This window comes from Adiantum capillus-veneris, chromosome 8, assembly GCF_014529385.1.
Source record: "Adiantum capillus-veneris isolate H3 chromosome 8, ASM1452938v2, whole genome shotgun sequence".
Lineage (NCBI taxonomy): Eukaryota > Viridiplantae > Streptophyta > Polypodiopsida > Polypodiales > Pteridaceae > Adiantum > Adiantum capillus-veneris.
The window spans coordinates 3774038-4027983 of NC_140938.1; the positions used below are offsets into that span (position 1 = coordinate 3774038).

General features: G+C 42.3%; 4 protein-coding genes across 8 annotated transcripts; 2 read left to right on the forward strand and 2 right to left on the reverse strand.

Moving 5' to 3' along the window:
- Positions 1–3029: 3029 nt before the first annotated feature.
- On the reverse strand, positions 3030–35791 carry LOC147451593 (uncharacterized). 3 transcript variants are annotated; one of them, XM_086517495.1, is made up of 7 exons: positions 35461–35791; positions 34584–35379; positions 4956–5420; positions 4504–4878; positions 4041–4108; positions 3843–3943; positions 3030–3406 (listed from the first exon to the last, which is right to left on the reverse strand). In XM_086517495.1, the coding sequence occupies exons 1-7, from the start codon at positions 35487–35489 to the stop codon at positions 3348–3350; spliced, it is 1893 nt and encodes a 630-aa protein (XP_086373621.1). In that variant the 5' UTR covers positions 35490–35791; the 3' UTR covers positions 3030–3347. The 3 variants fall into 3 exon arrangements, with proteins under 3 accessions (XP_086373621.1, XP_086373620.1, XP_086373619.1); XM_086517494.1 differs by having other exon boundaries at positions 3188–3943; positions 35461–35750; XM_086517493.1 differs by having other exon boundaries at positions 3188–3943; positions 34584–35733.
- On the forward strand, positions 26590–27542 carry LOC147451594 (uncharacterized). The gene is given in 3 exon segments (XM_086517475.1): positions 26590–26614; positions 26659–27209; positions 27211–27542. Coding segments are annotated over 3 exon segments (759 nt in total). The 3' UTR covers positions 27394–27542.
- A 15231-nt stretch (positions 35792–51022) lies between the features above and the next one.
- On the forward strand, positions 51023–236011 carry CNX3 (cofactor of nitrate reductase and xanthine dehydrogenase 3). Of its 3 annotated transcripts, none has more exons than XM_086517498.1 (3): positions 51023–51214; positions 234946–235090; positions 235329–236011. In XM_086517498.1, the coding sequence occupies exons 2-3, from the start codon at positions 234947–234949 to the stop codon at positions 235956–235958; spliced, it is 774 nt and encodes a 257-aa protein (XP_086373624.1). In that variant the 5' UTR covers positions 51023–51214; position 234946; the 3' UTR covers positions 235959–236011. The 3 variants fall into 3 exon arrangements, with proteins under 3 accessions (XP_086373624.1, XP_086373622.1, XP_086373623.1); XM_086517496.1 differs by lacking the exon at positions 51023–51214 and adding an exon at positions 185827–186035; XM_086517497.1 differs by lacking the exon at positions 51023–51214 and adding an exon at positions 186077–186206.
- Positions 109838–111236, reverse strand: LOC147451596 (uncharacterized). Its single transcript, XM_086517500.1, has 3 exons — positions 110472–111236; positions 110257–110398; positions 109838–109983 (listed from the first exon to the last, which is right to left on the reverse strand). The coding sequence occupies exons 1-3, from the start codon at positions 110478–110480 to the stop codon at positions 109838–109840; spliced, it is 297 nt and encodes a 98-aa protein (XP_086373626.1). The 5' UTR covers positions 110481–111236.
- Positions 236012–253946: the final 17935 nt, after the last annotated feature.

Below are 253946 nucleotides of genomic sequence, written 5' to 3' on the forward strand. Positions count from 1 at the left end.
ATGGAACACTACAGGTCATTACATGATACATGCAAGGTATGCCTACTAATTCTAGCAGGATGTACATCGCTAGAGCCTATACGGCGACATGCATCAACTTGGAGAGAGAGAGAGAGAGAGAGAGAGAGAGAGAGAGAGAGAGAGAGAGAGAGAGGACATAGATTGAGAGGAGATTCCTCTCTATACCTCATGTACGTATCCTATGATGGTACCACTTAAGAGCACATTCGCCTTTAAGTGGAAAACTGTTAGGGTAAAGATGGTGTGCCTCTTACCTTGGTTAGATGCGCCAGAGGCGTTTGGTCGCCCATCATTAGTACACACACCTCATTCTTTACTAAATAGAAGAATAAGGGGCTCTCACATTGTGGTGAGTAGCTCCACCTACACGTGTCTTCTACTCTTTTCCTCTCTCGCACTCCACGCGCATTATTTTCGCACCCAACGTGCTCACACCTATGTGACTTTTGAGAGGTGCACCTAGCCATATGGTGTTACTATTTCAACAACCACTCATTTCTAAAATCTATATATGGTGTTCTATCAATAAAACCCTTTGCTATTCAATAAAAGGGACCCCTTTCTTATTCAATCTATAAATTATTTGTTCAATATCATTTTTTCGACACCCTTTTGTATGAATAGAGAGTAAAATAAAGAATCCATATTGTTGAACCCACTTGATAAGCATTTTTTGATTATAGCGATCCATGTGAGCTCCCAAGTCAAAACATTGGGTTGACCCCAATGGTAGTAGTAGTTTGCTACGGTGATACACTACTAGCCCAGTCTTCATATGTGTACCCATATAGCTACAACTCTGCATCAATCTTGTAGAAGAGTGCACCTTACCACATCCAAATATGGCTTGCTATGAAGCTCCATAATCCAACTCTTGAATGCAAATCAATAGCTCAAATTTGGTTGTGAGATTTTAAAATAGCTCAAGCTACCAATAATCTTCTTGCACATCCACTTCAGCACTCATATGCAAATTCTCATCCAAGGACATAGCAATAGGCTTACAATCAACCATACCATACTTTGATAGCTCTCCCAAATCATTTATGTTAAATTCATGCTTTAAGCAACATGCCTATATGTGATGATATCGCCCATCACTGAGCAGAGCGGACTACATGTAATGTAAGTCTCTGACCCAAAGATGTACACACAATCAAAAGTATCAATATATCTATCGTAGACCAATTGGTCATCTAGAATATAGAAACTTTCATCTTTCTTCTATCCTTTTGTAACTTCTATGTCTACAAAATGAGACACTTTATTCAAATTGTTATCATTACTTTCACTTGCATAATCCTATTATCAATAATAAAGCACTTGCATAATCCTGTTGTCAATAATTAAGCACTTGTCTTTATGTGTAGGTCACTTTCTACAATCCAGAATCTCAATACAATTTGTTTCGTCTCAATACAAGTGTGTATTTATATCTATGTATTTTGTTCCATCTACATCTCTTCACAAACAATTTACAAGAAAATTAAAACAAATGCAACCAATGCTAACACCCAAAAGATTCTACCTCCCAACAAAGCAAATGAGAATGGCCAACTTCACGATCAACAAACCAGACTCACCCTATACTGTTGTTCAAAAGAACAAGTAGACTATACTAGTAGCTAGAAAGCAAAAAGTCCTCACTTTTCAATATATGAGTGTTGATAGCATTATCATGGCCATATTTCTTGTTCCTTTTTCATGGACATCTCTTTACCTTCTTTTGTGCCACCTACAAAGAATCTTGAAATGCGGTGATTACGTGTTGAATGGAAATATCCATAAAGGTAAGCCTTCATTAAACCAGCAGCATGCCTTTCACATACACATGTTTTGCCAAATACCTTAAACAATAACTGGCCCTAGGAGCAACGCACTGGAAATATAACAACCAACCTCCTCCTGTTGTAATATGCAAAAAAATGATCCAACATTTGGCTGCCAATACATTTTTCCAGCGGTTGTGAAGGAACAATCAATCACGGTAACATGAGGCAGATTTTCTTTGGTCCACTTTCAACCTTGAAATTAAATGTACACGAAAGATATTACAAATTCATACATGTTTTTGGCTTCTTGGGACAACAATGCAAACTTCCCAACATACAAACCTTTATAATCCCGACCATATGCATAAAATCAACATAAGAGTCTGGGCAAAGCTAACCACACTTCCTACGACCACTCAATACAAAAGGTACTCCGGTGAAAGATACTTACCATACCTGTAAACAAAAATCATAACCATTCATATTTTGTACTACGAAACATGGTTCACAATGACATGAAAGGCTCAAGGTATGAGAATACATGATACTAGAATTTCTCAACAAGGATCCACAGAAAGACTACCCTATCACGACGACACAGATTCAGCATCAAGAAAATATTAACAGTGTCATACAAGATGGAAATGTGCCCCAAATTTGTCTATTTTTGTACCAAACCACCACAAGAATTGAGAAATGTGAAAATTGCAAGCTCTTTATTGCTAGACACTATGCTGCAGAGACCTTTGCAGTGGCCTGCTCACCATATATGGCACCAAGAAGTGAGCCCAAAGAGATCAAAGCGTTCTTTCAAAACCATCAATGGTCCAAAGCGCTGACATCAACAAAGAATCTCAGTGTGGTGGTCCGAGGAACGCCGACACAGTACTAAGTGCAAAAGGGGCCAGAAGAGAAACTGGAGGTTTGAGGACAAAAATGTTATTTTGCAAGGTAAAAGTAACATCTCAAAGGCAAGAGAACCTACTAAGCCAACAATCCACTGGCATATTAAGGCTGGAAAAAATGCAAGACGAGAACCATGGAACCCCTATAATGATGAGAATATGATTCACTTGATGTAAGACATCTTTGGCCTTCATCAACATGCATTGATTTTGGATCACACGCAGTGCCATGAAAATCCTGAGTTTTTACAAGGGAAGGCAACCAACCTGCACACTCAAGATGGCGACACAGAGAAACTACTCAACTTTTAAGTAAAAATGCAAGACGAGAACCATGGAACCCCTATAATGATGAGAATGTGATTCACTTGATGTAAGACATCTTTGGCCTTCATCAACATGCATTAGTTTCGGATCACACGCAGTGCCACGAAGATCCTGAGTTTTTACAAGGGAAGGCAATCAACCTGCACACTCAAGATGGCGACGCAGAGAAACTACTCAAAACTTTTAAGCAGCTGAGAGCGGGGACATTGTGAAAGCGAAGCTTCAAACAATTACCTTTTTTTGTTTTTTTGCCAGCATTGGTTGCTTTGAAAAACCCACGCTTAAACCCCAAAACCACAACCCCACCATAACGCCGTAGGCATCAAAGAGAAGAGAAGGGCATAGAAGCAGAAGAAGCTTCACCTACACCAAATCCTGCAACTGGTTTACACAAGATGTTAAAAAGAGCATCTTCTCATACATTTAACTCCATTGTGCTCTCCCTTCATCCAGAGTTTCTAAGGCCATGCCTGCTGACAAAGAACAAACCCTGGGGTCTGCTTTCCAAGCCTAAAGAGACCACCTATAAAAAGCCCTCTGCTCAAAATAGGGAGGCTGCTAACCCTCTAGCTGCCTTGAGAAACCTCTGTTTCAAAATGGTTTCGTGAGATAAAGCTAGGGGCAAAAATACACACAGCAACAAAACATTACTCAAGCACCATGCCACTTCACTGAGAACCAGCTTTGGCTGGAATTCCCCACCCTTACTTCCACAACGAGGACGATTGATGCCTCCAGTCCAAAGGCTTCAAAGGCTGAGTATTTAGCATAGACCCATCAGGCATAAAGAGACCACTTGGTCTTGGAAGCAACAAACCTCTCGAAAGCATATCCTGTGGAGGTACTGACTCAGCCTTCGGTTCCAACTCCTTCATCCTTTTAACATACTCAAAGAACTCTGAAACCTGTTTCGCATAACTGATGACAAAAAATATACCATATTAGAATATTCAATAAAAGGCCAAATAGGCCACTGCCTCACTAGAATTAATCAAAAGGGAAAACTGAAGCATACGCTGCTTTGGCTTCTAGGTCTCTCGTGAAATCGATATTTGCCTCGCAATCTAGGATCAAAGCTGGTACCTGTAGCAATAGTGCATACTTAAGCAGAGCACAAGAATGTGCGTCATAGAAGCAGGCACACACACCCAAATACACCTACAACAGAAAGTGGCATGTACCATCGCTTCAGACGCATACACCGAGCACATTACAGTGTAGCAGCACCCACAAAATGAGATAGGTCATAGAACATCTGAAAAACTGGATGAGGGCAGACATAATGCAGCAAGACAGAGGCTATATATTTGAAAGAGAGAATAAAACACAGAGGCAAAGAAGGTGAACACACACTGACCAAAAAAATTACTTTTTGGTCAATACAATGAAACTGAAGATACATGAGCGATGTAACTCACTTTCCAAAACCACGGCCACAAGACTCTGTAGCAAACTAGTATGCTTTTAAATTTGCTCACCTTTTGAAGAGAGGAGTGAACGTGTTCCCCTTGCAGGTAATACACTCGATCTTGCAACATTGGGGGAAGGGGTTCGATCAATTGGGATGGGCGACTCACTGAGAAAACCCCTTCATTATTGCTACTTGACGGAAAAAGCCACTGCTCATGCTTTTCATGCAGACCCTTCAAATATTCTAAGGTCACACTTTGCTCTTCTGGCCTTTTCCGCATTTGTAACCGCTTATGACAAGTGTCCGGGCTTGCCCTCAGGTAAATAAATCCATCAGGTACAAGTCCAGGAAGGACAGACACAACTGGATTGAACCAGGAGTCATAAATACTTATCTCCATCTCGTTCATCCATTTTGCCTCATGAACAGCACGCACAAATACCTGCAAAGATGGGAAAATGAAATAAAGAAAGCTAACCGCTAAAGCCTCTGCCATTTAACATCATAAGAAAAGCTTACCATCCGGTCACTAAATACGCTTCTTTCCATCAGTCTAAGTGGTTTAAGACCACCAGCCGATTCCTGCTCTTGCATCAATCTGGTTATAAAGACATAGTTCTGAAAGGTGTAAGCATATCTTTGAGGTTCAGCATAAAAGGCATCTAGTATGTTAAAATGTTCCGGGCCAACATCCTGCCATTTTGCAACGGGCTCAGGTACAATCTCAACTAGATCCCTCAACTCGATGGCCTCGTTCGTGACTCTATGAAGGAATGTGGTTTTCCCAACACTGATATTTCCTTCCACACAAAAAGTAAGCCTTCTCTTTGCTGTAGCATCTACGCTCAAGCTCTCCTCTGAATGTAATTCTTTCTCAACAGTGTCCTTTATGTAGGTTGTGATGCTCATTGCATGGTGTCTGTGGATGATACCCACTGAGCTCTGCAAATACTCAATCATTTTGTCCTTTCCATCCCTTCGAAACTGCCACAAAAGACTCTCTCTCTCTCTCTCTCTCTCTCTCTCTCTCTCTCTCTCTCTCTCCCCTTAGTGTTCTAGTGCTAGTTCTTTGTAACTTTGTAATTTCCGTACTCAGACATGGTATCAGATTCACCAATTGTAACTTTTTGGTCTCATAGGTCATTTTGGCCTTTTGAAGACGTTAATATAACATTTCATTTCATCTCTCTCTCTCTCTCTCTCTCTCTCTCTCTCTCTCTCTCTCTCTCTCTCTCTCTCTCAGCTTTCACCCCACCCCTACCCACTATTTTCTTTTCAATTCTTTGTACTTTTTGTACCCAGACCTGGTATTAGATTCACCACATGTAACCTTTTGGTCTCATACGTCATTTTGGCCTTTTGAAGACGTTAATCTCTCTCTCTCTCTCTCTCTCTCTCTCTCTCTCTCTCTCTCTCTCTCTCTCTCTCTCCCCTTTTTTTTTTTTTTTTTTGTTTGGGGAAAAATCAGGGCTGTATACTACTGAGTCCAATATAATCCCCAGCGGATGCCAAAATAGCCTATCACGTGGGGTGTACAAGCGGAATGTAAGGTTGAGAGCCACTATAGTGACAACTCGACTAGAACAATCTCACGATGATCTGTATGATGAGTGGAGGAGAAACCACTAAGGAGGTGCATAATGCCATGTAATCTGTCCACCTGTAAGTGTGAAGAAGAGTGGAGATCGGGCCCAGCGCCGAAGGAAGTCAAATCGACGAGCCTCGGCTGATCTAGATGTACCTGAGGAAGAATCCCATTGCCAAATGAGGGTGTGAATGATGTCCAGCCAAATGGCAATGAGGGTATCCGGAAGGAGCTGTGGAGCCGCACTGAGAACGTGAAGACAACGAGCTCTCCAAACATTCCAGAGTGCAATGCTAGTGATGACTGAGAAGATTTCATCACGTGTCTGAGGATCCCCCTGCCAAGCAATCTGTGGTAACATAGCCAAAGTCCCTCGCCGGTAACCAGTCGAGGTAAGCATAAGAGCTCGATCTGTGTCTGAGCCCTCGTAGAACAGATGCAGTCCGGGCATCGGCATCAACCAAGAGACAGATCCCCAAGTGAGAAATCCATGCTGAACACCAGCTCTGCTAAGTAAAAAGCAAACTGCTAGCCACACTACATGAGAAGACGAGCATGACCAAAGACTGTGCAGGTGACTCAGGTAGGCGCAAAGAACAGCGAGTACATAACAGATCATGACCCATAGAAGCTAACCAAGTCCCAACTGGAAGTCCTGCATATGCAATCATCCACAGAAAAAAAGAAATACGACGAGCCACATGTAAATCCCAAATGGCTGACCAAAACTGCTGTAGATAGGCATGGGAGAGACCTGAATGTAACCAGAAACGCATACGAGTGGGCTGCTCTGGGTGCTGTCTCATCAATGCGAATCTTCCAATTCTGACAATGTACTCAAAGAATGATACATGTGCACCGGTGGGGTTAGAGTGAGGCCAATGCCACTCACCTGGGTCCCAATAAAGCTGAGATAGGGCACGACCCTCCCACACCCAAAGCCTCCAAAGTGCAGCATCAGCGGAAGCGAAACGGGGGTCAACACAACGACGCTTCCCGTGGGAGCCAACTACTCGTATGGCCTCCCATCGAGCGCCGGGGTAGACAAGGTGCGGAGAGGTAGTAGCGTAAGTCTCTCTCTCTCTCTCTCTCTCTCTCTCTCTCTCTCTCTCTCTCTCTCTCTCTCTCTCTCTCTCTCCACCAGCGCGCCTGCGCGCTTCAGTCCATCTGCGCACCAGCCCGCCATGGGCGCTGCCTCCTCGCCATGACCACCTGACAGCTACTCTCTCTCTCTCTCTCTCTCTCTCTCTCTCTCTCTCTCTCTCTCTCTCTCTCTCTCTCTCTCTCTCTCTCTCTCTCAAATGCATGAACGAAACAATTAATCTCCGCATATCTAGGAGCGGGCTTTCGGTCCGGTCATCACCAACACGCACCATGGCACCTATGAAGGGAGCGGGAGCATCTCCGAAAGCAAAAACAGGTACAAACCTAGGTACAGGTAAAGAAACAGGTGGAAACACGATCACGTGTTCAATGTAGGACATTTGGGGGTTTCTCACATCCCTGCAAAACACAATCATGAAGCAAAGCGAGGAGATGAAAACTCTTGCATTACAAAATCAAGATTTGGAACATAAACTTCATATTCAGGACATGCGGCTCATTCGACAAGACGAACAGATACAAGAACTGCAAGAAGCTTTCACTAAACAAACACTCACGACACAGGATGCTCTGACCACACATGATGAGAAAATTGCTCACATATGTGAAAGACCACAAAATGTATCCGGAACTGTGGTTTCTTGGGCAAACATGGTGAGAAGCGGGCAACCCAACCAGATTGCTACGCATATGGGTGATGAAATGTATGCCAATGAGGAGGATAAAGAGAACAAAGAGTACAATGAGCAAGAGAAGAGGAAAATGAATATAGTAATTCGGGGTATCCCCGAATCTGACACGGAAAAGGTTCTCACCTTGAACACGGACATCACGGACTTGATTTCAACCAAGTTTGGCATGCATGATGTAGTAGTATATGGGGCACACAGAGACGGCAAGAAGAAGCCCGATACCAACCGAGCAATCGTATGCACAATACTGGATGCACGTAAGAGAACTATAATTCTCGATAACGCCCGCATTTACCTACAGGGGAGCACCCTCTACATTAGTGAAGATAGAACACCTAGTCAACAGCAAGCAAGGAGGGAAGCTTATGAAGCACGTTGTAACTAAGTCAGACTTTGTAAATAATTAATTTATTTACGAGAACAGAATCATCTAATTAGTTGTGTGTACACCAGAATAGACCTAGCAGTTCTAAGGCCTCAGGTGAGCCTAAATGCGGGCCACAACACCTCAGAGGGACCTTAGCAGAAATTACCATGAAGCCCTAGTGATTGGGAAATCGGGTCTTCAGAAAGGGGTAAGCAGTAGCCTCACATTTTAGGCTCAGAAAAATACGCGCGTCAGTACAAGCACATGAATGAGATGGGGTCCTTAGAACAGTGACCCTAAGGCTAATAAAGCTAATAAAGCCTTAGGGTAAGTTTCGTTAAATTAAATTTAACGATCCGTGCCCGGGCGGGCGGCCGGACAAGTGTGAACAGGTAAAGGCGGTGCAGTGCCCGGTTCTCATAAAAGAATCATTGGTAGCAATTGTTAGTTAGTTGCACTTTTTTTTTTAATTAATGAGCTAGAAGTTTTTAAAGTCAAAAGTTGAATGGTTTTTAAGTTTTTAAAGTAAGTGTGCCAAGTGGCACACTTACCAATGCAAACTAACTCTCTCTCACTCTCACTCTCACCCTCTCTCTCTTCCTAGCGCCCCCTCTTCCTGATGGCTATTTAGGAGCCCCCCCTCCCCCATTTTCAAAGCTGGCAGTGCACCTACCCCCCCTAATGTGAGCGTGCTCTACGCGGTGGAGCCCTCCATTAAAGCTTGAGAGCAGCCCCTTGCGACATATGTGGTAGCCTTGTGCTCCCATTGTCAAGAACAAGGGGTCTCACAGACATAGACACCTTCTGGTGAAGTTTCATCGCGAGAAGCTGCCGTAGACGCTCTCTTAGCAGAGTGCGGTTGCTGTAATTCTCTGTTTTCAGCCCCTAATCACCTCGATTAGGGTTGTTTTCAGCTGATCAACCATAGAAATTCTCTTCTCTCTCCTTATCCTAAGCCTACATCAAGTTTGGTGCGATTCCATCGCGAAAAAGACCTCTGTTTCAGCGTAGGGGTGTGCACAGGTAAGAATTTCAGGTTATGTGCAGAAAATTACAGCAAGCATGTGCGTGTGCATTTTTGCTTGTTTCTCTTTTGTGTTCGATGCATGAATGAATGAGCATGAAGGCAACACATAACGGAAGATGGACTCTCCTCTGTGAGAGCTTCCGATGAGCTGTTTTGGAAGATAGACTCTCTTTTCGAGAGCTTCCAACCAGTCTCGCAGAAGAGGGGAAATCCCCTAAGCAGAAAGAAAGTGGAAACACTTTCTCAGTCAGTAGTCAGAATAGAACAGAAGAAAGAATAGAGGACGGGCGTATGCCCCGTTCCTGTGCTTGTAAAGATTCTCCCTTAGTAATAAAGATATTCTCTTTATGGGGGGGGACCAGCCCATCTTCTAGTCCCCAATGGAGTGTCAAGTTTTCTCTCTCCCTCTAATTCTCTTGAGTATTTGAAGTGCAATTAAACATCAGTTTACGCTTCCGTATTTTTGTGACACACGCACTAAAAAGAAAGAACCCTCAGCCGAGGAAAAAGCAGAAGAAAAATGACGAGACGGGACCCATGGGACCACGAAATTACAAGTGACAAGCTGGAACTGCCGAGGTTTTCCATGGCATAAAGGGGAAGGCCTTACAGAAGTTTTGCCTCAAGCAGATGTACTTTTCTTGTTGGAAACATGGGAGCACGAGACCTGTAGAATCCCACACATCGAAGGATATGTAACACAATCTTTATGGATGCCATGTACAAAAATGAGAGGCCAAGGAGGGGTTGCAGTGACATACAGAGAAGAGCTCCAAAAAGTGATCACCGTATGCAAAAAGGATGCTCATAAACGGTACATATGGATTAAAATTGCAACAGGGGGCAAACCCGTGTTCATCGCAGGGTGCTATATCCCACACAGAGAATCACCATTTTATGGTGCTTTCAACATTGAGAAAAACAACCCATTTGAGGATTTGTATGCAGACATTAATCAATATACACAGGAAGGAATGGCTATGCTTATTGGAGATATGAATGCCCGGATAGCACATGCCCAAATGCAAATGGTCGATTTCATGACAACACCAGAAACGGAGCATAAGAATGATGCAATAGATCCCATATGGAAACGATGCTCAAGAGATCCAATGACAAACCCGCAAGGCGTGGCTCTGCTTAGTATGATGACCTCACTGCAACTCCTAGCCTTAAACGGAGCACAAAAATTTGCTAATTCAGGGGAATGTACATGCTATACAGCCAATAAGGACATGAGTGCTATTGATTATGTATTGGTTTCCTATGAGGCGTCCCACATAGTGCATAATCTCGCTATTGGAAACAGATCACCAAGCTCAGACCACACACCAATACATGTATGGCTGCACATACCTGCTCGAATTGAGGAAAAACAGCCCCAACCCCGATCATGGACATATAAGATGCAAATAGATAAGAAGCAAGCATATGCAACATGCCTAGACAGGAAACTTGCTCAAGAATGTATGCCATCTAGCATTGAAAACACCTGGCAAATTTTCAAACATGCATTATGCGAAGCAGTAGAGGAAACAATGGGGAAAACATACAGAAAAGGGAAGAGCAGGAAAGGGTTACCACACAACCCCTGGTTCGATGAGGAATGCAAAAATGCAAAGAAACAGTTGCGGCTGACACCCCAAACAGCCAATGCATGGGTAGATTTAGCAAAGATCTACAATACTCTCAAGCGAAGGAAGAGAAGAGAATATGAGTTGCACACTGAAACACAGGCCATAGCGAATTTCAAAAAGAACCCCAAGGGGGAATGGCTGAGAATGAAAGGAAAGCGGCAGGACACTATCGGAGACATAAGTCCAGAAGACATGTATACATATGTGGAACAATTGTATGTACATGAAGACGCACAGGGGATGCCAGATATGCGCCATGAAATTCCAATAAAAGAGCCTTTCGATTTCACAACGGTGACCAAAGGCATACAAAAATTAGCCAATGGTAAAGCACCCGATACGCTACACTTCAATTCCGAAATGCTCAAATGGTCAGGCAACATTGCACGAGAATGGATACATGGATTAATTAATAAGGCAATCACATACGGGCTGCCAGCAGACTGGCAAAGAAATTGGATAAAAGCACGTTTCAAAAAAGGGGATGTAAATCAGCCCACTAATTACCGAACCATCACGGTTGGATGATGTATGTCTAAACTTCTGGGGAGTGTTCTAAAACAAGCCATAAGCTCATGGGCAGAAACAAATGGCAAGCGCGCAATAGGACAAGCAGGTTTTAGACCCAAGCATAGTACAATTGACCACCTTATTTCACTCAGGGTCTTAATGGAAGAGAGCCGACTAAAAGGGAAAACCTTGTACTGTTGTTTTGTTGATTTCACAAAAGCATTCGACACGGTCCCGAGAACTGGCCTATGGCAAAGAATGGAAAGTATCGGGGTACCACTCCATCTCAGAATTGCAGGGGCACATCTTTACCAAAGAGTTCTATGCCAGCTGAAAACACATGCAGGTATGTCCAAGGAATTCTCAAGCAACATGGGAGTTAAACAAGGATGCCCTTTATCCCCAACTCTCTTCGGGCTATGCATAGACCAGATTGAGGACTTCATACCCCAGGCACTCGCAGAAGAACCAGATGGACCGGCCATCGGAATGCAGATGATGTTGCTCTTTTTGCACTTCTGCTACTCATATATGCAGATGATGTTGCTCTTTTTGCACATGATAAAATATCTCTTCAAAAATTGGTAGATGCCATGCATACCTTTTGTGAAAACACGGGGCTCTCAATCAATGTAAACAAGACAAAGTTTATGCTAGTGAGGACTCAAAAAAGACAGGAAATTCAACCAACTCTCATGTACCAAGGGAAGAAAATTGAAAGAGTAGACAGCTTTATGTACTTGGGAATGGATATACCATCTAATTATGCTTGGGGACAATGCGCACGAAATAGAATTGATGTGGGGCATGCCAAATATTACCAACTTGAAAACATGTATACACAAAAAGTCATCAAGAGATGGGAAATTAAAGCAATTATATTTGAGACGTGTGTAGTACAGGCCATCCTATACGGAGTAGAAATTTGGGGAGCTAGTATCTCAGCCCACCCATGGAATGAGATTGAAAAGATACAAAAGAAGTTCCTATGTAGACATCTGGGAGTCAAAAAAACAACACCGTATTCAGTATTGCTTTTGGAAACAGGCAAAAGACCCCTCGAAATGAAAGCCCTGCAAAGAATGTTTACATACATTATGAAAGTTAAACTGATGCCCTCCACTCGAATCCCCCACATAGCATGGAAGGCCGGATGTGCACTACAAAAGACTAAGAAAAGTAAATTCTTAACATCGAGTCTTATCCAAGACATAAGGAAGTGGTTTGCAAAATGGGATGTAGAGGCATATGTGGACATGCCCATTGTCAAGGGGGAAGAAGGGGAATGTATGTTGAATTTTGAAATAGCACTACTTGAATGCCTTCACAATAAATGGCAAACGACCACACATCGGTCCAAGTTCGAATATTATTGCAAACATGTCAACACAAAATACTGGGAGCTCTACAGCACAAGCAAGCCGGAAGCCCAAGTACACATCCAAACGCCTATGCCCCATATGGCAAGAAAAGCCATAACTCTGATGCGTACAAGATCACACTTGCTTAAGCTAGAAACAGGCGGCTGGCTGAAAATTGATGCTCAGAAAAGAATATGCACATCATGTACTATGCGAGCCCTTGAAGATGAAGCACATGTGACGTTAGAATGCCCAGCATACGCATATATTCGAGTTGATTTTTAGCAGCTCATACACGGATGCCATACTCTCGCCGAGTTGCTCTCAAAAACGGACCCCTCCCCTACAGCTCTCGGGCAATATCTTGCCCGCATACTAGAACACCACAAAACACTCACAGAAGACACAAAAAAGTCACACGAGTAACACACCCTCGAAAGAGGAGAATGTCTAAAAGGTCCCATGGGTCATTTTGGCCCCCCGTGGACGTGAATATCAAATCAAATCTCTCTCTCTCTCTCTCTCTCTCTCTCTCTCTCTCTCTCTCTCTCTCTCTCTCTCTCTCTCTCTCTCATACGTACACGGAGAGTGGATCTCCCGGCTACACGGACCGCCTACAGACACACGTCGGACAAACCATAGCCACCACCCGGCAGATCCCCCGTGCTCGGGCCAGCGTCCGAGGACGTAGGCATGCACCTGTAAGACCGAGCGTCCCATACCACCCGGCCTCACCTCCTCGAGGTGACCTCGCGCACTCCTAGCCTCGCGGGCTAACCACTGGCACCCTGCCAGTGGGGGTCGATAACTGCAAATGAGGCCTTGGCCTCCCTTTTATAATAATGGCCGGCCACACTGGCCGTGTTCACACTACATCCGCCCGGACACTGGACACCTAACCCGACGGCATCTGGGCAAGATCCCCTCTCCTGTGAGCGGGACATAACATATTTCCCCCCTTAAGAACCATTGATGTCCTCATCAATGAAGTGGGGATATTGAGCCTTCAAAGCTTTAACGCGTTCCCAAGTAGCAAACCTTTCAGATTGACCCTTCCATTTAATTAAGTACTCGTCATAAGCCTTGTGACACAAATGACGGGTACGATGATCTAAAACTGCTTCTGGTTCTCGAGGAATATACTCAGTTTGCATATCTTGCCATACATTTTCCTCGATAGGCACAACAACGTCGGCTTCGCCCAATTTCACTTTAAGGCGGTTGATGTGAAACACTGGATGTACACTAACATCCGAAGGAAGAGCCAGTTTGTAGGCAACTTGGCCAATTTTCTTTGTGATCAAGAATGGACCACAATATCTAGCTGAAAGCTTATAATGCTTTCCCGTTCGCATAGTCTTGGAATCCTTGGGTATCTTCAAATAGACCCATTGTCCCACATCTAGAGTCCTTGGAGACCTCTTTTGATTAGCATAAGTAGTGACTCGATCACGAGCCGTTCTTATACTATCCTTAGATAATTCGAGCGTTTCTTACATGTCATACAGGAACTCACGAGCTTGGCGTTCCTTGACTTTCTCTAAGCCAATAGCAATTGGGGATTTAGACTCAAATCCATACATCAGCATGAACGGGCTAAATCCAGTAGCAGAATGCTTGCTACTGTTATAGGCAAATTCTAATTGTGGACTGCCTGTGAGAGACATAGGCTCTCAACATGTCCTCTAATGTCAGATTCATCCTCTTAGTTTGTTCGTCGGACTCAGGATGGTCAAAAGACAACATACTCAACTTCGTCTGAAGATGAGCAAACACATCTCGCCAAAATCGGCCAGTGAACTTAGTATCTCGATCACTGACGATATCCTCTGGCAGACCATACAGCTTATAAAGCTGATCAACAAATAAAACCGCCAACTCATGGCTTTTTACTGTCGATTTCGTTGGTATAAACTTCGCCATTTTTGTGAGTCTATCGATCACAACCCAAATAGCGTCATTGCCCCAACCAGTATTTGGCAAACCAACGATGAAGTCCATGGAAATACTTTGCCACTTGGCATCTAGGATTTCCAATGGGTGTAGCAGGCCAGCTTTCCTAAGGCGCTCTGCCTTATTGACCTGACATTAAGCGCATCTCTTCACATAGCTCTCTATGTAAGAGCGCATCCTTGGCCAATAGAAATATCGCTTGACCAAAGCCAAAGTTCTCTGGATGCCTGGGTGCCCAGCGCTAGGACATCGTGGCATTCGCACAAAATCCTTTGTCGAATCTCATCGATTTCCGGCACGCAGACTTCACCATTTCTTAACAATAGTCCACCTCTAATGGAATATTGCCGATGTCTCGTCTCTCCAGCACAACTCACTTGGGTCTTTGAACCACCCAAGCCTGTATGCAAGTCATGTCCCGCTTCGACCTCGTTCCATATCTTGCCAAAATGGCCATCGGAACGACATAGCCCTCAGAGAGAGAGAGAGAAATCCGTCGAGATTTCAGTCATAGACAAGGCATTGACCTCAGGAATCCTGCTGAGCGCATAGGCAACTCGATTGCTGGATCCTTTTCTATAGCGGATCTCAAAGTCAAACTCTTGCATAAGCTCAACCCATCTAGCCTTCCGGCCTCTGAGATCACCCTGATCACAAATATAGCGCAAGGAGTGATTATCTGTCCATGCAACAAACGTAGAGCCATACAAGTAGTGCCGCCATTTCCTCAAGGCGTGGACTACGACGTAAAGCTCCTTTTCATACGTTGGATAACGCATCTCAACGTCACAAAGCTTCTTACTTTCAAACACAACAAGACGTCCATCCTGGTATAATGCCGCACCAATAGCATAATCACTAGCATCCGTTTCAACCACAAACGGTTTGCTAGAATCCACAATGTGTAATATTGGCGCAGTAGTCACCAAGTGCTTTAGTGTCCGAAAGCTCTCGTCGAGACGCTCATTCCAGACAACAGGGGGATTACCTTTACGATGAGGACCAGAAGTCTTCGGCCCTTTCATCCCTCCTTTTAAAAGTTACGTAAGCGGAGCAGCAGCTTTAGAGTAATCCTTGATAAACTTGCGAAAGAATCCAGTAAAGCCTAAAAAGGACTTTACTTCGCGTACATTCTTCAAAATGGGCCAATTTCGCTCTTTATCCAATTTTTCAGGGTCGACGCGAATTCCATCGCGAGTAATGATGTGACCCAAGTACAGAAGCTCTTTCTTAAAGAATTCACACTTAGAAACCTTAGCGTAAAGCTTCTCAGTTCTCAGTACTTCGAGAACAGTGCGTATATGCATTAGGTGCTCAGACAAACTTCGGCTGTAGATCAAGATATCATCGAGAAATACAACAACGAAGTTGCCTAAAAATGGTCTCAGTAGATCATTCATCATCTGTTAAAACGTAGCTGGAGCATTGATCAAACCAAAAGGCAAGACCAAAAACTTGTAGTGACCATAACGCGTATGGAAGCCTGTCTTAGGAATATCTTCCACTTTGATCCGTATCTGATGATAACCTGATCGCAGGTCTATCTTCGTAAAATACAACACTCCATGGAGCCGATCTATCAGATCATCCATGCGCGGGAGCGGATACTTGTTCTTGACAGAGCTTATCAACCCCTTGTAATCCACGCAAAAGTGCATAGTGTTATCCTTCTTTCGAGAAAGTAACACTGGCGCTCCCCACGGGGACTTACTTGGTCGAACAAAACCCCTGTCGAGATAATCTTTCAGCTGCCGCTGAATCTCATCCTCTTCGGTTTTACTAAACCGATAGGGTTGCTTTGAGAAGGACTGGCTACCAGCCACCAACTCAATGCCATGATCTACTCCTCTCGAAGACGGCAAGCCAAGAGGTAGATCATCAGGAAAAACATCCTCGAAATCAGTCATGATTTCTAGATTCATCGGAATCCCCAAGTTCAACAGAAGAACATGAAACATATTTACGAAATTCAGTGACAGAAGTACCAAGCACTAACAAATCAAACCAAGCAGATGGTACACATTGATAAAAGTCAACATCAGAAGACTTTGTTTCTTTATACATTTCCAAAGCAGTAACAACTGGTATTGCAAAACCATTATTTACAGATTTCTGATTACAAAGCGACACAGATACATGAGGCATGTTCTGCTTAACAAAAACAAGAGAGTGATGTACATAGTCTATATACAATGAGTCTTGTTTATCATAAACCCATGGAATCCCTAAAATAACATCTACTCTGTCCAGGCGCATGATGTGGAAATCCCGGTTCTCTTCGTTATCAACTAGCTCGAGCGACAAGTCCGGAACCATCCGATTCCATACATCTGTATCCTCGCCACGAGCCATCTTTACGCGATACTCATGGTCACTATCCCACGTCCGCAGGCTCGGTTTCTGCACCAATTTTGCATCCACAAAATTGTGTGAGCTTCCATTATCAAGGAGTATGGTCACGTCGTGACCATTGATCTTCCCGGGGAAACGGAGAAGATCGTGCTTACCAAACACTTTGGTGCTAAAAGTACAATTAGTGCATGAACTGTGCGCTAAATGATGGATTTCAACTTGAACAACATCAGAGTTACCTGAAATCTTGTGAATCTGAACCGAAGGACGACCTTGCGGTTTCTTTGTCTTCTTCTTGGGGCAATCCTTGATTTGGTGACCCGTCTGGCCACATCCGAAGCAAGCCCCCTTCTTCACTGCATCAGCAACTGAAGCATTTTTGGCTTTCTTCTTCTCCTGAGAAGATCTCGGCGATGATTTGGACTTATGCTGGAATAGGGGTCGCTTCCTCGAAGCGCCCTCACCAGATTGATGGTCTGCAGTTCTTTTCTTCTCATAGTTTGCTCCATTTATTAAATGGAACATCCTGGCCTTTGCCACTACATCCTCGACATCAGTCGGGGCTTTGTCCTTGATTAAGGCCCAATGGTATTTCTCATGCAATCCCAGCAGGTACATGTGCACAGCGTGCGTAGAATCCACCTTGCAGAAGGTGAGCGCCTCCTTGAAAGCTGTCGTATACTTATCAAAAGACAGAGTTTTCATCGAAAGACTCTGCACTTTGGCATAAGCTTTCAAAGGGTCCATCTTAGCAAAATCCCTCTTGAATTTCACACAAAAATCAGCCCACGTTGTAAGCTTCTCTGTCATGTCGCGCCACCAAGTAAGCGCCTTACTGCGCAGATAGAGAGGGATCGTCTGAATCCTGCGTTCATCATGCTCCCCATGGAGATCAAAGTATGTGGTCCACTGGTGCAGCCAGTTATTTACGGCCAGTTCCGTACACTCCTTCTCTTCCCCTGAGAAATTTGTAGTTTTGTACGGAATGGTGGCAGTCGGACCACCCTATGAACGCCCAAAAGCAGCAATCAACATCCGCAATTGTTGGAGATGGGTTTCGCCCTTGGAAATACGCGAAGTGACCAGTCGTCGACTGAGCCATATATTCGAGAGTAGAGAGTCGGGAATTGAGCCCTTGCATGACCCCTTCGAGAGAGGCCAAGCGAATGTTCGTCTGAACGTTCACGTTTTCCAGAGCGGTGACACGCTGGTCGAAGCTCTTGAAAGTACTTGTAATCCATGTGTATAGAGCATGCGTGAATAGAATTTGAACATTACCTGACGCGCCGTCACGCTGCACATCCAAGTTGGAGGAATCCATGGCAAGGTCCGTGAAAATTGAAGGTTTCACGTAAAACTGGGACCTTTTCTGCACTTTTCAATCGCGAAAAGTTGTACTGTGAGTAGCTCTACGCGTCGGCGTGAGCGTATGAAGGCAAGCAAGTGATGGCGGAAGGACGAGAGCACGAGCGGGTGAGAGAGAGGAGCGGTGGGAGAGAGGCACGGGGCTGAAAATTGAGTTTTTTTGCAAAAACTCTCTCTGTAGGTGGGTTTTTAGTAGTCTGCAGGTTTCACACTCAACTTTAAAAGTTGGGAAAATTACCAAAATACCCCTCTAATTTGTGGAAATTCCCAAAATACCCCTCAAATTTCAAAAATTCCCAAAATAGCCTTGTATCTATTTTAGTTGGATTGTTCACGATTTCCTAACCTTTATGCTTTTTTGACAATGGAGATCCGTTGTTTAGTGCTTAGCATGTAATTTGTCACAAATTACCTCCTGGAAAAAGACAATTATGTCTAAAAATAATGAAGCAATTCATCTCCAAAGCCTACATAACCAGCTCACATTCTAGTTTTAGTATCTTGTATTGATAGACAATCAGTCTTCTTATAAAAAGCTACAAATATTTTTATCTTTGGATAAATTTACTCACAACGAGGGTATTTTGGGAATTTTGGAGAATTTGAAGGGCATTTTGGGAATTTATGACAAAATATGAGGGGTACATTGGGAATTTTTGAAATTTGAAGGGTATTTTGGGAATTTCCACAAATTAGAGGGGTATTTTGGTAATTTTTCCTTAAAAGTTAGTGTCCTGGCCATAAAAAATGGGGCACTTAAATTAAAGGACCTTTAAAAAAAAACTCTTGAGCAAAAAACCCAACGCAGCACTGCCAGCGTAGAAGAAATTCGAAGGCAGCGCACTACTGCGTGGAAAAATCTCTTGGGCGTGTAACAGACTTGGACACTCCAAGTCAAGAATCAATCGCGACAGCACCAAATAACCACTTCCAAACAATTCACAGATCACAATAGATTTGCACTGGCCCGGCGGAGTTCCGTGCCTAGAGATATTGGCCCCAAAGACTGGCGCCCCTTTCGGTATTTCTTTTTATATTAATCAATCATCAAAGTACAAGAGAGCGGTTAGGGTTTCACTCTCAGACTCTGCGTCCAGATGCCCCGAGAAGTGAGGCCCTCACCACTAATTTAAAGGTTACAAGGGATGCCCAAAAGCAAAGCCCCAAAAGCTTTTAAAATCAAAAGCATCAGTTCTCTCTCTCTCTTACAGAGTCTTTTCTCATCTTTTAATAAAAAAAAAGGAAAAGCAAAATTCGCGTCGCTCATCATTTTTCAAAAAAAAAAAAATTTAATAAGCCGCCTCCGCGATTTCCGGAAATTAGGGTTCCTGGCAGACATTAGGGTTTGCAGGAATTTTAGGGTTTCTGGCAGAAATTAGGGTTTCTGCTGTTCGCCACGTCATCACTTTGTGACATACCCCCCTCTTGAAAGCATTGTAATCGACCGCGATTACGCTTGCAAAACCGACAAAAGCCATAAACTGTCTTAGCAGACACTGACTGTTAGTACCTACGTACTAGGAACACACATCTAGCACATGTACAAAATCGACAGTCACATCACATGACATCACAGGACATCACATGACATTCAACATTCATTCGGATCTTAGACCATGATTTATCGGCAATGTAGCTAGCAATCACATCTAGGTCCAATCGGGACCTCATTGATGTCCGATTGACTAACCCCTATTGCAACCATGTCTATTCGAGATCAATCAGACCAAAATGCTGCAATCATTTCGGCTATCAGTTCCTGCACTCACAAGAAATCAAGAACAAATCAGTATCATAATCAGGAATTCCATTTCATAAAGTCATCCAGCAGAATATTGTCAGCTCTCAGTATCCCTGAAGCTCAAAGAGACATCAGTGACTTTAGTATCAAAATCGAGGCATATGTTGACAAAGGAGTGGAGTGACTCCCCTCTTGTGCATCCCACTGCACCAGATCTTCGGCCAAGCTGAGTTTCTGGGTTCCGTTTGGAGTAGACTATGCTAAACCAAAACATCGAGGTAAAGTTTCACAATCCGAGGAGTATCTGCTAGGTCCTCCTCCTCCATCCACTTCACATCAAATGCAGGAAAGTTCTTGAACTAAACCAAGAACCGCCTTCGGACTTTACCTTTCTTCGTATCGTTATGTGCCAAAATCTGTTCAGGAACAAGGATCTCCTCGTTTTCTTCCACTTCGGGTTGCTCATCAGGCTCCCCATCATCAGGCACATCACCCTTAACAGGGTTCAAGAGACTCACATGCAATGCATTATGAATCCTCCAAGTATCTGGCAGTTCCAATCGGAAGGAGACATCATTTATCTTGTCAGTAATCTGGAAAGGTCCGTAGTATCACATACTAAGCTTTGGAAAAAGCCTCTCCTTTCCCTTTTTCTTTCTTAGGCGTGCCTTCTCAAAAGTAAGAGCACCCAATCATCCTCCTTCAGTTTCCAGTTACGACGATGGCGATCCGCTGCCTTTTTCTGTCGTTCTTGAGACTTCTGTAAAGTCTCGCGAACCTTGGCAAAAGCCGTATCCCAATCTCGCGAATATTCATCCGCTTCAAATATCTAATCTTTCGTGCTCAGGAAGGATGGAACCTTCGCAGCACTTTCAACAATCTCACATGGCGTATTCCCCGTCGAAGAGTGTATCGTGTTACTATAGGCAAATTCCACCAAAGGTAAGTTCTTTTCCCATTGAGTCTTTTGATCCGAGATACAAGACTTCAATAAATCTAAAATCACTGAATTGGCAATCTCAAATTGCCCGTCAGTCTGCAAGTGGAACGATGACGAGAACTGCAACTGCGTGCCAATGTTCTCCCAAATTGCCTTCCAAAACAAACTCATAAATCTGGGGTCTCTGTCGGAGACAATCGTCTCAGGCGTGCCATGTAATCGGAAAATCATCGTGATCATTCTGTATTCTCGGGAGATCAAAAAAAATGAAATCCATTTCAATATTTTCCCAAGGGCGGGTGGGTATGGGTAAAGGCTGTAACAATCCCTGTGCCTTATGCCTGTCAAACTTGACCTTCTGGCATACCAAGCAACTGCGCACAAACTCTTCCACATCCTTCTTCAGTCTCCGCCAAAAGAAATCTCTCTCTACCCCTTTCATGGTGGTAGCAATGCCGCGGTGACCCGTAAAAGGTGGACAGTGGCAATCAGTCATAACCTTTTCCCTCAACGACTGTGTAACGCACAACATAGTCTTTTTCATCAACTAGCCTTCCCGAAGGGAGTATCCCACTATTGTCTCCCCATCTCGTATCCGTGTGAAATTATCTGCAAAATCTGTATCTGTGGCATACTGATCGACCATATCCTCAAAGCTCCTATGATGTATCGCGGAAATAGCCAGAACCAACGGTTTCCGAGACAAAGCATCTGCCACCACATTCTTCTGTGCCTGCACATGGACAATCTGGAAGTGGAACTGTGACAAGATGTTCACCCACCGCATCTGCTTTTCCGAAAGCTGCTTCTGTGACAAGAAGTAGCGCAAACTCTGATGGTCTGTAAAGACAGTAAAATCCGCTCCGAGTAGGTAATGCCGCCACTGAGTAAGAGCGTGGATAACCGCCAAAAGCTCTTTCCCATAGATCTGTGCTGTCATCTCCGGCCTACAAAACAAACGGCTCTCGTAAGCTATGACATGGCCTTCTTGCATCAAGACCGTACCCAGACTACGACCACAAGCATCACAATATACTTCAAATGACTTCTGCAAGTCCGGCAAAGTCAAAATAGGTCCCGTAGTCAATTTCTCTTTCAATGTCCGAAAGGCAGTCACCTCTGTGGGTCCCCACGAAAAAGGTACTCCTTTCTGTGTCAAGGTATGCAAAGGGGAAGCAACCTCTGCAAACTTTCGTATGAACCGCTTGTAGTACGAACACAATCCCAAGAAGCTTCTAACTTCATGGACATTCCTCAAATCGGGCCAATCACGGATAGTCTCTATCTTGGCCGGGTCCATTTGCACTCCTGCTGCTGACACAATGTGTCCCAAAAAAATGTATCTCTGGTAGGAAAAATTCACTTTTCTTAGCATTAATCACTAATGTGTGATCTCGTAATGCCCGAAAGACTTGAAGCAGATGATCTCTGTGTTCTGCCTCCTTCTTGGAGAAAACAATGATGTCGTCAAAGAAAGTGCCAACAAATAGCCTGTACTCTCGAAAAATCCTATCCATCATCCGGTTAAATGTCGCAGGAGCATTGGTTAAGCCAAAAGGCATCACCAAAAACTCAAATAACCCAAAAGTCGTCCGAAAAGCTGTCTTGTAGACATCTCCTGGCGCTATCCTGATCTGATGATATCCACTCTTCAAGTCAATCCTGCTAAAGCACGAGGATCCCTGTAACCTGTCGAGTATATCATCAATCCTAGGAATCGGAAATCTGTTCTTGATGGTGATTTCGTTGAGAGTGCTATAATCCATAGTCACAAGGGACGCATTCCGGGACGGGGAACGGGGGATCGGGGACGGGACTCAAATGGATTTTTAGTGTAAAAAAGAGGGCAGGACGGCAAGTGGGGCCGGAAAAGTGGGGACGGGAAGCCCGAAAAAGGGCATCCCCTGTTACTATGCTATAATCGATGCACATTCTCCAAGATCCGTCTTTCTTTAAAACCAACAACACTGGAGAGCAATACGGTGAAGTACTAGGCTGGACAAGACCCTTTTCCAAGAGGTCTTTCACTGGGTTCATAATCTTTTCATTCTGTACTCGGCTCACACGATAAGGTGGCCGATTCGGTGGCGTGCTTCCAGATATCAGATCAATGGTATGATCTTCAGGCCCTCTCAAAAGCAATCGGCATGAGCGTGGAGAAAAAAAATCTTGGCGTTCTTTTCTTCAGGTCAAAACATATTCAACTTTTATCCATCGTTCAGTTCTCCCAAAAGAATGAGTAAGAAAACTGAAGTTCTTCAAGTACAATCTCTAAGCCCTTCATTTATCAAAGTCGCTTTCTGGGCCCGGTAGTCAACCACGGCGTAGTTCTTGTGGTACCAAGGGATCCCGAGTAGAACGTCACTCGCGTGCCCTGAACACCCCTGTCATTGCAAACAAAGTTTGCCAATGCTCGGTGTAATGGCAACATCCCATCCGGGTGCCAGTCGAACTACCTCCGCCTGTGGCGTCAGTCTGTCGAGCGTAGCTCCAAATCGAGCCGCCAATTCCAAGTGAAAAGAAGTTGGCCTTGGCTCCTTCAAAAGAGCTTCCTGATCCTTCACTTTGCCCCGAAAGCGGCAAAGTTTGTACTTTCATTCATTAGATTCAGTGCAGGTCCCATGCCATGTGGTACCAGTTCTACTTTTCTATCTGCCTTTTCTGCCACATTCCTCAGTTGCTCTCGAACTCTCAGACCTGTCGTCGTCTTTATCATTCTGTTCTTCCTGTGCCTTATCAAGGCACTTCGCGGAAATTTGTCCATGTTCCCCGCATCCAAAGCACTTCCCCTCTCTGATGAAGCGAGCTCTCTCCTCAGGAGTAAGCTTGGGTCGTGCATCCTTTTTTTTCTCTGGGTTGCTCTTTTTCATTCTACTTTCATTCCCAGAAGTCTGTTCAGCTCGTTGTGTCATGGCCTCATCTGTGGGGTAGGTCAGACTGCAAGAGTGAATGGCAAAGCCCCGCTTCGCATGACTCATCAACTCCTGAATAGAAGCTGACTTCTGTTCCAAGCAGTGATTTCGGATCTCTGTAGGTAGACCCAAGGTAAACCGCTCAATCTGTTCTCTGAACGAGATCTTCTTGAATGAAGAGGCGGGTAGAAAAGAGCTCCAGAATCTTTCACAATAAGAATTTACTGTATCGCTCTTGGTCATCCGGAGATGGTTCCAAGCAGCTCGTATATCTCGCTCAAACTCTTGAGTCAACCAAGAAGAAATAAAAAGCCTCTTGAATTTCAGCCATGTAACTGGCACAGTCTTGCTTAATAGAAGCGTGGACCACCAAGTACGAGCATTCCCCTTAAAGTAAGAGGCAGCTCTCCGAATCTTGGAGGGCTCTGAATAGCGTCCTCCCGCGAAAGCGATGTCAAACTGCTGTATAAAAGACAAAGCCTTCGAAGCATCTGCGTATCCTCAAAAGTATCAAACTTGATCGAGTGGCCACCTTCCTTAAACTCTCGGACTTTCTTGCTTTTATCTTCGAGAAAGTCATACTGGTTAGCTTTGTAAAAAAAATTCTTCTTGTTCGCATAAAACTTTCCGTCATCGGAATCTAAGCTGTCTGTAGACGAGTCCTCAATAGAACTGTCAATCTCTGGGCGAGATGTAACCTTCTTTGCCTTTTTCTTGCCCTTTCCGAAGCTTTGTGTCTTGCTTCACTTTTTGCTTTTTCTGTCTTCTTCGCTCTAATCCGAGGAGCTAGAAGAACTGTCAGAAGAAGAAGAAGAAGAATTGGGTACTCCTTCAAATCGAACACGCTTCTTCCGTTTCTTTGCCTTGTCAAATGTCAACCAACGACCCAAATATCCCTGGAAGTCAGTGCCTTTCTTCTGCTTTTTGCCGTGCTTTTTGTCTTTCTTTTGCACGTCGAAAAGCTGAGCAATCCGTGCATCAACCACGTTCTCCAGTTCTTGCTCCGTATATTTTCTTGGAGGCAGAAGGTTTCTTGAGAGTGGATTTCGGGAGTGGTGTTGTGGTTCTCTGCCACTCCGTCTGTACCTCTTCCAAAGAGGTCTGGTTCATACATTTTGCCATCTTCGGGTCCTTGGCAAAATTGAGCATCATCTTTGTTGCATCGCTGATCAACTGGCGACGCTCTATCTCTCGCCGCTCCGCCTAAGTAGGCCAAGGCGGGCCATACTCTCTGCCTGAATCTTCGTTGTGATCCCAGCCCGCATCTCCAGATGCAGAGGGAGTCGACTGGTCATTGCCTGAAGCCATAGGTGCCGCGGAAAAAAAATTCGGGGATCGGATTTCCCGTAGAAGAGAAATCGGCCGTGCTCTGATACCACTGTAACAGACTTGGACACTCCAAGTCAAGAATCAATCGCGACAACACCAAATAACCACTTCCAAACAATTCACAGATCACAATAGATTTGCACTGGCCCGGCGGAGTTCCGTGCCTAGAGATATTGGCCCCAAAGACTGGCGCCCCTTTCGGTATTTCTTTTTATATTAATCAATCATCAAAGTACAAGAGAGCGGTTAGGGTTTCACTCTCAGACTCTGCGTCCAGATGCCCCGAGAAGTGAGGCCCTCACCACTAATTTAAAGGTTACAAGGGATGCCCAAAAGCAAAGCCCCAAAAGCTTTTAAAATCAAAAGCATCAGTTCTCTCTCTCTCTCTTAGAGAGTCTTTTCTCTTTTTTTTATAAAAAAAAAGCGAAGGCAAAATTCGCGTCGCTCATCATTTTCCAGAAAAAAAAAACAATAATAATAATAATCCGCCTCCGCGATTTCCGGAAATTAGGATTCCTGGCAGACATTAGGGTTTGCAGGAATTTTAGGGTTTCTGGCAGAAATTAGGGTTTCTGTTGTTCGCCACGTCATCACTTTGTGACAGGGCGTGTGGTTGCCCGTGACCAACACGCGAAGGGGTCGCCAGCTAGGAGCCAGCGCAAAAAAAAACTCCACGCTACTGAATCAAAAATCCTCTCTCTCTCTCTCTCTAGCGCTGAAGATTTCACCTCTGTCTAGCTGAGGAAAACCACCAACGATAACAGGTAGAGAGCTTCTTCTCTCTCTCTCTCTCTCTCTCTCTCTCTCTCTCTCTCTCTCTCTCTCTCTCTCTCTCTCTCTCCTCAGCCTCCCCCTCATCCCCTCCCTCCCAACTCAGATCGAACCGGCCTGGTCCCGGCTCACCCTGCGCGGCCTGGTCTCGGCTTCTTGTGTGACCTGGCCCTGCGTGGTCATCTGCGACCTTGCCCGATTCCGCCTCTGTCAACCTGCTCGGCAACCTGCCTTGCCCAATTCCGCCCCCATCAGGTAGTTCTGCTCGGTGGTGCCCTGCTCCATTTCGCATTCGGCAACCCGCCTTACCTCACCTTATGAACCGAACCGCCTTAACCTTTTACCTAAGGGGTTTGTGTACCTAAGGGTCTGTGTGAGTGAAGGTGATTCTCACCCTTGCCTTCCGACCTCAACCACAAGAAAGTCGGCCTTAACCCCGACCTAAGGTGACTCTCTCGAGAAGGAGACTGATTCGAGGTGGTCCCAAGCAACTCACCCTTGGCATCCATGGCTACCCGGGCCTCGTCCCGAGGTAACTCAGCTTCGCTGGAGTCGTAGCAACACCTCCCAAGGCAGACAACATCACCCGCCTCCAAGCCAAAGTGGAAAACCTCCGTAAGGAGAATGACAAGCTGAAACAAAGGCTTACAGTTTTCAAAGCTCGGCTTGCCACAATAGAGAATCGCAAGGAGGAGGAGCTGAAGCAGATCGAAAACAAGCTCACGAAGGCAAAAGAAGAAGTAGAGACGACCGTCACAAAGGAGGTCAAAACTCAAATACAAGAGGTAATCTCTCACAGGCTCGAAGATCGCGTGGCCTCCACATTACGTGAACAACAACGGCAAGAGGAAATCGCCCTCAATGTTCGCATTGGAGGGCTCCCAAGCGATTGGAAAGGGGAGGGAGACCTCAGTCACGAGTCATTTGCCCGCATCCAATCCGCAATCCCCATGGTACAGTGTGATCCGGCAACCCTCACTTCTCTTACACACGAACCTCGCACCAATCATGCAATCTACACCTTCAAAACCAAGGCGGACCGAATCAAATTTCTTGAGCAATCAAGGCTTCTCAAGGACACCAAAATATGGTTTGCAGAAGATCTTACATCTGCACAACTCAAGCAAAAGAAAGTAGAACTACAAAAGGTGCGAGAAGCGCGCGCAGCAGGGAAATGGGCAGTCTACCGAAGAGGTAAAGCCATTATTCAAGAGTTTCGCACTCCCAAACCCGCTCCCTTCACACCCCTTTCTGCATAGATTTTATTCATCTTATTATCTCTCACCTTCTTTTTGGACCCTCAGTCCTTAACTGAGATGTATCCCCAAAACCCCCCACGTTTGTAATGTTTTGCCTTGGGTCCCATAGGTCATATTTGACCTCCGTGGACGATAATACAATCTATCTATCTCTCTCTCTCTCTCTCTCTCTCTCTCTCTCTCTCTCTCTCTCTCTCTCTCTCTCTCTCTCTCCTCCAACAGAGAGAGCATGGCCCTGCTGAAATTCACTGCAAACAGGATAATTAAAGTAATTAATTCCCTGATCTTCATGCAAAATTCAGCAATTTGACCAATGAAATAGCTGTTTTTTCAATAAAAGATCAGCAAATGTGAATGAAAATCTGATTTCCGCCCGAAAATCAGTAAAAATCAGCAACTTTTAATTGCACACAAGCTTATGAGAAGAAAATAATCGATTAAACACTTAATTAATCAAAAATTGCATGAAACGGTAATTATCCGACTCTAACCAGCCCGTAGGTGTGCACACAATCCTTCGTGCAGCCAATCAAGCTCTGATACCATGATACGTACACAGAGTGGATCTCCCAGCTACACGGACCGCCTACACACGTCGGACAAACCACCCCGACCATAGCCACCATCCGACAGCTCCTTCGTGCTGGGGCCAGCGTCCGAGGACGTAGGCGTGCACCTGTAAGACCGAGCGTCCCATACCACCCGGCCTCACCTCCTCGAGGTGACCTCGCACTCCTAGCCTCGCGGGCTAACCACTGGCGCACTGCCAGTGGAGGTCGATAACTACAAATGAGGCCTAGGCCTCCCTTTTATAATAATGGCCGGCCACACTGGCCGTGTTCACACTACGTCCGCCCGGACATTGGACGCCCATCCTGACGGCATCTGGGCAAGATCCCCTCTCCTGTGAGGAGCGGGACATAACACTCTGTGTGTGTGTGTGTGTGTGTGTACAATAAAAGTGGGGCTTTGACCCTTGAGATCATGTGGGAAAAATCCCATAACAAACCCACAGGATACATTTGGGGATAAATTTACTCTAATCAGGTGGTAAAATGTAGCTATCTGCATAGTGATCAAGTCTACATGAATCTACCCAAAGCTCTATCCACCTCATACGATGTAGCAAAAACCACAAAGTGCGGTATTGTGTATCTAACTAATATAGAGCGTCCCCTATAAAGACCTCCTATAGCAACTCACAAAAGCCAAGGGATTGTGAAACCCTTGGGCCGTTCTCTCTCTCTCTCTCTCTCTCTCTCTGAAGCCATGTATTGTGTACAATAAAGAGCCCCTTGAAGTGGTAAGAGTGTACGGAACAAGCACCATGTGCCAACTAAAAGAACACATTGAGACAAATGTTTAGGACTTCAAACAACTAAACAGAAAGAAAGAGAGTCCACACGAGACACGGAGTGGCTGAATTCCACTCACAGACTGCAATGGTCCCAAACGATGGCGCCCCTTTCGATACTTCTTTATATTACTTCAACAAGGTACAACTCTATGGCTCTGCTCTACATCTCACCCGAGTAGCATGCGAGAGAGAGCCCACACCACGTATTTAAAGACCCTTGGCCTGTACAAAAGCAGTTACATAAAAAGCAGCAAGTCTTAAAGCATCTGGTCCAAAAAGATAGTGTCCAAAGGGCCGTCCATACAGCACTGCCACATCATCAAGCTCCAATGCAATTCGTGGAATTCCGTACAACATGCCAGCCTTTGCATAATTTGTGTGAGTAGGTAGTTGTCGGGCTTTATTTTAAGGATTTACGCCCCTCGGCTGATTCCTGCAAGTTGTCGAGGGTTAGGATTTTTAATCCTAACCCATTTATTATTTGGGCCACTCAACGAGGATCTGTAAGTTGGTAAAGCTTCTATGCTTCTCCTTCTTCCGCTAGGGTTTTTAAAAATAAATACCAAAAGGGGCGCATGATTTTGTGGCCAATACCTCTGGGCACGGAACTACGCCAGGCCGTGCCGACTCCGTTTTTAAAGTGATAAAATTGTGAATTATTTTAAGTGATTCTCTCGTGTGTCGTGCCAAATTTCTGACTTGGGGTGTCCAAGTCTTGGTATCAGAGCTCAGTCGATTTCCTTCCACCGGGAAATATGATCCTTTTACCGCAACACACATGGATTAAAATGACGAATCCCGCAAGAATCAGACGAACCCACCCGACAATTCCAGATCAGGTGAAAGTATGGGAAATTCAACTAGGCAATAGGAACAAAAGTACGGGTCTCCACGGCCTACGGAGTATGAACAAAAGGAGATGCAACGTCAACAGCAAGTTGATGCATGTGCCAAGCAGATGCTACAGTATTCGAAGGATCCCTAGTACGCAAAATTTTTGACCCGACACCGATTGATGAGATGCATTCTCGATGACATACGGCCATCAATTCACCATTAAAATCCGCATTGAAGAAACCACCTACCCTACGGATGTACATTGAAGATGAACTTGATGATGTGACCAAACGACAACTCAACCAAATATTGAAGACCACGAAGCCTCCAAAGAGACGCAACAAGGAAACAAATTACCCTGGTTATTTGGGTCGACGGTCTTCTTTTGCAAATGCACGAAAGCCAAGAAGCGTGCACGCTTCGAGCGTGTGTCCAGTTCGTCCTTATCCTCCTCTAGCAGTTCCGATAGCTCTTCCTCTTTTGATTCCAATGATGAGGCCACAAGAAGAGGAACGAAAATGCACGTCCCCAACTGACAGAGGAACACAAAGACGAATACCTCAAAAACGGGCAACTGTTTTGACTGTGGGGAACATATACCTGTGTTGTGCCCCAAAACCGCACAAGAATGAGAGCGACTGACATACTGAAATAGAACTAAGCGAGGAGATAGTCACTCCAGAACAAATACTAGATAGAAAATTGAAAAAGATACTATTGTGCTGGCAGTAATTTGCTTTATGACTTTATGAATGAATAATTTTGAAATAGGAATTCCCGAAGATGACTGATTGGTATGAAATCGATGTGTTTTGGAAGATCTTGCTGTTTGTGTACAGATAACAGGTGAAATCGAGAATGAGACGATGAAGAATTCGCATATGAATGCAATTGGGAAATGACACCTCCAGAATGAACCCCATCACGATTCGAGATAACCACCATGAATTTTGAATGATGATGGTGACTGATATAACTGGATACTGTGGTGAGCGCATCAAGAGTTCCCAAGAGATGAGATGGTTACACAGCGATAAAATGACTAGACTGAATGATTGAAACACTCTGTTCAGTATGAACTCAATGTGCGATTGATGAACTGGAATTTCCAGAAATGAACTTGATTTTTGAATACTCACTCGGGTGATTGTGTTTGAGTGCAGGATTGAAAGACGAAATGACTGTAGCATTTCGGTCTTGAGAAATCTATGGACATGATCGCAATAAGAATCAATTAATCCGACGTCTGTGAGGTCCGTGTTCTAGATGCGATTGCTAAACACGTTACCAGGAATCATGGTCCTAGGTCTGGATGGATTTTACGTGATATGACTTGAATGTGATGTGAATGTTCAGTGACTGTCATCTTTGTGCAAGTGTTAGATTTGTGTCATCGGCGGTACTTAGAGTCAGTGTCTATTGAACTGGGTTATGGGTTATCTCTTATTTTGCAGGCGTCATCGAGGGCAACTGCAATTCTTTCAAGAGGGGGGTATGTCACAAACCGATGACGTGGCACCCCGGCACTGATGACGTGGCAATACAGACGACAATACGAAATCTCGCAAATTGCGTTGGCATGCTGATGTGGCAGCATTACGAAATCTCCGCGTTTTGCGTTGACACATGCCACGTGGCAAGCTATACGGATTTCCGCAATTCACGCTCGTTGCTTTTGAGCCACTTGCTTTTGAGTTTGCAGCTTTTCATGTAACTGCTTTTGAGTTTGAAGGCCAAGGGCCTATAAATATAAACTTAGGGCCACTCTGCAATCAATCTTTTCTAACGAGCATCTGAGCAGAGGAGGCACGTGGGAATTGTAACTTTGCTCAAGCATTGATATAAAAATAAATACCGAAAGGGGCGCCAGATTTTGGGGCCAATACCTCTAGACACGGAACTACGCCTGGGCCGTGTCGACACTGTTTTTTAAGTGTAATAAAGTTGTTAAGTATTTTAAGTGATTCTCTCGTGTGTCGTGCCAGATTTTCGACTTGGGGTGTCCAAGTCTTGTAACAGTTTCGGTCAGTCGAACTTTAAGGACGATTGGCTTGTCGATCTCCTACGAAGTGATGGTGCCGTTTCGAATCTAAATGGTTGCCTGCCAAGGCTAGGGCATCCAGCATCTGATAGAATGCGTTGATAGTGGCTTGGTCCATAATATATTTAAAGACACCGAGTAATCCAAAGAAATGAGCTATTGAGTAGAAAAAGAAAATCATACAGGAGATACCTCCATTAAAATATTGAACTATTGCTTTATTTTTGAAACTCAAGAGAGTTTGTGAGAGAAAAAGATCCTTTGCTTTATTTTCAGGCTTTTGATTTTGAGCTTTTGGGGCTCTGCTTTTGGCATCTTGTAAACAATAAATATGTAGATTGGGCTCCCACTCTGCAGAGCATCTGGACACAGAGTATGAGAGTGAGACCCAACCACTCTTGTACTTTGAACTGATTAATACAAAACCGAAAGGGGCGCCAGTCTTTGGGGCCAATATCTCTAGGCACGGAACTCCGTCGGGCCAGTGCAAATCTATTGTGAACTGTGAACTGTTTTGAAGTGGTTATTTGGTGCTGTCGCGATTGATTCTTGACTTGGAGGGTCCAAGTCTGTTACAACGGCCCAAATAACCAGGGTAGTCAATCTCCTTGTTGCGCTTCATCGATTGTTTCTTTGCCCCCAAAGGTTGGCTGACTCGCTTATCGACGACGTCATCAAGTTCTTCTTCAGTAAACATCCACTTTGAGTAGGAGGTTTCTTGATGGCACGTTTTAATGGTGAATCAATGGCTTTCTGCCAATGCGTATGCACTTCGTCAATCGGGTGTTGGGTCAAAAATTTGGCATACTGTGGATCCTTTGCAAAACGTAGCATCTGCTTTGCACATTCATCAACCTGTTGTTGACGTTGCATCTCCATTAGTTGATACTGCGTAGGCCGAGGTAGCCCGTATTCGTAATCTGCTAATTCATTCAAATTTTCCGTGCTACCTCCCGTTCCCGAGGTGTCAGGAGTCGTCATTTGATTCCAGCCTGAATCCATGGGTGTCAAGAGAAAAGGGATCGGATTTTTCGGTAGAAGAGAAATCGACTAAGCTCTGATACCACTGTAACAGACTTAGACACCCTGTCACAAACTGTTGACGTATCAAAGCCCTGAAGAATGGAGCCAACTTACAGATCCTGCCCAAGGGGCCTAAACCCTAAGAAGAACAAGTAACAGAAGAAGAAGTCCTACCAACTTATGGAGACCCCGTCTGATGGGGCCCCAGTGACATAAGACATTAAAATAAAGCAGGACCCACACAAAGACTTGCGCAGCTGATGACGTGGCAGCAGTACGAACGCTCCGGACATTACGTTGGCTGATGACTGGAGAAGGTGCAGAGTCTGGAGTAACGGCTTGTGCTGTGTTGATGCAATATAAAGAAATACCGAAAGGGGCGCCAAGGTTTGGGGCCAATACTCTCTAGGGTGGAATTCCGCCACTCCGTATTGCGTGTCGTCTCTCTCTCTCTCTCTCTCTCTCTCTCTCTCTCTCTCTCTCTCTCTCTCTCTCTCTCTCTCTCTCTCTCTCTCTCTCTCTCTCTCTCTCTCTCTCTCTTTTCAGTTGTTATTGTGCTAAAAGTCTGCTCAGTCTATTCTTTTCTATTGGCACGTGGTGCCCGTCTTGTGACACACCCCAAGTCTGGAATCTATTGCGACACGAGAGAGAATCACTTTAAACACTTCACAAGTAAATCACAGTTCAACTGAGTTGACACGGCCCGACGTAGTTCCATGCCCAGAGAGATTGGCCCCAAAGCTTTTTGGTATTTCTTTTTGTATTGATAATTGAGCAAAGTACAGTTGCCCTTGGGTCGCCTCTGCTCAACGGCTCGTCAGCACAAAGTGAGTTAGAGAGAGCCCAAGGGGCTTATTTACTTGGCCTTGGTGAAAAGCGATACATGAAAAGCTTTTAACTCAAACACATTGGGCTCCCAAAAGCACGCAGCACAAAAAGCGAAAATGCGTACACCCTGCCATGTCAGTCCAACAGCGCGTTTTGCAAAAATCTGGAGAGTCAGTCACATCGGCACCATCAGTGCGAATCGCGGAAATTTTCGAACAGCCAGCTGCTGGCATTCTTTTTTTTATGCTCTAGTGTCCCTAGGGCCTTGTTAGCAGGTGCCCTATAAGTTGGGGACACTTATGGTCATGCAATATCATCAATTTGTGACACGCAATGTTTTCACGAGATAGGGCTATTCGAGTGGTAGTACTTGCTCGCAAGGTAGAGTAAGCATCAAGGCTGGTATTCTCCGACAGTAATAAGACTACCTAGTAACTCGTATGGTCGGTGTTTACGTCGCAGCAATACCTACATCCATCCGCAGTATCCACAAGTTTGGAGGAGTTTTCATCAGTTTATGCATTCACAAGCATAGATAGAAGTGCGGCAGTTGTGCCTCACCTTTAACACGGGGAGATGTAAGGACCAGCCACGTCGGCACTGCGCGATTTGCGGAGTTCCGTGCAACAGCCGCTAGCCGGTTTCCTTTTAAGCCTAGTGTCCCTAGGGTCCTGTCAGCAAGTGCCCTCTAAGTTGGGACAACTTATGATGGTCATTGCCACGTCATCAATTTGTGACAAGTATCAATAGCACCCTCTTCTCAGCAGTTCCCAGCAGCAATCAGCATTTCTTTTACGCCTAGTGTCCCTAGGGTCCTGTCAGCAGGTGCCCTGGAACAAACACGCAACACAAAGTGCATGCATGCACGTAAGCATGCATCAACACACACCCATAGACATACACAAATACACACTCAGTCAAACACACATAACTCGACACACACAAAACTCCATACACGCATCCCCCGCGCATACACATGCTCAACAAACACAAAACACAAAAAAAGCACGACCTTCACCATACAGAGACACTCTCAAGCACAACCACTCGAAGATAACACATGATCTGTGAGCTGTCCAAAGCCAAAACAGTTTAAGAATTCTGCCATGCACACAATAGTTTAGCCATTATACACGATAGCAGAAAAGCACTATACCTTGTCTAAATACAGCTGCTTGAGCTCAGCAACTCCTCCAATACCCTTTGCCACAAGCTTCTCCATGTTCCGGGGACCAATGCCAGGAACTGAAAGAAGGTCCGGTATCTTCCCTTGTGAATGACGGCTGAATATACCTCTTCTTCTCTCAGCTATGCTCCTGATTGCTCCAGTTTTTTTCAACAGATTGCTATCCTTAGAGGCTTTCTCCTCAAAAAGCCCGCCATCCTTAGAATCAGATAAGGCTGCAGTATCTGTCAAATCAATAACACTCGCTATTTGTAAATTGTCTTCTCCACTTAGTCCTTGCTTATTCTCCTTCCTTTCTTCCTCATTCCCAGTGACTTCTTGTGAATGAAGGCCTGCAGGTTGCTTACTCTCTGCACTTCCATGGCAAAAGCCCCTCTGTGATGAGGCATAGCTTCCATTTCTGGCCCCATCATAAATACCTCCATGGCAACAACATCTTTGTGATGATGCACAGCATCGCTTACTGACATGGTGCAATAGGCGGCTGTTTCCATCATATGTACAAACATGACACAAACATTTTTGCACAGAAGCAGAACAAACTGAGTGAAGCACATTGTTTCCGAGGTTGCAGGATCCCTGTGATGCCACATGCACGCCCCTATGCGGAAAAGGGGCACAACTGTTGCAGTTTCGGCTAGAGGAAGTGCAGCAACCTTGAGGCTGAGCTGATGTGGCGGCTACAGTTCTCAATGAGGTGAGGGGTCTTGCCAGATTGACGGCGAGGTTGCTGGAGCTACAACTTTCAGAGGCACTCGAGAAGAACCTGTCCAAGGAGGCGGAGGAAGAAGAGGGTGATTGATAAAAGGAGGCAGCAGGCCGAGACATAGAGGGCCGTAGAGCTAACCTCCTCAATGGCCGCACAGGCACCCGCATGGAGAAAGCTTAGAGTTACTAGCAGAGATGAAGTTGACGATGACGATGAACGGGTGCATTGGGCAGCTGCAACACCTTCGTCTCCCACTTCCTATTTTCATCCGGAGCGCCCAACACAGGCAACGCTGCTGGCCAGTTCTTAACTGCAATTAAGCGTCCACCCCTAGGCCTAAGTTCCTAACCCCTAGAAAACCAACACCTTCATGATTTGCGAGTTGTGTGTTGTGCGCCAACGCCCTTCCAAGCGGGTATGGCATTTCCTTTGGGAAAACCATGGTGTTTCAAAGGCACTTTGGCTAGCCTAAGTATCGCTTCCTTGCGGCCGAAACTCAAATGGAAAGACCCAAGCAAGTCCAACAACACTTGAGCCTCTGCTCTGAGGTACTTGGTTGTTGTCACGCCCATAACTTTTTAGTGAGATGTGGGTCCCTCAAGAGCGTTGTCCTAAGAGGGTAGATAAGCCTAGCCTCTTGGGGAGACGAGTCCTCACGTAGTCCAAGGGAAGTCTTTGTTGTCCCTTTCCCTTTCTTATTTAACTCGTATATATCATTTTACTTTTTACTTTTTTGGGGGGAGATGACATAGGGTACCCATCCGCCACTCATAAAACAAAGGGCACCCATCCGCGACTTTTTACTTTTTCGGGGGGAGACGACAAAGGGTACCTAGCCGCGACAACTCACAAAACAAAACAAAGTAGCGAGTGTTTGGCAATCGCAAGCAATCTAGTGGTCCATGCTCACACCAAGCACATTGAGGCTAAGTTGAGACGGAGCATGAAGCAAAACCCACCTTTAAGCTCCCTTCATCCCCTCCTCGTTCACACAATGCAACAACACCACCACGAAAGTTGAATTCTTACGAACCTATCTAAAAGTATGTATACAAGATTTGGGATTTAAATCTGAAAGCCACTATCTACAAGCATATAGATTTTATGGAGCAAAAGCAACAGTTTTGTGCAAGCTTGCTGGAGGAAATGGGGGTCTATGTCAACACACAAAGGCTTAGAACCATCTCAGAAGCTCTCCATCATACAAGGGTTGCTTCAAGAATAAACTTCCAAAGAGGGGACTAAGAAGTCAAATAAGTCCATGGAAGTTAGGGAGCAAAAGCCTCAAGAGGCAAAGGCTTTTTTGAAGAACTCAAAACCAAAAGCTAAAGGAAATTATATTGGAAGAACTCGGCTTACTTAAATAGAGATAGAAAGCCACAAGAAGGATAACAAGTGCTTTAAGTGTGGAGAGCACGGTCACATCTCACATGCCTACCTGAAGAAGGGTGAGAAAAAGGAGCCTTCAAAAGCAGCAACTATTGTTCCTCAAAAAGAGGATGGGTATTCTCAAGGACCAAAGGATCACCCCTGTCGTATACATGGGGGGAAGTAAGAGAACAAGATGCACTCATTCTTTTTAATTTTGCGGCCACTCACAACTTCCTATCAATAGAGATGGCAGCCAAATTGAGCATCAAGATTCACTCAATGGATGCATTTAAAAGAGATAATGGACCTTTTAAGGGCCAAAAATCAACCATTACACCATTGGTTGGGAAGTTGAGAATCCTTTGTGGACAAAGAGGACTTTTATATCTCTCATCATGTAAGCAAAAACAAACTTCTTTATTGCTTTACTAAAATTGTGATGATTTCAAAGAGGAACAATCCTTTCCCTCTGATTTGCTAAAATCTTACATGGTTTACCTTTTTGCATAAAGGTAATCTCTCTCTCAAGAAACTTAACATTTGCTTCCAATCGGTCAAAACCAAGGAACACATAGTATGACATCAACATCTTGGAGAGGATGTTTCAATCAAAGATAGTTTAGATCACAAAAACAGATCAAAGATACATCATTGTCTTTGTGAATTTTAGTATCTTTTTGTTGATAATATTCTTGGGGAGCTACCTCCCAAAAGACAAGAAGATGATCATACGATAGAGCTAGTGCTAGTAAGCTCTCCACTTCACAAACCTCCTTATAGAGTTTCCCAAGCTCAACGAGAGGAGATCACGAGGCAAGTACAAGAGCTACAGTAAAAAGAAATAGTGAAGCCTAGTTCTTCTCCATTTCATCGACCCATACTCTTGGTAGAAAAATAAGATGGTTCATACCGCATGTGTGTAAACTATCAACAAATGACCATCAAAAACAAATTCTTGGTTCCCCAAATAGAAGATTTGTTTGATAAGTTGGAAGGTTCTTCCTACTTAGTAGGACATGTCTAAAAAGTAGTTGTCACCAAATCAGGATAGATCCATAAGATATTCATAAGACAGATTTTAGAATAGCCTTTGGGTTGTGTGAATATCTTGGTGTGCCCTTTGGACTTACAAATGCCCCATCACATTCAATAGAATGGTGGAAAGAATATTTCTACCTCATCGGATATGGAGTTCTCTTTGATGATATCATTATAAACTCCAAATCTCTTGAAGAACATGAAGAGCATCTCTAAACAGTATTCAAAGTACTAAGAGAGCATAAGCTTTATGTTAATAGGAAGAAAAATGAGTTATTCTTAGAGGAAGTCCCTTATCTTGGTCGCACAATCTCTAAGGATGGCCACAACCAAACAATCTTCACCCATTAAGAAACTTCATAGTGCTCATATTATCGACATTACATTGAAAAGTTCTCTTGCATAGCAAGTCCACTTCACAAAAGCTCGAGGTGATCAAAGGATGGCCATAACCAAACAATCTCCACCAATTAAGAAACTTCATAGGTATGTGCTCATATTATCGACATTCCATTAAAAAGTTATCTTGCATAGCAAGTCCACCCCATTACTTAACAAAGAAGATTGTTAAGTATCAATGGACTACTAGATAAGAAGCAGCTTTAAGAGCAATAAAAGAAAAGCTTATTTTTCAATCAGTGCTTTCTTTCGAATTTCTCAAAGCCGTTCAAAGTTCAATGTGATGCATGCGGATTTTGCTTGGGAGTATAATTGCTCCAAGAAGGGCATGCCATAGCATATGAGAGTCAAAGGCTTCATAAAGAGGAACAGACTCTAGGTATCAAGAAAACAAACGTCTAGTTTTTCTCCATGCTTTGGATACTTAGAAGCATAACCTATTTGGCACTCCTTTTAATATCAAGACGAACCATCAAAGTGTAAAGTACTTCATGACTCAAACAAAGCTTTCTGACAAGCAAAAGAGGTGGTCTAATTTTCTTTGACAATTAAATTTTCATATTTCTCATATTCCTGAGAGTAGTAACAAAGTAGCAGATGCACTCTCTCATAGATCGCAAGTCAGTGACGTCAGCATACCATAATGATCTATCTTTAATGATGGATGAGTATGCTCAAGAAAATGACTTCAGGGATCTCATGTCACCCATAGGACTAGGGAAGAAATGGAAACCATACTCATTAGAGAATGGTTATCTTCTCTAAAATAATTTTCTATGTGTTACCCACTCTCTAAGAGAAAAGGTCATGTATGAATCGCGTGCTCCACCTTCTACAGGGCATATAGGAAGTCAAGTTACTCTTAAAGGAAGACATACTTTTATTGACCCACAATGAAAATGGATGTACAAGACTATGTGTCTTAGTGCCTTGTTTGCCAAAAGATAAAGTGTGACAGAGGGAAATAGCTTAGGTTACTACACCCATTGCCAATTCTCGAAGCACCTTGGGATAGTATTTCTATGGAATTTATTTTTTTGGCTTGCCCAAATCAAACCATGGAAATAGGGGGATATGGAAAATAGTTGATAGGTTTAGTAAGCAAGCACATTTCATTCTTGTCAAAAAAACCATCAAAGCACACTATATGGCATATCTCTTTCTATCTCAAAATTTTCAAATATCATGGCCTTCCTAGCTCAATAGTGCCAAATACAGATCCTAGAATGAGTAGTTTTCTCACAAGGATTATTTGAGAACCAAGTTGAATCTTTCTTCATTCTTCTGTCATCCTCAAGTGGATGGCCAAAGTAAAATAGCAAACTCCATAGTGCTAGATCTACTTAAGGCTTACGTCACAAAATTAGATCAAAGGAACCAATGGGAGAACTCCATAGTGCTAGATCTACTTAAGGCTTATGTCACAGAACTAGATCAAAGGAACCAATAGGATAAGTATTTACTGCTAGTAGACTATGCTTACAACAACATTGTGCATGCCTTTATATGTAAAACTCTCTTTGAGGTGATAGAAGGAAGTACAAAAGTTCAAGTTCTTTTGAAGACTCATAGAAAGACCTTTGAAGCAAATGAGATAGGTCCAGACCTTAGAGAGTCCTTTGCTAAGATCAAAAGCAACATATTTGTTGCCCAAGGAAGACAAAGAGTTGCTACTAATAAGCATAGAAGGACCTCAAGCTTCAAAGAGGATGATTGGTCATACTCAAGTTTCCTAAAGCCCAACTTAAGTACATGTCAAGGAAGAATTGGCAAGACAACTTTAGTGGTCATCAAAAGTACTATTCAAAGCTCGTGAAAAGGTATTATGACCCATTTCAAATTCAAATCCCTATTAATGAGGTGACTTATGTCATAATAACTAATATCTAATTCTCCTAAATGATTTTCTCATGTTAAACTGATCATTTAATATGGGGAAGTACCAGGGGAGAAAAAGCTAGAATATTGGTTAAGCTGGCAGATCAGCCACAGTAGAGATCCAAAGGAGGGAAAATAGGGATCCAAAGGGGGGTTTCCATCTGCAAAAGATCAATGTGCAACAATGGGCTTCAAAGACCCTAAGGTTCAGCCCATTAAGACTTCCAAAATGCTAAGGTTCCAAAATTCAAAGGTTATGCCCAATGGTCCAACCCTAGGAAAAATTGGATGCTTTGAGTGTACACAAAAGTCTTTGCAAGCTCCTACATAGGAGGGGCGAGCTCTTTTAGTAGGGTATGAGAGAGAAAAACACACACACACACACACACACACACACACACACACTCATGCAAGCCCATTTACACAAAGGGCATAGTGGACACATGTCAGCTCACTAGGCCAATTGCTCACAAGGTGCACTCAAATCCTATTGGATGGCCATAGAGGTGGATCGATGAGAATTAGGCTAGAGTAAATCTAGTTTAAGTCATTTAAACATATTTGATAAAAGAACCAATAAAGATTAAGCTCTCTAGAAGACTATTGGACAGTCTCCCAAGGGGTCCAATGAGCATTCAGCAGCCCAATGGCTTGCTTGCTTTCTATTGGCAAGAAGACAAAGGGGTCCAATGAGAGTTTAGTTGCATTATTTAATTACCTAAAGCTCTCACAAAAGGGGAAGGGGGGACACATGTCACAAGGCTATCACTTATGCTTCTCAATTTTGATTGGCTAAGCTTTGTAGGGTCCAATGGGGTGCCAACAAGAGTAATTTGCAAGAGGGGTCGACCAAGAGAGAGAGGGGGGCGATTTTGGCAAGGCATTATCACACACAGACACACACACGCATGCACGCACGCACGCACACACAATCTCATGTGTGAAGCAAGAAGGCTCTCTCTTTCCTTCTCAAGCTTTAATGGAAAGTTCATCGTCTACTCCAAGCTTGTGAGAAGGGAGGCCTACACCAACAACTCTTGGCTTTGTGATGCAAATCCAACCAAGAGCCAAGCTTCAATGCATGCTCATCTCCTCTACCATGCTAATTACTAAGCTATGCTAAGCTATTATGAGTGATTAGGTGAGGATATATACTTCTTTCTCATAAGACTACTCCTTCTTCCTCTCAATCTACTCTCATACCCCGCTAGCTCCCACCATCTTCGAAGGTGTGTGAGGTCTTGGGTCTGAGACCGTGAGGAAATTGATGTTGTGTTTTATAAGTGTTTGCTCAATGCTTGAAGCTTCCATCTTTATTGCACTAGCTAGTTATTGAAGGAACACAAAGGATTGTACTGTAAAATGACTCCCTTGATGGGGAAAACCTATAATACAAATCCTTTTGGAGGTGGGACCAGCTCCATGTAAATCCGGTCCTCAATTGTTGTCAATAGCTTAATTTCTCTCTCTTTTGAAGTATTGTTCATGCCTATAGAACTAGGTGTTATGCTTTTTGTTGCTCTCTCCATCCAAGCACTCTTGCTATGCTTATTACGTATCTATTCTAATGAAATGCTCACTATGTTTATGCTATTTTCTGCTACACACAAGTTACTAGACCATTAAATGTCACATTGGTATCAGAGCACAAGGTTTCTTTTTTCTTGCTCAAGAAGGGAGGTCCTCAAGCTAGCTATAAATGGTTGGTATATTATTAATGGCAATTGAGTAAGTAGAATAGGGATTTTTCAGCCTTGCACTATGCATGCTTTCGTGCAGATAACGGGGCATCACCGTCGAGAGCTATAGTCTTAATAGTGGAGTCCTACGAGGCTTGCCTACAACTTAACCACTATTGAGCTATTAGAAGCTTGACAGGAGCCGGTACTCTTTTGGTGTTGAAAGACCCTCTCTTCTATTCCTTGCAATTAATGACATTCAAGCCACGGGTACAGGAGTTTGAGTGCTTTTTTAAAGGGGTAAAAAGGAGCAGAAACTAGGGCTTGAAGTGCCAAAGTACACCTAAAAAATTGTTAGAATGGCTCACAATAGTAAAGAGAGTGAAATTAATGTTGATAGCTTTGATTTTGCTAATGAGCAGGCTACTAATGATGCCCCTATGCTTGTTAACTACCTTGTTTCTAGGCTTCAACAAGCCATGGGAAATCCATCCCTCCAAAGTGAAGTGCAACGGCAGCTTCATGCTCATGGGATTCTCCAAACTCCCCACCATGACAAGAGAGTACCTAGGAAGCCTCCTAGCAAGACTTCCAAAAGAGGCCTCTCTCCGATTCAAGAAGAAGAAGAGGATGCATACGAAGGGCTCAAAAATTTACTACTTGATGATGCATCTCCTTCCCAAAGGAGAACTCAAGAGCCCCCACCAAAAGAACGAGAAAGAAGTGAATCTCCTGCCACCTCGGTGGAGATGGCTCCACAAAGACGGCGGACAAAACGCTCTCCATCATCTCCTAATGGAGAAGACCATCGCATACTTCTCCACACCATAATTCAAAGAGGGATGACAGAAAAAAAAGAGAAGAAAAAGGTGAGAAAGAGGTCACCCTCAACTCCATTTTCTTCATCCTCTTGCACTTATGAAGAACGTGATGGTGCAGACAAAGAGGATCAAGGTAAGAAAAAGGCGAGAAAGAGGTCACCCTCCAGCTTCCTCAAATTCTTCATCTTTTGAAGAAAGCGATGGTGCAACTTTTGAACCATAAAAAAAAAGAGGCCATAGGAAATCCTATGCCACATGGAAGAGGTCGTTCAAGCTCAAGAAGTTCAAAGAGGGAGAAAAGAGCATCTCTTTCCTTACCTATGATGGCACCTTTGGTGCTATGGACAAAGTCTTGGCTTTCATCCAACAACTCAATGCGGCATTTGGAGATGAGGGCTTCATAGAGTCCTCTAAGCTATGCCATGTAGCTATGCATTTTTAAAAGTCCGCCAGGCAATGGTAGTCAAGCCTACGGGCAAACGGTGAAGCTCCACGAACATGGAAAGCTTTAAGAGCTTCCATTATGAAGCAGTTTTTGGCCACTGATGCCAAAGACAAAGTACTCACCGAATGGCAAAGCTTGAAGCTCTCTCCCTACGAATGCGTTCACAAATATGTAGACAAGTTTTTGGACTTACATCTCAAAGCCACTGTCTTCAAAAAGATGGATTTTGGAGAGCAAAAACAACAATTTTGTGCGGGCTTAACTGAAAAATGGCGGACTATGTTAACTTCCAAAGGCCGCACACCATATCTGCGGTCATACACCATACCATGGTGGCTTCACGAATCAATTTCCAAACAGGGGCTAAGAGAAATCCTAAGCCCACGGAAAACAAGGGTTCCAATGAGCCTAAGGGAAAGGACAATGTCCAAAAGTCTCCTAAGGGAAATTCCAATAACAACAAAGCTAAGGAGAAGGGAGTTTACAAAGGCAAAAACAAACTCTCTCCTGAAGAGCTTGAGCGTTATCGCAAGGATAACCGTTGTTTCAAATGCAGCTAGCAAGGGCATGCGTACCGTACTTGCCCCCAAAAGAATACCCGCCATGAGCCTCCTACAGCTACCTTGGTTGAAATCCAAGAAGAGGAAGCTCATCACAAAGGATCTTCTCTATGCCACGCTTGGGGAAAGGTAAGAGAACATGATGCTTTTATTCTCTTTGACCCTAGTTCTACTCACAAATTTCATATCCACAGAGTTGGCCACCAAGCTAGGCATCCAAGCCTACGAGATGGGAGATGTCCTACCTGTAGATGGTGCTTTCAAGGGGCAAGAAGCTTCAATCACTCCCTTAATTGGGAAATTGAGGCTCCATGTCCAAAGCTATGTGGACAAAGAGGACTTCTTTATCTCTACTCTCAAGCACGAGGATGTAATCCTAGGGGCACCATGGTTTGATCGCATGGCTGCCAATGTTAAATTCCCTAAAAGAAAAATCTACTTTAGGTTCAGGGAAAAAGATATGTACATAGATGCCAAAGAGATGGGAAACACCATACCCATTGTACATACGCAAGCTTTCAATAAGTCAATAAAGAGCTCTATTTCCGTGTACATGATTTTTGTTAAAGATTCTCAAAATGAACCTAATGCTTTAGCAAAAGAAAATATAAACAATCACAAGGATTTAGAGTTATCCAATTTTCAAGGGGTTTCAAGATGTTTTTATTGACGACATTCCTTGTGAACTACCTCCTGAATGAGGCAATGATGACCATGCAATTGAACTTCTTCCAGGAAGTTCACCACCTAATAAACCTCCTTATAGAGTTTCTCAAGCTCAACAAGAAGAGATTATGCGGCAAGTGCACGGGTTAGTTGAGAAGGGCATGGTTAGGCCTAGCTCATCTCCATTTTTCTCACCTGTGTTATTAGTGCAAAAGAAAGACGGCACATATTGTATGTGTGTCGACTTTAGAACACTAATAGGATCACTATCAAAAATAGGTTTCCCGTTCCACGGGTAGAAGACCTATTTGATAAGCTACAAGGGTCGACCTACTTCAGTAGGATTGACTTAAAAAGTGGCTACCATCAAATAAGGATAGTTGATCAAGACATTGTAAAGACCTCATTTCGCACTACGTTTGGTCTTTTCGAATACATTGTCATGCCTTTTGGCTTGACCAATGCACCAGCCACATTCAACCGCTTGATGGAGAAGCTATTCAGGCCTCATCGAACCTTTACTGGAGTGTTCTTTGATGATATTATCATCTACTCTAGTTCACTAGATGAACACAAGCAACACCTCCAGGTAATATTTCAAGTCTTAAGAGAGAATAAACTTTATGTTAATCGAAAGGAAAGTGATTTTTTCTTGCAAGAGATTCAGTATTTAGGTCACATTATCTCTCTAGATGGCATCCAAATGGACCCATCAAAGTTAGAGGTAATAAAAGGATGGCCTAATCCAAAAAATCTTCATGAACTAAGAAGCTTTATAAGTATGTGTGCATACTATAGATGCTTCATAGAAAAGTTCTCACTAATAGTAGGACCATTACATGACATAACAAAGAAAAACGTTAGGTATACATGGTCTGCCAAGGAGAACAATGCTTTCGAAAAACTTAAAGAAAAGCTTATCTCTCAACATGTGCTTACACTGTTGGATCTCTCAAAGCCATTCGAGGTCCAATGTGACGCTTGTGGTGATTGCCTTGGAGCTGTTTTGCTTCAAGAAGGGCACGCCATAGCCTATGAAAGTCGAAGACTCGACCCTGTTGAGCAAGCTCTAGGCATATATGAAAAGGAACTCCTCGCAGTTCTACATGCCTTAGACTCATGGAATCACTATTTATTGGGGACTCCTTTCATTCTGCGGGGACGGATCACCAAAGCCTTAAGTACTTCATGATGTAGACCAAGCTCTCCGACAAACAAATGAGGTGGGCAAATTTCCTTTCACAATTTCATTTTCATATTGCTCACATTGTTGTCAAGCATAATCAAGTAGCCAATGCACTCTCAAGACGGCCGGGAGTGAATGCGGTTTCCATAGCAACTCTCAATGATCTATCTTCTATGATAGATGAGTATGCTATTGATCTCAATTTTAGAGATGTGATTTCAACCCTTGCACTCGGGAAGAAAGAGGAACCATTTACTTTACAAGATGGTTATCTTCTCTATGGCAATAGACTATGCGTTACGAACTCAGTACGTGAGAAAGTAATGTATGAATCTCATGCTCCTCCTTATGCGGGGCATAGAGGGATTCAATCTACCCTAAAAGGAATTGAAACATATTTCTATTGGCCTACCATGAAAGAAAACATACAAGAGTATGTATCTAAATGTGTGGTGTGCCAAAAGACAAAGTTTGACAGAGGGAAGCAACCTAGATTGCTTCAACCTTTGTCAATCCCTAATTCACCATGGGAGAGCATATCCATGGATTTTACCTTTGGATTGCCTAAGTCTATCCATGGGAATACGAGAATATGGACGATAGTAGACAGGTTTAACAAACCAGCTCATTTTATACCTGTCAAAAAGACTATCAAAGCCCATCAAATGGCAACCCTCTTCATATCACAAATCTTCAAGTACCATGGCTTGCCAATGTCCATAGTGTCGGATAGAGATCCTAGAATGACCAGTAGTTTCTGGAAGGGTCTCTTTGAGAATTTAGGGACAAGGCTAAACTTCTCTTCAGCCTATCACCCGCAAACGGATGGCCAAAGTGAAATAGCTAACCTAACAATTCTTGATCTACTAAAAGCCTATGTAACGGAAGTAGATCAAAGGTCCCAATGGGAGAAGTACTTACCCTTAGTGGAGTATGCCTACAACAACACTATACATACTTCCATGGGAAAAGCACCTTTTGAGGTAATTGAGGGAAGATTCAAGAGTCCCCTGCTACTTAAAGTACACAGGAAGATCTTCCCTGCAGATGAATATAGCCGAAACCTACAAGAATCTTTCCAAAAAATTAAGGATGCTATCTCTATCTCATAGCAAAGGCAAAAGGCTGCTGCTGATAAGCACAAAAGAGCCCAAGCCTTTAAAGAAAATGATGGGTCTTGCTTAAATTTCCGAAGGCTCGATTCAGGCACATGACGGGCAAGAATCCTACGGGACACCAAAAGTACTATGCTAAGTTAGCAAAAAGGTACTATGGTCCCTTCCAGATTCTTAGACCAATCAATGAGATGGCCTATCAACTCAAGTTACCCAGTCATTGGCTCATACACAATGCTTTCCATGTGAGCCTACTAAAGCCTTACAAGGGAAAGCCACCTCAAGAACCAACTATTGAAGACCCACTGGAGATCGAGGACCAAGAAGAGGTGGTGCAGCCCGAGTCCATTCTCCGACATGAAGACAAGGTATTAAGATGCGGTAAGACTATCCGATGGTATCTTATTAAGTTTAAGAATCATCCTTTTGAAGATGCTAGATGGATGCAAGGCATACAATTAAAGGATAACCTAAACCTTGTCAATGCTTACAATGCTTCCCTAGAGTAAGCAAATGTACAAATGTTTAAAATGAACAAAGTTTTTGTCTTATAAGACTCTCTTTTTCTTTATTGTGCACAAATCTTAAGTAGTATACATGCTTAGAATCAAGAGACGATGTCTTCCAAACACCAAGTAGAGCTTGTCACACTATTATGGAAGATTGATAGGACCAATGTGCAGACATGCTTGCGGCAGCCTTGGGCTCTCAAGCGCCAAATGGATTAGTCATCCATTCTGGAACGATGTCGTAGGGTAAAATAGGGATCCTCTACCCACTAGAAAAAGGACTAATGAATAGGCTTTATCTTCTCTACCCCGTAGTCAAGGACGACTATGATTTCAAGAGAGAGGTAATGTCATAATAACTAATATCTAATTCTCCTAAATGATTTTCTCATGTTAAACTGATCATTTAATATGGGGAAGTACCATGGGAGAAAAAGCTAGAATATTGGTTAAGCTGGCACACCGGCCATAGAGGGATCCAAAGGAGGGAAAATAGGGATCCAAAGGGGGGGCCTCCATCTGCAAAAGAGCAATGTGCAACAATGGGCTTCAAAGACCCTAAGGTTCAGTCCATTAAGACTTCCAAAATGCTAAGGTTCCAAATTCAAAGGTTATGCCCAATGGTCCAACCCTAGGGAAAATTGGATGCTTTGAGTGTACACAAAAGTCTTTGTAAGCTCCTACATAGGAGGGGGCGAGCCCTTTTAGTAGGGGATGAGAGAGAAATACACACACACACACACACACACTCATGCAAGCCCCTTTACACAAAGGGCATAGTGGACACATGTCAGCTCCCTAGGCCAATTGCCCACAAGGTGCACTCAAATCCTATTGGATGGCCATAGAGGTGGATCGATGAGAATTAGGCTAGAGTAAATCTAGTTTAAGTCATTTAAAAATATTTGATAAAAGAACCAATAAAGATTAAGCTCTCTAGAAGACTATTGGACAGTCTCCCAAGGGGTCCAATGAGCATTCAACAGCGAAGTGGCTTGCCTGCTTCCTATGGCCATAAGACAAAGGGGTCCAATGAGAGTTTAGTTGCATTATTTAATTGCCTAAAGCTCTCACAAAAGGGTAAAGGGGGACACACGTCACAAGGCTATCAGTTATGCTTCTCAATTTTGATTGGCTAAGCTTTGCAGGGTCCAATGGGGTGCCAACAAGAGTAATTTGCAAGAGGGGTCGACCAAGAGAGAGAGGGGGCCGATTTTGGCAAGGCATTATCTCACACACACACACACACACACACACACACACACACACACACAATCTCATGTGTGAAGCAAGAAGACTCTCTCTCTCCTTCTCAAGCTTTAATGGAAAGCTCATCATCTACTCCAAGCTTGTGAGAAGGGAGGCCTACACCCCAGGGGATTCACTGTGTTTTTCCGTACGGTACCATGTGAGTGTACAATAGGGGGGTTTTTGGATTTTGCACATAAGCGTATACAATAGGGGTAGCCCCTCATTATTTCATACTCATACCGTACACATAAGGGAGGGGGGGGGGGGGGAAGAAGGGGGGAGAGGGTGGTTATATCGGGGCTACATTTAACTACCTGAACCACCTTAAAAACATTAGTAAGCCTCCGTGTGTGTGTGTGTGTGTGTGCATCGATGAATACTTTCATGGCGTGGTGAAAGTAAGGGCAAACTTGAAATTTTCTCGTTTTTTTGGGTCAAAATTAGAAGCTTTTGTCGGTAATTACACTAAAACTTATGCAAATTTCCTCGTTTTCTTAAAGCCAAGCTTAAACCCCTCTAATTTGTCAAAATTCCCAAAATACCCTTCAAAATTTTAAAATTCCCAAAGTACACATGTATCTGTTTTGGTCCGATTGATCAAGCTTTTCTAATTTTTATTTATTTTTGTCAATTGAGATGCATTTTTGAGTGGTTAGCATGTAATTTGTCACGTATTACCTCACAAAACAGGCGACTATGTCCACAAAGATAACACATAAGTGTAGTCATCAACAAAATGTCAATTATCTATCCTGCCACACATTGGATATAGAGAGAGAGAGAGAGAGAGAGAGAGAGAGAGAGAGAGAGAAGAAGAAGAAGAAGAAGAAGAAGAGAGTTTTAACATCGTAGGAAACTATCCCAAGATACCTTAAAGATCTAGTCGACGAGGAGAGTTGAAGCCGAGGTTTCCAAGGTTTTCGTCCTTGCTCTCTCCCCCTGCGAGTCGCAGACGAGCTTCCAAACTCCATAGCCAGTCCTGCAAGGCATCTCTTCCCCCCCTCAGAGCCTCTGATCTGACAAGGTATTGTGCTTTACCACCTTTTATCAATTTTCCACCTCAAGGCCTGCCGGCAAGCTCTGCCAGTTATTGGAAAGCGGTCTCATTGTGGTACTATCTGCCCATGCTCCTCTCACAATAGAAGGGCGAGCTTGGTCCTCCCAGCTTTGAGCCTCCTCTGTTTACTGTACACGAAGGTGCCATGTGTGTCCTCTCACAACCTTAGCCCTCATGGCGCGCCCTGCCTCTCTAGACCAGCACGACTGATTGAGCTGATTATAAGTTTAAAAGAACTAGTAGTAGGGTAGCTCATGGTAGAAAAGAAAAACGAAGGGGAATCCTCGAGGATGCTTGCGGTAGAATTTTCGCTCTCTCTCTCTCTCTCTCTCTCTCTCTCTCTCTCTCTCTCCACAGAGTGTTGCCATGTGGATATGCCCATTTCGTTTCTCTCTCTCAGATTGTTCTTTGACACCTCACATGCCAGGTGCCTCAGTGTGCACTTAGGGTGGGTTTAGATGGGGCGACGACACATCCACCCACAAGGGCGTTGCTGTGAAGTGGCACGCGAGCATTGGAAGGAAGGGACGATGGGTTCTCCGGACCCACCATAAAAATGGGCGACCCCCCCCCCCCCCTTTCGGAAGATGAGGATTTCCGCACACTTTTCCGCGTGAAAGACATAGAAGCTCTAACGATGCCCGCCATAGCCAATCGCGCACCAGCAGGGTTTTTTTGGATTCGCTGCAAGCTGAGGCACACTTTTTTTGTGGTAGAGAGCTGCCGCCTGTTGTGAACCAGAAAGGTGGAGGCAGAAGAATTTGATGAAAGCTACCGGCACCCTCGTCTGAACCCAACCTTACCTCATAGAGTGCATGCGCGCGTGTGTGTGTGTGTACATATTTGCTCACAACAGCAATACTTCTCTCTCCAATGCTCGGAAAAAACCTAGGTTTAGTGTATTCCCACCTACAAATTTTGAAACTTAACTCTACATTTTATATCTGAAGGTGAGAAAACCTACAAAATTTTGAAAATACTAGCGCAATTTTGTGTAAAAACCTTCAAATTTTGTCAATTTAGCTCTGTTGCTTCACATATGTAGGTCTGCGAAGTTTTTGGAAAAAAGTTTTTTTCGAGCACTGTAGACTCTCTCTCTCTCTCTCTCTCTCTCTTCCGTTTTGGCTCTCCCGCTCCAGCTACTGACAGGGGCTACTCTTCAATGCATTGAGTACGTTGTATGTGCTCTCTCTCTCTTCCGTTTTGGCTCTCCCGCTCCAGCTACTGAGACAGGGGCCACTCTTCAAATGCGTTGAGTACACTGTGTGTGTGTGTGTGTGAGAGAGAGAGAGAGAGAGAGAGAGAGAGAGAGAGCTGCATACAGCGCTTAGTTTGTGTTTGTGACAGCACGTGTTTGTGTGTGTGTGAGAGAGAGAGAAGGTCACCCTCCTTGCTTTGGCCATGCTCCTCTCTCTGCTCTGTGCCGCCATAGCCAACAACAACGTCACGAAGATCCTTGCTTTTCACCCCAGGCTCTGCAAGGAAACAAAGGTCGCGGACGTCATGGCTGCCATCTTCTCCGGGAGAACCGTCATTGTCCTCGTCCCGCCCGACTCAGTTCTTAACCCCATTGTCCATCAGTACTCCTCCGGCTCCAACACTCTGTATGATGTTGTAAGCTTCCATGTTCTGCTCGACTACTTCAACATTGCCAAGTTCAAGGCCATCACCAAGGGCACTACATTGAGCATCTTGCACCATTGAGCCAGGATGGCTTTGTCAACATCACTGTGAAAAGGCAGCTCTATTCATATTGCCCGCACAGATGGTGGCATGTCCACTGTTGTCTAGAACGAGCTCTACAAGGCCCCCTATAACATCGGCGTTGTCAGCATCATCACCGTCCTTATCCCTAATGGAATTAGCACACCAGGTCCTACCGCTGCCCCTGCCAATTTCACCGAGATCTTGATCCAGGTATCTGTTGCAATCCTGTTGTGCATGCTTGATGTTTGGTATGTGGGTGTAATGTGGAAGGACTTGTGCATGCAAAATTTTTTCACACACCAACATTTTGGATGTGATGTGATAATAGTTTGCATTTGCCTGCAAGCATTGGGGTTTACAAGGAATGACAGGTTAGCAATTGATATGATCTTTTACATTGTTGGACTTTTGGGTAAAAGATTTATGCACCTTCTATGGATGTGTTTGGATGTTTAAGGCTTTATGGATATTAGGATTGCGTAGGTGTCGAACGAGGTGCGAAAGTCTGTCCCCCACGAAATGCATGCTCTCATGTCATGTGGGAAGATGGCATGCATGTATGTATGTATGTACATATATGTATGTGCATGTCGATAAAAGGCATGCTTACGATGGTATGCATCATTTAGCTAGATCATCAATGCTTCTTCAAACCCTGCCTGTGTTGTGCCATATTAGTCCATTCTTCTCCATGATAGTTGCTAGAGCTATAACATGTTTTAACCTTGATGCTTCTCATTCGCTTTTCTGCGAAATCAAACCAAGAACTACAACAATTTCTTGAGTCTCATCAAAGCTACGGACGTGGATTCACTCCTTTTGAAGCATGATACTCCACAACCATTCTTACTCATTACGATTGAAGTATTGATTATTAGTGGGACGTAGGAAACTTTTTTTTTCTTGCTATGATTGAAGTATTGCTTTATATGGATTGTAGGGAATGGGTAAGACAATTGTATTGCTATAAGTTAATTATATGGTAAAGCAAAGGAATCAAAAGCAGGACGTTTTCAGAATAGTTCTGGCCTTCTTTTCAGCTTTGAGTAAAATGAGGACAAAAAACTGGCAGGCCTGATTTCATGGCAAAAATAGAAGAATGGCGGAAGCAGGCGGCCTCGACCTTAGGGCAGTCCGAGTGCCCCTCTGAGCTCTCTCTCGACCTCGTGTAAAAATAGATTAAAAAATGAGTAAAAGAGGACAACAAGAAAATAATAGAAGTTATTGCTAAAATATCGTTGCATCCAATATTGTAAGCCAACATACAATCAAGATCGACAGTGAAAACACCTAACAAGCGACGGAGCACCTCTTGACAATTTAAGATGCCGGAGCTTCTCATGGCTAGATGAGGAAAGCTATGCGGTAGCCAATGCACAAAGTCCCAACGGTCAAGGTAGCCCGTGCAAATGAGCTTGGCAAAGGCAGGACCGATGATCTACATGGTTGCAAATGCTTGCAGCCATGGGATCACAGCTCCTTACCCATCCTTCACCCACATTGCATGGTGTAGGACTACAGTCAAGGTGGCCTTCCCTTGCCTTGCATGGTGTACAGTATTGTAGCAAGTGAGCAAGTTTTTATTTGTGGACAAGCATGGTGCCCATGTTGTTACAGCCGTACATATACAAAAACAGTCCTATAGTCCATTTTTTTATTAAAAATTTTGTAGGTCATTTTTCATAAGTTGTTAGGTCCTTTAAAATTAGGTATAGTCCAAAGTCATGAGGTAATTTGCAGATGTTTTTTAGGTTTTAGAGTTCTGCCTCTTTTTACGATAAAAAGCGTTAAAGTTTTTAAGAATGTTAGTTTTTTTTCAATGTAGTTATAGTCTCAATTTGTCACATGGTTATATGGCTTGATCGGGTGTGCCATCTTGAGCTATCGATTTTCACCTTCAGTTCTTCTACCTATGCATATGGCTTGACCGGGTCTCTTGAGCTATCCATTCTTACCAAATGTGTAGTTGTGCCTCTTTTTACGATAAAAAGCGTTAAAGTTTTTAAGACTGTTAGTTTTTTTTCCATGTAGCTACAACTTCTATAGTCTCAATTTGTCACATGGTCATATGGCTTGACCGGGTGTGCCATCTTGAGCTATCGATTTTTACCTTCAGTTCTTCTACCTATGCATATGGCTTGACTGGGTCTCTTGAGCTATCCATTCTTACCAAATGTGTAGTTGTGCCTCTTTTTACGATAAAAAGCGTTAAAGTTTTTAAGACTGTTAGTTTTTTTTCCTTGTAGTTACAAATTCTATAGTCTCAATTTGTCACATGGTCATATGGCTTGACCGGGTGTGCCATCTTGAGCTATCAAATTTTACCTTCAGTTCTTCTAGCTATCCAGAGTCTTACTAAGCACCGAGCAAACTTTATCGAGCGAACACAAAAACCGAGCGAAATCTAGGTGAAACAGGGTAGAGAGAGAGAGAGAGAGAGAGAGAGAGAGAGAGAGAGAGAGAGAGAGAGAGAGAGAGAGAGAGAGAGAGAGAGATGCCCCTCCCAGACATCATCAAAAATGGGTGGAGTTGTAGCCCAGCCTGCAATCAGGAAAGACACTGCTAGAGTTACATTAGCGTTACATCGAACAGGACTCTCGAAGATCATGGTTCCAAAACTGCATTCTGAAGGGAAAAGTGTATGTTCGAGCAAGCTTGCAGCTAGAATTTGAGCTTGGCAGTGCTAGATCATGTGCAACAGACAGTCAATCGGCAACTCAAGCATCAGAGTCCATGGGCGCAAAGTAAAGGAGGAACTAGTCTTCATCACTCTTAATTACATTCCCACTGAAAACTGTCGGCCCATCTTTCCTATGAGTACAACTAAGTGAGGTATACCCTAGAGAGAGAGAGAGAGAGAGAGAGAGAGAGAGAGAGAGAGAGAGAGAGAGAGAAGATGACAACCCCAGATGCCCACAGAATAGAAAAAAAGCATGCTAAATTTGTCCCGCGTCTATGCGAAAGGCTCTAGGCTAGCTCTAGGTCAGAATTTGTGTCCTTTTCTCCATGGAGTGTTAGTTTTTGCTTCATTTAGTATCTTTTATATTGCATGACTCCGATTATTAATCGTAGCTACATAGTGGGTCGATTTCTTCATTGATAACATTTAAAATCTCCGATGAATCTCCTGTAATACATTCCGCGCCGACGTGGTATGTTGAAGGCCCAAGAACTAGTAAACAGATTTACGGGTTTTTAAACAATTTCTTGACGAGACATGATCTCAGAGCACTTTGAACTCTGTTGCTTGCCCTTCGGTGCCGACACGGGAGGTTGAAGGGCCAAGAACGGGTGCATACATTCAAAGGGCATTTTTGCTGATGCACAAAACGAGGCAGCTTTGAACCGGACTCCTTTGCACTAATCTGATCTGTCCGTACTCAATCCGAAGTCATGCCGTGCCTGCGCGGTGAGTTTGAAGCACAAAAGGAGGTAGCTTTGAACCCCTGTACTCTTTCGGAAGGTATGCCGCGCCGGCGCAGTGGTGTTTCAAGCACAAAACGAGGCAGCTATGTTGATCTCTGTCCGTACTTTGTCCAAGGGTATGTCGCACCGGTGCGGTGGCGTTTGAATGCATTGCGCACATGGAGACTTTGCGAGAGGAATCCATGGTGTACAGTAGTGGTGTACAGCTGCAAGCTGCACATAAAGGTGCAATATGATTGGTGTCTATATAGGCTCGTGGGACTCGAATATAGGCAGAAGAGAGGTGGACCGGCACATACAACAGGGCTCAATAGATGGCATGTTTCTCACCCTTATCCCTCCCGCGTCGACGCGATACTGATTAGGGCCAAGTCCCAGTACTACGCTAGGCTTCTTTGAAGCTCCTACAATTTGTCTTCTTGGAGCAAGATGCCCGGTGTATAGAGCATGCATGGATGTGCCTTTGTTGCTCTAGACTCTGAAATTAACTAATGCTGCAAGAGTTGCGACTGCTAAGAAGGTGGCTCCTGGTCGACGCCAATGGAGACCTGCGCATTCTGCTCATTTTTTGATTGCAACCCCAATAACGAACAGTTTTCTGCCCGTGCAATTGTCATTGCATGAGGGTTGCTTGGAGTTTCGATAGCTTATGTTACTTAATCAAATACGATTTTATATTGTAGCAGCGATCACCTTCATGTGCTAGAAATTTCAATCCTTTATGGATTCATTACCATTTTGTTGGATTGCCTATATTTGACATTATGGCAGGGCTTAATAAAAAGAGCAATTTGTGTTACAATTCTCTTTACTTTCGCTCAAAAAAATGACATGTTCGGTTTTTTTTGCTCGGTGTATGGATTTCCTCGCTATCGATATGGCTTGACTGGGTCTCTTGAGCTATCCATTCTTACCAAATGTGTAGTTGTGCCTCTTTTTACGATAAAAAGCGTTAAAGATTTTTAGATTGCTAGTTTCTTTTACATGTAGTTACAAATGCTATAGTCTCAATTTCCCACATGGTCATATGGATTGATCGGGTGTGTTATCTTGAGCTATAGTTTCTTGCCAAGACACGTCTATGTGTCAATATACACAATGTCTTTATTTTGTATAAAATTACAAATATAGTCTCAATTTTTCACATGGTCATATGGCTTGATCGGGTGTGTCATCTTGAGCTATCGATTTTCACCTTCAGTTCTTCTAGCTTTCAAAGTGAAATATGGTATATCATTGTGTCACAGTAGGGTAATGCAGGAGCCTTGATGTAATAGTTTGAAATAAAATCGAAAATATCTATATATATGTAGGTTGACTTGAATGCTTCTTTTCTTTAATAGGATATCATTATAGTCATTATGGTAGAGGGTAAGAAGAAGGCATTTCTTCAATCTCTAAGGTCAACTCTCTGCAAGGTGATTAGTGAATTACCAGAGAAGCAGTACCTAGATAGGAGTACTTGCATAAAAAGACGATGTGCTCAGTACCTAGATAGGAGTACTTGCATAAAAAGACGATGTACTTAGTACCTAGATAGGAGTACTTGCATAAAATGACGATGTGTTCTATGAAAGATGTTTGTTCGACATGGCATATGGACCAGTGAAATGTTGATTGAGAGGTGCACATTTGGTTTAGGAAACTCTCTTCAGACATTTCATTTTGATGTTTTGATTTATGTATTTTATGTACACGGCAACCATATGACATGGACATGCCATTTTGCTGATTGTGTAGCATGAGAAGTATGCCATACTAGCACTTGGAATGTAGTTTGGTTTTGAGGGTTCTTAAGTTGATTTGGTAGGCTACTTTTATGTTTTCATTTTGTGTTTGTTTTGTACATGATCACCTATTGATGTGGACATGGCCTTTTGGTAATCGTGTGATTAGACTATGTGATTGGAGGTTTCCTATGTACTATGATATGCAAGTCATACACTACTTTGAAGTTAGATTACTTTCTATTGAAAATGTGCTTGATTTTAAAGCGTAAGATAATCCTTAAATCCCACGTGGGAGCCTAAGATGAGGTGGATAGTTTTTTTGAAAAAAGAAATTATGTGATGAAAATCCCATGTGGGAGCCTAAGAAAAGGGTATACTGATTTTTTTGAGAAAGAGGTCTCCGTACGAAGGAGACTCTGGCGAAATTTTTAAGATTTATATTTTATGTACAAACTCAAAATTAAATACAGATGGTGCTTTTTTAAAAGTTACATTTTGTTTAAGCATAGACGTGTACTCATATCACATATAACTGTTTTTGTTCAAAAAGAGTAATCTTTTAATGGGTTGTTTTGTAATATGTTTTGATTTGATGAGTGATTTTTTTCATAGTTGTTTAAGAGTATGCATTACTTGTTATTTAGAGAACAATCCATTTTATATGTGTGCTTTAAATCCCATGTGGGAAGCCTACTAAGTAGGTAGCTAGTATCATATGTTTTGAAATTGAGATTTGTATCAGTTTACAAGGTAAATGCTATTTGTTTTTTGACAAATTACATTGAAATGATTGGTTTATTTTAATTTAGTATTCATTATATTTGTTGCTTTTCATGGTTTTTTCTTTTAACATCTATTGCAAATGAAAACACACTACAATGTACACATTAGTTGCTTTTCATGGTTTGTTCTCTTGACATCTATTGCAAATGAAAACACACTACAATGTGCACTTTTGTTCATTTGCAGTTCAACATGTATTTTTGCAAAAGCATGTGCTTCTAAAATTGTTATGTTACTGGTATACATAAAATAGTGGGTCATTACATTCCGTACGAAATCCGTATGAGGGGGGATGACTCACTGTGAGAACGTCCGTATCTTGTCCGTATGTAGGGGGGTAGGTTAGCAAGTAAGATACCGTACATAGGGGGGTTTCTCTAATTTTGATGCACGCAGGTGACATCCCCCCATTACTAATAGTGAATCCCCCGGGGCCTACACCAACAAATCTTAGCTTTGTGATGCAAATCCAACCAAGAGCAAAGCTTCAATGCATGCTCATCTCCTCTACCATGCTAATTACTAAGCTATGCTAAGCTATTATGAGTGATTAGGTGAGGATATATACTTCTTTCTCGTAAGACTACTCCTTCCTCTCAATCTACTCTCATACCCCGCTAGCTCTCACCATCTTCGAAGGTGTGTGAGGTCTTGGGTCTGAGACCGTGAGGGAATTGATGTTGTGTTTTATAAGTGTTTGCTTAGTGCTTGAAGCTTCCATCTTCATTGCACTAGCTAGTTATTGAAGGAACACAAAGAAGTGTATTATAAAATGTCTCCCTTGATGGGGGAAACCTATAATACAAAGCCTTTTGGAGGGGGACCGGCTCCATGTAAATCCGGTCCTCAATTGTTGTCAACAGCTTAATCTCTCTCTCTTTTGCAGTACTGTTCATGCCTATCTAACTAGGTGTTATGCTTTTTGTTGCTCTCTCCATCCAAGCACTCTTGCTATGCTCATTAGGAATCTATTCTAATGAAATGCTCACTATGTTTATGCTATTTTTTGCTACACACAAGTTACTAGGCCATTAAATGTCACAACTTACCAATTTAAGTTACCCTCATACTGGCTCATTCACAATGCATTGCATGTCAGCTCGCTCAAGGATTATAGAGAACCACCAAAAGAATATGCAAAAAAGGAACCACTTAAATTGGAACAACAAGAGGAAATACTCCAACAAAAAAGTATACTTTTCCATGAAGACAAACTTCTACATAACGAAAAAGTATTATGCAAGTGTTTGGTTAAACTTAAAAATCATCCTTTTGAAGATGCTAAGTGAATGCAAGGAACTCGACTAAAGGACACTAGGAACTTTGTAAGTGAGTATAATATTTGTTTATATGGATTACAAAGATAGTGTACATCAATGTAAAGAAATGAAACTTTTGGTTCTCTAACCTATCTATTTCATTTTGTCTTAAGAATGGTATGCATAGCATATTAAACATTCTTGCGGCAATAGAGTCTCCCAATAACTCAATAGACTAATCATTTATTGTAGAGTATGTTTAACGAGCTAAAGGGATCCTCCACCCAAGGTTATTGTAAAAAGAGACCAACTCAAACTCCCAAGGTCATAGTTGGGGACTATGACGCAAAGGGAAAAGTCATTAAGGGTATAGCGGTTGGGCTTAGCTTAATAGACCATATAGTTGAGGAGAACTATGATTTAAATGGAGAGGTAATGTAAAAAAAGAAAACTTTTTGGCCGATAAAAAAGGCCTCCCTTAAAGCTTAAATTGGCCATTTAGGAAAAAGAGGGGTAGTTACTCTATTAAATGAGCTTAAATGTGGACTTTAGCATGTAGCAATTTTCTAGGGAACGAGGTTTAGTGTTCCAAAAGGAGGAGATAAGCTATAAAAGTGCTAGGGAAGATTCCTAAGGCTCCATTGAAATGAAAGGACTTATAAAATAGCGTTTTACATGCTTCCAAATGTCTGCAAAATCCATGCTAAAGAATAGAAAGGAAACTAGTATTGTGCACTTTGATGCATGTGCTCATATAATTGTGCAAAGTTTAGCCTCGAGAATGCTTCTAAGTAAGTAGCATGTGAAAGGGATCTTATAATTGACTCATGAGGCAGCTATGCATGCATGGGCATGTGGAGAGGGCATGACATGTGTTAGACTTGCTCTTGGCTTAAGAATAAAGTCTAATTCACTAATTTAAGTGAAAGTATTTGTGTAATGGGTCTATGGAAATGTATGAGTGGTTATGAGCAAGTATGGGCTTAAGGTCCACACCTTTCAAGGTATGGGCCATTCAAACTCCTGTCTACCTTTCCTAAACCAGGGAAAATAAACTTATATGCAAACAAGTCAAAGTATGCATGTGAGTGTTGGCAGGCAAGTGACACATGTCACTACCCTCACATGCATGCTATTTTTGGACTAAAGCATGCTTAGAGTGAGAGACAGCTAGAGTGTGTGAGAGCAACCATGAGTGCCTATTTAATCCCTCTTGGAACCCCCATAAATATATCTTAGTGATGGCATGTAATTAAGCATATATGTGTGCATCAACGAAGGAGATTAATAGTGAAATGCATGCTAAACTATGTGATTAGTGTGCATGCTTATGAAGAGAGAAGAGGAGGATATAATCTCATGCTTGAGAGGGAAAACATAGCAAAAAAAGTCAAGTTCCCTCACTTAATTAATGGTCGGAAATCCGCCATTGATTGTGCTACCATAAGCTTCTCTCACAATATCTCTGTACTATGTATTATGTTAGCTATGGCACAATGAAATATCAAAGTGAATATTTATTTCTTGTACAAATAATTCTCATTTTATCTCTATTGTCCTCCAACTCCGTAGGTCTGTTGGCTTGGAAGAGTGGTTCAGGCTTTGAGTTTGAGGGGTAGTCCTTCTTAAGTACATTATTTGGAGAGCTAACTATCTCTTTATAGTATGGAATGATAGTTGTAGTGCAAAAAATGTTGTTTTTATTTGGGGAGGGGACCAGCTCCATATGATCCCGATCCTTTATCTTGAGTAGATTTTCTCTCTCTCAATCTCTATATGCATGTTATGGCACGTGTGTGATGCAATCTCAAAAGTGGTGCTATCCAATCTAACCTCAATTTCACTTTAATAGTTCATCCAATCTTTGAGTTATTCCACTGTAAATAAATCTTAAAACTATAATAGTCTCCACCTAGGTAAGCCTTTCCCTGAAACCTATGTATTGAGTTCACTCTCACGAATTTAAGCCTCGAGGCAAGTTGTTATCGGTAAGTTAGTGAAGTCTAAGAACTAGTTTAAGTACTTTGAGGCCTTTAATGCCCCCCCTAAAAGATTTATGCCTCTCACTCTAAGACCATATTTTCTTCTTTTGAGCTCTACATGTGCTCTCTATGCATAATTGCTTTGTGTTTGTGTATCATCGCATGTAGCAATTTTGTTGCTCCCCAATTTCTCATATTCTTTACACATTTATCACCAAATCTAGCAGGTAGACTCATAGAGCCAAAGAGTATTAGCTTTGTATCACTATCAATGTGTGCAAGATATAGAGCTAAAGGGTAGGAGATGCTTTTACTTCGTAGAAATATTTCAAATCTCAAAAGCGGGGATTGAGGGGTTGTCGAGCTAGCGAGTGGAACATACAATTTTGGTGGTCAAACACTCTTTTACAATATCACTTTGTGTATCAAAAACAAAACATTGTCTTGATGATAGATGGATATGTTGATGGGAATATCTAAGTATTGGTTTAAGTAGGGGCTCCGTACCACTTGAGTCCACTCAATATTTATGAAAATGATGACCCTTAATGTATTTTTTCACTAGCTAACGAGACTTGAGCTTGGTTCAGAGAAAATAGCAAATCCTCACATGCAAAGCAAAAACACACATATTTTTTAAGAAATTAAAACTAGGAAGAATCTTTCCAATCAAGGATTTTTTCTTTTATTGCTACTATTATTATTATCTTCTTTTGCAAGGCAGATAGGCATATGCTAGGCGGACATTACTTAGCTCGGGGAGCACTACTGAGATTGGCCAGTCTTGGAGGTGGGAGCGTAAGAGCAGTAAGGTAGGTGCTAATGAAGTCACAATTGAAGCAATCGACGGTGGTTGTGGGCACTACAAGGGCGATACAGGCAAGGCTTTGACATCAATGGGTCGTTGAGGTGGTTGGAGAAAATGGAGTAGCACAATGCTTGTTGTTGTAGTAGAAGCTCAAAGAATGGCTAGAGCATGAGGAAGAGCGCTATTAGGGGCCATTTAGGAAATAGGCATCAAGCTAAGCAAAACAAAAACGAATAGGCGGGGACACACTAGTTGCAATTATAGTTGCACACACTTCTATAATTAGGCATGCATACACCTAAAATTAACAAAATTAAGCACGGTCAAAAATTAAATGAGTGTTCAAACAATTGATTTAAGCATGACTTAACATTAATTTTGTGCCAAATTCTTTAGAGAATATTCAATAACGTAATCATAGAGTAGAAAGGTCAATGCGTACTAAGTGTATCTATTTTTACCAAATATCTGATAGCATAACAACACTATTTGGAAACAAAGAAAATCTTAGGACCAATCTATGCAGCAGTGAGTGCTAGGCTCAATTTGTGTATGAGAGTAGCTCACTTACCACAGACATACATTAACCAACTAGCTTCACAAATAATGAAGTAACTTTGGGTGGAGGTGTCCCCTCCCTTGCGGATCATCACACTGGTGCACCAAAACACAAGCCAATCAAGTAATCTATGCATCTACATATACAAATATGTATGTGTGATGCACTAAAAATTAGCCAATGTTAGTGAAAGTTAGAGAGAATTTAGTGCAACATTACTTGTAAGTGGTTAAAACTAATGTATATTTTGTGTATGTAAGAATCAACTTAGTGCAAATCAAGCAAAAATTATAGAAATTGAGAGCATTTCTCAAACGCAACGAGAGAAAAATCAACCAATGTCACTCAAATTCACTCAATCATCCCTTGAATAGTAATCTATACACATAATTAGTTAGAAAATTAGTGCTATACTCATCACCTTCTCCAAGAGCTTCATTAGCACATGCAACTCTTCCCTAGCAATGACACTAAAATAGTTGTGCAATTGTAGCATGACAACATGATATACACTCAAAAGACACTCTAAAATCTCAATATGATGATCATCATAATAGCTAGGAATTGGAGGCAATTCACAATGTGAAAGAGCTCTCCTAGTGGAGATAAGTGAAGAGGTAGAGGAAAACAATTGCTTATGTTGGGACTTATTCATGGTACCGTTGAAGTGGTTCTCTCCGGTTACTTCATGCAAGTAATATTTCTACCCACACACTTTTATGTCCATTTTGAGGAGGCTTTTTATACAAGATCCTTGGAGCATGATACAAAGATCTTCATGCCAATGATAACGGACCCCCGGGTAGATTTATTGCCTACATCATACTAGAGAAGAAGACACTCCTTAGAAATATAATGATGTCAATACATATGCCACGACAAGTATAGGCATGTGCCAAAGAGCTCCAATGGTTGGTAGAAAGAGAGGAAGTCTTTGCTCCAACCAATTACACCACACCATAAACATCATGTTTGGGGGGGATGTGAACTAAGAGGGATGGATTGTGTTGAGAGATGTGTATGTGTGCGTTGAGAAAAGTGGGTGTGGTCTGAGTAGCAAGAGGCACACATAGGTGTGTGTATGTGTGGAAGGAAGAAAGTGATTGCAAGAGGGCACTAGAAGAGAGAATTCGGCTATGGATTTTCTCTAACTTCCAGTCTATGAAAAATCAGGGCACGTGTTTGCTCTCAGCTCTAAAGGTCTTAATGCAAGCGAGTAAATATTTTTGAGAGAACCTTTCATAATGGTATCATTGTTTAAAGTGTGTTGATCATATAAGCCTTTCTAGGTTCTCCTCTCAATGAATTTGACAAAATAGATAAATTAGCCACTACAAACGATAATATTTGATCTTGTTGTAGAAAGTTTCTATCCAAAGATGTTTGGACGTTTAGATTGCAATAATGTCCAAACAAGTGGTGGTGATATTATACATGGAGCCAAACGTGGATAACAATAGTACAAGCAAGAATCAGTGTCGTGAAGATGATGTATAAATGACATACTATGCTCTGAATGGGTTCCAAGTTGTATAATCACTGCAAACTAGTTGCCTAAGTGATTAATGCACGATTAGAGATGCTATTAGGTTTTTAGCGCTTGAACACTTTAGCAACCCTAAGTATAAAAAGAAATTGCTACAATATGTGTACACTTTTTGGGTAATGAAAGCTTGAGAGAGCTTGGCCATGGTGTCCATCTTCTTCTTCCTCTATAACTAGTCTCCTACTCACTAACCTTTGTGTGAGAATTCTTGCTTGTTTGCTATGCATTGAGAGGCTATTCTTCTCCATGTGTTTGCATGTGTATAGTGACAAACTCTACACATGGTTTGCCGGGGTGACTTCTTGCCCATGTGTTTGCATGTGTATAGTGATAAGCTTTACACATGGTATGCCTCGGTGACTTCTTGCCTACATTTATCACTAGCAGGAGGTAGTGGAGATCATTACTAGTGATACTACAGCCGACTTCATCAGCATGGTCAACCCACCAAAAGTGATGGCCAGTTATCTTTCCAGCTCACTTAGTAGCAGTTTCACATTGATCATTTTACATAGTTCTTATTATGTAGTATTTCCCACTTATGTTTTTTGCAGACCTTATCACCATTTAGAGTGGTGAAGAAGAAGGAGATGCTTTGTGCCGTCGTCTCCATTTTGCGTGCTCTCTTGATTGTGTGTGCGTGCGTGTGTGCAAGCGCACACACTTGCAAGAGCTCAAGATATCCCCTTTTCTATCTCTTTACATGGTATCAAAAATTGGTGGCAGCCGAGGATCCGCAAGCAGGAGCAACAAAAGAAGGGATTGAGGGTAAGGATTTCTTACATGGGATTCTCTTTGCTCTTCTTCCTACAAATACCATCCAAAGAAGACAAAGGATCTTTTTCCTTCAAGATGGTCACAATTTGATGAAACTCAATAGGTAAACTATTGAATAAAATGGCAACAATAAGATCTTTGTTAGGTGTTGGAGATTCAACATATACTAGTTGGGTTATGAAAGCACCCATAGTTAAATAAATAATTCCATCTTCAAGATCATTTTAGAATATTGCCTTTGGCACCAAAAAGGATTTTCAATTCTATCCAGGCTTCACTTGAAGATGTGATATCATCTAAATCATGAATAAAATTGTATTAAAGAGAAGTCAGAATTATACCAAGTGTGTGCACCTGATTAAGCACGAGTTACCATAGCGGTTGTTCCTGCTTCATCTGTTGAAAGAGTTCTGACGACGATCCAAAGGTTTTTCCACAAGAGGTATCCCTTGACTGTGATTTTCCAAGTATGAAATTGGGACCCGTCAAAATTTTCAATTTTGGATGCCATGTTTGATGATGTTGAACTGATACCAAAATCATTGTGAAAACGCTTCTTATCGAGATGCGAAAGCTCCTTATTGCGGAGTTGAAAATTTGTTGCATTATGCCCTCTTAGTGCATCTTCAAATTCTTCTCTTACAATTGGTATATCCCTCTACTGCTTTCAATTGGACAATGTTTTGATTGGCAAGGTTGATCATTGCTTAGGACCTCCTACACAATTTGCCGTCTATAGAGAATTTTGATATGCTATGTTTGATAGGTCACGATTTGATGGTGTCGTTGCTGCTCACTAGGACTACGTCTTTGCTACTACCTAGTAAGACAATATTTTAGAACAATATGTGTAGGAAGCCTTGCAAAGCAGTTATCGCCACCAACCTGAAAGACAACATTTTGGAAGGCTATGTATAGGAGCGCTCATCCTAGACTTTGATATCACTGTTAGGAACACGATGGGACGGGTGCAAATGGGGAAGCTCCATGAGAGGGAGAGCAAGTGCAAAAGAGTAGACTAGTACATAGAGAGAGATTGTGAGCAAGAGAAAACCTACGCTATATTATTTTATTGATGAACCCTTTATATATATAAAGAACTAAACTAACCACAAAGTTTGCAGACTCATAAAAAAAGGAGAGGCATGTGTGTGTGTGTGTGTGCGCTCTAACAAGACATGATCCCATGGGCTTGAACCCAAAAGTTTAGTCCCTTTGATTGCATTTTGCAGCCAAATTTTAGTTTTGAGCACATATCACCCTTTGCTCTGGAGGTACAATGCGTTCTCAAGCAAGAGCATAAAGATTTAGGTTTCTAAAAATTTCCCATTTTGGTAGAAAGAAGCTCAATTGGTGCTATGGTTTCTACAACTACTCTATAGTAGTGTGGTGCTATATCAGATGTGACCAACAACAATACAAGGAAGTTGTAGTTGAAGATATAGCTCAGCACTATGAGGAAAATGGGTTTTTCAATTAATCATTATCTTTAAAATATAAAAGATTTATGTGAATCCCTTGCATCCATTGGTGTATTGTTGACGATGAGAACAAGGTGGATGCATGCTTGCAAGGTTTAGGACCAGCGTATGAGTGGTTCAAGATTTCTATTCATATTCAAAAGAACATTTTGAGTTTTGCAGATTTTGTGTAAATGTTGTTTTTTAAAGAGAAGAACATTCGTGAAGATTCATCTTCACAAACTGCAGATAACTAAATAACAACATAGGTAGAGGTAGAGAACGTTGTGCATGTCAAGGAGGTTCTTTGGTTGTGGAAATCAAAGTCAAGGCAATGAGCAAATGGTTGACAACAATCAAAGGAAAAATATAGGTGGTGGAGGAAACTTCCAAGGCAGGGGGAGTCAAAGAGTATGTGCAAAATTTTGTAGAAACAATGTGCAATATAATGGCAAGGGATGTTGGACAAGTGAAATTCAAGACCACTTTGAGCGTGATTGTCCATAAAGAAGGCAACAAAAAAGTTATGTAAGTAGTGGCAAAGGTGTGGATAAAATAAAGAAATTTGTTTTATTGTGTAGCATATGGTGAACATTATGTTTCAAAAGACTTTCTATTTTTTTGAGATTGTGGGGATCTAATGTTTGCAAATATATTTAAATGTGGTGATAATGTATGGTATGTGAATTTTCCAACATTGAATCACATGGCGCCAACCATGGTGAGTGGTTTTGGGGTATGTCAAATTTGGACAATCCTAGCTATGTTGAGAATGGGGATGATACAATGCATCTATTGTGCATACAAGGAATGTACGCTAGATAGATGGCAGAGGCAAGTATTTGGATGTTGTACTATATGTGCTCAATACTACAATAAAAATGTCTATTGGGCAAATGGTTGAGAAGGGTTTGCAAGTCATGCTTAATTTTGAAGGTTTATATGTAGAGGAATACAAGAAGAATGGAAGGCTTACTGCACAAGGTAAAATGGTGGGCAAAATGTAGAGGAATACAAGAAGAATGGAAGGCTTATTGCACAAGAAAAAACGGTGGGCAAAATGTTCACTCTTGACATAATGTACTAGAGATTAAAGTTGCCATGTTTGCACAAGGGTCAATAGATATAGACATTTTGAATAAATGTATCGGACATGCAAATGTGCAAAGCCTGAAAACTATGCAAAGTCAAGAGCTTGTGATAGGTTTTCCAACCTGTAAGATGGAAAAAATGCATTAGGTTTGTAAGGCTTGTCAATTTGGAAAGCAAGTAAAGCAGCATTTCCTCATGACAAGCATGTAAGTAAAATTGTACTAAAGATAGCGCATTTTGCTGTGTGGGGTACTGCAAAGGTTGCATCTATGGGTGGATGCACGTTTTATGTTACCTTCATTGATGACCATACAAGAAAGGTATGGGAGTACTTCATGAAGGAGAAAAGTGAGGTGTTTACTCACTTTTAAATTCAAGACTATGGTTGAAAACAAAGAGGGAAAAACATGTATAGTGCTTGAGGTCACTTGGGAGGGGAGAGTACTTCTCCAATGAGCTCAATAGATTTTTGAGAAAGCATGGAATTTAAAGGCAATTTTTGTGCATGTGTACTTTGTACCAAATTGGTGTTGTTGAGTTGAAGAATAGGCACATTGAAGAAGGTGCAAAGGCAAAGATGAATATGAAGAACATGCCTCATTGTTATTGGGCTAGGGCAATCTCTACGGGTATATACATTATGAGCAGGAGCTATTATACGTAACATGACAATTGAGGAGAAGTTCACTAATAGAATACTTGATCTAGGACATCTTAAAGTGTTTGGATGTAATGGTTATGTGCATGTGTCATATGATTTGCATACAAAGTTGGAGTTGAAAGCCAAAAAATGTGTGCTCATTGGTTATTCCTGTAAGCGCAAAGCATATAAGGTTGCAACCATGCATCACGTCAAGTGAGGGAGAGTAGGGATGTGGTTTTTGATGAGTTAAAGAGCTAGTATGCTTATGTGAAAGATGCTTTTGAGACTAAAGTAAAGGAGATTTTTTTGTTAAAAGTGCAGGTACATAGTCACGTGCTCTGAGTCAAACACAAGGGTTATCTAGTTCAAGTAATGCTGACAATCCATGGAGTGGCATGCTATTTCGAAGAGTAAGTCCTACAAATTTGTCATGTGTATAAAAAAGGGAAGGATAAGGTTGATGACATCCCAAGGATGCCAAATTTGAGTAGGGGTCACGAGTTGGTGATTCAAGTTGCTCATAACAAAGTCTTGATGAGGAGTTTTCGTATACCCTTTATGAAGATTTGGTACAATAAGGATGAAGGCTAAAAATAGGGCATATGGTAGTGACCCTTGACCATAGAGATCCAAAAGAAGAAGGAATCCTATGCAAAGATTGACTTGTGATAGTTATGTGGCTTGGCATTGTACATTTATGACAAAGATTGTGCACGTTTTAGAGCCTACTTGTTTTAAGGATGTTGTTGGAGGTACAAAATGGGATCAAGATATGGCTACCTTTGATGCTAACAATACATGGAAATTAATGCCATTTTCAAAAGGAAAGAGTGATGATTGGATATAAATGGGTTTACAAGGTGAAAAACGATGCAAATGTCATAGTGAGCAAGTACAAGACCGGATTGTTAGCAAAGGCTATGCACAAACTTATGGCATTAATTATGAGGAGATTTTCAACCTTGTAGCTAAGATGGTTACCATCCATATCATTACTGCAGTGGTTGCAGCAAAAGGTCGGGTTTTGCATCAAATGGATATGAAGAATGCATTTTTGTATAGTGGCTTACAAGAAGAGGTGTATATGGAGCATCATCATGGATATGTGTATGTGAGACATCCCGAGTATGTATGTAAGTTGAAGAAAGCACAATTTGGTCTGAAGCAAATACCCAAAGCTTTGCATGAGAGAATTGCATCCTATTTGATCACTATTGGTCTTTGCAAGATTGACATGGATTACTCCTTGTATGTACGAGAGAATGAGATAGGTATGTGATTATATGTATTTATGTGGATGACTTGATTATTAATGGAAAGTGACAAGAGGTACTCTTTTTGGTACACCTATGTTGTGATAAACTCGTTTACCATGCTCATGAGAGTTCTAAATGGAGTTTACACACTATGTTTGGATAGGAACCAGTACCATCAGATGGTTACAAATGGACAACAATGTAGAAAATCAAGATGTTACTCTTGGTTTCATTGAAACTCCTACTGAACCGGGTTCCGCTCAAATGAACCGTTGGATCCATGTGGGATGTTACGGTAGAAAACATTAGTGTTCTTATGAAGATACCATCACTTGTGTTTTCGCAGATGAAAACGCTTCTCCAAGGGGGGAGTAATGTCAGGACAAGGGTAGGACCAGTCCGGGCCAAGGGCCAGGACGGACATGCAGTCAAGGGGGTCCTTATATTTAGAAGGCCAAGGGCCTATATAGGGCATGGCTGGGTGGTGATGAGCATGTCAGTTCCCCTGTCCTTTCATTTGGCTGGTGGTGATGAGCATTCAGTTCCCTTGTCCTTTCACTGGTATCAAAGCTCACGGGAAAGAAGGAGAAGAAGGGTGGAGGGCATGAAAGCACGGTCTCGTGTCTCTTTCTTCTCTCTCTCTCTCTCTCTCTCTCTAGGTCTCTCTCTCTCTCTCTCTCTCTCTCTCTCTCTCTCTCTCTCTCTCTCTCTCTCTCTCTCTCTCTCTCTCTCAATCGAAGAAGGAGGCAACCTCTCTCTCTCTCTCTCTCAATCGACTTCAGCATGGCCTCTCAAGGGCTCTCAGGCCGTGGGAAGGACGGCTTCACAAGCGAGGAAGGCATGGTCCGACTCCTTGTCGGCAAGGCCTGACAAGCAGGCATGGCCGCTTAGCAAGGGGAGAGGGCGAGTTGCAGCAGCGTGGGACCGAACCCTGTCGAAGGGGCAAGCAGGAGCAAGGTTCACCAAATCGGAGGCGCTTGGGCTCGAACAACGCGCGCTGCTCTGCTGCGAACATCCCGTCACACTGCAGCCCTGGGCGTAGCGCAACAGGGAGGGCGCCATCACCACCTTCTCTCTGCTCGTCGACGATTCTGTGCAATGCCATGGCCAAGTAAAAATTACAAGTTAAATTTTATTTTTTATTTTTTGGACTGCAGGGTTGGGCGCCCTATTTTGGGCACCCACTCTTGCTAAGGGCTGCAGCCCATGCGATGCATGCAAGACCGCACCCTGCGTGTGGCATGGCATCATGCGGGCCAAGGACCACCGTCTTGGGCTCTCAGATTTTCTGCACAAAGCTCTCAACCGCCTGCAGCAGCACGGTCGGGTAGAACGCCATGGCGTTAGCTCCCAAGGGAGCTCATTCTCAGCCGCTTTTGCAGCAATTCTGCACAGTTTGCAGCTTTTGTTTTTCGAATTCAACGGAGTCGGGATTATGATGACTTCGTTCCACCGCTGGAAGTGGGCTATAAGAATCGGTCAACCATGTACACGAACAAACATGGCCGGAATGTCAGGACAAGGGTAGGACCAGTACGAGCCAAGGGCCAGGACGGACATGTAGTCAAGGGGGTCCCTATATTTAGAAGGCCAAGGGCCTATATAGGGCATGGCTGGGTGGTGATGAGCATGTTCAGTTCCCCTGTCCTTTCACTGGTATCAGAGCAAGGTGGGAGGAGGAAGAAGGGAGCTATGGAAGAGGGGAGATGGAGGTCTCGCATGGAGTTTGTATGCTCTCTCTCTCTCTCTCTCTCTCTCTCTCTCTCTCTCTCTCTCTCTCTCTCTGTGTCTCTCGCCTATGCAAGGCTATGGAGGTTTCTCTCTCTCTCTCTCTCTCTCTCTCTCTCTCTCTCTCTCTCTCTCTCTCTCTCTCTCTCTCTCACGCCTGGAAGGAGGAGGAAGAGCATGCTTGCATGCCGCCATGCACGTTCTTTTTTGCAAAAGCAAGGTGCGGGAGGCAACCTCCCAACGCGCCTAGCACATAATCGTCTGCCATGCGTGAGCGGCACTACCCATGGCTGCTAGCGGACGACTGTTACGCCACCTGACTGCCCGCGCACAGAGAGGTGCCATGTCCATGCCATGCTCAAGCTTCAAGAGAGCTCTCTCGTTCAATTTTGCAAAAGAAAGTCGTGGTGGAGGTCGACATGAAAGCGGGAGCGCTGAGAATGAGCTCCCTTGGGGGCTAACGCCATGGCGTTCTGCCCGATCGTGCTGCTGCAGGCGGTCGAGAGCTATGTGCAGAAAATCTGAGAGCCCAAGACGGTGGTCCTTGGCCCGCATGATGCCATGCCACACGCAGGGTGCGGTCTTGCATGCATCGCATGGGTTGCAACCCTTAACAAGAATGGGTGCCCAAAATAGGGTGCCCAACCCTGCAGTCCAAAAAATAAAAAATAAAATTTAACTTGTGATTTTTATCTGGCCATGGCATTGCACAGAACCGTTGACGAGCAGAGAGAAGGTGGTGATGGCGTCCTCCCTGTTGCGCTATGCCTAGGGCTGCAGTGTGACGGGATGTTCGTAGCAGAGCAGCGCGCGTTGTTCGAGCCCAAGTGCCCCCGATTTGGTGAACCTTGCTCCTGCTTGCCCCTTCGACAGGGTTCGGTCCCACGCTGCTGCAACTCACCCTCTCCCCTTGCTAAGCGGCCATGCCTGCTTGTCGGGCCTTGCCGACAAGGAGTCGGGCCATGCCTTCCTCGCTTGTGAAGCCATCCTTCCCACGGCCTGAGAGCCCTTGAGAGGCCATGCTAAAGTCGATTGAGAGAGAGAGAGAGAGGTTGCCCCTTCTTCGATTGAGAGAGAGAGAGATACCTAGAGAGAGAGAGAGAAGAAAGAGACACGAGACCGTGCTTCCATGCCCTCCACCCTTCTTCTCCTTCTTCCACGTGAGATTTGATACCAGTGAAAGGACAGGGAAACTGACATGCTCATCACCACCAGCCAAATGAAAGGACAGGGGAACTGACATGCTCATCACCACCCAGCCATGCCCTATATAGGCCCTTGGCCTTCTAAATATAGGGACCCCCTTGACTGCATGTCCGTCCTGGCCCTTGGCCCTGGCCCTTGGCCTAGATTGGTCCTACCCTTGTCCTGACATTACTCCCCCCTTGGAGAAGCAACGTAATGTTCACTTACCCGTATTCAAATGGAGAGGAGCACGTCCCCTACCTGAAAAAACAAACAGCATTGCACTTGGAAGCTTGGGTTTTGCCTTTGCAATCTACGTAGTCAAACCCCTTGATAAGACTCTTTGTAGAAACTGCTCAACTAGCAGATAACGGTAACCAACATAGTCAACCGTGTACAGGTTGATTGAAATCAACTTGAAAAGTGTGTTCGTCTGCTACCGCGTGGTAGATTGAGGAATTCTTTCCTTGAAAGTATAACTGGGAGAGATCAACGGTGATCCTCAATGCAGATCAAACTGGGATCCTTAATGCCTATGGGGTGATGTAGCAATCACCCGCCGGGTCTTACCCCAAAACAGTATGTCCATAGACACTCTGTAGTGCTATAGAGAGACCAGGAGATCCACACAAGTGAACTGCCGAGCTCTTATGGACAGCCATGCTGTCGCAACTGATTGCTACATCTAGACTTTCTTGTAGAGATCAGCTGCTGTGAGTTGAAGATGATCAAAACCTCAACTTGAGTGTCGCGTTGAAAACCAGTAGTGCAAAAATGACACCCTGAACATCTGTAATGACAAGACTCTTGCTTGTCCATTAACGTTGATGTGTACTTCCGTGGGGATATCTTGAAAACAATCACCCAAAGAATGCCAGTAGTTGGGTCTTACCCAAGATCTGACAATGACTCTTAGCCAGTGTGTGTAGCTCATAGCCCTTGTTACAATTAGTGTTCAATCGAGGAACCGATGAAGACTAATTTAGATGGCGTCTTGCCCAATTTCTAGCTGAGAGTTAGAGTACCTTGTCTCAGGCTGACTCACCAGCAAAACATGTATCAAAAGCTTGTTATAAAATTTTCATTATTCCCTTAAAGAGAGAGAGAGAGAGAGAGAGAGTAGAAGAGCATGCTGGGCTGAGGAAGTTCCGTAAGGTTGTAGAGTGTGTACCCAAGCTGTGTGCCCTGACGCATCTTATTCCTGACGTGAAGCTTATCATATAAGCAGTCCACAATGTTCTGGTATGACTCTCTCATCGAGAGAGATAATAGAAAAACATAAAACTCATTCCGACCCATCTACCTTGTAGAGGTCTTGATTATATGAGGATGACTTGGCATTGGCACTGTGCCTGGGAATCAAGTCCAAATTTTTGGTTCTTTTTAGTGTTGTTGTGTTGACAACAACCAAAAAAACACTTTAAACAATACATCACTTAGTCTGTCCTTGACAGAGTTGCGAGTGTGATAGCGAAAGCATAATCCATGAATCGGTGGAATTCATGCCACCCGGTTAGTATGCCGTGCATGCAGAATTGTAAGCCGTTGGCTACTATAACGGCCTCAAGCAGGAGAGCCGAAACCATAAGTGCCTTGCAGAGTCTGCCTTGGGAGCGATGCATCATAACGTGTTGTTTCCACACATAAAATGGGAGGAAATTGCAATGGTAACAGTTTCCCAAACTGGCGTGCCAATGCCCTTGATGCCAAGTGAATGGGTAGTATCGTGGCACGCGTGAGAAGCCTTGCTTCATGTGAATTTGTGAAAGCACTTTGCTTTACATAACAGACAACGTGTTCTAATGAGAACATGAAAAACAAACAAATTGAAAATTAGGCTCACCTGGTTATCCTGTTATAACGAGTCATCCTGAAATTTTGATGGAGAAGAACTCGTTCCATAACGGCTCATAGCCTAGTCTCTACACGAGAGAGAGTTGTCGCGTGTATATATATACGTCCCTTGTATCGTATACATCCATCTGGCATGTAATGAAAGAACCTGCAAGCAGATTACCAAATTTCTTCCAAGTTTGTATGCTCATAGTATATGCCAAACGTGGGGAGTCTCAGTGCAAGATGCCTAACTTGAAGCCTTGCTTCACAGAAATTGAAGCCTTGTTGATAGCCAACTGAGGCGGTTGTTGACATGCAGAGAGCATGACAAAAAGAATCGACCTTGTCGAGGAATTTCAACTGAAATGAGCTAAGACTGTGTGACACGCATCCTTTGGCAACGGCTAGAAATAGTGACAAGGAGTCGGCCATGCCGAACAGCATGTACCCATCATCAAATCGAGCCACATGGTGTGCCGATCTCCTTGAAAGTCCATAGGCAAAAAAATGAATTGCTGATGATCCGTGCAGTAGATCAGTGTGGCAGGTACCCAAGCCATGCTTGAGTCGATTTCGCAAGCTCAACATTGAGGTGATTTCCACCATGAATGCCAAGAACACCCTACTAGGTGCATTTATTGCTCTTTTTGGAGTTTACTTACTATCAGTTAACGCATGTTGCGACTAGGTAGTCTCTTCATGTATAACTCAGGTTCTCAACCTTGAACACTCATTAGGGTGGGGTTGTTTACTGATGATGAAGAAGAGGGCCAAGTCAAGGACTTCAAATTGGTTGATGAGTTATGTCAGCAAGTTACTTTCATGGAAAGTGACAAGAGGTACTCTTTTTGGTACATCTATGTTGTGATAGCAAATCCCTTGATAAGACTTCTTTGTAGAAACTGCTCAACTAGGAGATAACGGTAACCAACCTAGTTAACCGTGTACAGATTGAGTGGAATCAACTTAAAAAGTGTGTTCGTCTGCTACTGCGTGGTAGATTGCAGAATTCTTTCCTTGAAAGTAGAACTGGGAGAGATCAACTGTAATCCTCAATGCAGATCAAAGTGTGACCCGTAATGCCTATAGGGTGATGTAGCAATTACTCGCTGGGTCTTACCCCAAAACCGTATGTCCATAGATACTTCGTAGTTAGAGCAGGAGACGCACACGAGTGAACTACCGATCCCTTACAACCATGTTGTCACCCTTGATTGCTGCGTCTATACTCCGTGGTAGAGATCAGCCTGTGTGAGGTTACGATTATAAAAACAACGCACATGAGTGTTTGCATTGAAAACATGTAGTGAAAAAAAATGACACCCTAAACATCCGTAATGATATCTGTAATGACAAGACGCTTGCTTGTCACTTAACGTCAATGTGTACACCATTGGGTAGAGCTATTCGATCTTGAGAACAATCATCCAAGGAATACCAACAAGTGGATCTTATCCTAGATTTAGCAATGGCCCGTAGCCAGCGTGCGTGGTTCATAGCCCGTATGGCAATGAGTGTTCAACAATAAACCGATGAAATAAATGTGAATGGCACCTTGCCCAATTTGGAGCTGATAATTGTAGAGCATTGTGGCTCAGGAGAAAACATGAAACAAACTTCATAGAAAATTTTCATGTTGTACCTTAGACAAAGAGGTGAAGAACGAACAGAAGAGCATGCTGGGCTGAGGGACTTTCCTTAAGGTCTAGTTTGTGTGTGCCCAGAACTCGTGCATTTAGACATCTTATGCCTGACTGGCAGCTTGTCCTATAAGCATGCAACCTTCTGACTGTACGATGCTCGCATCGCAGGAGGGAACACAAGTCAGATCTGGACTGTCTACCCTGTATGGGTTGTGAATCCAGTAGAAGTTTTTAGGTTGTTTTGTGTGCCTAGATAGCAACCGAAAATTATGGGAAACAATGCATAACTAATAGTGTCCTTGACAGAGTGATTTGTGAGAGCGTAATGTATACCATCTGGGTAGCATGCCTTGCATACAAAAACGAAAGCCCGTGGCTACCGTGATAACCGTTGAAGTCAACACCCTAAGTGCCTTGCACCGGTTAGACTGGTAAGGATTGAGATGACATCCTGAATAATGTAGGTGCCCCAAACTTGGTTGCCAACTGCTCTTGTTGCCGAGGTAACCGGAGTACGAATTAGAAGCCTTATGTCATGTAAAATGGGCCAAGCATGTGGTTTTTCATACTACTCAGAATGTTTTCGGTAGATCATATAAGCAGAGATGATGTGACTGGTCGTACCAAAAATGACTGTGGCAGTAAAAAATTGGGGTTTAACACTACCCAATTCAAAAAAAATGTACAATACGCTGAAAATTCCATATTGAAGTATGAAAATGGCTACGCCTAACATATGCAAAAAGCCATATAACTGCTGTGCCGTGCACCAAAACTGGAGTTTATGTCAAAGCACAAACTCATCCATCATGCTTAAGTTTTTCGACATGTGGGCACTCCTTTTTTTGATGTGTTCCTAAGCAAATAAAGCATAATTTTTTACTTTTTTCACGTTGAAATTCGGATGGTGATAGGTGCTTCTTGACCACGTTGGTCGTGCCCCGATTTGTTCCGACAACCGAAGTATTGTGGACATGTTGGACCTCTTTGGTCATAACTCGTAAATTGGCAACCCCCTGGGTTGCTGGCAAGTGGAGAGCTGGTTCTGGTAGCATTCTGTAAATTAGTTGTGTAAGATTTTCCACTTGTGTAAACAAGATTTGAACCCTGACAGCGAGCTTGCGAAATCGGGCATGCAAAGTTTTCCAGTCCTGTTGAGTGACAAATTCCCTGGCATCTGGCAATTGACTCTCATCCTCTAGAATATCCAACACGCTCTGTGGAGGAGGGGTTGACAAACGAGGAGACAGAGATTGATCACCTGGGTTTGCACCATCCATCCCTGTTGCCACGAGGGTATTCTCCGTGAGAGTATCCGGCCCATGATATCCACAGGTGGAGCCCATTTGATATATTCAAAGTCAAACATGTGTTGATCATCAATTTCCGCACTCGCTATTGCCATGGCCCCTTTGCCGAGGCTCGAGCATGAGCATGCATGACACGACATGCATACCTTGGAAAAGCCGCCTTTGCCTCCATTCGAGGCAAAGCTCACATGTACCCTGGCAAGCCGGGCAGGGGGTCCATGAGTGGCCCTTACGCCTTTTTGAGGCTTGCCTGCATCCCGGCAAGCCAAGCAAGGAGTTCGTGAGCGGCCTTCCCGCCCCTTCAATCCTTGTATGCATCTAAGGTGGCCCGGCATCAGCCGGCTTTTGGTGGGGGGGGGGGGCGCTAGTATACGAAAAGCTGTTTTTGTTTTTTAATTAAAAATAAATAAATAAACAAAAATTCACTTACTGTTTGCTGCTGTGAGCGATGGCGCTACGAGCAGAGCCGTCGAGAGGAGAAAAGAGAGAGAGAGAGAGAGAGAGAGAGAGAGAGAGAGAGAGAGAGAGAGAGAGAGAGAGAGAGAGAGAGAGAGAGAGAGAGAGAGAGAGAGAGAGAGAGAGAGAGAGAGAGAGAGCGTCCTCGTTGCGCGACTCAACCCGTCCCTGTGACGGATTTTTCACTGCTTCCTTGCGCGCTCCTTCTGAGTCCACCAGCGCACTGTTTGGTGCCGGCCAAAACTCCCGCCTTCCCCCCACTTAGGGTTGATGCCCACGGTCCTACGGGATTGGATTTTACCTCCCCGACTTGGGACAACAGCACACGATGCTGCGTCTTCGGCTGCCATGCCTGCCTCGTCGGAGGAGAGCCATGCAATCGCATGCAATTCCATGCACAAACGCCATGGCTGCGAGAGAGATCGAGAGGGATGCCTTGCAAAAGAGATCGAGAAAGAAAGCGAGAACGAGAGGAATCAAATCGAGCCATGCCTCGCCATGTGAGAGAACCATCTCCGCGATCCTCCTCCATAGCTGCTTTCCTCCCCTAAGCTCTGATACCAGTGTAAGGCAAGGGGACAGAACATGCTCACCACCACCCAGCCATGCCCTATATAGGCCCCTGGCCTTCTAAATATAGGGACCCCCTTGACTGCATGTCCGTCCTTGCCCTTGGCCCGGACTGGTCCTACCCTTGTCTTGACAAGTATGGTTGATTATAAGACTATTGTCAAGCCTTAGGATCAAAATTTGAAGGTAGGAACTGAGTGGGAACTGATGTAAGTGATGTACTTTAGAAGGCCACGATGTACAATTAGATTGTGGTTAGCCTAATCTACTTGGAAATCTCACGCGATCAAATTTGGGTTATATGAGTGGGCTTGAGAACTAGTTTATGTAGCTTTGTAGGAAGCCACACTTGGATGTGAGAGGTGCATATTGCACAATGTTAGGGCTACTTTGGATTATGCACTCTGTTATGAGGCTGACAAAGCGGTATAGCTCTATGGGTACACAAATTTGGATTGGATTGGTAGTCCATGTAATCAATGATCTACCAGTGGGTTCATGTTCTCCCTTGAGAGTGCTATTGTCACATGGACCAACAAGAAGAAGTCCACAATTACTTTGTCAAGTACAGAGGCTGAGTACAAAGGTGTTACATTGGTAGCATGTGAAGTAGCATAGTTGGAGATGCTACTTGGAGAGTTGGACGTATAGATTTAGAGGTCGGTTCACTACTAGCACCTCTTCAAACTATCGACACAAAAGAGTAATGCTTTTTGGACTTCTCCCAACGATGGTATTAGTGTCAATATACACGTCACAAATAGTGAATGTGATATCGATGCTAATACCGACTATGATATTGACGCTCTGTGATGGTAAATAGGTTTCGAACTAAGCCACGAGCTCCTTTTGAGCTATTCATCGGCAAGAAGTAGGTTCACCTTCTCCAAGGTTGCTACAGGTAAGCTTTGCCTCTATCTCTTTCACTCTCTATCCACACACCATCTCTCTCTCTCTCTCTCTCTCTCTCTCTCTCTCTCTCTCTCTCTCTCTCTCTCGATATATATATATTGTGCACAAAGCAAGACACACATACACAACACATATATACACACGCATACATAGAGTAGATCTGCATACACATAATTGAATACAAGAAAATTTGCACACAAAATCCCAAGAACTTTTTTTAAAAAAATTCAATCAATCAGTTATCAATTAGTGAAATTATATAAAATATCAAAGATTTTAAAATTGTTTTTCTTAATTGATTGTAGTTATTTTGAATATTTTAAAATTCAAAACTTGATTTAAATTTTAAATTTATGATTATTTCTATGTTTAATATTTAAGATTTAAATTTTGTTTTGTTATCAATTTGTGTTTTCTAATAAGTTGAAAGATTGAATTACAATTTAGTAATTCAAAATTAAGTTTAAATTATAAGTTTAAGTTTAAATTTAGTATTAAATTTAAATTTAGATTTTAGATTTTACATTGTGTTAACTACAATTATACTTAAGTTTAATTTAGAGTTATGATTTAAGTTAGATTTAGATTTGGAGTTTAGATTTAAATTTAGAATTTAGGGTTTAAGTTTAGAGTTTAGAGTTTGGATTTAAATTTAGTTTAGAGTTACAATTCAAGTTGGATTTAGGTTTGGAGTTTAGAGTTTAAAATTTAAATTTAGAATTTAGGGTTTAAGTTTAGATATGTGCTTGCAAACCATATGTGAAGTGGTTAGCACAAACGAGAAGACGACAAACCATTTTTGAAGTCGATATGTCTGCTTTTTTTCTCTTAAAGATGCAAATAGACTTCATAAATGACTTACCTTCTTGTTGTTTGTGTTAACAAGAATGCACAAGACTTGTTCAAACCGTCAATGGGTAAGTGGGCAAGCTGTATGCAAAGCAGCAAGCATATATGGCAAGTGTGCAAGCCGTTTCTAAAGTTCGTTTGTGTTTAAGGTCCCTAAAAACATAAATGGACTTCAAAAATGCCTTGCGCACTTGTCATTTGTGGCTGGCACTTTGCATACAACTTACCTTTGAATCTATTGATGGTTTAGATAAGATGGCAAGTAGAAATGGTAAGTGCACAAGCTGTTTTTGAAGTCGGTTGGGATTTAAGAAAGAAAAAATGTAAACATACTTCAGAAACAGTTTTCACACTTACCATTTGTGCTTGCTGCTTTGCACATGGTTTCTGCAGTTGTCTATTGATAGTTTGGACAACTCATATACAAAACGGTCAACACAAACGACGAGATGTAAGCCATTTTATAAGTTTTTTAATATTTTTTTCTCTTAAAAATGCAAATGGACTTCAAAAACAGTTTTCCATCTTACCATTTGTGCTAACAAGAATATACGCGGCTTACACAAACCATCAATCGATGGTGGGCAAGCCGTATGTGAAGTGACAAGGACATACAACAAGTGTGCAATATGTTCTTGAAGTTCGTTTGTACACAAATGGAATTTTGGAAACAGTTTTCACACATGCCATATGTGCTCCACGCTTCGCTTAGGGCTTGAAAAACCATCAATAGATACAAAGGTAAGTTGTGAGCAAAATGACAAACAAAAATGACAAGCGACCAAGCAGTTTCTGAAGTTTGTTTGCGTTTTAAGAGAAAACATGCAAACGAACTTCAGAAACTGCTTACATACTTGCCATTTGTGGTTGTTGCTTTGCATAATATATGGCTTGTTCAATTGTTTATTGATTGTTTGGCCATATGCAAAGTGGCTCTAGCACAAACGGCAAGATGGCAAGCCGTTCTTGAAGTCTGTTTATTTGTTATGCTCTTAAAAATGCAAGTGGACCTTCAAAACATCTCGTCCTCTTGCGATTTGTGCTAGTAAGAAAGCATACAGCTTGCCACGACCATCAATAGAAAAATGAGTAAACTGTATGTGAAGGGGTAAACACAAAAGGCAAGTGTGCAAGCCGTTGTTGAAGTTTGTTTGTATTAATCTCTTAAAAATATAAATGGACTTCAAAAGGACCTTGCGTAGTTGCCATTTATATTTGTTCCTTTGCATACGAATTTCCTTGTTATCTAGTATGATTTAGGAAAGTCGTACGTAAAGTGGTCAGCTCAAATAGCACGATGGCAAGTCGTCCCTAAAGACTGTTTGTGTTTTTAAGAGAAAAACTACAAACGGACTTCAGAAACAGTATGTTCTCTTGATGCTTGTGCTAACATTAGAGATTTTGATCTCCATGCAAAGAGACTCAATCAAAATTTTTGTCAAAAAATTTGCCATAAATTCTTAGCGTTACTCTCTTGCAGTTAGCTCGTATATGTATGGCTAGATCTTCTGAGAAAGAAGATTACTACATTAAGAAGTTTGATGGCAGAAACTTAACTATATGGAATCAAAGAATACTTGATGTACTAACTAGCAAAGGACTCGTAGTGCCATTGAAAGAGCATAGAGAGGGTGTGTACACTGATGATCAATGGGAGGAGTTTGATGTTTGTTCCATGGAAACTATTAGATTACATCTTGGTGAGTCTATATTCTTCACAATTATGGATAAAACCAATGCTAAAGAATTGTGAGAGTCTTTATGCGAAACAAGGGATGGTAAGAGTGCATCAACAAAATGTTTCCTATGAAGAAGATTATGCATCTTAATATGAAAGAAGATAACAATGTCAGTTCACACATGAAAGAGTTTAATAGTGTGTTTACTTAATTGACATCAAAGGGGCTTAATTTTGAGGATGAAATGAAAGCCATTTTTTTGCTATGTTCTTTGCCTATATCATGGGGTACATTTAACACTACCATTATTAACTCTTCCCCAAAGGGCAAGCTTGATTTTCGTGATGTTGCCAATGATTTTCTCAGGAAAGAGATTCAATGTCAGTCTTGGAACTAGTGGGCATGGTGCCAATGCCTATATGGCTAGTGGAAGGAGCAAAAGAAACAATCAAAGGCAGAGAGGTTGTAGTTGTAGTTTTGGTCATTCTTAGGAATACAAGAATGCATGTCATAATAATCAATATCTAATTCTCCTAAATGATTTTCTCATATTAAACTGATCATTTAATGTGGGGAAGTGCCAAGGGAGAAAAAGCTAGAATATTGGTTAAGCTAGCAGACCGGCCATAGTAGGGATCCAAAGGAGGGAACATAGGGATCCAAAGGGGGGGGCCATCTGCAAAAGAGCCATGTGAAACAATGGGCCAAAAAGACCCTAAGGTTCAGCCCATTAAGACTTCCAAAATGCTAAGGTTCCAAAATTCAAAGGTTGTGTCCAAAGGTCAACCCTAGGGAAAATTGGATGCTTTGTGTGTGCCCTAAAAGTCTTTCTACATCCCTACATGGGAGGGGGCGAGCCCCAAAGCTAGGGGATGAGAGAGAAAGCCACACACGCACACACAGGCTCCCTTTACACAAAGGGAATGAGGGACACATGTCAGCTCCCTAGGCCAGATGCCCACAAGGTGTGCCCAATTCCTATTGGAAGACCCTTGAAGTGGACCAATGAGAATTAAGCTAAAGTAAATCTAGTTTAATTAACTTAAAAACATTTAATAAAAGAAACCAATGAGAATTAAGTCTCCTAGAAGACTATTGGGCAGTCTCCCAAGGGGTCCAATGAGCATTCAGGAGCCCCATGGCTTGACTGATTCCTATTGGCCAGGAGGCAAAGGGGTCCAATGAGAGTTTAGTTTAATTATTTAATTACCTAAAGCTCTCACAAAAGGGGAAAGGGGGACACATGTCTAAAGGCTATCACTTATGCTGGTTAATTCCTATTGGCTTGACCTGGGGAGGTCCAATGAGGCAAAGGCCAGACTTATTTAGCAGCTAGGGCTCGCCCAAGAGAGAGGGGGGGCTGATTTTTGCTTGGCATTGACACACACACACACTCTCACACTTGACTATGTGTGAAGGGAAAATACTCTATCTCCTCCCAAGCTTTAATGGAGAGCTCATCACCTACTCCAAGCTTGTGAGATAGAAGCCTACATCAACACTCTCTTGGCATGTGGATGCAAATCCAACCAAGGGCCAAGCTTCAATACATGCTCATCTTCTCTACCAAGCTAATTACTAAGCTAAGCTATGCTAATATGAGTGATTATGTGAGGAGATGTACTTCTTTCTCGTAAGATACTTCTTTTTCCTCTCAATCTACTCTCATACCCTGCTAGCTCTCACCATCTTCGAAGGTGTGTGAGGTCTTGGGTCTGAGAACGGGGATAATTCAAGTTGTGTTTGATTAAGTGTTTTGCTTGGTGTATGAAGCTTACATCTTCATTGCACTAGCTAGTATTGAAGGAACACAAAGAATTGTATTGTACAATGTCTCTCTTGATGGGAGAAACCATAATACAAAGCCTTTTGGAGGGGGGACCGGCTCCATGCAAATCCGGTCCTCAACTGTTGTCAATAGCTTAATTGCTCTCTCTTTTGAAAGTATTGTCGATGCTATCTAACTAGGTGTTATGCTTTTTGTTGCTCTCTCCACCCAAGCACTCTTGTAATTCTCATTAGGAATCTATTCTAATGAAATGCCCACTATGTTCATGCTAATTTCCGCTACACATAAGATTTTAAGCCATTAAATGTTACATTGGTATCAGAGCTCAAGGTTTCTCTTTTCTTGCTCAAGAAGGGAGGTCCTCAAGCTAGCTACAAATGGTTGGTATTATTAATTGCCTGTGAATAAGTAGAACAGGGATTTTTCAGCCTTGCAGTGCGCCTGCCTTTGTGCAGCTAACGGGGCATCACCGTCGAGAGCTATGGTTTTAATAGTGGAGTCCTATGGGGCTTGCCTACGGCTTAACCACTATTGAGCTATTAGAAGCTTGACAGGAGCCGGTGCTGTTTTGGTGTCGAAAGACCCTCTCTTCTATTCCTTGCAATTAATGGTATTCGAGCCGCGGGTACAGTAGCTTGAGTGCTTTTTCTAAAGGGGTAAAGAGGAGTAGCAACTAGGGCTTGAAGTGCCAAAGTACACCTAAAAAGTTTACACCTAAAAGTTGTTAGAATGGCTGACAATATTAAAGAGAGTGAAATTAATGTTGATAACTTTGATTTTGCTCATGAGCAAGCTACTAATGATGCTTCAATGCTTGTTAATTATCTTGTTTCTAGGCTTCAACAAGCCATGGGCAATCCATCTCTCCAAAGTGAAGTGCAACGGCAGCTCCGTGCTCACGGGATTCTCCAAGCTCATCACCATGACGAGAGAACACCTAGGAAGCCTCCTTGTGAGACTACCAAAAGAGGTCTCTCTCCGATTCGGGAAGAAGAAGAGAATCCATATGAAGGGCTCAAGAACTTACTTCTTGATGATGCATCTCCTTCCCAAAGGAGAACTCAAGAGCCTCCACGAAGGAACGAGAAAGAAGCGAGTCTCCCGCCACCTCGGCGGAGATGGCTCCACGAAGACGGCGGGCTAAACGCTCTCCATCACCACCAAAGCGGAGAAGACCATCACACTCTTCTCCACGCCATAATTCAAAGAGGGATGATAAAAAGCAAGAGAAGAAAAAGGCGAGAAAGAGGACACCCTCTTCTCCATCTTCTTTATCCTCTTCCTCTTATGAAAGCTATGGTGAAGACGACAAAGATCAAGACAAGAAAAAGGCGAGAAAGAGGTCACCCTCTTCTCCACCTTCTTCAAATTCTTCATCTTCTGAAGAAAGTGATGGTGCAACTTTTGAACCATCAAAAAGAAGAGGCCATAGGAAATCCTATGCCGCATGGAAGAGGTCGTCCAAGCTGAAGAAATTCAAAGAGGGAGGGAAGAGCATCTCTTTCCTTACCTATGATGGCACCTTCGGTGCTACAGACAAAGTTTTGGCCTTTATCCAGCAATTCGATGCGGCGTTTGGAGATGAGGGCTTCACGGAGTCCTCTAAGCTACGCCATGTAGCTATGCACTTTCAAAAGTCCGCCAGACAATGGTGGTCTAGCCTACGAGCCAACGGTGAAGCTCCACGAACATGGAAGGCTTTAAGAGCTTCCATTATGAAGCAGTTTTTGGCCACCGATGCCAAAGACAAAGTACTCACCGAATGGCGAAGCTTAAAGCTCTCTCCCAATGAATCCATCCACAAATATGTAGACAAGTTTTGGGACCTACAACTCAAAGCCACTGTCTTCAAAAAGTTGGATTTTGGAGAGCAAAAGCAACAATTTTGTGCGGGCTTAACCGAAGAAATGGCGGAGTATGTCAACTCCCAAAGGCCACGTACCATATCGGCGGTAATACACCATACTATGGTGGCCTCGCGAATCAATTTCCAAACGGGGGGTAAAAGAAATAATAAGCCCCCGGAAAACAAAGGTTCCAATGAGCCTAAGGGGAAGGACAATGTCCAAAAGTCTCCTAAGGGCAATTCCAACAAAGCTAAAGAGAAGGGAGTTTACAAAGGAAAGAATAAACTCTCTCCTGAAGAGCTTGAGCGTTATCGTAAAGATAACCGGTGTTTCAAGTGCGGCGAACAAGGGCATGCGTACCGCGCTTGTCCCCAAAAGAACAACCGCCAAGATCCTCCTAGAGCTTCTTTGGTTGAAATCCAAGAGGAGGAGATTCACCAAACTCACCACAAAGGATCTCCTCTATGCCATGCTTGGGGAAAGGTAAGAGAACATGATGCTTTTATTCTCTTTGACCCTGGTTCTACTCACAATTTCATATCTATGGAGTTAGCCACCAAGCTAGGCATACAATCCTACGAGATGGGAGATATCCTACCCGCAGACAGTGCCTTCAAGGGGCAAGAAGCTTCAGTCACTCCCTTAATCGGGAAATTGAGGCTTCATGTCCAAGGCTATGTGGACAAAGAGGATTTCTTTATCTCTCCTCTCAAGCATGAGGATGTAATCCTAGGGGCACCATGGTTTGACCGTCTGGCTGCCCATGTTAAATTTCCTGAAAGGAGAATCTCCTTTAAGTTCAGGGAAAAGGACATGTATATAGATGCTAGGGAGATGGGTAACACCATCCCCATTGTACATACACCAGCTTTCAACAAGTCAATAAAGAGCTCTATTTCCGTGTACATGATTTTTGTTAAAGATTCTCAAAATGAACCTAATGCTTTAGCAAAAGAAAATAAAAGCAACCAAAAGGAATTAGAGTTATCCAATTTTCTCAAGGGGTTTCAAGATGTTTTTATTGACGACATCCCTTGTGAGCTACCTCCTAAACGAGGTAATGACGACCATGCAATTGAACTTCTTCCAGGAAGTTCACCGCCTAACAAACCTCCTTATAGAGTTTCTCAAGCTCAACAAGAGGAGATTATGCGGCAAGTGCATGAGTTAATTGAGAAGGGCATGGTTAGGCCTAGCTCATCTCCATTTTGCTCACCTGTGCTATTAGTGCAAAAGAAAGACGGCACATATCGTATGTGTGTCGACTATAGAGCACTAAATAGGATCACTATCAAGAATAGGTTTCCCGTTCCACGGGTAGAAGACCTATTTGATAAGCTACAAGGATCGACCTACTTCAGTAGGATTGACCTAAAAAGTGGCTATCATCAAATAAGGATAGTTGATCAAGACATTGTAAAGACCGCATTTCGTACTACATTTGGTCTTTACGAATACATTGTCATGCCTTTTGGCTTGACTAATGCACCAGCCACATTTAACCGCTTGATGGAGAAGCTGTTCAGGCCTCATCGAACCTTCACTGGAGTGTTCTTTGATGATATTATCATCTACTCTAATTCATTGGAGGAACACAAGCAACACCTCCAGGTAATATTTCAAGTTTTAAGAGAGAATAAACTTTATGTTAATCGAAAGAAAAGTGAATTTTTCTTGCAAGAGATTCAATATTTAGGTCACATTATCTCTCAAGATGGAATCCAAATGGATCCATCCAAGTTAGAGGTAATAAAAGGATGGCCTAAACCAAGGAATCTTCATGAACTAAGAAGCTTTATAGGTATGTGTGCATACTATAGACGCTTCATAGAAAAGTTCTCACAAATTGCGGGACCATTACATGACCTAACAAAGAAAAATGTTAGGTATACGTGGTCTGCTAAGGAGAACAATGCTTTCGAAAAGCTTAAAGAAAAGCTTATCTCTCAACCTGTGCTTACACTACCGGATCTCTCAAAACCATTTGAGGTCCAATGTGATGCTTGTGGTGATTGCCTTGGGGCTGTTCTGCTCCAAGAAGGGCACGCCATAGGCTATGAGAGTCGAAGGCTCGACCCTGTTGAGCAAGCTCTAGGCATATACGAAAAAGAACTCCTTGCAGTTCTACATGCCTTAGACTCATGGAAGCACTATTTATTGGGGACTCCTTTCATTCTGCGAACGGATCACCAAAGTCTTAAGTACTTCATGACGCAGACCAAGCTCTCCGACAAACAAATGAGGTGGGCAAATTTCCTTTCGCAATTTCATTTTCATATTGCTCACATTGCTGGCAAGCATAATCAAGTAGCCGATGCACTCTCAAGACGACCGAGAGTGAATGCGGTTTCCATAGCAACTCACAATGATCTATCTTTAATGATAGATGAGTATGCTATTGATCCCGATTTTAGAGATGTGATTTCAGCCCTTGCATTAGGGAAGAAAGAAGAACCATTTACTTTACAAGATGGTTATCTTCTCTATGGCAATAGACTATGCGTTACTAACTCACTACGTGAGAAAGTAATGTATGAATCTCATGCTCCCCCATATGCGGGGCATAGAGGGATTCAGTCTACCCTAAAGGGAATTGAAACATATTTCTATTGGCCTACCATGAAAGTGAACATACATGAGTATGTTTCCAAATGTGTGGTATGTCAAAAGACAAAATTTGATAGAGGGAAGCAACTTGGATTGCTTCAACCCTTGCCAATCCCTAATTCACCGTGGGAGAGCATATCCATGGATTTTATCTTTTGATTGCCTAAGTCTATCCATGGGAATACGGGAATATGGACGATAGTAGACAGGTTCAGTAAACAAGCTCATTTTATACCTGTCAAAAAGACTATCAAAGCCCATCAAATGGCAACCCTCTTCATTTCACAAATTTTCAAGTACCATGGCTTGCCAATGTCCATAGTGTCGGATAGAGATCCTAGAATGACCAGTAATTTCTGGAAGGGTCTCTTTGAGAATTTAGGAACAAGGCTAAACTTCTCTTCGGCCTATCATCCACAAACTGATGGCCAAAGTGAAATAGCTAACCTAACTATTCTCGATCTACTAAAAGCCTATGTAACGGAAGTAGATCAAAGATCCCAATGGGAGAAGTACTTACCCTTAGTAGAGTATGCTTACAATAACACTGTACATACTTCTACAGGAGAAGCACCTTTCGAGGTAATTGAGGGAAGATCAAAAAGTCCCTTGCTACTTAAGGTACATGGAAAGATCTTCGCTGCAGATGAGTATAGCCGAGACCTACAAGAATCTTTCCAAAAGATTAAGGATGCTATCTCTATCTCACAACAAAGGCAAAAGGCTGCTGCTGACAAGCACAGAAGAGCCCAAGCCTTTAAAGAAAACGATTGGGTCTTGTTAAAGTTTCCCAAGGCTCGATTAAGGCACACGACGGGAAAGAATCCTACGGGCCACCAAAATACTATGCTAAACTAGCAAAAAGGTATTATGGTCCCTTCCAGATTCTTAGGCCAATCAATGAGATGGCCTATCAACTTAAGTTGCCCAATCATTGGCTCATACACAATGCTTTTCATGTGAGCCTCTTAAAGCCTTACAAAGGAGAGCCACCTCAAGAACCAACTATTGAAGACCCACCGGAGATCGAGGACCACGAGGAGGTGCTGCAGCCCGAGTCCATTCTCCGACATGAAGACAAGGTATTAAGAGGCGGTAAGACTATCAGACGATATCTTATTAAGTTTAAGAATTATCCTTTTGAAGATGCTAGATGGATGCAAGGCATACAATTAAAGGATAACCTAAACCTTGTCAATGCTTACAATGCTTCCCAAGAGTAAGCAAATGTACAAAATGTTAAAAATGAACAAAATTTTTTTGTCTTATAAGACTCTCTTTTTCTTTATTTGTGCACAAAAATGAAGTAGTATGCATGCTTAGATCAAGTTTGTGGGGACGACGTCTCCCAAACACCAAGTAGAGCTTGTCACTCTACTATGGAAGACTGATAGGACTAATGTGCAGACATGCTTGCGGCAGCCTCAGGCTCTCAAGCGCCAAATGGACTAGTCATCCATTATGGAATGATGTCGTAGGGTAACATAGGGATCCTCTACCCGCTAAGAAAAGGACTCATACATATGCTTTATCTTCTCTACACCATAGTCGAGGACGACTATGATTTCAAGAGAGAGGTAATGTCATAATAATCAATATCTAATTCTCCTAAATGATTTTCTCATATTAAACTGATCATTTAATGTGGGGAAGTGCCAAGGGAGAAAAAGCTAGAATATTGGTTAAGTTAGCAGACCGGCCACAGTAGGGATCCAAAGGAGGGAAAATAGGGATCCAAAGGGGGGGCCATCTGCAAAAGAGCCATGTGAAACAATGGGCCAAAAAGACCCTAAGGTTCAGCCCATTAAGACTTCCAAAATGCTAAGGTTCCAAAATTCAAAGGTTGTGTCCAAAGGTCAACCCTAGGGAAAATTGGATGCTTTGTGTGTGCCCTAAAAGTCTTTCTACATCCCTACATGGGAGGGGGCGAGCCCCAAAGCTAGGGGATGAGAGAGAAAGCCACACACACACACACAGGCTCCCTTTACACAAAGGGAATGAGGGACACATGTCAGCTCCCTAGGCCAGATGCCCACAAGGTGTGCCCAATTCCTATTGGAAGACCCTTGAAGTGGACCAATGAGAATTAAGCTAAGTAAATCTAGTTTAATTAACTTAAAAACATTTAATAAAAGAAACCAATGAGAATTAAGTCTCCTAGAAGACTATTGGGCAGTCTCCCAAGGGGTCCAATGAGCATTCAGGAGCCCCATGGCTTGACTGATTCCTATTGGCCAGGAGGCAAAGGGGTCCAATGAGAGTTTAGTTTAATTATTTAATTACCTAAAGCTCTCACAAAAGGGGAAAGGGGGACACATGTCTAAAGGCTATCACTTATGCTGGTTAATTCCTATTGGCTTGACCTGGGGAGGTCCAATGAGGCAAAGGCCAGACTTATTTAGCAGCTAGGGCTCGCCCAAGAGAGAGGGGGGGCTGATTTTTGCTTGGCATTGACACACACACACTCTCACACTTGACCATGTGTGAAGGGAAAATACTCTATCTCCTCCCAAGCTTTAATGGAGAGCTCATCACCTACTCCAAGCTTGTGAGATAGAAGCCTACATCAACACTCTCTTGGCATGTGGATGCAAATCCAACCAAGGGCCAAGCTTCAATACATGCTCATCTTCTCTACCAAGCTAATTACTAAGCTAAGCTATGCTAATATGAGTGATTATGTGAGGAGATGTACTTCTTTCTCGTAAGATACTTCTTTTTCCTCTCAATCTACTCTCATACCCTGCTAGCTCTCACCATCTTCGAAGGTGTGTGAGGTCTTGGGTCTGAGAACGGGGATAATTCAAGTTGTGTTTGATTAAGTGTTTTGCTTGGTGTATGAAGCTTCCATCTTCATTGCACTAGCTAGTATTGAAGGAACACAAAGAATTGTATTGTACAATGTCTCTCTTGATGGGAGAAACCATAATACAAAGCCTTTTGGAGGGGGGACCGGCTCCATGCAAATCCGGTCCTCAACTGTTGTCAATAGCTTAATTGCTCTCTCTTTTGAAAGTATTGTCGATGCTATCTAACTAGGTGTTATGCTTTTTGTTGCTCTCTCCACCCAAGCACTCTTGTAATTCTCATTAGGAATCTATTCTAATGAAATGCCCACTATGTTCATGCTAATTTCCGCTACACATAAGATTTTAAGCCATTAAATGTTACAATGCACATAGGAAGAGCGATGGGCATGACACAAGGAACATTGAATGCTACCATTGTCACAAGAGAGAACACATAAAGAAAGAGTGGCTTTTGTTGCAAAGAGTGAAGAGTAAATCCATTGTCATAAGTCCTACACCTCCTAAGAGCACTGTGAAGATAAAGGAGCTCAATGTTGTTGAGTCTCCAGATGTTGATGTTTTTCTTCACATTTCGTAGCCATCAAATGTGATAATATTCACTTCTAGTTTGAGTCCAAAGGCATTGTTAGCTCTTGATGAATGCTATGTGCAAAATTGGATTACTAACTCAAGTGCCAGTTTTCATGTTACTCCTCACAAGGAGTGAATCTCCAGTTATGCTCCTATCAATTAAGCTAGGGGATTCTCATTAGCTTGACTTGTGTGGTATCGGAGATGTGAAGTTGTGTATGCGCAACAATACTGAGTTCATGTTGCGAGGTGTTAGAAATGTGCCAAAGCTAACTAAGAGATTGGTTTCAGCATGATATCTTGATAATCTTGGATACACTACAATGTTTGGCAATGGTTCTTAGATGATCAGAAAAGATGACTTGGTTATGCTTTAAGAACAAATGTCTGGCTCATTATATTCCTTGTATGTCCCTTCTCTAAAAGAGAACTATATCTATGCAGTCAAGCTGCCTTCGTTATGGCATAGCTGGCTTAGTCATATGAGTCAGAAGGGAATGAAACAGTTATGTTAAACTATTCTAATTTTGATTTGTGTGAGCATTTCATATACAAGAAACGAACTAAGCTTACCCCGTCACCATAAGATCAAAAGTTAGGGGATCCTCTAGATTTAGTACATAGGGATCTATATGGGCCTATGTTGAAAAGTCTCTACGGGAGGCATTTTATTTCCTAACTTTCATAGATGACTCTACTTGAAAGGTGTGGGTCTACCTCTTGATGAAAAAAGACAAAGTCTATAGAGTCTTCCAAAAGTTCCTAGCTCTGGCAAAAAACCAGGCAGGCAAGAAGTTGAAGGCTTTGTGCACTAACAACAAGAGAGAGTCTCTACGGGAGGCATTTAATTACCTAAAGCTCTCACAAAAGGGGAAAGGGGGACACATGTCTAAAGGCTATCACTTATGCTGGTTAATTCCTATTGGCTTGACCTGGGGAGGTCCAATGAGGCAAAGGCCAGACTTATTTAGCAGCTAGGGCTCGCCCAAGAGAGAGGGGGGGCTGATTTTTGCTTGGCATTGACACACACACACTCTCACACTTGACCATGTGTGAAGGGAAAATACTCTATCTCCTCCCAAGCTTTAATGGAGAGCTCATCACCTACTCCAAGCTTGTGAGATAGAAGCCTACATCAACACTCTCTTGGCATGTGGATGCAAATCCAACCAAGGGCCAAGCTTCAATACATGCTCATCTTCTCTACCAAGCTAATTACTAAGCTAAGCTATGCTAATATGAGTGATTATGTGAGGAGATGTACTTCTTTCTCGTAAGATACTTCTTTTTCCTCTCAATCTACTCTCATACCCTGCTAGCTCTCACCATCTTCGAAGGTGTGTGAGGTCTTGGGTCTGAGAACGGGGATAATTCAAGTTGTGTTTGATTAAGTGTTTTGCTTGGTGTATGAAGCTTCCATCTTCATTGCACTAGCTAGTATTGAAGGAACACAAAGAATTGTATTGTACAATGTCTCTCTTGATGGGAGAAACCATAATACAAAGCCTTTTGGAGGGGGGACCGGCTCCATGCAAATCCGGTCCTCAACTGTTGTCAATAGCTTAATTGCTCTCTCTTTTGAAAGTATTGTCGATGCTATCTAACTAGGTGTTATGCTTTTTGTTGCTCTCTCCACCCAAGCACTCTTGTAATTCTCATTAGGAATCTATTCTAATGAAATGCCCACTATGTTCATGCTAATTTCCGCTACACGTAAGATTTTAAGCCATTAAATGTTACAATGCACATAGGAAGAGCGATGGGCATGACACAAGGAACATTGAATGCTACCATTGTCACAAGAGAGAACACATAAAGAAAGAGTGGCTTTTGTTGCAAAGAGTGAAGAGTAAATCCATTGTCATAAGTCCTACACCTCCTAAGAGCACTGTGAAGATAAAGGAGCTCAATGTTGTTGAGTCTCCAGATGTTGATGTTTTTCTTCACATTTCGTAGCCATCAAATGTGATAATATTCACTTCTAGTTTGAGTCCAAAGGCATTGTTAGCTCTTGATGAATGCTATGTGCAAAATTGGATTACTAACTCAAGTGCCAGTTTTCATGTTACTCCTCACAAGGAGTGAATCTCCAGTTATGCTCCTATCAATTAAGCTAGGGGATTCTCATTAGCTTGACTTGTGTGGTATCGGAGATGTGAAGTTGTGTATGCGCAACAATACTGAGTTCATGTTGCGAGGTGTTAGAAATGTGCCAAAGCTAACTAAGAGATTGGTTTCAGCATGATATCTTGATAATCTTGGATACACTACAATGTTTGGCAATGGTTCTTAGATGATCAGAAAAGATGACTTGGTTATGCTTTAAGAACAAATGTCTGGCTCATTATATTCCTTGTATGTCCCTTCTCTAAAAGAGAACTATATCTATGCAGTCAAGCTGCCTTCGTTATGGCATAGCTGGCTTAGTCATATGAGTCAGAAGGGAATGAAACAGTTATGTTAAACTATTCTAATTTTGATTTGTGTGAGCATTTCATATACAAGAAACGAACTAAGCTTACCCCGTCACCATAAGATCAAAAGTTAGGGGATCCTCTAGATTTAGTACATAGGGATCTATATGGGCCTATGTTGAAAAGTCTCTACGGGAGGCATTTTATTTCCTAACTTTCATAGATGACTCTACTTGAAAGGTGTGGGTCTACCTCTTGATGAAAAAAGACAAAGTCTATAGAGTCTTCCAAAAGTTCCTAGCTCTGGCAAAAAACCAGGCAGGCAAGAAGTTGAAGGCTTTGTGCACTAACAACAAGAGAGAGTACATCTCCACGGAGTTTAAGGACTTCTATAGCAAATAAGGCATTAGGAGGTAGTTTACTATGCCGTACAAACCTACTCACGATGGAGTTGTTGAGTGCACGAATAGGAATATTCAAGAGAGGTTCACTTCCATGCTATCTATGGAAAATTTAACTCAAGAGTTTTGGTGAGAGGCTTTTATAATAGTAGTGCATACAATCAATAGGTCGCCTAGTACAACGTTGGACTACAAGATTTTGTAGGAGATGTGGACATGCAATAAGCCTATTTATGATAGATTAAGTGTGTTTGGGTCTGAGGCATTCGTTCATGTGCCTAAAGAGCTTATAAAGAAGTTGGACCCCAAGTCACACAAATGCATCTTCATTGGGTATGGTGCAAATGGAGAGATTAACTTTTGTCTATGGCACTCAGACTCTTGAAGAGTTATTTGTAGTTCATAAGTGACCTTCAATGAATCAAAGATGTATCGATAGCCTATAAAAGAGATTTTTGCAAAGTGAAATTCAAGGATGTAGCCTCAAGTCTAGTTACATAAACAACTCAATCTACTAGCGATGTACCCACCGCTAGTAATGCTGCAGATAGAGCTAGTGATGCTCCTAAGAGATCAGAGGAGAACTACATGTGTATCTCGTGCTCCCGAATGGTTTCAACCAGGATACTAAACTATCTATTGGTCGTTGACTACAAAGATCCTACCTGCTACCAAAAGGCTATTGAGATGTAAGATAATATCAAGTGGGAGTAGGAAATGATTTGAGTACGGCTCAATTATGGCTAATGATTTGGGAACTGACATAGTTTCAAGAGAGCAAACAAGCCTTGCCTTGCAAATGGGTGTATAAGAAGAAGTACATGGCAGAGGATCTCGAACCTAAGTACAAGGCTAGATTGGTTGGTTCATGCAAAAGAAAGGCATTAATTTCGATGAAATCTTTTCTCTAGTGGTCAAGATGACTACATTGTTTGGATTAGTATACACTAAGGACATGGAACTTGTCTAAATCAATGTGAAGATGTCTTTCCTTCACAGGGATCTTGAAGTAGATGTCTACATCTTAAAATGAGGCTCAAGGTAGTGGTACACGAATTTTGACAAGTACATGCAGTCCCAAGGGTATGGAAGGAGCCAAGAAGATCACTGCTTGTATACCCAAAAATTGCATGATAGTTTACTTATCACCTAGGTACTTTTTGTCGATGTTATGCTCATTGTAGAAAAGTCCAAAGACAAGTTGCCATCTTGAAGAAGTCACTTAGCACATAGTTTGCTATGAAGGAATTTGGAGATGCAAGCCACTTTTTTTGCATGCATATCAAGAGGGTTAAAAAAAAAAGGAGTACTGGAGCTATCACAAGACAAGCATATCCACAAAGTTTTGCAACATTTGAATATGTAGGGGGGGAGGCTACATCGAGTACCCCAATGAATGGATGTGCAAAAATTAGCAAGAATGATGATTCGAAGTTTGATGCTGAGAATAAAAATTGGTAAATGTGGCATATTCTTCAACAATTGGTAGTCTTATATATACCATGGTAGCACAATACCAAATAGTGCTTTTGCAGTGGGAGTGCTCAATAAATTTATGGAAAATCCTAGCATAAAGCAATGGGAAGGAGTGAAGCACATCTTGAGACAACTGAAAGATACTGCAAACAAGTTCTTCCACTTTGCAAATTGTGATGCATCCATTGTGGGTTACACAAATGCAGTGTTGGGATTAAAGCCCAAGTGGCCTCTTATACGGATATGGCCGCCCGCCCGCCGAACTCACTTATCACTGAACTCTTCTTTTTATCTTGCTCAGAACTCTTTGTTTTGCCTTTTTCTTGTTTCCACTTCGTACAGTCTCGCTTCATGTGACCCTTATTGCCACAATGGTAGCATTCTATGTCATCCTTTGACTTCGAGTCACGAGACTTACTTCGGTTTTGTGCCTTCTTACCCTTCTTCTCTTCAGACTGTTGTCTCCCTCGAACGACCAAAGCACTATTGCCTTTGCCTTTGTCAATGTTCTTCCTGTTCACTTCCTCTGTGAGCAAGCTGCCTTCTACATTGGCACTTGTAAGACCTTCTAGCGTGACAGAATTACTTAACGCTGTACGAAAAGTATCCCAATTTTCTGGCAAAGTGATTAAGTGAAACATAGCCTTCACTGAATCTGGAAAGATTATCTCCTGTGCTGTTAACTGGCTGAAAATTGTGTGAAATTCATTGAGATGATTTGACATGGCTGTCCCTTCCTTCATCTTCAAATCCACCAATTTCTTGAGCCAGTAAATCTGAGAAGCAACACTTTGTTTCTCGTACATACCACATGGCTTTTGCCATACGCCATACACTGTAGTCTCTTCTGCTACGTTGAAGTAAACATTTTATGCCAGTGTCAGCATGAAGGTGGAACAAGCTAACTCGTCAAGCTCTTCCCACTCATCTTCAGCCATACCTTTTGGTCTCTCCCCTTTGAGCTTCAGTGGCTTCACTTGTTTTTTCGGCACCAAAACCTGCCAAATCTGCTTCTTCCAGAATGGAAAGTTTGTGCCATCCAGCTTCTTTATGTTGTAAAGAGTCTCACTTTGAGAAGATGTCATATCTGCCAAACTGTTTACTCCTGAGAAAAATCCGGCATAGTTTCCCCTGTAAACTGGCCTCTGGTCTATAGATGATGCTTTGAAGACTAATGAGTGATGTATGTCGATGCCGATATTGATGCCGACCACCTCCTGCTTGCCAATCTACACCAGACGTGTTTCTTTGCGGCTGAAACCTATCTTCTGATGTAGTGATCAGAACAAAATTCTGAGGGCATAAACAACTTTGAAAGGGGGGTAAAACTGCAGGTCACCTGTTGGAAATACTCCCGGAACGCCGAGTGTGAATTTCCAAGATCCGGATCCAGAATCTGTCTGAAAAGTGCGCTCGCACGATTACGTAAAACTGCACTGTACCTCGCTCTGATACCAATTGTGGCAAGAAGGGTCACATGAAGCGAGACTCTACGAAGTGGAAACAAGAAAAAGGCAAAACAAAGAGTTCTGAGCAAGATGAAAAGAAGAGTTCAGTGAAGATTGAAGAGGTGAATGTCACAGGATCTGGTTCAGACAGTGATTCTGGTATAACAGCTGGTGACATCTTCCTCTCACAAGCAATCTTGATTTTGTTTTCTTGACTGCTGAGGATGGACATGCTATGAGTGATTGGATTATCGACTCAGGGGCATCTTTACATGTTTCTCCGCACAAAGAGTGGTTTACATCATATGTGGCTACTAAAGATTATGTCAGACTTGGCAATGAGTAGGTTTGTGACATACTTGGAGTGGGAGATGTACAGTTGAAGTTTTAGAATGGCTCTTCTTTATGGCTCAAGAATGTCAGACATGTTCGAGCAATCCGAAAGAGCTTGATCAGTACAGGGAAGTTGGATAATGCGGGTTATGTGATAGTTTTTGGGAACAGCGCTTGGAAGATCTCCAAAGGTTCGATGGCTGTAGCACATGGCAAAAAGTCAGGAACTCTGTACACTTTACATATTTCAGAGGTTAAAAACCATGTTATTAATGTGATTGAGCAGCCAAGTGTGTCACTGTGGCATCGTAGGCTGGGACATATGTCAAAAAGAGGAATGGAAATACTTTCTCATTATGGTTATTTGCCTGGCTTTTCATTTCAAGATTTCGAGTTTTGTGAGCATTCTGTTTATGGTAAGCAAACACAAGAACCGCACAGATCAAAGAGGAATCGTAGGGACGAACAGTTAGCTCTTGTGCACAGTGATCTATGCGGACCAATGCCTAGTTTGTCACTAGGGGGAGCAGTGTACTTTTGTACATTCATAGATGACTATTCTCGCAAAGTATGGGTTTACTTCTTGAAGCACAAGGATGAGGTGCTCAAGGCCTTTAAGACATTCTTGTAGCATGTGGAGAAACAGAGTGGTCAGAAGCTGAAGTGCTTGAGAACTGACAATGGTGGAGAGTATGTTTCCAAGTCTTTCCAAGACTTTTGTGAAGCAAAAGGGATAAAACGGGAACTTACTGCACCATACAATCCTTCACAAAATGGAGTTGCAGAACTATGAATAGGACCATACAAGAGAAGGTCAGAAGCATGTTGTCAAATGCTGAGTTGCCTGATGGATTTTGGGCGGAAGCAGTGGCTACAGCAGCCCATTTGATCAACAGATCTCCTAGTAGGGTTCCTGATAAGAGTGAAGTGGCCGAGATGCTATGGACAGGCAAGGCACCTTCGTATAAGCATCTCAGAGTCTTTGGTTGTGAAGCTTATAGCTATATCCCTAAGGAGTTCAAGAATAAGTTAGAACCAAAGAGCAAGAAGTGTATATTTCTTGGCTACGGAGAATCGGGCGAGATGGGTTACCGGCTTTGGGATCCTGAGTCCAGAAAAGTTATTCGTAGCAATGATGTGCATTTCAATGAAGCCAAGTTTCACGCTAAGGCAGAGAAGATAGAGGAGATCAAAAGAGTTGTCTTCAGGGAAGATGGACCTAGTGCTAGCACATCAAGACAGCATGGTCAGGCTCAGGAACAGCCTATAGTGGCTAGAGAGGCAGAATCAGTTGTGGTGAGACGTTCTGAGCATGTCTCCAAACCACCTGATCGTTATGTGCCATCTCTAAATTATGTCATGCTCACAGATTGCGGAGAACCATCTTGTTACAAGGAAGCATTACAAGTGGTTGACTCAAAAAAATGGCAGTTGGCCATGCAGTCATAGATGACAGCTCTGCATAAAAACCAGACATGGAAGCTAGTTAAATTACCACAGGGCAAAAAGGCTCTACCTTGTAAATGGGTTTACAGGTATAAGATCACCGCTCATGATAGTCAGCCAAAGTACAAACCAAGGCTTGTTTCCAAGGGCTTTAGGCAAGAACAAGGCATTGACTTTGATGAAGTCTTCTCTCCAATGGTCAAGATGACTACATTGAGATGCTTTCTTGCATTGGTTGCCATATTGGATTTGGTGTTGCACCAAATGGATGTCAAGACAACGTTCTTGCATGGTGATTTAGACGTGGAAATTTACATGCAGCAGCCAGAAGGGTTTGTTGAGAAAGGCAAGGAAGATTTGGTATGCCAATTGTTAAAGAGTCTTTATGGCTTAAAACAATCACCGAGGGCATGGTACCATAAGTTCCACAAGTTTATGATTTCCCAAGGCTACAAACGTAGTGAGTTCGATCACTGTCTATATACAAAGAAAGGCTAAGGATGGCAGTTGGCTGATCCTTATTTTGTATGTGGATGACATGTTGATTGCTGGCAAACACTTGGAAGAAATTTCATCTTTGAAGTCAAAGATGGCAAAATCGTTTGACATGAAAGACATGGGTGAGGCAAGTCATATACTTGGTATGAGCATTGAGAGAGTCAGATCAAAGAAGTTGATTTGGTTATCTCAAACATAGTATATTGACAAGGTTTTGCAACGTTTCAATATGGAGAAGGGAAAGGCATTGAGTGTTCCATTGCCACCATATGTGAAACTTAGTAAACAAGATTGTCCTGTGTCTGAGGAAGAAAAGGCTGAAATGGATAAGATTCCATATGCGTCTGCAGTGGGTAGTTTGATGTATGCAATGATTGCTACACGTCCGGATATTTCATTTGCAGTGGGAGTGGTTAGCAGATATATGTCAAATCCCGGCAAGAAACATTGGGAGGCAGTGAAAGGTATCATGAGATACTTAAAACATACAAAGAGTATGCGCATATGCTATGGTAGTCAGGATTTGAGTGTCAAAGGATACACTGACTCAGATTATGTAGGAGACTTGGATAAGAGGAGATCTACATCAGGCTATGTCTTTACATTGGCTGGAGGTGCCATATCATGGCGACTTGATTACAAGATTGTATTACACAGTCTACTACAGAAGCTGAGTATGTTGCAGCAAATGAGGCATGCAAAGAAGCTATTTGGCTTGGTAGATTGGTAGCAGACTTGGGAATCAAAGTAGATATGCCAAAGTTATATTGTGATAGTCAAAGTGCTATACAATTGGCAAAGAATTCAATGTTCCATTCGAAGACTAAGCATATTGATGTGAAATATCGCTTCATTAGGGAAGTACTTGAAGACAAGCAGATACAACTGCTGAAGATCCACACCAAGGACAATCCTGCTGATCTACTCACAAAGGGACTTCCAGGAGAGGGCTTTGTGGATTGTCGTGAGTTACTGGGCATTGGATAGATGGCAGCCATGTAAATCTTTGTACATTTATGTTCATAGATTTACAGTTACTTAAAGTGCCACATTGGACTTTAAGTGGGAGGTTGTTGGAATTAAAGCCCAAGTGGCCTCTTATACGGATATGGCCGGCCGGCCGCCTAACTCACTTATCACTGACTCTTTGTATATACTCACTTCTACTTGTGTGGATAAAAAAGGTTTTGGGAGATAACCCTTCAAACGATTCTCTACGTACTGTGTAAGCTCTCTGTGTATCTGTGTGTGTGTGTGTGAGTCGATCTACGCTCCGCTCCGCGACTTCATGTAGATTATGCGGGTTGTGTGAATAGTCAAAGATCCACGTCTGGCTATGTATTCATATTTGTTGGAGCAGCCATGTCATGGGGATCATTTCTCCAAGATCGTACATCGAGTCTTCCTCCACAAAGACAGAGTACATGGTAGTTTCTAATGCTATTAAGGAGCCTAATTATGCAGGTTGTGTGAATCAAAGATCCACATCTAACTATGCATTCATATTTGTTGGAGCAGTGGTGTCATGGGGATCATGTTTCCAAGATTGGATATCATCTTTCACCACATCTGGGTATGCATTCATATTTGTTGGAGCAGTGGTGTCATGGGGATCATGTTTCCAAGATTGTATGTCATCTTCCACCACAGAGGCAGAGTACATGGTAATTTTTAATGCTAGCAAGAAAATTGTGCGGTTAGCTTGCCTAGTGGGAGAGTTGTCATTACTCAGACTTCACTGTTGCATTGTGATATTTAGTGTGATTGCATCAGCGAAGAACCCCATGTTTCATTCCAAATTTGTCCACAGAGGACTTGGCCAATGACCATAGAGTCTGCATCAAGTCTATCACTCCCAAGTCTCCTGTGTGGTGAGAGAACTTGAGAGCCTAGACATGGACCCAATCCATCACTATATGCATAGTCCACTCTGTCTGATCCCTACCACATAATGGGAAAGAAAAAGCAATCATTGTGTATAAGGCCTCTTCACCTCTGCCTACTAGAAATAGAACATCTCTAAAACAAGGTTAGGAGACGAGTCATCAAGAAAACATGTAAAGCCTTAGTTGAAGAATTCCCAACAATGGCCAATGTCAAGACTGGTCAACCTGCGAGGGATTGCTGGAAAGGGCAAAGCGTGCACCAAGAGGCGCATCCATAGGATGGGTTACTCCTCCCACACTAAGTGGCTTGTGGCAAAGGCACCGCCAAGAGACCTCCGATTTTCTAAGGAGTGGCATGTCCCCTAGGTTGGCAGAGGCACATGAGAAGGGCTAGGAGACGAGGCATAGAGGCTAACAGGGGGAGATGGGAGGGGCACCGGGGGAGGGGGGCGGCTGTTGAAGGTGGCGAGGCTGAGGTGGATGAGGCATCCACCCGCTTGCCCTACTGCAAAGGGTCAAAATGGTTCCCTGTTGGCACCCACTACTGCTCGCCTGGTGCAGGTCGTCTGGTGCAGGTGCGAGGGTGGCTCGCCTGTCCTTGACGATGATGGACACAAACCTATTTCCAACCTTCATCTTCCTGGGCACCTGTCTCAAAAGAGGTATCCGCTTGTGTACCCTTTGTCTTTGCCTATTGAGCATGGCTAGCCTTGGTAGGTTCCCGAGGAACTGAATGTTGATGATCTTCCCCACCTCTGCAAGAAGGTAGGCTTGAAGGAGGTCACGCACCTTGTCTCTACTAAGTCGAGTGCCAATAATCTTGTAGATAATAGGGGTGACTTGGTGATGCTCCACCTCTGCTTCTAAGCTCACTTGCTTTTCCGCGAGAGAGCAAGTTGTATGGTAGGCTCTATGATGTCCGATGAGGGGGGTTTAGTCGAGTCCCTCTAGGGTGAAGAACATTTGTCCATTTGTGTCTACTGTTGAAAATGGCAAATCAGAGAAGCAAAGATGGGTGAGGAAAAACCCCATAGGAGCAGCTTGAGAGGTCATGATATCAGGCATGGAGCAGTGCACATGTGGACAGAGGGGCAACGCAAGGGGGTAGGTTGTGGGAGCTGCATGCAGGGGGACAGAGGAGGCGTGTAGAGGGGCGAGCATGGGGGGGGGGGGATAGGGTAGTGCAAAGGAAGGTGGAAGGATGAGGGGAAAGTAGGGGGCGGGAGCAAGTTCAATAAGAAGCGAGCCTTTTGCCCTCCTTTTGCCCTTGAGATATTTTTGACACAAAAGTAGGCTAGGGTGAGGGTTCAAAAGCTTCATTGAAGGTCTCAAATCAAAGCTTCAAAGCTATGGAGCAACAAGAGCAACAAGGGATGCGGTTTGACCTAGTCCGCAATGAAAATGTTTCAAGCCTTTGCTGCTTTTATGGAAAACACGTTGCTTTGAAAGAAGGGAGATTTTTTTAAATAAATGCCTTCAATTGGTTGTGAACAAAATGGACCAATTTGATGGTAAAGATATAACAAAGTATCTTTGTGGATTCCTAAACGAGATAGAGATGCATCGAGTACATGAAGCGGAGATGTTGCAAAGTTTTGAGCTAGCTATGTTTCCTGAGATGAGATAGCATGTAAGGGGAAATAGAAATGAACATGGGGAACTTGGAAAGCATTCAAATTGGTCTTGAAGGAAGTTTATTTCATGGAGGACTCTGAAAAGGTGACAAAGAACATTTTTAGAGTAGGTAGTTAGGCCAAAAGAGGGATTTTCACCTACTTCAAAGGGAATTTGAATGGCGCTACGATCAACTTTTAAGGATTGAGAAGGCTACCCTAAACTTAGAGAAGATAGAGCTCTTTTTGGAAGAGGCAGGGAAAGAGATTCAAGAGAAATTGGAGTTACTACTTTAGGACAAGTATGTTGAACAAAAAATACCATCTCGAATGAGGTTGAATATGTAGTATCATTGCTAGCTAAGCGACAACGGCAAAGAGACAAGATGATATTCAACCCCTCCTCAAGACCCAAGCACTCCTAAGAGTTCCATAAAGACTATTATTGTGTTCCAAAGAGTGAGAGATCCATCTTAGATGATATTGTCAAGGGAATGCAAGAATTGAATTAGTTAAAGCTTGCAAGGCTAGAAGAAAAGGGGCAACCATCATATCCATCTTAGGTGATATTGTCAAAGGAATGCAATAATTGAAGTTAAAGCTTGAAAGGCTAGAAGAAAAGGGGCAACCATCATGCCAATCTACAAGGCTAAGACCTCATAATAGAGAAGGCTTTGTATATAGATGTATATGGTGTGAGAGTATTGACCATGCAATGAGGGATTGCAAAAGTTTCAAAGATGCTTTGATGAAGGATCTTGTTTTCTTCAAAGATGGCAGGATTCACTTAAATGAAACATGTAAGCCCCTAGGTACAAACTTTGGCAAATGAGGGAGAAAGAAGCTTTGCCATCTCAATGGTTGAGGTAGCTGCCTATGGTTGAGGGCGGAGCCTATTAACCGAGAAGGAGTCAATGTTGGAGAAGAAGCATCTAATGAGATCAGATAATTGTGACCATAAGCAATAGAATTTTATATGAAGGGTAAATGACTAAAGAGGTTTTGCATGAAGTTGGAGATTGCATTTGGCTAGAAATAGGTTGGGATGACCCCATGGATTCTTTGTTAGTGCATGCGTACATTGCCAAATGTCAAGCCAATGAGGCCATTTTTGAAGAGAAATTCAAACATGAGAATGGGGATGAAGGACCTTCAAAAAGGGCTACCAGGGGTGGGGGAAGAAATGGCATAGTGCCTCCTAGAAGATATTCTTCACAAGGTATGCCTACACCTGAGGTACCTATGCATGAAGCTTCTACACAAAAGAAGAAGGAAGCAACAAAATCTAAAGCAAAGTGTCCAACTTACAATATAGAGGCATCAACAAGGTTCAATCCAATATAGATGCATCAACAGATCTCAAAAAGGTAATGGAAGAGAGGATTTTAAACGTACAACAAGGCTGAATTTACCTTGGGTGAGGTCCTTGGCATATCGAAGCAGGAAATTTATCAGGAAATCATTGGCATTGTCAAGATCAAGCGACAGTCTCTACTAAGGCTATCCATGTGCAAGGTGAAGGAGAACTTTAAGTGCATAAGGAGTATAGGTTTATGGTAATCCAGGTGATGAAACCGTTGTTAGATGTTACAAGTCTATAGGAGGAGTAAAGCAGGTTCGTTTCTTGGATGATGAAGATAAGGTGACCACTCAAAAGAGTTATTACTCAAAGAGTCATTGGGCAAGAGCAACTACCGAGACTCTGGTAAAAGTGGGAGACTTAGAAGGGGTCGTACATTGCACTAATAGATGGATGATCCGTGCAACAAAAGTAACTCATCAGGGGAGCTATATGAAGCTTGTTTAAACATAAGGGTGACTATAGGGGATGTGAGAGATGACCAAAATTTTGGGTACAAGAGATGTCTACATATCCTCTTATCCATGGACAACCATACATCACTATTACTCATATGGAAACAAGGTGATGTGTAATGGAAATGGCCTATGAACTTTGAGAATAGCCGAATTAAGAGAATTAGAGTGAGCATTTTTATGAGACTACTTTGAGAACATAGAGGTTGAACTTAATTAGCGGTAGGAACATAGCCATTATTTTTAATTCACTTGGCATGAACAATACTTTTTGCAAGAGAGAGAATTAGAGAACTTGACAAAAGTTGAGGACTAGATTTATGTGGAGTCGATCCCCCCTCCAATAGGCTTTTGTATTATAGATTCTCCCATAAAGAGAGACTTGGTACAATACAATCTTTGTGTTCCTTGTGACCTAGGTGATGCTATGAAGATGGAAACCTTCATGCATCACGAGCATAACATAAACTTTGTAAAAGCATTAACCATCCCGGGCCTCAGTCCCAAGGCCTCAAACACCTTTGAAGGTGGAGAGAGCTAGCGGGGAATGAGGGTAGGGAAGAGGAAGAAGAATCATTCATAGGAGAAAGAAATAGTTCCTCACTTATCATCATTCTTCTTGGTTAGCATAGCATAATAGCATAGTAATGAAGATGGAGAATATGGAAAGCTTAAGCATTGAAGCATGGCTCTTGGTTGGATTTGCATTCCATAGCCAAGAGCGTTGGTGTAGGCTCTTAACTTCTCAACAAGCTTGGAGAAGGAGACAGAGCTCTTGCACTTTCACCAAGTGATAATGTGTGAAAAATGAGTGTGTGAGAGGGTGTATGCCCCCAAGCACACCCCTTGCTTGCCTTGGTCGACCCCTCTTTGTAGCTCAAGCTTGAAGCTCATTGGAACCCACTAAGCCTAGCCAATAACATGCACAATGCATTTCAAGCAACATGGGTAGTCTTTGAACAAGTGTCCTCCTTACCCCTTTGAGAGAGAGAGAGAGCTTGAAAATATCTAGATATTTTTTGAATTGAACTAAAAGCTTATTGGACCCCTCTTTAGCCCACTCAATAGGATTCAAGCACACCATGTGGCTAAGCACAGGGAGAGCCTGACATGTGTCCATGTGCCCCTTGAGAAAGGGGGTTCCCTTTGGGCGAGTGGGAGATTAAGTCAAAAAGTTCGCTAACTTTGGGGCTTTTCCCCTCCTTGTAGTGTCTTTTTTTAGCTCAAGCCCCTCAAGCACCTTACCCCCCATGCAGGGGAAGCTTCTCAAGCACCCTACTTATCAAGCATGACAAGCACCTCAAGTACCTTAGTCAGCAAGCACGACAAGCACCTCAAGTACCTTAGTCAGCAAGCACAAGAAGCACCTCAAGCACCTTAGTCCGTAAGCACTCTAGTCAACAAGCACGACAAGCACCTCAAGCACCTTAGTCAGCAAGTTTGTCAAGCTTGGATCAGGTTCCCACCTCAAGCTCAGCCCTAGCTTGCCTAAGGTCAAAGGACTTTTAACACTAACCATCGGAGGTCTTTAATGAAGCTAACCCTAAGGTGTTTAAGCTCCATTAGCTAGCCTTGCTCTTTGACAGATCATCTCTCATTTGGACCCCTTTACCATTGGCCTCGTGTTGAGATAGACCCATAAGCACATGTCTATATTCTAACCCTTGTTCTTGTTTATTATCCCACATTAAATGATCAGTTTAATATGAAAAAATCATTTGACTTGGTTAGATATTAATTTTTTTGACATTACCTCTCTCTTGCAATCATAGTCATCCTCGACTATGAGGTAGAAGAGATAAAGCCTTAGTCATTAGTCAATGTTTCTTAGCGGACAGAAGATCCCTTTTAACCCTACGAGATCATTCCAAGATAGATGACTAATCCATTTTGTGCTTGGGAGACGTAGCTGCCGCAAGCATGTCTACTCTTTAGTCCATTTCATTCTCCGAAAGTAGAGTGACAAATTCTACTTTGTGTTTGAGAGACGTTGTCATCACACACATGATTGAAAGCATGCATACTATTTAAATTTGTGCACAATAAAAAGAGAATAAGTCTTATAAGACAAAAACATCGATCATTCAAAAGAAACATGTACATTTGGTTACACTAATGTAGCATTGTAAGCATTGTCAAGCTTCATACTATCCTTAAGTTGTGTTCCTTGCATCCATCTAGCATCTTCAAAAGGATAATTTTTGAACTTAATAAGATACAGTCGGATAATCTTACCATGTCGTAGTACCTTGTCTTCATACCGAAGGATAGCTTTGGGTTGTAGTACCTCTTCTTGGTCTTTGATTTTGGGAGGGTCTTCAATAATTGGTTCACTTGGTGGCTCTCTTTTCTAGGGCTTAAGTAGGCTCACATAAAAAGCATTGTGTATGAGAAATTGGTTGGGCAACTTAAGTTGATAAGCCATCTCATTGATTGGCTTCAAGATTTGAAAAGGACCATAGTATCTTTTTGCTAGTTTAGCAAAATACTTTTGATGGCCTGTAGGATTTTTGTTCGTCGTTTGCCTCAATCGAGCCTTGGGTAACTTAAGTAAGACCCAATCATTTTCTTTGAACGTTAAGGCCCTTTTGTGCTTATCAGCAAAACAGCTTTTTGCCTTTGTTGAGAGATGGATATATCCTCCTTAATCTTTTGAAAAGATTCTTGTAGGTAACGGCTATACTCATCGGCAATGAAGATCTTCCCATGTAGTTTAAGTATCAAGGGACTTTTAGGTCTTCCCTCTATGATTTCAAAAGGTGCTTTTCGCATAGAAGTATGGACAGTGTTATTGTACGCATACTCTACAAGAGGCAAATACTTTTCCCATTGAGAGCATTGATCTACTTCTGTAACATAAGTCTTTAGTAGATCAAGAATCATAAGATTGACTATCTCACTTTGGCCATCTGTTTGCGGGTGATAGGCCGAAGAGAAATTCAATCATGTACCTAGATTTTCGAAGAGACCTTTCCAAAAATTATTGGTCATTCTAAGATCTCTATTTGACATGATGGATGTTAGCAATCCATGGTGTTTGAAAATTTGGGATATGAAGAGAGTTTCCATTTGGTGTGACTTAATAGTCTTTTTGACAAGAATAAAGTGTGCTTGCTTGCTAAACCTGTCGACTATTGTCCATATTCTTGTATTCCCATGGATAGACTTGGGTAATCCAAAGATAAAATCCATGGATATACTGTCCCATGGTGAATTAGTGCTTGGCAATGGCTAGAGTAATACAGGTTGCTTCCTTCTATCCTACTTAGTCTTTTGGCATACCACACATTTTGAAACATACTCTTGTATGGCCACTTTCATGGTAGGCCAATAGAAGTATGTCTCTACTCTTTGAAGAGTAGGTTGAATACCTCTATGCCCCACATAGGGAGGAGCATGGGATTCATACATGACTTTCTCACGAAAGGAGTGGGTAACTCATAGCCTATTCCCATGGAGAAGATAACTATCCTGCAAGGTGAATGGCTCCTCTTTCTTCCCCACAGCAAGGGATGACATTATGTCTTTAAAGTTAGGGTCAGTAGCATACTGATCTATCATAGAAAATAGATCATTGTGAGCTGTTATAGACACCGCATTAACTTTTGGTCGTGGTGAAAGTGCATCGGCCACTTGATTGTGTTTACCACCAATGTGAGCAATATGAAAATAAATTTGCGAAAGAAAATTTGCCCACCTTATTTGTTTTTCGAAAAGCTTGGTTTGCATCATGAAGTACTTGCAACTTTGGTGGTCTGTTCGTAAAATAAATGGAGTACCCATTAGATAGTGCTTCCATGTGTCTAGGACATGTAGGACAACTAAAAGCTCTTTTTATTATATGCCCAAGCGTCGCTCATCGATATTGAGCCTTCGGCTCTCATCTGCTATGGCATGCCCTTCTTGAAGCAAGACTGCTCCAAGGCAATTACCACAAGCATCACATTGGACCTCAAATGGCTTTGAGAGACCCGGAAGCATAAGGACTGGTTGGGAGGTAAGCTTCTCTTTGAGATTGTCAAAAGCATTTTGGTCCTTAGCATTCCATGAGTAGTTAATGTTCTTCTTTGTTAAGTCATGTAATGGTCCTGCTATTTGAGAGAATTTTGCTATGAAGCGTCTGTAGTATGCACACATACCAATAAAGCTTCTTAGCTCATGTAGATTCCTTGGATTAGGCCATGCTTTTATTACCTCTAACTTTGATGGATCCATATGTCTACCATCTTGAGAGATAATATGACCTAAGTATTGAATCTTTTAAAGAAAAAAAATCATTTTTCTTTTGATTCATAAAAAGCTTGTTCTCGCTCAATGCTTGAAAAAATCACCTAGAGATGTTGCTTGTGTCCCTCAAAGGACTTGGAGTAGATGATGATATCATCAAAGAACACTCCAATGAATTTGCGATAGGGTCTAAAGATTTTCTCCATTAAACGATCGAACGTGGCTGGTACAAAACGCGGTCTTTAGGATATCTTCATTCACTATCCTTATTTGACGGCAACCACTTTTAAGGTCAATCCTATTGAAGTAGGTAGAGCCTTAAATTTTATCAAACATACCTTCTACCCGAGGTACGTGAAATTTGTTTTTGACAGTGATATGGTTTAGTGCACGATAGTCCACACACTTGCAGTATGTACCATCTTTCTTTTGCACTAAAAGGACTGGAGAACAAAAGGGAGAGGAGCTAGGCCTCACTATCCCTTTGTCCACCAATTGTTGTACTTGCCTCATGATCTCCTCTTGTTGAGCTCAAGAAACTCGATAAGGAGGCTTGTTAGGCGGTGAGCTTCTTGGTAGAAGCTCAATTCGATGGTCACCATCCCCTCATTTTGGAGGTAAGTCCATAGGGATATCATCGATGAACACATCTTGGAATCCTTTTAGAAAATTAAACAAGTGTAACTTTCTTGATTCCTACCATTTACACTTGATGAAACCTTAGTACCTTTTAGCGACTCTTTGACAAAAATCATGTACGTAGAAACTGAGCTCTTCATTGATGGGTAGGGGATTGAAGGGAGCTTTTTTAGGAAGCTTTAGAGAGAGCTTTTTATGAAAAATGGGCAAGTTGGTAAATTTATTGAAAAAGCTCTCTCTATGAACTTTGTGTTGGATTTCTTACTCTTATGCAAAAAGCTCGCTCCAACAAATGTTGGTAAATGTCGCAGCCGTCGTTCACCCAAAATTGTGCTACCACATCAACAGACACCCCCTATAGAGTGGCGGTTGGGATAGAGATTTAGAGAGAGAGAGAGAGAGAGAATTCGCAAGGGTTTGCCTATATAGAGGCATATAAAGCTATATTTGTAAACATTGAATAAAAAGAAGCACTCGATGATAATTTTAAATTGAGTACAAATATAGCTTTATATGTCTATATATATATATATATATAAAGATAAAGAGTGAGAGAGAGAGAGAGAGATAATCTATATATATATATATATATATATATATATATATATATATATATATATATATATATATATATATATATATATATATATATATATATATATATATATATATATATATAATGATAAAGAGAGAGAGAGAGAGAGAGAATTCGCAAGGGTTTGCCTCAAACCCTTGCGAATTCTCTCTCTCTCTCTCTCTCTCTCTCTCTCTCTCTCTTTATCTTTATATATATAGACATATAAAGCTATATTTTTACTCAATTTAAAATTATCATCGAGTGCGTCTTTTTATTCAATGTAAGTTTCTCTCTCCCTCTCTCTCTCTCTCTCTCTCTCACATAGCGCCCACTCCGTGGATGCACTCTCTTCATCTGTCCCTCTCTTCAATGTAAGTTTCTCTCTCTCTCTCTCTCTCTCCTCTCTCCTCTCTCTCTCTCTCTATCTCTCTCTCTCTCTCTCTCTCTCTCTCTTTTCATTTTTGGTGGAAATCTATATTTCATTTTCTCTCCATCCGTCCCATGACTTGCACTAGTGGCAATATTCCCCAAATGCCTTTCCCTCGACATTGAGTTCTGCGCCACTAATCCCCCTCACACTCTATTCTAAAAGTGCAAGTAGCTAGCACTGAAGCCGCTGGCTTAATTACTTGAGGATAACCATCATCAACTTCATTGTGATTGATCTTGCTAAGCTTTTCTGCCCTCGTGTACTCCACTTTGACGTTTACTCTTTCCATTTCTTCGGCCTCTGCCATCTGCAACACCAACAGCCTGATAGCATCAGCAGAAAAATGTGTTGAACAGGCCTACGAAGGCAACGAGTTTTGGTGATTCGACTCGGGGGCGGGGGGCGGCAGGATCATCGCACTGCAGCACTCTCTCTCTCTCTCTCTCTCTCTCTCTCTCTCTCTCTCTCTCTCTCTCTCTCCAAGGGATGTTGAGTTCGAATGGGTAGGGCACAGGATGTTAGAGCTGGAGAAAGCTATAAAACCTTGCCATGAAGAGCGATGGCATCAGGTCAAGGTCGATTTTGGGAGCTTCCATCAAATCATAAAGGTGAGGAGTGCATGCGGAATCAGCAGGGCGGGAGGGGCCTAGTTGCAAAGGTGTAGCTGGTAGGCACTCAAAAACACAATGAAGAGATAACATTACTTAGATGGAATCTTTACAGATTCTATCTATCAAATAGAAGAAGAGCCAGTAATAGCCTTGGCAATGGGAAATAAACACGCTCATTATCAAAACAGCAAGAGAATCAATAACATGCTGCTACGAAGCTAGAAGTAAAACGAAGCTATAAAGGGTTATTAAAAAAATAACATCGCTGAGCTGCAACTAACGAGTCTATGATCGAGGAACGACATACCATGGACGCTGCAACTCACAGGAAGCAAGAAGTTCAAGCACCATGAGTTTGAAGCCACTTGTAGGATGTTGTGGGGTGGCACTCAAAAAGTCCTTCCGGAGGTTGTATAGCCAACAACAAAATAAATTACCTGCAACAGAAATGCGCACGCGTGCACATTGCTGTACTACTACAATTTAGATTAGGCCAACTGATCATCGATTGAAATTTGATATCTTCTGTTTCAGAACATACCTCTTTCATGGGTTGATCATACGAAATATCTGATCTTTGAGAGTGCTCATCACGTCAGCAAGCATCCAAAGTACCCTCCAGCTTGATGATTTGCGAAATATAACCAGGGTTTGAAAGGTCTCCAGTACTCCTTTCCGGTTCTGCCCGGCTTGCTACTGCACGGGCAAATAACGCGGAAAAGTATTGGTGTGAATCTTGAGAATTAGGCATGGGCCGGACCTGCTGCATATCATTTCCATGAACATTATGGTCGAGGGCACAGGGTTGTTGAATCTACATGAACTATACGAGGCTTGTACTGCTGGAATGAATATGGCGGAGCTTGGCCTGCAGACTCTATGTTACTGAAGAATGCTCTCGTCATGTAGACGAGGTAGGCTTTTCTTCATGGCGCTTCGCTTTCATGTGAACATGTGTAAGGTGCCAGTACAGCTAGCTGGGCCTTGCCACTTCCGACGGCGTTTTCCCTACGGACTGCTCTTGCTCAATCATCACCTCCACTCTAGCAGGCAGCCTACGTGCGTGAGTGAGAGCATCCTCGCATGCAGGAAGGAAGGAGAGAGAGAGAGAGAGAGAGAGAGAGAGATCACCCTCTCACGTAGCCCAATGCCCCCTATAACTGAGCGCTAGCACTCGCAATCCACACACAGTACACACACACACACACACACGCGAATTATTTGTGGGCGCTAGCGTTTGGGCATGTGTGAGAGAGAGAGAGAGAGGAGGAGGAGGAGGAGGAGGAGGAGCAGAAGAGAGAGAGAAGAAGAAAAAGAAGAAGAAGAGAGAGAGAGAGAGAGAGAGAGAGAGAGAGAGAGAGAGAGAGAAGGTGCATCCATGTCTTAGTGTGAGTGTTGCTCATATGATTGGTGAAGCTATTTGACAAAAGCTACAAAAGCGCCATCCGTTATTGGAGGAAATTTTTATTCATATGGCAAGTGTTGGTTATTGGATGTCTTCCACAGCCAAATCCTCCCCCCCCCCCCATGTCATGGTGCTTATACAAAATGCCAAATTTCGAATATAAGGGGTCATCCGCTGCTAAGTTTTCTGTGTTTTCTCTTAGATCTTGTAGATGCATTTGCGTCATCAACCTCTTCAAGTAAGGAACTTGAAGGTTTCAAAGGTAACGGCCAGATGCAAACGTTCAACTCTTATCAGCAATAAAAGTGGAGAAAGTTGTGTGTCGGGTTGTGCAAGCACATTACGCATGCATCAAGTCTGCCTGCATTAATAGTGCTAGAGAGAGCTTGTCCTTGGTGGCCAAAGGTGATGTGCTAAAAGAAACGAAGGCATCTTACACCTAATAAGTTTTATTTTAAAACTATGAGCAGTAGGGTAGTGTGTCAAGCGCTAGCGTCCACCAATTGAAAGTGCGCGCGCGCATTTGAGAGAGAGAGAGAGAGAGAGAGAGAGAGAGAGAGAGACTTAATGTTCGGAGAGGAAGACACAGAGCCCCTTGCTAGTGCAGGCGCTAGCGCCCATTGAGATTGAATGAGTGAGGAAGAGATAGTCTCAACTTGAAAAAAGTGTCGCACTCAAATTTAATTTTCAATTGACTTACCCCTTCGCCTGCTCTGTCGCTCTCTCAGTCCACATCATGCAGTTAAGGCATTCCAAGTAATGACATCCTGGATAATAAGCCCACAAAGAACTTTTTTTGCTTACTTTATCTGAGAGAGAGAGAGAGAGAGAGAGAGAGAGAGAGAGAGAGAGAGAGAGAGAGAGAGAGAGAGAGAGAGAGAGATTAAATGAAATGAAATTATATTAAACATCTTCAAAAGGCCAAAATGACCTATGAGTCCAAACTGATACAATCCTTGTGGATCTAATCCAATACCTAGGGGAGAGAGAGAGAGAGAGAGAGAGAGAGAGAGAGAGAGAGAGAGAGAGAGAGAGAGAGAGAGAGAGAGAGCTGTAGAGAGTAAGAGAAAGGAGAGAGAGAAAGAGGAATTCTAGGAGAGGAAAAAAGAGGGAGAGAGAGAGAGAGAGAGAGAGAGAGAGAGAGAGAGAGCTGTAGAGAGTAAGAGAAAGGAGAGAGATAAAGTGGAATTCTAGGAGAGGAAAAAAGAGGGAGAGATAGATAGATAGAGAGAGAGAGAGAGAGAGAGAGAGAGAGAGAGAGAGAGAGAGAGAGAGAGAGAGAGAGAGAGAGAGGGGGGGGGGGAGATAAAGAGTGTGGAAAAGAAGATAGAAAGAGAAAGTAGGGGGAAGATAAAGGTAGATAGAGAGATATGGACAGAGAGAGGGATTGAAGAGAAGAAATTGATACTAATAAAGTCCTCAACCACCATGGTTTTCTCTAAGATTTACTTGTTGATAGGGGTAACATATAGAGAGAGCTTCATTGCTAGCTTTGGGTGTGTCGATTGTCTATAAATATAGCTTAGGGTGTCACCTAAAATATATTTGGATAGCCACTAAGCTCTAGAAAGCTCTACCAACGATGGCTTCGTCTTCGTCATGCAAGGTGAGTTTGGTCTTGAGTACTGTTAGCAGTGAACCTTTGTGCCCTGTAAGATTTGCCATGGTCAATCTTGTAGATTATGGAGGTTGTAGTAACAGTGAGATACTTGCCATCATTTCCACTACGGATGGAGACATTTAGACTCAGGTGAAAGATGCACATTGTCGTGAGGATAGGAATGCATGAAAAATTCATGTTGGACACATCTTCTTCACAAATGTGGAGTGATAGGTATGAAATAAATATTGCAAGTAGCCCAATGTGTACAGGTGGTGATTTTGCAGAACGAGTGGCACAAAGCAAACCCTACATGGCATGCAAGCATATTTAATTCTTCTTCCTTCGCTACTTTGGCTTGGACCTAAACCACAATATCTTGATCCATCAAAGCAAGCTAACAAATGAGGATCTACTTCGTGTGTTCAACTGTCATCGTACAACATAAAAAGCATTGTAATTAAATTAGTTTGCTCACATCCCCTAGTGCGCATATGTAATTGTATGGCACAAACTGCAATAGCTGATTTAATATTGTAATTCTTTTCGAAAGTAACTTTGGCTTGCAAAGGAGGGTTGCCCATAGCTTGTTGCAACCTAGTAACAAGATAATTAACAAACATAGGGGCATCATCATTAACACCTTCATGTGCAAAATCATAATTGTCAATATTCAGTCTACTCTCTTGATTATTGTCCTCCATGCTAATTAAACTTATGTATATAATTACTTTGTGCTTTGGTACCCTCAAAAACCTTAGTTGCTACTCTTTTTTACCTTTGAAAATAAGTTCTCAAGCAACCACGCCCGTGGTTTAGAGATTGTTGATTGCAAAGACTAGTAAAGAGGGTCTAACATTGATCGTTGATTATAATTCCTATTGAGCTTGCTAGTAGCACCAAAGGCAAGCCCCGAGAGACTCCATTATTAAGACTATAGTTCCCACCGGTGTACCTTGAACTAAGTCCTTTTCAACCAAGATAATAGATCCCTATCCCACTTACCCTATTGCAATGAACATGTCCAACCTTTCATGGACAACTTAAGGACCTCTCTTCTTAAGCAAGAAAAGAGAAACCAATAGCTCTGATACCAATGTAATGGAAATGGCCTATGAACTTTGGGAATAGCTGAATTAAGAGAATTAGAGTAAGCATTTTTATGAGGCTACTTTGAGAACATAGAGGTTGAACTTAATTAGAGGTAGCAACATAACCATTATAATTAATTAACTTGGCATGAACAATACTTTTTTCAAGAGAGAAAATTAGAGAACTTGACAACAGTTGAGGACCAGATTTATGTGGAGTCCGTCCCCCCTCCAATAGGCTTTTGTAATATAGATTCTCCCATAAAGAGAGACTTGTTACAATACAATCTTTGTGTTCCTTGTGACCTAGGTGATGCTATGAAGATGCAAACCTTCATGCATCACGAGTATAACATAAACTTTGTAAAAGAATTAACCATCCCCGGCCTCAATCCACAAGCCTCAAACACCTTCAAAGGTGGAGAGAGCTAGTGGGAAATGAGGGTAGGAAAGATAAAGAAGAATCATTCATAGGAGAAAGAAATAGTTCCTCACTTATCATCATTCTTCTTGCTTAGCATAGCATAATAGCATAGTAATGAAGATGGAGAATATGGCAAGCTTAAGCATTGAAGCATGTCTCTTGGTTGGATTTGCATTCCATAGCCAAGAGTGTTGGTGTAGGCTCTCAACTTCTCAACAAGCTTGGAGAAGGAGATGGAGTTCTTGCACTTTCACCAAGTGAGAATGTGTGAAAAATGAGCATGTAAGAGGGTGTATACCCCCAAGCACACCCCTTGCCTGCCTTGGTCGACCCCTCCTTGTAGCTCAAGCTTGAAGCTCATTGGACCCCTCTAAGCCTAACCAATCACATACACAATGCATTTCAAGCAACATTGGTAATCTTTGGACAAGTGTCCTCCTTACCCCTTCGAGAGTGAGAGCTTGAATATATCTAGATATTTGTTGAATTGAACTAAAAGCTTATTGGACCCCTCTTTAGCCCAGCCAATAGGATTCAAGCACACCATGTGGCTAAGCATAGGGAGATCTTGAATATGTCCATGTGCCCCTTGAGAAAGGGGATGCCTTTGGGTGAGTGGGAGGTTAAGTCAAAGATTCCCCTAACTTTGGGGCTTCCCCCCTCCTTTGTTGGGTCTCTTTTAAACTCAAGCCCCTCAAGCACCTTACCTCCACATGCATGGGAAGCTTCTCCAAGCACCTTACTCATCAAGCATGACAAGCATCTCAAGCACCATAGTCAGCAAGCACGACAAGCACCTCAAGTACCTTAGTCAGCAACCACCACAAGTACCTTAGTCAACAAGTACGACAAGCACCTCAAAGGACTTTTATCACTAACCATTGGAGGTCTTTAATGAAGCTAACCCTAAGGTCTTTAAGCTCCATTAGCTAGCCTTGATTTTTGACATATTATCTCTCATTTGGACCCCTTTACCATTGGCTCCGTGTCAAGATAGACCAGTAAGCACATGTCTATATTCGAACCCGTGTGCTCATTTATTATCCCACATTAAATGATGAGTTTAATATGAGAAAATCATCTAGGTTGGTTAGATATTAGATTTTATGACATGATGGATGATGGATCAACTTATGCTCGGTGCAATTCCTTATTACTACTTGTGTGCACCATGAAAGGGACTGTGACTCTCTTATTGAGCAACCCTTGCCAAAGACAAACAAAAAGTCCAAGAACTACAGGGGTGTTTTTGGCCATGTACCATTTTAGAGCGAGACTGCAATGGTACAAGAAGAGAAAATTTATTGCATGATGTATATGCAAAGGAGGTTTTTACGATATGTTTTCCATGATTACCAGACTATGGATCTATATTTTTTACAAAGTGTGAGGACACGAAGCGGAGTGAAAGACAACATGTAAATAGTGTATAGAAAGGTTTGAGGAAGAATGGTTTGTTTGAAGATTATAAATGCATTATAGGTGTGTTTGTGAGTTTTCAGTTGTGGAGACCATGCAAGACTTAAAGTGTCATAAAATCTAATATCTAATATCTAACCAACCCAAATGATTTTCTCATATTAAATTGATCACTTAATGTGGGAGAATAAACGGGAACAAGCGTTAAGATATAGACATGTGCTTATAGATCTATCTCAACACGGGGCCAAAGGTAAAGGGGCCCAAATGAGAAATGGTCTATCAAAGAGCAAGGCTAACAAATGGAGCATAAGACATTAGGGTTATCTTCATTGAAGACCTCCAATAATGTGTGTAAAAGGCCTTTGACCTTAGGTAAGCTAGGGCTGAGCTTGAGGCGTGGGAACCCGACCCAGCTCGAGGTGCTTGTCCTGCTTGTTATGCTTGATGACTAAGGTGCTTGAGGTGCTTGATGATTGAGGTGCTTGAGATGCTTGAGGTGCTTAATTATTGAGATGCTTGAGGTGCTTGACATGCTTGAGATGCTAGGGTTGCACTTGAGCTGAGAACCCAACCCAAGCTTAAAGTGCTTATGAGCCAAGCTTGTGGTGGGAACTAGGCCTATGCATGAGGGGCTTGAGGTGTCAAAAAGTCAAAGATTCAATCCCTACAAGGAGGGGGCGAGCCCTATATGAGGGGGGATGAGAGAGAACACCCACACACTCACACAAGGCATGCATGGTACAAAGAAAGCAAAAGGGACACTTGTCAAGTTCCTCCTCATGTTGCCCTCATGGTGTGCCTGAAGCCTATTGGTTGGCCACCCAAGGGGTCCAATAATAATTTAAGAGATTTACTTAAATGATTTAGCATTTATCTAGCCCTCTCTCTCAAAGGGGAAAGGGGGACACTTGTCTCAAGGCTACCCTTGCTGCTTGTAATGCCTCCTGCTTGTGATTGGCTAGGCCTGGAGGGGTCCAATGAGCTTCAAGCATGAGCTACAAGGGGGGGTCTCGACCCAAGCAAGCTAGGGGGTTGCTTAGGGGATATACTCAACCACACACACTCACAAACACTCTCATTGTGTGCTATGCAAAGTGCAAGAGCTCCCTCTCCTTCTCCAAGCAAGTAGAGGTTGAGAGCCTACACCAACACTCTTGGATATGGAGTGCAAATCCAACCAAGAGCCATGCTTCAATGCTTAAGCTTGCTATCTCCTTCTTCTTCATTATTATGCTATTATGTATGCCAGCAACAAGAGTTATGATAAGTGAGGAACTAATTCTTTCTCCTACGAAATGTTTCTTCTTCCTCTTCCCTACCCTCATTCGCTTCTAGCTCTCTCCACCTTCGAAGGTGTTTGAGGTCTTGGGACTGAGGCTTGGGATAGTTAAAGCTTTCTTCAAGTTTATGTTATGTTCGTGATGCATGAAGCTTTCCATCTTCATTGCATCACCTAGGTCACAAGGAACACAAAGATTGTATTGTAACAAGTCTCTCTTAATGGGAGAAATCATAATACAAATGCCTATTGGAGGGGGGACCGGCTCCACATAAATCCGGTCCTCAAATGTTGTCATGTTCTCTAAATTCTCTCTCTTGCAAAAGTATTGTTCACGCCAAGTTAGCTAATTGCTATGATTATGTTGCTATCTTCAATTATGTTCACCCGCTATGCTCACAAAGTTATTTCTCAAAAGTACTCTCATTAATTTCCGTTACTCTCAAATTAAATAGGCCAATTCTATTACATAAAGTCTTTCGTGGATTGTGATTTGTGTATGGGGAATGAGTTGTGAAAGTATGCTCTATAGAAATGTACAAAGTCCCTGAGAATTTTAAAAATGCTCAAGATGTTAAAGTACAAGTTGTGGGACGTGTATCTAACCTCACTCCTATTTTATTGCAAACATAGCGAGAACCACGAATATAATTGTCAATCCATGGGACAAAGCTAATTCGACTAGTGCATAGAGGCTACAAAAGGTTTTCAATCTCTTGGAAAACAACAAACAACTCGCATCTAACTCAGGCTACACTCAAATGACTGAAATCACTAAAAGCTAATCGCTCATCGGCAAACAAATCACATCCATTACAGCATCAAACGACATCCATACAGAACTTCTAGGACATGTTTATAAGACCTAAGCACATATGCATATGGTCTCAAATCTCACTTTAGGTCAAGTGCAAAAATCAGGATTATTAACAGCAGTGAGTTTTTGACCTAGTCGTTTTCGACCCATAATGCAAATAAATGCTTAGCAATGATGCCCCAATATCCCGTCTATACTTATTTTATGATTTTAAGTGTAAATTCCTACTTATGATGAAATTAGGCCACGGGTTGACGATGCCAAAAGCTACGGATTACCATGAAATGCTTATGTCAATGCGTAGAGCTCTTACCTGCGGTTGCAACACAGCAGATGCGACTGCAATGTGACAACCGGGGAGGGAGTTTAAAGCACGAGAAGGAGAGAAGTGAGCGGCGTTAGCTCACACTGTGTTTCTATTATCCAAAACTTTAAAAAACTTACAAAAATTGGCTTTTATACCTTGGCCAAGGTTTTTGGTGGTCAAAACTAATAATCTGGGAGCTCTAACTAAAGACAGGTTGATACAATCTGGAAGCTTGTAGCCACGGCTCATTAATTACAATCTTTATCTGAGTAGGAGTTACAATATTCTCGATTCATCAAAACAATAAATGTTTCTACAATGAAAGCTCCGAAAAATGGTATCCAAGTTAGCTTGCTGCTAATATTCCCCCCTCCTCGCCTGTGTCGTCCCTTGACACAACTTTATGGGCTGAAGTAATCTTTGGGTTGATGGTTGGCGAGATGGTCTTTAAGCACGTGGAGTGCTTTCTCATATCTCAGTCTTCTCTCTTTGTCAGGTACCTGCAAGAACTACATGGTGACTTTGTTTTTAAGCTCAATGGCTGAATAGCCGACAAATCTAGAGGTGAGGTTACTTATCACTAGCCCAAATATCTTCGATCGCCAAGTGAAGAAACCTATATAAAATGCTTCCTCAAACGCCAACATATTGCTTGAAGGCAAAAACATGCATCGGGCATAGAAATCGTAAAGAACTTCTTCGGAAGGCTGGCCAGTTAAGTCGTAGTAGAGGCCCTTATTGCCTTCGAGGAATGGCATCCATGGTGCCCCTGCTTGCTCTGGGCTCGTGAAAGGCTTCAATACATGTGAGCAGCAATCGGTAGATCTTGTATATCATAGCAAATGAGAGGTCAAGAAGGCTCTTGAAGAATGTCATGGCGCTCGTTAGGGATTTCACCATGTATTGCTCTGTCACCGATCCCTTCTCTGGAGCTGGCAATCGTGGGTAGTTCAACTATGTAGGCCGCTTCTTAGTCACTGCTTCATGTGCTTTCCATGTCCTTACTCGTGGTACAAGACAAAAGGTTGGGTCTTTCTAAAGGGTTGCAGGTGCTCTTGTGAATAGAATCAGATATCTTGGATTCTTGTTCAACCAGCTCTTTCTCCACTTGGGGTGGACATCCTCTGTGCCTTCTGCCTGCATATCTTTCTTTGACCTGTAAAAGCTCTACCTTTATCAAAGGATATGGCAATGATTGTTGATGCCATTGTGCAATGATTTGGTTGAGAGTGAGTTGAGTGACATTAATTGAATGGAGAACTCTCAACTCCCAATCCATCGATGCTTTCCATTCGACATCTGTCTCCTGGGAAACTTGCTTCTTGAGTGCTTCTTCCTCAGCTTAAGATAGCTGGACCATGGGCACTTGCTCAGCATCTGTGAGTGGTACCTAAAAGTCTCCTTCTCCTCCTAGCCCTTTTGTTGGTTGCGTTTCCATCTCGGCAAAAGAGACTGAGGGAATTTCAATACTTGGTACCTAAAAGTCTCCTTCTCCTCCTAGCCCTTTTGTTGGTTGCGTTTCCATCTCAGCAAAAGAGACTGAGGGAATTTCAATACTTGGTTGCTTAGAGGTACTAGCTTCTTCTTGTGTCTCTGGTTGTCCCTCTCGCATCAGCTGATTGACTCTCTTTAGCTCTGTTATCTCTTTGAGCAATTTCTCTTCTCGTTGTACCTGCATCAGTGCAAGGTCTCTTCTTTGGGATTGCTCTAGCTTTAGCTCAAGCTTGAGATCCTTATTCTTCTTTTCTAATGCCTTATATACTTCAAATGTACCTTTGATCGAGGCAATTGTGGGATTTTCTTTTATCTGTCGTAAAAAGGTTGCCTGATCATTGATCCTTTGCTTTGAGTATTGCAAAGATGCGTTTGCTACGTCAAGCTACACTTGGATCTTCTGTACTGATAGAGTTGTGGTTAAGAGTTCATTGGTTACCTCTGTCAGTTGTTGGTTTTTGGTTTTGCATGCATCTGATAACTTTGTTAAAAGTTCTCCTAGCTTCTCCATTTCCTTTTGTTGCTTCTCCTTGGCTAGCTGGTGTTGTTCGGCTTTAGCTTTCAGCACTTAGACTTGTCTTTGCAGATCAGAGATGACATTCATTCTATCATCTAATTCTCCTTGTAGAGCATCGATGACCATCTCCAGCTCTCTAGCCTTAGTATTGCGGCTAATTGCTGTTGTTAGTATTTTTTTGGTCATCTGTTGCATCTGCTTGGCATATTCATTAACTTGCAGGATGACTTCGTCATTTGTCTCCCATGCTTCATGCTCTGTAGGTTGCCTAGATGTTTCAACAGTCTCTGTGTGAGGCTCCTTGGGTGGTGTTGTGGTGGCTGCTTGTGGTTGCGGCAGGGGTTGTTCTTCACCTTGAGGCGTTGTTGTTGCCTCGATTGCTTTTGCTTCTTGAGGCTTCGTGGATGCCTCGGCTGTACCTTGTTGGGTGGTCGTAGATGGTGCGGCCTCTATTTTTGTTGCTTTGGGCTGTTGAAAACTGGCTGCCTCCTGCTGTTCCGGCTCTTTTTCTTTGTCTTTCTTGCCCTCATTGGGTCTAACTGTTGGTGAAAGTGGAGGGCTTGGCATCAGGTGGTCTGCCTGTTTTGTAGCAGGTGAGGTAGGCTTTGGGTGGTCTGCCTGTTTTGTAGCAGGTGAGGTAGGCTTTGGGTGGTCTGCCTGTTTTGTAGCAGGTGAGGTAGGCTTTGGAGACATTTCTTCTTGATAGTGACGTGTCTTGGTTTGTGCAATAGCCTCCACTAGTGTTTGCTTCTCTACTGCTTCTTCTCTGTTCTCCTCTCAGCGTCTTGAGCTTCTTTTAACTTGAGGGCTTCTGCCTCTGCATACATCCGTTCAAGAAAGTACGTGGGGTCCTCTGCTTCTTTCCTTACAGGGTTCTTAGTTCTAGGACCCCTTATCTCTTTTGGTACCCACCTTTCCGGGTCCTCACCTGTAGCTTGGCGGCTCCTTCTGTAAGTTTGTTTTTCTCTTTCAAACCTCGCCTTTTTCTACTGAGGCTCCTCTTGGTGTGTAGCCACTGATTTCTTCTTCATCTCTTCTATTATGACCCTCCTCTCTTCATTGTCTGAGCTCTCACTGCTATGAGCTTCATGAGAGCTTTCTGCCGATTCTTCATCTGACTTGTAAACTTGCTTTGACGAACGAGTAGTTCTGGGAGAAGGTTGTGCAGACACAATCCATGTGTTCTGGTGGTTTGGGACTGGCGGAAAATTGTCGGCCATGCCAATAGCATGGTATGCAATTCTTGTCAGTACTTTAGGTGAGCCAAGATAGGTGATTTTTCCTTCCTTCTTGGTACCCTTCAGCGTTGTTAGCACATACTACGCATGATCAATGGGTTGCCTGGTTGTCAACTTTAACACTTGGGTGAATGTAGTCGTAATTGCATGATTTGGTGTTGTGTACCATGGTGGTCTCTTTGATAAAAAGTGGAAGTGCTGATGATACAAACGTGCTGGTTCTTCCACTTGTCTTTGAATGAGGTTGGCAAAGGTTGCAGCAGCAGTCTCCTTGGTGAAGGTGCCTTTTATCTTTCTGTCTTGGGCCCTCATTGTCATCCCTTCAGTTGGCAACTTCACTGCCTCGGCCACAATTTCCTTTGTGATTACCACTTTGACTTTCTGCCCTTGTTGGTCAGTAATTTGGGTTGATCCATCTTCTTTAATTGTAGACAGGAGCTCATAGGCTTTCTGAAAATCTACGCCACATGGTTCCTGTTGTAGAAGTCCCTGAGTCCGAGCCTTTTGTTGGCTTCTTTTGTGTCTGGCTTGGCAGCTACATCATAGATCTCTTTTGGTAGCATGTGCACCTCTACGTGGTGTCCTTCTTCACTTTTGAACCTGCCTGTGAAATTCGTGGTGTTGTTTTCCTCAAGCTATTCTCTGGACAAATATGTTGCTTTTGGCCATCTTTACTGAACTTGGGTCGAGTTGGTAGGGTGACAGCTCTTGCAGCTTCTCTTTTTGGGACACCCTCTTCTTGGCCTTCTCCGCAGCTTGCATTGCTCCTGTTAAGTGAATACAGTGCCAAAGTTAGAAAATTTTTGCAATTTCCGCTCTAAAATGCCCTTGAGTCTGAATTGGTGACAAATTGAGTCCAATTTGCTTCAAATCAATTTTGGAGCATGCATAGATGCATAAAAACATGTGAAGGTCAAAATCATAAAGTTCAAGCAAAATTTTGCAACAAAAGTAAATAATCGCGATTATTTACAGCTGGGGATTTTTTTCAACTTTTTGCCTTTTTGACATGATAGGCTCATACTTGAAATGTGGCATGTAATAGGTGTGTATAAATGCTAGGTGAAGTGAAGGTACCATTTTCAAGCCAAAAAAGTGCAAAAGTATAATCGCGATTATTTACAACGGTCAAACTTTTTTTGCTAAACTTGACAAATTTTGACCCTAACATATTCAATACACCTAAAACAAGTCCTAAATTGAATTTGGTAAAGTTTTGTCTTGTCGGCATCACTTCGTGCTTTGTCGACTCTAAAATCACCGATTTTTGTGACTACATGGCATGTGGAGTGTTGTGTGCGTGTAGTGCGTGTACGGAGTGTGTGCAAGAGAGGGGGAAGAAGAAAATGGGGAAGGGGATGATACATAGACAACCTATGTTGGGTTAGTGGAGAAGAAAGAAAAGAGTCAACTCTCTCTCTTTTTCTCCCTATATTGATTAGGTGAAATCAAGTGTACAAGGGTGGTTTCCCACGGCCACCTGGCCTACACCCCAACATGGAGTTGGTTAGTCACTTTTGAAGCTATGGACTTGTCCACTACATAGACATGAAGCTACCCATCCAGTTTTGGCCCATTTGGAGTCAGTTTAACTTCGTATGTCAAATGTGGCGCTTTGTAGCCTTTGAGCAGTTTTTTGCTTTTTGAGATCCTGCCTTGATTGTTTTTATGAAACCATCCATATACATTGTGTATAGACCCAGTCTATAAGCTGTCTGTGGAGTCAGAATCCAATTCTGGCATCTGGCAAAAACCTAGCTTTTCTACTTGGGACCCCCCTTGACCCTTGCCGAATGGTTATTTGGTGATATAGAAGTGTTCTATCATATAGGGGCATGCTACAGTTCAAGTCTCGTCCGATTTGGTTGAGCTGACAAGCCGCTATGGTCAATTTTTTATCGTAGGACGTCGTGCACTGCTCGATTTCTAGGATTTTTTCCGTGGGTTTAGATTAGCTACTGGCCATATAGAGTTGATCATTGATAAGTATAGAACTTAACCCTCATGTCTCATGTGAAACGGCACTATAAACAGGCGACTGTGGACTCCAAAAATCGCGCGCGAAGAAGGTCGAAAGCTCTCTCTCCAAGGGGGACTAGTGGAGGTGATTTTAGACTACCTTGGATATCTATACCCGGACTTCCTAAACCATTTTTCCCCAAATTCCCCTGTTAGTCCTACTAGGCCGTGAAATCTATGTTAAACTCAAAAATTTCCTCAATCGGAGTCATGTAGCTCAATTTGCAAGAATTTGCGAAAGTAAGCCTTGGCCACCTAATTTAGGTTTCCCCCTTCCATCTGCTGATTTGAATGAAATTTTTTGTGCCTATTCGCCTTGTCCTTCTAATCATCAACGTATCTTTAGTTTTTCTATCTGAGCTCCTTTGCTATTTATTATTAATTTTTTACCTGTTTATTAAAAAAATCAAAGAAAATAACAAAATGCGCTAAAAAAGCAAAGTAAAAATTCAATAATTAAGAAAATCCATTGAAAAACACAACTTTATTGTTTTTTTTTTTGGATTTCTCCATTTTTAAGTCCCAGTATCAAGAAAAATAATGAAAAATAACCAAAAAAGACCAATTTTTCATGATTTTCTGATAGTATATACACTTTTTACACTCATCGGGGAGATTTTATTAGGTTAATTTTCCCTCTTGACAACTTTTTAGGGCATTCTTAGGTAGTTTTGCAAAAAATTATACGTTAACATCAAACTTTTTCCTCTCTCTTCAAACATTGCCCTTAATTACTTAGTTCTCTTCCACCCCTCCTAGATGGTGTATTCCGGGACGACTGTATGCATGGGTTGAACAATCGTGTCTATGCATAGCTTTGGTTGGCTCTACCATGCTTTGAAGATCAATGCAATTCAAACCATTATGTTGTGCAAGAGTTGGGTCTTCAGTAATTAACTCAAGGGTTTCTAATGTCGAGGTTTTCTTTTGCTATCTTCCAAAGAGCAACTCTTGTAGTGCTCTTAGTTTTATTGTACCGTCAGGATGCTTTGGCACGCTGATTTCTTGAGTTGTCGATACCAATAATGGTTGTTGTTGAGCTTTTACCCGCCATTGATATCTTGGTTTGTCTTGGTTAGAATGTTGTGGTTGATCAATCTTTTGAGACTTAACTCTCCATTGCTTCCTCGGTTTTACAGTTTGCGGAGAAGATAAGTCCTCTTTTTTCTTCCAAATCCATTTCGTATTTGGTTTCTTGCTCGATGATGATCTTCTTTGTGTTTTGAACCTTGAAACCGTTCTTTGGTACTGTGGATGATGTTTTGAGCACCCAAATTTGAATCGGCTTACCCTTAAGCTGTGCTTTTGGTACCCAAATATGTCTGACTCCTTGCATGCTACTTGTAGCATTTGCTTGCCAATAGGATGAAGAAGATTGATTGCTTCGTGGTTTGTTCTGATGGTAACCTCCTTCCCATCCTCTTTGCTCGGTGCAATTGGAACAATGAGTTGTCCGCCCTTAGGTGATAGCTTGAGCTGATTGGCATCCCAATCTGGTACTTCCTTGTACGTCCGCATCTATGCGATTCCAAGAATCATTGTCTCATTCATGAGTTCATCTAGTAAGAATACAAACTGGTAAGGGTATGAACATGCATGTACTATTACATTTAAGTTGACTACTCTCAATGTTGGTGTTGGGTTCTTGTTTCATCCTTTAATAGTCGCTATTCCTGTTGTCGCCATTCCTGTTGTCAATGATTGATTGTTGCTTTCTTATATGTGGAATAATTGACTGCATTTCCTCGAGCTCCTGTATCGACCAATGCATTTGTGCTATGATTGTCCATCTATACTTTGATGCGAAGGTCCATTCCATCTAACCATTCATCATTTGTTGATACTGCATCTTTCTGTAATTCCCATAGTCGGTCATCTAGTTCCAGAGTGTTGATGGGAATAGGTATTTGTTGATTTTTTAGAGCAGCTTTCCTTTTGAGCACTCAAAGCCGAGCTTCCTCTTGGGCTTCATCATTGTTGTTGATCTTCCTTTGCTTTGCTGCATGCATCTTTTCAAGCAATTCATTGGTTAGCGGCAAATTGTACTTCTTTAAACGACATCCACTAATCCAATTAGCCATTGGTTCACCATCTAGGGTAGACAACTTAACTGCTCCACTTGGAGATACATCTTCAATGATAAACGGTCCTTTTTCCTTTTTCTTAAACTTGGAAATGTGTTGCTTAAGGGAATAGATTAAAACTAAGTCCCCTTTTTTGAAGATTTTTATAAATAGATGGGAATCAAAAAACTCTTTTTGCTTCTGCTTTTGTGCATAGATGTGAGCTACAGCTGTTAGCCTTTGCTCATCAAGATTTTCTAAATCTTCAAGTCTCTCTGACAATTCTTGTCCAATCCACTCAAGATTTTTAGCTACCCGTATTGTCGGCAATAGAGACTCTATCGGCAGTATAGCATCAAGACCATAAACAAGGTTAAAGGGTGTAGCATTTAAAGTTGTTTTGAATGAAACTCGATAAGCCCGTAGAGCAGCATGGAGATTCATTTCCTAATCTGTCCTTCTTGAACTAACCACTTTAGTCAATAGCGAGCTAAGAATTTTATTCGTATGCTCAGCTTTTCCATTTGCTTGTGGGTGATAGGGAGCCTATTTGTTATGGATGACCATAAACTCATTAAGCAGATACTCAATTACCTCATTGAGGAAACGAGTTCCTCTATCACTAACAATTTCTATTGGCATTCCATATCTTGTGAACATGCTCATATAAGAATGCGGTTGTGGTTCTGGCATCATTCTTTTGAGTTGCTTTAGCCTCGGTCCACTTGGTCAAATAGTCTGTAGCTACAATGATATACTGAGCTTGGGTTCTATAAGCAGGTGGTTGTATTGGCCCAACAAAGTTTATACACCATTTTGCAAAAGCTCTTGTCCCCATCATTGGTCTTAAGGGCATGCTATCTATACGGGTTGGCATTTTTGCTCATTGACATGCATCACACCTTCGAACATATTCCTTGGCATCTGCAAAAAGTGTTGGCCATCATATGCCTGCCATTAAGATTTCTCTTGCGATGTTCTCACTGAAAAGTGACCTCCAGCTAATCCAGTATTTGCTTTTTCTATAATAGAAATATATTCGTCTTCATTTGCACAAAGACGCAAATATGGATCCTTACCTCTCCGATAGAATTGGTTTCCAATAGAGCATAGTCTCTTGCTTCTGTTTCAATTGCTCTTTGACGGTGTTTACTCATATCCTCAGGACATGTTTGGTTTGATAAATAAGTAACTAGATAGTTACTCCACTTAGAAACATGCAACATTTGGAACAATGTCACATGAGGTATGGGTGTTTGTTTTTGACATTGAGGATAATTTTTCACAAATGAATGAACATCCCTCCTCATAGTTCTCCAAAATACTCTAAGTCTCAAGATTCGTTGCATAGTTTGGTCTTCTGTAAAGTGAAGTTCTACTATGGTAATATGTGCTTGACTTAGATATTGGGTTTTCTCCTCAAGATTAATTCATAAAAGAAATATTCCATCTTGATTTCTTTTGTACAACCTTCCAGCTAGTAATTAATACATAGCCGATCCTCAATTAATCTAGTTGTAATAGGAAATGGTATTTGCGAATCCACTTGAGCTATGGTCATCAATGATACCATATTTTCCGACCATCGAGGTATCATTTCCACGGAGAACAGATATGCATCTAGTAGATCATCATCTACTCCCGTAAGTGGTTCACCTGAAACAATCCTTGGAAAATGATGTGCTCTTTGATGAGTGGTGCCCTTTTTCATAACTACAGTGAAATCAAATTACAAAAGAATGATGAACCATCTCATTATTCTTTCTGTGTTGCATGGCTTTTTGACCATGTACAATAAAGCTTGGTGGTCCATAAAGAACACAAATTTGTTAGCTAATAAGTAATGTCTATAATTTCATTCCTAATCCTTCCCTTTCGGTGGTTGTGTATCTTTTATCTGCCGCCATATTCAAGTGTCTGCTAGCATAAGAAATAGGAAAATCAATTTTCCTGTCTCTAGGTTGAGCTAGGATACACCCAATGGCAAAATTGGAAGCATCTACATGTATGTGGAATATCTTATTCCAATCTGGTGCTTTCAATATTAGAGCTGAAGTGAGAGCTTGTGTAAGCTTCATGAAGGATTCTTTACATTCATCAGTCCATTCAAAGTGTGTAATCAAGGTATACATGGGTTTTGCAATTATAGCATACATGTAAATGGACCGCCTATAATATCCACAATGTCCGAGGCTTGAACCCCCTTGACTGTTGTCGGTCTAGGAAAATCAGCAATAAAATTAATTTATCCATATCAATAGCTATGCCATTTTTAGACACTATATGTCCAAGTATTTTTCCTTGTCTACCCATGAATGTGCACTTCTCAGGATTTAAGAAAATCCTATAAAGTCTATATTTTTTTGAATACCTTTTTGAGATGTTCAAAATGATCAGCCTGGATTGATGAATGTACACATAGGTCATCTATATATACTTCCAAGAAATTCCGAAGATATTCTTTAAAAGCATGGCTCATCAATCTTTGGAAGGTGGAAGGAGCATTAGTTAACCCAAAAGGCATAACCCGATAGGAAAAAATACCCCATTTAGTTGCAAAGGTAGTTTTATGTTGATCTTTGGGGTCAACCAAAAGTTGATTGTATCCCGAAAAGCCATCTAAAAAGCTGTAAGCTTCTTTTCCTGCTCGTTCTAAAACATGCTCAGTGATTGGAAGAGGAAAGTTGTCTCTAATGGTAGCTGCATTCACTTTCTTGAGATTGGCACATACCCTTAATTTTCCATTTTTCTTGGGTACTACCACAAGTGGAGACACCCAATCTGTGTGTTCAATTTCATAAATGAATTCGGCTTCCTTTAGCTTTTATATCTCTTCTTTGATCTTCTTGGCAAATGTTTCATTATACGTTGTTGGGCGCATTTCTGACACTCGTTTTTTTGTAAATTTGTACATACGGACATGACACCCGATGTCAAAGGGGTGTGTGGGATTTCTTTTTGGTGGGTTTTTAAGCTTGCTTTAGCAAGCACATGTACATGTACTGCAAGTCGCTAGTCTAGTGATAGCTGTCGGGCTACTGTAAGTGTCCGTGATGAGTGAGTTTTTTGAAGCGAGACTTGTATATAACTTAAACTCATGTACAAACTTAAAAAAGTTCAGCAAAACTCTAGAAAATTGCAGTTTTGAGCTTGTTGTGCCTCCTTGATGATTTTTGTTGCAGTTTTTGCCCTCGCCTTGCCTACTCTATGTGTAGTCGTACCGGGACACCTCTCTGTTCGCGTCAATTTTGCATGTAGCGGCATGTAGATTCAAATTCGGTCATCTCCAACTTTCTCGATATTCATTTTTCAATCTTTTTCTCAAGCTTTAAAGTGCCCCAATCGGAGTTGTGCTCTTCAGGTTACGACTAGTTCTTTGCAGGATTATGACTATGGCAGCCTAGTGGAAAATTGTGTACAGGCAGATTGGGAGGGCATGTATGTATGAATTGTGGAATTGATGTTGAAGTTGTGGGTTTGTGATGTCCAATGGTGAAAGGGGAGGCCCTTGTATTCTGATGCAGTGGTCGGCGTGTGCTGTAAATCCATGCTTTGGCAGGGTTTTGCTCTTATGTGGCATTGTCTCTTGAGTGGGCGATGGCCAGTAAATTCCCAAGGGGACTATTCTTGTTGGACTTGTGGTGTTTCAAAGGGATTTTCCAAAGCTTTTGGTGTTCTTATAGTTCTTTCAATGCTCTTGGGTGACATCACTATAGAGGAGTTTGCTTGTTTCCCAACAGTGTTTTGGTGCCCGCCACCGAGGAATCGCTTCAAGTTACCTTCAGTGTACAGGTTTTGGAAGACATGGTGTTTAGTTTTCCAGAATTTAGTGGGAAATCAAATGAAAGTTCCAAAGGTTTCATTGAGAGAATGGAGTTTTCTTGCCTTCTTGTTGACAAGCAAGACCCATCGTTGGTGCTACAAATCTTCTACGTCTATTTGAAGGGAGATGCTAGGGAATGGTTGGAAGCTACGAAAAGGAGCTACAATCAGCTCAACTTCCTCAAGTTATGACTTATAAAATGGTAAGGCATGCTTTTCTTACACACTTTCAATAGGTGGAAGACCCACAAAAGGTATGGCAGTCTATTCAAGGCTTGGTACAGGGTGAAGGTCAGACAATAGACGACTTTGTGAAGGCATTCCATGCATTATGGACAAAGTGGTGTACATCTTTGGGGGACTGAAATTCCTCCAGCCGTGTTGAAGAAGGACAGGTTTCTTGCAAGTTTTAAGAGTAACCTACACTTGAAGGTAGAGCTTAAGCAGCCAAGGACCTTTGAGGAGGCAATTGAAATTGCAAAGAATAAAGAGTGGAAAGCAGAGCGTCTTCATCAACTTGGAATCAATGTCGAGCCGAAGGTTGAAGTGAAAGTGGTAGAGCAACCAAGGGTCCTCATCAGGGAGCCAGGTTATGATCAACAAGCTTCTCATGATGTGAATGCTTTTCGCAAGGAGATGCAAGAGGTTGTAGGTCTTATGAAGAATCTCAGTGTGCATATGATGGGAGGTGGAAGAGATCAAAGCTATGGATATGGACGTGGATATGCAAGCAGTGAGGGGTTTACAGGTGGTAGAGGAAGAGGCATGGCTGGAAGAGGGGATATGTTTGTTACAATTGTGGTGAATGGGGTCATAGAAGCCCTCAATGTGACAAGTTAAAGAGAATGGGTGGTGACATAATTCCTCTTCCTCCACAAATTCCTTCTCGAGCTCAAGATTATGGTATTGAGATAAAAGGGGAAGCAGGGCCAAGCAGTTTGATAGCTGAAGAGAAGGGCAAAACAAAAGTGGTAAGCATCATCCGTGTAGAGAAAAAAGAGGATGATTTGGGAGCTATGGTCATGCCTGTAGGTAAGGGGGTTACAAGAGATCGTGACATGAGTGATGCAAGTCCTAGCCATAAAAGACGGTAACATGTTGAAACAGGTACTAGTAAAGAGAAGAAGAAGAGAAAACCCAAGGAGCATTACAATGCATCCGACTTTCCTTTAGGAGAAGGGCAACCAAATTATAGTTTAAGGGCTGATTTGGTGGGTAGAAAGGCTGATGTTACCTTTGGGCAACTCATGGAAATGTGTCCTAAGTTAAAGAGGCAATGGAAGCATGTAGTCAACTCCATGAAGAAGGAGCTTGCAAGGGGGTCAGTGAGAGTCTTGTCTTTGAATGTGCTACCTGATATTTGCCCTACTATGGATGCATGGCATAAGAGGAAGTGCATTGGAGAGGCTTATATTGATGGAGGTGCACAGGTATGTGTTATTACTCAAGCTTGTGTATCAAAGTTGGGACTCAACATGGTGAAGAATTCAGGTTTTCTCATAAAGCATGCAAACCAATCTAGGGTGAGGTGCTTGGGAGTTGTAAAGGACTTGGAGGTGAATGTACTTGATGTTAAAGTGTTGAATTGCCATGTTATGCCTGCGGGTATCGGTGCTTTCCCTCTCATCCTTAGAAGACCATGGTTACAGGCAACCAAAGCTGTACAGGATTGGAGGCATGGTACCATCACTCTCTACAATAGAAGGAGTGATAAGAAGAGGTTTGACATGGCTAGCAAGCAATCTTTGGACGCTAATTTTGATGAGAAAAGTGATGAAGAAGAGTACTCAAGTGAAGAAGAAGACAATGGAGATGATGGCAATGAAGTGGAAGATAGCAGCGATAGTGATCTAGATGTTTCCTCCTTGTTCCTTGAAGAAGAGCATGATGAGAAACAAATATTTCTTGGCCTTATGGAGAATGAGGATATCTCTGGTCCTTATGAGAAAATTGAAGAGCTGATGCAACCCAAAGTTCAACCTAATGTCAAACAGGAGCTGATACAAGGTATGTTGTCTCCCGACTTGACTAATCATGAGAAGGGTGAGTACCTACATATGATACAACAATTTCCCCATTTAATCATCACTTCTTATGAGGAAATTAGAGGCTTTAAGGGAGAGGAAATTCACATTCCAATCAAGGAAGGATCTCAGCCCGTACGCCAAAAGCTAAGGAGAATGGGACAGGTACAACTTAATGCTTTAAAGGAGGAGGTAGACAAGCTTCTTGAAGCAGGTTTCATATGTCCTGTGAGTACTGCAGAATGGGTGAGGCCTATTGTTGTCACACCCAAGAAGGATGGAAAGTGGAGGATATGGATTGATTTTAAGCCTCTAAACGCAGCCATGAAGAGGGATCCATACCCTCTTCCTTTCATAGATGACATACTTGATTCTATTGCGGGACATGAGAGGTATAGTGTATGTGATGGATTCTCTGGATATATTCAGCTCACCTTGGCTTTAGAAGATCTAAAGAAGACCACATTTATCACACCATGGGGATGCTTTTGTTATTGTGTGCTTCCTTTTGGTCTTATGAATGGCTGTGCGTGGTATCAAAAGCACGCCAATAAGGTGTTCTCTCCCTTTCTTGGCAAGCTTGTGAAGGATCTTATTGATGAATTTTGTGTTTATAGCTCTAGAAAGGATCATTGTGCAAAGCCTGGGATGGCATTGAAGCAATATGATGAAAGTGAAGGTCAACTCAACCCAAAGAAGTGTCATTTTGCTCAACCAAGAGTGAAGTTTTTGGGGCATATGATCTCAGAGAATGGGATTGAAGCGGATCCTGACAAAGTGAAGGCTTTGGTGCTCCTCCCATCACCTAAAGATACAAAGCAACTTTCTACTTGCATTCAAAAGGTGAAGTATATGGCAAGGTTCATTCCTTTATCCTCTCAACTTCTTTATCCTCTACAACAAGTAGCAAGGTTGGATCCTCTACAATGGACAAATGAATGTGAAGAGGTTTTTCAAGGTATCAAAGAGGTTCTTGGTTCTCTTCCTGCTATGCAAGCTCCTAATTGGGATAAGGAGTTTTATGTGAATCCATCAGTAGGTGAGGATGCTATTGGAGCTATGCTTCTTCAAAGAGGTAACAATTCCCACTACATGAAGCCTATCTATTGTGCTAGCACGGTGAAGCTAGAGGTGGAAAGAGGCTATACTGAGGTGGAGCTCATTATGGTGAGTGTGATTTATGCATGTAGAAGGTTTAGGCACTACCTTCTCCCTAAACCATTCACATTCCTCACTAGCTACACTCTTCTACCTCACTTGGTGAATAGCCCTACTTTGTCAAAGAGGCTCATGAAGTGGATTGTGGAGTTACAGGAATTCCAATTCTCTTTTCTTGTTGAGGAGAGTACAAGGGCTACATTGGCTGATTTGCTTACTTATAAGGAAAGCCCTCTTCTTCTTAAGGAGGACGCGGTGAAGAAGCAACGCATGGAAGCTCCGGACATAGACAATGCCTATCTATTGTTTTTTGATGGCTTCTACAGGAAAGCGCATGGTGAAGCTTTGGGAGGTGTTGTTATTTATGATCCTCAAGGTGCATTGGTAACTAAAAGGAGTTTGAAGCTTACAGCACAAAGCAACAATGAAGCTAAGTATGCTACTTTGGAGAAAGGTCTCAACCTTTGCCTTGAGCTTGGCATCTGTCGTGTGAGGGTAAGAGGTGATGCTCTTTTGGTGGTTAAGCAAGTACTTGGGGTGTGGAAAAGTAAGAATCCAAGGCTGAAAAATATGTGTTTTTAAGTGAAGAATCTGCTTAAGCATTTTGAAGCTTGGAGTTAAAGGCATGTGGATAGGTCTCAAAATGAAGAAGCAAATGGTGCAGCGCAAGCTTCAAATGGGCAATTGTATGTGATAAGGACTGATTCTCCTTTATATTTGGTAAGGGAAGCTTTAGAGAGGGAGGAAGAGTTTCTACAAATAGGTATGCTTCCATCAGAGTTGGAGAAGTCAAAAAAGTATGCCTTCCTACGCCGTGCCAAAAGGTATGTGCTACTTGGTGATGCCTTATATATGAAGGGGGCTGATATTGTGATGAGAAAAGTTCCTTGGAAAGAGAAAATTTACAAAATTTTAGAGGAGAATCATGAGGGTTCTTGTGGTGGTCACTTTGCTTCAAAGATCACTTTGCATAAAGTCTTGTAGGAAGGGTATGTGGGGCCAAGCGTTCAACGTGATGTTCATCATTGGTGCAAGTCTTGTAAAGAGTGTCAAAGCATGGAAAATAGGGTTATCAAATAGGAAATTAGAGGCACCATGTGGCTTATGATGTATTTGAGAAGTGGGGTATTGATGCAATAGGTCCTCTACCTATGACAGCTAGAGGCAAATGTTACATACTTACTGTTGTTGACTATCTATCCAGGTGGGCTGAAGCCAAGGGCTGAAGCCAAAGCTGTTAAGCACATCACAAGTAAAGATGTTTCCTTATTTATATATGAAGATATTTGCTGCAAATTTGGCATTCCATTGGAGTTACTTTCTGACAAGGGTCCAAGTTTCAGGGGAAAGTTGGTGGATTATCTATGTTAGAAGCTTCATGTGCATCGCAGGTTTACTACTCCATATTATCCCCAATGCAATGGCATGAATGAAAGGTTTAATGGAGACCTCATAAGGATGCTTACAAAGATGACATGAAACAATGTGAAGACTTGGGATTTAGAGCTACTTTGTGCTCTATGGGCTTACAGGACTGCCATCCAATCAGGTATTGGTTTCTCTCCCTTCCATCTAGTTTTTGGCAAAGAGGCTTTACTTCCTATTGAGGTGGAGATACCAGATTTGAAGATGATGCTAAAGCTTGAAGAAGAGCCCAATGATGCATTCAAGGAAAGGCTTCTATATTTGCAATGTGCACAGTTGGATAGGTTGTTGGCTTTTGAGCATTATGAGCAGGTCTTGAAGAACAGGAGGTGAAGGACAAGGACATCAAGAAGGGTGACATGGTGCTTTGTTACAATAGTAAGCTTGATAGAACTTTTCAAAAGAAATTTCAAATCAAGTGGAAAGTTCCTTTCTTGGTCTTAAACAGGTTTCCAAATGGCACATATCAGCTTGCTGACTTGGATGGCACCCCACATAAAGCACGTGTGAATGGATACAGGTTGAAGAAGTATATTGCAAGGTTGATGACTGTAATTGAGGGTGAGCCTTCTCTTGAAGAATTTTTTGATCATGTGGATAATGATGAAGATGAAGTGAAGACTCCCTCATGTGGTTTACATGATCTCTTTTGTGCAGCTGATCATGAATGATCTAGCAGGCTTGGGGTGTGGCAAACTATGTTGGGCGCATTTCTGACACTCCGTTTTTTGTAAATTTGTACATACGGACATGACGCACGATGTCAAAGGGGTGTGTGGGATTTCTTTTTTATGGGTTTTTTATCTTGATTTAGCAAGCACATGTACATGCACTGCAAGTCGCTAGTCTAGTGATAGCTGTCGGGCTACTGCAAGTGCCCGTGAGTGAGTTTTTTGAAGCGAGACTTGTATATAACTTAAACTCATGTACAAACTTTAAAAAATTCAGAAAAACTCCAGAAAATTTCAGGTTTGATCTCATTGTGTCTCCTTGATGGTTTCTGTTGCAGTTTTTGCCCTCGCCTTGCCTACTCTACGTGTAGTCGTATCGGGACAGCTCTCTGTTCGCGTCAATTTTGCATGTAGCGGCGTGTAGATTCAAATTTGTTCATCTTCAGCTTTCTCGCCATTCATTTTTTAAGCTTTCTCTCAAGCTTTAAAATGCCCCAATTGGAGTTGTGCTCTTCAAGTTACGACTAGTTCTCTACAGGGTTATGGTTGTGGCAGCTTAGTGGCAAATTGTGTACAAGCAGATTAGGAGGGCATGTATGTATGAATTGTGGAATTGATGTTGAAGTTGTGGGTTTGTGATTCCAATTGTGAAAGAGGAGGCCCTTGTCTTCTTATGCATTGGTTGGCGTGTGCTGTAAATCCATGCTTTGGCAGGGTTTTGCTCCTATGTGACATAGTCTCTTGGGTGGGCGACGGCCAGTAAATTCCCAATGGGACTACTCTTGTTGGACTTGTGGTGTTTCAAAGGGATTTTACAAATATTTTGGTGTTCTTGTAGTTCTCTTCAACGCTCTTGGGTGACATCGCTATAGAGGTGTTCCAATTTGCTTGTTTCCCAACAACGTGTATGGTCTTTGTCTACTTGGTTTTGCATCATCTCTCATGGGTATGGTATGTTGACATATTTCTGGATCAATACCCTTGAGATCCTTGTAAGACCAAGTAAAGATATCTCGGTATTCTTTCAGTAAGCTTAACAAAAGCTCTTCTTCTTCTTTAGTCAGGTCGTTTGCAATATAGGTAGGTCTAGGCTCTTCTCCTGGTTTGGCCAGATCTATCTTTTTTGCGTTTTCAGGTCCTTCGTAAGATTCACCCTGTTATTGTAGTTCCCTGACAGGTTGTTCGATTATTCTTTTTTAGTCTTGGAGAGTATATTTCTTGTAATGGGATGGAACACTCATTACATCTTTACCATCCTCCTCAGTGGTTTCCATTTCAGTTGTATATATCTCCTTTAAAGCGTTTTTTAACTCTTGATATTTCTTTCTCCGTTCAACTCGTGTCATGGTTGAGTCCTTGTTCTGGTATTTAGGTTTTGGTTTAGTTTCCTTTCTTGTTTTTCTCAACGTTTCCACTATTTCTTGCTTTTTATTTAAAGGATATCTACCAGTGATTTTATCCTTGACTCAATCATGTGCATCTATCTGCATCAAAAATTGTGTTCTACTGGAGACTAATGGAATAGGTCTACCTTTCAAGTTTCTCGTGTCTCTTTTTCTTCTATACCATTTCTGTCTTCTCAGTTTCTGGTTCTAGGGTCATATGCTTCTTGCTATACAATATAGCTTGAAGGTCTTTGTTTAGCAGTCCCTTTAGAAACAATGATACTAGTGTTTCTTCTGCAGCAGGTATCTCTAGCTCTGGGCATCTTGCAATGTATTGCTTCATTCTAGTTGCACAATCCCTAACAGACTCACCTTGTTTTTGTTTGAAGCTATAGATTTGAGCTACAATATTGTGTTTGATCCCCGTTTTAGAACAAGCAGCTACGAATCCTTGAGCTAATGTATTTAAGTCCATGATTGATCTTGGTGGAATGTTTTGGAACCATGTCAGTGCTTTTTCTTCTAATGTCATTCCAAATCCCTGAAATTGAGTATAGAAATCAAATATGCATTTTGCTCTTAGCACTTGCTTAAAGCTTGCTAAGTGGTCATATGGATCCCTAGATCCACTGTATTTTTTGACCCATTTCTGAAAATCAACTGGTCTGGCACGTGTGTTTGGTTAAACTCCCGGTCTCCTAGTAGTTGGTCTTATTTCGAGTCTTTCAAACCAGTCTGTTGGAAGTAGTGACTCATGTAGCCCTTAACTTGCTTTAGTGTCACCCGATTTTCTTCGTGATGAGGTGGTTTCTGGTTTCTTAACATTACTCTCAAAAGATCTCTCGCGGAGTTCATCTCTTGGAATAGTTTATGGTCCTTGGCCCAATATCCAATCCCTTATGGAGTACCCTTGGTATTTGCTTTGTTCCACCTCCTCAAGAGTCATCATAACAAAGTTATTGTTATAACAATTCCTAAACAAGTAGGTCAATAGATCTGTTGATCCCTTGTTTTTTATTTTGAAGATATAAATGATCTTCATGGGTGTTAGCTGTCTTGATTTCGCATAAGAAGTCCATAGAAGATCTTTGACGTTTTTATCCTCCCAACAGTAGACTCTGATTCTATGATTATTCGTACTAAACCGTTTCAAAGGCTTCAAATCAACTTGATCGTATCCCTTGAATTCTAAAGTTGGTGGTCCTTCTTTTGCTGCCATATCTGGATTTATGGTATTTACTTCTAACTCCCATTTGTCTATCACTCCAGGGTTTTTAACTTGTAAATATTGACTTCTGTTTTTATCCATGTACATTTTTTCTTGTTTGTTTGCCCTGATTTTCTTTTCAAGATCTATGTCATGGTCATCAATGCGAATGGCATACTGTTCATTAGGATCCAGGTAAATCTGAGCTCCATGGCGACTAGTCTTATAAAAAGAGAGTATGTGCTTATATTGCACTGTCGTTCCGGTTTTTGAATGAGTTGATTAGGAAGACATTTCAGATGTTGATTATGAAAAGGTGTCTGAGACTTCTTCAAAGATAGTGTCCAAGTGATCACCTTGATTCACACTCTCTTCAGTGGATACTCTACTAATGCTCTCTCCAAATATTCCTTCGTTTGCTAGTATACGACCAGATCTAAGATTCATATAGACTTGTTGAAGCCCTGGATACAGTACTTACCGTCGGATTGACTTGTTGTCAACTTCTTCCACTTGACTTGATTGCAACTTCTGTCAAGCTTTCAATTCCTTGTCTGCAGCCTGATTCCTGTATCAATTTTAATCAAGTTAGTTATTCTTTCACAAAGACTATACAATTTTTTGCTAACTATTGTGACTGGTCTATGTATATCACTTCAAATTGAGCTCGGTAAGTCAGCACTTGAGACTTTCTGATTCTACTTTTGCAAAAAGCCAAAGGACTAATCTGCAACCTGAAAACTGAGTGAACATGTACTAATTTGGATCCGATTGAACCCAAAATTTCCCGGTGGTCTTATATTATGTTGGCTTAGCACTGTACAAGTTTAAAAGTCAAATAGTTTGTCTCTATGTATTAGTAGTAAATAATCACGGTTATTTACTTTTCTCAGTTTTTTACATTTTTTGGCCTGATTTGCCAAGTATACAACTTGTTAAGTTCTCTGGACAAGTTTCGCTAAGTTTGAACAAAATTTGTTCAAGTTATCAATTGTTCGTATTCGCAGACTCAATTCTCAAGAATCTAGCTTAAGTCTCACTTTTGTGATCCAAATTTCACCAAAATTGATTTGTGTGGTCTACTTGATATGCTTGACCTTGTGATATACTCAAATATGCAAGAATACCAATTTTTGTAGCAGATGTAAATAATTGTGATTATTTACTCCTGCTGTTTTTGTGCACTTTTTTGCAACAATCTTAACACAGATCTGCTAAGAAGCTTAATAGAAGCTCCCTAGCCAAGTTCATCAAGTTTGGATAATTTTTGTTTAAATGGTCAAGAGTTTTGTGTCTGCAGACTCAATTTGCAAATTTGGCCACAATTTTCAATTCAATGATCCAAATCTTATCAAATTTGATTCGTGAGTTTAATATAACATGCTGAAACTAGTGGTATGCTGACTTGGTCAAAAAAGTTTAAAAATGAGACAAAAGTAAATAATCGTAATTATTTATATCTGATTAATTTTTGCATCTTTTTGGTCAACTAGGCATGTACATTTGTTTATCACCTCAATATAAGATTATGAGTCAAGTTTCACTTGGTTTGAACAAAAGTTTCCCAATTTTCACTCAAGTTCTCGAAAGTCGGTACATAATTCAGTTTTTACCACTTGTTGGTCAGTTTGGTGCTTCAAATTCTATGGGCCTTTACAAAAGATGTTTGTACACATGCATAGAGCCTCTGGTATCAACCTTGGTCACTTTTGAGCTAAAAGTAAATAATCACAACTATTTACTTTATGCCTAAAATGAACACTTTTTTGAACTTTTTCATTGGACAATTTTTTCATGAGCTATTTTAAGCTTCTAAGTCAACTCAAAACTTAATTTGGCCTAAGTGTCAAGAAAAAGTAAAGAATTTGAGTTTTTGCAAACTCTTGAAATTTTTACCTCAATGCGTCCTTGAGCTTACACTGGTTCATACAACTTTTAAAGCATACTCTCCAGTCAGATTGAGTGGTTGGTAGTCTTTTGGTGCTATTTCTAGCCGTAGACCTGAAATTCTGCAACTTCACATAAACACTCACAATTGATTCTTTTGGATAGATCAATGTTTTTAGATTCTGCCTTAGATTCTACCTACCTTACTCCTAGGTTTTATTGCAATGGGATTGTGGAAAGTGTCCACAAACACTCATTTTCTTGTTTTTTATGGTTTTTTGAGCCTTAATCTTAAGACTTGCTTCGTCCGTCAATCATTCTCAAAATCCTAATCTAATTCTACTTTCCTAAAGTCCTAAAGGCACTTAGCAAGTACAAACTACTTCCAAGCTACCTCTACACATCAAAAGACGACAATCTTAAGCTATGCGGTCTTAAAAAGAAAGTTTTGACTCTAGGAGATCCTAGAGGAAGTTAAAAGATAACTTCACAAGGCGCTCGTGTTTTTTCCTAGTTTAGGTCTCTTCAATCCCCAGCAGCGGCGCCAAATGTGGAATGGGTGTCTAACCTCACTCCTATATTATTGCAGACATAGCAAGAACCATGAATATAATTGTCAATCCATGAAACGAACCTGACTCGGCTAGTGCATAGAGGTTACAAGAGGTTGTTAATCTCTTGGAAAACAACAAACAACTCGCATCTAACTCAGGCTACACTCAAATGACTGAAATCACCAAAAGCTAGTCGCTCATCGGCAAACAAATCACATCTGTTACAGCATCAAACGACATCCAAACATTACGAAACTTTTAGGACATGTTTATAAGACCTAAGCACACATGCTTATGGTCCCAAATCTCACTTTAGGTCAAGTACAAAAATTGCGATTATTAATAGCAGTGAGTTTTTGACCTAGTCGTTTTCGACCTAGAATGCATCTAAATGCTTAGCAATGATGCCCCAATACCCCGCCTATACTTATTTTATGATTTTTAAACGTAAATTTCTACTTATGATGAAAGTAGGCCGTAGGCTAGTGACGCCAAAAGCTACGGTTTACCATGAAATGCTCTACGTCAATGCGTAGAGCTCTTACATGCAGTTGCAACGCAACAGACATGACTGTAATGTGACAACCAGGGAGGGAGTAGAAAGCGTGAGAAGGAGAGAAGTGAGAGCCGTTAGCTCACGCTGTGTTTATATTATTCAAAACTTATAAAAAACTTACAAAAATTGGCTTTTATATCTTAGCCAAGGTTTTTGGTGGTCAAAACTAATAATCTGGGAGCTGTAACTAAAGACAGGTTGATACAATCTGGAAGTTTGTAACCCTGGCTCATTCATTACAATTTTTATCCGGAAAGTAGGAGTTACAATATTCCCGATTCATCAAAATAAATGATGTTTTTACAATGAAAGCTTTGAAACATGGTATCCGAATTAGCTTGTTGCTAACACAAGTGGAGAGCAAGTATAAGTCTGTGGCAAAGAAAGTGAAACTGGTGGCATTACCTCTCACCAAAAGACTGCAAGGCTAAGATAGAGCAAGCTGCTTTGCAACCTAGTCTTCATGACCAGAGCAAGATTGGGCATAAGTGTACGCATGACTCTTTGAAGAAGTTAAAGGTTGGTTGCGAGGACATTTTGACAGAGGCTGAAAATATATGTTTTTAAGAGATGCTTGCCAAACATGGAAAGGCTTTTGCATTTTGAGGCGCATGAGATAGGGTTTGTTGATCCTTCCGATGTTTCTCCCATGGTAATCTTCACTATCCCTCATGTACCTTGGAACTTGTGACCTATTCTACTTCAAATGGCTACCATGAGGACACCTTTGGGTTTCATAAGGATATGCACGTTACCTCAGAGAGAAATTAATTCAATTGTGCATAGAATGAATGTCATGAAAAAAGTCTTACATGACTTCATACCTCAGATTACGATGTCCTTTCTTGATTATGTGCCGATCAAAGGATGTGATGCAAGTGACATAGATGTGGCTCTAGACTCAAGGGAGTGTTGCAAGTATGTGGCAAATCATACCAATGATTGTGATAAGATCTCAATGTTGGAAGAAGTGAACCTTACCCTGTCTGGTCAAAGTCAGTGTTCATTTGTTGGGCCATATGGTAGAAGACATTGTCTAACAAAGATTGATCTAATTCAAAGAATGAAAGAGACATGTATAAATGTGACTTAGGTTCAAAGGTGCTTGGATGCATGCAGGGTGCATGTGTGTTTTATGTTATTTGGATTCCGCATTATGCGCATGTAGCAGAACCTTTGTATCAACTCTTGAGAAAGAATCAAAAATTTCAATGGGAAGAAATTCATATATGTGCCTTGAGAAAACTAAAGAAGTTGTTGCTTATGTCTCCTACTTTGAGGAAAGTAAACTATGAATGTGGAATACATGTGATTGTGATAGTGGATACTAGTCCCACATGAATTGGAAGGGTGATTGGGAAAAATGATGAGGATGGCAAGCCATATGTGGCGAGATTTCAAGCAAAGGTCCTAAGTGCTCATCAATGCAATTATCCATAGGTAAAAAGAGAATTATGGGGAGAATTCACAACATTGAAGTGTGATAAAGAGTATTTGATAGAAGCAAATGTAATAGTGGACACTAATTATCTACCCCTTCTTGGAATGATCACAAGCTATTCAATTCCCGATATTGCCATGTTGAAATGGATTGCCTACATAAAGTCCTTGAATCCACAATTTAAGCATATTGTGAATAAAGATAATCTAGTTGCAGATATGATTTTTATGTTACCATATACATGTGGTAGTGATGTGTAAAAACACGCTAGGATCGTCGGGGTATTTTTTTCCTCTTTAGGAGGTTTTTACCCCCGTGCATTTTATATACGCCCATCACTCTAGGGCTATCCATCTTTCCATTGCACACTTATGCAGGTCTATCGCACGTGTCAATGCAAGGGACTTGCCAATACACTATGTGCGAGCCACAAATGGCTCCAAGCACACAACTAGATTAATCTAGCAAGCTCAAGAGAGCAAGGGTGTGTCACTCACTACCCTATGCTTGCCTTCATGGAGGATTCCTCGCCGCGAAGAAGAAGGAGCTACCATCGTGCCATGGTCAACCGCCTCACCGCCACCGTGCCATCGTCGCAATGCTCGATCGCTCTCTCTCTCTCTCTCTCTCTCTCTCTCTCTCTCTCTCTCTCTCTCTCTCTCTCTCTCTCTCTCTCTCTCTCTCTCTCTCGCATACACACACACAAGGAGATGAAGAAGAAGAAGATGGAGATGGAGCAAGAGCACTCTTCAATTGCACAAATGAGAGAGAATAAGGTATTTTAGGTTTAGATTGACTTTATATGGGCATGCCCGTTCACATTTGGGCGCCCACACTTAGCCAATCTTACCCAAACATTATAGGTTCCAGTTTTAGAGTGCGCCTCTCATTGGTGATCACTCTTACCCATTCCTATTGGACCGACAAGCCCGATACCTGACTCTACCAAATAATAATACGGCGTCTATTGTAGGTGATAGAAATGTGCATGAGGGTTAACATGCCTCCCTTCTTGATGTAGATTCCGTCCTCGGAAGCTATTGAGTTGAAGCTCGTTTGTCGAGGTGGAAGAGCCTTTGAGATGAATGTCCTTAGCCTTCTTCAGTCTCACTGCAAAATCAAACAAAATTGACACAGTAGTTGCATTCTTATATACAATTAAAAAGCATATGCAGTTGTAGGCAGACAATCTGACTGAATTTTAAACCATTTGTCAGCAATAAACATTAAATTGCAATATAATCAAACGCATAAACAGTTGTAAAGATAGAAAATTAAACAAGTCTAGGGTCGCTAATTAAACGATCAAAAGGTACTAAAGATCGACTATTAATACCATGGGCAAGCTTCTCAATTTTCTCTAGTCAATTAAGTTGTTTAATCGTGAGAGCCAAGTATTTCATGTCCGAGGGCTGACTAAAGGCTATACCTAGAAGACCTTGTAGTTAAGCTACCATAAAAGGAATTGCTCATGAAATCATTGATTGACTTATTTCCTTTTCTTTGACCCCCCCAAAGTCTTTTCACAGTGATTCAATTTTGATATGTGTGCTTATTTTGTGTGCCTTGGGTTTTTTGCTTTTCAAGGAAAAGCACCCACACTGGGAAGCTCTAGGGCTCTAGTGCCAGAGGCGATACATGTGAGTGAAGTACCAAATCAAGTTGAGATTTCTCTTCCAACTTAAGATTTTACATTGTGGCACTTTGATTTTTGTTTGTGTATTTTCAACATTTTAATTTTTGTAACTTTGGGGGGTCATATAACATTGTTACCCTCCCCAGGCTCATCACACTAGTAAACTCCCTTTATCATACTTAAGCTAAAGGTGAATAGGGACTAAGCCCACTAGAAAGCCCTAGTACATTTCACACAATGCTGCCTAAATTGGATTAAGAACCTAAGTAACCATTGATTATTAGGAAGGCATTCCCCATGGTATTAAGAGAAGATCTCTAACGCCTAGCTTGGTTAAACTAGCTTAGTCGGACTGCTTGATTTTTAAACCTAGACAAGTGATTATGACAAAAAAATTACATTGAATTTAATGTTTGATACTAAGAAAATGCGCAGAATATTATGGTACCAATCACAATAACATGGATTCAAAAAAGATAAGAGGCAATGCTAATGGATTAGAAACACATGTTGTGTTGATGATCACGCTTGATTTGAAGAGTGAGTCGAAATAAAGATTCCATTAAAGTCCAAATCCTAACAATAGCAACACATTTATGTACACACTATGAAACACAAAGAATACCCCTAGGAGGCACATTAGTGGGAAGAAGGAACTTTGCTAATCACTAAACTCTAAAATAGAAACACTTCTATTGTACTAATCATGCCTACCCTCCATCACTCGAGTGATGAGGATCAAAGGTGTTTGATGACATAGGTTTCTGTTTCAGTGTACCGGATGTGAATGTGTAGGTGTGAGTCAATGTTTTGACTTTTATTGTGCACACTCGTTTGTTAATTGCTCTTGCTCTTTACTTTTTTTTTGTTTTTTGTGAGTATAAGGCTTTATATATACATTCCCTAAGATGAAAAATCTCAAGAGTCGGGGAAAGAAGGGTAAGAGGGAAATAAATCAATAGGCTGATGTGAATGAAGACTCCCCCCTTCCTTGGATACATCATACTTTAAAAGGATGTCATCACCTTTTGGAACCAGTTATTCCAATTGGTAATATGTGAGGATTTTTGCCAATAGTTCTCTATTACCTTGGGTGCCTCATCGAGTTGCAAGGGTGTTAAGCTACTCTCCAATGAACAAACTTAAAGTAGTGCATCAGGTAATAATTGAACAATGGGAGGTGTCAACTCTTTTGTAACTTCATGGAGGCTGCCTATGGTAGGTGGAGGTTGTGTAGAAGCGTTTACCTCTATGGATGCATTACATGAGGAGCTAGAAGCTTTATTCGTTTTTTCTATGTTTGAGTTGAGCAAAACAAGCCTTTCTCGCTTGGGAACCCATACTAGCTCGGGATACGGTGTATAACGTTTTGTGATTTTCCCTTTCCCACGATCTTTCATCGGCTTTGTCGTCACAGGGTTTGACTCACATGGGTCAGGTGACAGGTAAGAACACAATCTACGTTTTGGCACCCAAATTTGATCATTTCCTTGATAGTAGCCTTGGGCTTCCAATAGTTGTTTAGGAATCCAACGCCGCGTTTCCTTATATTTCTTGGAGGGAGTGGGACGTTTCTTACAAGGCTTCTATTTTTTTGCATCAACCATGGTCGCTAAAGAAGATTTAGGACCCACTTGTATGTTTTCTTTGTTATATGAGGACGAGTCTTGTCAGAAGCTACATGGATTGCTTCTAACATATTTAAGGGTACGAGTGGTGGCCTTTCATCCCCATCACGTGTTACCCAGGTCGTCCCCCTGTTTCCCCAAGTGTCTATGGTTGCTTCTAGGTAGACCCAATCCACATTGTCCGACTCAGTCATCCCAGGTAGTACATCCATATAAGGAGAATCTTCCCCAACATCAATGTCCGCCTTACATGTGTAACAATATTGCAATGGGGCCGAGTGAACTGTGGTGTCAGATCTATGACCAATTATAAACATGTTTCCTAGAGGATGTGCTCTACCAGTCACAAGATCCACTCAAATGATAGAATCTTGGAACTGCAAGTAGACATGGTTTTTAGACAAGTCATGCACCATTTTTGCTTCCCTCATGAAAGGACGTCCTAAGATCATCTCCGATGCCATAGTGTGCTTGGAGAAATCCATAACAATGAAGGTAATTCTTATTTTATGTCCAAAGACCTTGATCTTGAGATCTTCTAGCATCCCGATAGGTTTAACGATAGACCCATTGGCCATCTTCACTACTATGGTTGTGGTCGCAAGGTGAGGTCTTCCCATAGTTTCCCATCAATTTTTAGTCACAATGCTAACCCTAGCGCCACCATCAAGGCTTCACAGTTAATCCCTTAATAGTGATTGGTATGGTCGCATTGGATTCATCGCCCTCAAAGTACTGTCCCAACTTGTTAACAGGTATTTCTACAACAAGGTTCTCATCTAGGTTGGGTTGTGGATCTAAGTGTTCCTCCTCTATTGGCATCTCCCCAGCTCCATCCATCTCTGCAAATTGTGGTAGTCCAACCTTCAGTTCTCCATTGAGGAAAGCTCGAAGAGCTGAGACTAGCTCAGGGTCTTTATATAGTTTGGACATGGTGGTGGTTCAAACTTCTGAAGACATGAAATCCATCAATCTGGCAATGTTTAACGGCACCTTTTGGGCTTCAACCTCTTGAAGTGGGGAAGATGGGATCTCCATTTCTTCGATAGGGTCAGGTAGTCTCTCCGTAAACATTCTTTCTATCAAGAAGTGAGTACGTCCACTTTCCCATGACTTTAACTCACATTTCTTCTTGGATGGCACTAGGTATGGCTAAGGGTCTATGGACTTGGTGAGGATGTTGTTGCGCAGGGAACACAGTGTCTGTAATCTGGATCTGCCTAGGTGCTGGCTCTAGATCCCTTTGGGTATCTTCTACCAAACTCCTTAATTGCTTGACTCGCTCCATCTCCTTTGTAGGGTTTGGGTAAGTTCCTATCTTCTTCCTGGATCCTGGCCATTGTGGCTCATAATGATCTTCCTTGTTGGTTTCTTTCCTGGTGGTCGTTTTGATCTCCATGGTTTCTCCTGAATCAAAATCCTCTTCAACATCGTTCATATATACGGGGTCGTCACCAATCCCTATGTTGGTCTTTGAACTGGGTCTGACTTCGCTGCTTTTTGCGATCTCTTCCTTTGTGTTTTCTTCTTTTTTTGAGATTGGGCAATTGATGCCGTGTCTCTTTCTTCAAGAATATAATTTTGTTTTTGGAGCATCAATCGTGTGAGTACGTTTATTGGTACCACATGTGTACTTTGTGATGGCTCCTCGATAACCTCAACCAAGTTTAATGGCGTGATCTTTGGTGCATTTGGATTATTTGGACATTGGGCAATCAAATGATCTATGCCACATCGATTACACATGAGTATCAGCATTGTAGACGTGCTCGCTTGATTGGTTTGCATTAGTGTGGCGTTCTTTTGTAGCCTAATAGGAAACTCGGCCACACGATGTGGACCTCCACACTCATAGCATTGAAGAGGTGGTCTCTTAGCAGTGTAATTGATCTTTTGGCCTCTTGCAGCAAGAGCAGCTACTTGATAGACAAGTTTGACTTGTCCCCAATAGTCCTCCATGTAGTATTGTGGACTTTCTTCAAGCGCATCCATCCCATAGGCAATATTAGGGTCTATATCTTCCTCATAGCCTTCCAAACAAGCAATAGATGACTCACAACCCACTTGATTCATAGAAATGATTCTCGGATGTGGTGGTTGCGGTCCTAGCATTGGAGGAGGTAAGGGTGTTGTTTGAACAACATTTTGGGCCCTAAAGACTATGTGTTGTGACGTTTGTTCAAAAGGTGGGGCCGTCGGCATCAATGCAGGCACTCGAGGTGTGTCTGTCCATGCTAAGTTTGGTCTATTGGCCATCGCGTGCTTAAATACTATACAATCCTTAGCTTGATGACAATACCTTCCACAGGCATTGCAGTTACCATTGAATTTTACTCTAAAAGTAGGGCATTCACTGGTACTATGCGGTCCATAGCATACTGAGCACCATTGTTGCTCCCTTCTTGGATACGTATGATTGTTTTGCGGAGCACGATTGTCTCTAAGACTCTCTTGAATGGCCTTGGTGAGATCTGCTAAAGTCATCTCAGATATCTTTGGCTCCTTAGCAATAGGCTTTAGGGTCATTGGCTGATGCCCTGATGCTTGCGAGCTAATAGATTTAGGCTCAACAGACACTCTTTCTCCTTGAATCATTAAATTATCCTCCAATTGGATCGCATTGGTGGTGACTGCTTCCCAAGTGGTGATACCTCTAATGACTAGGCCATTGTAGATATCCTCATGTCGTAATCCCCTAATGAATCTATCAAGCAATTGATTATTATTGAAGCACTCATTTGGATTACAACGAGAATTCAAATGCTTTAAGCGACTAATAAAGTCTCTCACCAACTCCCCTTCCTCTCGTTGGGTTTTCTGGAGCTGAGAGGCTACACCCCAAAGAACTCCCTCTCGTATGTATTCTTTTAAGAACAGTCTCCTAAGAGTAGGGTAAATTGTTTTTTCTTCCACCCTTAGGGTTCTATACCAATCCCTAGCTTTCCCACTTAAGGTTAGGCTTAAAGCATTACTCTTATGCAGGTCATTTTGTTCTCCTAGAGAATCACATATTTGTTCAAACACTTTGATATGATTTCTCACATCCCGGTCTCCACTAAATTTTTGTGTGAGCTTGGCTATTTGTATTGCCTTACTTCTAGGTTCTCTGTCAGGCATGTTACGCATATTCTCAACAATAGATCGACCGATAGCTTGAGCAAACGTTGCCAAGTCACCTAAGTGAGCAGGCATCGTGGGTGGAGGTGCTCCAGAGGCTACATGTGGAGTAGGTATTGGAATTGGGCTTGGTGCATAAGAAGCCCTTGGGTTCCACGTTTGGTACGATGTTGTGCCATGTGGTGGTCCAAAGTTCATATGTGTGGCCCTAGGCATAGCAGATGTCAGATGTGACATGCTAATGCTAGCCGGTATGGTCCCATTAAACTTAGAGCTTGGGTGTTGTGGTTGTGGAGCATAGGTTGTTGAAACAATGGGAGGGGTAGGGCCTACATGAGTGCGATGACCCGTAGGTGCATACAATTGGTACACACTTGTAGGGGCCGTTGTCGGCATTGAGCTACCATGTAGCGGTGCTTTACTAACAAATGAGGTCCATGGCGTGTTCTTGGCATGCCCATCATTCCGGTAGGCATGGTAGCCGTGGTGTCATCAAGGGAAAGATGAGCTAGACTTGGAAAAGTAAAGTTATCACTTGTGGGCTCAAATTGCACTGAGACCCTTGGCGAACAACATATGGGGGATCCATCGGACTTACCGAGGGAGTCTCCATTTGTGATGATAAGGTTGGTTGTTTAGCCTTCCCTGTATCCAAGAATCTCATGAGACCCGTTGAAGGCATATGGATCCCCTTGTTCTGTCTCTCTAGCTCAATAACCCTATGGATGACCTCACAAACTCTTTTTTGTTGATCCTCCACGCTAGTAGCACCCGTTGTGGATTGTATGACATCTAACCAACCCACATGATAGGTGCGACCTCTGTATAGGTCGGTTAGAGTTTCCGTTTGTAGTTCGTACTCCCAGTTCTCATTTAGGAACGCTCCATCTAGGCTTGAGGTGCTAGGGGTGTCCTTTGAGCTAGATGCAATGTTGCTCTCTATGGGTTGGCCCTTAGTGGTTACTAAATCAGGAGCACTCGATTGCTCTCCCAGCAAGGATATTGACATAGGATCTTTCGCTTTTAACTCTCTCGTTGCTCCCCTTGCGTAAGCTCTCAATTTCCTTTTCCCTAGCCGCAATGATATATCGCTCAACCTCTTGCACTTCAGCAAGGCTTCTACCATCAGGTAATATGACCTCGGAGGGGAATAGCTCTGAAGATTCAGGGGGTGCAATGAATGGAGTATTCACGTGCACATTCTCTAAGGGCATAGGGTCTACGTTGTTCATGAATGGCAAATTTACTTCCCCACCCCCCTCATTTACATCGTTAGCTCCATGTTCCGAGCGAGTGGCTCTACTAAAGGTTTCCTTCAAGCGGCTAAGCATGCTCGGCCCGGACCGTGGACCCATGGCACGAATGTCTTGGCTTGAGCTATCGAGATTAGGCATTGGGAAACCCTCCATGACATCGTAGTCAGAGGAAGAGTCACTAGCCGCTATGTTTGGGTCTTGGTTTGTACTACCTTGGGTCCCCGCCGAGGGCCCGAAACCTAAGGTAGGTAGATATTGAGAACTCGCGTAAGTCGAAATTCTCTCTAGATGCTCGGCCTCTAGCACACAACCATAGTGCACATGCATGTGCCTTTGGCACCCTACAAGCGTCGGCGAATAACCTCGAAGGTTAACCGCTTACTTTTTTAGGCGTCCCTTTTCACTCGTTTTTTGATGTTTTTCAATGTTTTTAATGATCGATTTCTAGATTAGAACGCGTGATAGCTTGAAACAAGCGTATCACTCAGGGGGTCGTGGTGTGCTTTACAACACAATTTTCGGTTACCCGAAGCTCTGTTGGTCCTCAAAAAGATCGATTTTTACCTACGCGTGAGACTAAAATACGTAATTTTGAGCGTGAGCTTGGGCTTGGGTCTGGGCTTGGGTGTGAGGGATATTCCCGATCCCGGTCCTACCTTTAATTTTTTATATATATATTTTTTTGTTGTGGAATAAAGTCGCCGCGGCCACGCTATGCGCGCGAGCACACACACACCTAACCTATCTACTTACAACTAATTGAGCTACTATTAAACACTAACACACTACTACAACAACTCATTAGCTAATAGAACTACTTACTGTACTTTACACAGAACTAACATTATGGATCTACTACCTTAATTCTAACACCTTATCACAGAGAAAACACCTTATGAACAGAAAAAACATAGTACCTTTCAATACCTTATCAATAAAACAATACATACCAGCAAAACAAACTCCTTCTCAACACACACACCTTCCTTCTCTACCTTTCCTACATCTGAAATTGCACCACAACTCAGCACAGAGTGCCTCTTGAGCTTAGTGCAAAGCATTTCCTTGGCAATGGCGCCAAAAATATACGCGTTGTCGAGAAATTTGCGGTGTTGCCAGGAAAGCACCGGGTTTATGGCTGTGAGAGTTTGTGAGAGAACTCCAAAAAACTATATGAAGGAGTTAAACCATAGATGCCATGAAGTCTAGGGCTTGGAAGGAAATGCAATCAAAGAAGCCCCACACTTTCTCCCTTGCACTCACACACTCAAAGAAAGAACACAAAAGAGAATATCAAAATAGCACAAAGATGAAAACATCAAGGCTATGGTCATATCGTATCATGGGTAATATGAAAGGGTTAATAGATGAGTTAATGGAATTCAATCTTTGATGACCAAATAAGCTATGAGTTGTTCTTTGGAATTGTAGTTTTGTGCTTACCATAATAGATATTTTTTGTCTAGTGATTGGGATTAATTGTGTATACAAATCCTCTTGGTTCATAGCAAGATAACTACACTTACATCAAAAGAAAAGTTATAGTCTATAAGAGGTAGTATGATGGGATCTGGTGAAAGAAGCATTTCATTGAGCTTTTCTGGGCCAAAGAGAAACACTATACGTTGTTGAAAGTGTATTTTAGGACTAATCCATACGTTAATTCTAATAGATCTCACAGAGTGAAAGCGATAGAAATTCTCATCATGTGGATTATTCATCTAAGATAGTATGTGAGAAATATAGATATGAGAGAAGTGAAGAGATAAGAAGTTTCCCTCCCAAGCCCTATACTTGCCCGTAGGCAATCAGGATACTGCGGGGAGAGATGTACCTGTAGCAAGGAGACCCTAGAATTTATAGAGAGAATAAATTTCTAAGAGTGAGAGAGAAAGGTTTGGTTAAGGAGATGAGATTAGATATGTATATGTTGGATTAGAGATGAAAAAGAAAACAACAAGAAATCAAGAAAACATCAATGTAGAACACATCTTACTTGACAAACCCTTCGGCACCATTATTGATGGAGAGAGAAGAAGAGTGGAGAATTCAACTTTGATTGATACATCAAGTGCAAGACCTTCTTTGATTAGAGTTGATCTTCCAAGGTTAGAATGGCTAGTCTTCCTCTAGGAGAAAGTGTAGGCTTAGGCTTATGTTAATGGCTAAGTACAATTTGGCATTACTACTCACTCCCTCATGAATTCCTCTCATCAATCGATTGAATGCTTGAGTGGGTTTCAAGGAAGAAGAGGTCCCCTTTTATAGGTGAAGGAAACTCCCAAGGGTTTACACAAGAAGAGAAGCGCCAATGTGAATAGAAACTGGAAAAGCTTGAAATGAGTTGTCCCTGCATGATGTGGACAGAATGGGGTCCAGTATTTTGATCATATCTCCTCAACCGTGGCTCCAAATTAAAAAGGAGAAAAATGGGAAAAAAGTTCAGCTCATTAGCTACGACTTCCATTTTAAAATCTTTTTCCAATTCGGATTGGAACCTTGTGTTAAAAAATCATCGAAATAGGGTCCATTTCTGATAGCAATAGTCTTCCTGTGGTCCCGTTAGCCTAGACTTTCATTTTATTCCAAAGGACACTTCATGCCATATAAAAGCATGACATTTCTCCTTGACAAAGTTTTGTAATCATGCTTGCAATAATGTATTAAAATAAGTGTATCTTTGAAATCATGCCACGTAGTGTCCCACTAGGATTTGATTCCCTCCTAGTAGCTATTTAAAAAGAAATATAAGAAAAATATGAAAAATACATAGAATATATATATATATTGGAGTTTACCCTAGATTTAGGATCTAGCTAGGGTGTGAGATGATCATGAAATAGTAGAAATAAAGAATCAATGCTTTTTTGCCCCAAGTTAAAGAGGCGGAGCTATTGATGCTTTTCCCATATTATTTTCTGATGGTAAATAAAAATAGGTTACCCTTGAGATAAATAATAGGATGAGATAGAAAGCATATTATTATACTTAAGAATGCATATTTACATTATAGGAAATATAATTATGTATTTAAAAAGTTACAAGATAACTTTTGTAGCATGTGTCCCCACTATGTACATGTCACAGCACGACATCCACCCCCTCTAAACCTGCACATCCTCCGGTATGTGCCACATTGTCTCTTTGTAAGATTAGCCCTCTTGTACATCTTCCTTGCTTTCTTCTTCACTTGGATGACTCCAAAGCTTCACCTTCACTTTGATCTTAACCTATGTTTTGTTCTTCCTCCTTATCAACATCTTCTCGATCATTGTCTCCTCTTCTCTTAAACATTTTGATCCTTTTTCCTACAATGGGAATATTTACTTCTGTACCATCTAGTTCAGACAAGATGTAAGTAGCATTTTCATGCACATGCTTTACAACATACGATCCAAACCATCTTTTTGAAACCTTACGCATGGCTATGTGTTGGTTATCAAGGCTACTATCATACACTAAAACCCAGTCACCTTTGTCAATTGCTTTGCTCCTAAGCCAATGTCGCTTATCAAAGTAGTCCTTGTTTTTCAACCTTGCATTTTTGAGTCGTTCTTTTGCAGCTTCAATGTCTCTAGGTCTTCTCTCTAGTTGCCTTATGCGCAATGCAAGGAGACCTTCCCTGCTAAGCCCCTCTTGCCAAGGTAGTACATTCCATGTGGGAATTGTATCTTCAATCGGCATCACTGGCTTTTGACCATACATTAGCTCCGCAGGCATGTAGCCAGTTACTGAGCTATGTGTTGTACGATCAGCCCATAAAGCATATGGTAACAGTTTTGGCCACTCACCAACTCTTCCTTCACAAGCCTTGGCCAAAGCTTTGATGATAGGAGGATGCCCTCTTTCACTCTTTCCATTGCCTTCAGGGTTGTAAGCTGTAGTAAGAGAAAGCTTGATTCCTAATCTGGAAAAGAACTCCCTTGCTTCTTTGGCATCCAATCCACCTCTGTCTGCAGTGATCTTTCCCACACAACCATAACAGCAAATCACCTTATCAAGAAGGAATTTTCACACAGCTTCTGTGGTTTTAGCTCTTAATGCTCTTCCTTCAACTTGGTTAGTTAGGTCCTCTCGTGCAAGAACCAAGTATCTCATCTGCGAGAGTCCTAGAGGCATCGTGAATAGATCCACAACCCATTTATAGTGCATGGCTAGTGGATATGTAGGGTGCAATCCATCACGATGTCGAACATTTGAATACATTTGACAAGTTACACATGAATCTACAAACTGAGATACATCTTTGTACATATCCTTCCATCAGTATTTTTCTTTCAACTTGGAGAAGGTTGCCCACACACCCCTATGTCCAGCCCATAGATTCTCATGAAACTCTTACATGAGCTTTACTTGAGTCTCTTTTTTACATATAACCCGTTGTGGTGTAGCACCCTTTTGTTTAGGATGCTTCCACAAGTAACCATCCCTCAAAAAGTACCATATGCTTTCCTGTGTATCCTCTTGAATTCTTGTTCAGACCAATCATCCTGTTTTGCTAGAGTACTCAAATAGCTTCCAATAAGAAGCCAATCACCTTCATAAATCTCTTTCAAGAATAATTCAAGTAGATTAGTCATGCAGACATTGTTACCTTTGACATGAGAGATAGAATAGAACTTTGTGCCTACATCATCTCCCTTGTCAATCATATGTGACTCATCTTCATACCTTGCCCTTGATAGCATATCTGCCACTGTATTGTCTTTACCTGCAATGTGCTTAAACTCAGGATTTAAGGACTTAATGTATGCAATTCACTGCAGCATAGCAATGTCTGGCGTTGAGCAGCTCGTAATCATCCCAAGAAGTGGTAGTCAATCTGTTTCTACAACCACACATGCATCAATTAGGTACTCTTTCCCACTTTTGAAGGCTGTAACCATACCCCATAACTCTCTCTTTATCTATGGATAGTTTCTTTGGTGAGCACTTAGTACCTTTGCTCCAAATCTCACCACATACCTGTGTCCTTCTTTGTCATCTTGCCCTATTGCCCATCCAATCCCTGTAGGACTGGTGTCTACTATCACAATTACTGGCCTTTGACACTCATAGTCTACCTTTCTCAAAGTTGGTGCTGACTGGAGCAACTCCTTTAGCTTTTTCATGGATTTTACATGTTCTTTTGTCCATTTAAACTTTTGATTATTTCTAAGCAACTGATAAAGAGGATCAGCTACATGTGCATAATGTGGAATCCAAATGACATAAAAGACACATGCTCCCAGAAACCTTCTAACCTCAGTGATGCTAGTGCATGTTTCTTTCATTCTTTGGATGACATCTACCTTTGTTGGACAAGGTTTCCTACCATATGGCCCGCAAATGTGCCCCACAATGAGCACTTCATTGACACCAAACATAGACTTTTTCCCTGACAATGTAAGATTCACTTCTTTCAACCTAGACAAAATTTTATGACAATCATTTATGTGATTTACCACAAACCTGTGACATCCCTTGAGATCCAAAGCTTCATCTTTGTCACTTTCTTCACATCCTTTGATAGGCAAATCATCAATGAAAGGCATTGTGATTTGAGGAATAAAGTCACGTAAGACCTTATTCATCCCATTCATCATATGTGCAACTGAGTTGGTTGCTTCCTGTGGAAGGGTACACATCCTTACCAAACCCAAAGGTATCCTCATGGTTGTCAAGTCTCTGATTTCAATTGCAAGCTGAAATTGATCATATCCTGAGTAGAGATCCCCCATTGAGTAGATTGTCCACCCTGCAAATGCTTCTGCAAACTCATCTACAATTGGACCTGTACCTACATTTCTAATTGTCACCTTGTTCACTGGTTGCATATTTTGGATGAAGCGTAGAGAACCATTCTTCTTTGGAACTGTGAACCACCTGTTTGAGTATGGATCATAAGAAGGCTCCAAGATTCCCATTTTGATTTTCTCATTCAGTAGATCTACTAACTTTGGCAAATGAGCCTTTGGAACCGGAATAGGCCGCAGATTCCAAGGCACATGAGGTATTGTGAAAATTACCATAGGAGCTACAATAGAAGGATCAACACATCCTATCTTATGTGGCTCAAATGCAAAAGCCTTACCATGCTTTGAAAGCATTTCTTTGAAGCACTTTGTCTCCTCCTGTGTTAGAAACTCCTCGTGACCAATTTGCAACTCTTGGAAAGACTCCTTTGTGAAGGTATACCCAATCTTTTTAGGATTCCTCAAACTTGGTTGTAAAGAAGCCTGCTCAATCTTTTCCCTATTGTTGGGTGGTAAGGGTGAAGCTACTGGTTTCACCTTCTTTGCTACACTCTTGTATTTAGTTTCAACATGGACTTCTGGGCCAACTGTTTGGTTTTCTTTAAAGGCTTCTATTAATTGATACATTTCCATAGAGCAAACTTCCACAACTTCATTTTCAAGATGCAAACTAGACCCTGTTATAGCATCAAGCTCACCTATAGTATCTACAAAAGAAACTTGTTCACACAAACCCAAAACTTTTCAATAGGCTCTAGCAACCCACTCTTTTTCATGCCTATTTGTACATTATGTACATATTGCCTCTCATGTCCCTTCAAATCTTCAAGTTTTGTAAAACATACTGAACCATTCCTTGTTACCAAAGAGCTTGTTGAGAAAGTTTCACCTATTTTTGGATTAGGCGAGACCCTTTTTCTTTCTGTACCACTGCAATCCCGCTTTACAATGGTACTTGGCCAAAACCCATCATTTCCCTATGGTCATGAAACTCTTTGCTCACCTTTGGTAGAGGATGATCTCTGAGGTTGTCACGATTTCTTTCATGGTTTACACAAACTGTGAGAAATTGGACAGGACATTTATCATCTTTGCTACGTATCCTAGCATATGTTGAGCCATCATCCATTACCTTTGTTTCCATTCGGACTCCCACAATGTAGAGTTGTCCAAGGATGAGATGATATGAAGATGTATCCTGTACAAAGAAGTTTTGGTCAATCTTTACATCACCTATTGTCACCTTCACACCTGGACATGCTGCATACAATTCACCGGATGAATTGTTTACCACTTTTACCATCCAACCATGATCTGTGTCCATCGGCCATTTGCACGTGTTGTAGAGACTCTTTGACATTATGTTTATTTCTGAACCGTGGTCAATCAAGGCAACAAATGGCTCTTCAAGATCACCTACCTTGACCAAAGTTTCTATAGTAGCCCTTGTCAAGTGACTTCGTGAATAGTAGCTCCTAGGAATAGCTTCAACTTCTTCATCATCATTTGAGAAATGCACTTGCTTCACTCTCCCACTAGATTGGTAGCATCCTACCACAGCTCCATCATCCTCCTTATTTTGCAACTGCATCCCTTGTGTCTTCAAGGTTTCTCCATCAACCTGCGGACGAGCAACCTCAGCAAGAGTTTGCCTCTTTCTCTTGATGATGTCAATGATCTCCTCATGGAATTCACGCTTTGCAATGCTAAGGACTTCTCCCAGAGTGAACTCAATCTTGCTATTCAAAATCCTTTCCTCCAAAACTTTCTTTAAATCTATAGCAACCTCAATATCATATTGTAGTTAATAAGTTGGGCCTTTTGTCTTACCTTTTGTTGGCTCTTTCTTCTTTCCTTCTTCTTTCCTGTTGTAGACTCCTCCATGAGTACTTCATGTGGAGATGCTCCTTGTGTCAATGGTGTTTGAGAAGGCATTGAGTTGCTTCTTCCCCCGCTTCTAGAAGCTCTTTTTGATGGTCCTTCATCAGCATTCTCACGTCTGTGCTTCTCTTCTACAATAGCCTCATTTTGTTTTTGGCATTTTTTTATGTAGGCATGCAGTGACAATGAGTCCACTGGATCATTCCATCCTGTTTCTAGACGTATGCAATCAGCTGCTTCATGTAGAATCTCTTTTGTAAGCTTTCCCTTTTTAGCTAATTGCATGACATTTGGCCAAATTTGACCATGATGGTCACTCACCTCTTTATCACTAAGATGCTCAATTTTTACTCCATAAGTAGCTACCTCAACTGAAGAGGTGGCATGGTTAGTTGCCATATCTTCAACTAAGGTTTGCATTCCCCCCTTGCCAAAGTTAGTTCTCAAGGATAGACCTATCTCTCTTAAGTGGATTTTACCATCCTTAAAAAAGACAACATCTTTTGACAAAGCATCACTAAAATCATCACAATCCCTTCTTACATGATCTATACTATCACACCAAATACATCTATTAACAAACCCTTCTTTGGCTTGTTGCCTTTGCTTAGGAAGTGGCCCTGATGATTGGCCTTTTTCTTCAAGCTTTGCAAGCTTCACCTTCAAGTCACGCATTCCCTTCACAAGCTCATCTAGCATGGACTCATCAAACTTAGGAGCGATAAAAGTAGGCTTTACCATTTTGTCAAAAGTTGAGGTGGAAAGACTTGTAGTGTTTATTACCATCTTGTCACTTCTTCTTTGTCGTTTAGAAAGCGGTGAGACAACACCTTCAACCTCATTCCAGTCGATCTTTAGTCCTTGCTCAACATCTTTATCTTCAAGAAGAAGCTCCAAATTTTCTTGAAACTCTTTACCTACAGCTTGTAAGAAAAGATCTGTCTTCTCTGCATCTAGTGTGGCCCTTTCTGTCTTGGTGAGTTGTGCATAGTGGCGCTCAAATTCCCTAAGTAGCTCTATTATTGATAGTCCTTGCTTTGGCTTGACTACCCATTCTAAGAATGTTCTTTTGGTTACTCTCTTAGAGTCCTCCATGAAATATTCCTCCTTCAAAGCTACTTTGAGTTCTTCCCAGTTTCTCCCATGCCCATCTTTAATTCCCCTAACATGTTCCCTAATTTCTGGAGCAACAACTAGCTCAAAGCTTTGAATCATCTCACCTTCTGACACGCGATGCAGCTCCATCTCCTTCACATACTCACACAGATACTTGGTTACATCTTTTCCGTTGAACTGATCCATTCTATTGACAACCGCTTGTATGGCTTTGGTTACTGAAATCTCCCTTCTTTCAGTGGCATGTTGTTGTTGCATGAACATTGCAAATGCTTGAAACATTTGCATTGTTGTTGGGTCAAAATGCATACCCTGATGCTCAACATGATCACCCATGGTTACCCAAAAACTCTCACCCTGGCAGATTCGCATCGGGTTCACCAAAAATATGTCGAGAAATTTGCGGTCTTGCCAAGAAAGCACTGGGCTTATGGCTGGAGATTTTGTGAGAGAACTCCAAAAAACTATATGAAGGAGTTAAACCATAGATGCCATGAAGTCTAGGGTTTGGAAGGAAATGCAATCAAAGAAGCCCCACTCTTTCTCCTTTGCACTCACACACTCAAAGAAAGAACACAAAATAGAATATCAAAACAACACAAAGATGAAAACATCAAGGCTATGGTCATATCATATCATGGGTAATATGAAAGGGTTAATAGATGAGTTAATGGAATTCAATCTTTGATGACCAAATAAGCTATGAGTTGTTCTTTGGAATTGTAGTTTTGTGCTTACCATAATAGATATTTTTTGTCTAGTGATTGGGATTAATTGTGTATACAAATCCTCTTGGTTCATAGCAAGATAACTACACTTACATCAAAAGAAAAGTTATAGTCTATAAGAGATAGTATGATGGGATCTGGTGAAAGAAGCATTTCATTGAGCTTTTCTGGGCCAAAGAGAAACACTATACGTTGTTGAAAGTGTATTTTAGGACTAATCCATACGTTAATTCTAATAGATCTCACAGAGTGAAAGCGATAGACATTCTCATCATGTGGATTATTCATCTAGGATAGTATGTGAGAAATGTTGATATGAGAGAAGTGAAGAGATAAGAAGTTTCCCTCCCAAGCCCTATTCTTGTCCGTAGGCAATAAAGATACTGTGGGGAGAGATGTACCTGTAGCAAGGAGAACCTAGAATTTATAGAGAGAATAAATTTCTAAGAGTGACAGAGAAAGGTTTGGTTAAGGAGATGAGATTAGATATGTATATGTTGGATTAGAGATGAAAAAGAAAACAACAAGAAATCAAGAAAACATCAATGTAGAACACATCTTACTTGACAAACCCTTCGGCACCATTATTGATGGAGAGAGAAGAAGAGTGGAGAATTCAACTTTGATTGATACATCAAGTGCAAGACCTTCTTTGATTAGAGTTGATCTTCCAAGGTTAGAATGGCTAGTCTTCCTCTAGGAGAAAGTGTAGGCTTAGGCTTATGTTAATGGCTAAGTACAATTTGGCATTACTACTCACTCCCTCATGAATTCCTCTCGTCAATGGATTGAATGCTTGAGTGGTTTTCAAAGAAGAAGAGGTCCCCTTTTATAGGTGAAGGGAACCCCCAAGGGTTTACACAAGAATAGAAGAGCCAATGTGAACAGAAAGTGGAAAAGGTTGAAATGAGCTATTCATGTATCATGTGGGCAGAATGGGGTCTAGTATTTTGATCATATCTCCTCAACCGTGGCTCCAAATAAAAAAGTAAAAAAATGGGTAGAAATTTCAGCTCATTAGCTACGACTTTCATTTTAAAATCTTTTTCCAATTCGGATTGGAACCTTGCGTAAAAAAATCATCAAAATAGGGTCCATTTCTGGCAGAAAAAGTCTTATTGTGGTCCCCTTAGCCTAGAGTTTCATTTGATTCCAAAGGACACCTTATGCCATATGAAAGCATGACATTGCTACTTGACAAAGTTTTGTAATCATGCTTGCAATAATCCATTAAAATAAGTGTATCTTTGAAATCATGCCACCTAGTGTCCCACTAGGATTTGATTCCCTCCTAGTAGCTATTTAAAAAGAAATATAAGAAAAATACATAGAATATATATATATTGGAGTTTACCCTAGATATAGGATCTAGCTAGGATGTGAGATGATAATGAGATAGTAGAAATAAAGAATCAATGCTTTTTTGCCCCAAGTTAAAGAGGCGGAGCTATTGACGCTTTTCCCATAGTATTTTCTGATGGTAAAGTAAGAATAGGTTACCCTTGAGATAAATAATAGGATGAAATAGAAAACATATTATTATACTTAAATATGTATATGTACATTATAGAAAATATAATTATGTATCTAAAAAGTTACAAGATAACTCTTGTAGCATGTGTTCCCACTATGTACATGTCACAGCACGACAGCGTCTGTCGCACGTGTCAATGCAAAGGACTTGCCAATACACTGTGTGCAAGCCACAAATGGCTCCAAGCACACAACTAGACTAATCTAGCAAGCTCAAGAGAGCAAGGGTGTCTCACTCACCCCCCTATGCTCGCCTTCGTGGAGGATTCCTCGTTGCAAAGAAGAAGGAGCTACCACCGTGCCGCGCTCAACCGCCTCCTCGCTGTCGTGCCGTCATTGCAATGCTCTCTCTCTCTCTCTCTCTCTCTCTCTCTCTCTCTCTCTCTCTCTCTCTCTCACACACACACACACACACACACACACATACACACACGCACAAGGAGATGAAGAAGAATAAGGAGCAAGAGCACTTTTTAATTGTACAAATGAGAGAATAAGGTATTTTAGGTTTAGATTGACTTTTATATGGGCTTGCCCATTCACATTTGGGCACCCTCACTTAACCAATCTTACCCAAACATTATAGGTTCCAGTTTTAGAGTGCACCTCTCATCGGCAATCACTCTTAACCATTCTTATTAGGTCGACAAGCCCGATACCCGACTCTACCAAATAATAATACGACGTCTATTGTAGGTGATAGGAATGTGCGTGAGGGTTAACAACATTAAGTAATACACTCTCTATTGTGTGCCTTGAGCTTCCTTTGTCTTCTGCAAGCTGTGTGCATTTCCCTACCTTGTAGTTAAATTTGTGGATGACAGATGTACAATTCATCATCTCAGTTTTGGTGATGAAATTGTTGCATCTGGCCTTTTGTGTCATGGACTGTATAAGCTCACTTTGTATGACAAGTGTGAACAAAATTTTGCAAATGAAGTTGCAGATTCAAGGGCTATTTCAGATGCAAAATTGTGGCATGCACGTTTTGGGTATCTGAATTTTGCTAGTTTGCTACGCTTGCAGAAATCTGATATGGTTACTTCTTTGCCGCCTCTTGAAGCACATGTCAAACATATTTGTGACTGTTGTATTTTGGGTAAAATGCAGCGTGCTAAGTTTCCAAAGGATGGGTCAGTTCGTGCTAGATGCATATTGCAACTTGTGCATAGTGATGTTTGTGGGCCTATGCAAACTCTGTCCTTGGGAAATTACTTGTGACTTTCATTGATGACTACTCCAGGCATGCATGGGTATATCCATTGAAAGCTAAGTCTGAAGTGTTTATGTGCTTCAAGAAATTTCTTGATATGGCTGAAAATGTCTCGAAGTGTACTATGGGGACCCTCCGTTCTGATCAAGGGGGGGAATATATGTCTCATGAATTTAATGCATTTCTGGCTAGTCATGGGATAAAACACCAATGTACAGTGCCGTATACACCTCATCAAAATGGTGTTGCTAAGAGGAAAAACAGGTTTCTTAAGGAAATGGCATGATGTATGGTCAAGAATCAAGCTTTACCACATTCGTTTTGGCTCGAGGCTATCATGTGTGCCACTTATGTACTCAACAAGTGTCCTACGAAACCGTTGCAATCTATGACTCCATTTGAATCATGGCATGATAGAAAGGCATCTATTGAGCACATGCGTGTTTTTGGCTGTTTGGCTTATGGTTTAGTGCCACAAGCGCAACGCATAAAATTGGATGATAAGGCTGTCAAAGGTATTTTTGTTGGTTATAGTGCTGAAAGCAAAGGTTATAGGTTGTGCCATCCGCAAACAAAGTGTATTTTGGTCTCACATGATGTTGTGTTTGTGGAAGATTCTGTTCAGCCTTTGTTGTCATGTACTAGAGATAGTAATGTAAGCTCACAAGACGTTTATGACAGTTTATTGCCTGTTTTCAGTGATGAAAGTTCAAATGTGAATTCCAATGAGGCAAATGTACAGCCTCTGGGGGTTTCTAAAAATGTTACAGATCACCCTATTACTAATGGAGATGTACATGATGTACTTGATGAGGAAAGGGCTGAAAATGAGAGGCTAGAGGTATGCCAAAATGGCTGCTGGTGCACACTTTGCATGACAGTAAATTGGATGCACCTTTGTCTAGTCGTACTTGTTCAGGTTCTCTCTATGCCTCTTATGCATCAGATTGTTATGCTTTGGCTGTGTCTAGCTTATGTGATATAGAGGAACCTCTATCTTTTGATGAAGCACAGAATTCAAAAAATTGGATGGCTGCCATGCAGTCAGAATATGATGCACGTATAGAAAATGACACATGGACTTTATGTGATTTTCCTCTTGGCCAAAAGGCCATTGGTACAAAGTAGGTTTACAAGTTAAAATGCAAGCTGGATGGTGAAGTTGATTGCCATACTCGACTTGTTGCAAAAGGCTATGGTAGCAAAAAGGCATAGATTATGAAGAAACTTTTTCTCCCACTTGTTGTATGACTACTAATTGTTTTCTATGTGCATTGTCAGCTCATTTTGGTTGGGATTTACATCAATCTGATATTCTTACTGCTTTCTTGAATGGTGACATTTTTTAGGAAGTCTATGTAACACAGCCTCGCGGTTTTGTCAAGAAAGGACAAGAGGACAAAGTGTGCAAATGTAACATGGATTTGTATGGGTTGAAGCAATCTACTCATGCTTGGTATGAGAAAGCTGACACTCATTAGGTCAAATGAGGCTTTCGTAACAGTCCAATAGAAATCACATTGCATGTCAAGCGTGAGGGCGATGTACTTCTCATTGTTGTTCTTTATGTGGATGATTTGCAATCACTAGTCCCAATGAGGCACTTATTGCTGAATTTAAGGCTGATTTGAATTCTACTTTGAAGATAAAAGATTTGGGGTTGTTGCATCATTACTTGGGCATACAGTTTAAGCAGTGTGATGGTGGTATTGCCTTGTGTCAGAAAAGTTACATAGAGACATTGCTATCTAAGTTTGGATTTGAGGATTTCAAACCTATTTCCACTCCCATGGAAACAGGTTTGAATTTGAGTCTACATGATGCTAGAGATCCTACTAATATCACTCTTTACCAAAATGTTGTTGGTTGCCTCATTTATGTATGCAACACAAGGCCGGATATTCAGTTTGCAGTCTCACAGGTCAGCAGATTTATGCATAGCGCAGGGTCTAAGCATTGGTAGGAAGTCAAGAGGATTTTTTGTTACTTGAGTGGAACTTTGCATCTTGGATTGTTTTATCCCAAGAGGGGATCATAGCCACCTGATTTACATGCTTTTTCGGACTTAGATTGGGCTAGTTGTTATGACACGCGACTGTCCACAAGTGGTTTTTGTTTCATGCTTGGCAATTCATGCATTTCATGGTTGAGCAAGAAGCAACCAATTGGGCCACTTCTAATTGTGAGGCTGAGTACAGGACAGTCTTCACGGCTACAGTTGAGTGTGTATGGCTCAGACGCCTTATGGATGATTTGGTTGTTGGACAAAATATTGCCAACATCATCTACACTGACAGTCAGAGTGCATTTTTGGTAGTTGCGAGGAACCCAATTTTTCATGCTCACACAAAGCACATTGAGGTGCATTACCACTATGTCAAGGAGAGGCTCTCAACAGGAGAGATGAGATTGACTATGTGCCATGACTATGTGGCAACACAGGACAACCTTGCATATCTTTTCACAAAGGCATTGTCTTGTGAGAAGCTCAAAGCTTTTCGCAAATCTTTGGGCTTACTCCCTTTGTGAATTGATCATGTCCTCAGGGCATGGCACTTCCCTTAACTCTTCGTGCCAGCCCTCATTCACCGCATCACTCCCAGGGGGGATTTGTTACCATATACATGTGGTAGTGATGTGTGTGAACACACTAGGACCACAGGGGCATTTTTTCCCTTTAGGAGGTTTTTCCCCCGTGCATTGTATATACGCCCATCACTCTAGGGCTATCCATCTTTCCTATGCACACTAAGTAATACACTCTCTATTGTGTACCTTGAGATTCCTTCGTCTTCTCCAAGCTGTGTGTGTTTCCCTGCAACCCTAATTCCGAGCAAGGTATGAAAATAAATAAGAAATGGTTGTCAAGGGTGATGAAGTAAGCACGAGTTTTATAGTAGCTCTCATGCCAAGGATGATCATGTTTGTCTATCAAATGCACTTGGTTGATTTACAAAGGACCTATATCAAGGTGATTGGTTGATATTGGACGCTATCAGCACTTTGACAAGGCAAGAAGGGTGGAGTTCAAAAGAACATGCAAAATAGCCTATGGATACTTTTTGAAAGATGGGTACTTGTGGAAGCATCCAAAACAAAGAAATGGGATGCCACTAAGATTTGTAAATGATAAGGACACTCAAAAGGAGTTTATCAAAAAATTTCAAGAGAGTCTTTATGCTAGACACAGAGGTGTATAGGCCACCTTTACTAAAATGAAAGATAGGTATTGGTGGGAAAGGTATGTATAAAGATAAGTCTTGTGAAACCTATCAAATGTATTCAAATGTGTGTCATAATAATGGATTTCACCCTACTTACCCATTGTTCATGCACTATAAGTAGGTAGTAGGCCTGGTTACAATGACATTGGGCTTATGGCAAATGACATCCCTAGTGCTTCCACGAGAAGACTTAACTAACCAAGTTGATGGTCATACTGTGAGAACAAAAAGCACAAAAGTACTTGTTCTCTTGGAAGATGTGATCATCCGTTATGGATGTGTTAAAAAAATAACAACAGACATGGGTGGTTTGGATGCCAACAAAGCCAAGAATTATTCTCTAGGTGGGCAGTAAATTTGCTCTCACTACTACTTACAATCCTAAAGAAAATGGTAAATCAAAGCATGGGCATCCTCCTATCATTAAAGCTTTGGCTAAGGCTTGCAAAGGTAAACTAGGAGAGTGGCCTAGGTTGCCTTATGCTTTACAGATTGATCGTACAACTCATAGCTCAATTATTGGTTGTATGCCTTTTGAGTTGATGTATGGTTAGAAACGTGTAATGCTAATTGAGGATGTAATTCCCACATGGAATGTGTTACCTTGTGAGGATGGAATGAGTAGGGAAAACCTTCTTGCTTTGTGCATACAACAATTAGAAACAAGGCCACAAGATATTGAGATTGTAGTAGGACAATTAAAAGATGCAAGATTAAAGAATAAAGACAGGTTTGGAAAGAGACATAGGCTTAGACCTAAAGCTATTGAAGAAGTGATTGGGTGTTGGTGTATGACATTACTCTTGACAACCAACATTCAATACTAAGAAATATTTCAAAGAGATGGTTTGGTCCTTTTGTTGTTAATTATGTGCATGGGAAAGCAACTCACACATTACATGCGTTGGATGGGACAAAATTGAAGATTTCCATTGCACGAACGAGGATCAAGTTGTTAAAAAGAAAATGTGGCAGGGATTGCTTTGACTCATAAGAAAGTCACAATGAAGATCGTGATGAAAATTCTATGGATGAGGATGAAGGAAGAGAGGATGATGTGTTATACTTTATTGAAGATGAAAATGAGATTGACATGTGTGTTGACTTAAATGAAGATAAAACCTACAAAGAGATAAGTGTGGCACATGTTAGAGGATATGCAAGTTCATAGGGTGTGGATGTCATGATGTGGCATGTGCATAATGTGAAAATAAAATATCTACCTCACTCTTGATGTTTTTGATATGTGAGACCAAATGCTACAAAGTACATAGTGTCATATATGTGAGAACGATTGCCACAATTGCAGTCGTGTACATACCTTGTTGGGGAGGCGAGGCCTTGGACGGGCACTATTGTGTGTTTTATCACATTAAAACATGCCTAATTTGGTCTAGAATTTTCCATATTTCAAGTGCATGGAGATGGCACACTCGTTTTGCCTAGAAAGTTCAACACAGGCGATCTCGACAAAAAAATAGCAAGTTTCATGCATGGTCGTAAAAGGTGTATCCAAAGTGCTTGACAAGTGGAAAAATGAGGTTCAACATGTAATTTGATACCAAAGAAAATTTTCCACGAAGTTAGGATTTTTTTCCAGCTCGTTTGTGCTGTTTACAGACAAAAAGGGTATTTTAAAGCTAAAAATGATCATAAAATGGCCAAAAATAGCATGAAATAGCTCAAAATGCAACATCAACTACTATGCTGACGTTTCTCAAGTTGGGGGTGAGTTTATAGAGCCAAAAATGATTTCCTTTGGACATCTAATGAAGGAGATACAATAGTTCTAAGTGAGGGAGCTAATGCAATCCATGTTGTTTCCACCGTATGTTGGAGGCTGTGAGGCCACCAATTAGGGTTTACTCTCTTCAAATAAATTATTGAGCTTGTCTAATGAATTTTTGAAGCTTCCATGCAATGGTCACACAATGAAGCATTAACGTTTAAATTTAGGGTTTTAAACAAGGCGAAACGACACTATATCTATGCAATTGGGGTCAAGAGTTTTGAGTTGATCTTGGCTATTTTTTAGATTGAGACTTTGATGGCTGGAATTTTGTTCTTTTCAACTGTCTTTTGCTTCAAATGTTCTACGATTCACTTGACTTTGCTTTGATCCCTCACAATCAAAGGTCCAACACTTTCCTAGCTGCATTGTGTACTTATTAATGGCGCATGGTGCACTGGTTCAAGGTAGTGGAGAACACAAGCATGGGTGGTACAGTAGCACTATTGTTGGGCTGTCATCACGGGTGTAGTCGTAGAGCAGGTGGAGTTCGATAGTAGAACTTGGGTCGATAGGTGATGAGGCAACTTTGGGCGTCGAGGCAAGGGTAGTGCTATTGACACAGAATGGCTATGGACAACATGTGCATCGATAGGTGGAGGGAGCTAAGAGAGTGAAAAAAGAGGTGCTCTTTTGCTCGCTCTCACTCTCTAATGCTTGTGGCTCCTTGAGGTTGGTCCCAAGGTTTGGCTCAACTTGTTGCTAACCTTAGAAAATACCTATTCTCCCAACCCTTAGAAAAGTCCATCAAGAGAATCTTTAAAGAAAAATGAAATATTTTCTTCAAGTAGCTCAATTACTAGGTTCAACCTTTTCATTATTAAGGTCCATGTCACACACGTCCATCCAAACATGTGCGTGATTCATGTAGAGAAAGAACATTGGCTAGTAGAGTTGTTTGTTGCCTTGTGATTATGTTGGGCGTAATATTGGGGTAAGCCTTTAGCTTACACTCAATACATGACCAACCCCTAAAGCCGAGCATACTAAGCATACACCCTTATGTGCATGTATGCATCCTACTACATAGATTTCCCTAACACATGCTTCTTTACTATGCACGTATGCTACACAATTATAGTCACATGCTATTCGGTATAACCATATGCTAATTGATCTTTTTCCCACACGTGATGAATATCACTTTCCAACATTTAATGTCACCTTCCTTTTTTGAGCCTATATAAGGCCACATGCTAAACTCGTATTATCTAAGAAAGCACATTGTAGAAAAAAATCATCTTTGCTACAATTATGCAGGGTTTACAAAATATAGGACATGTACCATACACAAGCACATAAGTAAGGTGAATCATTTTGTGCATATTTTTATAGAAGGTGTGTACTTCGAGATATTTATCAACGATAGTGATTGAAGTTGTACGCTCCGGGAAAAAGTGCATCCATAAATACTCCACTTGACCTATGTATTGTCGGTTAGTGAGTTTATTCTTATGTATCAGCTATTGGTTTTCTTTTTACGTATTGTTGTTCTCTAGAGATATATGTTGTTGAAAGAAAGTTATTTAATGTCTTTTTTGCCATTCCAGAGTTTGCTTTGAATGATATCAGTGGACCTTTTGTGTGTGTATAGTTATTAAAGAGTCAAGAGCCAAGACTCAGCATGACCAAATGTGTTAAAATTGAGTGAGGCCGGAGGCACCCGCTGAGTTCCTTCAACATGGTTCTCTCGAGCATAAGTGTGCAATAGTTTAGCATTTTGGCTTTCTAAAAGAAGCCTTAGAGGAGAGTTGAGTTAGGCATACTTTCAATGTTTTCAGTGATGATTGAGACTTACCTTAAATGTTATTTTGATTTTAAAATATTAAAAGGATCCTTTTATTTCACCTTTCATTTCACATCCTGACATGTCTTGACTTTTCTTTTTAGTTCTTTTAATAAAAGAAGCTAAATTTGAATTAACTCAAAATAATACATGCAAGCCTTGGCATATCCTTTGCAAAGGGGTTTCCATCATATACGAAAAAAGTCCGTTCAATGGACACAAGGCCCTCAAGGGATTTGAGACCATTGACTATACACGAACCCCTACAATATATTACACATTTTGAGATATTTGTTATGGATTCCTCCCACACTTTCTTGCGAAGCTTGCATTGCAGCTTTCTTCTGTTAAGGATAAGCCACCAGCAAGTTTCCAGTACATGTTCTTCGTCCAAAGGATCACACTTCTTTTGAAAGAGTAGTGCATTTCTAGATTGCCAAACCATTTTTAAAGCCGTTGCTCTTACCGTACAAACCTTAGTAAGGAGATCCTCATTATCGATGTGTCTAGAGCCCACCATCTAGAGCCCATCACAAAGGTTGCGTTTAAAGAAGGGGGTGTCCAAATGGGTGTACACCCATCTACAGACGGAGCCGGTGTAGCCTCTGATTGTTAGACATTCTCAGAACATGTGTGAGAGGGTCTTGACTTTTCTTGCATTCTATTGTTTTAGAATGCTAAAGTGAAGCTTCACCTTGCATAAATTCTATGCACGCGCACGCACACACGCTTACTTATGGCTAGTTCTGGCATGTTGAATTTTCCTTGGCATATTTTGCTGGGATTGTTGGCCGGGGGTGCCCTTAGTGTATAACCAGCTTGGATTGACTAGATTAAAAAAAAAAAAGTGGTACCTAATGGTATCTAAACCTTGGTGTTATTTGGGGTGGACGTTTTGCCTTACTAGATTCTCGGTTTAATTGGCTAAGTTTTGAACCCTGGGTGAAATGATGGCTTGAATTTACTAGAGCGTGGTACCTTAATGGTACCTAACCCTCGTAGTTAATAGGGGTTATGAGCTTGTGGCGGGTTTCATGGCTGTGCATACCCTATCACGTTTCACTTAAACTCATGGTGGCTCCCTCTTGGCGGGTCTGCACTACTGTTCTATCTCATTCCCTCTCTCTTAAACTCATGTTTCACTTAAACTCATGGTGGCTCCCTCTTGGCGGGTTTGCACTACTGTTCTATCTCATTCATGCTCTCTCTCTCTCTCTCTCTCTCTCTCTCTCTCTCTCTCTCTCTCTCTCTCTCTCTCTCTCTCTCTCTCTCTCTCTCTCTCTCTGTACGAGGCTGCACTGCTGGTTACCTCTACCTCTTGATGTTAGGCCCACCTTACTGTGCAAGTGGAAGGTTGGCACTAGATCCAAATGCGCTCTCTCTCCCTCTCTCTCTCTCTCTCTCTCTCTCTCTCTCTCTCTCTCCCCCCTTCTCTCTCTCTCTACTTGGCAGCGCTACTACACCATTCAGCCAATGAGGTCGGGCCCACCTTACAACTGTGAAGGAAGGTGCTACATGCTCCAAAACCTATTAAAAGGTGAGATTTACATGCTCACTTAGCATTGGTAGTGTGTGTGTGTGTACTTGGGTGTAGTAGTCTGTGCATTAGGACTGTATACGTCTTTTCCTACAAAGGGGTAGTGTTAAGTATTGGATCTATGGCAAAGGGCAAGGAGAAGCAGGCTATTGTGGAGTTGGCTGCTCCAACTCAATCTCATGTGATTTTTGGCATTAAAATGGACTGTTTTCTGACAGTTTTATGGGTTGTAATTCTCTAGTTGGTATTCCTCATGCATATGCCGATAGAGGTACTTGAATAGAAACTTATGTTGTACCATTACTGCACTTGTCGATTTTACTCACCCTGTGAGTTAGGAATGGGTGTTAAATGGCTTATCATATGCATGTGTATGTGCACCCTTTCGGTGTCTGCAACTTTGGGGTTATAACGTCCTTTTTAGGCTAGGGATGTTGGTCAATACATTTCTACGGTTTTTCATAAGCATATAAAGTATCATTGATAGATTGTATCCTCTTTCAAACACTGGATAATGGTAACCTTGGTTGTTTTTTTTTAAAAAGGGGGTGTAAGGATAGAAATTCTACTTAAATTTTTGATGTATGACCCTTTATAGTGGGGTTAACCACTTATGGGGTGTAAAAAGCGGCCTGTATGTTTTGGAAAGGCTGTCGTGGCGTTTATACTTTGGTGGTTGTACCTCTAGGTTGGTTTCCGAGCTGACTATTTTGGTGCAGATATGGTCCTTTCTGTTTGTTTATTGATCTTGGGCCAAATGGCTTAGATGGGCCGTATGAATGGTGCGAAATGATGGCTCGTGGCCGAATATGGTTGTGGCTAGGATGAGTTGTGGAATATGGTAATTATGGCTATTCATGAGGCCATATGTGGTTTGTCATATAAATAAAGCATTGGAAGGTGGTACTTTCTTTCATTTATTGGTTAATGGATGCAGTGATTGTGAGGTCTCTCTTTTTAAAAAAACCGGGGGGGGGGGGGGGGGGGGGGGGGGGGGGGGGGGGGGGGGGGGGGGGGGGGCTATGATTGGTGTTCTTCTTGAAATACCTGGTGAATGACCCTATATGATGGGGCGGATATACTTGGGGGTGTAAGACAGTGGCCTGTAATTTCAGTAAGGTGGCCTTTGTGGTGTACTTCTGTTGTTGAGCCTATGGATTGGTTATCAAGCATACCTTTCTTGCCGTTTTTGTGTTGTGTATTTAAAGTTTTGGCAGGATTGTGCATATTGGTTGGAAACTTGGTTATGATTGAAGGTGGCCATTGTGTTGGGTTAGGGTATATGGTTGATGTGGTTGTATGTGGACTGATTCTTGTGGCCGTAAGTGGCTACTGATTTCATCATTATTATAGACCTTAGTAGCACACGCTTTTGGAACATTTGAGGAAATATGGAATAACACATCTATATGGACTATGAATTGGGTATTAGTACTCATACTTATTACCTTACATTTGGCTTTCAACTCTGACTAAGGGGGTGTAGGACTTACTTACTTAATGACTTTTTATGTTACAAGCGACTCCAAAGTATAGATTGACTGCACGTATGAGCACTGTAACTGACCCAAAAAAAACAGCGGCCATTAATACCAAACTCTGTAAAGTCCAGAAACAACTATATGTGGCCCACTTTGAGGATAAAATGCCTCATAAAACTCGTCTCCGGCTTTATTTCATGAGAGCTTGTAAAGCACAAGGGGCTTCATATGGTTTTTCCCCTTGTAAATGATTTTCTCAAAATATATGATTAACTTGACCTTTCTTATTATTTGTCTTTGAAAGCACTCTAGCTGAGTGACATCTATAACATGTGGGATACCCATGCATCACCTTCATACGGTGCCAATGCTAACTAAATGTTGTGTTGTTTACATGCGTGCAGGTGAGGGTTACCTTCTCAAAAATGGTTTTCAAAGTTCCAAGGTTTTGATGGCGGACTTATATATCTTTAGGCACTTAATTCTCTTATACTTGTGTATAAAGTATGTTCTCTACTATGAATGAGAGTTATACCACCTTTTCATTGACATAGTTTCTAGTGTCTTTTGTAATTTGAAAGGATTCTTTGGTGTCTATGCTATAATTGTTACTAGAACACACACACACCTAACACCAAGAGTAGTATAATTGATACTATTCAAAGACCTATTTAGTATATTTTATCCCTTGGTTTCTGTCCTAAATAGAATTAACTGGGATCGACCCCTGTAGGATGGGGCTCTCTTCACACGGCCCTTATAGGTTCTCCTGGTTGGTTGAAGGTTGAAGAGGAACCACACACACACACACACACACACACACACACACACACACACACACACTAATGAGTTCTTTTTATTTCACCTTTCATTTCACAACCTCACATGGCTTGACTTTTCCTGCAATTCTATGGCTTAGTTCCAGTCAATGTTCAGGAAAGTCCCTTTTATTAAGTGGCCATCGGCCGAGTTTCCTCCTTGCAAAGAAGCAAACCAAAAATACTAGCAGAAATTTTGAAATTTGCAGGATTTTTGAACTGTTTTCTCACATATTTCACCGGTTTTTCTTTCCTTTACTAAGGTTTGCAATTGGCTAGTCTCGATTTTCAACCGGCTCAAGGCTAAGCTAAGGCAATCCTTTCTCAAACATTGATTCCACTTAAACTCAACCTAATGATTTTATCACTTTCTTACTATTTTAAAAAGCCATCGTGACCCTTTCACTTGTTAAATATTGTTTTGGCTCTATTATTTGAAAATAATTGGTAATAATAGTCTTATCAACGTTATTTTCTATTTTTTTCAAGATGAATTCGATTCTCAACAAGAAGGTTTTAATGATTCTTCGGTGAAGCCTACACTTGGGCTTCAAATTTAACAAGTAGCCTAGATGCAGTTGGTAGTAATTGGTTGAAGAAGGATCCACCATATTTGGGCAATCGCGTGGTGCCGTCCAAATCTCTCGTAGGTATGGGCATGTGTTGGCGTCCAACTCAGTTATGGCATCAACCTTGAAACGATAATGTATAAGGTGCAAAGTTGCCCAAATGGATGTTTTGAGGAACTATTCACTTTCTATAAATCAAATAGCGAGCACTCATGTTAGTGTGTAATTGGCCTCTGTCAAACTCGTGCACAAAAAAAAACAAGGTAGGCTCCCTCAGTGATGGATAGAGATTAACTATTATTTTTTGTCCATTTTTGTTCAACAAACGAACACTGCCCAGTTGGAAGCAACTCCTACTTCTCCATATGATGTGCCTGGTTAGCATCTAGTTATGAAACTTTGCGGGTTTCTTTTTCAAAATATTCGCAAAATGGCAACGGTGGGTAAGTGGTCTACGTGAAAAGGAGAGTTGTAGCTATGGAGGATCGCACAACGAACCATTCATATTGAAAATGAATGTAGTGATTGCATTATTTTTTGAGATAATACAAGGGTAGCATGTATCCTTATAATATTCATCTCATGTGGGAGAAAGGTCAAATAGCATGTGGCTATAACGAATAACATGTGACTATACTTGTGGGCTACACCAAACATGTGTGCATAGTAAACAAGTACGTGTTAGGAAGATCTATGTAGTAGGATGCATGCTTATATATGCTTGGATTTAGGGGTTGGTCATGTATTGAGTGTAAGCTAAAGGCTTACCCTAACAGACACCCTTGTGCACATGGATTCTAATCGAGAGGCTAAGATGGGTTACTTTTAGGATAACTGCATATGGCTCATAAGGTGAACCTAATGTAAAGGAGGGCAGGTCTTACCTCCAAAATTTGGGGTTGGGGCAGTGTCTAAAACAATACATTACTCATACGGACAGTGTTGACATCCCCTTCTTCTTCTTCTTCCACAATATGTACTTTACCTTTGGAATCTCTAGGATTCTTTTGGTTCTTAGCATTGTCTTTGAAGAAACACCAGTTGGGTGCATGTCCCTTCTTGTTACGATGAGGGCACACCTTGTTGGACATAGTGCTTGTATACATGCAAACATGAATGCAATAAATTTGTACAAAATGCAAAAATACTTATGCGAATGTATGACTTGGAGCTTCTTGGGTTTTGATAGTCTTGAAATTGGGTAATACATACATTCCTTTTGGATCTCATGAAGACTTGGCCATGGCAACACACTCTTGGTAGGCTGAGGACATTGGAGGAGAGCTTGGAGCTATTGAGCTCTTGAATGTGTGAATCCAAGGGGATTTTAGGCCATGTGCCTCAAAAAGTTAGAGGAGTAAGGGATCCCATGAAACTTTCTAGTGCGTTGAGGTCATTTTTTACTTCTTCGACACTTTTTCAAACGGTACACACACAAAACTTCAAATGGCACACACACACACACACACACACACACACACAATGTGGAATGAGCAAAGAATGAGTGCCTAAGAGTTTCAATTATTAATAGCTTAATCAAGCTATTGCTTTCGCATGCATAATCCAAACAAGGCATAGGAAGGTTCAATTAAAAGCTCTCGTGATGGGCTACGCAAGTGTGTGTGTGTGTAGATTGAAAAGCTTCAATGAATCCAAAGTTGCAAGCTCACCAAATAAGAGGGTCTTATATACAATGTGATAACTCAAAAGATAGAAAAAAAACAACTAATCCTAATCACACCAAGCACTAGTGATTACACCAAGCGAGGATAGTGGCTCATTGGAATTACCAAGAGCATGCCCAAACCTTGGTTAAATCAACGAGTGTAGGTATGTTTATTACTAGAGAGTCTAAGGAAAATTTATGATTAGCCATTAAGCATATAATGACCTCAATCTAACATAAAGAATATAATATAAAGATTAGGGTGTATGTTCATGCAAACATGATGATGGCTCTAGTACAAGTTGAAAGGGACAATTGTAGCTATAGAGGATCATACAACAAACCATCTATGTATTCTATTAGGGGGAGAAGATTCAGGCTGCCAGGTGGCAGCGCATCCTGTCTCCAGCCCTGAGAAGGTGTGTCGGCAAGAAGGGGGGATGGAAACCTGAAGAACTACGGCGAGGATAGTGAGCTTTCGATTGTGCTCAATGCACACACCATACAACAATGGCGGAGACACACACACACACACACACACAGAGAGAGAGAGAGAGAGAGAGAGAGAGAGAGAGAGAGAGAGAGAGAGAGAGAGAGAGGGCATTGGACAATAGAGACAGAAGAAAGAGTTGACGTTTTGTTCCGAGTCCAACAGCCTAGAGATAGAATGCGTTTTTGGCACACAGAGAGAGAGAGAGACGGCCGAGAGAGTTAAAATAATTTCCAAAATACCCCTCAAATTACAAAAGTTCTTGGTATATTGTCATAAATTCCTAAAAGGCCCTTCAAAATTTTCAAAATTCCCAACCCTTGGTTGTGAGAGTAAATTTCTCCATTTTTTTTTCCAGTTTTTCATAAGAAGACTGATTGTCTATCATACAAGATGCTAAAACTAGAATTTGATTTGGTTATGTGGGAGTTTTGAATTGCTTCATTATTTTTAGACATAATTACCTTTTTTGCGAGGTAATTTGTGACAAATTTTATGCTAAGGACTAAAAAAACGGATCTCAATTTTCCAAAAGGAAAATTAGAAAATCTTGAACAATCCAACCAAAATAGATACAAGGGTATTTTGGGAATTTTTGAAATTTGAGGGGTATTTTGAGAATTTTCAAAATTAGAGGGGTATTTTGGTAAATTTCTCTAGAAAAAATTGTTGTTATCCACCACTCAGAGCACATTTGCACGGGCGAACGTTTACCCCTGCCTAGTTGAAAAGCACTCCTTTCATACGCGGTGCCAGGGTGGCAGTGTAGAACCTTGCTCGCCAATCTCCACTCTGCCAATTTTGGCAAAATTGAGATTTCAATCTTCGTTTCAACCAATGGTGCTTGCGAAAGCTTGTTGTGGCAAATTTCGAAAGCTGTCTCCACTCAAATGTTTTTGAAATAGTGTGGTGTTATGTGCACGTGGCGGTGAGCACATCCAACCACAGCCAACGCGCAAACGCAAACCGTCTGCTTGTGGCAACATTTTGCAAGGTGAGGTCCCCCCCCCCCCCCCCCCCCCCCCCCCCCCCCCCCCCCCCCCCCCGTGGCAATCCGCGACCTTAGCTCAAGAAGAAGTTGGAAGAAGCAATAAATAGACCATTGATGCATAAGACACACATATGGGCGGTTGTTCAGTTATGTATACATACATTTAATCACAACGATTACTCTATCATTTGCAGTACAATCTATCTACTCTGCTCATTATGGAAGCCAAAATTCAAGCTGGACACGAGAAAAGGCAACTCAGTTAAATATGATCAAACAATTACCGTGATCGGGGATACGGTATATCACGAGAAGCTGTTACTTCTTTGCAAATTTGCACCTACCTCGTAAATAGTGTTGAAGATGTCCAGTCCAATAAATTAAATGGTTTTTTATTACATCCCTAGATTATGGTTCCGTACCTGGTTCGTAGCATTACTTGAAAGAACTGTGGCTATTCAACTGTCCTACTTTGTGGAAATCTCACAAACTTTCAATGCTACACTAATCTTAGAAATTCTCACTCACTGTATTGACCTCCCGTGTCCAAAATTGGTGTAAAATTGATGGTCTCTAGTGCTCCCATGATTATTGCCTTCACACCAAAAATCGATCTAGTGCATTATATCTCGCCCCCTCTTTTGTGGCATGATCTGGCTCTTTTGCTTGCGCACAACCGCATACACATAAGCGTGATCTCTGCACACATAAGGTTTTTTCTACTGCCCACTTGCACAATGAGCATCCTCCGTGTTTGCAAAACCCTCGAACCTTTAAAGAGAATACACGTAGAAGTTTTCTTAACTGGAGATGGGGCAGGTACTAGACTTGAATTATGAATCTTGATACACAGGAGATTCAACGATCAGACCTCTGTGGGGACAAGCTCGGCTACTGCAGCAAATGACCTACCTTGACAAATTATTGGGACTTGTGGAGGATCACCTGTCTTATGGGCTTGCTAATTGGATTAACCAATTGATTATACTATCGGCATCTACAGTTCAACCCAAACATTCAGGTAAGTGCTATTGCACCTACTCAGTTCTTTATCTACAGTCTAAATGGCTTCAAAAGATTAGGCTTAGATGTTTAAGCTGGGTAAATTTCCTACGTATGAGTCCTTTTTCTCTGACATGCAATTGCACAATCGAACGGGTGGTGAGTTCTATTATGTCTTTTGATGATGGTCTTCTGGTTTCTTTTGGAAAAATGTCAGAAGCAATGGCAAAATACTGGCAAAATTCATAATCAACTGAATATTAATAAAAACTTTTTTATACATAATTGCTCATTTGGATTTATATTCAGTCATATGAGGATCTAATATGTTGTGGCCCTATGGGTAGCTGTACCTGTGCTGTGGATTGTAGACGCAATTGGGTATTCGACACTACTTCTTAGATGGTAATGAGGCACAATGGTAGTGATTGTCTGTGATAGGCAGCATACCATTTATTTTTGCAAAATTTGATTAGGTCATAAATCGTAAGCCTTGGGATTTGGAAGGCGATATACATATCATATGAGGTTGGTCTACATATAGATAGACTATGGCTAATCTGTATTGCTGGAATTTTGGACTATATGTGACTTCACCTAGGTTGAGTTCATGGTCATACGTGCCGATACATAAAAATACAGAATTCAATACAATCAATTGCCTTACAATGCATATTACTTTGCAGAAAGTAATGATTTCTCTTCAATGGGCAAGATGTTGATGTGAATATGGTTTACTGGTATGATTTGTGGTATCCTCTTATACATGGCCTAAATATTTGGAAGCCACCTCTCTCACCTTCTTATTCTCTGGCTTGATTGGGTTGCCTAGGTACTGGGAAGCGATCTCTCCCACCTTCTTATTATCTCCAGCTTGACTGTATATGTGATCGGCATACAGGTAGGTGCATGTAACCTGCTAATACGTTGAGATGGTTTTTTGCAGGTGATGCTAGCCTTTTTTCACATTTATGATGGTATATGTATGACTATAGCTGTAGGGATATATCTGAGCATATTCACTTTGGTAAATTCAGTACTAGGAACTGATTTTCAACATTTTTCTCTTTGTTGAATACTGGGAACTGATTTTCAATATTTTTCTCTTTGTTGAATAGATGCATAATGTTTGAAGTTAGTGTTAAGATTTTACTTTGAACATACTCAAACATTCTTTAAAAATAGAGCCTTAATCCTCACATGAGGGTCTCTAATGAGATGGCATTGGATTGAACTTTTGAAAATTGATTCAAAATACAAAGGATGTGCTGTCCGATTTTTTCTAGAATTAAAGGATGTAAACATCATCACAAATAAATAGCTCATTACTTAAACTTAATATTTGATCTATGTTATTGGGTTAGTTATTGTTGTAATTTTTACAATCTGTGTGACTTGAGAGTATTATAGCGTCAGTTCAGGGCGACCATACCCAACTTTATTAGCTGGGCACTACTTTAACTAGTGTTCATGGACACCAGGAATGAATGCATAGCAATAACACAGCAAATAAATGCAGCAACGTAGTACCATAAATTTACAGGAACTTGGTCCTTGACACAAAGTTCTTTTATTCTATCTTTTTATGTAGGAACTCAAATTTGATGAAGGTAAGTATATAATGGAGAGTTCACAATTGTATAGTGCTTATTGATGCTATAATGTACTTTGAAAATTGTCCAAAGGTTGTAAAAGCCTTAATCCTCAAGTGGGGGTCTCGGAGGAGATGGCAATTGACTGGGTTTTTGAGATTTGAACCAAATTACAAAGGAGATGCTGTCCAAATTTTTTTGGATCATTCTTTAAACTTCATATTTGATCTAGGTTATGTTGTTAGTTTCTGTTGTAATTTTTGACACCAATAACAAGGGGAGGGAGTTGTTGACACCTGTCTTCCCAAGTAATGCCAGTTCTGATAGGCTTGGTTTCTTGGATGATGAGACAGGTAAGAGATTCTTTCCTTGGGATTACAACGAAAACTGCAGCAGTAACAGAAGATCATCCAATGTACCAGCTGGATCCTTATCCATGTAGATGTAGTGGAAGCTCATCCCAAAGGATGAGCACATAGAGATGCAACACTAAGATATTATATTGTAGTGATCAAAGATCAAATTTTTGATCTAAATGATTGTATTATCCATTAGATACAGAATGTTGTATTGGTGTATATGAAATGATAATTGAGGTTCATGACATCTTGTTTGAAAATATTGTTAATTAATATATTATTTAATACAATTGTCTACGTATGGTTCAATTATGAGGGGATTTTCATACTTAAACACACACTCCTTTTCCCTACTAGTCTTTGGTCGGACTAGTGCCATACTTAGCAATTGGAATTAGATAATAATATAGCTACTCCAATTTATCCTGACTTCAATCAAATGGTTTTTGTAAGGATATGGGTATTTATATAAGAATTGGATTGCCTACTCTCTAATACAAGTTACATTATTACTAGCTTGATCCACCCAATCCAAGGGATGGGTCGAGGCTCTCAACTCCTAAATTGGTCAAGCATCTACATGTTTACATATAATCCATATACTGTAATCATTGACCACCCTCGAGCAGGTGTGGAATTTCAAGTTATCTTTATCTTGCAGGATCGGAGTATTATATAGTAACCAACATGACGACATAATCCACAAAGCGACATCAACCGAAATCATGAGATATCAGGTATGTAGTTTTCATAGTACCTTACTCTCCTCCCTGGAGAACCCCTTTATTATACAAAATTTGGGTGTCTTACATCTAAGTTCTATTCAACACATTACAGATGAGTAATCTCGCTTCTAAACCTTTTTAACACCATACAAGTGATTGAGCTATAAAAATGGAAATTTTTAAGGAAGCATTTACTACAATTGGTGGGGGATTGGTCCACTTGGTGCACCATCCTCCACCAAGAAGATCTCTCCTCTGGGATGGAGGAGGTCCACACACACACACACTTATCTAGCTGACAATTCTTTGGCTAACCCTTGGATGACTGCTTCCCTCTTTGGTGCTTTAGGCCGATGTCAGTCTTGGACATGGGTTCATGCCTACATATTTTAGAATGGACTCTGTTATACACATAACCTTTAAGGTTTAGAGAATGGGTCTAGTTTTGGACACAGAGCCTCACCTTTTGGACTTATACCTGCACACACATTTACTCAGAAGCTAATCTTAGATGTCATTTATGAGAGCTAATATATAGCCACTCATAATTACTCAACTACACACCTGCTTCAACACACCCAGTTGTGTTTGATAAAAGGAAACTCAGTTAAATATGATCAGGCAATCACCGTGATCGGGGATACGGTATATCACAAGAAGCTGTTACTTCTTTGAAAATCTGCACCTACCTCGTAAATAGTGTTAAAGATGCCCAGTCGAATAAATCAAATGGTTTTTTATTACATCCCTAGATTATGGTTCCGTACCTAGTTTGTAGCATTACTTGAAAGAATTGTGGCTATTCAGTTGTCCTACCTTTGCGGAAATCTCACAAACTTTCAATGCTACACTAATCTTATAAATTTTCTCACTCACTGTATTGACCTCTCGTGTCCAAAAGTGGTGGTCTCTACTGCTCCCATGATTATTGCCTTCACACCAAAAATCGATCTAGTGCATTATATCTCGCTCCCTCTTTTGTGGCATGATTTGGCTTTTTTGCTTGCGCACAACCGCATACACATAAGCATGATCTCTGCACACACAAGGTTTTTTCCACTGCCCTCCGTATTTGCACAATGAGCATCCTCCGTATTTGCAAAACCCTCGAACCTTTAAAGAGAATACACTTAGAAGTTTTCTTAACTGGAGATGGGCCAGGTAGTAGACTTGAATTATGAATCTTCGAGTCAATGCACATCATGTGGATGCTCATAATGAAGTCTACAAAGGCGTACATGTGCGCTTTAAGACCCATCCTCTATTTTTGGAATCGGGGTGCTTTTATAAAAACTCGATGTATTTCTTTGCGTAACCACTAGCCCTTTCTGGGTCCTGTTGTTCTTGCAAGCAAAATTGCGCGTGGCCGCGTGCACACACACACACACACACACAAGGGAATTGTGGCGTGTAGACTCCCTCGGCTCACTTGCCATATAGTTGTTCCTAGTTGCAAAGCATGAATACACATCGCAGGATTCTGCTCCTCCCCCATCTAATACATAGGAGATTCAACGATCAGACCTCTGTGGGGACGAGCTCGGCTACAGCAGGAAATGACCTACCTTGACAAACTATTGGGACTTGTGGAGGATCACCTCTCTTACGGGCTTGCTAATTGGATTAACCAATTGATCATACTACCGGCATCTATAGTTCAACCCAAACTTCAGGTAGGTGCTATTGCACCTACTTAGTTCTTTATCTACAGTCTAAATGGCTTCAAAAGATTAGGCGTAGATGTTTAAGCTGGGTAAATCTCTTGCGTATGAGTCCTTTTTCTCTGACATGCAATTGCACAATCAAACGGGTGGTGAGTCCTATTATGTCTTTTGATGATGGTCTTCTGGTTTCTTTTGGAAAAATGTCAGAAGCAATGGCAAAATACTGGAAAAATTCATAATGAACTGCTCATTTGGATTTATATTCAGTCATATGAGGATCTAATATGTTGTGGCCCTATGGGTAGTTGTACCTGTGCTATGGATTGTAGACGCATTTGGGTATTCGGCACTATTTCTTAGAGATGGTAATGATTCACAAGAGGCACAATGGTAGTGGTTGTCTGTGATAGGCAGCATACCATATATTTTTGCAAAATCTGATTAGGTCATAAATCGTAAGCCTTGGAATTTGGAAGGCGATATACATATCAGACGAGGGTGGTCTATATATAGATAAACTATGGCTGATCTGTATTGCTGGAATTTTGGACTATATGTGACTTCACCTAGGTTGAGTTCATGGTCATACGTGCCGATACATAAAAATACAGAATTCAATACAATCAATTGCCTTACAATGCATATTACTTGCAGAAAGTAATGATTTCTCTTCAATGGGCAAGATGTTGATGTGAATATGGTTTACTGGTATGATTTGTGGTATCCTCTTATACATGACCTAAATACTTGGATGCCACCTCTCTCACCTTCTTATTCTCTGGCTTGATTGGGTTGCCTAGGTATTGGGAAGCGATCTCTCCCACCTTCTTATTATCTCTAGCTTGACTGTATATGTGATCGGCATACAGGTAGGTGCATGTAACTTGCTAATATGTTGAGATGGTTTTTTGCAGGTGATGCTAGACTTTTTTCACATTTATGATGGTATATGTATGACTATAGCTGTAGGGATATATCTGAGCATATTCACTCTGGTAAAATTAGTAATGGGAACTGATTTTCAACATTTTTCTCTTTGTTGAATAGATGCATAATGTTTGAAGTTAGTGTTAAGATTTTACTTTGAACATACTCCAAGATTCTTTAAAAATAGAGCCTTAATCCTCACGTGAGGGTCTCGAATGAGATGGCATTGGATTGAACTTTTGAAAATTGATTCAAAATACAAAGGAGGTGCTGTCCGATTGTTTCTAGAATTAAAGGATGTAAACATTATCGCAAATAAATAGCTCATTACTTAAACTTAATATTTGATCTATGTTATTGGGTTAGTTATTGTTGTAATTTTTACAATTTGTGTGACTTGAGAGTATTATAGCATTAGTTCAGGGCGCCCATACCCAACTTTATTAACTGGGCACTACTTTAACTAGTGTTCATGGACACCAGGAATGAATGCATAGCAATAAGACAGCAAATAAATGCAGCAAAGTAGTATCATAACTTTACAGGAACTTGGTCCTTGACACAAAGTTCTTTTATTCTATCTTTTTATGCAAGAACTCAAATTTGATGAAGATAAGTATATAATGGAGAGTTCACAATTGTATAGTGCTTATTGATGCTATAATGTACTTTGAAAACTGTCCAAAGGTTGTAAAAAAATCCTTAATCCTCAAGTGGGGGCCTCGGAGGAGATGGCATTTGACTGGGTTTTTGAGATTTGAACTAAATTACAAAGGAGATGTTGTCCAAATTTTTTTGGATCATTCTTTAAACTTCATATTTGATCTAGGTTATGCTGTTAGTTCTGTTGTAATTTTTGACACCAATAACAAGGGGAGGGAGTCGTTGACACCTGTCTTCCCAAGTAATGCCAGTTTTAATAGGCTTGTGTTTCTTGGATGGTGACATGTAAGAGATTCTTTCCTTGGGATTACAACAAAAAGTGCAGCAGTAACAGAAGATCGTCCAATGTACCAGCTGAATCCTTATCCATGTAGATGTAGTGTAAGCTCATCCCAAAGGATGAGCACATAGAGATACAACACTAAGATATTATATTGTAGTGATCAAAGATCAAATTTTTGATCTAAATGATTGTATTATCCATTAGATACAGAATGTTGTATTGGTGTATATGAAATGATAATTGAGGTTCATGACATTTTGTTTTAAACTATTGTTAATTAATATATTATTTAATACAATTGTCTAAGTATGGTTCAATTATGAGGATATTTTCATACTTAAAAACACACACACACACACACACACACACACACACACACACACACACACACACACACACACACACACACACACACACACACACACACACACAGAAGGGCTATTTTTTTCTAATCTTGTATTTTTTGGCAAAGACTTCACCATGCCACTTCAGACACTCATGGTGAATGCCTGAATACCAAACCTACAAAAGCTTCGTGCAACAAGCAGAGGAGCATCTGCATATGCTTCCGTGGGGGGGGGGGGGGCTTATAAGAAATTTGGACAGAGGTTATCCCTCTCACAAACCCACTTTTTTATTTTGTCTTAATCCTTTGGTTATTGTCAACCAAATTTCTTCCATGTGGACTTAAACAAGGAAGGTGCTATTCTACTTTAGGAGTGCACGTGAAATCATAGATGAAGAAAGCCAACATTGTGATTTAGGATATGTAATTGATGTATTGCAGGTTGCAGGAGTTGGGCTTGGAAAAGGAATGGATAGATACTGCAGACCACTGCTAGAAATTATGCTTCTCCTTCTTGATCTTTTGCAAGCTCGTGATCGTGACATCTCAGAGAATTTTTTGGGGAGGTTGCCCATGGTTTTCAATGTCGCTATAATGTTTCCCCATGGATATGTTGGGTAAGCTAATGTTTTAGGATTGCCCGACATAGGTGGCGAGGTAGACAAATGATGTTACTATTGAAATTTAACCTATGGTGGTGGTGAACCCTCTTACAACATTGCTGATGACCATGCATATTGTTTATATCTTGGACTTGAAAATGAAATTGTGAGCAACATTAAGATGAAGGGGCTATAGATAATCCCTCAAATCTTGGTGGTAAGCATTATCGATCTGCCCTTCATCTTAGTTCTAAACCTCCTGAATGGTTTGATCTTTTTAACGAGCCTTCCTATCTTCTAAGGTGACTCGCTTGATACCTGAAGCTAGAGGGACAACTTGCAACCAGCATATTGAGAAGATTAGTGGAACACATTACTCCAAAATTTTATGAGTTCCATTCAGAGAAAGGCATTTTGCGATAGTGGATTTCACGATTTGATGTATGGCCATACTTGGGACCTTTGCTAAGGTACTATGTCTACAAGATACCATTGCATGGTCATTAAATATCGTGCTATAGTGGCTCATCTATTCTGCTCTATTATCGAAGCCAAAATTCAGGGAGGAGACGTGGATGGTGGAGAACGTGAGCTGAAGACGTCAAGAGGGTACCGAGACCAAAGAGATTGGAGGGTCGATGGGAGGCAAACATGCAATGAGAGGCTTGGTGGAAGACGAACATGCCGAGAGAGAGAGAGAGAGAGAGAGAGAGAGAGAGAGAGAGAGAGAGAGAGAGAGAGAGAGAGAGAGAGAGAGAGTGGTGAGGCAGGCTCTTACACCTCTCTCTCTCTCTCTCTCTCCCCCCCCCCCCCCCCCCCCTGTCTGCTACTATGGAGTATAAGGTTGCACGCATCCCATGGCCAAGCTATAGCGCAACGAAAGCTACTGCAATATGGATGCCACTTCAGGTGAGCCGGCACAACTTATGCCTTACGACGTACACACACACACACATAGAGAGAGAGAGAGAGAGAGAGAGAGAGAGAGAGAGAGAGAGAGAGAGAGAGAGAGACTCTTTCTCTATCCCTCCCTACCTAGCTTGGCAACTACTCTACAACTTTTGGTTCTGAAAACATAAGCTACCTTATGGAATTCATCTACCTCTCCTACCTATTCCAATGCCCAATTCTGCATGTTGATATCAATGTATTTCTTGCAAGAATCTAAGAGAGATGGCAAAGTTTGTATCCCATGTGATAGCTCTCATTGTCTTCACCTAGGGCCCAAAAGGATGATGGGCAAGGATGAGGGAATCGTGTGCATACATAGAGAGGTTAGGGACTTCATACCCTCCTTTCTTGGGATATACCTATGGATGATCTTGTAGAATGCATTAAAGATATACCAAGCATTGGTGGGCGAGAAGGGTGAAAGAGTACATATTCAATAAAAGTGATTTGATATGTGCTCTTTTGATAGGATGTGTGTCACCCATGTTGCCACAATTTGTAGTAGAATTTAGCAAGAGAAACTAATCATTGGGGCATCCATAAGAAAATTTAAAATGCTACCCAAGTTTGTGTGTGTGTGTGTGTGGAGTCCACTATGTGAGAGAGAGAGAGAGAGAGAGAGAGAGAGAGAGAGAATGTGATGTGTGTCTTATGGAGATATATAAGAAAACACACACACACACACACATATCTATATACACACTTAGGTATGTGCACACATATTCATATGTTTGAGCTTGAAAACTTGTTTAAGAATGACCCTTTGGTAAGAGCGAACGAAACAAAGCAAATAAATTTCAAAGCGCTGCATCGAATGAAATTTGAGCGTACCGGTCCTCAAGCTTCCCAACGTGCAGCGCTTTGTGTCGGCTGTCTGTAACGCTGCCTAGCTGCCTGCCCGCCATCCTCGAGTGGACGCTGTCTTTGGACAACATAACTCTGCTCAGCGACCTTGGAACCTGCAGAACATCAAGCGTGAAGCTTGAGACAGGTAGAGAGAGAGAGAGAGAGAGAGAGAGAGAGAGAGTGTCTGGGCAGTCTTAACCCCCTTTGGGTTGTCCGAGAGAGAGCTCAGAAAAAGAGACTTGGCAGTGTCAACACAAGCACGATAAGTGGATCCTCGCAAATGTGGTGGCGGCGTTGCTGAACATCTTTCCTCAAGGTGCATTCTTGTGAAAACGAAAGCATTGCTGGATCTGTTCATTACCTCTCACAATATTGAGAGCATGTGGTAGCCTGAGAGCACTTGATAAGGATCGAAGCTATGATGAGATTGCTAGACAAATGTGTTGGAGAAATTGTTGCACTTGGTAATGCTGAAGTGGATATTGAGGGACATTGTGCGCATGCATCTTGCGTAGATCCACATGCCTTCAAGATGCATGCGTAGGTGATTGCATCTGGAGAGAGGCCCTCGCGTCGCATATGCTGAAACCAGACTAGAGCTTTCTGGCCCTGCCCTTGTGGGGAAAATCTTGCAATCAATGATTCCAAGAGTCTACACTCCGGATATGAAGCTCCTCGAGCACTTGCCCTCAAGATGTAAGCATAGCCTTCAAGACACTGATTGCAAGAGTCTACACTCCGGATAGGAAGCTCCTCGAGCACCTGCCCTCAAGATGTAAGCATAGCCTTCAAGACGAAAGTACAGGTGTCTGAATTTGGAGAGATACTCTTACCTTGCATCCGTTGAAAACAGCGTAGGCTTTCTGGCCCTGCTCTTGTTGCACACATCTCGCAATCAGTGCATTCCAAGAGGCGATGTTCTGGACAAGAAGCCACTCAAGCACTTTTTGTGCTTTCTCAAGCGCACCACGTTTGGCATACATATCGACCAAGGCACGACATCTTTTTTAAACAGCCTTGCTCTTGTTGCGCACATCCCGCAATCAGTGCATTCCCAGAGGTGACAAACCGGACAGGAAGCTCCTCAAGCACTTTTTGTGCTTTCTCAAGCGCACCAGGTTAGGCAATGCCAAGCACGACATTCTTTTTCAACTGCCTCTGACTAACAATATAATGATGAATCTTTGTGCCCATATCAGCATCTTGAGTAGAGCCACATGCCTTCAAGATGCATGCATAGGTGATTGCATCTAGAGAGAGCCCCGCGCTTTGCTATGTGTCGCTGCGATTGCTAGACAAATGCGTTGGAGAAACCCGTTGCACTTGGTAATGCTCAAGTGGACATTGAGGGACATTGTGCGCATGCATCTTGTGTAGATCCACATGCCTTCAAGATGCATGCGTTGATTGCATCTGGAGAGAGGCCCTCGCGTCGCATCTGCTGAAACCAGACTAGAGCTTTCTGGCCTTGTCCTTGTGGGGAAAATCTTGCAATCAATGATTCCAAGAGTCTACACTCCGGATAGGAAGCTCCTCGACCACTTGCCCTCAAGATGTAAGCATAGCCTTCAAGACGAAAGTACAGGTGATTGAATTTGGAGAGATGCTCTTACTTTGCATCCGTTGAAAACAGCCTAGGCTTTCCGGCCCTGCTCTTGCGGCACGCATCTCGCAATCAGTGCATTTCAAGAGGTGACGTTCTGGCCACTCAAGCACTTTTTGTGCTTTCTCAAGCGCACCACATTTGGCATACATATCGACCAAGGCACGACATCTGTTTTAAACAACCTTGCTCTTGTTGCGCACATCCCGCAATCAGTGCATTTGAAGAGGTGACAATCCAGACAGGAAGCTCCTCAAGCACTTTTTGTGCTTTCTCAAGCGCACCAGATTAGGCAGTGCCAAGCACGACATTCTTTTTCAACTGCCTCTGACTAACACTATTGCTAGTAGAGTACAAGGTCTCCCTAGGGCTTCAATCTCTAGAATTGAGAGTGATGACCCTTCTAACCATAGAATTTTTGCTTATAGAGATTTTAAATGGAGATTGATTTACCTATCTAGAGCCATGGAATTGGGTTCTTTTTCTTATAAAATATTTGAAAGGTATAATATAAGGATCCTATTTAAGCTCTTGTATACCCTTGAGAACTACTCTTATGAAGATTTGGAGCTAAGAGAGTCTCATAATACTCAACTTCGAGTATTGTTAGGCAAATTTCTGAAGTCCAAATGTCCTAGTCTGAAAAATCCCTTGGCTGGAAAGAAAGATTTGTTGATAACTATCTTTACCTCCCCTGACTTAAACAAGATTGGATTAAGCTCTATTTTGAGATCTCAAGAAGCTTTGGATGCTCTCCCTCCTTGTGTGAGAAAGGTATGGAACCATCTTGTCGTAGCTTTCAAATATGTGAAAACTTTAGGACAAAAAGATTTCAACTATAGTGACATAGGACGTAATCTTAAAAAGCAAGAGAGGCTAGCAATCTCAAATATTGATTGCCCTTGTAGTAAAACTGCCTTTTCTTCTTACGTGAATGGAGCTTTGGGTCATGTAGTTACTGCCGATTGTTCTATCCTTCCTTCGGATTCCTTGAAAGACCTTTTCTCAAGAGGTACTAAATATAGGGTTCCTGTCACGAGGACGTGGCTGTTATTAACCATGTCACAGAGATGTGGCAACTGCTAACCTTGGTTGTTGGTTTCTTTCCAATGGGGTTTATTTTATTTGTTTAAGACCCTCTTTTTGAAGTAGCAAACGGTCGGACATTGTATGGCCAATGTGAACGGTAGATTCACTCGCAGATGGGAAGTGGTCGGCATTGGAATTCGTATGGTAAGAGGATGTCTAGGCTCAGAGCAAGATCATATAGGTCCCCCCCGTCGCACTTAGCAAGTTGGTGGATACTAGGAAGTGAACTCAATTAAGGCGTAAAGTCAAGGTGGGACTACCAACAAAAAGTATCCGACAGTTGGGCCACATTGCATGTCACCAGCGTGTGACTACTATCTATCCTTTTTGTTGATTTCTTTCTTATTATCTATTTACTTTCACTTTTTGGAAACACCCCTCGGGAAATCTAACTGCCCTGCATTGCATAGCTAGTGTGGAACTGTCCAGAGGGAGTCCAGGCCTGAGGGCAAGAGAGCACTAAGGTTGGACAAAGACTATGGTTAGCCAAAGTGGGGTCATTGACTAGCCAAAGTGGAATCCTTTGCTACAGAGGCTACATTTCAGTTCTGGATGTGGCCGCAGTGTACAAAGAGGGTCGGATGACCTAGAAAGATACAATGGCAACATCTCCTAAAATTTAGGGAACTGCTATTTTGGGACCTGAAAATGTCTTCGCGTCATTACGTGCAGTTTGACATGGGGATCATTTTGTTACTCTGTGGCCAAGTCAACAGAGGCTGTAGGTGAGATATTTTTAGACCGGAGGGTCTAAAGCGAGAAAATGCACAAACGAGTGACACTTGGCACTCTGAGGCCAGTTTACTACTTATAGAGAAGGCAAAAACGTGATTTATAGCTGGGAGGCTCATTTTGCAAGTCTCTATCACAGGTTAAGAGCTATGGAGTGCTTGCTTTCCCTCTTATGCACAGTGCGGTGCCAGGAGTGATGCCCTGCACGCTACGCACTGTCCTCTCTCTCCCCTTTGGCAGTATGTTATGCCCCTCTAGTGGGCTCTTCATTTGACCAATGTACAGTTGTGTGGGTTCATGCGCGATTGCCGAGGCAAGAGCCTCTTGCACAGGTACTGGATTAGCTAGCGGCTAATCCCCCCGCAGGTACAGGTGAATTCGGAGAGGTTTCACGCCAGAAATCTCGTCCGATTCAAAGGGCAAGTAGCCCTACAGGTGCGGGAGCTCGAGGACTTGCTACGGATGCGACCGGCACGCGAAACGGAGCCCGAAACAGTGAATTACAGCCTGCTGTGTATTTTTGCAGGTTTAGGGTTTTGGCCCTAAACGGACCCTAATACCCCCAGGAGGTTCGGGGACGCAAGGGGACCGCTGTACAGGTGATCTGGCGCATTTTCAGGGCTGAAAACAGAGAATTCAGCGTGCTGCAGATTCTCGCCAGGTTTTGCAAAGTGCCCGTATGCGTCGGGAAAGTCATTCAATGCGTGGGAATACTGACTGTGAAGGGTCCTAGTACAGTTATGCTGCCGAAATCAGGCCGGAACAGTTGAAATTCAGCCGAGTTTGTGCGGGGCAGCTTGTAGGGAACCACAACGTTTATTCCCTCTTTTGAACAATAAAGAAATACTGAAAGGGGCGCCTAAGTTAGGGGCCAATCTGGTGTTCGTCTACTCATACAGGTGCAATCTAGCAGCCTGTATCCCTCTCCCCTTTGTTGTGTCTTGAAAGTACAGGTAAAATAGACGACTAATAATGGGTGAAAGCTAAATCAAGGTTTGAAGTAAAGTCTACCGCCCTTTTTGGATTGAACAGGCCGGTTTCATTGCACTTTTGGATGCAGTCCCAATGAGGATAGATGGTCAGAAGACCAGTGGGAGCCCAACGGAAGCATCTCCTAAAATTTAGGGAACTGCTATTTTGGGCCGGGAAATGTGTTCGCGTCATTACCTCCGGTATGACTAGGGGAACATTATATAACTTTGCCGCGAAGTCAACTGGGCAACCGGTCAGGATATTTTTAAGCGGCGAACCCGAAACGGGCAAATGCTTGTAAATGCGCCAAGTGTCGAATTTTCATGCACTTTCCTCTTGCAGAAAAATGGGCGCTGATTTTTATGCTGGGAGAGGCCTCATTTCAGCTTTTGTCACAGGTTAAGAGCTATGGAGTGCTTCCTTTCCCTCTCATGTACAGTGTGGTGCTAGGAGTGATGCCCTGCACACTACACACTGCTCTCTCTCTCCCCTACGTGCAGTTATGTGATGCCCCACAAGAGGGCTACTCATTTGACTGATGTACAGTTGTGTGGGTTCATGCTTTTGTGCTGAGGCAAGAGCCTCCTTGAGCAGGAACAGGGGTAGCTAACTGCTGCTCCAAAGCAGACACTGGTGAGGGTCATAACCTCACCGTACAGATGTAAAATCAGCGCTGTGTATGTGCTGTAAATTCACTGTTTTTCAGCCATACGGACACCAGGATCATTGGGAATCGTGCCCCACTGGCAAAGGACAGTTAGGGGACTGTTTGGGGCTGAAAACAAGGCAAAAACTAGTAAATACAGCATGCTGAATTTACTGTTTTTGGACAGGAATCAGAGGGTATACACCAGTGCAAGCGAGTTCCGGCAGGGGAATTGGTTTCGCGCAAGTTTTGGGGCTGTTATGTTGCCGAAATTTGGCCAAATCAAATGGTATCTAGGTGGATACACATAAAGGATTCCGAGGACCTTACCTTGTAATTTACCCTCCTAAAGAATAAAGAAATACCGAAAGGGGCGCCAATTTTGGGGCCTACAGGTTGTCGGCGTCTGCTCGGAGCATTCTAGCTTCCGAGCCGTGTGTGTGTTTAAGTGTTAACTCCCATCGCAGGTTCTCTTTGCAAAGTGCTCTGTGTGTGTATATAAAGTAAAGAATTTCAGGTGAAAGCCAACGCCTACCGCCCTACGGGCTGGTTACATGGTTCCATTGCCGGGATATCAATCACTTTTTCCTCAAAGAGTGAGCCTGGATTGTTCAGGGTAAAGACACACAGTGCAAGAACGCGGGGATTACACTATGGCCGACAAGGGGAAGGGAATTATGGAAGAGGGTTCCTCTCCAAAGGACAGCAGGAGATTCCTATGGTTTTTGAGATTGGCGAGAGCTCACGGCCACGTCAGTCTGTACCTCCTATCAACGTGAATGTCCCTCCAGTAGTACAGGGCTTCATGACAGGGCAACTTGAGGATGATGCGTTTAAGACTCAGTTAGTTGCCGCGGTGAATGTCTTTTCGCAGCTGGTGCAGAATCCGAGGTTTATGGAATTCTTGCAAGCGCCACCAGTGCAACAGCAAAATAGGCAACCTACGCCGCGTACGGAGCTTGTTGAAGCTCAAGCCCAGGTACTTCATGAGGCGCAGGAGGAAAGGGAACACTTGCATGTTGCGGAGTCGGGGGCTCCAAAGCAGGTTCCTCCCGTGCTTGAACAGGTGGCTAGAACGCCTATTCCACAGGTTATGCCAGTTCAGCCCGCCACCTTTCAGAGCCAACATGCTGTCTTGAATGCACAGGGAGCTGGATACGAGGCTATGCACTCAGTTTTTCCACCACCCACGGTACATCCTGGGTATTTCGGGGGTGGATCAATGTTCCAAAGTATGGCTGGTTATGCGTCTGGAAGTCAGCCGTACATGCCAGGAACAGTGTTCGGGGGTATGCAAGGCATCATGCCAAACCCCATGTATGGTACTATCGGCATGCAGCAAGGTTTCCACGGCAACCAGGGCCAGTTTGGGGTGCCACAGGGTCATTTTGGCATGGCTGGTTTTTCTGGACAGCAGCCAGATATCGCACCTCTGACGCAAAATGTGAATGGCCAACACGTGCCGATCATGCCTAGTACAGTGCCCATGTTGCAGACCATTCCGTATGACAATTTGGGGGCACTAGAGAAGCCGAAGGCTTACAAAGAAGGTGGTGCAGCGGTAAAGTTCAGTACCTTCAGTGGTTTCGAGGACAAGACAAAGGCACTCACTTTCCTCCAGCAGTTTGATACAGCTTATGCGGGAGGAAATTTTACAGAGGCCTCGAAGGTCAGGAAAGGTGCCACTTTCTTAAAGGACAATGCGCTTACATGGTGGACGACATTGTTAATGCAAGGACATGCACCCGCCACTTGGGTTTACTTCAAGCAAATGTTTGCATCTGCTTGGCTATCAAATGAATTTGAAGCCGATGTCCTGACAGATTGGCACCAGCTTACTTCAGCTTCGTGCAAGAGCTTGCTGGAGTACAATAGGAGGTTTTGTAAAGCGTTACTCTCAGTGACCTCCTACAGATTTGTGCCACTGACAGAGCAGATAGAGAAGTATTGTTGTGGGCTGCCCGAGCAGTGACAAAGGAGGGCAGCAAAAGAAAAATTCAGCGAAGAAGCCCTTTGTGAAAACGGCTCATGATGCGTCACAGGGGTCAGAACAGGCCACCAAAGACAAGGATTCAGCTGGGACTTCTGGAGCGCAGGCAAAGAAACAGAAAAGGAAGCCTTGTGTGCGCAAGTTGCTCGAGGAAAAGAAGGTCCTAATGGCTGAGAACAAATGCTTTATATGCGAGCAGCCTGGTCATATTTCTATCAATTGTCCACAAAGGAAAAGGCCAGCTGACTCAGAGGATAAAGAAGACCAGAAAGGCAAGAAGCCTAAACCCACGGCAGGTTTAGTTCCAGACATGGTGGGTGACAGGCCTAGCATAGATGCCAGTGAGTTATGCAGGGCATGGAGTAAAGTTAGGGATCAGACGGCACTCATTTTCTTTGATCCAGGTGCCAAAGCCAACTTTATCTCACCAGAGTTAGCTATGAAGCTGGGCATCAGAGCTGAAGAGATGGGGTACACCGCAGAGGCAGGGTTGGCATGTTCTGGCCACTCAGAGTGTGTTACTCCCATCATTGGAAAACTGCGTCTGCATATTCAGTCGTATGTGGACACTGAAGAGTTTTACATCATGCCGCTGGAAGGTTGTGACGCCTTGTTGGGGATCCCGTGGATGTTCCGAGTGCATGGAGTCTTGGATGCCTACAACAAAAAGATCACTGTACAGCATAGGGACAAAACTCACATCCTGGATGTAAAGCTTAAAGGAGAGTCAGTCCCTATTGTATCTGCTTCTGCTATCACTTCTGTAATAAAGATTCATCTTTTTGTGTACTTGATTTTTGCACGTGATGTCTCAGATAGTGATCAGTCAAATTTATCTGTGTTAGATAAAGAAAGGTCAGCATTTTTGCAAAAGTTTAGTGACTGTTTTTCTGATTCATTACCGTCGCAATTGCCGCCAGAGAGACCTAAGGACCATCGGATAGATTTGGTGCCAGGGTGTAGCCCACCAAATAGGCCTCCCTACAGGGTTAGTGCGGCGCAGCAGAAAGAGATTATGGGCCAGGTTGAGGAGTTATTAGAGAAGGGGCTGATTCAGCCTAGTTCTTCATCCTTTTGCTCCCCAGTGCTCCTAGTGCAGAAGAAGGATGGCTCATGGCGCATGTGTATTGATTACCGTGCGTTGAATAAGAATACCATCAAGAATAGGTTTCCTATTCCTCGCATTGATGATATTCTCGATCGTTTAGAGGGTGCTGCAATTTTCAGCAGGATAGACCTTAAGAGTGGGTACCATCAGATTCGTATAAGCCCAGAGGATGTGCACAAGACTGCGTTTAGAACGACATTTGGTCTTTATGAGTTTCTAGTGATGCCGTTTGGGCTAACAAATGCTCCTGCCACGTTCAACAGAATGATGGACCGGATTTTCCGCTCGCATCAACAGTTTGTTGGAACATTCTTCGATGACATGATTGTGTATTCGAAGAATGAAGAGGAGCATAGGCGTCACTTGACCATTGTGCTCGAAGAGCTGCGCAATCACAGGTTACTTGTCAATCCTAAGAAAAGTGAATTCTTCCTCAAAGAGATCCACTTTCTGGGCCACATAGTCTGAAAGGATGGTGTTAGAATGGATCCCGCAAAGGTCGAAGCTATCAAGACATGGCCAGACTTGAAGACTGTGCACGATGTCAGAAGCTTCTTGGGATTGTGTTCCTACTATAGAAGGTTTATCAGGAATTTTGCAGAGATAGCATCGCCTCTTCACGCATTGCAAAAGAAAGAGGTCACTTTCAGATGGACCCAAAAAGAGATTTCAGCTTTTAGTCTCTTAAAGGAAAAGTTGACTTCAGATCCAGTTATTGTTTTGCCAGATCTTAGGAAGTCATTTGTGGTCCAGTGTGACGCGTGTGGCAGTAGCATCGGAGCAGCGCTAATGCAAGATGGACGGGTAGTAGCCTATGAAAGCCGAATTTTGCAAGGGCCAGAGAGGACTATGCAAGTCTATGAGAAAGAGCTCTTGGCCGTTATTCATGCGCTTTCTAGCTGGAAGCACTACCTCTTAGGTGCTGATTTTGTTGTCCAAACAGATCATCAGACCTTGCGATACTTCTTGACACAGTCAAAGTTATCCGAAAAGCATATGCGATGGGCAAACATTCTTTCCATGTTCCACTTCCAGATTATGCATGTGGAAGGCAAGAAGAATGTTGTGGCTGATGCGTTATCAAGAAAGCCACAAATTTCAGCTGTGTCAATTCCTTATCATCATGAGTTAGATGACATGAAGGAACAATATACTGTTGATGAAGATTTTGCAAGGATCTTTGAACAGTTACAAGAGGGGCAACATCACGAGCACTACCTCCTCAGAGATGGTTTTATGATGATGCATGGCAGACTTTGTGTCACTAGGCCACTGCGACATAAGGTCATGGAAGAGAGTCATGTCCCACCGTATGCAGGGCATCGTGGCATTGATGCAACAGTTAAAGCGGTAGAGACGTTCTTCTATTGGCCTACCTTGAGGAGAGATGTGGATGCCTTTGTGCGAGCATGCATAGTTTGCCAAAAGGTCAAGTTTGACAGGCAAAAGGCACCAGGGTTGTTACAACCATTGCCGATTCCGGATAAGCCATGGGAAAGCATTGCTATGGACTTTATCTTTGATCTTCCAAGGACGCCAACAGGGAATGATGGTATATGGGCCATTATTTGTAGGTTCAGCAAGCAAGCAAGCCCATTTTATCCCTGTCACGAAGAAGATAAAATCTGATCAGATGGCACGCTTGTTCATGTACAATGTGTTTAAGTACCATGGTATGCCACAATCGATTATCAGTGATCGTGATCCTCGCATGACCAGTTTGTTCTGGAGAGGATTGTTTGAGAACATGGGTACTACGCTCAAGTTCTCGTCTTCGTTTCATCCACAAACTGATGGACAGTCAGAAGAGGCTAATTCTACTGTCTTAGATCTGCTGAAATGCTGTGTCAGATAATAAGGGCAAGTGGGAACAGTATTTGCCTATGCTTGAGTATGCGTACAATAATACGGTGCATTCGTCTACTGGCAAAGCACCTTTTGAAATTGTTGAAGGCGGCAAAAAGGTTCCTCCCATTTTGCACACAAAGGACAAGATCTTTGAGGCAGATCGATATGTTGAGAACATGGATGAGATGTATAAGAAGATTAAAGTTGCCTTGGAGAAGACTCAGGCAAAACAGAAAAAGGCTGCTGATCGTCACCGTCGTGAATTGCTACTATCACCTGGTGATTGGGTTCTCTTAAGGTTCGAAAAGGCAAGGTTAAAGAAGATGAAGGGCAAGGAACGGCTGTTTCCTAAGCTCAGCATGCGTTACTATGGGCCTTTTCAAGTGCTTGACAAGATCAGCGATGTGGCTTACAGGCTGAAACTGCCTGATGCGTGGAAGATTCATAATGCGTTTCACGTGAGTCTTCTAAGACCCTTCGTGGGTGATGTGCCAGAAGATATGCCAGTTGAGGATCAGCCAGAAGTTGAGGAACTTGATGAGATCTTGGTACCTGAGCAAGTTTTGGCACATAAGGATAGAAAAGTTAAAGGAGAAGTTGCAAGACACTATTTGGTGAAGTTCAAGAACTATCCACCTATGGATGCAATGTGGATGGAAGAGCATGAACTGTCAGAGTCACCAAATGTATTGCAGCTTTACCTTGAAGCCTTTGGGTTACAGCCTACTTATGCCCCAACCCAACGTGTGCAAAGGAGGGGTAATGATAGAGCTAGTACATCAAATGTATATATGAATTCAGTGCCATAGATGGAAATGGCAAAAGTATGAAGGCCTCATTAAGTCATTTGTATCTATGTATGTTACGACCTTTCTTGCGGATACATGCGATGATAAAAGAGTGTTGATAGCACAAGATAATCAGTGGCGTGTATTTATGGTATACAATCGAGGACGTTTGCGATTTCAAGAGGGGGGTATGTCACGAGGACGTGGCAGTTATTAACCATGTCACAGAGATGTGGCAACTGCTAACCTTGGTTGTTGGTTTCTTTCCAATGGGGTTTATTTTATTTGTTTAAGACCCTCTTTTTGAAGTAGCAAACGGTCGGACATTGTATGGCCAATGTGAACGGTAGATTCACCCGCAGATGGGAAGTGGTCGGCACTGGAATTCGTATGGTAAGAGGATGTCTAGGCTCAGAGCAAGATCATATAGGTCCCCCCTGTCGCACTTAGCAAGTTGGTGGATACTAGGAAGTGAACTCAATTAAGGCGTAAAGTCAAGGTGGGACTACCAACAAAAAGTATCCGACAGTTGGGCCACATTGCACTTTTGGATGCAGTCCCAATGAGGATAGATGGTCAGAAGACCAGTGGGAGCCCAACGGAAGCATCTCCTAAAATTTAGGGAACTGCTATTTTGGGCCGGGAAATGTGTTCGCGTCATTACCTCCGGTATGACTAGGGGAACATTATATAACTCTGCCGCGAAGTCAACTGGGCAACCGGTCAGGATATTTTTAAGCGGCAAACCCGAAGCGGGCAAATGCTTGTAAATGCGCCAAGTGTCGAATTTTCATGCACTTTCCTCTTGCAGAAAAATGGGCGCTGATTTTTATGCTGGGAGAGGCCTCATTTCAGCTTTTGTCACAGGTCAAGAGCTATGGAGTGCTTCCTTTCCCTCTCATGTACAGTGTGGTGCTAGGAGTGATGCCCTGCACACTACACACTGCTCTCTCTCCCCCCTACGTGCAGTTATGTGATGCCCCACAAGAGGGCTACTCATTTGACTGATGTACAGTTGTGTAGGTTCATGCTTTTGTGCTGAGGCAAGAGCCTCCTTGAGCAGGAACAGGGGTAGCTAACTGCTGCTCCAAAGCAGGCACTGGTGAGGGTCATAGCCTCACCGTACAGGTGCAAAATCAGCGCTGTGTATGCGCTGTAAATTCACTGTTTTTCAGCCATACGGACGCCAGGATCATTGGGAATCGTGCCCCACTGGCAAAGGACAGTTAGGGGACTGTTTGGGGCTGAAAACAGGGCAAAAACCAGTAAATACAGCATGCTGAATTTACTGTTTTTGGACAGGAATCAGAGGGTATACGCCAGTGCAAGCGAGTTCCGGCAGGGGAATTGGTTTCGCGCAAGTTTTGGGGCTGTTATGCTACCGAAATTTGGCCAAATCAAATGGTATCTAGGTGGATACACGTGAAGGATTCCGAGGACCTTACCTTGTAATTTACCCTCCTAAAGAATAAAGAAATACCGAAAGGGGCGCCAATTTTGGGGCCTACAGGTTGTCGACGTCTGCTCGGAGCATTCTAGCTTCCGAGCCGTGTGTGTGTTTAAGTGTTAACTCCCATCGCAGGTTCTCTTTGCAAAGTGCTCTGTGTGTGTGTATAAAGTAAAGAATTTCGGGTGAAAGCCAACGCCTACCGCCCTACGGGCCGGTTACAGTTCCTTCTTCAACCGACTCTTGCTTTCTCAAAGCCATAGAAAAAGGAATTTCTAGTTTCGTAGTAAAGTTTGAAGAGTCTTTATGAGTTCAAGGTATTTTTACCCATTGGAAGTCTGTAATCCTCAAGAAAGCTTCTTTGAAATTAGCATCTTGCTCTCGGAACGTTTCTTCAGGAAGGAATAGCTTATCTTCTTCTGATCGTGATGTTCTTAGGAAATTTCATCGTGATTTTGTAATCTCTTATGTAGATAAGTGCTCCAATAACTTTGTTGTTACGTGCAAAAAGTTCTATTTAAAATGCTTGTTAGGTGAAGTAAACTCTCAGACTTACAGTTATTGTGATCTTTCAATGCAAGAGGTTATCTTGAAACATCAAGACTTTTGTAAGTCTTTTGGTTTCAAGTGCCAGCTTAAATTACCTTTTTTATATACCGTTTGGAAGTTCCACAAGAACCCTATAAAGCCTAGATTTATAGCTGCTTCTTGTAACACCTCTTTGACCGAGGTTTCCAAATGGCTTAGTTATTGTTTCAAAGCCATTTTACCTACCGTAAATAAATTGTGGATTAATATGGTAAAGGAAGCAGACGTACCAAGGTTGCATCCGTACGTACGTACTGATTCGTATAGTACGGTACAGCCGTACGGTACGGTTCCGTACGTACGGATAGGTAGTGTACGGTTTTTTTTTTCCGCCGCCTCACTTTTTAAATTTTTTTTTTTATTTTTTTAGGGGCATCTTGCCATTGGGCAATGGACTAAAGTTTATTGTATCATCTAGTGTATTTTCATTTTTCTGTCTTTTTGATGGTAGAGTTAAGTACGGATAACATTTGAAGTAGATAAATCTTTTTGTGGATAACCTTTGAAGCTAAAAGAAGGATAACATTTTTCTGTCTTTTTCTAAGAGTTAAGTACGGATAACATTTGAAGCAGTATCTAATGGATGTTTGAAGTAGTATCTATGTCTAGACTCTATGTAGTTCCTAGTATGTATAGGCTGAAAAAGGCTAAAGTCACTATTCTTTTTGTTGTACGTATTGGTCACGTACCTTAAAGGCCGATCCGTACAGAAGTACGTACCTTACGTACTGATTACGTACCGTACACTCCGTACCTTTCCACCTTGAGACGTACCTACCGATTCAAGTTGGATTTTAAATGATTCAGTAGGTGTGATTCCTGTTTTAATGTTTTTGAACTCTTCAAGAAGCCTTAAGGAGAAATCTTCTCCTTTATGTCTCCAAACCTTTGACTTTACAACGCTATACACGAAGCTAAATTTGGAGGACCTTAAATTTAGAGTCAAGTCTCTTATTTCAAAAGTTTTTGCGTACAAGCTTGAGAAGGATAGGTACAAGGCATTGCTAGTAGAAAAGTAAGCCTTGAACTTTGACTTCTTATGGCTGAAAAATAAGAATGTAGATGTAGACAAAGGAAGAAAGAGATTCACCAGGATTGTAGATGACATTGACATCATATCTTGGTTATATTTTCTTTTGGACAATTTATATATAACCATCGGCGACTCTCTTTTCAAGCAAACAATTGGTATCCCTATGGGCACCAATTGTGCTGTTTTTCTTGCTAATTTCTATCTTTTTACTTATGAGTTTGATTTTATGGAGCGTCTTGTCCTTGCTAACACTTGCCCAATATTTTTGCACAAGTTATGCAATGTAAGATGCTTTGTAGATGATCTTTTTGTCCCTGATGTTCCTTCTTTTCAAGATTTTATGTACTTGAATTCGAGTTCTGTAGGCGGAGGAATTTATCCCAACGAGTTTTGTGAACTTAACTGTACCACAAATAGTGATTGTTGTGCCTTTTTAGACCTTAAGAACTCCCTTGGGATTAGAAGTAGATATCTATGATAAGCGCCTTGAACCAGAATATGCCAATCTAAAAATCATCCGTATGCCTCACATTTCTTCGAACATTTCTCTTTTAGCTAAGTACGGTGTCATTTGCTCTCAACTATTTAGATTTTCTCGTCTTTGTTCTAGCAAATCTACTGTTGTTGTTCAATCTTGCCATCTTATTTCTTTACTAGTTGGAAAAGGATACTCATTCAAAAGAATCATGAGAAAGTTCGTTCATTTTTGCATTGTAGTAAGTTTATTTTTAGTGTTTCTTCCTTTGGAATGTTAAAGATAATCAGTAGTAAATTCAATAGAAGTGGGGAGCTAAAAAGCCCACTTATTGTTTGACTTAATAACACCTTATGTTGTTGTTTTGATCTTTAGCGCTTCTAGTATTTTCACTATAGCTTGACAATTGCTAGCCTTTATCATGGCTGAGTATGCCCATCACCTCCGGAGGGTGATAGAAACTCAGCTCGTTGGTTTTGTAGAGTACGTTCAAAGCATGAATGACCTCTATATAAACCTGCACCTACTCTTAGGCACTGACGACGTGAGTAGGGATGTCATAGCTGTTGTCCAAGCTATGCATGATAAAGGTGATAATCTTACTCTTCCTGTTTGGACAAGCAGTGAAGTTGAGATCACATATTGTCAAGTTTGGTTCTTTGCTCTTCGTAGGTTTGTAGTAGTATTCATTTTTCGATTTCATATTTAGCTTACCTGAGGACTTAAGAATGTGTTCCGGTGTGAAGTTTGATTTCTAGGATTAAGTTTTTAAGATGTCTCATCTTTTTTTTTTTTTTTTTTTTGCTTAAAGTTGAGTACTTGTTTTAAGCCAAGTAAGTTGCGTCAACTTATTTTACACATGTCTTTTCTAAAAACATTTTTAAGTTAATAATGCTTTGCTGATAATGCTTTGTTTAATCTAGTTTTGTTTCGTAGCAAACAAAGTGATTTAGTTTGTTAGTTTGTTTGTTTTTGTTTTTCTTTTCTTTTCTTGTGTCCCTTGCTTTTATAGTTTTAGGAGTGCTTTATTCCCTCTTATAATTCGTGAGTTTAGACTGTTCTGAACTTATGAAGGTATATATATAATGATGAATCTTTGTGCCCATATCAGCATCTTGCGTAGAGCCACATGCCTTCAAGATGCATGCGTAGGTGATTGCATCTAGAGAGAGCCCCTCGCTTTGCTATGTGTCGCTGCGATTGTTAGACAAATGTGTTGGAGAAACCTGTTGCACTTGGTAATGCTCAAGTGGACATTGAGGGACATTGTGCGCATGCATCTTGTGTCTCCACATGCCTTCAAGATGCATGCGTAGGTGATTGCATCCGGAGAGAGGCCCTCGCATCGCATCTGCTGAAACCAAACTAGAGCTTTCTGGCCCTGCCCTTGTGGGGAAAATCTTGCAATCAACGATTTCAAGAGTCTACACTCTAGACAGGAAGCCATAGTGACAGGGAATGGCCATTTTCAGGTCCCCGTTCCCCGTTCCCATCCTAATTTCCCGTTCCGAATCCCCGTTCCGTGTTTCAGACGTGAGTATCCGCATCTCATGCATGTTGCCGTTCCTCGTTCCCCGTTCCCCGTTCCAATTTCCCGTTCCGGGTAATTATGCAAGAAGCTCCTCGAGCACTTGCCCTCAAGATGTAAGCATAGCCTTCAAGACGAAAGTACAGGTGACTGAATTTGGAGAGATACTCTTACTTTGCATCCGTTGAAAACAGCCTAGGCTTGCCGGCCCTGCTCTTGTTGCACACATCTCGCAATCAGTGCATTCCAAGAGGCGACGTTCTGGACAAGAAGCCACTCAAGCACTTTTTGTGCTTTCTCAAGCGCACCACATTTGGCATACATATCGACCAAGGCACGACATCTTTTTTAAACAGCCTTGCTCTTGTTGCGCACATCCCGCAATCAGTGCATTCCAAGAGGTGACAATCCAGACAGGAAGCTCCTCAAGCACTTTTTATGCTTTCTCAAGCGCACCAGATTAGGCAGTGCCAAGCACGACATTCTTTTTCAACTGCCTTTGACTAACAATATAATGATGAATCTTTGTGCCCATATCAGCATCTTGCATAGAGCCACATGCCTTCAAGATGCATGCGTAGGTGATTGCATCTAAAGATAGCCCCTCGCTTTGCTATGTGTCGCTGCTTTGAAGTCACTGCGTGAAGGCATCGATAAAAAAAAGCTGAGCAAAGGAACGGCCATGTGCCACGTGGGAGGAGGAGAAGCCAGATTTTTGAATGGAGATGTTACGCTAACGAAGTAAAGATGCTTTCTAGACTAACGAAGTAAAGCCAGATTTTTGAATGGAGATGTTACGCTAACGAAGTAAAGATGCTTTCTAGACTGGCAGGCTGCAACAACCTACTATTACTCACTGCCGAAAGAAAGCTTAGGAGGAAAATGAACTAGAAAATTGGCTTTGTGTTCTGGGTGACCTCAAACCTCCGTCCCAAACCCTCCCTCATTTGACACTGAGATGGAGTCCAACAAGGATATGGCGTGCGCTGTAGATTATTTGGAGTTTTGGCATCTCAAGTGAACTGCCCAATGTGATCCCATTATTTGGTCTGGCGTAGGTATTTATTTTACTTATTTGTCAAAGTCTGGGTAGGGCAATTCAATGATTCATTGAGGTTGCTATATAAGCAACCGTCAGCCCCCATTGTATTATCATCAGTTCATTACCAAGGTTGGTTGGCTCGTAGTATCTCTCTCTCTCTCTCTCTCTCTCTCTCTCTCTCTCTCTCTCTCTCTCTGTCTCTCTCTCGTGCTTTCTCCCTTGGTCTATACGCTTCCGCATCGTCGACTTTGACATGGTATTAGAGCTATGTGCTCCTTGACCTTGGTGGAGCAAGGCGACATCTTGAGGAGAAGACCCGTGAAGAGAAGAAGCATTGACCCTCACCTTGCAGCGTCGACATCCCTATCATTACTCCCTTGTCAGCATTGCAAAATGTAGTTGCTTGGAACCTCTTGGAGGCCCTTGCTACAGTACTAGCGTTTTGAAATGCTACGGGAGCTACTGCCCCATGTGTGCATTGCTTCCTTGCCTTGAGAGAAGCTCCTTCAATCAGAGGCGTTCTAAAACGCCACCATTGTGAGCGTCCAAATGGCAACACGTTACTATCTCACCCAGTCTGCGTTTTGATACGCCTTTCTTGCGCCCCTTGGTGACGGCGATGGGCAGACCACACCTGGCTAGCGTTTTAAAACGCAATGGCCTTTGGCACCAGTTGGCAGCGTCGGTGCATCGACAACGAAAACCTCCTCCTCCCCTTGAACAGCAAAACCCGTTGTCACTCCCACCTTGTGATCCAACGTTTTAAAATGTTGTGAGCCGACAAGGGGTGGGCAGTGTGTTGCCAAAAGAGGACCGACAGTTTGTTGCATGGTGACTTGGAGATAGGCTATTTCAAGAGGCTTTGGAAAGAAGCCTTGCAAGGGCTTCAAAGGGATATCGATTGGCTTTGGGAAGTGTGGACAAAGTTTGCGAGGACAACAAAAGCTTTTGGAATTGAGTAGCCACCCTTTGGGAGGCGTGAAAGCGGATCGGCCAAGGACGAAATGGCTTGGGAGTTGCTATGGCCAACCTCTTGGAGTGCGAGCGTCGAGAAGGATTCACCAGGATTGTAGATGACATTGACATCATATCTTGGTTAGATTTTCTTTTGGACAATTTATATATAACCATCGGCGACTCTCTTTTCAAGCAAACAATCGGTATCCCTATGGGTACCAATTGTGCTGTTTTTCTTGCTAATTTCTATCTTTTTACTTATGAGTTTGATTTTATGGAGCGTCTTGTCCTTGCTAACACTTGCCCAATATTTTTGCACAAGTTATGCAATGTAAGACGCTTAGATGATCTTTTTGTCCTTGACGTTCCTTCTTTTCAAGATTTTATGTACTTGAATTCGAGTTCCTTAGGCGGAGGAATTTATCCCAAGGAGTTTTGTGAACTTAACTGTACCACAAATAGTGATTGTTGTGCCTTTTTAGACCTTAAGATTTTCCAGACTCCCTTGGGATTAGAAGTAGATATCTATGATAAGCGCCTTGAACCAGAATATGCCAATCTAAAAATCATCCGTATGCCTCACATTTCTTCGAACATTTCTCTTTTAGCTAAGTATGGTGTCATTTGCTCTCAACTATTTAGATTTTCTCGTCTTTGTTCTAGTAAATCTACTTTTGTTGCTCAATCTTGCCATCTTATTTCTTTACTAGTTGAAAAAGGATACTCATTCAAAAGAATCATGAAAAACGTTCGTTCATTTTTGCATCGTAGTAAAGTTTATTTTTAATGTTTCTTCCTTTGGAATGTTAAAGATAATCAGTAGTAAATTCAATAGAAGTGGGGAGCTAAAAAGCCCACTTATTGTTTGACTTAATAACACCTTATGTTGTTGTTGTGATCTTTAGCGCTTCTAGTATTTTTAATATAGCTTGACAAATGCTAGCCTTTATCATGGCTGAGTATGCCCATCACCTCCGGAGGGTGATAGAAACTTAGCTCGTTGGTTTTGTAGAGTACGTTCAGAGCATGAATGACCTCTATATAAACCTGCACCTACTCTTGGGCACTGACGACGTGAGTAGGGATGTCATAGCTGTTGTCCAAGCTATGCATGATAAAGGTGATAATCGTATTCTTCCTATTTGGACAAGCAGCGAAGTTGAGATCACATATTGTCAAGTTTGGTTCTTTGCTCTTCGTAGGTTTGTAGTAGTATTCATTTTTCGATTTCGTATTTAGCTTACCTAAGGACTTAAGAATGTGTTTCGTTAGAAGTTGTTGTGTGAAGATTGATTTCTAGGATTAAGTTTTTAAGATGTCTTATCCTTTTTTTGCTTAAAGTTGAGTACTTGTTTTAAGCCAAATACGTTGCGTCAACTTATTTTACACATGCCTTTTTTAAAAACATTTTTAAGTTAATAATGTTTTGTTTTATCTAGTTTTGTTTCGTAGCAAACAAAGTGATTTAGTTTGTTTGTTTTTGTTTTTCTTTTCTTTTCTTGTGTCCCTTGCTTTTATAGTTGTATGAGTGCTTTATTCGCTCTTATAATTCGTGAGTTTAGACTATTCTGAACTTATGAAGGTATATATTTTCGAGATCTTGCAACTTCAAAATGGCCTCCCCTTGCTTGAGTGCCCGCGACGACAATGACCAAAACCAACAATGGCTATGGATAGCGGATCCACCATCCAATTAGCATCCTATGCTTTGACACAGTTCTGAAGGAAACTGCCAAATGGACGAGTTCTCTAGAGGACAGAGGCATCGGCAAGCTTGACAAAGATGGCAATACCAGTACTCAGCTAGCTGCCTTGGTACCCCCGAGGTACGACCACAGTTGTTATGAATGTGACTCGACGCTTTGTTTGGCTTGTGAGTTTGAAGCCAAAGGCAAAAGCAGGAACTCACAGGAAGAAAAGACAAAGGCAAGCTGGACAGAGATTACGGTAATAAAGATTTGACAGAGGAGATCGGCATGGCACAGGTGGTGGCGGCCACGGTGGCCTCGATGTTAGATTTCTAGTCAAAGTGCAAGTGTCGCCACTAGCTTCAGCCAGAGAGAGGCTTGTGAGTGGCAGAGAGGGGCAAACAGTGCTCCATATAACTAATTTGGACCCTTGTGTTGGAGTTCAAGTTATGGGTGTTTGAACGCGTAGGTCGGAGTTTAAGGCACATGCATTTGGCAGGGAACCAATCAGACGTATCTAAAGCACTATGGGTGAATGCACCAATTGTCACGTGACACATCCAACCCTATGTGTCCGTGGACAAGCTACAACACGACAAGGGTTCAGTCAGTCTAGATTTAGAAGTGATTTGGCACTTTTGTGAGTCTATTTGTAGACCGTGCATGTCCAGACACTTAGTGTAGATGCATATCCTCTTGTTGCACATAACATGATCATAAGCATTCCCAGAATCCATCAAAATCCTCCAGGGGAATTTTCAAGTGCATTTAGCCTATTTTCTCTATTTTTGACATTTTTCACTTATTATTTTTAAGTGACTTTTGTTGGAAAGTATGTAGGGCAAATTGAGTAAGTTTGTATATAAGCAAACCTAGACTAGCACTAATTGGTAGAAGAGGCAGTAGGAGCCCAAGCTCAACAGGCACTTCTCAGCAAGAACCTTGGTGGATGTTCCTCCTCCAAGCAAGATCCCCTTCCTAGCGTTTTGCATCAACATCAGCCATTGGCGTTTTTGCATCAGCAACCCATTGACACACACATCAGTACCTAGCGTTTTCTCAAGCAAGGAACATCGCCAAGAAGTCCCAGCATATAGCGTTTCCAGATCTCCATCATCGCACACTTCTGGCCTAGCGTTTTCAGCAGATAAGACCCGCCATTTTCAGCAGACAAAGACCGGTAGTCTCAGCCCGAAAGGACCATCAGTTTCAGCCCTAAAGAACATCAGTTTTCAGCCCTAAGACCTGCAGATTTTCAGCGACAAAGATCAGCAGAAATCAGTACCAAAACCAACGTTTTGGATTTGCAGCAGATTTCAGTCCAATTAGCGTTTTTGGACAACAAATAAAGAGTAGCAGATTTTAGCCCTTAGATCGGTCTCGCCATCACCGTCGTTGTCATCGATCTAGCCTAGACTTGCATCAGTCACATGCATTCAGTTTGTACCAGTTTGTGCAATCAATAGTAGACCACTCTCGCCGACGAGAGTGGGGCCTTTGGAGGAGGGTTTTACAACGTCTCTAGTGTCGTATTCTCTTCTCTCTCTCTATCTCTCAGTTTCATACACTTGCACGCACAGTGTCCATTCACTTTGTTTATGATCATTGCACTCTCTCCTTGAGAACGGAAGGCTCTCCCTTCTATAAGAACAAAAGGAACCTTGAGCACAGTTCGGAGCACTCATCTTGAGCAAAGTTCAACATTCATTCCGCAACACCTTACACTGGTATCAAAGCTTTGGCATTGTTTTGTATCACTCAAGGAAAGAACCACAATAAATTTTTTTGCTTGTTGCGTCGTACGAACCTAATTTCACTTGGGCGTGTGGATTCCTAATCGTGTTTTTGAAGAGTGACAGGAATCCCAGGAAAGAAGGGCTTGTCCAGCCTCCCCTTGTGCCTCTTTTCACTCATTGAGAGCGGACCGTGCACTTAGCGGCCGGCCAATCAACGTGAGGTGGGAAAAAGCAACCTTGGTGTGAGTGCAAGGCCGCCAAGGGTGCGCCCGCGGAAAAGAGCAAAACTCCGGTGAAGAGAAGATCCTTTTTAAACACAGATTGCAAGAAAAAGAAGAACCTCAAGAACCTCAAGAACTCAAGACCCCCAAGATGTCACAAAACGGGAGTTCATCAGGAAGTGTTTCCTTGAACATCTGGAATTGAGTTCGAGCTTGGTGGTGCGGGTTCCTTCCTTGCTTTCTCTTGCCTCGTAGAGGCTTGTTCTTGCCGTTGTTGCTTTAGCCGGCAGTCCGGTTTCATATGTCCTTTCTCGCCACAGTAGAAGCATCTTCCTTCCTCTCTGAAAGTTTGAAGTTGAGTAGGAGAAAGATACTTAGTTCGCTTGCCAGTGCCCTCTGGCTTCTTAGAATGATCATCGTCCCTCGATGGAGGACGTTTTCTTCCTTGGCCCCCTTGGTCATCGTAGACCCCTCTTTGTCTTGCACGGTAAGTGCTATGCTCCATCTTTCTGGGCGTCCCAGTTTAGTGCAAATCCTCAGCAATGATTGCTGACTCCATCATCCTTTGAAGAGTATCATGCGGATACACTTTCATACTCTTTCGAAGCTGCGGTTGGAGACCCGCTTCGAACTTTCTTTTCTTTTCCTCGTCGGCAATCTTCATGAAGGGAGTGACCTTCAGAAGAACCGACCAATACTTGTCCACATAAGTCGTTACTCTTTCATGTTCCTTCTGGGCAAGCTAGTCCCATTCCTTCCGTATATCCTGCTCGAAGTCAGGCGGAAGAAATTGTTCATAAAATTCAGATTTGAAGCTCTCCCAAGTTCTGGCTTGAGAACCTTCCAGAATCTTGGCTAACCACCAATTACTTGCCGTTTCCTTGAGGTGCATCCCCACATGGCGTAATTTGGATTTTTCTGTGAAGTGCCCATTGGTAAAGGCGACTTCAAACTGCCTGATGAAGGACAGTGCTTTGGAGATGTCTCTCCGTCCGTTGTAGGTTTCGAACTTGATGTCCTTGTCGCATGATTTGAAGACTCTCATGCGATGTTGAGACTTGCGACCTTGCTTCTTGAATCGAGGCTTATCTTTAGGTTGATGTATGGTAGTGGCGGTAGTAGCTACTTCCTTCTTCTGACGAGATGATCGAGAAGTAGAAGTATAATCAGGAGAGTAAGATGGAGATGAGATAGAGATGTCCTTGCTCTCGTTTAGCAGAGAGAGCGCTTTTTCCTGGCCTTTCTTTGAAGTAGGCCGTTCATTCCGATCCGAAGATCCTTTGTGCACCTCGGCACGTGCTTCTTCTCTTGCCTCCTGTGGTCTCACGCCAACAGTGTTGTCTGGATGCTTGGCTGCATCAGTTCCATTCGTTTTCTTCATTCCGCCCAAAAGCTTTTGGACGTCTGGCAATAGTAGAATTTGTTGCAACTCCGCAAGCTGAGCTTGCACTTGTTGAAGCTCCTCTTCAACGCTTCTCCCTTGGCTCGACATGGTTCTTCCCGTTCTTTCCGGAATCGTCCTTCTTTGCAGAGAAAGAGAGGAGTCCGAGCTCTGATACCACTGTCACAAAACGGGAGCGTACACGAGCACTTAGGAAATTTGAAAATTATAATTCTTTGCAAACATGAGAGAAGGGAGAAGATCGACAAAGTATTGGGGACCAGAAGATGGGCTGGTCCCCCCCCCGTAAAGAGTATTCTTTTAGTCAGGGAGAATTCTTATACAAGCACGAGAACTCGAGGAAACCCCTCCGTTCTGTAATCTTAGGCCCGAAGGTCGTGCTTTCCCGTAAAGGGCTTGGGCACAAGGCCGTTCCTTCCCGTAAGGGACTTAGGCGCGAAGCCGTGCTTTCCCGTAAGGGACTTAGGCGTGAAGCCGTACTTTCCCGTAAGGGACTTAGGCGTGAAGCCATACTTCCCGTAAAGGGCCTTCCCGTAAGACGGGAGATTCCTGCAAAACAAACCACACAAACACGCGACAACAATTCGTATGGCGAATCCACAATAGATACCTGTCGCTCTTGCGCGGGAAAAAAGCGACTTCCGTGCTTCGTAGTCTCGCGATCTCTTGCGACAGAGTCTTCTCTTGCTGACGTTGGTACCTCCCGTGAGTGAGGGCATGTGGTGCTTTTATAGCTCCCTGGCAACGGCACGAATAACTGCTCGCGTAGAGATCGCGGCCGTTTTTTTTTCTTTTTGGCGCTGTTCTACCCGAAATTGGGAGAGAGAATTCGTTGGTTGGTTTTGTTGCTTTATCTTCTAAGTGGCTGCCCACTTAGTAAGTGGGCGGCCGGCATATTTTAAAATTGGTTTGAACCTGCCCAAAAACTCAATAAAACCTTATAAGTTAAAACCAATGCATTTAACAACACTTCCCAGGCGTCCCTGGATGCAACCACATGCACGAATACAATGCAAACATAGATTCCTCGCGGGAAAGCGTCCGCCTTCCCGCGATTGTTCCTGCTTTTCGTAAAAAGCTTCATTGAACCCATCTTTATTCTTGTGCTTGCGTTCTTACGTGTACTTTCTTACTCAGTTCGGATTTCCTCCTTAGCCTACGGAATGCCCCCTTTCTGATGCACCCGTCACCCATCATGTGACGCATCAAGGGCACCCGTAACCCGGCCCTTTCCACCGAACTTACGGAAACTCCTTCGCGATGTTTACCGTCACCCATCAAATGACACATCAGAGTTGTCCGTTCTTGATGGCAGTTCCTGTAGCTACAATCTTTTAACAGTTCTTAGTGCACACAATAAAATATCCTAAAAAAGAGATTAATCATTAAAAATAAGAAAATAGTCCAATTAGCAACACAAGAACCCAAGAACCAAGACCCCCAAGAACTCAAGTTCCTCGCGAACGAGGAACTTAAGAACCCAAGACCACAAGAACCCAAGTTCCTCGTGAACTTAAGAACCCAAGACCACAAGAACCCAGAACCCACAAGCACCCACGCCTTCAAGATGGTCATCACTCGAAGCGGAATGGATACTTCGCTTGGAGCTGATGAGCATGAGAGAGGCCAAGAAGAATTTTCCCCATCAGGAGGTTTTTCCGACCCTCCCCCTTCCTCATCTACGTCAAGGATTGCACGAACTCCTATGGAGGCTTTGGACCAGATGCTTATGGAAAGGAAGTTAGAACGCGAAGCAAGACAAGCAGAAAGAATGGCAGAATTTGATCGTGAATGCAAAGAAAGAAAAGTAGAAATAGATCGCAGACACGCAGAAAGAAAAGCAGAAAGAGAAGCAAAAAGAAAGGCAGCTGTAGAGTGTGAGCATGAGCAAGCGCAACACATGCAAGAGTTGTTGCGACTCTTTTGTCAAGTGCAGGCACAGATACAAGAGATTCGGGAAAAAGGAGACTCTCTCAGTCTCTTCTTCGCCCAAGCATGACATATAGGATTTGTATGATTATGAGAAGCATGATGAATTGAATGATAATGATGAGCATGATGATTTGAATGCCAATGATAAGCATGATGATTTGCATGATCAAGATGTGATTTCTTACAAGAATGATGATTTGCATGATCAAGATGTGATTTCTCACAAGCATGATGAGTTGCATGAAGATGATGTGATTGTTTACAAGGATGATGTGTTAGTTGATGTCACGTGACACATCCAACCCTATGTGTCCGTGGACAAGCTACAACACGACAAGGGTTCAGTCAGTCCAGTTAGTCTAGATTTAGAAGTGATCTAGCACTTTTGTGAGTCTATTCGTAGACCGTGCATGCCCAGTCACTTAGATTAGATGCAGATCCTGTGGTTGCACACAGCATGATCGTAAGCATTCCCATCAGAATCCATCAGAATCAGTCAAGGGAATTTTCTAGTGATTTTGGCCTATTTTTCCTATTTTTGACATTTTTCACTTATTAATTTAAGTGACTTTCCAACAAAAGTAGGTAGGGCAATTTGGGTAAGGAAATATATAAGCAAACCAAAGTTAGCACTAAATGGCAGAAGAGGCAACAGGAGCCAAGCTCAGCAGGCAACTTCTCACAAGAGTAGACTTTCCCCTCCAAGCAGCAGATTCCCTTCCCTAGCGTTTTTAGAAGCATCTCCAAGCTGGCGTTTTCTGCATCACAACACCATCGCCATCATCCCCAGAGCTAGCGGTTTGCAGCAGTTGTCATCGCCAGAAGACCACAGTTACTAGCGTTTTCGCAAGGACCCAGCCCTAGCGTTTTCTGACATCAGCAAGCCCTAGTGTTTTTGATACTTCTTGGCATTTGCAGATTTCAGCCTCGGCCAGTTTTAAGCAGCAATTTCAGCCATGAAATAGTTGCAGATTCAAGCCTCGAAGAGTAGCAGATTCAGCCCCGGAAGGACCATCAGTTTTCAGCCCTAAACCTGCAGATTTTCAGCGTCAAAGACCCACAGAAAAGAGCCCACAAATCAGCGTTTTTGGATCAATCGCAGATTTCTACCCATAGCGTTTTTGGACAGCAGTAGAAAGATTGCAGATTTCAGCCCTTAGGTCAGTGTCGCCATTCCCGTCGTCGTCACCGACATAGCCTCGAGTTGCATCAGTCCATGCATCATCATTGTGCCCATTTGTGCAATCATAAGTAGACCACTCTCGCCGACGAGAGTGGGGCCTTCGGAGGAGGGTTTTACAACGTCTATGGTGTCATATCTCTCTTCTCTCTCTCTATCTCTCAGTCTCATACACTTGCACGCACAGTGTCCATTCACTTTGTTTGTGATCATAGCATTCTCTCACTAAGAACGGAAGGCTCTCCCTTCCATAAGAATGAAAAGGAACCTTGAGCACAGTTCGGAGCACTCATCTTGAGCAAAGCGCAAACATTCATTCCGTTGCACCTAACATTGGTATCAGAGCTTTGGCAGTGTTCTGTATCACTCAAGGAAAGAACCACAAGAATCACATAATTTTTTTTTTTCTTGTTGAGGTCGCACGAACCCAAGTTCGCTTAGGCATGTCAATTCCTAATCTTGTTTTTGAAGAGTGACAGGAATCCTAGGAAAGAAGGGCTTGTCCAGCCTCCCCTTGTGTCTCTTCTCACTCATTGAGAGCGGACCGTGCACTTAGCGGCCGGCCAATCGACGGGAGGTGGGAAAAAGCAACCTAGAGAAGATCCTTCTCAAACACGGTTTGCAAGCGAAAGAACACCTCAAGAACCTCAGGAACCCAAGAACCAAGACCCCCAAGAACCCAAGTTCCTCGTGAACTTAAGAACCCAAGACCCCCAAAGCAAGTCCCAATACTCAAAGAAAAAACTGGGAGTCAAACCATCCTCCCCTAGACAACTACCACGAGGGAGTGCTTTGAGGGCCTCATGGAGCTCCTCTAGCTGGAGGGGAAGCTCAAGTCTCTGTCGCATCTCCTCGATAACAATGCAAGGTATCTGTGCCCAAACATGCTCTCTGCATGCATCTGGCGCTCTGACTGAGGCTAAGCTGACAACAGATCACGGTGGAATTCGGTAGCAATTGCATGCATATCCTCAGGCTATGAAGCAATTGATCCGTCAGGTCTCCTCAACTGACTAACATTGGTGTGTGCATGGCGTGGCCCGACTGTAACTCTGTCACCTACCTGGGTCCACTGAGATGCCTCTCGATGGAAGGCAAACTCATGGCATTGCTCCTCAATGCTAGTTAACTCCTGCTTAGCCCGTTGCAACTGCTCCTCCAACCATGGACTGTTTGGATGCTGCTCGTGCATCCTCTGTAAGGAAACAATGCCTCGTCGAAGACGCTTCTCCTCCTCCCTGGCTGCAGCCATGCGAGTTGCAGACTCGTGAAGGAAGAAGCGACCAAGCTCTGCTAGTCCAGAGGCCACTCTACCAGCAGGGGTGTCCTGCATGTCTAGACTCTCTGTTCAAAGTGTCTCCACTCGCTCTCTAAGCTCTGGAGCTAGCAAGATCCTCTCGAGATGTGTAGCATCGCATCCCCCCTCCTGTGTCTGTCTATCACCGTGAGAATCATTGACGTGTGGTCGGAAAAGGTAGTCCCTGCGAGGATGCAAACAGATCCCACCATGTCACAAATGTGGTTACTGTCACCAGCGTGTGACTACTATCTATCCTTTTTGTTGATTTCTTTCTTACTATCTATTTACTTTCACTTTTTGGAAACACCCCTCGGGAAATCTAACTGCCCTGCATTGCATAGCTAGTGTGGAACTGTCCAGAGGGAGTCCAGGCCTGAGGGCAAGAGAGCACTAAGGTTGGACAAGGACTATGGTTAGCCAAGTGGGGTCATTGACTAGCCAAAGTGGAATCCTTTGCTACAGAGGCTACATTTCAGTTCTGGATGTGGCCACAGTGTACAAAGAGGGTCGGATGACCTAGAAAGATACAATGGCAGCATCTCCTAAAATTTAGGGAACTGCTATTTTGGGACCTAAAAATGTCTTCGCGTCATTACGTGCAGTTTGACATGGGGATCATTTTGTTACTCTGTGGCCAAGTCAACAGAGGCTGCAGGTGAGATATTTTTAGACCCGAGGGTCTAAAGCGGGAAAATGCACAAATGAGTGACACTTGGCACTCTGAGGCCAGTTTACTACTTATAGAGAAGGCAAAAACGTGATTTATAGCTGGGAGGCTCATTTTGCAAGTGTCTGTCACAGGTTAAGAGCTATGGAGTGCTTGCTTTCCCTCTTATGCACAGTGCGGTGCCAGGAGTGATGCCCTGCACGTTACGCACTGCCCTCTCTCTCCCCTTTGGCAGTATGTTATGCCCCTCTAGTGGGCTTTTCATTTGACCAATGTACAGTTGTGTGGGTTCATGCGCGATTGCCGAGGCAAGAGCCTCTTGCACAGGTACTGGATTAGCTAGCGGCTAATCCCCCCGCAGGTACAGGTGAATTCGGAGAGGTTTCACGCCAGAAATCTCGTCCGATTCAAAGGGCAAGTAGCCCTACAGGTGCGGGAGCTCGAGGACTTGCTAGGGATGCGACCGGCACGCGGAACGGAGCCCGAAACAGTAAATTACAGCCTGCTGTGTATTTTTGCAGGTTTAGGGTTTTGGCCCTAAACGGACCCTAATACCCCCAGGAGGTTCGGGGCGCAAGGGGACCGCTGTACAAGTGATCTGGCGCATTTTCAGGGCTGAAAACAGAGAATTCAGCGTGCTGCAGATTCTCGCCAGGTTTTGTAAAGTGCCCGTATGCGTCGGGAAAGTCAGTCAATGCGTGGGAATACTGACTGTGAAGGGTTCTAGTACAGTTATGTTGCCGAAATCGGGCTGGAACAGTGGAAATTCAGCCGAGTTTGTGCGGGGCAGCTTGTAGGGAACCACAGCGTTTATTCCCTCTTTTGAACAATAAAGAAATACCGAAAGGGGCGCCTAAGTTAGGGGCCAATCTGGTGTCGGTCTTCTCATACAGGTGCATTCTAGCATCTGTATCCCATTCCCCTCTCTTGTGTCACTATAGCGCAGGTATAATAGACGACTAATAATGGGTGAAAGCTAAATCAAGGTTTGAAGTAAAGTCTACCGCCCTTTTTGGATTGAACAGGCCGGTTTCATGGTTCCATCGACGGGACTAAATCACTTTTTCCCATAGAAGTGAGCCTTGGTCAGTTTTGGGCTTGAAGACACAGGGGATCATAGACGAGACACAGGGAATTGTAATTATGGCTGACAGACCAGATGATGTGACTGAAGAGGTTTCCTCTTCACAGGGTCAACAGACACATGAAGTGGGTGAGTCCTCAAGACCACCACAGACTGATGATGATATATTCAGGACCCAGTTGGCTACTGTTGTGGCTATGTTTACACAAGTAATGCAGAATCCGAGGTTTTTAGCCTTTCTGCAACCTCCGGTTCCGTCTCAGCAAGTTGGGTCACTGGATCATATTCAAAAGCCTGTTAAGGCTCGAGCACAGGTGATTCATACCGCACAGTCAATGGAAACACCTGTACACTTGACGGAGAACATGCAGTCTCCACAACGTATGCCTAAGGTGCAAGAACAGGTGGCTGAGATGCCAGTTTTTCAAGCTGTACCAATTCAGCCCGCCACCTTTCAGCAGCCTATAGCTGGTTCTAATGGGCAGGGAAGCAACTTACAGGCTATGCAACAGGTCTTCCCACCACCTTCAGTACACCCTGGCTATTTTGGAGGTGGATCCGTATTCCAAAGCATGGCTGGTCATGCACCTGGAAATCAGTTTTATACGCCAGGAACAGTGTTTGCGGGTGCTCAAACGATGATGCCTAACCCCATGTACAGTGTCATGGGTATGCAACCAGGGTTTCAAAGCACTCAGGGACAATTTGGGATGCCACAAGCAAATTTTGGTATGGCTGGAATTACAAATCAGCAGCCAAATATGGCATTTCCAGGTCAAGTTAATAGCGGCCAAGGAACACAGATGAACCTTAATAGTGTTCCCATGTTTCAGTCACTTCCATATGACAATTTAACGCCGCTGGAGAGGCCAACTCCGTACAAAGAAGGTGGCAAAGGTGTGTCATTCACGACCTTTACAGGGTTTGATGACAGGAAGAAGGCTCTTTCATTCCTCCAGCAGTTTGATAAGGCCTATGCAGGGGGAAACTTTACAGAGGCTTCAAAGGTCCGCAAGGCAGCCACTTTCTTGACAGGGAATGCGGGACAATGGTGGACAACTTTATTGCTTCAAGGGCAAGCTCCGTCCACATGGATTTACTTCAAGCAGATTTTTGCAGCAGCATGGTTATCTGATGACTTTGAAGCAGATGTCATGACAGAATGGCACCAGCTAAATGCTGCCACTTGCAGAAATCTGGATGATTACAATCGGAAGTTTTGGAAAGCTCTACTTCCAGTAACTTCCTATAGGTTTGTGCCATTGACAGAACAGATTGAAAAATACTGTTGTGGCCTACCTAAAGGATTGAGAAAATACTGCACGAAGACAAAAGTCACTACTTTGACGCAGCTCATCGAGGTAGCAAACACTGGCAATGGTTTGCTCAAGGGAGAAGATTGTGAATTTAACACTGGCGTCAAGGCAGGATCAGGCAAGAAAAATTCAGCCAAGAAGCACGTTCCCAATGAGGCTCCTAAAGGGACTCAGGAGTCAGCCAACGCAGGGAAAGACAAAGCTACGGCTGAATCAGAAAAAGGACCAGCAAAGAAATGGAAAAGACGTTTTCCTCGCAAGTCAGAAGAGCAAAAGAAGGTCCTGAGGACAGAGAACAAATGCTTTATATGTGAGCAGCCTGGCCACATTGCTTACAACTGTCCTACAAAGAAAAGGCCAGCTGATTCTGAAGACAAGGAAGACAAGAAAGGAAAGAAGCCCATGGCTGGTCTAGTGCCAGATATGGTGGGCGACAAGCCAAATTCAGATGCAAGTGAGCTTTGCAGAGCATGGGGAAAGGTTAGGGATCAAACAGTGCTTATCTTCTTTGATCCAGGTGCCAAAGCCAACTTTATTTCCCCAGAATTGGCTTCAAAGTTGGGAATCAGACCTGAAGAGATGGGGTATACAGCAGAGGCAGGTTTGGCATGTCCTGGCCATACAGAGGCTGTGACACCCATCATTGGAAAGTTGCGTCTACATATCCAGTCCTATGTAGATGCTGAAGAATTTTACATCATGCCACTGGACGGATGTGATGTGTTGTTAGGTATTCCTTGGTTATTTCATGTACAGGGAATCATGGATGCCTACAACAAAAAGATCACTGTACAGAGCAGGGGAAAGACTCACATTCTGGATGTAAAGCTTAAAGGGGAGTCTATTCCTACTGTATCAGCTTCTGCTATTACTTCTGTAATGAAAAAGCATCTTTCTGCGTACTTGGTTTTTGCACGTGAAGTGTCAGATTGTGATGAATCAAATTTATCTGTGCTAGATAAAGAAAGGTCAATGTTTTTACAACAGTATAGTGACTGTTTTTCCGATTCGTTACCGTCTCAATTACCGCCAGAGAGACCCGAGGACCATGCGATAGATTTGGTGCCAGGCAGTAGCCCACCAAATAAGCCTCTGTACAGGGTTAGTGCGGCTCAGCAGAAAGAGATAATGGGCCAAGTACAGGAGTTGTTAGAAAAGGGGCTGATTCAGCCCAGTTCATCTCCATTCTGTTCTCCAGTGTTGTTGGTGCAGAAAAAGGATGGCTCATGGCGTATGTGCATCGACTACCGTGCACTGAACAAGAATACCATCAAGAATAGGTTCCCTATACCTAGAATTGATGATATTATGGACAAATTAGAAGGAGCAGCTATGTTTAGCAGGATAGATCTAAAGAGTGGGTACCATCAGATCCGCATTAGATCAGAGGATGTGCACAAGACTGCTTTTAGAACAACGTTTGGCCTTTACGAATTTTTAGTGATGCCCTTTGGTCTTACAAATGCTCCTGCTACGTTCAATAGGATGATGGACAGAATTTTCCGTCCACACCAGCAGTTTGTTGGTACATTCTTTGATGACATGATAGTCTACTCAAAGAATGAAGAGGAGCATAGGCATCACTTGGCCATTGTGTTCAAAGAGCTACGCAGTCATAGGTTGCTCATCAATGCAAAGAAAAGTGAGTTTTTTCTGGAAGAGATTCACTTTCTGGGACACATTGTCTCAAAGGATGGTGTCAGAATGGATCCTGCAAAAGTTGAAGCGATCAAGTCATGGCCAAATTTGAAGACGGTGCATGATGTCCGAAGCTTTTTGGGACTATGCTCCTATTACAGACGGTTTATCCGAAATTTCGCTGAGATTGCTTCACCTTTACATGCTCTTCAAAAGAAGGCAGTCACCTTTAGATGGACACAGAAAGAGATTTCAGCTTTTAATCTCTTAAAGGAAAAGATGACTTCAGATCCAGTCATTGTCTTGCCAGATCTTAGGAAGTCATTTGTGGTCCAATGTGACGCCTGCGGTAGTAGCATTGGTGCTGTGCTAATGCAAGATGGCAGGGTAGTAGCCTATGAGAGCAGAATTTTGCAAGGGCCAGAGATGACCATGCAGGTCTATGAGAAAGAGTTACTGGCTGTGATTCATGCGCTCTTAAGTTGGAAACACTACCTGCTAGGTGCAGACTTTGTTGTCCAAACGGACCATCAGACCTTGCGATACTTCTTGACACAAACAAAGTTATCTGAGAAGCATATGCGATGGGCAAATATTTTGTCCATGTTTCATTTTCAGATTGTGCATGTGGAAGGCAAGAAGAACGTTGTGGCTGATGCCTTGTCAAGGAAGCCACAAATTTCAGCTGTGTCGATTCCTTATCATCATGAACTTGATGATATGAGAGAACAGTATGCAAATGATGAAGATTTTGCAAGGGTCTTCGAGCAACTAATGGATGGACAACGTCATGAACACTATCTTCTTAAAGACGGGTTCATGATGATGCATGGCAGATTGTGTGTCACAAAGCCATTGCGACGCAAAGTTATGGAAGAGAGTCATGTCCCACCGTATGCAGGGCATCGTGGTATCGATGCTACAGTTAAAGCGGTTGAGACATTCTTCTACTGGCCTACATTGAGAAGAGATGTGGATGCCTTTGTGCGAGAATGCCTAATATGCCAAAAGGTCAAGTTTGACAGGCAAAAGGCACCAGGGTTATTGCAACCACTACCTATTCCAGATAAACCATGGGAAAGTATTGCTATGGATTTTATCTTTGATCTTCCGAGAACGCAGACAGGAAACGATGGTATTTGGACCATTATTTGCAGATTCAGCAAATAGGCTCATTTTATTCCTGTCAGGAAGAAGATAAAGCCAGATCAGATGGCACGCTTGTTTATGAGCAATATTTTCAAGTATCATGGCATGCCACAGTCGATTGTTAGCGATCGTGATCCACGCATGACAAGTTTGTGTTGGAGAGGCTTGTTTGAGAATATGGGCACCACGCTCAAATTCTCTTCGTCATTTCATCCTCAAACAGATGGGCAGTCAGAAGAGGCAAATTCTACTGTCCTAGATCTGCTGAAGTGCTATGTGTCAGAGCATAAAGGAAAATGGGAGCAATATTTGCCATTGGTGGAGTATGCATACAATAATACAGTGCATTCATCAACTGGCCAGGCACCCTTTGAGATAGTTGAAGGTGGCAAGAAAGTTCCTCCCATACTGCATACAAAGGACAAGATATTTGAAGCAGATAAGTATGTTCAGGACATGGATGAAATGTACAAGAAGGTCAAAGTGGCCTTAGAAAGGACTCAGGCAAAGCAAAAGAAAGCAGCTGATTGTCATCGTCGTGAAGTGGTATATTCACTTGGTGATTGGGTGCTTTTACGCTTTGAAAAGGCAAGGTTAAAGAAGATGAAGGGCAAGGAAAGGCTGTTTCCAAAGCTCAGCATGCGTTACTATGGGCCTTTTCAAGTGTGTGACATAATCAGTGATGTTGCATATAGGCTGAAATTGCCTGACAGTTGGAAGATTCCCAATGCGTTTCATGTGAGTCTTCTCAGACCCTATGTGGGTGATGTGCCAGAAGATATGCCAGCTGAAGATCAGCCGGAAGTCGAGGAACTTGACGAGATCTTGGTCCCTAAACAGATTTTGGCACACAAAGAAAGGAAAGTGAAAGGCAAGGTTGCTAGGCGTTACTTGGTAAAGTTCAGAAACTATCCACCAATGGATGCTAAGTGGATGGAAGAAGGTGAACTTGCAGAGTCACCAATTGTGTTATCACTTTACCTGGAAGCCTTCGATTTGCAACCTACCTTGACCCCTTGAGTTTCAAAGCTACATGAATTGTCAGTGTGACAATGGCTTGTGAAACAAATGATGTACATGGTATTTAAAGTGAGCTCAAATGAAATACCTGTTACATGAATGTTAGAGCTGTACAGATTGTCAGTTTGGCAATTGCTCTTATGGAATGTCCAAAAGTTTGGTTAGTGCTATAGAAGTGAGTATTTCTTGTCAGTTTGTCAAGGATACAGTGATTGCTTCTATTGAAGAGTACATGTGTAACTGCATTCTTAAACTATCGGTTTGGGTATGCTCGAAAGTGTTACGGGATCCAACGTGTACTATAAGACAGTGGCAAAATGTGCAGCTACCATTTTGTCATTGGAAAGTTAGTGACTCAAAGCAATGGCAGAGTGCGAAGCTACCACTATGTCATTGGGATAGGGTTCACACGCAAGCAATACATGAGTCGACGAGGTGTTGAATACACCAGGGTTGACAATGAGCATGTATGTGTCGTACATGTGTCAACAGGTGTTGAATACATCAGTGTTGACTAGGAGCATGAACGACATAGATGCAAACGAGGACGTTTGAGATTTCAAGAGGGGGGTATGTCACCAGCGTGTGACTACTATCTATCCTTTTTGTTGATTTCTTTCTTACTATCTATTTACTTTCACTTTTTGGAAACACCCCTCGGGAAATCTAACTGCCCTGCATTGCATAGCTAGTGTGGAACTGTCCAGAGGGAGTCCAGGCCTGAGGGCAAGAGAGCACTAAGGTTGGACAAGGACTATGGTTAGCCAAGTGGGGTCATTGACTAGCCAAAGTGGAATCCTTTGCTACAGAGGCTACATTTCAGTTCTGGATGTGGCCACAGTGTACAAAGAGGGTCGGATGACCTAGAAAGATACAATGGCAGCATCTCCTAAAATTTAGGGAACTGCTATTTTGGGACCTAAAAATGTCTTCGCGTCATTACGTGCAGTTTGACATGGGGATCATTTTGTTACTCTGTGGCCAAGTCAACAGAGGCTGCAGGTGAGATATTTTTAGACCCGAGGGTCTAAAGCGGGAAAATGCACAAATGAGTGACACTTGGCACTCTGAGGCCAGTTTACTACTTATAGAGAAGGCAAAAACGTGATTTATAGCTGGGAGGCTCATTTTGCAAGTGTCTGTCACAGGTTAAGAGCTATGGAGTGCTTGCTTTCCCTCTTATGCACAGTGCGGTGCCAGGAGTGATGCCCTGCACGTTACGCACTGCCCTCTCTCTCCCCTTTGGCAGTATGTTATGCCCCTCTAGTGGGCTTTTCATTTGACCAATGTACAGTTGTGTGGGTTCATGCGCGATTGCCGAGGCAAGAGCCTCTTGCACAGGTACTGGATTAGCTAGCGGCTAATCCCCCCGCAGGTACAGGTGAATTCGGAGAGGTTTCACGCCAGAAATCTCGTCCGATTCAAAGGGCAAGTAGCCCTACAGGTGCGGGAGCTCGAGGACTTGCTAGGGATGCGACCGGCACGCGGAACGGAGCCCGAAACAGTAAATTACAGCCTGCTGTGTATTTTTGCAGGTTTAGGGTTTTGGCCCTAAACGGACCCTAATACCCCCAGGAGGTTCGGGGCGCAAGGGGACCGCTGTACAAGTGATCTGGCGCATTTTCAGGGCTGAAAACAGAGAATTCAGCGTGCTGCAGATTCTCGCCAGGTTTTGTAAAGTGCCCGTATGCGTCGGGAAAGTCAGTCAATGCGTGGGAATACTGACTGTGAAGGGTTCTAGTACAGTTATGTTGCCGAAATCGGGCTGGAACAGTGGAAATTCAGCCGAGTTTGTGCGGGGCAGCTTGTAGGGAACCACAGCGTTTATTCCCTCTTTTGAACAATAAAGAAATACCGAAAGGGGCGCCTAAGTTAGGGGCCAATCTGGTGTCGGTCTTCTCATACAGGTGCATTCTAGCATCTGTATCCCATTCCCCTCTCTTGTGTCACTATAGCGCAGGTATAATAGACGACTAATAATGGGTGAAAGCTAAATCAAGGTTTGAAGTAAAGTCTACCGCCCTTTTTGGATTGAACAGGCCGGTTTCAGTTACTGGCGTAGAAGCAATCTATTCTAGATAGATTCACTCCTCCTACCCTGCGGTCACAGCGAGAGAAAGACAAGTTGTTTGGGGGTCTCACAAAACCTAAGTGCTGCCAAACATCAGAAACCTTCATAGTCATACATAGCCGCCCCCAAGCTGCCAGGTCAGCCTCGTGCACCGTAGCATGGCCACCTCCAATCCTGTCAGAGGGGTCCTCCAACATGTTGAAGTCCCCCCCAACACACCATTGCTTTGCATGCGGCAAAGATTCAACAACATGAGACCCAAACTCTACTCGTGCACTTGCCACATTGGGCGCATATATGTTCAGGAAACCCACAGGGCAACCTTGAACATGCATAGTAATCCACTGAGCTCTGCATGGTACAATAATACCTCTGCCCACAATGGCTTGCTGCCAAGAATCCGCAATAGTCATACATACCCCTCCCTAGATACCTCCAAGTCCAAATGCAGCTGACCAAAACGTCTCATAGCGAATATGCAAAATCTGACCACATCGTCTAATGCGGCTCTCACATAGATGATGCTCCTGTAGCATAAGAATATTAATCTCACCACTCATAAGGCATCGTTGAAGCTCTTGACGCAACCGATGACACTGAAACTGGGGCCCTCCCAATTCCTACACATTCTATGAGACGATCCTCATGGAGTCAGTGAGAAAAAACAGATGCTGCAACAGTAGCCAACCTCGCTATCTTTGAGGCCGGTTTTGATGGGGAGTAATCCGCATCCGAGCGACCTCTAGTCAAGCGCGTCTGAAGTGACTGTGCCACCCAGGCCCAGGCTGAGCGTGCTGCCCGTAGGGCTACATCCTCTATCCTAGAATCCTCATGTACAAATACATAGCAAGGGGGGCTCTGAGTGTGAGCAAACAAATGCACCACAATGTGCCTGCAACCTGCTGCATCTGGCGGCGTCACATTGAACTTGGCTAAAGGCCAAAGTGTCTGTACCAGATCTATCACCCCTATGTCCCTTGTGTGGTGTGAGAACACAGTGGCTTGGACTTGGAGCCAGTCAAGAAGTGTGTGCAGGTGTAGGATCCCTGCCGCAGAGCGGAAAGGAGAAGCCTACCGTTGTGTCCAGAGCCTCAGTGCCTCGAGCTGCTAGAAAGAGGACGTGGATGCGAAAGCAAGCCTCCTCCAGACGAGAAGAAGGATCACCTAGGAAACGTGTGAAGCTGTAGTCGAAGAAGTCCCATTGTTTGCGAATGTCAAAGCTAGTCAAACCTCGAGGGACTGTTGCAAAAGGAGAAGTCTGAACCAAAAGAGGCGGCCTCAGATGGGGTTGTCCCTTCCGAGCCATGCGGCTCGTAGCGAAAGCACCACCCAGAGATTGCCTCGTTGCAAATGCGTGTCCAGACCCTTGCGTTTGAGGAGTGTGGGATGGGTCGGGAGATGAGGCTGAGGGCCCCACCCGGGAGAGAGGAGCGGGAGGTGGGGTGAAGGTGGAGGAGGGGGAGCGGTGGAGGTGGCGGAGTTGAGGTGGAGGGAGCCTCCTCAGGGGGTCCTGTTGAAGGGGTCAAAACGGTTCCCTGTTGGAACCCAATGTTGCTGAGCTGTAGGGGATCGGCCAACAGGGGGAGCAGTGTGGCGAGCTTGTCCCTATCGGCGGCGGCCATGTACTTGTTGCCAACCGTCAACTATCTTATCGCCGGCCTCTGTCGAGGTACCAGCCCCTGTGTGTCCTGGGTAGCTATCTGTTGGGCATACTCAGCCTTGGGAGGCTGCGCATGCGCTGTGGATCGGGTTCTCTTGCGAGGACAGGCCTTTGCCAAGTGGCCCATCTGTCTACAAATGAAGAACTGATTTGGGAGACCCGAATACTCCACACTCTGTGTGATCTAACCCCCGCTCACCCGAGGCAACAGTATCACCTTCGGGAGGGAGTGTGTCTCTCGAACTGTCACGATTGTGACTATGTTACAGTATTACATCTACTCCTAGTTGCAGATATGCGAAGTGCCATGCGAAGGAGGACCCCTACGCTTGGATGGTTGCGACCCTTCGCCCAAAAGACATGCCTCTTCGTCAAACGCCACACTCCTTCGACGACTGGTCACACCCGTTCGCTCTACGAGTGTGACTCTGCACCCAATGGTTGCAGCTCTTCGCCGAAAGGACGTGTCTTTACATCTAAAGTCATCTCTTCACCATGAAACATGCCTTTTAACTAGTGACTCTTTGTCTCCTATATAAGGAGCCTATTGTACTCAGTTTTCAAGCATTCATTCAATGAACCAAACACACATTTAGTCTCTTGAGTCTCAGTTTGATCTTAAGTATGAATTTTTATGTCTTAATTATAGGATTAGCACCACTAATCCTCACAGTGGTATCAGAGCAAAATTTTTTCCGGGACCTGAAGGTTGTGAGTCTCTCACCCTCGTTGCTACCCTCTCCCCCCCTTAGTTGTATGGAAGCATAAGAAAGTACACACACGCATACGCGTATAAGGTAACATGAATTTTTATGTTCCAATTTTATAAATAAAGAACAGAACACAGATGTGTGTCGGCTACGTACCCGGTGCATTTCGAGAACCCATCTGTTGGTGCCTCTTCACGCGCCCTTTTCTCGGGTACTACCCCTTGCCCTTTCCCAAAGTGACATGCCGTTGTGCACAAGTGCTGGATTATTGAAATCGATGAATTGCTGAATCGCTGGCTGAATTGAACCTTTGCGCTTGCACCTCTTCATGTGAAAGGACACCAGGGCACCCTTCCACTTTCGTGGCACCCCTTCCCAGAGACTCGCACCAATTCCCAGAGGATTACACCCTTTCACCAGCGCTGGCTGAATTTCTGGAAACACTGCTGAATTCTGAATTCGCCGGGCTGATTTCTGGAAACGCTGCATGCTGAAATTTTGCGCTGGCTGGCTGCCCCTTCATCAAATATTAAACGCTGGCTGTTTTATGTAATCAACCCAGCAGCGCACAAACTTTATAAAATCAGCCAAAAGGTTTTTTTTACAAAAAAATGGCCAATCAGTCTCAAATTTTTTAACACCATGTGAACACACCTTTTAAATGACCACATTCAACTTACGTAAAGTCTAAAACAAAATGATGACCAACCAACGTTCTCAGTTTACGCACAACCCTCCTGCCTCTCCCTCTATTACCGATTTGGTGTGCACACTCTGCGCGCAGAACATTTCTCCTTCATGGCCGACGAATTCTTCGAGGTGCAAATCCCTTACCTTTCATATATAGAGGAGATATCCGAGAGTGCTCTCCCGAAAAAATCCTACCACATCCGAAGCGATTAATATTCCGGATACTCCCGAATCTGAAGTAATCATAATTTTAGATTCCTCGACTCCAGAGCCCGAACCCGTTTCCGAAGATAGTCTCCGCTCTTGGAGTACCCGTCGTAGAACCTGTTCTCGAACCATAACCTGCATGTGTTCGAGAGTTCCCTTTGAGGCGTAACCATGCCAACTTCTCAAGACAGAGGTGGTCAATCTGACGACGCCCTTACTCTTATCAAGGAGCAGATGGCCAGACTTTCTACAAGCCTTGCATCACTACACACTCGTTTGGATTAGATGCAGATGCAAAACACTTCCCGGAATCGTCCTACAACTTCTCGGACTACAGATGCTGATTCAACACTGTTGTCTGAAGCTTTAGTGGACGAACCAAACGAACCAGATCCAACGGAAGAGGTAGACAATCGCGAACTTCAATTACTTTATAAAATTTTTAATGCTGCATAGAAGAAGAAGCTTGCTGTTAAACTGCCCGAGCCTTATAATGGTCGCCGTGACAAGCGCGTGTTGGACCAATGGCTGTTCAAAATGGAGGTTTACTTATCAAACACAGATTTGGTCGAGAGTAAAAAAGTTGCACTTGCTAGTTCTCTGCTCAAGGACAAAGCATTTCTTTGGTGGCAACGACGGGTTGCTGATGGTAAACACACACCTTCTTGGGATAAATTCCGACGTACTATTCGCAAGGCGTTCGAACCTGCCAATGCGGATTTTCATGCCGGTCCTCTCTTCGCCGCTAAGTTTCTTGGCTGCGTACATCACAGAGTTCCAAAGGCTAACTCTGGAGATAGAGACCCTTAGTCCCTTTGATAACCTTCAGAGCTTTATCAACGGACTCGAACCCAACCTGAAGGACGATGTGCATAAATACAACCCTACCACCTTGGATGCTGCAATTGCTTATGTGGAGCGTCTTGGCGATAATCGGCACCCTACACTGATTTTTTTCCCTGATGACAGATCTTCAAATAGTGCTCGCTTTTCATAGCGCGATCGCAGAGAAAGTTATAGCCAAAGTCAACAGCAACAATCTCCGTTCAGACAGCAAGCCGCAACACCTTATTCAACTCCAAGGTTCTATTCTCAAGATCGACAATCTCAAAGCAGATCTTCTTCAAATGCTCCATTTGATCGTGATAAAGGACGTGATTTTTCTCAAGATCGACTATCTAATACTCAACAAGTCTCTTCGTCAAATGCTTCTTCGACTTCAAAGAAGGAAGGATTATGTACAATTTGCGGTGGTGACCATAGATGGTATCAATTTCCAAAGAGACCAAATCCATCTAATTTGAAAAGAAATTCCAACGCGGAAACATCATCGAATGCTGAACAACCAACTTTTGCTCAAGATAAAGAAAAATCTGTGGTCAATACTATTTATGTCTCAGCGGATATGACTATTCTTATGAGGCATGCTTAATGCAATTCTTCAGTTTTAAAGCCTCTCTCAAAGCAAGTTTTGAGTCTTCTTGAAACTCTCAATGGTCGATTCATCAACGTTTTGGTGGACAGTGGATGCTCGAATAATTTCGTCAGTACTCATATAGTTCAACAACTTGGCTTGCCAACTCAGAAGACATCTCACTTATATGATGTGGGATTAGCAAATGGATCAATTTTAACTTGTGATGAGACAATTCGACAGTTGCAGTTCGGTATTTAAAAGTATGCAGATCAACTGGATTTTGAAGTCATGTCTCTATTTTATTACAACATGATTCTTGGTCAGTATTGGTTATTCCAATATGATCCAGCTATTAGCTTTCGAGGACATACTATCAACTTGTTCAAAGATTGACGTGAACTGATTTTACATGGGCTTTATCATGCGGAACGAGTGATTCAAGCGTGTACTAGTTAAACATCATGACACAATGGATTATGAAGCGAATATGATATCCGATGCAAATGCAGAAATTATTATTGATGAATTTTTGAATTCATTAACTTCTTCAAAATCAATTATTGAAGACAGATGATTTCAAACAAGAAGTTTATACTTTGTTACCAGACAAAGATAAGGACATAGTTGCAGATTCTGAGTCAAGAGATGATTATTATTTCTTTAGTTCTTTGCTGGATGATGATATGCCAATTGCAAATCATGAAGTGGCAGTTTCTGAAGATGATTCTGAAGAATTTTGGGATTCATTATTGGACGATGATTACACTCTCAAGCCAAAATCTTCTCCATTGATTACTAAAGTTGAAGTTACCCCATCTGAAGAATGTCTTGAGAAGATTTCCTTTTTACTAACTATTTCACAGTTATTGGAAGATTTTGAACAAGAAGTCTTACGACACATGAAGAGTTTTGAAGATCAACCTCTTGTTGCAGTCAACCTGATTATACCAGATTCCCCTAAAAAGTCTTTGAACAATGCAATGATATGGGATTTAGCAGTCAAAGCAAAAAGGTTTCACAAGAAGCAAAGGTTCAAGACAAAGGTTTCAGATAACTCAAAGATTGAAGATTTTCGAAGATTCAATGCTTTTCCAGAGTTCTATGAACATCAGAAGTCATTTTTTTAACCGGGGATCTCATTTTAAATGGGAGGGAATGTCACGATTGTGACTATGTTACAGTATTACATCTACTCCTAGTTGCAAATATGCGAAGTGCCATGCCAAGGAGGATCCCTTCGCTTGGATAGTCGCGACCCTTCGCCAAAAAGACGTGCCTCTTCGCCAAAAACCACACTCCTTCGACGACTGGTCCCACCCCTTCGCTCTACGGGTGTGACTCTTCGCCCAATGGTTGCAGCTCTTCGCCGAAAGGATGCGTCTTTACATCTAAAGTCGTGTCTCTTCACCATGAGACATGCCTTTTCACTAGTGACTCTTCGTCTCCTATATAAGGAGCCTATGTACTCAGTTTTCAAGCATTCATTCAATCAATCAAACACACGTTCAGTCTCTTGAGTCTCAATTTGATCTTAAGTATGAAGTCTTAAGTCTTAATTATAGAATTAGCACCACTAATCCTCACATTAACAAGAACCCGCATAGTAGGTAGACCTGCAGCCTTGGCCACAATTGAAGCTGTAGTGTGCGGTTACTCGAGAATTGTCCCGAACATGAACCAATCTTGGGAAGAAGAGGGAGGTACTCTCTCCTCAGGCCTGGAAAGCAGACTGAGATAGGCAAGTCGGCCTCCTCCTCAAGCACATCTGTAGTAGGGTCGAAACCATGATGCCATCGTTTGAAGTAAGCTTGAGCTGCTCGGATACCTAACGGGCTCATCGATATCACCTTGGCCGACATCTCTGGAGACTCGAACTCTATCTGGTAATACCATCTCCCAAGGATTTGGACATTGGTGACCTTGCCCACATCGGAGAGGAGTTGGACTTAAAGTAAGTCCCGAACCTCGCCTCGGCTGGGTCGAGTGCCAATAATCTTGTAGATAACCGAGGAGGCTTGCAAGCGTTTCACCTCGGCCATCAAGCTCGCTTGCTCGTCTGGTGAAAGAGCAAGTCGAAGGGTCGGCTCCGCGGGGTCGGGCGAGGGGGCTTTTGAGGAGTCCCTCTGTGGTGGAGCAGAGGCCGCCATTCTGTGTTTGCTATTGAAGAAGAGAAGGGGGTGGGCGAGAGCTTCGAAGAAGAGGCTACCGTTGCGAAATGCTCACTTAGAGCAGGCACAACCCAGCAGAGGAGGGGGCGGGGCGTGGCAGCCAGGCAACACGCTGATTTCAGCGCATTGCAAAGCAAGGGCGGAGGGGAGTTCTACGCGGCAGTGGAGGGGGGTGCGTTGGGCTGCAGGGCAACACGCTGAATGTCAATGCGTTGCGCAGCGCAGGGAAGGAAGGGAGAGAGAGAGAGAGAGAGAGAGAGAGAGAGAGAGAGAGAGAGAGAGAGAGAGAGAGAGAGAGAGAGAGAGAGAGGGGGGGGGGGGGATTAGCAGCAGCAGCAGCAAGCTCGCTTTCGTTTTCAGCCCTAGATTTGATCTTTGTAGTTATCTACCTTTAAATTCAACTTCCCTATAATAAGAGTAGAATTGGAGTTTTGTCCTTTGAAAGCAGACGAGGCTTGAATAGAGACTCCAAAGCGGTTGGGCTGTAATTTGAGATCTTTGGCAAGCTTCGTAGAGATGAAGTTATCCGTATTGCCTGGATCAAACAAAAGGAGGGCCCACTGGTTGTTGATGCTGCCCAATGCTTTGAGAATAGCTCTTTCTTTACCATCCTTTGTTGTATTACCGTGTACATCTGTTACTGCATTGGAAGAAGGGGGCTGCGGGGTTCCAGTAGGGAAATCATCTTTCATGTGTCCAATTTGTCCACACATCTCCCTTCACTGATATAGGTTCTCGACTCTGCAGGATAGAGGTATTTCCCTTTCTTGGGCTGATTAGGCTTTGCTTCTGCATCTGAGGCGGTTCTTTTCTTCTTTTGAGAAGAGGAAGTAGCAGTGGGCTGATTATGAAGAGCTTTTTGCTTGGCAGTATGAGTGCTTTGCTCCATCTTCCTAGGAGTACCCTTCTCGTGTATAGCATCAGCTATGCGAGCTGATTCCATAAGTATTTGTCAGTTGCCTCGTGGATAAAGCTTCATAGCCTTTTGCAAAGCTTCATGTAGCCCGGCTTCAAACTTCCGCATCTTCTCCGATCTTCAATCTTTGTGAATGGGGTGACTTTCAACAGAACGTCTCAAAACTTATCTACATACTGTGAATAGTTTCATTCTCTAACTGAGAGGGGCGATCCCATTCCTTCTTTACTTCTTCCTCGTAGTTTGGAGGAAGAAATTGTGCATAGAATTTCTTCTTGAAAGCAGTCCAATCTTGAGGCTTGTGTTTTTCGAGGATTAGAGTCAGCCACCAACTGTTGGCTGTGCCTTTTAGGTACATACTCACATGGTGAAGCTTAGACCTTTCTTTAAAATTCCCTTCAGCAAATGCAACTTCAAACTGGCAGATGAAAGCTAGAGCTTTATTGTTGTCCTGCCAGGAATCAAATTTTACATCTTTGTTACCTGGCTTGAATGATTTTTGCCTATTGTTTCTTCTTATGATGCTCCTCTTTCTGTGTTTAGACTCCTTATTGATGGAGCCCTTTTCTTGGACTGCACTTCCTGCTGCAGCGGATCTTCAAGGAACATTGACTATATCATCCAAATCTTTCATAAAAGAAAACTGAGGAGAATGAGGAGGATTCAATTCTTGAACCTTTGGATTAAACCGCACATGACGTTCTGGAGGCTTGTTCCGACTCTCGTGCATGCGGAAGGTTCCAACTAGAGGATCTTGTTGAGGTTTTGTCCTCTTTGGCTTCTACGGGAGAAAACTCTCGTGCATGCGGGAGGTTCCGACTAGAGGGCCTTTCTGATGCTCTTGTCTCTTTGGGTTCTGCAGGATTTCTCCCGACTCCAACGGCATTTTCTCCTTCCCTTTTTCAAGGGTATGAAGAATCTTCTGAACTTCTGGATGGGAGAGAGCTTTCCTGCAACTTTGCCACCTGCTGTGCTGGAGGAGAGTGAACTCTATCTCACTTCCATCCATTTTTGCAGTCTCCCAAGAGTCGTCAATCCCTTAAGAAAGAGAGAGATGGCCTTGCTCTAATATCACTGTCACAAAAGACGGAAGGGTAAACTAACTTTTAAATGCAATTCATATACTCAAGAGAATTGGGGAGAGAGAGAGAGAGAGAGAGAGAGAGAGAGAGAGAGAGAGAGAGAAAACTTGACACATCATTGGGGACCAGAAGATGGGTTGGTCCCCCCCCATAAAGAGAATATCTTCTTTACTAAGGGAGAATCTTTACAAGCACAGGAACGGGGCTAACGCCCGTCCTCTATTCTTTCTTGTTGTTTTGGTGCTTCTGACCGAGAGAGAGAAAGAACTACTCTCTAACTGCTGAGCGGATTTTTTCTCTCTTCTATGAGATTTTGGAAGCTCTCACAAGCGAGAGTCTATCTTCCACAAACCTTCTCGGAAGCTCTCAATTAAGAGAGTCTATCTTCCACTAATTGGTCACCTTCATACTTAGTCATTCCTGCAATAAACACAAGGGAGAACACGCAACACGCACACATATGCTTGCTGTAATTTTCTGCACATAACCTGAAATTGCTACTTGTGCACGTTCCAATGCCGAAATGGAGGCCTTTTTCGCGATGGAATTGCACCAAACTTTGCGTATATGTAGGGTAGGTAGAGAAGAATAGATTCTATGAATGCTTTGCTGAAATTCACTCTAATAGAGGTAATTAGGGGCTGAAAACAGAAAATTTACAACCACCACATTCGAGAAAGAGAGCGTAGGTTGCAACTTTTCGCGACAAAACTTCTAGAGAACGTGGCTATGGCTGTGAAAGCCCTTGTTTTAGACTATGGGAGCTCAAAGCTTCCACATACGTCCAAGCTATAAAGAATGCTGGCAACTGGTTCCTAGTCCGAGAAGGACCGCTATCCACTTGTAGGAAATAACATGCCAGATTAAGGTAGGTGTGTCCTGTATGGTGCAGTCTCCAGGTACCAATCTGGATGATGAGGAATAGGAACTACTGCTCGGATGCACTAAGAAGAACAACCATCACACCACGAATCACACCATGAATCCGCAAGACAAGGCAACCATCGAAATGGCTAAAAAAGAACATCCGCCAAGATACTAACTGCACGGTGGGCTAAAGCACACCATCCAAAACCGCAAGAAATGGGCAAGAAAAACCAAGGACTGGAAGACATCGTGTATGGTATTCCGTTGAATGTAGCACCGGAAGTCAACCGAAGGTAATAACCTGGAAGCCCCCTCTGAAAGAGAAGTATCCTCAAAAGTATGCTTTGAGGTAACAACAATCTCAACCCCAAGTTGGAACAAAGAAAACACTGTCAGCGAAAGCTCCACAACTAAAGCTTAGAACTCCCCCTCCCACTCAATCTTGGAAAAAGAGAATGAGTACCACCAAAAAGAAATTTGAGACAACATGGAGTAAAGCTTCTTCCTCTATAACTGAATAGCAAAGCCTGAATCTCATGGAACTCGAGACTCAAGGAGGATCACACCATTGATAAACTCGGACTGCTAAGAATAGGAAGACCTGAAAGGTCATCACTTGAGGATCATGTTTGCCAAAGAATCCGTTGGGATCCAAAAAGAACCTAGCTACTCAAGCAAACTCCATGAGATTAAACCAAATATCCATCGCTTCTCTGCATTTGCCAAGATCAAACCTGTAGGTACAATCCAATACAATATGCCAAACTGCATACAGACTCGGAAGAGCATATATCACTGGTGTAACTTGCTTCCTTAAAATCTTCATGAAAACTGTCCTTTGTATTCGTGCTGAGAAGAATATACCCACAATTGAACTGTGCAATCAATATCCAATACACAACATGATATCACTACTCAAAGGGAGAGTAAAGGAACTGGCTCAGAAAGCCCGTGAGGAACGTTGGGGCTGATCTGTATCATGCTAGAAAGCTGGGCAAAACACTGCAAGGGTAGAGAACCTGCTATACTAGCCAGTCGTTGAAAAGGGTTGTCCCCAAGGTTGGAGCTCTCCAAAGGGATGTTGCTGACCGAGAGTAGAAACTAGATGTTCCTACCAACTGTCGACACTACCTGCAAACCTGTCATCATCCAAATGTTGCTGACTGCGAGAGTAGGAATTAGATGTCCCTACCAACTGTCGACACTACCTGCAAACCTGTCATCCAAAGCATCTCGACAAATCTGCTGTCGATCATCAAGAAAACTGCCTATAGAAGGTTGCAAACCTGTCCCAAAACTGGTGCTGACAAGCTCACAAGAGAGCAAAGAAGTGACCAAATATGTAGGGCCACACTACCACCGGGGAAGGAGAGAATATGGAGAAAGGAAGGGTCTACACTCCAACAAAACCTCCTCAAACTGTTGTCATTGTTGACTAAGGGTCTGGCACCACATGCCCACATCATCCAAGGAAGTCAGATGATCAAACAAGAAGTGGTTCTGGAGATAGAAATATCCCCCTCTGTCTGTCAAAGCCAACTCCAACACATGCACTGGAACATGCACTAGAACTCCTGCATACCGGAAGAACAAGAGTCAACTGAAGCCGAAACTGGAACTTCCACCCTTAGATGGACAATGGAAAATCAAAGAGCATCCCTTGCTTCAAGACGAGAAGTGTAACTATGTCAGCTTCTGTAAATAATTAATTTATTTACTAGAAAATAAATACTTAAATAGTTGTGTGCACATCAGAATAGATCCAGTCGTTTTAGGGCCTTTCGTGCGCCTAAACGTAGGCCAGAGCACCTCGGAATGGCCCTAGTAGAAAAATACCTTGAAGCCCTAGTGATTGGGAAATCGGGCCTTCAAAAGGGGTAGACAGTAGCCTTAGAATTTTAGGCTCATAAAATTACGCATGTCAGTGTGAGCATAGGAATGAGATGGGATCCTTAGAATAGTGATCCTAAGGCCGGGATTACTTTTATTAAGGCCTTAGGGTCAACTAATTAAACTAAGGTTAATTATTGGTGCCCGGGCCAAATGGCCGGACAAGTGCGAACAAGTGATGCAAGAGCGGTGCCGGTATGGCATTGTGCCGGGAAGCATTTGATGTTTTCATTGGTACCATTCATGTGTTCAGTTGTGAGTGAATTGCCCAATTTATTAATGGCCTAGGGACTTCTTAGAGTTAAAAGTTGAATAATTTTTAAGTTATAAAGTAAGTGTGCCTGGCACACTTACCCATGCAAGATTCTCACTCTCTCTTGCTTCTAGCGCCCCCTCTTCGTGCAGGCTATAAGAGAGCAGCCCCTCTCTCACTTGAGAGGTTGACAGTGCACCTACCCCCCAAAATGTGAGTATGCTCTACGCGATGGAGCTCTCCATTGAAGCCTGAGAGCAGCCCCTTGTGGTTCTCCCAGATATGTATATTACTTTCCTTTCGGATTCAGTGATCAAGTTACACATGCGGAGACTATTGGAGAGTTATGATAGTTATCCATGGTTCGGGGCTGTAGTCATTTGCACACTGTTGTCAGAATAGCTTTGGGACCAGTTTTCTTTTTCTCAAAAATGAAAGGATTGTATGACGACAATAATCTCTTTCATCATATATCAGCCTAGTATCTGAGGCAAGGTGCTCAACAAATGGGAGATGCTGGACCCAAGTGTGAGTGGACCATGATGGGTATGAAAATTTATCTTACGTAGCCCTGACATTCTTTACTTTAGTTGCCTTTCTAGCAGAAAATATCTATGAGAAAGTACATGTCATGAAGGAAAATCACTGGTGTTTGGCTTCTTGAGAAAGCAGTATTTGTATGAAATAACCTTGTTTTCATAGTATTAGGTCGGCCTTGTTCAAACTTTGGGGTGTGAAATAATGGAGATTATTTAGAATAGAGCTGATCTTCTACTGTAAACATAGCTTTGACACCACTGTCGGCTACTTTTACCGGAGACAATAATTAGGACTTTTTTTCTTATTATTTACCTTGGTATTTTGCTGCTTTTTTCATAATTTATTGCATTGTTCGTTGCCATTTTTATGAGATTGTGCTCATGATAATTGGTGGCAACTTTACAGGATGTTGGCTTACAGAAGCAGCATGTTTTGGAGAAATGGCTCAAAGAGAAGCTTTGGTTTGGTCGTACCTAGGTTTTCTGCATTTTACACTTCTATAAGACAGGGGGAGGGCCATCTTGATCACCAAATAGAAGAGCTAAACCAGGTGAAAAATGTGAAGCACAGTATCTTGGAACTGCTAGACTGCCATCATGTGTTTTTGATGTGGGATTTTGTGTACATGTGTGCATTGTGTGCACTATGTGTGTGCATGTGTGCCATTATGTGTGCATTTTGTGCATTATGTGGAGATTTTGTCTGCATGTGTGTGCAAATGTGCATTGTGTGTGCATTGGTGTCTTCATATGTGTATTTTGTCACAGCTTTGAATTTGTGCGCTGTAGGAGTTGGAGAGTGTCTTTGGTCCATCTGCTAAGAATGAGCGAATAAGCCCGCTTTCCAGCGCAACAAGTTCTTGCACAAGTTCATCTTCAAGTGCCCATGAGAGCATCTCCTTTTCCTCCAAGGAAGTACCACCTGGAAGCGGCAATGGGCTCACGCACGTGGATGGTCATGGGAAAGCATCTATGGTGAATATCTCAGATAAACTTCCATCCACAAGGATAGCGATCGCATCAGGAAAAGTCTTGCTTGGGCCAGTGGCATTCCCTTTAGTGTCTTCCAATCGAATCTCAAAAGGCGATGTCTTAACGGTCGCCAAGCTTGCTGGCATTTGTGGTGCCAAACAAACAGGAAGCTTAATCCCTTTGTGTCATAACATCAATTTGAGCAATGTTCATGTAAATCTTGAGCTAGATGAACAAGAGAATGCGGTCCTCATCAAAGCGCAGGCCACTGCGGTTGGTGTGACTGGTGTCGAGATGGAAGCTTTGACAGCAGTTTCGGTTGCTGCACTGACGATTTACGATATGTGCAAAGCGGTTTCTAAACATATAACTATCACTAACATTCAGCTGGAGTCGAAGACGGGAGGAAAAAGTGGAAATTGGTGCAGAAGCAAAGATGATGTGTGATGAAGACGCATTTTCAATTGGTTATATTTCTAGCGTCTGCTTTCATTTGGGCCTGTTGCTCTTCTTTTGAGTGATGTGTTCTCAAGGTAAAATGTTTGGGCTGTAGTGAGTGTTTTCATTTCTAAGTAGGTTCAAGCACAGTAGTATTAAGGGGTCCAATGGAAGGCATGTTTGCAACATCAATGACTTGAGGTTTGACACAGCTAAATATGGCTACTCAAACTCTAAGTGGGAGAAATTGGCAAGGTAAGCAAACGGTATTTTTTGGGGAGTGTTTGAAAATAGTTCAATCGCTCTAGATCAAGTGGTGGTTGATCGTTTCGGCGAAAGGGCAGTCACTTTTGTGACTTTTACCCTTTCGCCTACTCCGTTCTATGTGACCGATTGGCTACGGTATTATTACTTCGAATATGTAACTCTTAGGCTGTTTACACACCACCTACCCGTGCTTGGGTGTGCGGATGTGGAAGACAATTGGCAAACCATGACGGGTTGCGTAAAATGGGCAGCGCCTAAAATTTAGACAGCCTAACGTGCCCGCCCAAGCATGGGCAGGGGTTGAACATCGTCCAGCTTATCTGGGTCCCGGGTCAAACCAATAAGCTAAGGCCATGCGTTGAAAGTCCAATCACTTTTTTAAATGAAAAGCTAGCCGGTGTGCAACACATACCAGCCCATGCCCCAAATTGACGGGCAAGCACACTGGCCGTGTGCATCCAACCTTAATTTGTAAGATGCGACATATGGTTCCTTTGAAAAATTAGATGAGGCCTATTTTACCCACAAAAGTTATGTAGTTTTAGAGCCAGTTCACATGGCTGGAGGGTTGCACACAAGTTGGCAACTTGCAACCAAAGAATTCACGCGAAGGCTGAATTTAAAAAGGACTTTATTCTCTGTGTGACCTTGAAAAGTGAACGTGATGCCAAAGTTTTTTTTCTTCGCTTCACTGATTCCTCAATTCCCTCCACCTCCTCGCTTGCAATTGAATTTCATGGCAAATTTTCATTGGGAAAAAAATAGTTCACAACTTGTGGACCAGGGCTTCATGTGAACTACCTCAAAAGTAACGTTGTGTCAACCTACCCGTCCTTTCATAAAGATCTTTGGCCCCTATCTTTAGGACCCCTTCCACTAGGAATAGAGATCCCTTTGGCCCTTATTCCCAGAGCTCCTAGCTAGGGACGCATCTGCACGATGCTGTTTAACTCTAGTTCCCTCACGTTAGCAAAATGTTGCCTCTGTTTTCCAACAATGCCAAAATTGGCAAAGCTGAAAATCAAGTCTTCTACCCTTGCCTTTTGAGTTGCACAATTGTTCACGCATGCGAGCGTAGGTTGCTATTAAAACACATCCAACCAAGATTGTTGATGTGTGGCGGGGGTTCCACCCTAGCCCGCAAGAATCTTCCCTTAGCAATGAACACACACACACACACACACACACACACACACACACACACACACATCTTGTTGTTGCTCTACATGGAGCTAATGTTTTTAGTAAGATAGACTCAAAGAGTGGTTACCATAAGATTAGAGCAAGAGAAAAAGATGTATATTGAAAAACTTGCAAGAAAAGGTTTCATTGAGTGCACCATCTTTGAAGAAGACAAAGTATTCGTGCTTTTGAGTGCTCTACCCGAAACCTACGACAACATTGTCATGATTCTAGAGTAGAAAGACTCCACACCTTCATTGCAACAAGTCATAAGTGCTATACATGAAGAAGAGAAGATACAGACAAACAAAACAACCAATGGCAAGAGCTTTCATTGCATCATCATCATTTAGGATAGCATTTTTATCAAATAGGACAAATAACAAGAACTGCTACGAGTGTGGCAAAAGAGGGCACTTTTTTAAAGGTTGGTATAAGAACAATTTTTGTATCAAATGTGGCATCAAATGTCATCCACCAATCAAATGCCATAGTAGCAGTAGTAGTAACACAAACAAAGGCAAAGTCAACCTTGTAGAGGACAAAGACAGAGACGAAGACCAAGAGGAGTAGCATTGTCTCCATGTTTGTACCACCCTTGATCATTATAGTAACTTTACTAATGTGCTTTAGAGGATATGGATGGCCTTCCACCTTTTTTGTTTGAGGAGAGGATACTTTAATCTGAGGGACACCATCTCAATTGAGACGACCTTTTAGTCTATATGACTACCATATGTGTCACTACTCCAATCTATGTGACTACTTCAAACTGTGTGACTAATAGCATGTGTGGCATTGAGTCTTGATCCAAATTGTTTAACTATAGTCCAAAGTCCAAGGGGAGTGATGGGATTATGGCCTTTGGCCTAGACCTCTCCTACATCCTATACAATCAATAATCTTGTCATCTTGTAAGCATGTGAGAGCACATGGCCCAACACATGGCATCGTGAGTTGCACAAGCAGCTAAAATGGGTGCCCTTTGGAACCATGACTCCTTGTGAAGTCGAGATGTGATGTTTGTGGAGCAACCACATAAAAAGGAGGAGGAGGATACTTCTCTTGATACCTAGAAAGTCCCTACTCAATAGTTGCAACCATCAAAAGTAGGTCAATGAGCCCCTACAATGTATAGGAGGCAAGAAGAAGTTCAACAAGAACAAGAAGAAGCAGAAGAGCTTGAGCATTCCACTAGGAAAACACCATTGCAAAAGTGGGTGTCTCAACTCTTGGATGGTAGGGATCCACCAATTATTAATGATACACCTATTGCACCTCATCGATCCAAGAGGGTAGAGGGGCAAAGATAGGCTCAAGGGCATGTAGTCAACTATGCACTAATGATAGAGATACAAAAGGTTCAAGAGCCTCGTAACCTTGAAGAGGCAAAGGAGAATTCAAAGTGGGTGGAAGCTAAGCAAGTGCTATATGGTTCCATCATGCGTAATTGCACATTGTATGTTTAGGAAAGACAAAATAAGTGCAAGGTTATTGGCACCAAGTGGGTTTATGAAGCCAAGTAAAAATTTGATGGACATAGGACCAATACAAGGCTCACCTTGTAGCAAAGGGTTTTTCACAGATAGAAGGCTTTGATTACAAAGATACTTTTTCTCCTACGGCTGGTTGACCACAATCCAGACTATTCTAGCCCTTACAACAAAGAAAGGGTGATCGGCTGTGCAAATCGATGTAAAATTGGCTTTCATCAATGGGTGTCTACTACAATTAGAAGTCTATGTGGAACAACCATTTGGGTTTGAGGTAGGAGGTGTGGAGAACAAAGTTTGTAGTTTGTGGAAAGCACTTTATGGCTTAAACAAGTCCCACATGCATGGAATCAATGGATTGATATATACTTGTTAGGTATTGGTTTTTGTGTGATGCATGCTTGTATATCTTTGAAGAAGATGGCATGTAATTTCTGTTAATGTGGATGATCTTAATCTCAATGGAGATCATGAAAAAACGATAGCTCAAACAAAGGAAGCATTATGTATAGAGTTTGAGATGAGGAATCTTGGACTCATGCATTTGTGTTTGGGCGTCGAGGTCTGGCAAGTGTCGAATAGATCTTTATCTTGAAACAAAAGTACGCTATATTGTGTTGCTTAAAGCATTTGGTATGTCTGGATGTGAACCAATTAGCACTCCTTTTAAAAGCTATCAAGGGAAGATACATCCGCATTAGTCTCCAAGGAACAATACAGAAGACTTGTGAGAGGTTTGATTCATCTGTATATACTCACCTTGATGTATGTGAAGCTATAGGTATTCTACATAGATTTTCTCATCAGCATCCTTGGGAGACCTATTGGAAAGAAGATAAATGTGTCTTAAGGTATATTAGTGGTACCTTGGACTATGGCATCAATTGTAAGAGAGGTTGTGAAGTAATATTGATTGGATATTGTGAGTGACTCAGATTGGGCAAGAGACATAGATAGCGATTAGTGATAGGTTATTTATTTTCACTTGGACCTCAAGTTATCTCATGGATTGCAAGATGCAACCAATTCATGCTCTTTCTTCTACTGATGAGGTGATTTCAAAGCAACATGTTTTGCCTCATGTCACACATTAAGACTTCCCAAACTTTTGCGAGACATGGGAGCAATTCAAGGCAAGCCTACCATACTACTTTTTGACAACCAGATTTGCATGGCAATTGCACCTAATCCGGTGTTTCATGCTTAAACAAAGCACATTGAAATACAATATTGCTCTATTTGTGAGATTATATTTGAAGGAGAGGTGGACTTGGAGCATTGTCCACAATCGCGCAAACATTTTCACAAAAGATTTTTGAAGCAAGATTTTGGCGTAGCATCTTAATCAGCTCAACATTGGGCCAAAATAGAATTTCACCTTTGGGGTGAAGATCGAGGGAGTTGTTGGGTAACAAGATTTCACCCTCATGTAACTGTGCATAAATTGGAGGTGTGCCCAAGAGAAATGGCAGAAGACAATATTTTGCAAGTTAGTGTTAAGGTGTTTCTAGGAGGTGGAGTCAGGGATGGATGAAGATGGCAAGAACAAGACTAGAAAGGATGTGGTGCATAAGAAGATGCATTGCACATAACTCTAGTGTTGGTTCAAGGATCACATAAAGCAATTCATAAAACACAACTTTGTTTACAGATGGAAGGCACAATAGTTCAAGTTGTGGCTTGGAACATTCCCAGATGATGATGTTGTGTCAATCATAGACTTTGCAGAGAATTACTCCTTCAAGGAGAAACATGAAATACACTCCATGCACTAGTACTCTAGCCAAGTTATTATATTGGTGCACATTATCTATTGCCGCTCATCGAGAGGGGAGGTCTTGAAGACAACCCATTTCTATAGCTCAGATGACAAGGTTCATGACACCTTGTTTGTGAAGCACTGCCTCTTATTGAATGATGCATGGCTAAATGATAGTCGCTGCATGACAAAGTGGTAGTGTGGTTGGATGGTTGCGCCACCCAATTCAAGGCAAAGCGGCCATTCTATATTGTTACGAGGTACTTGCAACTAACAAGCAAAGAGATGTGCTAGAATTTTTTTGGTTCCGGTCATGGAAAGGGCGAACACGATGGCTCTCGTGATAAGATAAAAAGGACACTCATGTAAGAGATTGGGGACTAGCAAATTTAGTTGTCCACCCAACCTTTCTATATATAAGCCCTTGGATTGCTATATATAGACCCCTTAACCGCATGTGAGTCCAGGCCCGTGGCCTCGCATTATCCCCCCCTTGGAGAAGCATTTTTGTACTAAAAAACATAAGCGGTGATATCTTCGTAAGAACACTAATTTTTTCCAAAGTGACATCACTCTTGGATTTAGTTGTCCATTCGACCGATACACGGTTTAGTAGGAGGTTCAAGTAAACCAAAACATCTTGATTTTCTACATTGTTGTCCCTTTACAATCATTTGTGTAACCGGATTATATCCAAAATAGTGTGTAGACTCGGTTTTGAATTCACTTGAGTATTTTAAATGAGTTACCACAACTACGTAAGAGGTGTCTAAATAAACAACCAAGTTTCAGGCTTTTTGAAGAGACTAGAACATGCAAGAATACCACTTCTCAACTTTCCATGAAAGGAAGATGTTGACATAAATCATCAACGCAGATTAAGTCCTTGACTTGCTGTCATTTCTCATTTGCAAGTAACCCCACCATAATTGATGATCGAGGTTGAAAACCTTACATAACATGAAGGGACTAAACCTACTCGCAACATGCTTTGCATGATCATGGTAAGCAAACTCTGACTAGAGAGAGAACCTTTCTAATTAGATTGCTTTTTGCTAACGTGTGCTCTTATCATATCCTCTAGCATGAGATTAACACTTGTAAACTACCTATCCATCTTTGGATGATTGGAAGTACTGATATTGAGTTTTTTCTTCCCAATCGTTTTACAGATAGTCCTCCAAAAATGATTGGTAAATGTGGGGGACAATTACTTCCAATATTTTTAAGTAATCTATAAAATCCATACAGATTATAAACAACCAACTTGGTTAATTTTAGAGATTGAATAGTGAATTGAATAAACTATACAAATTTTAGCCAATGTATCTACAAGCAACCAAACCCATGACCTCTTATGGTGATTGGTAGACCCACAATTATCTCATAGAGATACTACACATATAGTGCGAAATGCTTCATAAGCTATCGATTTCATGAATTTGCATGCTGCTCCAAATCTACCTTCGCTAAACAATAGGGCCCATAACACCTAGTGTGCATGCATTTAGCAAAAACTGATCTGAACCTATATTTTCTTGAGTAAAGGTGCTAATGCTTACGGTGGAAGTTATGCTCATAGAACACATGGAACAAGAGGGTAAATAGATCTATGAACAAAACTAAATACTTCCCATTGTGATCACTTAAAAAGCCTTGCTAAAACATTTGAATCATAATAGAATGTGAAAAATAAATCACATCTAGGCACAAAATATGAAACATTTTCATTAGCAATACATAAACTTGCTACATGCGTAAACAACCAGCTGTTAACATTTTTGAATAGTACTTGTAACCCTAGCATACCACATGTGAGTTGTATAGAACTTTGCAAATCTTGATTCAAGAGAGGCTTGTGCTTGCACTACAACACCCACCATGGCACATCAAAGACCTAATCTTTCTTGATTGTGCACGACACCTACCTATTAAGGAAATGATTGTATTACATCACACATTTGGATAAGGCACCTAATACTATGGTCCTCATTTACAAGCACCTCATCTCAATAGAGCTTAGAAGCTCTCATAAGATTACAAGGGCCTCATTTTCAAGAAGGTATGCTAGACAACAAAATCTGGCCCAATGTAATCGTGCCAATAACATCCCATTGCCATATCTAATGGCCACATATAAAGCTCATAAAATCTCCTTCAAATGGATCACTTGTGGAGGTCTTGGACCTTGCTGCTACTTTGAAATCTCATTATGATGGCTTGCATTTCTTAAAAACATGCATCCGCTTAAAGATTATCAAAAGGAATTTTTATACAACAATATACGCATACAATCCTAGTGGATTGCTCATTTGAAGTATGAAAGTTCAATTCTTAGCTGACATAGAGAGGTGTTATGAGATTGTACTGCATCATAGGGATCAAGGGTTGATTAACCATATTAACAAACTCATTAAGGAGGTTTTTGAGTTGTCACCCTTGCCCCTCATATCACTTAGGCACCTCCCATCCTCTTGCACATAAGGAAAATGGTCCAAAAATAGCCACAAATCTACGCTTTATTTCATTATGCAAGAAATCTAAATAGACAAGCCACGACTCTTTAAATACAAGTTCTCCCAACATCAAGAGATCATTCATTAAAAATTCAATGAGATACCCATGGGCTTGGTATGGTCCCCATTATGGTGCAACCTATATCTACACTTGAGTTTCATTACATAAGTACACTCCTAGAAATTGCTTGGGGAAGAAAGCAACTCCCCTAAAGATACTTTGATGTCACCCTTTGGGTTGATTGGCAAAAACCCTCTTCTTATTCAAAACAATACAAGATTGTTCCCCCTTCCTCCGCATAGAAATCCAAGAGGGGCACACCTTACCTTCCTACAATTGAACCTGATTGTTGAACAAAGAAATCTTTGTTAAAAGATCAAACAAAAAGAAGAGTTTTGAGATAAAGGAGGACATACTTAAGGATTCAAAGCCTTTTGTAGGCACACAACCATACACCCAAAACAATATTGGAAATCCTATTTGGTTTGTGGGCAAGCATAATGAGAATTTTGGGAGGTAGAGGTATTTAGGCACAACCATTGGCATGAGGATATGCTATGTTGTGACAATTATCGTGTGGATAAACACGTGGTTGGATGCTTGGCACTTTCACCCAGGAGGGAGATGCGGTATTTGATTGCTTTGTTGAGATGGGCAATATGGCAAGGGCGTACAAAACCCTCACTCGGAATCGCATTGGCATAGAGATAAAGGAGAAGTGTTTCAACACATGCATTGCTTCCATCATGAACTACCCTACATTGGGGGAGCATTTTCATATCAACAAGGTGTCAGATTTCATATCCATCAACCACCATTGGTTTCTATACATGTACACCCATTGACACACCCACTTGTGTTCTTGGTAGCCATCCTTCTAGGCCCTTCCACCCAGCATTCCATTGGAGCCTGCACTTGCATCTTAACACCACATGTCCAGAAGTTTCTTCTCATCACCATCTATGGGCGTTCCCCCCTTCCATTTTTACATGGATATGGAGATGTTGTCCCATACCAAGGACCATATGGCATTCCATCACAGATGTTGCCCATGTGGTGCAGATTCATGCGTGCTTGGTATGATGTACAAGGAAAAAGAACGCACAGAGTTTGGGTGGAGCTCTCACTGAGAATTGGAATACCTCACTACTCCTTATTGATCTATATTGCCAATGAATATAGATAAGGCTAACATGTTGGGGTGTCCAGCCAATTGGCCTAAACCCTAAGAATCTTCCACTTTAAGGCCAATGTGGTCTAAGTGGCCATAGGTTTAAGTATGTGTATTCCTACAACCATAAAGCAATCTTGTGGCTTCACCTTACACCCATCATCTTCAAGCAATGTGAAAACCGTTTTGAGGGTAGGCTCTTCATGAGAGGGTTGTCATTTGTACGAACCTTGACTAGCTCAATGCGTCTGCTAGCCAATATTACCGTATTACATGATAACAGTCTTCTATGTGTCTTGACTTGGAGTGAAGCATGAGTATCTTTTCTAATGCAATTTCACTCTAACTATCACAATGCAAAAATGGAGTTTGATTAATGGCAAGATATCCCACTAGGCAAGCTGACCACACAACTTCCTTGCTAGCATCAAAATTTTTGACATACTATGCCTTTGTGGTGGAAGATGATGTACAACTCTGGAGACATGATCTCCATGACATTGTTGCTCCAACAAATAGGAAAATGTAGCTAGACGTGAATCTTTGACTATCCACACAACTCGCATATTCCGCATCTGTGTAACCCACAATGGATGCATCATTGTTCCCAAAGCGTAAGCACTTGTATGTCATACATTTCAAATATCTCAAGATGTGCTTTACTCCTTCCAGTGTTTTCTACTAGGATTTGCCATAAATATGCTAATCACTCCCATTGCAAAAAGAATGTTCGGTTTCGTGGCTATCATGGCGTACATAAGATTGCCAACTACTTAAGAATATGGCACCTTGGCCATTTTTTCTTTCTCAGTATTAGACTTGGGAGAATCATTCTTGCTAAGTTTTGCATATGCTTGCATTGGGGTACTCAATGCTCACTCAATGTAGCCTTTTCCCCCTGCATATTAAAATGTTGCAAGAATTTGTCAATATATGTTTCTTGTGACAACTCTAGTATTCCATGGTTCCTATCCATCTTGATACACACATACCATGCAAGTGACTTACATCTCCCAAATCCTACATAGAAAACTGCATGCTAAGTGTCTTCTTCAAGATGGAAATCTCATTTTTAGACTTCCCAACAATGAGCGTATCATTGACATAAAGTATCAAGATGATAATTGAACCATCATTCAACTTTTGGGTATACAAGCAGTGATCTTTTTGGCTCCTTTCATGCCCTTGGAACTGCATGTACATGTCAAACTTCATGTACCACTTCCTTGAGCCTTGTTGTAGACCATAGAAACCAATTCTAAAAAAGCAACCATTCGAGCTTAGCAGGAAGCAGACAAAACACAACAAAACTTCAACATGTTTTTGTAAATCTATTTTTTTATATCAAAAGGTGTCTGTTTAGGCTTGTTGGGATTAAAGCCCAAGTGGCCTCTTATGCGGAAATGGCCGCCCGCCCGCCTAACTCACTTACCTCTAACTCTTTGTATATACTAACATATACTTTGTGAATACTAAGGTAATTGGGAGATAACCCTTCTAACAGTTCTCTGCGTACTGTACTGTGTAAGCTCACTGTGTGTGTGTGTGTGAGAGAGTCGACCCACGCTCCGCTCCGCGACTTCAATTGGTATCAGAGCCTTGGTTCAGTGCGGATTTGCGCAATCGCGCGCGCGCACTTTTCCGGCAGATTCTGGATCCGGAGTTCGAAAATTCACACTCGGCGTTCCGGGAGCGGTTCCACCAGGTGACCTGGTGTTTTACCCCCCTTTCGAAGCCGTTTGTGCCCTCAGAATTTCGTTCTCAGCACTACAGCAGAAGATAGATTTCAGCTGCAAAGAAATCCGTCTTGTGTAGATTGGCAAGCAGGAGGTGGTTGACATCAATATCGGCATCGACATACATCACTCATTAGTCTTCAGAGCATCATCTATAGACCAGGTACACATATATATCATCAGATATATATATTGCAGTCTGCATTGCTACTTCTTGTGCTTGTGAGGTTTCAGGGGAGGTGTGGCCATACGACGGCTTGACACCACTGGCATGTATTGCAGATTGATGTACTGTGATTGTGGGTCTGCTAGTTGTGAGTCACGCTAGCAGACAGACCGCCGCAGCGGTCATAGGACAGTGATTGGTCTATTATAGGATGTATGCTAGTTCTGGGCAGTTTGCTGAGCCATCTGAGAGGGTCGTGTGTGAGGTTTTTTGAAGCCAAGCACTGGGGGCTGGGTTACCCAGTGTGAGGTGGATTAGGTTGCTGGAGTTCCCCTCTACACGCATCCTCTTCGGCGACTTTTATCCCTTAGGATGTATGACTTTGTGTAGACACTGGATTGCATCTTATGCGTCAGGCCGTTGAGGCATTGCTCAGGGTTCAGTCTTGAGACAGATACAGGTTCTGTCATCGCCCAGAGAGGAGACAGTGTATGCTTACAGGATTTGTCACTGGTCAGCTATTTATGATTGTTTTTTGAGCTATCTTTTGGTTCCCAGAGCTTAGTTTACAGGGGAGACTCTGTCAAAAATTTTCAAAATACTGACAGTTCCTGAGGAGAGGTGTTCAGCTTGTTGATTACAGCTTGTTTACTGTGTACAGAGGCCAATTTACAGGGGAAACTCTGTCGGATTTTTCTCAGGAGTAAACAGTTTGGCAGATATGGCATCTTCTCAAAGTGAGACTCTTTACAACATAAAGAAGCTGGATGGCACAAACTTTCCATTCTGGAAGAAGCAGATTTGGCAGGTTTTGGTGCAGAAAAAACAAGTGAAGCCAGTGAAGCTCAAAGGGGAGAGACCAGAAGGTATGGCTGAAGATGAGTGGGAAGAGCTTGACGAGTTAGCTTGTTCCACAATCATGCTGACACTGGCAGAAAATGTTTACTTCAACGTAGCAGAAGAGACTACAGCGTATGGCGTATGGCAAAAGCTATGTGATATGTACGAGAAACAAAGTGCTGCTTCTCAGATTTACTGGCTCAAGAAATTGGTGGATTTGAAGATGAAGGAAGGGACAGCCATGTCAAATCATCTGAATGAATTTCACACAATTTTCAGCCAGTTAACAGCACAGGAGATAGTCTTTCCAGATTCAGTGAAGGCTATGTTTCTCTTAATCACTTTGCCAGACAGTTGGGATACTTTTCGTACAGCGTTAAGTAATTCTGTCGCGCCAGAAGGTCTTACAAGTGTCAATGTAGAAGGCAGCTTGCTCACAGAGGAAGTGAACAGGAAGAACATTGACAAAGGCAAAGGCAATAGCGCTTTGGTCGTTCGAGGGAGACAAGAGTTTAAAGAAAAGAAGGGTAAGAAGGCACAAAACCGAAGTAAGTCTCGTGATTCGAAGTCAAAGGATGACATAGAATGCTACCATTGTGGCAAGAAGGGTCACATGAAGCGAGACTGTACGAAGTGGAAACAAGAAAAAGGCAAAACAAAGAGTTCTGAGCAAGATGAAAAGAAGAGTTCAGTGAAGATTGAAGAGGTGAATGTCACAGGATCTGGTTCAGACAGTGATTCTGGTATAGCAGCTGGTGACATCTTCCTTACAAGCAATCTTGATTCTGTTTTCTTGACTGCAGAGGATGGACATGCTATGAGTGATTGGATTATCGACTCAGGGGCATCTTTACATGTTTCTCCGCACAAAGAGTGGTTTACATCATATGTGGCTACTAAAGATTATGTCATACTTGGCAATGAGCAGGTTTGTGACATACTTGGACTGGGAGATGTGCAGTTGAAGTTTCAGAATGGCTCTTCTTTATGGCTCAAGAATGTCAGACATGTTCCAGCAATCCGAAAGAGCTTGATTAGTACAGGGAAGTTGGATGATGCGGGTTATGTGACAGTTTTTGGGAACAGCGCTTGGAAGATTTCCAAAGGTTCGATGACTGTAGCACATGGCAACAAGTCAGGAACTCTGTACACTTTACATGTTTCAGAGGTTAAAAACCATGTAATTAATGTGATTGAGCAGCCAAGTGTGTCACTGTGGCATCGTAGGTTGGGACATATGTCAAAAAGAGGAATGGAAATACTTTCTCATTATGGTTATTTGCCTGGCTTTTCATTTCAAGATTTTGAGTTTTGTGAGCATTGTGTTTATGGTAAGCAAACACAGGAACCGCACAGATCAAAGAGGAATCGTAGGGACGAACGGTTAGCTCTTGTACACAGTGATCTATGCGGACCAATGCCTAGTTTGTCACTAGGGGGAGCAGCGTACTTTTGTACATTCATAGATGACTATTCTCGCAAAGTATGGGTTTACTTCTTGAAGCACAAGGATGAGGTGCTCAAGGTCTTTAAGACATTCTTGTAGCTGGTGGAGAATCAGAGTGGTCAGAAGCTGAAGTGCTTGAGAACTGACAATGGTGGAGAGTACGTTTCCAAAGCTTTTCAAGACTTTTGTGAAGCAAAAGGGATTAAGCGGGAACTTACTGCACCATATAATCCTTCACAGAATGGGGTTGCAGAACGTATGAATAGGACCATACAAGAGAAGGTCAGAAGCATGTTGTCAAATGCTGAGTTGCCTGATGGATTTTGGGCGGAAGCAGTGGCTACAGCAGTCCATTTGATCAACAGGTCTCCTAGTAGGGTTCTGGATAAGAGTGCAGTGGCCGAGATGCTATGGACAGGCAAGGCACCTTCGTATAAGCATCTCAGAGTCTTTGGTTGTGAAGCTTATAGCCATATTCCTAAGGAGTTCTGAAATAAGTTAGAACCAAAGAGCAAGAAGTGTATATTTCTTGGCTACGGAGAATCGGGCGAGATGGGTTACCGGCTTTGGGATCCTGAGTCCAGAAAGCTTATTCGTAGCAATGATGTGCATTTCAATGAAGCCAAGTTTCATGCTAAGCCAGAGAAGACAGAGGAGATCAGAAGAGTTGTCTTCAGGGAAGATGGACCTAGTGCTAGCACATCAAGACAGCATGGTCAGGCTCAGGAACAGCCTATAGTGGCTAGAGAGGCAGAATCAGTTGTGGTGAGACGTTCTGAGCGTGTCTCCAAACCACCTGATCGTTATGTGCCATCTCTAAATTATGTCATGCTCACAGATTGCGGAGAACCATCTTGTTACAAGGAAGCATTACAAGTGGTTGACTCGAAAAAATGGCAGTTGGCCATGCAGTCAGAGATGACAGCTCTGCATAAAAACCAGTCATGGAAGTTGGTTAAATTACCACAGGGCAAAAAGGCTCTACCTTGTAAATGGGTTTACAGGTATAAGATCACCGCTCATGATAGTCAACCAAAGTACAAAGCAAGGCTTGTTGCCAAGGGCTTTAAGCAAGAACAAGGCATTGACTTTGATGAAGTCTTCTCTCCAGTGGTCAAGATGACTACATTGAGATGCTTTCTTGCATTGGTTGCTATATTGGATTTGGTGTTGCACCAAATGGATGTCAAGACAGCGTTCTTGCATGGTGATTTAGATGTGGAAATTTACATGCAGCAGCCAGAAGGGTTTGTTGAGAAAGGCATGGAACATTTGGTATGCCAGTTGTTAAAGAGTCTTTATGGCTTAAAACAATCACCGAGGGCATGGTACCATAAGTTCCACTAGTTTATGCTTTCTCAAGGCTACAAACGTAGTGAGTTCGATCACTGTCTATATACAAAGAAGGCTAAGGATGGCAGTTGGCTGATCCTTATTTTGTATGTGGATGACATGTTGATTGCTGGCAAACACTTGGAAGAAATTTCAGCTTTGAAGTCAAAGATGGAAAAATCGTTTGACATGAAGGACATGGGTGAGGCAAGTCATATACTTGGTATGCGCATTGAGAGAGACAGATCAAAGAAGTTGATTTGGTTATCTCAAACAGAGTATATTGACAAGGTTTTGCAACGTTTCAATATGGAGAAGGGAAAGGCATTGAGTGTTCCATTGCCACCATATGTGAAACTTAGCAAACAAGATTGTCCTGTGTCTGAGGAAGAAAAGGCTGAAATGGATAAGATTCCATATGCGTCTGCAGTGGGTAGTTTGATGTATGCAATGATTGCTACACGTCCGGATATTGCATTTGCAGTGGGAGTGGTTAGCAGATATATGTCAAATCCCGGCAAGAAACATTGGGAGGCAGTGAAAGGTATCATGAGATACTTAAAACATACAAAGAGTATGCGCATATGCTATGGTAGTCAGGATTTGAGTGTCAGAGGATACACTGACTCAGATTATGCAGGAGACTTGGATAAGAGGAGATCTACATCAGGCTATGTCTTTACATTGGCTGGAGGTGCCATATCATGGCGATCTCGATTACAAGATTGTGTTACGTAGTCTACTACAAAAGCTGAGTATGTTGCAGCAAATGAGGCATGCAAAGAAGCTATTTGGCTTGGTAGATTGGTTGCAGACTTAGGAATCAAAGTAGATATGCCAGAGTTATATTGTGATAGTCAAAGTGCTATACAATTGGCAAAGAATCCAGTGTTCCATTTGAAGACTAAGCATATTGATGTCAAATATCACTTCATTAGGGAAGTACTTGAAGACAAGCAGATACAACTGCTGAAGATCCACACCAAGGACAATCCTGGTGATCTACTCACAAAGGGACTTCCAGGAGAGGGCTTTGTGCATTGTCGTGAGTTATTGGGCATTGGATAGATGGCAGCCATGTAAATCTTTGTACATTTATGTTCATAGATTTACAGTTACTTAAAGTGCCACATTGGTCTTTAAGTGGGAGGTTGTTGGGATTAAAGCCCAAGTGGCCTCTTATGCGGATATGGCCGGCCGCCCGCCTAACTCACTTACCTCTAACTCTTTGTATATACTAACATATACTTTGTGAATACTAAGGTAATTGGGAGATAACCCTTCTAACAGTTCTCTGCGTACTGTACTGTGTAAGCTCACTATGTGTGTGTGTGAGAGAGTCGACCCACGCTCCGCTCCGCGACTTCAAGGCTGATTCCCATGATTCCTAATCGGCTTTTTGTGTTCTTTGACTTTGCAAAAGAAAGTTTTCTTAGAATCTTCACCGATTTTGAGTTATGTTGATCCATTAGGAAACTTTGGAGGTCATTTGGAGGGTCTCCTAAGAAAATATATTTTTTGTGTTCTCTCTCTAGAAAATTGGTGTGGTAAAAGAAAAAATGGCCTCATCAACTGTTCAAAAAGTGTACTTCCAAGGGGATTCTTTTGACAAAGTCATAACGGCCATGATGATGGAGAAAATGTCTCTTTTCAGTTACATTGAATCAACCTCGTCATATTGGAGGGAGTTTCTTCTCCACACGATATATGCACTAGGGACTAATGGCGTTCTTCTCTTTTGTTTCTGATTTTCTTGCACTATGTATTCATGGATTCTTCCTCCACCCCCTCAAATCTCCTCACCAAACAATATAAATATCATCTACGCATTGACTTGGATCCCGAATATGAGCCATTACGCAAGCGAAGTAAAACAAACACAATAGTAACACCCACCAAGAAAGAAAGACTCAGAGTAGAGGGAGAAAAACATGTAGATTATGGACAAAGGGCCCATTCTATCCTTTGAATCCTATGACCAATGCCTCCCCTGCATTTGTAAATCCCACTACTTTATTGACCTTTGCAGGTGATGGAGAGAATGGCTTGCTTGGCTATTGCAAAGCTCTAAGTGGAAAATCAAAAATTAAAAAAAGCATGGTTCATCATCAAGCAAATGAGATTCTATGACTTTCTAATTTGCATTGTGAGGACCAAAAAACCATTTTGCACCACACAAAGGAATTATAGGTCTTGCAAGAAAAGGTGCAGACCTTACAAACGAAAGATACAAGCTTAGGTGCTCATGTGCAAAAGAAAAGGCTATGGAATCTTGAAACCTTGAAGGTTGGCTCTGGCAGTCTTAAGAAAAGAATCCAAGCATTGAGGTGAAGATTGTGAACCTTCTAATTTATTTCACCTATACATGGTTTTTTCTCATGGTAGTTATGCTTGCTTTGTAGGCATGCTATATATCCAGACAAAGAAAACATAGATCCGAAGGCCAATGTAGGAAAAAAGTTGAAGCCATTGATAACTAGTGGTCTTGCAAAGGATATAATCCATGACAAAAAGTTTAAGGTTTTGCAGTGGGATGTTGTTGACCATTTTATTTCTAAGAATGCAGTGCTTGCCAAAATGAAATACATGGCACACTTGACTTTCTTGGTGTGAGTAAGAGAGGGTACTCAACTATTCAACAGTCTATCTCCTCCATGTTTGTGAAGAAGGGAATAAATTATAATTTGCTACACCCAGGGAGCTCAGATTGAGCTTGGTTGTTCTTTCGTTTTGTGCATTTTTTATTTGGTCTTAGTGAAGAGAGGCTGAAAATTTCATTAAATTTATGTGCATATGTTGAGAAAATTTGGTGGATGTGTGCACTTTGTGGACTCTTAGGATTCGAGAGCAGATTCATCACAAGTTATGCACATTGACATGTGCAATTGAGTTGATTTTGAAGAGTGTGGTGTGTGGTTTGCAGAGAGTTTTGCAAGCATTGTAGCATGATGGGAAGCAAGTAAAAAATCCAAAAGACACAAAAAAGCCACATGTCATATTTGACCTTCGTGGACGAATATAAAATCTTTCTTTCTCTCTCTCTCTCCCTCTCTCTCTCTCTCTCCAAACACATGGGTAGGATCTATAAAGGTTGAAGTCATGGAGAACGACTCATCTTTTTAGTTTTAACACCTTGGTTACCAACAACGTTAAACCATGCTAGGTTATCCATATTGGAGACTAAATAAGTTTTGACATTAATCTACTCTAGGATTTACCCTCTAGCAAGGGTTGCAACAATGCACAAACTATAAGATTCACTGTGAAGCATCAACGTGAACAATCCATGTGCAAATGACCCTTAGTGGACATGGTCATCGACAAATACATGTAGATGTTGAACTTAACCCGATGATCTCTTCATCACCGGCCATCACAACTTGGACCTTCGCCACCAACTCATTAGAGTCCCATTGCAACATGACTACAAAGAGTGGTATTGATAAATCTTTCTTTCTTCCACGAGTTGCTCCCTTGCATTATTAAGTGTGACTCCTCATTTTGCCTTGCAAAAGCGTCAATGCATAGGATAACCAAAAACGGACCATGTGAGAATCCTTATCATGTGCTCAAAGTCACTTCACTGATTAAATGGGTCATTGTTTCCATTGTACACTAAACTCCCTTTCCTTGCTAACTCAATAGGTACCCCCAATTCATTTTTAATGGATGTCCCATTAAACTTTGTGTGTGTGTGTGTGTGTGTGTGTGTGTGTGTGTGTGCACTTTACGATGTCCCCCTCTCTCCATGTTATGATTTGCTGCATTTTGAGAAGTTGATATAGGCTGTGCATGTGCCCTGTTTATGTAGAGAAAACTCTCTCTCTCTCTCTCTCTCTCTCTCTCTCTCTCTCTCTCTCTCTCTCACACACACACACACACACACACACACACACACACACACACACACACATGTGTGTGTGTGTGTGTGTGTGTGTGCGTGCACGTTTCCCCCCTCTCATTGGCTTATTTTGGTTTCTACCATCATCGTTGTATGTAGGCCATCGTACAACGCTAGCCTTTACCCCTGTGTTGTTGCATGTTGCACGCACGTTCTATGTTGCCTACTACTTGCCGACCTCCCTCA

Coding starts and splice junctions, on each gene's coding strand:
- LOC147451593 (XM_086517493.1), bottom strand. CDS start 35,489: ATGCGGGTGCCTGTGCGGCCATTGAGGAGGTTAGCTCTACGGCCCTCT. Junction 5,421..34,583: donor AGCAGCTGTATTTAGACAAG/GTATAGTGCTTT, acceptor CTTTTGTGGCAG/TTTCGAAGGGATGGAAAGGA. Junction 4,109..4,503: donor TTCACTCCTCTCTTCAAAAG/GTGAGCAAATTT, acceptor CTATTGCTACAG/GTACCAGCTTTGATCCTAGA.
- LOC147451596 (XM_086517500.1), bottom strand. Junction 109,984..110,256: donor GCTTGAACTTCTTGCTTCCT/GTGAGTTGCAGC, acceptor AGTGCCTACCAG/CTACACCTTTGCAACTAGGC.
- CNX3 (XM_086517498.1), top strand. CDS start 234,947: ATGTTGGCTTACAGAAGCAGCATGTTTTGGAGAAATGGCTCAAAGAGA. Junction 235,091..235,328: donor AAATAGAAGAGCTAAACCAG/GTGAAAAATGTG, acceptor TGTGCGCTGTAG/GAGTTGGAGAGTGTCTTTGG.